The sequence below is a fragment of the Chlorocebus sabaeus genome, chromosome 8, assembly GCF_047675955.1.
Source record: "Chlorocebus sabaeus isolate Y175 chromosome 8, mChlSab1.0.hap1, whole genome shotgun sequence".
In the NCBI taxonomy this organism is placed as follows: Eukaryota; Metazoa; Chordata; class Mammalia; order Primates; family Cercopithecidae; genus Chlorocebus; species Chlorocebus sabaeus.
This window is the reverse complement of record NC_132911.1, coordinates 42225321-42504458: the sequence shown is the minus strand read 5'-3', so window position 1 is coordinate 42504458 and position 279138 is coordinate 42225321. Positions and strand designations below refer to the sequence as shown.

The 279138-nt window shown below is 44.0% G+C and overlaps 2 protein-coding genes across 11 annotated transcripts; one reads left to right on the top strand and one right to left on the bottom strand.

The window, feature by feature from the left end:
* Positions 1–135861: 135861 nt before the first annotated feature.
* SMIM19 (small integral membrane protein 19) lies at positions 135862–147493 on the bottom strand. 4 transcript variants are annotated; one of them, XM_007962338.3, is made up of 4 exons: positions 147400–147493; positions 142275–142412; positions 140094–140218; positions 135862–136313 (listed from the first exon to the last, which is right to left on the bottom strand). In XM_007962338.3, exons 2-4 carry the CDS (start codon positions 142406–142408, stop codon positions 136249–136251), a joined length of 324 nt encoding a protein of 107 aa, XP_007960529.1. In that variant the 5' UTR covers positions 142409–142412; positions 147400–147493; the 3' UTR covers positions 135862–136248. The 4 variants fall into 4 exon arrangements, with proteins under 4 accessions (XP_007960529.1, XP_007960527.1, XP_007960528.1 ...); XM_007962336.3 differs by lacking the exon at positions 147400–147493 and adding an exon at positions 146879–146988; XM_007962337.3 differs by lacking the exon at positions 147400–147493 and adding an exon at positions 146431–146534.
* Positions 146618–273829, top strand: SLC20A2 (solute carrier family 20 member 2). Of its 7 annotated transcripts, XM_037983527.2 has the most exons (12): positions 146941–147046; positions 147594–147684; positions 214781–215333; positions 221476–221616; positions 224277–224362; positions 227320–227416; positions 244941–245057; positions 250430–250633; positions 252492–253080; positions 260759–260944; positions 262140–262224; positions 272338–273829. In XM_037983527.2, the coding sequence occupies exons 3-12, from the start codon at positions 215045–215047 to the stop codon at positions 272500–272502; spliced, it is 1959 nt and encodes a 652-aa protein (XP_037839455.2). In that variant the 5' UTR covers positions 146941–147046; positions 147594–147684; positions 214781–215044; the 3' UTR covers positions 272503–273829. The 7 variants fall into 7 exon arrangements, with proteins under 7 accessions (XP_037839456.2, XP_037839454.2, XP_037839455.2 ...); XM_037983528.2 differs by lacking the exons at positions 146941–147046; positions 147594–147684 and adding an exon at positions 146618–146723; XM_037983526.2 differs by lacking the exon at positions 147594–147684 and having other exon boundaries at positions 146938–147046.
* Positions 273830–279138: the final 5309 nt, after the last annotated feature.

The following is a 279138-nucleotide window of genomic DNA, read 5'->3' as shown; positions in this document are numbered from 1 at the left end:
AACAGAGTGAAACTCCATCTCAATAATAATAATAATAATAATAATAATAATAATAATAATAATAAATAAAACTCTTTTAATGGGAGCTGAGTGGGGGAGAGGAGAAAAATGCACTTGTAAACAGAAACCTGACCTATGCTTTGAGGAGATTTCTTTCACCCTCCACCTTTTCCTGCATTCTCCTTTCTCACTTTTTTTCTTTTATTCAGCTCTCATATCTGTACCTTCCTCATTTGCTGTTATCCAACCCTCCATCTTATAGAACAATCATCTTACCTATGTGACAAGCTGTTTCCTTCTTAAAACTACCAGGATCTTTCTTGAGCCAAGAACCAGAATGAACTAAATTATCAATCAGGTTTTAAGGGTAGATCTCTGGGTGAGTTCTTGGGTGTTTCTGAAATCTCACCTATCATTTTCCAAAATGACAGAGCAAAGGTACCTTTGTGGAGGGACTGTGTAAAGCCACTGTTGAGATGCTATAAAGAAATACCCGAGACTGGGTGATTTATAGAGAAAAGAGGTTTAATTTGCTCATGGTTCTGCAGGTTGCATGAGCATGGCTTCAGCATCTGCTCAGCTTCCTATAAAGCCTCAGGGGACTTTTACTCCAGGTAGGAGGTGAAGCAGGAGCTGGTGTCCCACATGGCAGAGGAGGAGCAAGAGAGAGAGTGGGGAGGGGCCACACACTTTTTATTTTTATTGAGATGGCGTCTTGCTCTGTTGCCCAGGCTGGAGCGCAGCAGCATGATCTCGGCTCACTGCAACCTCTGCCTCCTAGATTCAAGCAATTCTCAACCTCAGCCTCCTGAGTAGCTGGGGTTACAGGCTGGCTCAATCATGCCTGGCTGATTTTTGTATTTTTAGTTGAGACATGGTTTCACCATGTTGGCCAGGCTGGTCTTGAACTCCTGACCTCATGATCTGCCCGCCTCAGCCTCCCAAAGTGCTGGGATTACAGGCGTGAGCCACTGTGCCTGGCCAGGGGCCACACACTTTTAAACAACCAGATCTCACAGGAACTCACTCACTATTGCAAGGACAGCACCAAGGGGATGGTGCTAAACTATTCATGAGAAATCTACCCTCATAATCCAATCACCTCCAACCAGGCCCTGCAACATGAAAACTGGGTGGAGACAAATATCCAAATGATGTCAAGGAGCAATAAGGCATAAGGATATGGGAATCCAAAGTGCTAGGTTTTTGTTTTTGTTTTTGCAACTGCTGAGGACTATTGGAATACTTTGTCTTATCCAAATAGCTATTGTTTGAGGCTGGGCACGGTAGCTCACGCCTGTAATGTTAGCACTTTGGGAGGCCGAGGCAGGTGGATCACTTGAGGTCAGGAGTTCAAGACCAGCCTAGCCAACATGGTGAACCCCCTTCTCTACTACAAATACAAAAAATTAGCCTGGCATGGTTGTGCATGCCTGTAATCCCAGCTACTCAGGAGGCTGAGGCAGGAAAATTGCTTGAACCCGCGAGGCAGAGTTTGCAGTGAGCCAAGATTGCACCACTATACTCCAGCCAGAGTGACAGAGGGAGATTCTGTCTCAAAAAACAAAAACAAAAACAAAACCCCAAATAGCTGTTGTTTGAGTGCAATTACATTGTTTGGATACAATTATGACATAAAGTTTTTTTCTGACATAAAAGTTTTTTCTTTGTTTTTGTGTTTTATGTGTTCGTTTGCTGCTACCATAAACTTCAGCCCTCCTTTGTTTGTTTATTACACCCCCAACCTGGCAGGGGCCTGTAAGCAGCACAAATTAAGCCTCTAGTTAGCGCAGTGCATGAGCCTGCCCTTAGCACAGTTCAGTAAATCATAGAATTTTATTATTTTCTTTGAGACAGGGTTTAGCACACTGCAGCCTTGACATCCCAGGTTCAAGCAATCCTCCTACCTCAGTCTCCTGAGGAGGTGAGACCACAGGTGTGCACCACAACACCTGCTAATTTTAAAAATTTTTTGTAAAGATGGGGGTCTCACTGTGTTGGCCAGGTTGGTCTCAAACTTCTGAGCTCAAGTGATCCTCCTTCCTCGGCCTCCCAAAGTGCCAGCATTACAGGCATAAGCCACTACACCTGGATTGAAAATCTCTTAAAACTTTTGTTGAATGTGGATGAGGCAAACCTAAGCCTGCTATACATCTAATTAGCAGTTTAGTCACCTTTTTAAGGTGTGTGGATATCTCCTTATTGCTAAGGATTACCTAAAAGAAAGTACATTCCGATATTATGATAACTATTCTGTTCTGAGTCCATTCCAAGAACAAAGTGCCCTTTACTTTAACAAAGTTTATGGGCAGATAGAGGGAGACAGAAAGATAATCTTGGACTTTCCATTTCCTTCTGCTTCTTTAGTGAGTAGGGAATTACAAAGCAGGCTCCGGTGGCTTCACTTTTCTGCCTGGGGAAACTGGAGTGGAAGTGAGGGTGGAGCTGCCCCTTAGGTCCTTGGACCCAGCTCACGGGGCCTCCAGCAGCTCACAGACTGCCGAGACCAGCTCGGTCAGGGAGACCCTAATCTAGCGGTGCTAGAGGAATTAAAGACACACACACAGAAATGTAGAGGTGTGAAGTGGGGAATCAGGGGTCTCACAGCCTTCAGAGCTGAGAGCCCCGGACAGAGATTTACCCACATATTTATTAACAGCAAACTAGTCATTAGCATTGTTTCTATAGATATTAAATTAACTAAAAGTATCTTTTATGGGAAACGAAGGGATGGGCCGAATTAACTGCAGCAGGAACGCACCCTTAAGACACAGATCGCTTATGCTAACTGTTTGTGGCTTAAGAATGCCTTTAAGTGGTTTTCCACCCTGGGTGGGCCAGGTATTCCTTGCCGTCATTCCTGTAAACCTACAACCTTCCAGCTTGGGCGTTAGGGCCATTATGGACATATCACAGTGCTGCAGAGATTTTGTTTATGGCCAGTTTTGGGGCCAGTTTATGGTTAGATTTTGAGGGGCTTGCTCCCAACACAGACCTTCTGTACCACTGTGAGATAATGCCGGGGGATGGGACTGTAGTCACCTGCATGCTGGATTTGATCCTGGAAGGAAACAGACAAATTCTGAGAGGGTTGCTGATGACGTGGAAGGACTTTTTGCCCTGCTCTTCCCTCTGGCTCTCAGTTAACTGTGTGTGTTAAGGAAAGTAGCTTTCAGGTTTTATAAGAGGCAGGGAGGTGTGTTCTTTGAAACAGCTCATCAGACCTATTAGAGATGATTTTCAGTTCTCTGGGGAAAGTGTTGAACATTGGAAAGTAAGGAACTCACTTCCTTTCTCTGTTGTTTCAGCTTGTGCTAAGCTTTAGTTTGAGTTCATTTTTGTGAGTTCTTACCTGAAGCAATACTAAGTTGGCAAGTATAAAACTTCACGTGTAATGGTTGAGTAAAAGGATTTTTCTTAGAAAACATGACGCAGGAATAACCAAGTATGTTCCCACCTGCTACTTCTCTTTGGCCATGACTAGAACCACAGAAATTTCATTGAAAATCAAGCAAAGAATCTTTCAGCCAATTTCTGACTTTACTTCAGTTTCCGGTGGTGATGGGTCCTGGCCAACAGTTCTGAACTGAATTTTTGTTTTTTTTTTTTTTGAGATGGAGTTTTGCCCTTGTTGACCAGGCTATAATGCAATGGCACAATCTCGGCTTGCTGCAGCCTCAGTCTCCCGAGTTCAAGTGATTCTCCTGCCTCAGCCTTCCAAGTAGCTGGGAAAACAGGTGCCCGCTACCATGCCTGGCTAATTTTTTGTATTTTTAGTAGAGACAAAGTTTTACTATGTTGGCCAGGCTGGTCTCAAACTCCTGACCTCAGGTGATCCACCCGCCTCAGCCTCTCAGAGTGCTGGGATTACAGGCATGAACCACAGTGCCTGGCCTGAACTGAAATATTTGAATAAGGAAAGGCAGACACATTCTAGAAACTAGAGACCTATACGTGGATATCAATCCCTAACAAAATCTAGATAGTCTTACTAGACAAATGAAAGTTACCACTGAGATTCAGCATGGATCCATTACGAATAAGTGGTATTGATTAAACACACCATTTCATTGATTGGGATACTAGGGTAAATTATCAAGGTCATTGACAAATGCCTGCACAGCAGACAACTTTGGAGTTCTGGGTCCTGGCCTCTGTCACTGGGAGAGAGGTTGATGCAGCAGCACAGGAGATCGCGTGCGGCCCGCAAATGCGTGGCATGCAGAGACTGAACACGGAGCGGGTGAGCTGAGAACATCACAAAAACAAACGTGGTGACCCAGAAGAAAGGGGATCCAGGTTGTCCTCTTCCTCACTGGTAAGACAGGGTTTTTCAAGTTATGGATGTTAGAGTTACTCAGAGGACCCAATCAATGACCGGGAATGTCGAGTTTTCTATCCCTAAAGGGCTAGAGGCAAAGATCTCCACAGTGGAGAGAAGGATCGGCCTGGGGCAGCCACCTCAGGAGCCCTGAGCAGATGCGGAAGCCACCGCAGAGGCCCGACTCCACCCCCACACATTTTTGGTCCTTATGAGTGATGTGAGGAACATTCAAAACCTGGAATTTGAGGAGCGTAGAATGAGTTTTCAATTCCACATGCCACATACTGACACTATTATGTATGTATATATGCATTTGTTAGTTGTAAACTAAATACTAACATAGGTGTTAAAAATGATACCCGGCAGGGGTCAGTGGCTTACGCCTGTAATCCCAGCACTTTGGGAGGTCTAGGCAGGCGGATCACCTGAGGTCAGGAGTTTGAGACCATCCTGACCAACATGGTGAAACCCCAGCTCTACTAAAAATACAAAAATTAGCCAGGCGTGGTGATGTATGCCTGTAATTCCAGCTACTCAGGAGGCTGAGGCAGGAGAATCGCTTGAATCCGGGAGGCAGATGTTGCAATGAGCCGAGATTGCACCACTGCACTCGTCTGGGTGACAGAGTAAGACTCCATCTAAAAAAAAAAAAGAAAAGAAAAGAAAAAAAGAAAGATACCATTATCCATCTAATATAGGCTCTAACAAGTTACTCCAGACAAACACAACTATGACAGAACAGTCTTTCCACACATCAAAGATTATCCTCTTAGACTAGACAGCTTCCTATGTGACAGTCATGCAAGGCGGGAAGACACCATGTCCCAGGGAGATCCTCTACACCACCATGTAGATGAACAGGTGACCTGTCCCAGATAGGCCGTCCTTTGTTGTATCAGCACCATCTCTTGCAGGTAAGACAAAGGCATGGAGGTTTGAGGCAATAACAGGAAGACATCTAAGAACTGCTGCTCTTTGGATGTCAATATTAAGAACCAGTCACTATGAGTTTGAGACCAGCCTGGGCAACATAGTAAGACTGTGTCTCTATAAAAAATTTCAAAATTAACCAGGTGTGGTGGTAGTTCCAGCTACTCGGGAGGCTGAGGTGGGAGGATCACTTAAGCCCAAGAAGTTACGGCTGCAGTGAGCCATGATTGCACCACTGCACTCCAGTTTGGGTGAAAGGGCAAGATCCTGTCTCCCCCACCCACAATCCCCCACCAAAAAAAGAATTTTTTATATATATATATATATAGATATATATTCTGAGATAAGATCTTACTCTGTCATCCAGGCTGGAATGGAGTGCGGGCATGATCACAGCTCACTGCGGCCTCAACCTCTCGGGCTCAAGTGATCCTCCTACACCAGTCTCCCAAGTAGCTGGGATCACAGGCTCAAGCCACCATGCCAGGCCAATTTTTGTATTTTTTGTAGAGATGGAGTTTCGCCATGTTGCCCAGGCTGGTCTGAAACTCCCGGGCTCAAGTGATCCTCCTGCCTCAGCCTCCCAATGTGTTGGGATTACAGGCATGAGCCACCACCCCTGGCCAACAGGTATCTCTTCAAAAACCAATTTTGACGTCACCTGTCATAGAAACCATCAGTGATACACAAAAAATGGCAAGACAGAATCCTGACCTGGTGAAGTCTACAGTCTGTGATAACCAGCACTTTCTTGGTTCCAATGGATAAAACTCCAACTCATGCTCGCTTAGAATAAAAGGTGGAAGGGGTCTTATAGGAGGGATGATCCCAGGGGGAGGGTGTGTGGAGTCAAACAAGGAGCTAAATATTTGGGCTCAGAAAGGCTGGGAGACCAGCACTAGGGACAAGTCCCAGTTAACTCAACCCCTTCACGGGGTGGAAGGGCCTTGAGTTTCCCTGGGCCCCAGCTGATGTGGCTGGTTCCCAAAGAGAAATTCACTCTTCTTAGGTTGAAATGATTGATGGTTTGATTAAGACATCAACAAGAAATCCCAATATCTATATAGCATGTGTATGTTAAACCAACTTAACTCTAATTGTGGGTGTTGCCAGTTCCCATGAAAGAAAATGAAAGAATAGATGCCAGCTCTTATCACCGGAAAATTTCACCACAGGACATAAATCATGAGAACAGGATGTATTTCAACAAGGAAGAACACTGAGAAAACTATTTAGGTATAATTATATTTAATCAAAGACACAATAGAACTGGATGGGAGAATATGAGGGAGGCTTGTTTAATTATAACGAACTGAGGAGGACTTGCCACAAAGAAAACATGCATTTAGGAAAGAGTAGACTTTGTTTCACCAAGGATGTAAAGTTGCGTTCATTTATCCACTCATCCATACATCCACCCATCCATCCGTCCGTCCATCCATCCATCCATCCATCCATCCATTTATCCATCCATTCATCCAATCCATCAATTTATCCATCCATCCATCCATTCATTTATCCATCTATCCCTCCATTTATCCATCCATTCATCCAATCCATCCATTTATCCATCCATCCATCCATTCATTTATCCATCCATCCTTCCATCCATTTATCCATTCATTTGTCCATCCATCCATCCATCCATCCATCCATCCATCCATCCATTCATTCATTTATCTATCCCTCCATCCATTCTGATTTTCTACTGTGTTCAGGAAAGACACTGCAAAAAGCTCTAAGGACAAAACAATTAATAGGATGATGTTTCTCCACCTTCAGGGAATTTACAATTGCCTGCGCATCCAGCTATGTATTTGTAGGATAGTTTCTATTTTCCTTTATGGAAATTCTAGTAGCATTCTATCATGTTGCATATCCAAAAATTAAGCCATATTTTCTTCACTCACATGGTGACTGGGGAAGGTGGGAAATGAGAGGCTGAGAGCTTCCATTTCAACTGGAATGTAAAATGTGCATACACTTATGCTCCAGGGGGCACCCTTACATAGAATACTCTCTGACTTCGGTGTTGGGCAATGATATTGGTTTTTAGTGTGCCAGGTATTCGGGAATAAGGAGATTTTAGAGAAGTTCTCTGTCTTTGGGGATTCCGGAGGATAGGTTATCTGAGATTTTATTTTTTATTAACGTATAATATACATTGAGGAAAGCGTACAAATCTTAAATATACAACTCAGTGAAGTTTTGCATAGCTATACACTCATGTGCCCTCCCTGTAGATGAAGATATAGAACATCTCCATCCCCAGGAGGTTCCCTCATGCTGCTTCCCTGACTATACCCCCTCCCATAAACATATTCTGACTTTGTCACATAAGTTGGTTTTGACGGCTTGAACTTCATAAAAATGGAACCATACAGCATGGACCCTTCCACTGGTCTGCTCCTTTTGCCCATCCTAATGTCTGTGAATCACCGTATTGATGCATTTAGCAGCAGTTCATTCTTTTTATTGCTGCGTTTCCGTTGAAGGAACACACTCCAATGTATTTATCTGTTCTTTTGTTGATGGATATTTGGGTTGTTTGCCATTTGGGATTGTTGTGACTAAAGCCACTATGGGAGTTCTTCTGCATGTCTTTTGGTGGACATGTGTGCTTATTACCCTTGCTGTATACCCAGTAGTAGAATCTGATAGTATTTTTCAATTCTAAAATCTTTTGTTCCTAGGTAAAGATACATTTTTTTTTTATCTCTGGATGTGTGTACTGATATTTATTACAGAGATCTATCTGCAGCCCACAGAAAATTGATTTTTAATTGTGACTGGCACCAGTTTGCAGAAGACATGCTGTTTTGCTCTAAAGTCAACATGTATGCTACATAGCGAGCAGATGAGGCCATTAAGGGAGTTTGGTGTACTTTGCTCCTTAAAGTTAATTGATTAAAATTAAAATTGGTTGGAAGAGTGTTGTATATGTATACATGGAGTTGGCTCTGCGAATAATGCACTTCTTTTAAAAATTGCAGCTGAGGCTGGGCGTGGTGGCTCATGCCAGTAATCCCGACACTTTGGGAGACCAAGGTGGGAGGATGCCTTGAGGTCAGGAGTTCAAGACCAGCTGGAGCAACATGGCAAGACTTCATCTCTACAAAAAATATTTTAAAAATAGCCGGGTGTGGTGGCATGCGCCTGTGGTCCAGCTACTCAAGAAGCTGAGGTGGAAGGATTCCTTGATCCCAGGAAGCAGAGGTTGCAGTGAGCCCTGATCACACCACTGCACACCAGCTTGAGCGACAGAGGCAGACTCTGTCTCCAATAATAATAATAATAATAAACAAATTTTTAAAAATCATAGCTGAAGAGTATTATGAAAGTCTTGAAGTCCTGAGGATCATCTATCCTGAAAACCATGAGGACATTGTGAAGGCGGAAGCTATAGCCCTGGATGACTGATTGGATGAGGAGTGTGAAGAAGAGGGTGCAGAGACAACCTTAAGGTTTCTTGACTGGATGACAAGGAAAATGGTCATGCTAGTAAGAGTAATAAGAAAACCAAGAGAAAGTCTAGGCAGGAGATCATTTGACCCCAGGAGTTAGAGGCCAGCCTGAGCAACAAAGGGAGACCCTCTAAAAAAAAAAAAGAATAGCCAGAAGTGGTGGCACACACCTGTAGTCCTAGCTACTCAGGAGGCTGAGGCAAGAGGATCACTTGGGTCTAGGAGTTCTAGGCTGCAGTAAGCTATGATCTCACCACTGCACTCCAGCCTGGGTAACAGAGTGAAACCCTATTAGAAAAAAAAAAGAAAAAAGAAAAGAAAAAGAAAAAGAAAATAAAGAGAAAGAGGAGTAGCATCACAAATATTCTCACATTCCTATGCTGATATGTAAAGAAAATGTAATTTCTTTATTTCTCCATAACCAACCTAAATTTTCAAGTGAGACCCCATTTTCTGGGTAACAGGAAAGTATACTTGAGCTTTAAGTTTGCCAAAGATCGGCCAGGTGCAGCGGTTCACGCCTCTAATCCCAGCACTTTGGGAGGCTGAGGGGCAGATTACCTGAGGTTGGAGACTAGCCTGGCTGATACAGCAAAATGGCATCTCCACTGAAAATACAAAAATTAGCTGGGTGTGGTGGTGCATGCCTGTAATCCCAGCTACTTGGGAGGCTGAGGCAGGAGAATTGCTTGAATATGGTAGGCAGAGGTTGCAGTGAGCTGAGATCATGCCATTGCACTCCAGCCGGGGTGACAAGAGCAAAACTCCACCTCAAAAAAAAAAAAAAAAAGTTTGCCAAAGATTGGTACCTCGGTCTCTGGATGCTTTGATCTCTTGAACAAATGCTAGGTCTCCACCCAGACCCCACTGGTACCTCCCAGCCCTTTAGTCTTTCTCCAAGAGGCATCTAGGTATGGGGAGTTGGAATTGGCTGGATCACCAGGGCTCTTGATGACTTCATGGAGGTAAAGTTGATTATGAAGTTTGTAATTGTATAAATTGTAAAAGAATGAACAGTTTATTTACAAGATCATAAAAGCAAGAATAGCCAGGAAGCCACTGCTAAACATGTGTAGCAGGAATAGGAGAAACAGAAAAATATTACAAATCCTCTGTGGTTAAACAAGTGTGGTGCTGGCACATAAATAGACACACAGAACAAGAAACAGATTAGAACATCTAGAATAAGATGCAGTTGCTTATGGAAACTTAGTATATCATAAAAGAGGCAACTCAAATCAGTGGAGAAAGGACATGTATTTAAAGTGGTTTTAGGGCCAGGCAAGGTGGGCTCATGCCTGTAATCCCAGCAGTTTGAGAGGCTGAGACAGGAGGATCCTTGAGAACAGGAATTGGAGACCAGCCTGAGTAACATAGTGAGACTCCATCTCTACAAAAATAAAACATAAAAATAAAAATTAGCCAGGCCTGGTGGTGCACACCTGCAGCTCCAGCTACTCAGGAGGCTGAGGCAAGAGCCTAGAAGTTCAAGGCCGTAGTGAGCTATGACCCGCCACTGCACACCAGCTTGGGCAACAGAGTGAGACTCTGTCTCCAAAAGATAAAAAAGAAAAAAGTGGTTTTAGGGTATCTGGATAGTCATGCAGAAAAAGATAATATGGACTCCATTCTTCACATGGTACACTGGGATAAATTTCAAATCAGAGACTTACATGTGCAAAATTAAGCCCTACAACTAATAGAAGAAAGCATGAGTTTTGCAACTTTGGCACAGAGAAAACTTTCCTAAGGCTTAAAATCTTGAAGAAGAGAGAAAAAGACTGAAAAATTTGATTACGTTAAAACAACTTTGCATGGCCAAAAAGCGATAAGCAACATATCACATACTGGGAAAAATATTCCAGACAAAGGGTTATCATCCCTAAATATATGAATAGCTTCTAAATTAAAGAAAAGGGGCAACAAGTTGAGAGAAAATTGAACTAGAGAAATAGACAAGTCATAGAAAATGAAATCCAAATGGCCCTTAACCACATGAAAAAATTCCCAGTCTTCCCTATAATAAGAAAACTATAAATTAAAACTCACAAAGATACAGCTGGGCACGGTGGCTCACGCCTGTAATCCCAGCACTTTGGGAGGCTGAGGTGTGTGGATCGCTTGAGGTTAGGAGTTTGAGACTAGCCTGGCCAACATAGTGAAGCCCTGTCTCTACTAAAAATACAAAAAATTAGCTGAGCATAGTGGCGGGCACCTGTAATCCCAGCTACTAGGGAGGCTGAGGCAGGAGAATCGCTTGAACCCGGGAGGCAGAGGTTGCAGTGAGCCGAGATCGTGTCACTGCACTCCAGCCTGGGCAATAAGAATGAAATTCTGTCTCAAAAAAAAAAAAAAAAAAAAAAGGAAGGAAAAAAAAAACCCAACAAAACTCACCAAGATATCATTTCTCACCCAACAGATTGGCAAAAGTCAAAAATGTTGAACATATTCTTGACCAAGCTGTGGGGAAGCAGGCATTCCTATACATTGCTGGTGGGAATGTAAAATGGTACAATTGCTGTGGAGGGGAATTTGGCAATATCTAGCAAAATTACATATGCAGTCATTCACTAAGTTGGCTTTCCTGCTTTTGGGTATTTATCCCAAAGATAGTGTGTCAAAAATATGAAAAGATGCATGCGCACGGCTGTTATTACCACACTACTTCACTAAGAGGCAATCGCTTAGCTGTCCCTCAGTAGAGGGTCTGGTGGATGACTTATGGTATATTTACAAAATGGAGAGCCATTCAACTGAAAAAGAAGATATTTCTACATATTATTACTATGTAGTTATTTCTGGGTTATATCTGTAAATGGAAAAAGCAAATGGAAAAGCACATATAGCATATAAATGTGTATACCCTTTAGGTGATAGACCTGTGTGATTTATATGATTAAAAGGAGGGATATGAATATGCACACACATACATTTTTCTATAGATATATCTAAACTCATATTTTTTAAAGTAGAAAAACCATAAAGAGGGGCTGGATGCGGTGGCCCACGCCTGTAATCCCAGCACTTTGGGAGGCCGAGACAGATGGATAGCTTGGGTTCAGGAGTTTGAGACCAGCCCGGCCAAGATGGTGAAACCCTGTCTCTACTAAAAATACAAAAATAGCCGAGTGTGGAAAAGGGTTACTCAAAGGGCGAAAACAAGACTAGAGTTGAGAGAATAGGTATAAAGGAGAGACTCCTCTGAGTCTATTTTTTCTGGTAGATTTAATTTTTGAAAGCAGGTAAATATTCTGCATAATTATAAAACAAAATTAAATTTAAAAAGGAAAAAACGATCCCTAAAAATAGCAAACAATGAAACAAATGAATCTATATATTAAGTCGGTGACATAACCCAGAGAAGTGAGATAGTTCAGGAGATGTTAATTCACAGAAATTTGATCATATATCCATAGTGAAATAGATCCTAAGGACAACAAGAACTACAAAAATGAAAAAAACAAAAACAAAAAAAAAAAACAACTATTTTCAGCCATCATGTTGATAATAGTGTTGGTATTATTATTTTGAGATTGTTGTATATGGAGTGTGAGATGAAGCATACTAATAATTATCACGGTGTTACTGAGAACCAGGATTTGGGCATGGGAGAAACGAGGCACAGAAGTGGGACTGAAAGGCCTGAGGAAGGCAATGTAGTCCTGAACTTGACTTGAACTTATCTGAATCTATTAATGAATGAATTCATTGCGTATTTTATCTTTGAAAAATGTGTTTCTTAATTCCATCCACTGAAAAGTCCTACAAACAGTGACCATCCCTAAGCTCTCCTACCATCCAGACTGTAATATTTAAATATCATTTCCGGGCAGGCGCAGTGGCTCATGCCTGTAGTTCCAGCACTTTAGGAGGCCGAGGCAAGCGAATCACCTGAGGTCAGGAGTTTGAGACCAGCCTGGCCAAGATGGTGAAACCCCGTCTCTACTAAAAATTCAAAAATTAGCCAGATGTGATGGCATGTGCCTGTAATCCCATCTACTCAGGAGGCTGAGGCAGGAGAATCACTTGAACCCAGGAGGTGGAGGTTGCAGTGAGCCAAGCTTGTGCCACTGCGCTCCAGTCTGGGCAACAAGAGCGAAACTCTGTCTCTAAATAAATAAATAAATAAATATCATTTCCTACTAAAAGGAACCATAGAGCAGGGGGTGGAATTCATTTACCCAGCTTCCCTAGTAAAATTATACCTCTTCATAACCAAATAGTTGATGAGAAAAGTTTTTTCTTTAAAGAAGTAGTGTACCTAGGCTGGGAACAGTGGCTCACACCTGTAATCCCAGCACTTTGGGAGGCTGAGGCATGTGGATCACAAGATCAGGAGTTCGAGACCAGCCTGATCAACATGGTGAAACCTCGTCTCTACTAAAAATACAAAAATTAGCTAGGTGTGGTGGCACGCACCTGTAATCTCAGCTACTCAGGAGGCTGAGGCAGGAGAATTGCTTGAACCCAGGAGGTGGAGGTTCCAGTGAGCCGAGATCGTGCCACTGCACTCCAGTTTGGGTGACAGAGCAAGACTCCGTCTCAAAAAACGGAAACAAAACAAAACAAAACAAAACAGTAGTCTACCTAATAAATGAAGAAGGAATAATAAAATATCATAATTTTGCAAAGTCTACTTTATTGTTCTAGGCAATGGTCACTAAGAGCCGCTAACATCACCAAACATTATATGCCTCTTTGCCAAAAATTCAAACCTGAATCTGAACAGCTCTAAATTTAACCACCAACTTACAGAAAATACAGTGGACAGAGTAACACATATACCACCCCTTGGGGGTGTGATCTGCAAAAATCAGACTGTGAGAAACTCCAGGTTTCTTCAACAACCAATTGCAAGGAAAAAGAGTAATAAAAGGGAACCAATAGTTTTTTGAAAAACAGGAAACATATCAACCAATTGCAATGTATAGATCTTAATTGAATCAGCCAGGCTCAGTGGCTCATGCCTGTAATCCCAGCACTTTGGGAGGCCGAGGTGGGTGGATTACTTGAGGTCAGGAGTTCGAGACCAGCCTGGCCAACATGGTGAAACCCCATCTCAACTAAAAATACAAAAATTAGCCAGGCCTGGTGGTGCACACCTGGAATCCCAGCTACTTGGTAGGCTGAGGCAGGAGAATTGCTTGAACCCAGGAGGCAGATGTTGCAGTGAGCTGAGATTGTGCCACTGCACTCCAGCCTGGGTAGCAGAGGGAGACTCCATTAAATAATAATAAGAATAAGATCTTAATTGGATCATGATTCAAAAAAATTGTAAAACAATAAGGAAATAAGGAAAATTTGAACACAGGTTGGATATTAAATAATTTTATAGTGGTAGTAAGTGAGGTATATGGATGAATTCATCATGACTTGATAACTAGTGAAGCTGGGCAGTGAGTACATGAGAAATCATTCTACTCTTCTGTCTATTTTTGGATATATTTGGAATTTTCCATGATAAGCAATTATTATTGAAAGCCTACTCTGTGTATCCAAAGCTGAACATTCTCCTCCTCCTCCTCCTTGCATTCCTGCTGCAACAATCCTAACCCTCCCAGAGGCAGAGGAATGGCCAGAAATCAAACACGGGACTGCAATAGAGAAAAGCAACTGACATATTTCCAAAAATATTATTTCCATTTCAGAAGATTTATTTTTGATGGAAGATGATAAGTTCCATTTTACGTGTGTTGAATTTGAACTTCCCAACTCCAGCAGGAGTCAAAAACGCAAGACTTCAGACTGGAAGGCATGTCAGGGCTGAAGCTGTGAAAACAGCTGATGTCCCCGGCAGAACAGAAACAGGAGAAAAAGGAAAAGAGGAGCACTTGGGATAGAGTCTTTCCCCTCCTCCCTTCCTTTCTTACTCATTCAGAAATACATGTGTAAGTGCCTATAAGATACGAGAACCAGAGGGATAAAAGGATGAAAAGGTGGCATTTATTGAGGAAGAAAGGTATTAGGTGCACCAGGCGTGATGGCTGACTCCTGTAATCCCAGCACTTTGAGAGGCCGAGGCGGGCAGATCACGAGGTCAGGAAATCAAGACCATCCTGGCTAACATGGTGAAACCCCATCTCTACTAAAAATACAAAAAAAATTAGCTGGGCGTGGTAGCACACGCGTGTAGTCCCACATACTCGGGAGGCTGAGGCAGGAGAATCACTTGAACCTGGGAGGCAAAGGTTGCGGTGAGCCGAGATCACGCCACTGTACTCCAGCCTGGGCAACAGAACAAGACTCTGCCTCAAAAAAAAAAAAAAAAAGACAGGCATTCGGTGCTATGAAAAGCATTAGGTTCTGTGATGTGGGGGATGGGGGTAGACATGAGACGCAGAGGACACACATAAGACCTCTTAAATTGGACTGAAGAATTCAGAGAAATGCTCTTGTTTAGGAAGCCAGAGAAAAAAGTGAAACTAAGGCCCAGGGCCATGTCTCAGTTCTGGCCAATGAAACTATGGGGGAACTTCTGCGAAGATGTTTTTCTCTCTGCTAAAAAGAAAGCCCTGTTCGGTCCATGTCCTTCCTTGCTGCTTCCTGCTGTGGGTGCCATGTGAGGCTGTGGTGCTTAGAACAACTGCAGCCACTTTGTGACCAGGAGTCAGCAAGCATGAGGACAAGATGTCAATACACTCAGGGTGTTTGAAGTCGCCTTGTCCTTGATGCCATTGCTGAGCTGCTAAACAAGCTCTAAGCAACCTAGACTCATTGTTAAGTAAACAATAAATCTTATACTTTAAAAAAATTATTTCAACTTTTATTTTAGATTCAGGGGTTTCTTACATGGGTATATTGTGTGACACTGAGGTTTGAGGGTATGAATGATCCCATCAGCCAAATAGTGAGCATAGTACCCAATAGTTATTTTTTCAGCCCTTGTCCCCTCCCTCTCCCTGCTCCAGGTGACCCCAGTGTCTATTGTTCATATCTTTATGTCCATGAGTACCCAATGCTTAGCTCCCACTTATGAGTGAGAACATGCAGTATTTGGTTTTTCTGTTCCTGAGTTAATTTGCTTAGGATAGTGGCCTCCAGCTGCATCCATGTTGCTGCAAAGTATATGATTTTACTCTTTTAAATGGCTGTGTAGTATTCCATGGTGTATATATACTACATTTCCTTTATTCAATCCACCATTGATGGGCACCTAGGTTGATTCCATGTCTTGGCTATTGTGAACAATGCTGCGATGATAAATGTTCTTATATTGAAAACATTATTAAGTTGAATACTCTATTACTTGGAATAAGATGAACTCACTGACATGGTGTCTCTTCTCTACCAAACCATGAATTGCTTGGAGAAGCAACGTAGCAAAATGCTCCCAACAGACCTTGTTATGTGTACGAGACCAGTCTTGAAAGCAGTGAAAACTGGAGTGGGCAGAATCCAGACTAATGGAGTGAGTGTGTGGTCAATGTCAGCTTCTAGAATTCCTCCCCCCCACCAATGAAGCATATAAATCTGAGTCAGGATCAAAGCCATATATGGATTGAGCCAGAAGGTAGCAGGTAAATGAATGCTCTTGATCCTAGGTATTCCCTCTTGGGTTCCATCTTCCCACCCCCTTTTTCCTTAATACAGAGGGTACCTCCCAGCAGAGCGGGGCCACCTCTGCTTACATCAGCAATAGGTGTTCTTGCCAGGGAAAGGAGGTAGGAACAGCATCTGAGAAAGTAGCAGAATTAAGGAAATAATTTCTTTTAGGGTGGGAAGACTTGAGCATGTCTGTGGATTGAAGAAAAGAAGAAACCAAAAATGGAATCAAAGGGGGTGATTGATGGAGCAAAGTGGAGGAGGTGGAAAGATCCAGAGATGGGGGGATGAAGAGAGGCTAGTTCATGGGCACAAAAACACAGTTAGAAGGAATGAGTTCTAGCATTCAATGGTGCAGTAGGGAAATTATAGCTAACAATAATTTATTATATATTTTGAAATAGCTAGAAGATTTGTAATGTTTCCAAAACAAAGAAAAAGATAAATGCTTGAGGTGATGGCTATCCCAATTACGCAGATTCCATCATTACCCATTGTATGCAGGGATCAAAATATCACACATACCCCATAAATATGTACAACTATGATATATCAACTTAAAAACACAAAAAAGGAGAGACGTGGAGGAAAGGTGTTTTTTCTCATGAAGATAAGCAAAGATAAGAGAATATATGAGATATGCTAAGGGGAAGGATATACAAATAATTTTCCTGGCTGACTCTGATGCTAGACAGGCAAGCTGCAAAATTGGGGCTTAGCCCGGGAGGGTTCTTAGCTTCACCCCAGAAGGAATTCAAGGGTAAGCTGGTAGTGTTAGCTGCAGCTTTTATTGGAGTGACAGCGTACAGTGGCAGCAGAGGGACTGCTCCTTGCAAGGCAGGGCTACCCCTGAGGCAGGGAGCCTGGAGGAGCCGTTCAGAGGCAGCTCTGCATCACATTTATACCCACTTTTAATGACATGCAAATTAAGGGAGTGATTACCCAGAAACTTCCAGAAAAAGAGTGGTAACTTCCAGGTCATCAGGTTGTTACCATGGAAAGGGATGATAGCTTCTGGTGTTGCCATGGCAATGGTAGTTGATATGGCACAGACAGGTGCTTCTTATGGGAAGGTGCCCTCATCTCTTCCCTGTCTCAGCCAGTTCTTAATCTGGTCTGGAGTCTCAGCCCTTCCCCCAGAACCAAGTCCCTCCTTCTACCTCAACTCAACTGCAGAAGGCAGAGTTGTCATTTCAGGGAGATGAAATAGAGCCTGGTCTCCAGTGGCCTCACAGGTAGCATCTCCCTGAGGCATCCCCAAGGTCAAGGGGTCAGAGTTCAGCCTTCTGTTTCAGAAATGAACTGTGTGAGCAGAATTGAGTAGGCTGAAAGTGATTGTCTTATATTCACCTAAGCGGTCACTCCCAGGCTTCAGACCAAGCACTGTTTCCAGAGTGTGGCAAGCCACTCTACCTTTCTGAGCCTTAGTTTCCGTATTTTCAAAATGATATGAAAAGTAGTAGTTATCTCAAGGGGCTGCTGTTATAATCCAACCTGATCATTCATGTAATGTACGAAGCACACTGCTCAATAAACTATTACATTGGGAGGCCAAGGCGGGCAGATCACTTGAGGTCAAGAATTTGAGAACAATCTGGCCAACATGGTGAAATCTGTCTCTACTAAAAATACAAAAATTAGCCAGGCGTGGTGGCAGGTTCCTGTAATCCCAGCTACTCAGGAGGCTGAGGCACGAGAGTCTCTTGAACCCGGGAGGTGGAGGCTGCAGTGGGTCAAGACTGGGCCACCGCACTCCAGCCTGGGTGATAGAGCGAGACTCAGTCTCAATAAATAAATATTACAATTTATTTGTTCAACAAAATTATTGAATACCTACTTTATGCCAGGTACTGTGCTCTGTGTGAGGACATACATAGGTAAATAAAATTAGTAGTGTATACCTGTCTTCATGAAGCTGTAATTAATGCTGCCAAGGGAATAATAAGTGCAATGGGTTCCCATCTGAGAAACTCCAGAAAAAGCCTGTTCTAGGCAGGCATGACTGTGGAGGTTTAGTAAATGCACACCAATTGTTTAAAGTCAGAATAAGACTTTAAGTTTGTATCAAGACATAACTTGATAGGGGTCAGATCAATGCAGTCAGCTCTACGAAACACTGTGCTCAGTGAATGTGGAATCAGGTTGTAGTGGGTTGAATAATTTCCCCCTGTTATGGTTTGACATTTTTTTTAGGCCCCACCAAATCTCACATTGAAATCTGATCCCCAGTGCTGGAGGTGGGGCCTTGTGAGAGGTGCTTTGGTCTTGGGGGCTTGGTGCCATTCTCGTGGGAGTTAAGTTCTCACTCTTAGTTCTAGAAAGAACCGGTTATTGAAAAGAGCCTGACCCCTCTCTCCCCTTTCTCCATATGATCAGCACATGCCAGCGCCCCTTCCTCTTCAGCTGTAAGTGGAAGCAGCCAGACGAAGATGCTGGCGCCATGCCTCCTGTGCAGCCCACAGAATCATGAGCCAAATAAGCCTCTTTCCTTTATAAATTGCCAGCCTCAGGTATTCCTTTATAGCAACGCAAGATGAAAAGCCCCCCAAATTCATATCTACCCAGAGCCTCAAAATGTGACCTTATTTGAAACAGGGTATTTGCAGATATCACTAAACATTAAGATGAGGTCCTATTGGATTAGAGTGAGTCCTGAATCCAATCTTTGTGTTCTTATAAGAAGAGGGAAGATCACGCAAAGACACAAGAGAAACAGACAGAGAAAGAACGGGCCTTCTGAAGGTAGAGGCAGAGACTAGAGTTACGTAGCTACTACCAAGGAGCCCTTAAAACCACCAGAAGCTGGAAGAGGCAAGAAGGGCTCCCACCCTAGAGCAGAGCCTGGCCAGCACCTTGACTTTGAACTTGTGGTCTCCAGAACTGCGAGGATGCACTTCTGTTGTTCTAAGCCATCTAGTTTGTGGTGATGTTATGGCAGCCACGGTATACTAATGTGCAGAAAAGGCAAGTCTGTTCCATGCAAATTGCCTGTGATTTCTGATCTGGAAGCCCAGCTAGTTGGCTTTGTTTTGTGGCTCTACTTACCAAGACACCACACCCTGGCCAGTTGATCATGGGCGCTGCTCCCTGCACAGAGCTGGGGCCTCCCTCCCCTGCTGTGGACTTCAGGTCAAAGTGTCCATTCTGCTGGCAGGTTCTTTCCTTCTTACAGAACTTCGTGTCTTCACTAAATCTCCCCAGCCACACACTCCCAGACCAGACTGTCACTGGTGTTTCTCAGATGGAAACTTCTACTGATGTCACCTGGGTTCTCCTTCCTTCCACTCTGAGAATGCAGGGAGTGTCCTGCCTACATGCTCTTGCACTGCTCACATGTGGGGTGAGCACCTGACAGATGCCCTTCAGAAGATGGAGGTCGGCCAGGTGTGCTGACTCATGCATGTAATCCCAGCACTTTGGGAGGCTGAGGCAGATGGATCACTTGAGGCCAGGAGTTTGAGACAAGCCTGACCAACATGGTGAAACTGCATATCTACTAAAAATACACAAATTAGCTGGGCATGGTGGTGAGCGCCTGTAATCCCAGCTACTCAGGAGGCTGAGGCAGGAGAATCTCTTGAACCTGGGAGGCGGAGGTTGCAGTGAGCTGAGATCGCACCCCTGCACTCAGCCTGGGCAACAGAGTAAGGCTCCATCTCAAAAAGAAAGAAAGAAGAAAAAAAGAAGGTGGGGGTGGAGGGAGAATGGGGGTGGCTCTCAGGACAAGGTGACTGGAGAAGAAGGGGGTGCCCACACCTCTTTCTTCCTTCTACTAGATGAACATTGGTCAACAGATGTAGCCAAACTCCTGTAGGAAGATGGGACCTCTGTAAGTATCTATTCTTCCCGGATTCCTCTCCCCACAATCTACGTTGTTTGGATTTAAAAATAAATTGAGTCTCAAAAATGTTGAAACTGGCTAACAATGACCTTGTCACAGCTACTCTGCGCCTCCAGAAGTTTTTAGTTTCATCTTGTTCATGAGCTTGCAAAAAAGTCCTGTTTATAAGAATCAGAAATTGGCCTTCTATTTATGAAACAATAGCCAGCGATAAAACAAACACAAACATAGCATACTTGAAAATAGCAGGACAGAAAATAAACAGCTGAAAGAAGTTTGAGCTAGCTCATTCCCTGGCTGTGTTCCACCCCTTGCCAGGGCACACACTTGCAGTGAGAGGCTTGGAACTTGACTGACAGCTGTCGCCCTGGCCCATCTCAGGCCAGAGTGTATCAAGTTTGTGTCCTTTCTTTAGGCTGCCAGCCCCAGGGCGTCAGAAGCTACATGATATCACTATTTGTATTCCCAGGCAGTGGTTTGCCCACAGCGAGCACTCGGTAAATGCCTCATGTTCATTAAGAGCTATTTCCATTGTACTTATTTTTGGTATTTAGGTCTTAACATATCCATTCCATCATGACCTCTGTTAACTGCTGACACATGGGGTGTGCTCAAAACAAATGTGCTTTCATCTCCTATTGTCCTTTTAAATGTGTTTGTGGAAGGTGATCATCCTCAACCTTGAATGGAAAATTGGGCAGAACTCTGGCTTCTCTGCTAACTCTTTATTTTGTTATTTGTTCATTTAGAGACAGAGTCTGGCTTTGTCGTCCAGGCCGAAGTGCAGTGGCGAAATCATAGCTCACTGCAGCCTCGACCTCCTGGCCTCAAGCAGTCCTCCCCTCCTTGGCCTCCCAAAGTGCTGGGATGACACGCGTGAGCCACCGCACCTGGCCCAGGCTGTACATTTTTTAAAGACTGCCCTTTTTTTTTTCTTTTAAAATGCAGAATTTTGCTCTTGTTGCCCAGGGCTGGAGTGCAATAGTGCTATCTTGGCTCACTGGCACATACAAGTGGGAAGACAGGTAGACTTCATCGCAGGCTATCTGTATCTCATCTTGCCTCACTCCCCTTTGCCCATTCCCTTTGATTGTAGGTGGGCATCTTCCATGTGCCAGGGGAGGCAGCTTCTGATGGCCCAAGCACACTCTTCTAAGCACTGTCACCCCAAAAGAGGCCACTTTCTGATGGCCCGAACACACCCATTTAGCACTGTCACCCCAGAAGCAAGAGGCCACCTTCTTATGGCCCAAACATACTCATTTAGCACTGTCAACCCAGAAGCAAGAGGGCACCTTTTGATGGCCTGAACACACCCTTCTAGCACTGTCACCCCAGAAGCGAGAAGCCACCTTCTGATGGCCTGAGAACACCCTTCTAGCACTGTCACCCCAGAAGCGAGAAGCCACCTTCTGATGGCCTGAGCACACCCTTCTAGTACCATCACCCCAGAGATCACCTTCCTCAGCAGCTGCATGGGAAAAGTCCTGGAGAAGGACGCCAATGGCTTTGCTGAAGTCAGGCAAGCAGCCAAGATGACAGGAGGAGGGAGACACATGCCAGGCCTCCAGGGGACAAACGGCCACTCCAGAAGCCCACAGGCATTGGAGTCCCTTGCCACTAAGAAGAAAGGAAAGCTGTAGTCAGCTGGATGTGTTGCTGATGTCTCACCTTTTCTTTTCTTTTCTTTTTTTTTTTTTTTTTGAGACAGAGTCTTGCTCCGTTGCCCAGGCTGGAAGGCAGTGGTGCGTTCTCGGCTCACTGCAAGCTCCACCTCCCGGGTTCATGCCATTCTTCTGCTTCACCCTCCCGAGTAGCTGGGACTACAGGCACCTGCCACCACGCCCAGCTAATTTTCTGTGTTTTTATTAAAGACAGGTTCACCATGTTAGCCAGGATGGTCTCAATCTCCAGACCTCATGATCCACCTGCCTCGGCCTCCCAAAGTGCTGGGATTACAGGTGTGAGCCAACACGCCCAGCCACCTTTTCTGTCTTTTACTCCCTCCATTTCACTTCCCTCGGTGGTGTCTATGCTAGAAAGTGACTGAGATGCTGTTAGGAGCCATAAACTAAAACTAAAATTCTAAGTCCCCCACTGACTGAATGGACCCCCTCATGGCTAAGGGGACACCAGAGAAACCTCCAAAGTTTGATTCCTGGCCATGACGGGAAGTGAGGTTGGACGTGCCCTGTGATACTCCTCCCTTTTGGAGTTAGACACAATGGCTGACTGGCATTAATGTTAAAATAGAGATCTGACTGACAAAACAGACTCTTTGTGCCAATAAGCTGCCAAACTATAAACAGGATCTAAGGCTGAGCCAGGCAAGGGTTAAGTCACACACTCCTATAGGTCACTCTGAGCCAATGTATTAGTTAACACAGGGGCGCCCAACCGTGTGTTAGGAACCAGCTGCACAGCAGGAGGTGAGTGGCAGGTGAGCTTCTTCTGTATTTACAGCCACTCCCCATGACTCATATTACCGTCTGAACACCTCCTGTCAGATCAGCAGCAGCATTAGATTCTCATAGAAGTGCGAACCCTATTGTTAAATTATGCATTCCAGGGATCTAGGTTATGCGCTCCTTATGAGAATCTAATGCCTGATGATCTGTCACTGTTTCCTGTCGCCCCCAGATAGGACCACCTATTTGCAGGAAAACAAACTCAGGGCTCCCACTGATTCTACATTATGGTGAGTTGTATAATTATTTCATTATATATTACAATGTGATAATAATAGAAATAAAGTGCACAATAAATGTAATCCTCTTGAATCATCCGGAAACCATTCCCCCGACCCAGTCCCTGGAAAAATTGTCTTCAATGAAACCAATCCCTGGTGCCAAAAGGGTTGGGGACCACTGGGTTAGCAAGCTTCCTTATCTCAACTTAAACATTTCTTTCTGCTGACTCCAAATTTTTGACAAAGCTTTACTTGTTAACTAATTGCAGTAAAGAGTCTCTGTGCCAGGCACGGTGGCTCATGCTTGCAATCCCAGCACTTTGGAAGGTCAAAGCAGGCAGATCACCTGAGGTCAGGAGTTCCAGATCTGCCTGGCCAACATAGTGAAACCTTGTCTGTACAAAAAATAGAAAACTAAGCCAGGCGTGGTTGTGCAAGTCTGTAGTCCCAGCTACTTGGGGAGCTGAGGCATGAGAATCACTTGAACCTGGGAGGCAGAGGTTATAGTGAGCAGGGATCATGCCACCGCACTTCAACCTGGGTGACAGAGTAAGATCCTGTCTCAAAAAAAAAAAAAAAAATCTCTGAACTCACCTATGTATGACCTGTAAGCCCCTGCTTCAAGATGTCCTACCTTTTTGGGGCAAACCAAAGCATGAACTCCATATATTGATTTATGACTATGCCTGTAATCTGTACTTCCCTAAAATGCATAAAACAGAGTTGAGGCCGGATGCAGTTGTTCATGCCTGTAATCCCAGCACGCTGGTAGGCTGAGGTAGGAGGATCACCTGAGGTCAGAAGTTCGAGACCAGCCTGACGAACATGGAGAAACCCCATCTCTACTAAAAATACAAAATTAGCCGGATGTGGTGGTGCATGCCTGTAATCCAGCTACTTGAGAGGCTGAGGCAGGAGCATTGCTTGAACCTGGGAGGCAGAGTTTGCAGTGAGCCAAGATCACACCATTGCACTCCAACCTGGGTAGCAAGACCAAAACTCCGTCTCAAAACAAAACAAAAACAGAGTTGAGGCCCAATAGCCTTGGAACCCCTTACTCAAGGTTTCTTGGGTTTGCGTTTTTCCCCAGGTGATGGTCACTCATACTGGATCAGAATAAACCTCTTTAAAATATTTTACAGTTTGTTTTTTCCTTTAACAGAGCTAAATTGTGCCCCCTCCCAATTTATATGTTAAAATTCTTTTTTTTTTTTTTTTTGAGATGGAGTCTCACTCTGTTGCCCAGGCTATAGTGCAGTGGCACAATCTCGGCTCACTGCAATCCACCTCTTGGTTTCAAGCGATTCTTCTGCCTCAGCCTCTCGAGTAGCTGGAACTACAGAGGCCTGCCACCACACCTGACTAATTTTTTGTATTTTTAGTAGAGACGAGGTTTCACCATATTGCCCAGGCTGGTCTTGAACTCTTGAGCTCAGGTAATCCATTGGCCTCCCAGACTGCCAGGATTATAGGTGTGAGCCATTGTGCCCAGCCCCAATTTATATATTAAAATTATAATCCCTAGTACCTCAGAATGTGACTATATTTGGAGACAAGGCCTTTAAAAAGGTAATTCAGATAAAAGGAGGTAGTTAGGGTGAACCTAATCCAATATGACTGGTGTCCTTACAAAAATGAGGTGGGGACACAGAAATGCAGGGATGGCCACGTGAGGATGCAGGGAGGAGACAGCCTACAAGCTGAGGAGAGAATCCTCCGAAAACCAACCCCTCTGTCGCCTGATCTGGGACGTCCACCCTCAGCACTGTGAGGAAGGAAGTTTCTGTTGTTGAAGCCCCTGCCTCCGGTACTTTGTTATGGCAGCTCCAGCAAACCAGGACAGATGCAGTGACATCCCAGGAGGAAATGAAGTCTCGGGAAAGGAACCTGAAGGTGAATTGGTGTCTCTTTTGAACTTCCTGGTACAAAGATGGGGCGGCACGCTTTGCCACTGCTCAGCTCGGTGCCAAGCTCCACTCCGGAGGAGGCCGGGGGGCAGAGGGAGGGGACAGAGATGCTGACTGCTGCGGTCCATCTGCCTTGAAGAGGAAGCCCTGCTTCCTTCTTGCAGCATGTAACTGGGGCTGAGTCACAGTACCAGTGCCACCCTACTCAGCCCAAAAAACAGAGCAGATGGCAGCAGAGAAGAGCAGCAGGAGAGGTTCATTGGCCCCTCTCTGCCTCCAGGCAAGCGCGCACAGAGCAGACTGTCAGGCCGCCCTCATTTGCAGGGCCAGGGCCAGGGCATGGAGAGGCGGCACTCACCTCGGGCATGAAAGCTTAGAGGGCTCCAACAGATCAGCAGTCAGGAGAAATCATCCTTTAATGCAATATTGTTTAAAATCCACATTAATGTAAACAAATCCATGATGAACAAAATGTTTCCGATATTTCCTTTTGCTTCAGGATCCAATGTGGTTAGCACAGAGCTTTTATGGATCCTGTCTTTATTTAAAATTATACTTTTATCATGATTTTTTTGCATTAATTTTTATCTTTAAAATTACTGCATTGGCTGGGCGCAGTGGCTCACACCTGTAATCCTAGCACTTTGGGAGGCCGAGGCAGGAAGATTGCACAAGGTCAGGAGTTTGAGACCAGCCTGGTCAACATGGTGAAACCCCGTCTCTACTAAAAATACAAAAATTAGCTGGGCGTGGTGGCAGGATCCTGTGATCCCAGCTACTTGGGAGGCTGAGGCAGGATAATTGCTTGAACCTGGGAGGTGGAGGTTGCAGTGAGCCAAGATCATGCCACCATACTCCAGCTTGGGTGACAGAGTGAGATTCTGTCTCAAAAAAAAAAAAAAAAAAAAAATTACTGCATTAAAATATTTGTCTTCAGTTGCATTCACTATATGCATGCACACACACACACACACATATATCACACATTACAAATGAATACAGGTTTAAAAAATGGCCATCTACAGTCTAGTTAACAGTAATGTCCTGATGTCAATTTCCTGGTTTTGATTTTATACTATAAGATGTCATCATTGGGGGAAGTTGGGTATACCATTGTTGCAGTTTCCCATAAGTCTATAATTATTTCAAAATTAAAAGTTTTGCAGGAGGGTGTCACTTGTAGTCCCAGCTGATCAGGAGGCTAAGGCAGGAGGATCCCTTGAGCACAAAAGGTCGAGGCTGCAGTGTACCATGATTGTACCACTGCACTCCAGCCCGGGTGACTCAGTCTCTTTTTAAAAATTGAAAATATATTTATTTTATAAATTACTGAATCTGGGGGCACCCAGGTCAATTTGAGCCCACAATGGGCAACTTACTTTCCTCTGCCAGTCCTGGCCCTGCGTGTTCTGTTCACAAACGGTGGGGAATGTCAGCCAAGACTCTCACCTTGCTCAGCAAAGCACAGACACTTAGCTTACCCTTGGGTCATCCATAAACCCATCCAGCTGCCCCAGACCCTCTGCTAATTCTGCCCCCAGGAACACTCCTTCCCTGCTAACTGGCCCTTCCCATTTCCATAAACACTCTGTGTGGAATGTTCAAGCATGAGTAACAATGGGATAGGCTTTTCTTTTCTTCTTTTTTGTTCTTTGACAAGTTCAGTTCAATTTCAGTGAAAACTACTCAGGGTATAAACAAATAATGTCACATCTCGTTTTACATTTTAGTTATGAGTCAGGGCCGATGGTTTTGACAAGCACCTAGGTGATTCCAGCGTGGAAGCTGAAGTAGAGAACTACCCCTTGAGCCAGTTCTTGACTTTGTGCGCATGTTAGAATCTTCTAGGGCAGCATCACCTGGGAACTCGTTAGAAATGCAGATTCTCGGCTGCCCCTGAACCTGCTGAATCAGAAACTCTGGGAGTGTGCCCAGCCATCCGTGCTTGCAAAGCCCTCCAGGCAATTCCGATGCTTGCTGAGGTCTGAGGACCACTGATGTAGAACTTTAAAAACATGGGATGCTTGGATCCATGTCCAGAGATCCTGGTCTCATTGGCTGAGTTACAGTCCTGCTGCTCCACATAAAGTTCCTTGGGTCATTCTACAAGCTCTGGGGGAGAGCTGCTGCTCCACTGTGTCTTGGTGACCAGCCGAGTCTCTCTTCCTGGATCTCCAGCATGGCACTTAATTAGTGCTTATGTTTCTTGCAGAGAAACTAAAGATCTTTCTTTTACAACAGTCCAACAAATTAAGAGGAAATAAAGTGCTTTCAAGAAAATGCCTTTCTAAGCACCTATGGCATCCAGGAGGCCCCTATGCTGTGTATGGTTTGATTTGTGTGAATTTTAGTTTGCTTATTCTTCTCTTCTCTTTGTGAACTCTGGCAGGGTGAGAACAACTTCACAAATGTGGAAGAAAAGTTGTTCTTAAGCGGTCTGGGACAGAACCTTTTTGCTTGATATAATTCAAATCTCCTTCTGGGAATATCATTTATTCCTGATAAAATGCTTAAGAAATTTTCTCATTGGATTTAGAAAGACGTGTGCTGAGAAAGCCATCATCTACTTGCCGTCAGTCACACACGGAGGTTCTGGAAACCAAACACGCTGACCTTTCTGTATCTGGCCTCATATTAATTTTCTTAACATTTTATTCCTGGATGCAGTAGTGCGCACCTGTAGTCCCAGCGACACGGGAAGCAGAGGCCAGGAGTTTGATAGCTTGAGGCCAGGAATTCAAGGTTGCAGTTGTTATGATCTGCCTGTGAATACCCACTACACTCCAGCACGGGCAATCACAGTGAGATCCCATCTCTAAAAAAAAAAAAAATTCTTGTCCAATAATATAGCCCTAACACATGTGAATTATGACTGCCAGACAGCTTCTCTCTTATAGCAATATTATAATAAAACTTTATATGGGATTACAGGTGCACACTACCACGCCCAGTTAATGTTTTGTATTTTTTATAGAGAAGAGTTTTTGCCATGTTGCCCAAGCTGGTCTCAAACTCCTAGACTCAAGCCATCTGCCTGCCTGAAGCCTCCCAAAGTGTTGGGATTACAGGCATGAGCCACCGCACCTGGCCTGAAAAGTTTTTAATGCAAGTTATATAAACATTGTATTTACTAAAAACAGTTCTATGCAATGCAAACAGCAGAGACATATAAACAGCAGTAAGTGATCACCCCCACTGAATTCCACTTCCCAGCAGGGGGGTGACTGATTCCATGAGGTGTGTGTCTTACCACCTGTATTCATCCACTCATTCATTCATCCACAATTCATTTGTCCAATATTTAATTAATCACCTATACTGTTCCAAGCTGAGTGCAAGGGATACAGATGTGCATGAGATAAACACCATTTTTAAACTCATGGATCTTACATAAATATAAATACAAACTCTCATACACCATTGGCTGAGCTGTTACTAGACTAATTTTTGACTCAGCTTTCTTTTCCTGCCGTGGATTCACCCAGGAAGATTAAAAACATCTTTCCCTATCCCCACAGAGAGCAAGAATGAGCTGTGCTGTTCTCTCCCGGCTCCCATCCTTTCCACTCCGCTCCTGGCCCCCTGCCCCACCTTGCCAGGGCTGCAGTTTCAGGCCCACTGGGTGATTAAGGTGGATTGCCCTAGACAAGGTTCAGAGGAGATAAAAGTGGCTTGGTTGGGGGAGGGAGATGGAGAGGGTGGAAAGTGAATAAGTGAGACTCCTCGCCCTCAATAGAGAGAGAGAAGGGGCAGTGCTGGGAACCACTGAAGGTGACAGTGACCAAGCCCATTGCACACAGCCCACCATGGGGGACAAAATTTCAAGGTTGCCTAAGAGGGTGGCATAGTAGGGGGTCTGGTTCACAGTCCCCATGCTGCAGCCTGAGATCACAGCAGACCTTTGGAAGGGGCTTAGAGGTTGAGTAGTGCACGCCTAGCTGTGGCCAGGGTAGACTCAAGGCCAGAGTCACTTCCTCATGTCCTCTGGACTAATAACAACCCAGGACTCCTGCATGGCCAAGGCAATGGAAACGCACTGACCATCCCCTGCTCTGGGCAGTGCTGGCTGAGAGAGAGGTGTTATTTGATTTAGGAAAATAAAACATGACGTTTCCTGTATCCAGGTTTTGCAAAGCAAATGTATGCCTACTGGAGACACACATACACATGCACACACACACATATCACACACATCACAGGCACATTTATAAAGCTCCTGGTTTTGTTGATCAGCTCCTAATTGCATTAACATTCTTTTTACAGCACAGAGACTAAAACTGGATCGGAAGCCTCTTTTGCCAACAATAGGCTTGTGGCTGCTTTAGTTGAAAATGTGCACTCTCAGTAAGAATATTGAAGCAGTTTACTTGGCCAGGTGTGGTGACTCACACCTGTAATCCCAGAACTTCGGGAGGCCGAGGCAGGTGGAGAGCCTGAAGTAGGGAGTTCGAGACTGGCCTGGCCAACTTGGTGAAGCCCCATCTTTACTAAAGATACAAAAAATTAGCTGGGCGTGGCGGCATGTGCCGGTAATCCCAGCTACTCAGGAGGCAAAGGTGCAGTGAGCCAAGAGGGCGCCACTGCACTCCAGCCTGGGCAACAAGAGAGAAAGTCCGTCTCAAAAAAAAAAAAAAAAAAAAAAAATTGTTGAAGCGGTTTACTGCAAAACAGATCCTGTGTCCTTTACGAAGCCTGAACTGTCTGGGCGATATTTATGGCTGCATGACACAGCTTGGTGTGATCAAATGGGTTCCTGAAGTTGTAATTTTCATAGAGCAGTCCCAGGGTCCCTTTGGGGGTCAAAAGATCATTACAGGGTGGAGGTGGAGTGGGGTATCCCTTCCTGAATTAAAGCAGCCCTCTCCCAGCTCCCACCCTTTGAAAAAAAAAAACCATGATTATTGAGGGATAATTTATACACACACACACACACACACACACACACACACAAAATGTACTAATTTTAAGTTTGCAGTTCAATGAGTTTTGACAAATGAATACACAATCACAACAGTCGACACACAGAACCATTTCCATCACCCCCCAAAGGCCCCTCAGTCACTTCACAACCCCTGCCCCAGACATCTCCTGACCTGCTTTCTGTCACTAGAGATTGGTTTCGCCTCTTCCAGGCTTTCATGTAAGTGGATTCTACAGCGTGGATTCTTTCATATCTGGCTTCTTTCACTCGGCATAATCACTCTGAGATGCATGTGTGGCCTGCATGCCACAGACTTCCATTCCTTTTTATTGCCAAGTTGTGCTCCATGGTATGGAGAGACCACAGTTTATTTATTCACCTGTTGGTGGACACCTGGGTGTTTCTAGTTTTTCTCTATTGTAAACAAAGCAAAGCAGCTCTGGTCTTATATGTTTCATATATTCAGATTTGTGCATCATTTCAGTTGCAAAAAAAGCATTTGGCTTCTCAGAAAGGGAAGCAGGAAGGGAGGAGGAAAGGCAGAAAGAAAGGAAATAGAAGGGAGGAAGAAAGGCAGGCAGGAAGAAAGAAAACCACTGGTGAAGTAAAAAACATGAAGTCTTTGGAGCCAGAGACAGAACTGGGCTGGAAGCCTGGCTCTGCTTCCAGTACAGTCAGCCTGAAAAACAACTGCATTTTTTTGTGTGTCTGTTTTTTGGTTTTTGTTTTTCTGAGATGGAGTCTTGCTCTTTCACCCAGGCTGGAGGGCAGTGGTGTGATCATAGCTCACTACAGCCTTGGGCTCACTTGAGCTCCTGGGCTCAAGTGATCCTCCCTCCTTGGCCTCAAAAAGTGCTAAGATTACAGACGTGAGCCACGACACTTAGCTAAATTTTTAAAATTTTTGTAGAGATAGGGGTCTCGCTATGTTGCCCAAACCGGTCTTGAACTCCTGGCCTCAAGTAATCCTCCTGCCTCGGCCTTGCAAAACGCTGGCATTACAGGTGTGAGCCACCATGCCTGGCCTTGTGGAGGTTCTCTTATTTATAAAAATAAGGAGACTACCACACATGGTTATTGAAAGGATTACATTCAATGAGTTCAGATATCTAAAGTGTACAGCAAGTGCTCTAAAAATTGTATTCCTCTCCCATTCCCCGGCCTGGGAGGGAGGAGAGCCAGCCGGAAGGACTCTCTGGCCCTTTTTAGCTCAGCCGACCAGATGTACATGAGTAATTCCCAATCAGTGTCACTCTGTGAGCCGTCTGTGAGCTTAGATGATTTAGCCCAAGTGCATATTGTCTGGTTCAAATCACGTTCCGAGGACTTTCACTTATTTCTAATCATGCTCTAAAATTATCCTTTTGAATTGATGAACAATTCAAAGCCCCAAAGTATCCTAGGTTATCTTTAGCGTGGTTGGGGACATTAGAGAAGATGAAGAGACTATGAGTTGGCTGTTAGATTAGTAATGGAAAGTTCCTACCAGCAAACTGCTGGAAGCTTCTAGAGAAACAGGCTCATCAGACCCTGGGAATTAATGAGATTTACATTATAGCAGACTTCTCTGGGAAAGGCAGTGGCTTTTTCTAAGCCCTGTGCCACAGATTCTGAAGGCCTGTGCTGCCAAATCTCACTCCGTGGGAAATCTCACTCCCGGAAAACAGAGACATTGAAGCATGCAGCAACTTGGAAAGTAACCACCTGGAGCACCTGGGAAAACAACAGAGCCTGGAAAGGCCACGTCAAGTCTAACGAGGACAGGGCAGCCGGGGCCAAGAGGGAGAAGACTGGAGTGTTGCGATATTAATAGTTCCGCCACGAGTTCCGTGCAAATCCCTCGGGAGCTTGGTTTCTTCATCTGTAATGAAGGGGTTGGACCGAGGTCGCTTTTAGCTCTGACAAACTATAATTTTGTGATATTGATTAATCCATGAATGTCAGGTGCTGGGAACTTGGCTGCCCCGTCAGGTTTCTGATGCACATCAAGCCCCGTGTGAAGTAACTGATGAAGACACAGGCTGGGAGGATTTGTGAGGCAAAGGACAAAAGTAATGAAGCTGGGATTGGGGTCGGGCAGGGTAGATCCGTTTTTGATCTGCTCTATTTCAGGTAAAGGTAAGCCCTTTCCATATACATTATTGAAGACATGTGGAATACAAAACTGGAGGTTTGATGGAGTAGCCACAACTAAAAGTCACGTTGGGGATCACTGGCAAACCAGATTCAATAAATATTTATTGAGCACCCAGTAGTGCAAATAAATAGTCATCCATGCAATCAACAAACATCTATTTAGCATCTATTATGTGTCAATACCACAATATGTACTGTGGAAAAATAAAAAAGAAAGGAAGCACAGACTCATTTTTTAGGAATTTGCAAAAGAAGTAGCATTTGAATAAGACAAAAAGAATTATGTGACAGGATGATATAAGATGAATTCCATATGAGAAACATGATTTGGGGGATTGAAGCAAGTGTATAGAATTGTGGCATCAGGGGGATTTCCTGAAGGAAGTGGTGCTTGAAATAGGCTTTGAAGAAAGCATAGTGTTAACTCAGTGGAAAGGGGGACTGGAGAGGGCATTTTATGGAGAGGAAACTGCAGATGAATACCCACCTGCACTGGGAAGGTTTGCAGCATTTTGCATTACTAGCAAGAATCCCAGTTGGAATGTGAGGACAGGCTATAAAGGAGCAGTGGGAATTAAGCTTTGGGTAGATAGGTTATATCATGCAGTGCTGAAGGCTGAAGAGTTTCCTTATTTGGGGACATGTTAGGAGGGCGCCAGTCTCCTGTTTCGTGCAGGTGTGTGTGGTGGGCTGAGTGCTTACCCTTAATGGTATTTATCTGGCTCTGCTGAGCGGAACAGATTAGAGTTTGAGATAAGATCGGGTGAACTTCTAGGTCTAAGTTCTAATACTGGATGAGTCCATAGAGGGTGAAGGCTGAAGGAAGAGAATTGAAGTCTGGGGCTGGATGTGGTAGCTCATGCCTGTGATTCCAGCATTTTGGGAGGCTGAGGCGGGTGGATCACTTGAGGTCAGGAGTTCAATACCAGCCCAGCCAACATGGCAAAACCCCGTCTCTACTAAAAATATAAAAATTAGCTGGGTGTGGTGGCAGGCACCTGTAATCTCAGCTACTCGGGAGACTGAAGAAAGAGAATCGCTTGATGCCGGTAGGCAGATGTTGCAGTGAGCTGAGATCATGCCACTACACTCCAGCCTGGGGGACAGAATGAGATTTCATCTCAAAAATAAAACAAAAAAAAAAGTCTGGGATTTTTTTTTTTAAGAGACAGAGTCTCACTCTGTCACCCAGGCTGGAGTGCAGTAGTGTGATCATAGCTCACTGCAGCCTTAACCTGCTGGGCTCAAGCGATCCTCTCACTTTATCCTCCCAAGTAGCTAGGACTGCAGGTGTGTGCCACCATGCCTGGCTAATATTTTAAAAATGTTTTGTAGAGATGAGGTCTTGCTATGTTGCGCAGGCTGGTCTCTAACACCTGGATTCAAGCAATTCTCCCAAAGTGCTGGGATGATAAGCATAAGCCACTGTGCCAAGCCTGGATTGATCTTTAGAGACACTCAAAGTTGCCAGGCCAAGGTAGAAGGCAGAGGCACAGCAGTTAGAAGCCGGACACATCCACTCCATTATTTCCAGGCCCAGAAACAAGCAATCAAGGTGGGGAAATGGATGGAAACCTTTGTGGTCTCCAAGCCTAACTCTCACATACCTATCAAATTCAGGAAAACACAGGACCACGGTCCACGGCAAAGAATTGTGGACTCAGAGATCTGGCTCATCTTCCAGACCTCAGTTTTTATCCATAAAATGGGTAGCGTATTAGAAAGGCCCATGAGTTAATGTATTTAAACTAGTAGGCGCTTAATTCCTCCAGATGAGTCACAAGTACAACAGATTTCCTAACTGCATGCAGTCTGTTCTACGAAAAATCAGGTCATGTTTTCACCAATACAGGTTGAGCATCCCTTATCCAAAATGCACAAGACCAGAGTGTTTCAGATTATGGACAGATATGGTTTGGCTATGTCCCCACCCAAATCTCATCCTGAATTGTAGCTCCCATGATTCTCATGTGTTGGGGGAAGGACACTGTGGGAGATAATTGAATCATGGGGGCAGTTTCCACCATATTGTTCTCGTGGTAGTGAATAAGTCTCACGAGATCTGGTGGTTTTATAAGGGGAAACCCCTTTCACTTGGCTCTCATTCTCTCTTCCCTGCCACAATGTGACATGTGCCTTTCACCTTCTGCCATGATTGTGAGGCCTCCCCAGCCACATGAAACTGTGAGTCCATTAAACCTTTTCTTATAAATTACCCAGTCTCAGGTATGTCTTTGTTAGCAGGATGAGAACAGATTAATACATAAACTTTTTCAGATTTTGGAATATTTCCATATACATAATGACATATCTTAGGGATGGGACCCAACTGTAAACACGAAATTTACTTATGTTTCATATTCACATTATACACATAGCCTGAAGGTAATTTTATACAATTTTTTTTTTTTTTTTGGAGACAGACTCTGGCTCTGTTGACCAGGCTAGAGTGCAGCGGCAGGATCTCAGCTCACTGCAACTTCTGCCTCCCAGGTTCAAGTGATTCTCCTGCCTCAGCCTCCCGAGTAGCTGGGATTACAGACACCCACCACCACGCCCCGCTAATTTTTTTCGTATTTTTAGTAGAGACAGGGTTTCACCATGTTGGTCGGGCTGGTCTTGAACTCCTAACCTCAGGTGATCTGCCGTCCTCGGCCTCCCAAAGTGCTGAGATTACAGAGCCACTGTGCCTGGCCCATTTTATACAATATTTTTAATAATTTTGTCCATGAAACAAAGATTGTGTACACAGAACCGACAGAATCAAAGGGGTCGCTATCTCTACCCCCATGTGGACTCCCCCGGTCTGTGGTTGTTCAGCATCACCATCATGTCTGACTCTGAATTTATATGCTACTGATAAGCAATCATGTTTTTACACTTATCCATACATAAATATTTAGAAAAAAACGATAAACTATTAATACAGTGAAAAATAATGTGTTCTAGGTAACTAAGCAGCACAGTAGCATCCACAGAACACCTACATCAGCTGTGAGACAACAGCAATGGCAGAGGCAGGTGTCAGCCTCCTCCTACTGTGCTACATTTGATTCAAAGGTTACTGTTTTTTGTTTTTTTTTATTTGTTTGTTTGTTTGTCACCCAGGCTGGAGTGCAATGGCGTGGTCTCGGGTCACTGCAACCTCCGCCTCCTGGGTTCAAGCTATTCTCCTGCCTCAGCCTCCCAAGTAGCGGGACTACAGGTGCACCACGACGCCCAGCTAATTTTTGTATTTTTAGTAGAAACGACATTTCACTATATTGGCTAGGCTGGTCTCAAACTCCTGACCTCGTGATCCGCCCACCTCAGCCTCCCAAAGTGCTGGGATATACAGGCATGAGCCACCATGCCTGGCCTGTATTTTATTTTTTAGGTGAGAAGAAACATCAGAAGCACTTGAGGGACCAGGAAGTGGGTTCTCTAGGAACGAGGAGGCGTTCTACTGGGTGGCTTTTTAAAATGTTTCCTCCAGAGTCATCTGCCTCATTAACAGCTTTTGTCTTAGATGTCTCCCTTTGATTTTATAAACTGTATGATGATTTCTTGTTCTGTTATGAATCTGCACTGCTCTAGTCCTTTAATAAACCCAGCGCACGTTTTCATCATCTCAAGAGGCACTTTTTCTGCAGTGTTAACAATATTGTCTTCCTCATCACTGTTACTATGATCACCTGGATTCAGACCATTTCAGCAATTTCACCATTGATCAATGAATGAATGATGGAAGTCTCATTATTGATGTTAAAAACTCCTTCAACATCGACTTATTCCAGCTTACGAACGGACTCTAGGGATACATATTTTCTTCGTCTGTAAGGAGATTAGACATCATTTTTTTTTGACTTGACATACAGAATCCTTCAAAGTCACCACCTTGTTCATCATCATCACTGAACATAGTCTCAGGCCAGAGGTTTCCTGCCAGGTATGCACAACTATCTAATGGCTGAGTTCCAGGCATTGGAAGCAGCTTATACAGCATCCCCATGCTAAACTCCTTTTGAAGACCTTCCGTACCCACATCTCTAGTCACTGCTGCCAGCATGCTGTTCAAGAAAGTGTTTTTATATTTATTCTTCATTGATCTAAGGATACCCTGGTCACACGGCTGAATTAATTAAGTCACATTTGGGGAAAAGTACACAGCATAAACATTTTTGATGAGAATTTCAGCTGGGAAAGGAGCAGAACAGTTGTCAATGAATTACAAAGTCTTGCAGTTGTCATCCAGTCTAGCTTCCCTGCAGTGAGCATGAGCTGCTGGTACAAAAATGTTTGTGAAACCAATGAGAAAAGATGTCCCTGTGACCTATGCCTTTTTGTCATCATAATAACAGACTGGTAAGAAATTCACTCCTTGAAAACAGTGAGGACACAAGCTTTTGCCCATCGCAGCAAGTTGACCCTTATGCACGCCTGCTGCATTAGCACAGCCCAGCACACTTGCTCTGTCCTTAGCATCCTTAATACTTGGGGGCTGCCTCATCAGCTTTTGTCAGTCTCTTTCTGGATAATTATGCCAAAACAGTGATGTTTCATCAGCATTACAGACTTGTTCTGGCATCAGACTTTCATCAGCAACACTGTGATGATGTGATCAGCAACACTGTGATCAGCAACCGTGGCAAACTCATCAATGAATTTTTCTGCTGCTTTGTGATCATCAGATTCTCTGCCACCACACATTTTCAAAAACTTTAATGCTGTATCTTAAATTTCTGCAACCAGCCTGTTGAATATTCACAGTTCCCTTCAATTGCCAGTTCAAAGTTATAGATCTTTGCTTGTTTCACAATCAGCATACCATTAAGTAGCAGGTGTTCATTGCCACACTGATGGATCCACTTTTAATTTTTTGAGACAAAGTCTCACTCTGTCACCCAAGCTGTAGTGCAGTGGTATGATCTTGGCTCACTGCAACCTCTGCCTCCCAGGTTCAAGTGATTCTTGTGCCTCAGCCTCCTGAGCAGTTGGGACTACAGGCGTGTGCCACCATGCCCAGCTAATTTTTATATTTTTAGTAGAGGTTGGTTTTCACTATGTTGGCAAGGCTGGTCTTGAACTCCTGACCCTGTGATCTGCCTGCCTCGGCCTCCCAAAGTGCTGGGATTACAGGCGTGAGCCACTGTGCCCTGCCTGAATTCTTTCTCTTTCTCTCTCTCTCTCTCCTTCCTTTCTCCCTCCCTCCCTCTCTCCCTCCCTCCCTTCCTTCCTTCCTTCTTAGACAGAGTCTCACTCTGTCACCTAGGTTGGAGTGCAGTGGCGTGACCTCAGCTCACTGCAAGCTCCACCTCCCGGGTTCATGCCATTCTCTTGCCTCAGCCTTCCAAGTAGCTGGGACTACAGGTGCCTGCCACCATGCCCAGCTAATTTTTTATATTTTTAATAGAGATGGAGTTTCACTGTGGTAGCCAGGATGGTCTCAATCTCCTGACCTTGTGATCCACCTGCCTTGGCCTCCCAAAGTGTTGGAATTACAGGCATGAGCCACCGCACCCAGCCTCCCAATTCATTCTTTCAAAACATGATCGAGATCTTCATTTTTAGCCTTAAGCACTGTTTTTCTATTTATCGTTAACTTATTTTCATCACTTTCTGCATAGAACTTCAACAGTTTATCCTTCTGTTTCCTTGGGTTGTATATGGTGTCCATTCTGACACTATCTCTTCTGAAAGACACTTCACACATCACTTCTGGTTTCTCCAACAGCTTGACTTTCTGTGCTACAGGTAAACAGAAATGCTTTCTGTTATCACTGTTACCCCAGAGGTGTCTTCAGGCCCTTTTAACATTTTCAACAATATCTTTGCACCACAGACCAGAGAATAAGCACAAAAAAACACAGTGAATAATGCATGCAGGTCTTGGCATCCAGCCTGACCTGCATCCAGCCTGCACATGTGCCATTTTCTCACCCTTTGTGGGTATGGCTATGTGGGGGAAACCGGATATGTACACTGAACGTATATTACAGCACAAGGGGGCTAGGAGGGTCTGAAGGATCTTTTTCCTCCCAGATGGGATGATAAATAAACTGTGTGTTGTGCACTTGACTTTTGACTGCGACCCCTCACATGAGCTCAGGTGTGGAATTTTCTACTTGTGGCATCATGTTGGTGCCCAAGAAGTTTTGGATTCTGGATTTTCAGATTAAGGATGCTTGGTCTGTATCAGCAGACTAACAAAACACAGTGAACCTGCCCTCCCCCGCAGTGCTATCAAGAAGTTACACTGTACTGAAATGTCACTAAGACAGTGGCCCAAGTATCAGAATCTAAAAGAAGGAAAAATTCCAGAATGAACTTTATTCTCAAACCAGGAGCTTGGGCTTTCGGACCTTTTCCATTTTTAATCCTATTTTATATTCCAGATACAATTCCCCCTATCCCACCAACACTGTAGCCTTTCTGCTACCTCCTTGCCATGACATGGTGAGAAAATCGCAAGCGCAGTCATGATGAGCTGATGTTTGTGGAGGGCGTTGGGAGTCTTGCTGATGCATGCTTCACAAACACAGGATATTATTTCTAAGCTGCTGCTTAAAGAAGAGAGAGACAGGGAGGAGCAGTCTCCTCATGTTCTGGGGCAGCAGCAGGGGGCAGGTCAGGGGAACAGGAAATAACCAGCAATTTCCCAGAGCCCATGAGAGAGCAGAGCCACAGGGGCTGAGGCTTTGAAGCCCATCTCAGTGAAGGGGGCGACCCACATTTTCCACACTGCATTGGAGGGAAGCAAAGCCTCCTGAGCAACTAAGCAATAAAGATGACATTTTTGCAAATAAATTGTTGACTGCAAGGCTCACGGGAGGTAAGCAGAGATCCTGGCAGCTCACCCTTTCCTGCTGGGAGTTCTGTGTATGTAAACTTCCTGGTGAGAATCTCCACCAGTCCCTCTTGACAGGCACCTTAGGGAGAGCCAGATCTTCAGTCTCCACGCCTCACACTGAGTTTGACACCAAAGGTCACAAAGCCATCAGCAAGAATCTGTTGTCTTTGTTGTACAAAGCAAAAGGCAGGGGCCACCTCCCAGCACCTGACCTGTAATGCACAGTAAAGCCAGCACAGCTCTCTTCACATTCTTCTAAGGATTCACACAAGGGTGGCAAGGAAACCTACCTGCCTCATAAACCTATCGTGTCTCCCACACTATGCCTCCTTATGGTTCCACATCCCTCTACAGGTAGAAGTTTGAAGTTCTAAAATTCAAAAAAGAGGTTTATCTAAATTAAAGACTGAGCAATGGAGCTTTCCCTTTTCCCAACTCTGATGGGAGTTATTTTTGAAAAATATCTACTGCCTACAAAATACCATGCTAAGCACCACGAGAAAGCTTTAGAAATGAAGACAGTTTGAGTGATGCTTGTGACCTGCAAAAGACACAAACACATAAATAAATTACAAGCATCAGGCAGACAACAATCCTATCAGAACACAAAAGTTAAAAAGGGATTCTCTTTTCCTCCTGGGAGAATCGAGAAAGGGAGCTTGACACAGGTTGGCACTGACATGGCCCTAAAGGAAATGACTTCAGCAAGCAACCACCGGTGGCAGCAGCTGTTTTCCATCCACAGATTCAGAGAGGGAAGATAGAGGAAATTGTGAATACCTAGATGTGGCTGGAATATGTTTTGGGTAGAGGGTGTTGGGGAGATGAGAAGGAACGGTAGCTATGGAGAACAGACTAAGGAGTTTGGACTTTTTTCTCTGTGAAAGAGGAAAGGGTTAAATGTTCTTTAAAATGAGAGAAATACTGTTAGAATGGAGTGAGCATGGAGTCAAGACCAGGCTGTTACAATAGGACAGGCAAGAGGACCTGGAGACTGTGGCTATGGGCTTGAGATCCTAGAACTCCTAATCAAGCCTCATTCTTCTCAGGCAAGTGTCAGGGAGCCACATGTGTTAAGGTGGAGACTCAATAGCTCTGTAGATACAAAGAAGAATGAGGGGCCAAAGTGTCATCACTGGACAAATGTGTGATTCCTGGGGCATTTGTCACAGACATGGCCGTCCAGATTTATGCTACAACTTGAGGTCTGCAGTAACAGCCGTTTCTGCTAGCTGCTTCAGTGAAGGGCAAAGGAAAGTTTGAGAATGAAGCCAGACCAATGTGGCGTGGGGCAAGTCTCCAACACTCTACAGGCTCAACAAATTGCAAGCTTTTCAGATTTAACTAAAAGTTGAGCGTGTCCAGTATCATGTACCATGCTGGTCAGTACCATGGACCATGTTGGTCAGTATCATGCTCCATGCTGGTCAGTATCATGTACCATGCTGGTCAGTACGTATCATGGACCCTACTGGTCAGTATCATGGACGATGCTGGTCAATGTCATGTACCATGCGGATCAGTAACATGTACTGTGCTGGTTGGTATCATGGCCTGTGCTGGTCGGCATCGTGTACCACACTGGTTGCTATTGTGTACTGCGCTGGTCAGCATCATGTACCATGCTGGTCAGTATTCCTGTGGTGTGCTAGGCGGTATCATGTACTGTGCTGGTGTCATGTACTCTGCTGGTCAGTGTCATGGACCATGCTGGTTTTACGTACTGTGCTGGTTATTCCCCGACTCCACTCAGATCTGCTCTGTGCCTGGGGGCCTGACCTCTACAAAATATATTTCCCAGGCTCCCCTGCCTTCTGGTTTCCAGCTGGGCTTCAATCCAACCTTGGACACCATCCAGCAATGGTTCCCTTAACTCTGCCCACACCTCTGTACCTAGTCCCACCATCTTCTAGTAACAATAAATTCTTGTCAGTGTGCCATCTGTTTCTTGCCAGGACCATGACAAATATATTATTAATCCTCTATATGTGCCATCATTCCTCTTAGCAACCCTGAGAGGTATTATTTCCATTTCATAGGTAAGGAAAATGAGGCAAAAAGAGGCTAAGATATTTTTGTGGTAGAGGCAGTAATGCTCACCTGTTACAATGCCCCCATGCCTCCATCCCAGCCCTGAGAGAAGGGGCACTGTATGACTAATTCTGGCCAATAGGCTACAAGAAAAAGTGATGAGCTGTGTGTGGTAATGCACGCCTACAATCCCAGCACTTTGGGAGGCTAAGGAGGAAGGATTGCTTGAAGCCAGCAGTTTGAGATTAGCCTGAGAAACATAGTGAGACCCCCATTTCTACCAAAAAAAAAATTTAAATTAGCTGGGTGTGTTGGTGCATGCCTGTGGTCCCAACTACTTGGGAGGCTGAGATGGGAGGTTTGCTTGAGCCTGGGCAGTCAAGGTTGCAGTAAGCCAAGATCACACCATGCATGCAAGCCTGTGTGATAGAGTGAGACCCTGTCTCTAATAATAATAATAATAATAATAATAATAATAAATATTTTTTTAAAAAAGTGGGGTCAAGCACGGTGGCTCATGCCTGTAATCCCAGCACTTTGGGAGGCTGAGGTGGGCGCATCACGAGGTCAGGAGTTCAAGACCAGCCTGACCAACATGGTGAAACCCCGTCTCTACTACAAATACAAAAATTAGCCAGATGCGGTGGTGCACACCTGTAATCCCAGCTACTCAGGAGGCTGAGGCAGGAGAATCACTTGAACCTGAGAGGAGGAGGTTGCAGTAAGCTGAGATTGTGCCACTGTACTCCAGCCTGGGCGACAGAGCAATACTCAGTCTTTAAAAATAAATAAATAATAAAAAATAAATAAAAAATAAAAAGTATTGTATGGACATAGGGAGATGGGTTGTGGGCGCCTCTGTCGAGGCAATCCTGGGGACCTGGAGGTGGGAGCTGAATAAGGTGAACAGCGCATGCTGCTTAGCCACTGGAAAGAAGGCAGCTTCCTTGCACCCACAACCAACTTTATGTAAGTGGGATACAAACTTTTATGCATGAAGCCAAGAGATGTGTTACCATATACCCATCCAAGCAATCTGCTTTTCTAAGGTCACTAGTAAACGGCAGAACCAGGATATAAGCAGGATACAGGACAGCTGTACATCCTGTGCTTTGTACAAGGAATTAATTAGGAGGAAGAAAAAGCAAAACAAAACAGTGCTAGGCCAAGTGAAGCCAAAGCCTGGGGCATTTTCTCTTGCTTATTTTTTCCACAGTTGTTCTGCCCTTCCTAACACCACCACCCATCAAGCCAGGAGCTTACATTTCCTGAGCGCTTGACACGTGCCAAGAAATGTGTTATATGTTTTGCCTTGTCCTCACAGGAGGTGTGCACGATTATTATCCATGGTTTTCCTTTGAGGCAGCTGAGCTCAGAGGGGTTAAATAATTCTTGAAGTTTATGTAGGTGGTAAGTGTCAGAACTGGGATTTTAACCCAAGATATGTGACATCAAAGCATAATCTTATGCTATCACTTAGCATAAGATTTTTGCCAAAGCTGACAGGGAGGATGGCATGAAAATGGCCACACATACATACACACACACACACACTCAGTCACTTAAGATTGAAGGGAGCCGATCCAATGAACAACAAGTATTGGAAACGTTCCCCCAAGGTCCCACCACTGCACTTAAGCAAATGTTCTCAGCAGCCAAGAGAAAGTAGCCTTTTATCAGAAAACTTAGTGCTGTGTTTGAGAACTCCACTACTATTTCTATGCTTGAAGAGTTTCTGTTTTTGCAAGGTCAATCGTCCAGGTTTTGAGAACTAGCTATTTAGGTAAATGTGTGCCATGGAAATTGAGGGGTGTGCTTAACAAGGTGGCTCTCCATGCCTAGGCAACCACGGGATCACAGGGTGTGTGCTGTAGTGGGACAATCACACACCAGTAATTCCATGCAAATCATTCTTCTAGGAGACAGTGGCATTTGGCGAAGAGTAGGCCTGACCTGCTTAGCACACTCACCATCCAGATGTTCATCGTTTACATCACAGTGACATCAAACACACCAGGGATCTCCGAACCACCCAACACAACTCACTCTCTTACTAATAACATTTCCTTCTTTCATCCTGTATATTTCTTTTCCTTCCTTCCTTCCTTCCTTCCTTCCTTCCTTCCTTCCTTCCTTCCTTCCTTCCTTCCTTCCTAGACACAGTTTCGTTCTGTTGACCAGGCTAGAGTGCGGTGGTATGATTTTTGAATCACTGCAGCATTAACCTCCTGGGCTCAATGGTCCTTCTGCCTCAGCTTCCTGAGTAACTGTGACTATAGGCATGCACCTCCATGCCCAGCTAATTATTTTTTAGACGGAGTCTCGCTCTGTCACCCAGGCTGGAGTGCAGTGGCACGATCTTGGCACACTTCAATCTCTGCCTTTAGGGTTCAAGCGATTCTCATGCCTCAACTTCCTGAGTAGCTGAGATTACAGGCGCATGCCACCATGCCAGGCTAATTTTTGTATTTTTAATAGAGATCGGGTTTCACCATATTGGTCAGGCTGGTCTTGAATTCCTGACCTCAAGTGATCCGCCTGCCTCGGCCTCTCAAAGTGTTGGAATTATAAGCATAAGCAACCATGCCCAGCCCTAGCTAATTTTTGTGTTTTTGTAGAGACAGGGTCTTGCCATGTTGCCCAGGCTGGTCTCAAATTCCGAGATTCAAGCGATCCACCTGCCTCAGCCTCTGAAAATGCTGGGATTGCAGGCATAAGCCACCCTCCCTGGCCTGATCCTGTATATTTCTTAACTAGTCTTCCATTTGGCTCATATAATTACATCAATGCTAGAATACAATTCACATTAGGGAGGCAAAGATAAAGATACATATGTGAAATTATATAAGATAAAGTTGCCTAAATAGAATGCAGCCTAATTCAGGCATCCCTGTTACCACGTCTGGGTTTCTAGAGCAGTCCAAGATGTAAGCAACATTTATAGATCTGGGTTCGGTAACTTCCAGCCAATTTTTTTTTCCGGTTATGATAATATTTCTTTTTTTGTGAAATATTTTTTCCTAAGGGTAAGTGATTTTTGAATATGGAAGAAAACTACCTTTTCCACTAATAAGGTGGAGCAGATATCCTGCTAATGCAATGCTAAATAAAACATCTAAAAATATTGAATACTATATATATATATATATTTCTTTTTTTTTCCGAGATGGAGTCTCATTCTGTCACCCAGGCTGGAGTGCACTGACGTGATCTCGACTCACTGAAACCTCCACCTCCCAGGTTTCAGCGATTCTCCTGCCTCAGCCTGCCGAGTAGCTGGGATTGCAGGCGCCCACAACCACACCCGGCTAATTTTTGTATTTTTAGTAGAGACAGGGTTTCATCGTGTTGGCCAGGCTGGTCTGGAACCTCTGACCTCAAATGATCCGCCCACCTTGGCCTCCCAAATTTCTGGGATTACAGGCATAAGCCGCCGTGCCCAGCCTGAATATAATAATTTTTAAGCTTTTTTCTTTTTAATTTTATATATATATATATATATATATATATATATATATATATATATATGCATGTATATTTGACTGCACTTTCAAGGCAGCAGGGACAATTCTCAGGAGCTGGAAATGAAGAGACCAGGAAACCATGGTGGTAAGCAGGTCTGACAGCCTCTGTCCATAGACCCTACAAAGGAGTTTACCATTCTCAGTTTCCAAGGCCCTGAGTTTGAATGGCCTCATGAGATAAGGCCTTGGGTTCATATAATTTGGGAGGCTGGAAATGAGCTGCATCACATATATTTGCCACCCTCAGCAAAAAGGTGGGACTGAAAAACTCCACACCCCAGCACAATCATGACAAAGAAGCCTATCTGCTTTGGCCTTGGCTCTAGGTGCAGGGGAAAAGGCCCCTGAAAATGTATAACGATAGCCTTTTGGCACATAGATTTGGGGAATGAATTTTTTTTTTTTTAGACGGAGTCTCGCACTGTCCCCCGGGCTGGAGGGCAGTGGCGCGATCTCGGCTCACTGCAACCTCCGCCTTCCGAGTTGACGCCATTCTCCTGCCTCAGCCTCCCCAGTAGCTGGGACTAGAGGCGCCTGCCACCATGTGCCCGGCTAATTTTTTGTATTTTTAGTAGAGACAGGGTTTCACCACGTTAGCCAGGATGGTCTGGATCTCCTGACCTCGTGATCCGCCCGCCTCGGCCTCCCAAAGTGCTGGGATTACAGGCCTGAGCCACCGCGCCCGGCCTGGGGAATGAATTTAAATCACTTGGGTTGTCCAGAAATCCCAGCGCTGAGAACTTTAGTTTAGAGTGGTCTTGGGTTGAAGGCAGCTGGCAAAAGGTAAAAGTAAATCTTTTTTGGAGGTTTGCACACTCAACCAAAGCCTCTCAAAATTCCACACATGGAGCCCAAAGGCTGTGAGCTCACAGCCCCAGTCACAAACATACAAGTGAACAAGCTACCATGAGCAAGAGGCAACAGAAATGACCGCCACAGAGCTAGGTCCCCCAGGGGCACCAGATAGTGGAATTATCCCGTATAGAATATAAAATGATCCTGTTTACACTGTTTAAAGAAATAAAAGGGATTAAAACACATAAACAAGAAATAGGAGAGTTAGCCATGCATGGCGGCACACACCTGTAATCCCAGCTACTTGGCAGGCTGAGACACAAGAATTGCTTGATCCCGGGACGTTGAGGCTGCAGTGAGCAGAGATCAAACCACTGCACTCCAGCCTGGGTGACAGAGTGAGACCCTGTCCCAAAAAAAACAAAAAATGGGCCAGGTGCGGTGGCTCACGCCCATAATTTCAACACTTTGGGAGTGCGAGATGGGCGGATCACCTGAGGTCAGGAGTTCAAGACCAGCCTGGCCAACATGGTGAAACCCCGTCTCTACTGAAAATACAAAAATTAGCCGGGCCTGGTGGCAGGTGGCTATAATCCCAGCTACTCGGGAGGCTGAGCCTGGAAAATCGCTTGAACTCAGGAGGCAGAGACTGCAGTGAGCCGAGATTATGCCACTGCATTCCAGCCTGGGCAACAGAGCAAGACTCTGTCTCCTGCCCACCCCCCACCCAAAAAAGAGAAGATAGTATGAAAAAGATCAGACAGACTTGATAAAAGAAACACAATACTTCTAAAAATAAAATAAAATAAACAATGGAAATTAAAAACTCAATTGATAGGTTAAAAAAACAACTGAAAGAATTAGGCAATCATTTCCTAGGCCTGGAAAATTCAGGTTTTTGCCTTCGAGAATGTTTATGCTAAGAAGCATCCAGCTGGATCTGTGTCCCTTTGGAGCTGGGGTCCTGCAGTGGCACTGGGTGTCTGTGGGACAGAAGGAACGTCCACCCTGTGTCCAGTAGGACAGAAAGGATGACCCTAGCCCTAGAGTTCCCATGGACTTCTAAAAGAAAAGTTGTTTTTATTTAAAGCTGCTTAGAATGAAGGTCTTCAGAAGCCTTCTGCACAATTTTCTACTTAGAAGATATTTTCTCCTTAACTGAACAAAATCACTTTGGTGTATCTTTGGGGTTTGACCTTATTAATAAATAAACATGTGAAACTTGATGTGCACAAATGTTTAACGTTGAAGTCTGCATGTGTGTGTGTGTGGATATGTGTGCATGTAAATTTTAAAATAAGACTTTACTGTGCTTTAACAGAATGTTTTGTTGAAAACAGAAGACAGAAAAAATTATGAACAGCAAAATACATAAAGATCTTACCCAAAATTCAGCACAGAAACAAAGAAATTTTAAAAATGGAAGAGAAAAACAAATATGATGATGGATGGAATGAGAAGATTGGAAGCCCAGTGATAAGGAATTTCATAAGAAAGAAGAATTATCAAACATTCAATGGCAGGGAATTCTCCAGAGTTGATGAAAGATACAAATCCCTAGATTTAGGAATTAAGTGAATCTCAAGCTAAATAACAAAAAACAAAGCCCCAGTCACAGCATTGTGAAACTAGATCACCAAAACAAAGAGAAGGTTTTAGGAGCAGCCAGGGAGGAAAAACAGCTTATCTATGAGGGCATAAAAATCAGACTGTCAGCAGAGCTTTCTCATTTGCAGTCATAAGACAGAGGTGCAATATTTTTCAAGCATGAAAAATAACTGTCAACCTAGATAACCTATCATTCAAGAACGAGAACAAAAAAGATATTCTCTCCTCCTTCTCTCTCTCTCAATACATACATATGTCCTTGTTCTATGTGTGTATAATTTACTGTAGCTCAAAGTTAAAGCATTCCAAGGTCTTAGAGTGTTGTGGAGCCGTGCAATATGGCAGACAGCTGACCGTCTCCCAGAGTGTGCTCTTTTCTTTGTCCTTCTAGTAATAGAATACCCTACCTTACATTTTAACTGGGCACAACAGTTAGAGACTACATTTTCCAATGCCCAACTGGTATGGGTTAAGGGGTGAATGGGAAGGGAGAAATCTGAGACAGAATAAAGACAAACTATCAAGTAGAAATAGGAGACAATAGCTGGAGGGGAACATGTATTCCAGAAACAGTTTTGCTTTTTTTTTTTTTTTTTTTTTTTTTAGATGAGGTCTCACCGTGTTGCCCAGGTTAGTCTTGAACTCGTGGCTTCAAACAACCCTCCTGTCTCGGCCTTCTGATTAGCTGAGATTACAGGCACATACCACCACACTTGGCTCAGTTTTGCTATTTTTAAAGACAACAGATACTAGAGCATATTTGTTTACATGTGTGATCCAATGGAGAGAGAGAAAATCTTGCAAAATAGAGGAAGCTGTAAAAGGGAAAACTGCAAGAGGGAAGGTCTTGACAGGGCAAGAAGGGGTCCAGAGCACATGTGGTAGCAGAGGTTGGCCTTTAATAGAGCCGGGACCCACCCAATTAGATAATCAGATAATTTTCCAGCATCCATGCCATCTCATTAAATTTTAATAATTCAGTTAAACATCTTGAATATTAATTACTTTTCCTAAAAGGAGAAATTCTGTACTGTTTCAGAGTAGACATCATTGATGAGACTTAGAATCTCCAAGTAAAAGAGGATGATTCATGTTTAAGATGTAAACCAGAGTGATCGCAGGCAATGGGAAAATATTGAAGAATAGGGTTTAAAGGTGATCCTAGAACGTGTATGTTAAAGCGTTTAATCAAACATGCCTGGGTTCATTGCTGGTTATTTTTCCTTGCTTTTCTATAATGTAGATATGAGAATGAATTCTCTGGAGGTCAGACAAGGGACTCACAGAAAAAATTGTTGAGGAAGTAATAGGACAGAGAGGTGACTCTGTGAGGGTGCATGTCGTGTTCTTGACTGCATGGCAAGCCCTTTCGAAATTTCCGCGGCCCCTCAGTGCCTCCCATACCACTGAGTCTGCAGCAGAAATTCATCCATGTGCGAGGCCCTAGGAAAGACTGAATAAAAGTTGGAGAGGTTAACAGAGCCAAAAGTACCCACACCTAGAGCTGACAGAATGAGGCAAGGTACCGAGTGAGAGGGAATTATTCCGGTACTATAATTTAGTAAGGACCTTCTGAAACTCCAGTGGTGTCGAGATTAAGTAGTTATGGCCTAGTGGCAATTTCATGGGAAAGAGCCAGAGGGAAAATTAGCTTGCATTTGACATGAAACACATACTCTGTGGGTATTCATCAGAGTAAATTATACGCAGTGGGGATGTTCAAAAGCACTTCCTTTTTCTCCCTTAATGAATATGTGCTGTTGAATAACACTGTACTGCCCTCTTGGCTTTTAGCAACAATCAACAACTTCTGATGCCTATAATCTAGAGTTTAACTGTCTATACTTATGATTAAATTGAGGATAGATACACATTATCATAATCCCTAGGAATTGCATATTATTTCCTACCAATCCTTAGTTCCTTGCTCCTCAGCACAATGCAGGATCCCAGCCAGGCTGGTGGGCAATGCCGTGGGAGAGCCCAGTGTTGAGGAGAAGACCCAGCCTCAGGGGGAGCCTGGGAGGCCGGGTGAGCTGGCCCAGCTGCCAGCCAAAAAAATGGAAGCGCCAGACTGGGAAGATGCGGGGGCAGAGGAGTGGGAGAGGGCCAGGATAGGCATTTCCGTGCCTCTCTCTGTCACCTTGAGAACATGGAACATTGGCTATTAATAGTCAGCAACTGTGTCCTGCTGTCCTGGGGAGCCTGGGGGAACCATGACTAGGAGGACAGCCTGCATGTGGAAGGCAGCTGGGCTGGATGGAGTGAGGGTTGCAGCCTGGCCCGGGGCCTTCCTCCTCTTCCTGCGGGGCCTCCCATGTGCTCTTGTGGTGAATGTGCAGAACACATCCATGTGAGGGCTCTGTTTACAAGATGGAAAGAGCCAGGTGGTTCTAAGAAGCCTTTTTTAAAGGAGGAGGCTGTAATCCCAGCACTTTGGGAGGCCAAAGCAAGTAGATTGCTTGAGCTCAGTTCTCCACCAGCCTGGGCAACATGGCAAAATGCCATCTCTACAAAAGATATGAAAATTAGCCAGGTGTGGTGGCATGTGCCTGTCGTCCCAGCTACTTGGGAGGCTGAGGTGGGAGGATCACTTGAGTCCGTGTGGTTGAGGCTGCCATGAGCCATTGCAGTCCAGCTGGGGTGACAGAGCGAGACCCTGTCTCAAAAAAAAAAAAAAAAAAAAAAAAGCAAGCGAGGGAGCACTGTCATGTATCCAGCTTCTTCTCACAGCACACGTGGGGGCAGGTAGCACAGGTGCAATACTCACATTTTAGAAAAAGGGGACTGGAGAGGTAAAGTGATTAACTACCAGTCAGTGGCAAAGAAGGGGTCAGGCTCCAGGTCTCTGGAGTCATCTCAAGGACTCATTCCATCAGGGCTTAGAATTGGAAGCATCTTAATTAGCAGATGTGCCTTAATGAAGATGTGAAGGCAGGGACCTGACATTAATTGCTACCCCCTCAATTATGATGAGTCAGTATCCAAGAGTGACTATCTAATATAAGCAGTTACAGAAAACAGTCATTTTAATGTCCATATCTTGACTAGCATAGGCCTAAAGCACTACTCAGGTGGTTTCTGAAATCTCTTCCCATTCTGTGTTCACAGACTCAGAAAGTGGGTAGTGGTCCTGAAAATTGTATATATTCTGTGGAAGTAAGAGTATCTGACAGCAATAGATCACAAATACAGGAGCATCACACATTATGACCATGAATATTCCTAGTTGTTACAGTCCCGAGTCTTAGCCCATGCAGAAATTAGTAACCACTGGAACATCAGCCTGGAAAGATAAAAATGGGCAGAGAGACACGGAAAGGAGGAAGACTCCGCAAGTCCATTTCCCATCAACTGGTTCTGCCACCACTTCTCCCTGGCCACAGACACTTTTGGCTACTATTTCAAGAAGTGTGTAAGGGACTCAGAAAGAGCAGAGACCTAGCCTCTTCCCATGGGCCTGTGGGAGATGTCTAGAAAGTGCTCCTGTGTCAACGTCCCATCCTGGCCAGTATGGAGGAAAGGAGCCCTCCAACCTTGGGTGGCCTATGCCATCTTCCCCTTTCCACAATCCCAGCTCCTCCTGCCCAGTCTGAAACTCCCACTGTCAGAGTTGCTGAAACATGGCAGTGGTGCAGGGGGAAGGGGGGTGGGCCGAGGAAAGGGATCACTAGGAATAAACTTGATAAGGAACATCCAAGGCGTCGCATGAACAGATGTTATTGTCATGAGCTAATTGCTTCTTTAACAAGTTTTTGATCAATTTCTGCTGCAGACTCAGTGGTGTGGGAGGCACTGAGGGGCCATAGAAACTTCTAAAGGGCTTGCAATGCAGTTAAGAACATGACATTCATATGGCACAGGAAGCTTCAATGGAGAACACCAAACCATATAACTAAGCCATAGGCTGCAATGGGAACCATAAGAACAACTAGGGAATTAAAGAGAAAGGGATTGGCTGGGCATGGTGGCTCACGCCTATAATCCCACACTTTGGGAGGCTGAGGTGGGTGGATCACCTGAGGTCATGAGTTTGAGACCAGCCTGGCCAACATGGTGAAACCCCGTCTCTACTAAAATTACAAAAATTAGCTGGACTTGGTGGTGTGTGCCTGTAATCCCAGCTACTTGGGAGGCTGAGGCAAGAGAATTGCTTGAACCCAGGAGGTGGAGTTTGCAGTGAGCCAAGACTACACCATTGTACTCCAGCCTGGGTGACAAGAATGAAACTCCATCTCAAAAAAAAAAAAAAAAGGCTGGGCACAGTGGCTCATGTCTGTAATCCCCAGCACTTTGGGAAGCCAAGGCAGGTGGATCACTTGAGGTCAGGAATTTGAGACCAGCCTGTGATAAAACCCCGTCTCTACTAAAAATACAAAAATTAGCTGGGCCTAGTGGTGTGTGCCTGTAATCCCAGCTGCTTGGGAGACTGAGGCTTGAACCCAGAAGATGGAGGTTGCAGAGAGCTGAGATTGTGCCACTGCACTCCAGCCTGGGGTGACAGAGCGAGACTCCGTCTAAAAAAGAGAGAGAGAGAGAGAGAGAGAGAGAGAGAGAGAGAGAGAGAGAGAGAGAGAGAGAGATAAAGGGACCAAAGAGGGATTCCTATCACATCACCTGAGAGGGCTTCATGGAAGCATTTCCAGGGCAAAAAGCGAAAGTGTCGGTAAAGGGATACATCCTCCCCTGGACTGTAAATTCCTCATGGTCAGGAACCAGTAAAATGATAGATGGTTCGCTGGGAGTGGAGGGAAAGGTATAAATTTGACTATATCACAATTTTGTCCAGAACCAACCTTGCCTACCTCCACCTGATTTAGGTAGGATACCATAGTGTGGCTATCGGGACAAATTTGCCCAAGTAAATCCTGAACAGGTAAATATCCTGAAGTTTTTGGCTTAAATACAAACACAGCTTCATAGCCTCTCTGGTGGCCCAGGGACAGTGACCTTTCTTAGTGTCTGCAGGAGATACACATGTGTGTTTGCCTCTAGGTTTTGTACAGCAGGTGAAGCCACTGTCACCTGAGCTGGGGCATACTGGCAAGTTCCCAGGTGAAGGTGGGGGGCTAACCCCTGAGAGCGGCTCCACCTCAGCACTACTGGGCTGTATCATTCTCCATTGTGGGGGCTGCCCTGTGTGTTCTGAGCAGCATCCCTAGCCTCTGCCACTCCATGCCAGTGGCGCCCACCCCTCCCCAGCCCGGTCCAACAATCAGCAATGTCTCTAGCAGTATCAAACATCCCCCCAGCTCGAGGGAACAGGATCGCACACTACGGTGCCACAAGAGGGTATCCACAGCCAAAGGATCTGTTCCCTGCTCATCATTCGTTACATATTCCCCGGGCAAAGCCACTTTCTTCCGCTGATGCCATTCCTTGAAATATGAAGGGAACTTAGACTTCCTCTAATTCAAGGCTCTCTCTTTAAGGAGATTAAAGCACAGCAGGGAACTCAGTTCATAGAACGAGTAAACACTGTGGAATCTGCCACCCGGCCCTTGCAAGGCTGCTCCCTACCACAAAGCAGGAGGTAGAGCGCCAGCTCCCCTCCCCTCCAGCAGTGCCTAGCAGGCCCCTTGCTGAAGATAGGCGTATCATACTACGGATATTTGTTTTAAAAATAGTTCTTGAGGACCAAAAGGTGAACTTAGGTCATTTGTTCATCATTCAGGAAACACTTAGTTTTTGAGACGGAGTCTCGCTGTCTCCCAGGCTGGAGTGCAGTGGCGTAATCTCGGGTCAGTACAAGCTCCGCCTCCTGGGTTCACGCCATTCTCCTGCCTCAGCCTCCCAAGTAGCTGGGACTACAGGCGCCCGCCACCACACCCGGCTAATTTTTTGTTTTGTTTTGTTTTGTTTTTTGTATTTTTAGTAGAGAAGGAATTTCACCGTGTTAGCCAGGCTTTTCTCGATCTCCTGACCTCGTGATCCACCCGCCTCAACCTCCCAAAGTGCTGGGATTACAGGCGTGAGCCACCGCACCCGGCCTAGGAAACATTTTTTACGTGCTTTTGTTGACTACTGAGGACACAAGTCTCTGCTCCTAAACAAGGACAGATGTGAGGCGACAGGCATGTTGTTGGGGCTGAGGGTGCAGAGGGGCCTCATCTAACCCAATTGGAAAGGCGAGGACCACTTTCAGGGGCTGCAAACTCCTGAGCTAAGTCTGAGAGAATGATTTCAGCTGTCAGCCAGACAGAGTAAGAAAGCGAGGCCAGAGGAGGGAACTGAAGGTGTAAGAGAGAGCACACAAAAGCTTGTGGCCGGCCGAGTGCGCCGGCTCACGCCTATAATCCCAGCATTTTCGGAGGCCGAAGCAGGCGAATCACCTGAGGTCAGGAGCTGGAGACCATGGTGAAATCGCGTCTCTACTAAAAGTACAAAAATTAGCCAGGCATGGTGGTATGTACCTGTAATCCCAGCTACTCGGGAGGCTGAGGCAAAATTGCTTGAACCCTGGAGATGGAAGTTTCAGTGAGCTGAGATCATGCCATGGCACCCCAGCCTAGGCAATAGAGAAAGCCTCTGTCTCAAAAAAAAAAAAAAAAGAAAGAAAAAGAAAAAGAAAAGCTTGTTGCCTGGAAACAATGCAGTGGGCGCGCAGAATCCCAGCACTGCCACCTCAGCAGGATGTAAGAGTTGAGTCAGAAGAGATAGAAATCAGACTGAAAGGCAGTGACTGCTGTGCCGAAAAATTTGCATTTCATCTCTTAGGCAATGAGGAGCCACTGAGGGATAGAGTCAAGGAGCACAAGGTCAGGCAGGAGCAGTGGGTAGGACAATGCTGCAGTGTGGGGAGAGGTGGGAGACCCACAGGCAGGGTGGAGCTAGGGGAGTTGAGGATGCTTCTGGGGATGCCTGGAAGAGTCAAGACACTTAGGGCCGGGTGCAGTGGCTCAAGCCTGCAATTCCAATACTTTGGAAACCCGAGGTGGGAGGATCACTTGAGGCCAGGAGTTCAAGACCAGCCTAGTCAACATAGCAAGACCCCAATTCTATTTAAAACTACAAAAGCAGATGCTCAGGTGTCCAGCGGTGACTTCAAATGAGCACACACAGAAGGAGCAGACGTGCAGAGTGAGAGCTCTGGACCTCCACGTGGGAAACATTACCTCTGAGAGACTCCACTTTGAGCTGCCCAGTACACGTGTGGGTGGGGCAGACAGGTTGGGAGATCCAGGTTGGGAATGGTGCAGGGGGACCAGACAGACAGGGGGTGCATCCATGAAATGGAGTGACATAATGGCAGGGGCTGGGGTATGGGCACAAGGAATAAAAGCAGGGAGCCGACTCTTCTGGGAAACAGCAACATCTAAAAGAGGCACCCTCTCGCCAGAAACCAACTTCCTGGTCAGCCCAGCCATTCTGTTAGGTGAGATGCTCTTGCAAGACTTTCACCGTCCCACCCCCTCCAGCCCCTGGCCGGAGCAGCCACACTGGTCTCTTCTATGCTACAAAGGGAGCTGGAGTCTGAACAGGGAGGGGGATTGGTCAGACTGTTCATCAACCTTTGTTTCCCAACTGCTCAGGCAGCTCAAAGACTTTCATTTCCCACCACCACACTCTCCCCAAGGCACCAGAATGTGAGCTGGCACCACAGTGAGGACTCGGGACCCTACTAATGGACTGTGAACCTAACATTTGTGGAAAACGTTGCACAACTTCTAAGGCTTGTGGTCAGATGGGTTCATCCACAACCTAATCTAAGTGTAGACTCTTAAGAACTAGATTATAGCTTACAGAAGAGGTTCACTTTTATTGCAAAGTGTGCTACTAAAGGGTAGCGCACTTTTGCCACATATTTGTAGTCCTGTACGTTTGTGGGAGGAGGAATAAAGCTCTTTGAACAGCCGTCCCCATGTGTCATGCCCTCTGACGAATACCCACAGTGTCCCCGTTTCTCATGAACCAGGACTTGCCGTTTCCCCCTGGATTTCTCTTGTAAACTTGACCCTTTCTGTAGGACAGATACAAGAGCATTTGCTCAAACCCTTCATGAATTATTTTCAACCCTTAGGCATTTCAGTCCTTTTGACAGTAATCACACCTTTCAGCTACTGAGTTGTTTAACCTGAGATTCAGAGGCCTGTCTCTAGAGGAAAATGATGGTTTAAATGAGGAGCGTTTCTTAAAGCATTTTGCATTTTATTTCTTACTCCAATTTTCCAAGTGTTTCTGTATATAGAAATTTTTACTCTTTCCCTAAAGCTTTGTAGTCTCTCCTTTTTACTGAAGAAAAATTAAAGTGCAGGGCTGGTGGCAGGGCCCAGAGCATAGAAGGTAGCTTCAGGCGGGTCCAGGCATGGGTGTGGCCCCAGGTCACGAACTCTGGCCCTGTCCATCCTCAGGTATTACTGCCTGGAGGAGGATTGAGTGGTAGCTGGAGTACAAGGACAAAGAGATTTGTTTTTTTTTTTTTTCCTGTTTAAGAATGAAATGCTGTTGGGCACTGTGGGTCACACCTGTAATCCCAGCACTTTGGAGGGCTGAGACAGGTGGATCAACTGAGGTCAGGAGTTCGAGACCGGCCTGGCCAACATGGTGAAATTCCATCTCTATTAAAAATACAAAAATTAGCCAGGCATGGTGGCGTGCGCCTATGTCACTGCACTACAGAGCGATACTCTGTCTCAAAACAAAACCAAACAAACAAACAAAAACAAAAAAAACAAAAACAAAAAACCCCGAAATGCTTTCTGGCAGAGTGAAGTCTCTCCTCCATCCACAGTGGACTCTCTTTATTATGACTGTGATGTGTTTGGGGTACACAAGTTGGTGTCTTCCCCAAGGTTGCTGAGGAGCATTCTGGAAACACAAGTTCATTGTGAAATCCTCCACAATTCCTCACAGCAGAGTATCACCCTGTAAGAAACGTAGGGATCTAAACCCTGCAATTCATGGTGAGTCTGGTGAAGAGTCCGGACAAGGAGACTGAGATTTAATCTTGATTCTCCACTAATTGTCACTGTAATGTTCCCAGAAGTCATTTCTGCTCACTGGGTCTCAATTTTCTAATCTATGAAATGAAGGGTTGAAGTCGATCACTGTTTCTCATGCTGCAGGGTATAGACATGTTCTTGTGAGCTGTGAGGTCTCCTCTATAATAATTTTTTTTTCTAAACATTTTTTTCTTTTTTTTTTTTTTCTGAGACAGAGTGTTGCTCTGTTGCCCAGGCTGTAGTGCAGCTCACTGCAATCTGCACCTCCTGGGTTCAAGTGATTGTCCTGCCTCAGCCTCCCAAGTAGCTGGGATTACAGGCTCCTGCCACCACACCTGGCTAATTTTTGTGTTTTTAATAGAGATGGGGTTTCACCATGTTGGCCAGGCTGGTCTCAAACTCCTGACCTCAGGTGATCCGCCTGCCTTGGCCTCCCTAAGTGTTGGGATTATAGGTGTGAGTCACTGCACCCAGTCTTTTTCTAAATTTTTAATTTTGTTTATTTATTATTTTCTTTAAACTATCTCCCCCAGGAAGGATTATTCATTTTTTAGAGACAGGGTCTTGCTCTGACCCCAAGGTTGGATCATATGATATGTGGTGGCATGATCATAGCTCACTGCAGCCTTGAACTCTGGGGCTCGAGCAATCCTCTTGCCTCAGCCTCTCGTGTAGATGAGACTACAAGCGTATGCCGCCACACTGAGCTAATTTTTTTATTTTATTTTTTTTTAGATATAGTGTTTCCCTATGTTGCCCAGTCTGGTCCCAAACTCCTGGCCTCCAGTGATCCTCCTGCCTCAGCCTCCCAAAATGTTGAGAATTACAGGTGTGAGCCACCATGCCTGGTCAATCCAACTTTTTAATTCAAAAAAGTTTAGACTTACAGAATAGTTGCAAAAATAAAACAAGAACATTTACATACCCTTCACGTGGATTCACTAATGGCATTTTGCCACTCAAGTCTATTTCCTTCTATTGGTGTTTTCTTTTTTTTTGAGATGAAGTCTAGCTTTGTTGCCCAGGCTGGAGTGCAGTGGCATGATCTCGGCTAACTGCAACCTCTGCCTCTCGGGTTCAAGCGATTCTTCTGCCTCAGCCTCCCAAGTAGCTAGGACTACAGGCGTGTGCCACCATGCCTGGCTAATTTTTTGTATTTTTCGTAGAGACAGGATTTCACCATGTTGGCCAGGCTGGTCTCCAACTCCTGACCTTGTGACCCTCCCGCCTCAGCCTCCCAGAGTGCTGGGATTACAGGTGTGAGCCACTGTGCCCAGTCATCTATTGGTATTTTCATGTTCATGAAAATGGGCTGGGCACAGTGGCTCACGCCTGTAATCCCAGCACTTTGGGAGGCAGAGACAGGCGGATCACAAGGTCAGGAGATCGAGACCATCCTAGCCAACATGGTGAAACCTCGTCTCTACTAAAAATATAAAAATTAGCCGTGCTTGGTGGCACAGGTCTGTAATTTCAACTACTCAGGAGGCTGAGGCAAGAGAATTGCTTGAACCCAGGAGGCAGAAGTTGCAGTGAGCCGAGATCGTGCCATTGTACTCCAGCCTGGGCAACAGAGTGAGACTCCATCTCTAAATAAATGCATGCAAGCTTCTATCTGAATTATAATGAGGGCTATTGCCCACACCAGGGCTTGGGGGTCTGCCTGTATCTACCTTCCCTTTGGCGTCAGGCAGTACTGCTTTAATTTTCATCAGATACCCAGAAAAGAAGTGAAGAGGTCTCCACAATATCCACATCAAATGGTATCATGAGGCCCCACATAAATGAAGGTTGTCCAGTAATTTTAAAGGGAAAAGTGTGTGGGAAATTTGAGTTCTTTCTTATTTCATACATTTGCAATACAGTAAAGGCATGTCAAACACACACAAAAACTTCTCCAGAGAAGTCATTTTCATATTGATGTTACCAGTAGCAACTTAATTTGAGCAAAGCATCATTTGGCAAATTAAATTAATATTATTAAATTAAATTTTAGTGGTTTGGAAGGAACGTTTTTACTGACTTTGTAAATTTGTCTTATGATACCTGTTCAAGAGCTATGAGCATAAGGAATTTATAATAATGTTGGTGCAGACTTGAGCAGCACTATAATAAAAGTAAAACTGAAGTCATGCTAGAATATCACTGGGGAGACTTGCATTCATCTTGTTTGTAAACAACGGACCAGAACAAGTTCAGATGTGCCTCAAGAGGGTCAGGCAGTTGAAGTATACCCATTTTGTTATATTGAGATTCTATATAGGATTTTATTTGGAAAACATTTGAATATTACCTATCTAGATTAATTTGATGAATCCATTCATCTTTAGCAACTAAACCAATTTATTTTCACTGACAACAGAAAGTACTGGTAGCTGTGGACCATCTTTCATCCCCATGCCCTATGACATTTCATTTTCTCTTTTTTTCTTCATTATTATTGTTTTAGACAGGGTCTTACTCTGTCACCCAGGCTGGAGTACAGTGGTGCGATCATAGCTCACTGCAGCCTTGATCTCCTGGGCTCAAGCAATCCTCCCACCTCAGCCTTCCAAGTAGCTGGGACTATAGGGGCCTGCCACCACACCTGGCTAATTTTTTAAAAAATTTTTCTTTCTTTTTTTTTGTCACCCAGGCTGGAGTACAGTGGTGCGATCTCAGCTCACTGCAAGCTCTGCCTCCCAGGTTCACGCCATTATCCTGCCTCAGTCTCCCCAGTAGCTGGGAGACTACAGGCACCCGTCACCACACCCAGCTAATTTTTTTGTATTTTTAGTAGAGACAGATTACTGTTAGCCAGGATGGTCTTGATCTCCTGACCTCGTGGTCTGCCTGCCTTGGCCTCCCAAAGTGCTGGGATTACAGGCGTGAGCCACTGCGCCCAGCCTAAACAATTTTTTTAGAGGTAGGGTCTTGCTATGTTGCCCAGGCTGGTCTCAAACTCCTGGCATCAACTGATCCTCCCATCTCAGCCTCTCAAAGTGCTGGGATTACAAGCATGAGCCACCACACTTGGCCTCTCTTTTTTTTACTGTGTATGACATGGAGTTTTGTGGATGTACATGCGTATTAATCAGGGTTCTCCAAAGAAACAGAACTATTGGGATGTGTGTATCTATATGTATATCATCTATATCTATATCTATGAGAGAGAGATTTATTTTAAGGAAGTGAGTCACACAATTGTGGAGGTACAAGCTCAAAACCTGCAAGACAGGCAACAGGCTGGAGACGCCGGGGCAGTCTAAGTCCAAAAGCCGTCTGCTGGCAGAACTCCTTGTTGCTCAGGGGAGGTCAGCCTTTATTTTATTTTAGTTTTTGAGACAGGGTCTCACTCTGTCACCCAGGTGGAGTATAATGGCATGATCTTGGCTCACTGCAACCTCCACCTCCTGGTTCAAGCAATTCTCGTGCCTCAGCCTTGCAAGTAGCTGGGATTACAGGCACATGCCACCGCGCCCGGCTAATTTTTTTTTGTATTTTTAGTAAAGATGGGGTTTCGCCGTGTTGGCCAGACTGGTCTCAAACTCCTGACCTCAGGCAATCCGCCCGCCTTGGCCTCCCAAAGTGCTGGGATTACAGGCATGAGCCACTGCGCCCCGCCCGGTCTTTATTCTATTAAGGCCTTTGACTGATTCGATGAGGTCCACTCACTGTTAGAAAGAGCAATCTACTTTATTGAGAGTCCACCAACTTAAATGTTAATGTTGTCCAAAAAACACCTTCACAGAAACATACAGCATAATGTTGGGCACCTGACCCAGTCAGTTTAACACATAGAATTAGCCATCAAAACGTATATCAGCTGGTTTGACTAGAAATAAGTTGTAGTAGACCTGGCGCGGTAGCTCACGCCTGTAATCCCAACAGTTTGGGAGGCCGAGGTGGGTAGATCACCTGAGGTCTGGAGTTCGAGACCATCCTGGCCAATATGGTGAAACCCCATCTCTACTAAAAATACAAAAAATTAGCCAGGCGTGGTGGCGCATGCCTGTAATCTCAGCTACTCGGGAGGTTGAGGCAGGAGAATCGCTTGAACCCAGGAGGCGGAGGTTGCAGTGAGCCGAGATCACGCCACTGCACTGAAGCCTGGGCAACAAGAGTGAAACTCCGTCTCAAAAAAAAAAAAAAAAAAAAAAAAAAAAAATTGTAGCAGAGAAAAGAATTTATTTGCAGCAATGTCAAGATTCTTTTGAGGGCTTAGAAATCTACCCAGGTCAGTTGCAGGTAAGTAGAATGTGTAGAATGCGGGTAAGAACAGCAGTGCGGTGGAGGGAGTGCCTCTGCGATGGCCGGGGCTGTCTGTGCTTCATGGTACCCTAGTGTCCAACCCAGTGCCTGGCGTGTATGATACATGCTCAGTCTGTCTGTTGACTGATGGAATGAGAAGATGTACTGGACTCCTTTGTAATACGCACCACAGCCGGGAGAAGTAAGCTTTATCAAAGTATCATTCTGTAAGTTGGGAAAGCACCACTAATTACCTGGCTTTAATTGATTGTTGGCAGCTGAATCTTCACAGGGTAAACCATAGCCGTCAAGAACATCTGGCCAAATTCTTTCACTTGAGACTGTCCTAAAGTCACCCAAGTATTTGCTGAGAATGAAGGTACACTCTGAGATCTAGCAAACCACGTACATTTTCCTGTACATACCTCAGGTATCTATACACAGCAAAAAAAGAAGATTATAGCGTGAAACTTCACTACGACCCTCCAGGCCTCCTCACCCAGCAGATGATAACAGCCTGAGGTGTGAAGCAAAGAACCCAAGGTTCTTCGGGCCACCATGACTGGCTTCATGTTAGTCTTTTAATGAGCATATTTTTCTTTCTGGACTGGAAAAAAATATTTTTAAAGCACATTTTGAGCGACTGTTTACACAAGGAGTTATGGGATTGGTGTTGTGTGGGCTCCTCTTAAACACTAATAAATTATCTTAATGTGATATTTTGGTGGGTGACTTAATTACTCTATATTTTTCTCAATCTTTCAACTTAATACTGCACTTTCAATATTGACAGTAGTGAAATTAGTGGCGATATCCCTTTTCTCCTATTATATATTTTTTTACCTCTATTGCAGCTTTATTGAGGTATAATTGACAAAATGGCATATATTTATAGTGTACATTGTGATGATTTGATATACATACACATTGTGGAATGATTACTGCAATCAAGTTTGCAGACTTGATTGACTCAATGACAAGAACCCAAGCAAAGAACCAAGCAAAGGTTCCAAGCGTGGTGGCTCACACCTGTAACCCCAGCACTTTGGGAGGCTGAGGTGGGCAGATCACGAGGTCAGGAGATCAAGACCATCCTGGCTAACACGGTGAAACCCCATCTCTACTAAAAATACAAAAAATTAGCCGGGCGCAGTGATGGGCGCCTGTAGTCCCAGCTACTTGGGAGGCTGAGGCAGGAGAATGGCGTGAACTCGGGAGGCGGAGCTTGTAGTGAGCTGAGATTGTGCCACTGCACTCCAGCCTGGGTGACAGAGCGAGACTCTGTTTCAAAAAAAAAAAAAAGAAGAACCCTGGTTCCGACCTGATCTGACCTGCAACTTCTCACACTGCCTGCCTTCTGTTTATGCCTCACCATCCTCCCCAGTGGAGCGTTTATTCTGAGCCAGCTTTCTTTTTATTTGCAAAAATGTCTTCGTTTTTGTTAATGAATTGCTAAGGAGGTTTGCTTTCCTCCAACATAGTTTGGGAAAAGGACAGTCTCCTTTACTGACTGGCTTGCATCCCCTGCTGTTCCTTAGAACTGCTGGACTTCCTCCTTCACAGCCCTGCACAGAGGAAGCTAGGACAACTTCCTTTGGGATGATGGATTCACTTCTGATAAAAGTGCAATCTGAAATGGTGTCCCCATTCCCACGCCACTAAGGCAGTTCCGCACCTTAGAGCCCCATCCCTACTATGGGTTCAGTGTTATTATTCTGCTCCCCGACTGACCCTATGCGTCTAATCTGTGTCCTTTGGCATCTTGTCTTTACAGAGCAGACCCATGTCCAAGGAGCCCACACAGCACCAATCCCATAGCTCCTTGTGTAAACAGTCGCTCAATATGTGCTTTAAAAATATTTTTTTCCAGTCAGAAAAGAAAAATACGCTCACTAAAAGACTAATATGAAGTCAGTCATGGTGGCTCACATCTGTAACCTCAGCACTTTGGGAGGCTAAGGAGGGAGGATTGCTTAAGGCCAGGAGTTCAAAACCAGCCTGGCCAACACGGTGAAATTCCTTCTCTACTAAAAAAATGCAAAAATTAGCCAGGTGTGGTGGCGGGTGCCTGTGATCCCAGCTACTCAGGAGGCTGAGGCAGGAAAATTGCTTGAATCTGGGAGGTGGAGGCTATAGTGGGCAGAGATCATGCCACTGCACTCCAGCCTGGACTCTGTCAAAAAAAAAAGAAAAAAGAAAAAAGAAAAAAGACTAACATGAGAAATACATAAAACATGTAAGTGTTCTCACCAAAAAATAAAGATGACCATGTGAGGTGATGGATGTGTTAATTAACTTGATTGCAGTAATTATTCCACAATGTGTATGTGGATCAAATCATCACAATATACACTATACATATATGCCATTTTGTCAATTATACCTCAATAAAGTGGCAATAGAGGTAAAAAAATATATAAAAGGAGAAAAGAGCTATCGCTACTAATTTCACTACTGTTAATAATGGAAGTGCAGTATTAAGTTAAAAGACTGAGAAAAATATAGAGTAATTAAGTCACCTACCAAAATATCACATTAAGATAATTTATTAGTGTTTAATAGTTAATATTAGAGAGAGAGATTTATTTTAAGTAATTGACTCACATAATCATGGAGGTACAAGCCCAAAATTTGCAACAGGCAATAGCCTGGAGACTCAGGCGAGAGTTGCAGTCTGAGTGACAAAATGTTTATAGTAATTATCAATATTAATCATTCATATACTTTTGTCATAAAAGCTTGGCAGCATTTTTTTTGTTTTTTTGTTTTTTATTTTTGAGACAGGTTCTTGCTCTGTCACCCAGGCTGGAGTGCAGTGGCACGATCACGGTTCACTGTAGACTCAACCTCCTGAGCGCTAGTGATCCTCCCACCTCAGCCTCCCAAGCAGCTGAGCCCACAGGCATGCACCACCACTCTTAGCTAATTTTTGAAATTTTTCCGGAGACAGATTTCGCCATGCTTCCCAGGCTGGCAGGCCTTTAATTTTATAAAAGCAATAGAATATTGCAAATAAAGCTGAAGCCACTTTTTTCCTTCCAACTTTCCGCCCTATTCTCTCTCCTCCCCAGAGGTAAGTATTAATACCATCACGAATGTGGGGAAAAGGTAGCATGAGGCAGGAAGAAGAAAGGTGAGCCCAGGACCCTACACAGACGCACCCAACAAGGAAGCCAAGGTGGCCACCCCATCACACCCACTCAGCCAAGGCTGCTCCCAGAGGCAAACAAGTGAGTTGAGGCGAGGCTTAGGGCGCCAGTGCTGAAGGCCAGGCTTTGAGTCAGAGCTTGAGGTCTGCAGACCTCGTGATCAATTCTCATTTAGCTTTGCTTACATTATTTTCCCAGAGCTTGGGATAAAAGCCATTTGGGAAACAAAAAGGAAATCTGGGCTGGGACCAGGACCACCAGGGAGCTCCTGAGCTGGCTTGGTGGCATCCCAGGCCAGTGCCAGGACCCAGCAGGGCTGGTTTCCATGGGCATGAAAAGGCCCACATCAGAATTCCAGGGCATAGGCGAGGATTGCAAACAGAAAGTGACCTCTTGAACAGAGAGCGAGCCTTTGAGTGTTCCCATTTCTTCTCCTGAGCCCACACTCGGACATGCCTCGTAACCGTTTCATCACCTGCAGGCCTGCTCACTAGCATGGGGGAGTCACACCTCGGCAGCCTGGTTTCCCCCCCATGTGACATCAAAAGGGGAGGGGCATTTCTCTTGGAAACCTCAGTGCCCTGTTCTAAGAGGAAATGGAGTGTATGGTAACATGCAGCCATCACTGTGCTTCTCTGAGTTGTCTTGTCTAGTTCTGATGTGTCACACTATAGCTCATAAAATGAGGCAGGGTGCCAGCAGTGCCCCAGCCCTCGGCCAGCCCTGAGCGTGTTGGCGATTTCCTCAGGCACAGGACTAGCCCAATTCTTGGGGTTTGGAAAAATGAAGCTGTATTCAGCCAGCAACTGATGTTATTACTCCATGGGAGGGAGTCAAAAGCACATCTCTTATTACATAATTATCCTCTAATTTGTTTGTTTGTTTCTACAGAGAACAGCATCTTGCTATGTTGCCCAGGCTGGTCTTGAACTCCTGGCCTCAAGCAATTCTCTGGCCTCCCAAAGTGCTGGGATTATAGTCATGAGCCGTTGTGCCTGACCCTCTAATTTAAATTTAAAGCAATTTGGCGAAAAAGACACTTAAGTTATCAGACTATCCAAAGCTTCAAAAAACCTTTTATTCCAGTCCATGGGGTCCAAACTGGATCATAAGACAAATAAAATCTACAATGTCTATGGGGCTGCCAATTAATTCCTTTAGGTTTTGGTCTTTTAAAGTGAACAGGTGAAATGTGGCCGGGCACGGTTGCTCATGCCTGTATTCCCAGCACTTAGGCCGAGGCAGGTGGATCACCTGAGGTCAGGAGTTCGAGACCAGCCTGGCCAACATGGTGAAACCCCGTCTGTATGAAAAATACAAAAATTAGCTGGGCGTGGTGGTGCACACCTGTAATCCCAGCTACTCAGGAAGCTGAGGCAGGAAAATTGCTTGAACCTGGGAGGTGGAGGTTGCAGTGAGCTGAGATCGTGCCATTTTGCACTCCAGCCTGGGCAACAGAGCAAGACTCTGTAAAAAAAAACAAAAAACAAAGGAAAGGAAAAGGAAAGGAACAGAAAGCCAAATGTATTACTATTGAAATGTGTCATTTTCATGGGTGAGGCACTAAAGTCTGCTTATATGACAAATAATTTCTGAATAAATTTGGACAGCATTCTACTCTTTTCAAATCATACACACACAGCCTCATTTGCTTGCTTTGATTTGCAGTGCTTGCTGCCGGCGGGTGAGTCTCTCTCCATAGATGGTGACTCCTGGATGGCCTCCCTGTTTCATCTCAGGTTGCTACACGCTTTGCAAAACGGGTCCTTTAACCACTCTTGTTTCTGGCATTTCACAGCTGTGAAGTACAACCTCTAGGAGGATTAGATTGAACCACAAGAAATCGCCATTTTTTTAAGTCAAAAATGTTTGGTTAATGGTGACTTCATATGATACAACCTAATATTTTGGTCTAAACAAAGTTTGTGACCAAAGATGCCATTCCATGAATATTCACTTTGTCTGAAACCTCTTTTTATGTATTCAGGGAAAGTGGAACTGATTCTAAATGCTTTAAATGAGCTGGGCACGGCGGCTCACGCCTGTAATCCCAGCACTTTGGGAGGCTGAGGTAGGAGGGTCATTTCAGGTCAAAAGTTCAAGACCAGCCTGGCCAACATGGTAAAACCCCGTCTCTACTAAAATTACAAAAGCTAGCCAGGCGTGGTGGTGAGCACCTGTAATCCCAGCTACTTCGGAGGCTAAGGCAGGAGAATCGCTTGAACCCGGGAGGCAGAGGTTGAGTGAGCAGACATCATGCCACTGCATTTCAGCCTGGGTAACAGAGTGAGACTCTTTCTCAGAAAAATACATAAATAAAAAATGGGCCAGGTGCAGTGGCTCATGCCTATAATCCCAGCACTTTGGGAGGCCAAGGAGGGCAGATCACAAGGTCAGGAGATCGAGACTATCCTGACTAACATGGTGAAACCCCATCTTTACTAAAAATACAAAAAATTAGCTGGGCATGGTGGCGGGAGCCTGTAGTCCCAGCTACTTGGGAGGCTGAGGCAGGAGAATGGCGTGAACCCAGGAGGTGGAGCTTGCAGTGAGCCAAGATCGTGCCACTGCACTCCAGCCTGGGTGACAGAGCGAGACTCCATTTCAAAAATATAATATAATATAATATAATATAATATAATATAATATAATATAAAAGCTTTAAATATATTATCTCCGTTAGTCTGTACTATCACCCTATGAAACAGCCCTCCTGTTACTCACTGTTCACGAGTGAAGAAACCAAGACACAAAGAGGTTGAATAACTCAGCCCCTGCCCAGTCTCAACAGCGAGGATGTGGCTGAGCTCAGCCTTGGGCCCAGGCAGTCTAGGTCTGAAGCCTGTCTTCTTTGCTTTGGCTTCTCACCCAAGGAAACCAGAGAATGGAGAGCCAGATGCAAGTGGGAGGAGATAAGGAAAACTAATTAATATTCATGTCCAGAGGGGTTTGCATATTTTCATCTAAAGGTAAATGCAGACCTTTACTAAAAATGGCTTAAGCCATAGGAAACGCATTAGTTACCTAATAAGAAATCTAGTGTCCAAGTACAGCGGCTCACGCCTGTAATCCCAGCACTTTTGGAGGCCAAGGTGGGGGGAATATTTGAGGTCAGGAGTTCGAGACCAGGCTGGCCAGCATGGTGAAACCCCATCTCTACTAAAAATACAGAAATATTTGCCAGTCATGATGGTGGGTGTCTGTAGTCCCAGCTACTAAGGAGGCTGATGCAGGAGAATTGCTTGAACCCAGGAGGCAGAGGTTGCAGTGAGCCGAGATTGTGCCAGTGCACTCCAGCCTGGGTGACAGAGTGACACTGTCTTAAAATAAAATGAAATAAAATAAAATAAAATAAAATAAGAAATAACAGTAATAGACCCATTGCACAATAACACATATGATATTCCTTAAACTATATATACATTTTTTTTAATTTTACTTAAGTTCTGGGACTATATTTTCTAAAATAAAAGAAAATTTAGTTAGAATAGTAGCTTTGTTTGATATTTTTACAAATCTTTTCAATATCTGAGCTAATAAAAGATATCCCTCACATCGGCTTCTGCATTCAGTCAATGGTGATATGTTATTTTGGTTGAAGAACATGAAGAAAACCCAGTGTCACACAGATAAATAGCTGGGAAAGGGAGGTTCATTTAAATAGCCTTTCAAGATAATTGTGGATATTTTTCTTTGATGCTACACTAACCATTAGCAAGTGGTGCAGGTTGAGTATCCCTTATTTGAAATGCTTGGAACCAGAAGTGTTCAGATATCGAACATTTTCCATTTTGGAATATTTGCATATGCATAATGAGATACCTTGAGGATGAGATCCAAGTCTAAACACAAAATTTATTCATTTCATATACAGCTTACTCATATAGTCTGCAAGTAATTTTTATGTAATATTTGAGATAGTTTTGTATACAAAACAGTTTTCACTGCATTGACTGTGACCCATCACATGAGGTCAGGTGAGGAATTTTTCCAGGTGTGGCATCATGTTGGTTCTCAACAAATTTCACATCTTGGAGCATTTTGGATTTTGGATTTTTCGATTATGGAAGCTCAACCTGTAGCATTTAATGGTTAGTTGCAATGTGGAATCAGAAACCATGATAATGAACTTTTCATACTATTATATTAAAATCCATTCATCAGCCTGGCGTAGGTGGCTCATGCCTGAAATCCCAGCACTTTGGTGGGCCGAGACAGGCAGATCACTTGAGGTCAGGAGTTCAAGACCAGCCTGGCCAACATGGTGAAACCCTGTCTCTACTAAAATACAAAAATTAGCTGGGCATGGTGGTGTGAGCCTGTAATCTCAGCTACTCGGCAGGCCGAGGCAGGAGAATTGCTTGAACCCGGGAGGCAGAGGTAGCAGTGAGCCAAGATCACACCACTGCACTCCAGCCTGGGTGACAGAGTGGGACTCTGTCTCAAAAAAAAAAAAAAAAAAAAAAAAAAAAAATTCATTCATCTGTTTTATACTTTGAATGGATTATTTATGAATGTTTCTATAACATCACACATTTTAACTTGGAAAATATTGGCTTACTAAGTTATACAGATCTTCAAAATATTGATGTATTTCACACCATACCAAAAAATTCATTCATACCACCACCTATCTTAATCAAGGAAAGTATTAAGAAGCCATCAGACTTATAGTGGTGGATTCAAGTTTTACAGTATCCTAATTTTCTGTGAACTGTTCAAATTTTATCATTGACAAGGAAAAATATCCATTGTTTTCACTTAAATAAAATGTCCACTTTGTTCATTTTGAACACAGCATCTACCAAATACCCAAGTCTAAATAATCATAGTTTGTCCACCTGCTGTTCTTTCAAGTAAAAATGGTATTTCATGATCCAAGTAGCCTATTTAGCTCACAACTCAAATGGTTGTTGATATGACTGGACTGTGTCCCCACCCAAATCTCATTCTTTTAGCTCCCATAATTCCCATGTGTTGTGGGAGGGACCTGGCGGGAGATGATGAATCATGGGGGCAGGTCTTTCCCATGCTGTTCTTGTGATAGTTAATGGGTCTCACAAGATCTGATGGTTTTAAAATGGGAGTTTCCCTGCACAAGCTCTCACTTTGCCTGCTGCCATCCATGTAAGATGTGACTTGCTCTTCCTTGCCTTCTGCCATAATTGTGAGGCCTCCCCAGCCATGTGGAGCTGTAAGTCCAATAAACCTCTCTTTTGTAAATTGCCCAGTCTCAGGTATGTCTTTATCAGCAGCATGAAAACAGACTAATACAGTTGCACAGGTGCTTTTCCTGAGACAAGCTTCATACTTCAGTATGTAGCAAAAGTGCTTCATGTGCACTTCCCCTTTAGTCATGCAGAAATAGTAAAAAGGTATGTGTTCAAAAAGTTAAGATTTGACCAGGTGCAGTGGCTCATGCCTGTAATCTCAGCATTTTGGGAGGCTGAGGTGGGTGGATCACCTGAGGCCAGGAGTTCCAGACCAGCCTGGCCAACATGGTGAAACCTTGTCTCTACTAAAAATACAAAAAATTAGCCAGGCGTAGTGGTGGGCACCTGTTGTCCCAGCTACTTGTGAGGCTGAGGCAGGAGAATTGCTTGAACTCAGGAGGCAGAAGTTTCAGTGAGCCAAGATCATTCTACTGTACTCCAGCTTGGGCAACAAGGGTGAAACTCCATTTCAAAAAAAAAAAAAAAAGAAAGAAAGAAAGAAAGAAAGAAAGTTAAGATTTAATGGAATTATTGACTTTTACAGCTTCATCAAGGACATTTTTAAGTGAAACTGTCTTGTCTCTTTTTAACTGCATGTATGGGACGGTGGAGGATATATGGTACTTCTGGTATGGAGACAACTGGTACAATCGAATGCCACTGCCTGGATTCATGCTAAGGAACCAGCAGTTTTACTCACAGTAGCTTTTGTATCATGCAAGCAAATGTCAATAGACTTTTCCAGGATACAACGTGAGATTCATAAGAGGCTTTTCAAAGCTTTGTATTTCTTACTAAGAGACAAGTTCGTTGTCAAAAGAGTTATTCCACGATTTGCATTTGTCGCCAAATAATTCCCGTGAATGATCTTTGGTGATTATTAGCTGGGGCTGATACCAGATGAATACATGCCCAAGAGCAAGCCCCATCAAATTTATAGATTTGCCCCAGTGGTAACCGAAAGTACAATTCTGCAGAAGAGATATTAATTCAGTTATTAATTTTCTAGCCAAATCTTTAAGGCAACAAGTTACTGAGTCATTGGAAAATGGCGTTATCGTAATTTCCTTGACTGACTTTTCATCCAGCAGGCATCCAGCAATGTCATCTGTAAAAGACTTTATAAGGCTTGCAACTCTATGTGCTCTTCTGCAGCCTGTGTAACAAAATAGCTTAACTGTGCAAGGAGCTTTGGAGGTTGTCTCATTTCTAATAGGAAAAGATGTGGCAAACAACTTTTAGCCTTTAAAGAACTCATCATATCTATATTTAAAGTATTTAATCCGGAGGTGACAGGAAGGTGGGGATGGTTAATGGGTACAAAAAAATACTTAGAAAAAATGAGTAAGACCTACTATTTAATAGCACAACAGGGTGACTATAGTCAATAATCATTGTACATTTTTAAATAACTAAGAGAGTATAATTGGATTGTTTGTAACACAAAGGATAAATGCTTGAGGGGACAGATACCCCATTCTCCATGATGTGAGTATTAATACCTAGTATTTGATAGCACAACAGGGTGACTACAGCCAAAATATTTTAATTGTATATTTAAAAAATAACTAAAAGAGTATAATTGGATTGTTTGTAACAAAAATGAGAAATGCTTGAGGGGATGGATACCTCATTCTCCATGATGTGATTATTTCATATTGCCTGCCTGTATCAAAATATCTCATGTACCCCGTAAACTATACACCTATGGCCAGGTGCCATGGCTCACCCCTATAATCGCAGCATTTTGGGAGGCTGAGGCAGGCAGATCACCTGAGGTTGGGAGTTTGAGATGAGTTTGAGACTAGCCTGATCAACATGGTGAAACCCCACCTCTACTAAAAATACAAAATTAGTCAGGTGTGGTGGCACATGCCTGTAATCCCAGCTACCTGGGAAGCTGAGGCAGGAGAATCGCTTGAACCTAGGAGGTGGAGGTTGTGGTGAGCCGAGATCACACCATTGCACTCCAGTCTGGGCAACAAGAGCGAAACTCTGTCTCAAAAAATAACCAAAAAACTATGCACCTTCTATGTTCCCACAAAAATTAAAAATTATTATTATTATATTTTTTGAGATGAAGTCTCGCTCTGTTGCCAGGCTGGAGTGCAGTGGCACGATCTCAACTCACTGCAACTTCTGCCTCCTAGGTTCAAGCGATTCTCCTGCCTCAGCCTCCTGAGTAGCTGGGGCTACAGGTGTGCACCGCCACACCCAGCTAATTTTTGTATTTTTAGTAGAGATGGGGTTTCACCATGTTGACCAGGATGGTCTCGATCTCTTGACCTCGTGATCTACCTGCCTTGGCGTCCCAAAGTGCTGGGATTAAAGGTGTGAGCCACCATGCCCAGCCAAAATTAAAATTTTTTAAAGAAAAAGAAAATAAAAGGAAAAAATAATAAAATATTTAATTCTTTTTTCTTTAAATTCTGAGTGAGTGATCTTCAAGTGATGCCACAACTTAATTGGCACCATCATACTTTATCTTTTTTTATTAATAAGCTTTATTTATTAGAGAAGTTTTAGGTTCACAGCAGTAGTGAGAAAAAGTACTGAGAATTTCCACATACGCACTGTCCCCTGACACACACAACCTTCCCCATTATCAACATCCCACACCACAGTGGTGCATTTGTTACAGTCAGTGAACCTACACTGTGACGCATCAGTATCCTGCAAAGTCCGCAGTTTCCATGAGGGTTCTCTCTCATTGTTACACATTCTGTGGGTTTTGACAAGTGTATAATGACATGCATCTACTGTCGTAGTATAATACACAGTTTCACTGCCCTAAAAAAATCCTCGGTGCTCTGTCTATTCATCCCTGCCTTTCTCCCTAATTCCTGGCAACCACTGGTCTTTTTCCCGTCCCCCTAGTTTTCCCTTTTCCAGAATGACATATAGTTGGAATCATACAGTATGGAGCCTTTTCAGATTGGTTTCTTTCAATTAGTAATATGCATTTAAGTTTCCTCCATGTCATTTCATGACTTGAAAGCTCCTTTCTTTTTACCACCAATAATATTCCATTGTCTGGATGTATAAAAGTTTATTTTTTCACTCCCCTACTAAAGGGCATCTTGATTGCTTCCAGGTTTTTGCAGTTATGAATAAAGCTGCTGTCAACCTACATGACAGGTTTTTGTGTGGGCATAAGTTTTCAACTCCTTTGGGTAAATACCAATGAGTGCCACAGCTGGATTATATGGTAAAAATAGGTTTTCTTTTGTAAGCAAATACCAAACTGTCTTCCAAAGTGGCTGTGTCATTTTGTATTGCCACCAGCAATGAATGAGAGTTCCTGTTGCTCCACATCCTTGCTGGGATTTGGTGTTGTCATTGTTTTGGATTTTGGCCAGTCTAATATATATGTAATGGGATTTGTTTTGTTTTGTTTGAGACGGAGTCTTGCTCTGTCGCCCAGACTGGAGTGCAGTGGCAAGATCTCGGCTCACTGCCAGCTCCACCTCCTGGGTTCACACTATTCTCTTGCCTCAGCCTCCCGAGTAGCTAGGATTACAGGCACCTGCCACCACGCCTGGCTAATTTTTTGTATTTTTAGTAGAGACAGGGTTTCACCGTGTTAGCCAGAATGGTCTCAATCTCCTGACCTCGTGATCCGCCTGTCTCGGCCTCCCAAAGTGCTGGGATTACAGGCGTGAGCCACCATGCCCGGCTGTAATGGAATTTCATTCTAATTTGAAATTCCCTAATTATATGTGATATTGACTATCTTTTCCAATGTTTACTTGCCATTTGTGTATTTTCCTTAAGGAAATATCTATTCAGGCTTTTGGCCCATTTTTTCATAAGTTGTTCATTTTCTTATTGAGTTTAAGAGTTCTTATATTTTTAGACAATAGTTTTTTATCACTTGTATATTTTGCAAATATTTCTATGGCTTGTATTTTCATTCTCTTGACATTGTCTTTTGCAGAGCAGAAGTTTGTAACTTTAATGAGGTCCAGCTTATCAATTATTGATTTCATGGATTCTATCCTTGGTATTGTATCTAGAAAGTCATCACCATATCCATAGTCATCTACATTTTCTCCTGTGTTATCTTCCAATAATTTTATGGTTTTGCATTTTACACTTAGGTCTAAGGTTCATTTTGAGTTATTTTTGTGAATTTTCTTCTTTAACTTGTTGGATATGGTAGAAAATACTGATTTTTCAAATGTTGTACCTTCCATACGTGAAATAAATTCCACTAGGTTGTGGTATATAATTTGTTCTATACATTGTTGGATGCAATTTGCTAACATTTTGTGGGGGATTTTACCAATCTATGTTCATGACAGATGTCTTATAATTTTGTTGTAATGTCTCGTCTGTCTTTGGTATTAGAGTAATGCTGCACTCATAGGATGAGTTAGGAGATATTCCCTCTGCTTCTGTCTTCTGTAGAAGATTTTAGAGAATTGGTATAATTTCTTCCTTTAATGTTTGGTAGAATTCACCAGTGAACAGAAGGCCTGGTGCCTTCAGTTTTGGAAGGTTACTGATTATTGATTTAATTTCTTTAATCAATATATTGTCTATTTCTTCTTGTGTGTTTTGGCAGATTGTATCTTTCAAAAATTGGCCTATTTCATCTACACATTATCAAATTCATGGGCATAGAATTGTCCATAATATTATTTTATCGTCTTCACATCCATGGGATCTGTAGTAATATCCCTTCTTTTTTCTGATATTAGTAATTTTGTCTACGGCCACACCACCCTGAACGTGCACAATCTGGGTCTGATGTTAGTAATTTGTGTCTTCTCTCTTTTTTTCATAGTTAGCCTGACTATGGGTTTATTGACTTTAGTGAACTTTTCAAATAACTGTCTTTTGGATTTATTACTTTTCTCTACTGATTTTGATTTTCGATTGTATTGATTTCTGCTCTTTTATTTTTTGTTTTCTTCTGCTTACTTTGGGTTTAATTTGCTCTTCTCTTTCTAGTTTACTAAAGTGGCAATTATTGATTTGAGACCTTACCTCTTTTCTAATGTATACAATTATACAAATTTCCCCTTAAACACTACTTTTGTTGTATTTTCATTTGATAAGTTGTATTTTCATTTAGTTCAACATATTTTTTCTTTTTCCTTTTATTTATTTATTTATTTATTTGTTTGTTTATTTATTTATTTTTTGAGATGGAGTCTTGTTCTTGTCATCCAGGCTGGAGCACAATGGTGCAATCTCAGCTCACAGCCACCTCCACCTCCCAGTTTCAAATGATTCTCCTGCCTCAGCCTCCCGAGTAGCTGGGATTACAGATGCCCACCAACATGCCCAGCTATTTTATATTTTTAGTAGAGACAGAGTTTCACCATTTTGCCAGGCTGGTCTTGAACTCCTGACCTCAAGTGATCTGCTCACCTCAGCCTCCCAAAGTACTGGGATTACAAGTGGGAGCCACCATCATCAGTCATCTTTTTTTTTCTTTCTTTTTTTTTTTTTTTTTAAGATGGAGTCTCACTCTGTCGCCCAGGCTGGAGGGCAGTGGCGGGATCTTGGCTCACTGCAACCCCTGTCTCCTGGGTTCAACCCCTGTCTCCTGGGTTCTCATGCCTCAGCTTCCCAAGTAGGTGGGATTACAGATGCCCGCCACTAGGCCTAGCTAATTTTTGTATTTCTAGTAGAGACAGCGTTTCACCACGTTGGCCAGGCTGTTCTCAAACTCCTGACCTCAGGTGATCCACCCACCTCAGCCTCCCAAAGTGCTGGGATTACAAGTGTGAGCCACCGTGCCCAACCTATTTTTAATTTTTTCTTGATATTTCCCCTTGAACCATGTGTTATGTAGAAGTGTGTTATTTAATCTCCATGTATTTTGGAATTTCCCCGTTTTCTTTCTGCTATTGATTTCTAGTTTAATTCCACTGGGGTATTACAGCAGATATTGCGTGATTTCTATTATTTTAAATTTATTAAGACACATTTTTTGGCCCAGAATGTGGTTCTATCTTGATGAATGTTCCATGTGGGCTTGAGAAGAAAGTGTAATCTGTTGTTATTGGATAAAGTAATCTATAAATGTAATTATATCCGGTTGATTAATGGTGCTGTTTATTTCAAGGATGCCCTTACTGATATTCTGCCTGCTGTATCTGTCCATTTCTAATAGAGGAGCACTAAAGTCTCCAAGTATAATGGTAAGTCATCTATTTCTCCTTGTAGTTCCATCAGTCTGTGACTCACGTATTTTGATGCTCTGTGGTTACATGCATACACATGAAGGATTATTAAGTCTAATTGGAGAATTGATCCCTTGGTCATTATGTACTCCACCTTTTTATTCCTGATAAAATTCCTCGCTCTGAAGTCTGTTCCAGCTTTCTTTTGATTAGTGTTAGCATGGCTTATCTTTCTCCTCTCTTTACTTTCAGTCTCTATGTGTCTTAATATTGAATGTGAATTTCTTGTAGACAACATATAGTTGAAGCTTGTTATTGATCCACTCTGACAATCTCTTTCAGTTGGAGTTTTTGGATCATTGTCATTTAAAGTGATTCCTGATATGGTAGATATTGTATTTGTCAATGTTTTCTATTTGTTGCCTTTGCCCTTTGTTCCTATTTTTTTCCACCTCTCTTTTTCTGACTTTTGAAGTTTTGTTTGTTTAGACACAGGGCCTCACTCTGTTGCCCAAGTTGGAGGTTCAGTGGAGTAATCATAGCTCACTGCATCCTTGACCTTCTGGGCTCAAGCAATCCTCCCACCTTAGCCTCCCAAGTAGCTGGGACTACAAGTGTGAGCCATGATGCCTGGATTTTATTTTTTTTTAAAGTATAGACAAGTTCTTGCTCTGTTGCCCAGGCTGGTCTTCAACTCCTGGGCTCAAGCAATCTTCCTGCCTATGACACATCTTATCTTCCAAGATGCCCTCCCGATTGCTATCCCAGCAAAATGAAGTACTGTTTGGAGAATAACATACCTTTCAATAATTTGCTTATTTTTGATAATGTTCCCACACATCCTCCTATTTGTCACCTTCATCCAATATCAATGTGGTGTTTCTCCCTCCAAACACCATCTCTTTTATCCAAACAATAGGTCGAGGAGTCATAGCCACTTTTAGGGCTACTACATAAGAAGACATTTACCCAGGTTATTGCAACTGTGGAAGACATGGAGAAGACATTAATCAATCCTGGAAGGATTACAACATCTATGACTGCATCAAGAACCTTGCTTGGTTCTTGGAGTGATGTCACCAAGCAAATCTATGATTTAAAAATAGAAACTAGGCCAGGCGCAGTGGCTCACACCTGTAATCCCAGCAGTTTGCACTTTGGGAGGCCAAGGCAGGTGGATCATCTGAGGTCAAGAGTTCAAGACCAGCCTGGTCAACATGGCAAAATTCCATCTCTACTAAAAATACAAAAATTAGCCAGGCTTGGTGGCGGGTGCCTGTAATCCCAGCTACTCAAGAGGCTAAGGCAGGAGAATCACTTGAACCTGGGAGGTGGAGGTAGTACTGGGCCAAGATCACACCACTGTACTCCAGCCTGGACAACAGAGTGACACCCCATCTCAAAAAAAGAAAGAAGAAAGAAAGAAAGAAAGAAAGAGAGAGAGAGAGAGAGAGAGAGAGAAAGAAAGAAAGAAAGAAGAGAGAAAGAAAGAAAGAAAAAGAAAGATAGAAAGAAGAAAGAAAGAAAGAAAGAAAGAAAGAAAGAAAGAAAAGAAAGAAAGAAAGAAAGAAAGAAAGAAAGAAAGAAAGAAAGAAAGAAAAGAAGAAAAGAAAAGAAAAGAAAAGAAAAGAAAAGAAAAGAAAAGAAAAGAAAAGAAAAGAAAGAAAACTAAGTAAACCACCACCATGGACATGTTTCTGAAAAGAGTGACACTTCCTCAAGGAGAGCCTCAGGCAGGTCATTCAGGAGATAATACAGACAAAATGTGGAAGTGGAAGACAATGATACTGATTATCTTAATTGTGTGTAGGCCTAGGCTAGTGTGTGTGTTTGTGTCTTTGTTTTTAACAAAAAGAATTTAAGAAGTAATATTTAAAAGCTTAGAGACTAAGGATACAAAGAAAGAAAATGTTTTTGTGTAACTATACAATCTCTTTGTCTTTTAAGCTAAGTGTTATTTCAAAAGGGTCCAAAATTTAAAAATATTTAAAAGATTACACAGTGAACATATTACAGTAAGCTAAGGTTAATTTATTATTAAAGAAATATTTTTAAAATAAGCAGTGTAGACTATGTGTACAGTGTTTAAAAATTCAATAATAGTATACAGTAATGCTGCAGACCTTCCCCCATTCACTCATCATTCACTCATTAAATAATCCAGAGCAACTCCTAGTCCTTCAAGCTTCATTCATGGTAAGTGCCCTATAAAGGTGTAACTTTTTTTTATCTTTTATACTGTATTTTTATTGTATCTATTCTATGTTTAGATACACATACTTAACATCGTGTTACAATTGCCTACAGTATTCAGTGCAGTAATATGGTGGACAGGTGTGGATGCTAGAAACAATAAGCTATATCATATAGCCTAGGTATGTAGTTGGCTACACCATCTAGGTTTATGTAAGTACATTCTATGATGTTCATACAATGACAAAATCACCTAACACCACATTTCTCAGAACATATCCCATCATTAATTGATATATTACTGTAATTATCTTAAAGAAACTCAGTGAGACAAGAGAATATAGACAATTTAATGAAACCAGAAAACAATTCATAATAGAAATTAAAAAATTTTTAAAGATAGATACCATTTTAAAATAACCAAATAGAAATCTTGGAGCTGAAGAATTCAAGGAACGAAATGAAAAATACTTGTGAGAGCTCCAACAGAAGATTAGATTAGGCAGAAGAAAAAAATTTTTTTTTTTTTTTTGGAGACAGAGTGTCACTCTGTCACCCAGGCTGGAGTGTAATGGTGCAATCTCAGCTCACTGCAACCTCTGCCTCCTGGGTTCAAGCAATTATCCTGCCTCAGCCTCCCAAGTAGCTGGGACTACAGGCGTACACTACCTCATCTGGCTAATTTTTTGTACTTTTATTAGAGACAGGGTTTCACCATGTTGGCCAGGATGGTCTTGATCTGACCTTAGGATCCACCTGCCTTGGCTTCCCAAAGTGCTGGGATTACAGGCATGAGCCACCGTGCCTGGCCTACATTTTTTTATATTGTTTTGTCCTTAACAAATTATTGTAGGTGTAGTATTTTTGACCATTTTGACTTTTAACTTTTTTAGAGATTTGAGATTTATCCACCACCATTACAACAATGGGGTATTCTGAATTTGACTATAAACTTATCTTTGCCAATGAGTTATATACTTGTATGTGTTTTTGTTAAAATAATTACTGTCTTTTACTTCTGGTTGAAGCACTCTCTTAAGCATTCTTTGTGAGACTGGTCCAGTGGTGATTAATTTCTCCAGCTTTTGGTTGTCTGGGAGAGACTATTTCTCCTTCATTTCTGAAGGACAACCTTCTTGGACATAGTATTCTTGGCTGACAGGACCCCCCAACCCCACCCCACCCCACCACTTCTCTGAATATGTTATTCCATTCTCTCCTGGCCTGAAAGGTTTCTGCTGTGAAATCTGTTTATAGTGTAATGGGGATTCTCTTACATGTGACTTGACACTTTAAGTGATTACTACTTACTGAGTAGCTGTAATCCCAGCTACTCAGGAGGCAGAGGCAGGAGAATTGCTTGAACCAGGGAGTTGGAGGTTGCAGTGAGCCAAGATCACACCACAGCACTCCAGCCTGGCATCAGAGCAAGACTCCTTCTCACAACAACAACAACAAGACTATAGTATATAATAAATATACAAAATGTTTTAATTGACTATGTTATCAGTAAGGTTTCTGGTCAACAGTAAGCTATTAGTAAATTTGGGGTGAATAAAAAGTTATAGCACCATGCTAGGTGTTAGTACCTCTAACCCCCATGTTGTTCGAGGGTCAACTGTAGATTTGACCAAATGAGATTTATCCCTAAAGGCTAGTTTAACATTCACAAGTTAATCAATGCAATCCATGACATAACAGAATGGATAAAATCACATGATCTTCTCAATTGACACAGAAAAAGCATTTGACAAAATTCAGCATCCTTCTTTGATAAAAACTCTTAACAGTTTAGGTATAGCAAGAAGGCTCCTCAGCATAGCAGAGGCCATTTATTACAACAACAACAACAACAACAACAACAAAAATCACTGCTTTTTTTTTTTTTTTTTTTTTTTTTTTTTTGAGACAGAGTCTGGATCTGTCACCCAGGCTGGAGTGCGGTGGCATGATCTTGGTTTACTGCAACCTCTGTCTCCCAAGTTCAAGTGATTCCCATGCCTCAGCCTCCCAAGTAGCTGGGATTACAGGCATGCACCACCATGCCTGGCTAACTTTTGTATTTTTAGTAGAGATAGGGTCTTGCCATGTTGCTTGAACTCCTGGCCTCAAGTGATCTGCTCACCTCAGCCTCCCAAAGAGCTGGGATTACAGGTGTGAACCACCATGCCCTGCCTCACTGCTAACGTTATAATAAGTGAGGAACAACTGAAAACTTTTCCACTAAGATTCAGAACAAGGCAGAGATGCCCACCCTCACCACTTTTATTCAACATAGTACTGCAAGTACTAGCAAGAGCAATCAGAGAAGAAAAATAAATAAAAAGCATCCAAATTGGAAAAGAAGTAAAATTATCTTTATTTGCAGATGACATGATTCCATATGTAGAAAAACCTCAAGGATGTCACAAAAAGGTGTTAGAACTAATAAATGAATTCAGTAGGTTACAGAATGCAAAATCAACATACGAAAACCAGTAGCATTTCTATACAGAAATAATGACCTTGCTGAAACAAAAAAACATGAAAACAACCCCACTTATGGTAGTATAAAAAAAAAATCCTAGGAATAAATTTAACTAAGGAGGTGAAAGATTTGTATACGGAAAACTATAAAACATTAATTAAAGAAATTGAAGAAGACACAAATAAATTGAATGATACCCCATGTTCATGGATGGGAAGAATTAATATTGTTAAAATGTTCATATGACCCATAGCAATAAACAGATTTAATGCAATCCCTATCAAAATTCCAATAGCATTCTTCACAGAAAGAGAAAACACAATCCTAAAATTTGCATGGAACCACAAAAAATAGCCAAAGCAATACAGAGAAAGAAAAACAAAGTTGGAGTCATCACACTTCTGATTTTAAATTACATCAGAAAGCTATAGTCATCAAAATATATGGTACAGGCATTGAAAACAGAAACAGACCAATGGAACAGAATATAGAGCCCAGAATTAAATCCAAACATATATGGTCAACAAATTTTTGATAAGGGCACCAAGAGGACACAATGCAGAATGGGTAGTCTTCAAGAAACATTTCTGGGAAAACTGGATTTCCGCATGGAATAGAATTAAATTGGATCCTTATCTTACACCTTACACAAAAATCAACTCAAAATAAATAAAAGACCTAAATGTAAAACCTGAAACCATAAAACTCCTAGAAGAGAACACAGGGGAGAAGCTCCCAGACATTAGCCTCTGCAATGGTTTTTTGGATGTCACACCAAAAGCCCAGGTTACAAAATATATATATATATCAATGGGACTACATCAAACTAAACAGCTTCTGCACAGACAAGGAAACAATCAACAAAATGAAAAGGCAACCTACAGACTGGGAAAAAATTATTGCAAATCACATATCTAATAAGGAGTTAATATCCAAAATTTATAAGGAATCTTTACAGCTCAATAGCAGATAAACAAATAACCAGATTAAAAAATAAGCAAAGGACATGAACAGATATTTATCCAAAGAAGATATACAAATGGTCAACAGGTACATGAAAAGGTGCTCAACATCACTAATCACAAGGGAAATGCATATTAAAACCACTATGAAATCATCTCCCACCCATGGGGATTGGTATTATCAAACGAACAAACAAACAAACAAAAAAAGCCAAGATATAACAAATGTTAGCAATGGTGTGGAGAATAGGAACCTTAATACACTGTTGGTGGGAAGGTAGATTAGTACAGCCATTATAGACAAAAGTATGGAGGTTCCTAAAGCAACTAAAAATAAAAGTAACATATAACCCAGCAATCCCTCTTCTCAGCATATACCAAAAGGAAGTGAAATGATCACCTTGTAAAGATCTCTGCACTCCCATGTTCATTGCAGAATTATTCACAATCCCAAGATATGCAAACAACTTAAATGCCTATTGACAGATGAATGAATAAGTAAAATGTGGTATATATGAACAATGGAATATTATTCAGCCTTAAAAAAGGAGATGCTGTGATGTGCCACAACGTGGATGAACCTGGAGGACATTATGCTAAGTGAAATAAGCCAGACCTAGAAATAATATTCCATGATCTCACTTATATGTGGAATTTTTTTAAAAAGGGATCAGATACACAGACATAAAGACTGAAATGCTGGTTACTATGGATGAAGGAGGAGGAAATGGGGAGATGTAGGCTTAAGGCAAACTTCAGGATTTCAAAGTAATAATTAATTGAATGATAATGAGGTTGAAGAGAATATAGCAAGTATAACTGGAAGTAGCAAGAGCTCAGGAGAAGTAGTGAAGACAGTCTCAGTTCATCTCTCAAAATGTTCATTTTTATATCCTAAACCTACCTTCTTAGAAAATTCCAGAAAACATTCCTAAGCAAATGAGAGTATAGAAGACAAATAATGTTTTAATATTACTATAAAATAGTTCTGACCGGCTGGGCATGGTGGCTCATGCTTGTAATTCCAGCACTTATTACCTCGGGAGGCCAAGGAGGGAGGATCACAAGGTCAGGAGTTCGAGACCAGCCTGACCAACATGGTGAAACTCTGTCTCCACTAAAGATACAAAAATTAGCCAAGCTTGGTGGTGGGCACCTGTAATCCCAGCTACTGGGAGGCTGAGGCAGGAGAATCACTTGAAATCCAAAGGTGGAGGTTGTAGTGCGCTGAGATCACGCCACTGCACTCCAGCCTGGGCAGCAAGAGTGAAACTCCATCTCAAAAAAAAAACTGTTTTGACCTTGCAAACTTCCTAAAAGGGTCTTGCAATCTTACAGGGATCCCTGGACTACATTTTGAGAACTGCTAGATTAGCAAAACAGTCAGAGATAGACAAACAGAAATCAAGCACAGCCACTCGGCCTGACTTATCAATGAGGGCATTTGTGGTTGAACAGGCATTTTTCTCTCTGGTACTTGCAATGGGAAACAATGAATGTTTGGAGAAGGCTCCTTGGAAATGTTGACATTATGAGTTAAAGGAGAAAGGAGAGTTTAACTTAGAAGAGAGAGCAAGAGCCCTAGCACCTGAAGTCTTCGGTTTTCATTCCTCATTTTTTAACTATAGGTGACATGTCTCTTCAATATTGCCTTCTTCTGCAAAATGAAAATTTTAGACCACATTCATGATCTCAAAAGTCCCTTGCTGTTCTAACCACTTCTAATTAATTAATGTGATGAAAGCGCAGTGATTTTAATACTCCGAGCACTGCAAACTTGTCTCAGTTCACGAGAGGGTACAAAAATGTGGCCTTAGCAATTTCCACAGACTTGCACAATGCCCTGCTCCGGTGGGGGTCCTCAGAACAGATAACAGCGCTGCTACCCGGCATCCTGAGTACTCAGTTTGGAGGCTTGATGAGATCAAACTCCAATTTTCACCAAAAATATCTCTACTATTTGGCCTGCAGAACAAAAGCATAAACAAAAACCTTGATTTGACTAAAATACCAGCAGAGAGGGACACCATCTGTGACCTTGCTGAGGAATTTTAGAACTGAGCAACTAAGGGAGAAATTTGCAAGAGCTCCAGTACTGAATTTACTGTTTTTAAGACTGCCTGGGAAACCTACAAAGAAAAAAATAACAATAATAATAGTACGACGTTGGCCTGCCAATGGTTTAGTTCAGATGTGTTCCACTTAAGAATCTAATAGAAAAAAATTGTGTACTAATCATAGCGAATTGGAAAATATAATGGAAGAAAAGACATATCTTGTCTCAAAAAAAGATAAAAATAGCTAAAAATAAATTTATCAATAAATGTGCAGTTGCCATAAAGAATATTTTATAATTTACTCTTGGACACAAAACTAATCACCCAGAAAGATACACTATGTTCTTAGGTAGGAAGACTCCTTATATGAAAGAAATCAAGTCTCCCTAAGTTGATCTATAAATTTAATACAATTCCAATCAGATTTTTAAATGGATTTTTTTAAATCACAGAAGTATAGTCTAAACCTTGTATATAAAAATCAATATGTCTTGCCAATAAAATTCTGAAAAAAAAAGAGTAATTAAGGAGAACTGGAACTGAACCAACCAGATATTTTAAAATATAAAAACCTTCAATAAATAAAATAATGTTACACATACATCAGTAGAAAGGATTAGAAAGTTCATAAATAGACCTGGCACAGTGGCTCACACCTGTAATCTGAGCATTCTGGGAGGCCGAGGTGGGCGGATCACCTGAGGTCGGAATTCAAGACCAACATGACCAACATAGAGAAACCCCGCCTCTACTAAAAACACAAAAATTAGCCAGGCGTGGTGGCACATGCCTGTAATCCCAGGTACTCGGGAGGCTGGGGCAGGAGAATCGTTTGAACCCGGGAGGCAGGGGATGGGGTGAGCTGAGATCACACCACTGCACTCCAGCCTGGGCAACAAGAGTGAAACTCTGCCTCAAAAAAAAAAAAAAAAAGAAAAAGTTGATAAATAAACTAAAATACATACAGAAATTGATAGCATATTGAAGGTACATTAAAATCAATGAGAAAGAACAGAATATTTACAATAAGTGGTCTTAGAACTACTGGGTAAACAAACACATGGACACATTTCAAAGGGACCACATATTTAAACATAAAAAAACAAGCTGTACTTTGGGAGGCCAAGGAAGGTGGATCACTTGGGATCAGGAGCTTGAGACCAGCCTGACCAACAGGTGAAACCCCATCTCTACCAAAAATACAAAATTAGCTGGGTGTTGTGGTGTGCGCCTGTAATCCCAGTTGCTCAGGAGGCTGAGGCAGGAGAATTGCTTGAACCCAGGAGGTGGAGCTTTCAGTGAGCCGAGATTGTCCCACTGCACTCCAACCTGGGCAACAGAGTGAGATTCCGTCTTAGAAAAAAAAAAAAAAAGCAAGCTGTAAAAGCATATAGAAATCATAGCAGGAAAAAAAGCAAGATCTAGGCCGGGCACAGTGGCTCATGCCTGTAATCCCAGCACTTTGGGAGGCCGAGGCGGGCGCATCACGAGGTCAGGAAATTGAGACCATCTTGGCTAACACGGTGAAACCCTGTCTCTACTAAAAATACAAAAAAAATTAGCCAGGTGTGGTGGTGGGTGCCTGTAGTCCCAGCTATTCGGGAGGCTGAGGCAGGAGAATGGTGTGAACCCGGGAGGCAGAGCTTGCAGTGAGCAGAGATTGAGCCACTGCACTCCAGCCTGGGCAACAAAGCGAGACTCTGTCTCAAAAAAAAAAAAAAAAAAAAAAAGAAGAAGAAAATGTATTCTGATTTACTTGCGTGTGTATAAAATATCTCTGCAAGGAGGATACACAGAAAGCACAATATTCATAGATTCCAGGAGGGAAAATAGCTGAAAAAGAGGGGCCACAAGAAGATATCCTTTTATTCCTACTAAATTTTGAATCATAAATTGACCTATTTTTAAATTAGTATATGTTTTTTGAAAAAAGAAAACGATCAAAAGGGTGTGTATTGGATATCCTAATGTACGTGGCACAGTGCTAGGTATTTTCTAGTCACAGAGACAAATCCAACTTGGAACCTCTCCTTTCCTGAAGGAGCTTAGCATCTTCTAGTAGAGGAGGGGTTTTGCCATTATGGCCAGGCTGGTCTCGAACTCCTGACCTCAGGTGATCCGCCCGCCTCAGCCTCCTGAAGTGCTGGGATTATAGGCGTGAGCCACTGCTCCTGGCCTCTCCTGGATTTTTCTTCCTCCATGTTCCGTAAATGTCAGTGTTCTGCAGGGTTCTGAGGACTTCTTTTCTCATTCCTAGGTAATCCCATCCACTCTAGTAAATTTATTAATAACTGTCATCTGCATGCTGAGTTCTCCAACATGTATGTCTCAATCTTTGTCATCCCTCCTGGGCTGTATACATGTGTCTGTGTATGTCTCTAATTCATTTTTACAGAGTGGTCCCACAAGGATCAACATGTCTAAAATCAAATCCATCACTTTCTCCACCCACAAGGATACCCCCTAGAAGCCCCAAACTTGATATTCCTCCCTAATTCTCTTAATCTCAATGGATTTTTCATCCTGTGCTTCATTATTAAAACAGAAGGGTTAATTTTATTTTATTTTTTTTTTCGAGATGGAGTCTCGCTCTGTCGCCCAAGCTGGAGTGCAGTGGCCGGATCTCAGCTCAATGCAAGCTCCGCCTCCCGGGTTTACGCCATTCTCCTGCCTCAGCCTCCCAAGTAGCTGGGACTGCAGGCGCCCGCCACCTCGCCCGGCTAGTGTTTTGTATTTTTTTAGTAGAGACGGGGTTTCACCGGGTTAGCCAGGACGGTCTGGATCTCCTGACCTCGTGATCCGCCCGTCTTGGCCTCCCAAAGTGCTGGGATTACAGGCTTGAGCCACCGCGCCCGGGCCAATTTTATTTTCAGGTCTGTCTTTGTTTGCTTGTTTTCTTCTTTTGCCTGAATGCTAAGAAAAGCCTCTCCTACTCTCAAATCAGGAGGAAAAAAAAAAAGTCCATACCTTTATTTATTCATTTTACACTTTAATTAAATCTTTTATTTTGCTGAAAGTTATTTTGGTATGAGGTAGGGATCTGATGTTCCAATACCAATTGTTGAAAAAAAATCCATCCTTTCTTCTATTTGTTTGAATCAGTGTTCAGCTCGTTCTCTGGAGTTTTCCAAGTAATAAATGTAATTAATGAAAGTTCCACTTTACTTTCCAGTGTTTATACTACTTATATTAATCAGGACTTTTGGATTGGCAGCAATAGAAATATAGAAACTGAGCCAGGCACTGTGGCTCACACCTCTAATCCCAGCACTTTGGGAGGCTACTGTGGGAGGATCACTTGAGCACAGAAGCTCAGGACCACTCTGGGTAACATAGTGAGACCTGTCTCTACAAAAATAAAAACAAAAAGTATTAGCCAGGTGTGGTGATACATGCCTGTAGTTCTAGCTACTTGGAAGGCTAAGGCAGGAGGATCCCTTGAGCCCAAAAGTTCCAGCCTGCAGTGAGCTATGATTGTGCCACTGCACTCCAGCCTGGACAACAGAGACCTTGTCACAAAAAAGGAAAGAAAGAAATACATACAGAAATCCAACACTGATATAATTCGGATATTTGTCTCCTCCAAATCTCATGCACGTTGAAATGTAATCCCCAGAGTTGGAGGTGGGAGGTGACTGGACCATGGGGGCAGATCACTCATGAATGGTTTCCCACCATCACCTTGGTGGTAAGTTGGTTCTCAGTTAGTTCATGTGAAAGCTGATTATTTAAAAGAGCCTGGGACCAGGCCTGGCATGGTGAGTCACACCTGTAATCCTAGCACTTTGAGAGGCTGAGGTGGGCGGACTGCCTCAGTTCAGGAGTTTGAGACCAGCCTGGGCAACACGGTGATACCCTGTCTCTACTAAAATACAAAAAAATTAGCTGGACGTGGCAGCGCGCCCTTGTAGTCCCAGCTACTCAGGAGACTGAAGCAGGAGAATTGCTTGAACCCGGGAGGCGGAGGTTGCAGTGAACTGAGATTGTACCACTGCACTCCAGCCTGGGACAGAGCAAGACTAAAAAGCAAAACAAAACACAACCAAACAAGAGGCTGGGACCTCCCACCTCTCTGTCTTGCTCCTGCCCTCACCATGTGAGGCACCTACTCCCACTTCACCTTCTGCCATGAGTAAAAACTCCCTGAGGCCTCACCAGAAGCAGTTGCCAGCACCATGCTTCCTGTAAAGCCTGCAGAACTGTGAGCCAATTAAACCTCTTTTCTTTATAAATTACCCAGCCTCAGATATTTCTTTATAGCAATGCAAGAATGGCCTAATACACTGCCTTCAGCAAGAAACAAAAGTGCCAATTGGACAGAATTAGCTTCAGTCCTGGCTGGACTGGAGGATTCATATGACATCCTAATTAATCTGCCTCACCATCCCTCCGCTCTGCTTTTTCCTGTATGGTTCTCATTTTCAGACAGGTACACGATAAACAGAGGCAAGATATTTAAGTCCAACTACAGGTCCCATTTAACAGTCTCTTTTTTCTAGTGACATAACTCCTTGGAGCCTAAGGAGGCTGCCTGGCAATGTTATTTTTGGTTATTTTGTTCACCAAAATCAATACAGATATTATCATCTTGACATGCTGGGCCAGGCAGCTCTGAGTGACTTGAACACAGTTGGAGCTGGACCACACCTTGTCTAGTTTCTTGACAGGCTGAGCTCTGCTTCCCACTAAAACCCCGGAGTCTCAGTATATGGACAGGGAATATTGATAGGGTAGTTTGCAGAAGGGATCTTTCCTTTGCATAAACATCCACTTTTGCTGTATTTCAATCCTATCATCCAAAGAGGTTTCCTAAAGTTTTCTCCCCGCATTTGTTCAGCAGTGATGTGTGAGGGAAGTGCCCCAGGAAGACCCAGGGCCTGGCTGCCCCAGAAGTTTGGGTTTGCTCATTGCTTAGGTTCCTACCACGGACCCTTGATTGCAATTGCCAGAGTTCAACTTGAAGATTAAACCTTAGCCATACAGTTAGGAGCAAAGTACAGAATTCATTTATTGCAACTTGGTGTGATTATGAAACTGGTTCTCAGCATTTTCAAATATTTGGCTCTGTTTTTTCTGTTTCCAGCCAAGCCACCTTGGTCTGGAATCTGTCACTTCGATGATACTTTTTGCTAAAGGCTTTGATATCTGAGTTAGAGTTCCACTTTAAAGGCGCTGTAATCCAAAAAACTCCTTAGCATCCCAAGGGCCTTGTCTGCTGACAGAATAGACCATCAGCTGCCTCCCTGCTATGGGGGAAATCTACAGTGGCCCCCAACTCCACATGTTCCCTGAGAGCCTTTTACTAGAAACTCACTCTCTGTACCAATTTTTTCTTTTCTTTTCTTTTTCTTTCCTTCCTTCCTTCCTTCCTTCCTTCCTTCCTTCCTTCCTTCCTTCCTTCCTTCCTTCCTTCCTTCCTTTCTTTCTTTCTCTCTCTCTCTCTCTCTCTCTCTTTCTTTCTTTCTTTCTTTCTTTCTTTCTTTCTTTCTTTCTTTCTTGTTGTTGTTTTTGAGACAGTCTTCCTCTGTCACTCATGCTGGAGTGCAGTGGTGCAATCTCGGCTCACTGCGGCCTCTGCCTCCCGGGTTCAAGTGAGATTCTCTTGCCTCAGCCTCCTGAGTAGCTAGGATTACAGGTGCCCGCCACCACACCTGGCTAATTTTTGTATTTTTAGTAGAGATAGGGTTTCACCATGTTGGCCCGGCTGGTCTCGAACTCCTGATCCACCCACTTCAGCCTCCCAAAGTGCTGGGAATACAGGCATGAGCCACTGCATCCAGCCTCTCTGTGCCAATTTCTGCCTTCATGAAGGCCTTCCTCCTGAAGCTTAGTAGAGTGGTTGTGCTCTCTGCACCATCTCCAGTTTCTCCAGTGGGCTTAGCTCCCTGCTCTTCTGCACTCCCTTCACCACCAACTCCACATGAGGATTGTCCTCCCCTATGACCTCATGTGTCAATGTCACCTATAGGTTTATAGTTTTGGGGGGAGGGGTAAGCGAGTGAGAGAGTGTTCTTGGAAGTTATAACTGGGAAGCCATATAGCAGCAGGGACCTGCGGCAGAGGCCGGAGGTCTCCTCCACCTTGTGATTGGCTGGTGAGGGTGCTTGTGGCAGATAGAGTGAGGTTGCTGCCTGTGTGAGTGTTTGGCAGCTGCCTGGCAAGGCTCTGGGTGCAGACAATTTGAATTCTCTAACTGCATGGAGAAGGAGAGACCGTGGGGGAAAAATAAGAGTGAGATCAGATGGGAGAAGATATTTGTAGCTTCTTAAACCAAACATGGACTAATATCTAGAGCATACAGGGAAAGAAAAGAAAGACAGAACTTCAGCTGAAAAAGGGAAAGAGAAGGGTGCGAACCCAAACAAGTGCAACAACAACAACAACAGGCAATGAAAGAAGAGGAAGCCCAAAAGGCGAATAAACCCATGAAGATATGCAGGGAAATTATACTAAAACAGGAATACAGCCCTTCAGACCTGCTAGGGCATGACATAGACAGCCGATAACAAGCCGGGCACGGTGGCTCACACCTGTAATCCCAGCACTTTGGGAGGCCAAGGTGGGCGGATCATGAGGTCAGGAGATCAAGAGCATCCGGGCGAACACAGTGAAACCCCATCTCTACTAAAAATCAAAAAAATTAAAAAATTAGCCAGGTGTGGTGGCGGGCTCCTATAGTCCCAGCTACTCGGGAGGCTGAGGCAGGAGAATGGCATGAACCTGGGAGGTAGAGCTTGCAGTGAGCCGAGATTGTGCCACTGCACTCCAGCCTGGGCGACAGAGTGGGACTCTGTAGAAAAAAAAAAGAAGAAGAAAGCCGATGGTGGCTGGGCACTGTAGCTCACGAGTGTAATCTCAGCACTTTGGGAGGCTGAGGTGGGTGGATCACTTGAGGTCAGGAATTCAAGACCAGCCTGATCAACATGGCAAAACCCTGTCTCTACTAAAAATGCAAAATTAGCCAGGTGTGGTGGCACATGAGTGTAATCCCAGCTACTTGGGAGGATGAGGCAGGGGAATCGCTTGAACCCAGGAGGCAAAGGTTGCAGTGAGCCGAGATCGCACCATTGCACTTTAGTCTGGGCAACAAGAGAGAAACTCAGTCTCAAAAAAAAAAAAGAAAAAGAAAGTTGATGATACTGAGAGTGCCCGGGAAAGTCAGTAAGTACTGCAGCAGGATTGTGGACTGGGGCACCTATTCCAGACAGCTTCCTGGTGGAACTTGGTCAAGTCAGGGATTAGCCCATGCCTAGTAATTCCTCTCCAAAAGAGCAATTATCTCATCTTTCAGGTTCCTACCATGGACCCTCCATCACAATTGCCAGACTCCAACTCTAAGGTTAAACCTTATCCATATAGTTGTCCCACAGCGGACATGAAAGAGGATGTTCATTGCAGCATTGGTTGTTACCGTGGAATGTGGAGATAGCCTAGGTGTCCATTGCAGAGGTAATGGGTAAGAAAAATGGTGGCAGATGTACACTATGGAGTATTCCATAGCAGTGAGAAGCAATGAGCCACATGCACATGCAGCACCACAGACTGACTTTAAAAACAGCGATTGATGACAATCACAGGAAACAGAAAGACAATACAATACAGCACAATACCTTTATGTAAATCAATAACATGTGTATGGGCTGGCATGGTGGCTCATGCCTATAATCCCAAGCATTTTAGGAGGCTGAGGCAGGAGGATTACTTGATTCCAGGAGATCAAGGTCAGCCTTGGCAACATAGTGAGACCCTGTCTCTACCAAAAATAAAACAAAAATGAGCCAGGCATGGTTGTGCACACCTGTAGTCCCAGCTACTTGGGAAGCTGAGGTAGGAGAATCACTTGAGCCTGGGAGGTCGAGGCTGCAGTGAACTGTGATTGCAACACTACACTCCAGCCTGGGTAACAGGGAAGACCCTCTAGGTGTCTCAAAATAAATAAATAGGCCGGGCACAGTGGCTCACGCCTGTAATCCCAGCACATTGGGAGGCTGAGGCAGGTGGATCACCTGAGGTCAGGAGTTTGAGACCAGCCTGACCAATATGGTGAAACCAGGTATCTACTAAAAATACAAAAATTAGCCAGGCATGGTGGCAGGTGCCTGTAGTCCCAGCTGCTTAGAAGGCTGAGACAGGAAAATTGCTTGAATCTGGAGGCAGAGGTTGCAGTGAGCTGAGATGGCACCACTGCACTCCTGTCTGGGCAACAGAGCGAGACTCTGTCTCAAAATAAAAAGATAAAGTAAAATAAAGCAAAACAAAATAAAATAAAAAAAATAGTACATGCATGATAGCAGTGATGGTTGCACAATATAATGAATATACTAAAAACCATTGAGTTGTACATGTTAAAATGGTAAATTATATAGTATGTGAATTATATTTCTCAACTTAAAAATGCATGTATATAAAACAATAGTAAATGGTTTAATAAGAACAAACAAAAATATTTAACTTCAAATACATTAGGATGGTTTGGGGGTTAGGCAAAGGGGAGTAAAAATAGAAGCAAAAATAAATAAAAGAATAAAGCTTGGTGCAACTCCGTGATTAAAAACATGGGTTGTTGGCTGGGCGTGGTGGCTCACACCTGTAATCCCAGCATGCTGGGAGGCTGAGGCGGGTGAATCACCTGAGGTCAGGAGTTTGAGACCAGCCTGACCAACATGGTGAAACCCCGTCTCTACTAAAAAAGTACAAAAATTAACTGGGCGTGGTGGCGTGCGCCTGGTGTCCCAGCTACTTAACAGGTGGAGGTGCGGAGGTTGCAGTAAGCCGAGTTCGTGCCACTGGCACTCCAGCCTGGGCGACAGAGCAAGACTCCATCTCAAAAAACAAACTAAACCAAAACCAAAACAAAACAAAAAAACCATGAGTTGTTGCCAGTGAGGTCGGTCTCTGATGCAGCAAACCTGCCACCGGTGGAGGTCCCTCTTCTCCTGCTAGCCTGGTGCTTCCTGGAAAACAGCCCCGTTTGAGAATATCACCAGTTCCAACTTCTTTCCCAGCCTCCTCTAACTTTGAGCCCAAGTCTCTTTCCACACCAGAAAGCCTTATTATCCTCTTTTCTAATAGCCCTTGATTCTAAATTAGGAAAAGCCCTGATTGTCAAGAAAAATGGAGCTGTTTTCCTCTTTCTCATGGACAAAGAGGGCTCAGTATTTACATACCACCATTCTCTGATCTCTACTGCCTGGAAGGGAGAGCCACTGCTGGCTTCATCACAGTGGAACTTTCTCTGCCCCATAGAGTGGGGTAAATTGCTTCTAATGAAACAAAGACAAACTGAGTTCGGTTTTACATCCAAATAGACTGAATCTTCATACCTTGCTTACACAGGTAATAGAAATCTACTCAAACTACCTTAAGCCAAGAAAGCAAGTTTACTGTGGAATACAAGAGCTCAGTGTTGGAACTCAAATTTTGAAAGTATAATGAGACCTCAAGAAGAGAATAAAGCAGGAAGCTAGGAAGCTGCCAGGAAGCAGCGCTGCTGCTCACTATCTCTGTCTCTCTCTCCCTCTTCTCTGCACGAGGTAGAACGTGGCTTCTTCTCAACTAGTAGAGATTGATATCGAGTCACTAAACCTCAACTCCCAATTCCTGGGAGTAAAAAACCTGACTAGCTCAGCTTGGGTCACGCATCTCTCAATCCAGTTAGCCACTGGGGAGGTGGAGGCAGCTGTGATGTGGGAGTGGGAAGTGGGGTGGCATGCTACAGAAACCCACCCTGAACACAGAGAGTGCAATTCTCAAAGAAAGAGGTTCTAAGCTGGCCAGATATCCCCAGGAGTCTACGAAACTATTTACAAAGATCCATTCTCTATTCATCAGAAATAAACACTTTAGTTAATTAAAAAAAAAAAAAAAAAAACACCAAAATTAGGCCACATTCTGTTATCACAGTACGATAATACTAAAAATTAAAACTAAAAATGTAAATGAAAAACAGTCAATAAACATTTAAAACACTGCAATTATGGAATAAGATAAAACTATTCAATAAAACTTATGACCTGAAACGATTTTATTAATTAGGAAAAAGTTAAAATAAATAAATCAATAATTTTGCTCAAGAAGTTAGAAAAGAAACAGTAGGAAAAAATTAAGTCTAAGGAAAGCAGAAGGAAGAAATTGAGAAAGATAAGAGCTAAAATAAAATTTTAAGTGCAAAAATGGTATTAAATAAATTCAGGAGTTGTTTCTCTGAAACAAAATAGACACATCTCTGGCAAGTATAATTCATACAATATGAATATGTAACGTTAAACATTAGAAAGGCGACAAATTTAGATGCAGAAGACAGTTAAATATAAAAGAACGCCTTCTACAAATAAATTTATTTGAAAAGCTGGACAAAATAAATGATCTTATAGAAAGATATCAATGACCAAAATTAATGCAAAAAGAAGCAGCAAAACTGAACAGAACAATAAATTTGGAAGTGTTGAAATTGTCATTGGGGGGAAAAAAACCTGCCAATGAAGCAGACACATACAGCAGGTAGCTGTATAGTTGAGTCCAACTTCCGAGTAGATGTTAATGTTACCTAAAATTATGCAGAACACAGAAAAAGATGAATAATCTCCCATTCATTTCACCAAGCGAACATAACTTTAATATCAGAACTTCACAATATTGGATAATTAAAGCACAGTGTTAACTTATTCATGCTTCAAGACAATCTCCCATCCCCTTTGTTTTTCAGACGAAGTCTCACTCTGTCGCCCAGGCTGGAGTGCAATGGTGTGATCTCGGCTCACTGCAAGCTCTGCCTCCCAGGTTCACACCATTTTCCTGCCTTAGCCTCCCAAGTAGCTGGGACTACAGGCGCCCGCCACCATGCCCAGCTAATTTTTTGTATTTTTAGTAGAGATGGGGTTTCATCGTGTTAGCCAGGATGGTCTCAGTCTCCTGACCTCGTGATCCACCCACCTTGGCCTCTCAAAGTGCTGGGATTATAGGCGTGAACCACCACGCCTGACTGACAACCCCCTTTTTTGATGTGCATGGTGAGGAGGTGGATTAATTGCTGATTTAGTTCATACAGTGCAGGATGGAAAGGAGGTACAAATCAAGGCTGACCAAGAAAGGCATGTCTTTACCTGGAATCCTTGGATTCCATGTCCACAGCTGAAAGTGTGTCCATAATTGGTGGGTTCTTGGTCTCACTGACTTCAAGAATGAAGCTGCGGACCCTTGTGGTGAGTGTTACAGTTCTTAAAGGTGGTGTATCCAGAGTTTGTTCCTTCAGATGTTCAGATGTGTCCAGAGTTTCTTCTTTCTGGTGGGTTCATGATCTCACTGACTTCAGGAGTGAAGCTGCAGACCTTTGCGGTGAGTGTTATAGCTCTTAGCGGCGACACATCTGGAGTTATTCATTCCTTCTGGTGGGTTAGTGGTCTCGCTGGTCTCAGGAGTGAAGCTGTAGACCTTCACAGTGAGTGTTACAGTTCATAAAGGTGGCGTGTCCGGAGTTGTTCGTTCCTCCCGTCCAGAGTTGTTCATCCCTCCCAGTGGGTTTGTGGTCTCACTGGCTTCAAAAGTGAAGCTGCAGACCTTCGAAGTGAGTGTTACAGCTCATAAAGGCAGCGCTAACCCAAAGAGTGAGCAGCAGCAAGATTTATTGCAAAGAGAGAAAGAACAAAGCTTCCACAGCATAGAAGGGGCCCCAGAAGGTTGCCACTGCTGGGCAGCCTGCTTTTATTCCCTTATTTGGCCCCACCCACATTCTGCTGATTGGTCCATTTTACCAAGAGCTGATCGGTCGGTTTTACAGAGTGCTGAGTGGTCCATTTTGACAGAGTGCTGATTGGTGCATTTACAATCCTTTAGCTAGACAGAAAAGTTCTCCAAGTCCCCTACCTGATTAGCTAGACACAGAGTGCTGATTGGTGCATTTACAATCCTTTAGCTAGACAGAAAAGTTCTCCAAGTCCCCACCTGACACAGAAGTCCAGCCGGCTTCACCTCTCAATCCCCCCCTCTAAACAGGACACCCTAACTGCTGTTGGGAATTTGGCCGATGATTGCTCTAGCTACTTCCTGCTGGATAGGGGCAAATAAAGGGCCCTGCAGTTGTAGTGTCCTCCAGAGGGGAACTCTTTAGGCCAGTGGAAGGGCCAGCGGGTCAGTCCAGGGGTCCTCGGTAGATGTTGTTAGTTGAGCTCATTTGGGGTTCCATTTGTAAGACCATCTGTAGCTTGATGGCCTTGATCCTAGAGGAAACAAATTTGACAAACAGGTTAAAAATACAGAGTCCAAAGGCAAGTAATACCAAGATGGCTGCCATGGGACCTAGAAAGGGGAGAAGCCATGTTTCCCAACTCCAGAGGTTGGTATAAGAGTTTGAAAGGCATTGTCTGATTTCAGAAGTCTTTTCCTGTAAACACCGGGTGGCATCTCAACTGGTTAGTGTAAACACAACACTCTTCCCCTAAGAAGGTGCAGAGTCCTCCTTTCTCAGCAATGAGGAGATCTAGGCCTCAGCAGTTTTGGAGAGTCACTGCTGCCAAAGAGTCTATTTGGGATTGTAGAGTAAGGATAGATTTCATTATTTCTTGCAAACCGTCTAAGAAATCTTTTGAGAGTGTGTGGTAGTAGGATAATGCATGTTACACTGTCAACTTTTAGCAAACTTTACTTTAGTTGAAAACCTTGTGTGGGATTTTAATTTTTCTTTGCTATTAATAAAGCATTGTTCAGTCCATATTAACTTAGAATTGGTATAGATGGTTCCTTCCTGATTCTGTAAGTACTTTAAGATTTGGCTGAGTGCAAAAAATTCACACGTTTGTATGGTAATATTAAGAATTAGGTCCCCTGTTAGGAAACCTGCTGGGTTAAGGATTTTTGATAGGATTGATAAGAAGGCTATGAGTTGTCAGGGGCCTCAATGCTTTTGGGCTATGCCCTCATTTGCACTGACAACAAGATGGTATTGGAGTGTTATAAGGTCACGGAGAAGACCTTCAATGATCAATTAGAGGTTTTAAATTTACCCTGGCTTTTAAAGGAATAGGGTATACTGTTTTTGTTGTTGTTGTTGTTGTTTTGATTTTTTTTTTTTTTTACTACTTGCATTTCTCTGTCTTTGTCTCTCTTTTTGACTCCCTCTTTGTCTGTCTCTTTCTTTCTATCTCTGACTTTCTGTCTGTCTCTTCCTCTCTCTGTCTCTCTCTTTGACTTCCTATCTTTTTCTTTCTCTCTCTCTCTCTCTCGTTGTCTCTCTGACGTTTCCTCTCTCTCTGTCTCTCTCTGTCTCTGACTTTCTGTCTCTTTCTCTCCTTCCTTCTTTGACTTTGTCTCTCTCTTTCTCTTTGCTGGTCTTTCCCTGCTGCCAACTGCTTATGCTGCGTTCTCCCCTCTCCTTCCCCTTTCTGATGGCCTCGGCAGTGTAAGACTGCCACTTCCTTGGGTTTTTGCACTGTGTGCAATAACTCCAGGATTTCCTTGTGGTATTTAATGGGGGTCCCCCAGAGGTTAGGAACTCCCTTACTTTCCATATTGCAGCATGGGCATGTAGAATTAGATAAACATACTTGATATCTGTATACACATTTTTTCTTTTTCCCTTTCCCAGTTCTAAGACTCAGGTAAGTGCCACTAGTTCTGCTAACTGGGTGCTGGTCCCTGGGGGAAGAGGCTTACTTTCAAGTACGGTTACATCACTAACTATGGCATAATCTGCCCTTCTATCCCATTTTCCACAAATGAACTTCCATCGCTATATAGGTTAAAGTCAGGATTAGCTAAGGGGACTTCTAAGAGATCATCTCGGGCGGCATAATTCTGGACTATACTTTGTTGACGGTCATGCTCAATTGGTTCCCCATCTTCTGGGAGAAAAGTGGCAGGGTTGAGGGCCATGCATGTACGTATTTAAAGCACCAGTCCCTCAAGGATTAGCACCTGGTATCTAAGTAGGCAGTTGTCTGATAGTCATAAACTTCCTTTGGCACCAAGTATGACATTTACATCATGAGTAGTCCAGACAGTGAGATCCTTTCCATGTATTATTTTGATAGCCTCTGACACTAAGACGGTCACCACTGCAACTGCCCATAAACAGTGAGGCCAGCCTTTGCTACTACATCAATTTCCTTACTTAGGTATGCCACTGGTTGTGGGGTTGTCCCACAAGTCTGAGTAAGGACTCTGAGAGCTATCCCTGCTCTCTCTGTGATGTATAAAGAGAAGTTTTGTCCTGTGGGAAGGCTTAAAGCTGGAGCTTGTACTAGGGCCTGCTTTAAGGTTTTGAAGGCTGTTTCTGGCCCTGGCTCCCATTCTACTAGATGAGTATTTGCCCTCTGAGTCTCCTTGATTAGAGTATAGAGGGGCCTGACTATCTTGCTGTATCTGGGGATCCATAGTTGGCAAAAGGCGGTAATTCCAGGGAACTCCCACAACTGTTTTAATGCCTTAGGGTGAGGATAAGCCAGTATAGGCTGTATTCGTTCCTTGCTGAGGGCCCTGGTTTCTCTGGCTAAGATTAGGCTTAGATATTTGACCTGCTGTAAGCAAACCTGGGCCTTTGACCTAGATGCCTTGTATCCTTGATTAACTAGAAAGTTCAAGAGATCTAGAGTAGCCTGCTGGCATGAGGCTTCCGAACTGGTAGCCAGAAGTAAATCATCCACATACTGAAAGACCAGAGTGCCTGGACTTGAGAAGTGGCCTAGATTTTGGGCCAGTGCCTGACCAAACAGGTGAGGGCTATCCCTAAACCCTTGGGGCAAGACCGTCCACGTAAGTTGGGACATGTGGTCTGTGGGATCCTCAAAGACAAAGAGAAACTGCAAGTCAGAGTGCAGGGGAATACAGAAGGCGGCATCCTTGAGGTCCAGAACAGTGAACCATTCTGCTTCTTCTGGTATTTGAGAGAGCAGGGTGTAGGGGTTGGGTACAACTGGATATAGAGGAATTACTGCCTCATTGATGAGTCTAAGATCTTGCACTAGTCTCCACTGACTGTTTGGTTTTTGTACTCCTAGAATTGGGGTGTTGCAGGAACTGCTGCATTTCCTTACTAAGCCTTGAACTTTTAAATGTTTAACAATATCCCGTAATCCTTTATGAGCTTCAGACCTTAAGGGATATTGCCTTTGATAAGGAAAAGTGGTGGGGTGTTTTAGCCTGATTTGGACTGGGTGGGCATTTTTTGCCCTTCTAAATTGTCCTTCCAATGCCCAGACCTCAGGGTTGATTCCCTCCTCAAGTAGGAGACAAGAAATGGGTAATCTGTTCCCCCTATTCATGTAGATAATAGCTCCAGCTTTGGCTAATATATCCCTCCCTAATAAGGGTGTGGGACTTTCAGGCATGACAAGAAAGGCATGTGAAAAGAGCAAAGTCTCCCAATTACAACTGAGGAGGTGGGAGAAATACCTGGTTACAGGCTGTCCCAGGATTCCTCAGATGGTAACGGTCCTTGAGGGCAGTCGTCCAGGACAGGAGATTAGCACTGAGAAGGCCGTGCCAGTGTCCAGGAGGAAGTTGATTTCCTGGCCCTCAATGGTTAAACATACCCGGGGCTCAGTTAGGGTGATGACATGAGCTGGAGCTTGTCCCAGGCTCCCTCAGTCCTGTTGGATCATCTGGTTATGGGCTTCTGACCCAGAGAACCTTTGTCCTTTGGGTCAGTGCACCTTCCAGTGATTGCCTCAGCATAGTGGATGTGGACAAGGGGGCGTCTTGTTTCTTGTTGGACATTCTTTTTTAAAGCATCCTTGTAAACCACACTGATAATATGCCCTACCGGGTGATGGGCCTGCTCCATTTTCTGTCTTCTCTGAACCACCAAAGTTTGTTTGTCTGAGGGCCATGACTAAGGCTGTGGCCTTTCTCTCATCTTGCTTTTCATTTTGGGCGTGTTCCTCTTGGTCCCTGTTATGGAACACCAAGGTTGCCAGGTTTAATAATACTTCCAGATTTTGTTCAGGGCCCAGGGCTCATTTTTGGAGCTTTCTCCTGATATCTGTGGCTGATTGGGTAATAAATTTAACTTTTAGGATCAATTGACCCTCTAGCAAGTTGGGTGACAGGGGAGTATATTTCCTTAAGGCCTCCCATTGCTGCTTGAGGAAGGCAGGATTTTCTTCCTTTCCCTGAGTTATGGTAGACATCATTGACTGATTCATTGGCTTTTTCCTAATTCTTCTTAGTCCTTCTAGAAGACAGGTCAACAGATGTTTACGACTCCAGTCCCCATGATCTGGGTCAAGGTCCCAGTGGGGATCCATACTGGGGATGGCTTACTGACCAGTAGGGAATTTGTCCCTTTCTTTGGCTGTCATTCTATCATTTACTTGACTAAGATACCAGGTATCTCCAAACTCTCAGACTGAAGTTAAAGCCACATTCTTTTCATTAAAGGTCATGGTTTAATCTAACAATAGCATGACATCTCTCCAAGTGAGATAGAAGGTTTGCCCTAGACCCTGTAGGACATCTGTGTACCTATCAGGATCAGCTGAAAACTTCCCAGGTCTGCCTTGATCTGCTTGAAATCAGAGAGAGAGAAGGGGACATGTACCCGGGTTTGGCCAAATTCCCCTCCCCCTGCAGCTTGAAGGGGACATAACCAATAACTTAGGGGTTTCTGTGGTCCTTTGGAGATTTCTTTGCTTGTTTCCTTCTGGGTGGGGGAGATTAGAGGAGGCTTATCATTAATAGGAAGGGGAGCTATGGGGAGGTTAGCATATGGGGGTAAGCTGAGAGGTCCTCCTGTGGGATGTAAATTGCAAGCTTTGCATAGTTGTGGATTCTCCTTCAATGAAAAGAAAGCTTGGACATAAGGTATTTCACTGCATTTGCCTTCCCTCTGATAGAAAAAGTCAAGCTGCAGGGTAGTATTGTAATTTATACTTCCCTCAGGTGGCCATTTTTCCCCATCAGAGAGAGAATATTGGGGCCAGGCCATAGTACAGAAAAAAATGAGCCACCTCCTTTTCAGGGTTTGCAGGTCAAATTGGTCCCAATGGCTTGGATACATTTCAAGTGTGAGCCTGTTGATGCCTGAGTGTTTCCCATCTGACAGAAAAAGCTGCCTGCGGTTTTGGTTTGTTTCTCCCCCTGCCCAAGAACCCACAATGGTCCCTGGACCCTGCTGACTGGAATAGTTGTGCTCACCGACGTAGCAGCAGAAACAGTAGCTTTCCTCATAGACCACAAGGAGGAGCGAGGAAGGTTGGATTTAGTGGCCCTTACTGACACATTCTCGAAAACTGTTAGAGTCCTAAGCGTTCTCCTGTTAGTATTGGGACTTTACCCGTGTCCTATAAAGATGTTATGTCCCAAAAATGAAGTGGAGGGCCATACCCTGAGGGAGGGAAGGGATATCCAGAGTTGGAAGAGTGATGCCCTTTGTACTCACTTATATGAATAGGAAGGATACAATTTCTGAGGCTCCCCATATCCTAGCCTCAGGAATAGCTGTTGTTAGGTCTGTTTGTCTGAGGAGGGATCCTAAAATTCCAGATAGTACCCCCTACGATGGGACTTTGGGCAAAAAGTATGTCTTTCTGATTGGTGAGCCCAGGTCCCTACTAGAAATCATTCTTATAGGAGAAACTAGAAAAGCACCAGAGACAGGGAGTGGTTTTTAGAAGCAGGACTAGTCTTGGAGAATAGAGGTGAGAGGAAGTTTGTCTGACAGGCTTTAGGACCCAGGAGTCAAGGGTCAGCATAGATAGGATAGATAGGCAAGTCTCGCTTGGGTGACATGCCTTTGAGAGTTCCACTCATGGCCGCAGAATCAACTAACTTGTTGTTGGGACCCGGAGCTGAATGGCTTTCCTCTCTGTCAACCCTAGGCTCAGCCCAGAAGTACAGGAAAAGCAGAAGCTGTTTCCAGGCAAACCAATGCCCCCAACTCTGAAGAGTCAGGAGTTGTTAGAGAGCCCTTTCCCAGAAAGCCTGACACCTGTGTCTTTAGTTCTATGGCCACACTAGTCGCTTTTAACTTGCCGACACGTGCCCAGTATTTAGCCCCCAAATTCTAAGGAACAATAGGACAGAATAGCAAACGAAAGGGGTCTGATGGTATTCATCACTTGGTGATTGTCCCATCTGGGTTGCCAAAATGTATCTGAAATTGGTTCCTTCTGGTGGGTTCTTGGTCTCGCTGACTTCAAGAATAAAGCCGCAGACGCTCGCGGTGAGTGTTATAGTTCTTAAAAGATGGTGTCTCCGGAGCTTCATCCTTCCGATGTTCAGATGTGTCCAGAGTTTCTTCCTTCCCATGGGTTTGTAGTCTCGGTTGACTTCAGGAGTGAAGCCACAGACCTTTGCAGTGTTACAGCTCATAAACGTAGTATGGACCCAAAGTGTGAGCAGCAGCAAGATTTATTTCAAAGAGTGAAAGAACAAAGCTTCCACAGCACGCAAGGGGACCCCAGTGAGTTGCTGCTGCTGGCTTGGGTGGCCAGCTTTTATTCCCTTATTTGGCCCCACCCCCATCCTGCTGATTGGTCCATTTAACAGAGTGCTGATTGGTGTGTTTTACAGAGTGCCGATTGGTACATTTACAAACCTTTAGCTAGACACAGAGTGCTGATTGGTGCAATTTTACAGAGTGCTGATTGGTGTGTTTATAAACCTTTAGACACAGAGCGCTGATTGGCGCATTTTTACAGAGTGCTGATTGGTGCATTTACAAACCTTCAGCTAGACAGAAAAGTTCCCCAAGTCCCCATCCGACCCAGAAGCCCAGCCCAGCTTCACTTCTCTTCCTGAGTAGCTGAGACTATAGTGCACACCACCATGCCCAGGTTCTTTTTCTTTATTTTCTCTAAATTCTGGGATGTTTTCTCAAGTTTGTGTTATCAGCTACTGCTGTGACAAACCATCTCAAAATGCAATGGCTTAAAACTATTTCTCACAAACTTTTTTTTTTTTTTTTTTTTTTTTTTTTTTTTTTTTTTTTTTTTTTTTTTTAGACAGGGTCTCTGCCCAGGCTGGAGCGCAGTGGCACAATCATGGCTCACTGCAGCCTTGACCTCCTGGGCTCAGGCAATCCTCCGATCTCAGCCTCCCAAGTAGCTAGGACTACAGGTGCACCACCATGTACAGCTAATTTTTGTATGTTTTGTAGGTAGAGATGGGGTTTCGCCATGTTGCCCAGGCTGAATTTCTTGCAAATCTATAGATGAGCTAGGTGGTTCTGTAAATCTGGGCTGGATTCAGCTAATCTTGGCGTGGCTTGCTCTTGTGTCTGTGGTCAGCTGGAGGGCTGACTAGCAGGTGGCTGTCTAGCATAGCTGATGTTGAAATGACCTGGTTCTACTCCAAGTGGTAACTCAACCTCTGGAAGGCAAGCCTGCACACAATCTCATGTCAAAGACAGAGGAGCAGTAAAGATTGAAACTCTTCAAGCCTCTGTGTAGATCAAGTATGCAAATGTCTCCTTGGCAAGTTACATGGCTGAGACCAAAATCAAAGTGGGAGAGACTTCAAAGTTACAGGGCAAAGCGCATGGATAGAGGAAGACTATTAATGAGTGCCATTAATGTGATCAGTCTACCACATTTTTTCTTTGTTTTTTGTGAGATGAAGTCTCGCTCTTGTTCCCAAGGCTGGAGGGCAGTGGCATAATCTCAGCTCACTGCAACCTCTGCCTCTTGGGTTAAAGCAATTCTCCTGCCTCCTGAGTAGCTGGGATTACAGGTATCTGCCACCATGCCGGGCTAATTTTTGTATTTTTAGTAGAGACGGGGTTTCACCATGTTGGCCAGGCTAGTCTCGAACTCCTGACCTCAGGTGATCTGCCCGCCTCGACCTCCCAAAGTGCTGGGATTACAGGTGTGAGCTACCGCACCCGGCCTTCTTTATTTGTTGATATTCGGCAGAATCAACTCTGTAAATTATATAGTTTGTTACTGTGTTTTCAGTGTCCACATTGAAAGAGAAGACAGTCAGAGGACTGACACAACCTGCCTTCAAGACATACTACAATGCTACCATAATCCAGACAGTGTGGTACTGGTGACAGAATAGACAAATAAGTCAATGGAACAGAATAGGAAGCTCAGAAATAGACCCACATAAATATAATCAACTGATATTGATAAAGGCTCAAAGGCAATGGAATGGAGAAAGACAGTCTTTTCAACGTTGGTGCTGGACATCCGTACTGGGCATCCGTACGGAAAAAAAAAAAAAAAAAAGATGAATCTATACACAGCCTTTACACGTTTCACAAAAATTTACTCAAAATGGATCATAGAATGAAATGTAAAATGCAAAACTATGAAACTCCTAGAAGATAATGTAGGAGAAAACCTAGACAACTTTGGGTTGGAGATGATTTTATATTTATTTATTTATTTTTGAGACAGAATCTCCTTTTGTCGCCCAGGCTGAAGTGCAGTGGCATGATCTCGACTCACTGTAACTTTGACCTCCTGGGTTCAAGCAATTCTCCTGCCCCAGCCTCTCGAGTAGCTGCGACTACAAGCACACGCCACCACGCCCAGCTATTTTTTTTTTTTTTTTTTTTTGTATTTTTAGTAGAGACACGGTTTCACTATATTGGCCAGGTTGGTCTTGAACCCTCACTTCAAGTGATCCCCCTGCCTCAGTCTCCCAACATGCTGGGATTACAGGCAGGAGCCACCACTCCTGGCCTTGGAAATGACTTTAGATATAACACTGAAGGCATGATCTGTGAAAGAACTGGTAAGCTGGATTTCACTAAAATTAAAATATTCTCTCTGTGGACGACACTTTCAAGAGAGTGAAAAGACAAGCAGAGACTGGGAGAAAATATTTGCAAAAGATATATCTGATAAAGGAATGTTACATGAAACATGCAAACAAACAAACAAAAAACTCTTAAATTACCACAATAAGAAAACAAACAGCCCAATTTAAAAATGGGCCAAGGACTTCAACAGATCTCTCACCAAAGAAGATATACAGAAAGCAAATAAGCAAATGCAAAGATGCTCCACATCATAGGTCATCATGGAAATGCAAATTGAAACAATGACGTATCACTACACACCTATTGGAATAGCATTAATTCAGAATACTGACAACATCACATGCTGGTAAGAATGTGTAGTAACAGAAATTCATTCATTGCTGGTGGGCATGCAAAAAAAAAAAAAAAATATATATATATATATATATATCCAGGCCAAGGCCAGGCGCAGTGGCTCATGCCTGTAATCCCAGCACTTTGGGAGGCTGAGGGGGATGCGGATCACCTGAGGTCAGGAGTTCGAAACCAGCCTGGCTAATATACTGAAACCCCGTCTCTACTAAAAATACAAAAATTAGCCAGGCGTGGTGGCAGGCGCCTGTAATCCCAGTTACTCAGGAGGCTGAGGCAGGAGAATCACTTGAACCTGGGAGGCAGAGGTTGCAGCGAGCCGAGATGGTGCCATTGCACTCCAGCCTGGGTGACAGAGCAAGACTCTGTCTCAAAAAAAAAAAAAGAAACAGAGAGAGACAGAGAGAGAGAGGGGGAGAGAGAGAGAGAGAGAGAGAGAGAGAGAGAGAGAGAGAGAGAGAGAGAGAGAGAAAGAAAGAGAGAGAGAGAGAGAGAGAGAGAGAGAGAGAGAAGAAAGAAAGAAAGAAAGAAAGAGAAAGAAAGAGAGAAAGAAAGAAAGAAAGAAAGAAAGAAAGAAAGAAAGAAAGAAAGAAAGAAAGAAAGAAAGAAAGAAAGAAAGAAAGAAAGAGAAAGAAAGAAAGAAAGAAAGAAAGAAAAGATGCCTTTGCTTGGGGTTTAAATACCTGGCTACAAGACACTTTGTATAGGGAAGTTGAGGACTCTAGGGGTAGGATTTGTTTTCATATAATTTATAAATCTTTGGACTGGGGCATGGTGGCTGTTGCCTGTAAGTCAACATTTTAGGAGGATGAGGAGGGAGTGTCACTTGAGCCCAGGAATTTAAGACCAGCATAGCCAACATAGGGAGGGAAGTCCCATCTCTACAAAAAGTTTAAAAATTGGCTGGGCAAGGTGGTGCACACCTCTGGTCCTAGCTACTTGGGAGGCTGAGGTGGGAGGATTACTTGAGCCTGGGAGGTTGAAGCTACAGTGAGCCATGATGGCACCACTGCATTCCAACCTGGTTGACAGAGCAAGACCCTGTCTCTAAATAAACAAAGAAATGAAGAAACCTATGATAAATCTCCCTGTTTTCAGACCCACTTTGACCTGCCTAGAAGTCCGAAGGCTTTCTAGGCTCTGCTTTCTGGGTCATGCTCAGCCCCAGTCCTGCAGTCGCAGCCCTGGCTATCAGCAACTTAGGCTTTCCACCGATCTCATCTCTCACCATCACTTCTGTGCACTTTGTGTTTACAGAAATTTGTTGAACTCTCTTGTTTGTTGATGATACCCTTTTCTATTCTCTTTATTGTTGGAGTTTTTAAAATATTAGTAATTAGCATTATAATAGAGTTTCTAAATTTATGTACTCAGTCTGCCATCTGAGATGGAAAATCTTCCATTTCCTTTAGTAATCAAGAAATAATTTCATTGTGGTTTCTCAGGAAGAAAAGAAAGAATATTTTGAATCACAGGGCGTTTTGATGACTAGAATGACTAGAGTTGAGGAAATTCGTGGAAGCTGAGAATGTCTGTCTTCTCCTCATTTCCAAAACAGCTCCTTAAAGCATGAGGACAGGCAGAACTACTGGCTATTCCCAAGCCACGTTAGATGTCTTTGGTTCTTTTCTCCCAGGAGCTGAGATCGCGCCATTGTACTCCAGCCTGGGCGACAAAAGCAAAACTCCGTCTCAAAAAAAAAAAGTCTCTGCAGATAATTATGGCAACAGCTCATGCTTGTATAGTACTTTATCATTTGCAAAGTGCAATAACATTGTGAAATAATTCTGGTTTTATAGATGAAAACTGTGGCTAAGAGTGTTTGGATATAATCCAGCTCAACTTTGCAAACTCAGGGCTGAAGCTTGGGTCTTACTTCTCCAAATCCCATAATTACCCACTTTATCGTGGTGCCACCTTGTTTTACAAGATCATTCTTTAATTATTAAATAATTAACAAGAGAATTCCTTCACAGAACTTAGTCACTTGAAGTTCTATTCTTTCTATTCATAATTTTATTCATATACTTCTTTTCTGGAACTCATCTATTACAGTAAGTAGAATAAAGCTATGTTCATTATTTATTATTCATTTATTACTTATATTTTTTCTTTTTTTTTTTTTTTTTTGAGACAGAGTCTCACTCTGTTGCCAGGCTGGAGTGCAGTGACACAATCTTGGCTCACTGCAACCTCCGCCTCCCAGGTTCAAGCAATTCTCCTGCCTCAGCCTCCCAAGTAGCAGGGACTACAGGTGCACTCTACCACGCCTAGCTAATTTGCGTATTTTTAGTAGGGACAGGGGTTCACCATGTTGGCCAGGATGGTCTCGATCTCTTGACCTCGTGATCCGCCCACCTTGGCCTCCCAAAGTGCTGGGATTACAGACACCACGCCAGGCCTACTTAAATATTTTAAACTATATATAATGGCTGAAAAGTATGAAACAAATCTTTAAAGATGCTTAAATTAAAACCAATAAGAAAATTAGGCCTGAGGCTGGGCGTAGTGGCTTATGCCTGTAATCTCACCACTTTGGGAGGCCAAGGTGGGCAGATCACCTGAGGCCAGGAGTTGGAGACCAGCCTGGCCAACATTATGAAACCCAGTCTCTACTAAAAACACAAAAATTAGCTGAGCGTAGTGGCACACACCTGTAATTCCAGCTACACAGGAGGCTGAAGCACGGGAATCACTTGATCTCAGGAGGTGGAGGTTGCAGTGAGCCGAGATGACACCATTGTACTCCAGCCTGGACTCTGTCCCTTTTTTTTTTTTTTTTTTTTTGAGACGGAGTCTCATTCTGTTGCCCAGCCTGGAGTGCAATGGCACAATCTTGGCTCACTGAAACCTCTGCCTCCCTGGTTCAAGCGATTCTCTTGCCTCAGTGAGCAGCTGGGATTACAGGCATGCACCACCATACCTGGCTAATACTTTGTATCTTTCATAGAGACAGGGTTCCACCATGTTGGCCAGGCTGGTCTTGAGCTCCTGACCTCGTAATCCACCCGCCTCAGCCTCCCAAAGTGCTGGGATTACAGGCATGAGCCACTAAGCCTGGCCAAGGACCCTGTCTCTTACAAAAAAAAAAAAAAGAAAGAAAAGAAAAGTAAAGAAAAAGAAAAACAGGAAAAAAAAAAAAAAGAAAATTAGGCCTGACACATTTGGCACATAGCATGATCCCTGGCACCACTGCTTACCAAATAAAAAGCTAGCCTGGCCGGGCACAGTGGCTCACGCCTGTAATTCCAGCACTTTGGGAGGCTGAGGTGGGTGGATTGCCTGAGCTCAGATTTCGCGACCAGCCTGGGCAATACAATGAAACCCCATCTCTACTAAAGTACAGAAAATTAGCCGGACATGGCGGTGTGCTCCTTTAGTCCCAGCTACTCAGGAAGCTGAGCCAGGAGAATTGCGTGAACCTGAGAGGCTGAGGTTGCAGTGAACCGAGATCGCGCCACTGCACTCCAGCCTGGGCGACAGAGCAAGACTCGGTCTCAAAACAAACAAACAAACAGACAAACAAAAAAATAGTCTACATACTAAGTATCTAATTTTTTTGCCTGGTGCGGTAGCTCACACCTGTAATCCCAGCACTTCGGGAGGCTGAAGCAGGCAGATCACCTGAGGTCAGGAGTTCAAGACCAGCCTGGCCAACATGGAGAAACCCCATCTCTATTAAAAATACAAAAATTAGTCCGGGCGAGGTGGCTCACGCCTGTAATCCTAGCACTTTGGGAGGCCGAGGCGGATGGATCACGAGGTCAGGAGATCAAAATTATCCTGGCTAACATGATGAAATCTCGTCTCTACTAAAAACACAAAAAATTAGGCAGGTGTGGTGGCACGCGTCTGTAGTCCCAGCTACTCGGGAGGCTGAGGCAGGAGAATCGCTTGAGCCCAGGAGGCAGAGGTTGCAGTGAATTGAGATCGTGCCACTGCACTCCAGCCTGGGCGACAGAGCGAGACTCTGTCTCAAACAAACAAACAAACAAACAAACAAAAAACACAAAAATTAGCCTGGCGTGGTGGCGAGCACCTGTAATCCCAACTACGCTGGAGGCTTAGGCAAGAGAATAGCTTGAACGCGGGAGAAGGGAGGTTGCAGTGGGTCGAGATCATGCCACTGGACTCCAGCCTGGACGACAAGAGCAAAACTCCATCTCAAAAGAAAAAAATCTATCTAATGTTTTTAACATCCTAGCAAGTAACATAATGTGTACGTGCTTCTTCGATGTGGGCTCGAATACTTGATTGTCAAATAAGCTGGATTTGACATTATACTCTGAGGGTTCGTTTGTCCGGACTGTGTTTTGGTCTCCATGCAGCCTGCTCATGGATGAGTGAGACATAGCCATTAAGCCTAGGACACAGGGTACAAAAGGAAGGAGGAGAGACTGGGGCTGAGACAAAACAGGGAGCGAGGCAGAGAGAGAAAACGAAATTAGAAAACTGGAAGCAAATAAGAAAAAGGACTTTGTGTTTTCTCAGTGCTGGCATTGCTCTGAAATGGGGAGATGTACAGGAAAGAGAATGACATGCTAATTAATATTCAGGTTACAGAAGCCAAAATGAACTATTTTTTAGGAGTAGAGGTAATTAAATCTCTGCACATACAAAGCAGAAGCTAATAAGCACTTATTGACCATCTACTTCATTGGACTGGTGAGCTTCATGCCTTTAAAATCACAAGAACTGCATAGGTGCCATCATTGCAGAGAACCTGCCCATAGCTGGGGCCTTGCTTTCCTGCCCTCCTCAGGGAGCCAGCTGCTCTGCCCACCCCATGATTGGGCACCAGTGACATCAGCTGCCAGCTGAATAACCAATTAGTGTCACAGAGAAACTGGGTACAGATTAAGGATGGATGTATAACCTCATTGTAGACACCACAGGAACTTTTTCAAAAGACATTTTGAAAAATTACCCATAATCTCATAAACTCAGAGCAGTTACATTATGTAAAGAGTGATTTATGTATAACTAGGCTTTACATTTTTTCTATCCTTTTTTTCTTTTTTTTTTCTTTTGAGACAAGGTCTTGCTATGACACTTAGGATAGAATGCAGTGGTACGATTATGGCTCACTGCAGCCTCAAACTCCGGGGCTCAAGTGATCCTCTGGCCCCAGCCTCCCAAGGAGCTAGGACACAGGTGTGCCACCACGCTCAGCTAATTTTTAAATTTTTTGTAGAGATAGGGTCTCACTGTGTTGCCTCCACTGGAATGCAATGGTGAGATCATAGCTCACAGCAGCCTCAAACTCCTGAGCTCAAGCAGTCCTCCCACTTGAGCTTTCTGAGTAGCTAGGACTGCAGGCACATACCACCACTCTCAGCTAATTTTTAAAAATTTTTGTAGAGGCGGTTTCCCACTATGTTGCCTAGGCTGGTCTCGAACTCCTGGCCTCAGGCAATCCTCCCACCTCGGCCTTCCAAAGCACTAGTATTACAGGCATGAGCCACTGTGCCTGGCTTAAATTTTCGTAACTGTCATATAAAAAACATATAAAAAGTCACACCACCAAAGTCTGCTGAGCCTTTACCTGTCAGACAAGATCAAAGAATAATGACTCTAGACTTAATCTCTGTGTACTTTTTGTTTGTTTAAGTAACACTCTTAATGTTTAGGCCCCAGGATTCTAAACAATTTTGTACAATTAAAAAAAAACATAAACAGGCTGCTGCCTGGGAAAAAAGAACCCTTTGAATATTAAACATGGTATGCTCAATTACAGATTCACTTCTGATCTTAGTAAACATACTCTGCCAATCTTAACAATAATCGCTAGTCTCTGCATACTATTTTGCATTCTTCTTTAATCATCGTATGTAATTTTATATATACACGTCCCTCAATTCATTTCCTAAGCAGCCACCTCTGTCTCCAGTCTGTTTTTAACTCTGGGAGTTGCGTCAGTTTTGTTCTGGCTGTGTCGCGGGTCTGCTTAGAATCTTCTCTTGATTCTCCTTTGTCTTTAGAATAAAAAAAACAAACTTGGGAGTCAGAACACCCTTCCGAGCTGGTTCCTCACTCTATCCTCATCTTCCTTGAGAAACCCTTCTAGGACAGAAGCACGGGTCAGCTCTCCCAGCCCAGAGCTCAAGCTCTGTCCACACAGGGTGCCTACTGGTTTTGCTGGTCTTGTTGGTGTAAAGTGATCATGGTTGAGTGTTATCATCTCCTCAGACGCCTGGCACTTTTGGCTCTCTCCTCTGGTGTGAGCATTACTTGTGTATAATGTGTGCGCATCGCCCAGTGGAACAGCCATCATTTTCTTACCGATTTGTATTAAATCCCTGTCAGTTTTCATGATTGAGAAAGTCTTTTCTTGGACCTGTCATTTGCGTTCACTTTGTCCATAGTGTCCTTCAATGAAGAGAAATTCTAAAGTTGACATAAGTTAACTCACGTTTAGCCTAATGCATGTGCTTTGCGAGTTTATAATGCATTCTTCCAGATCTTTCTGCGTTACACCCTCTATCAAATTAGTCATTAACTCCCCTAGAGTCCTGAATTATTTTACTCATACTTCTTGTATTTTGTCCTCGTTAAAGCGTTTCTTTAGTTGTCCTGTCTTGTTTTCTGCATTCTGACCTCCTCAAGGCTAGGGACTGGGAATTATTCATCCTTGAGTCGCCAGCACAGCCTGACTCATGATAGTCAGTGCTGGTGGAAGGAAGGAATGACCCATTTTAGTGGCCACGTCATTGTCTATGTTGAATTCTAGGAAGTCATTTCCTCTCACCCTTACAATGCCTTAGCCAAGAACTTTCCATTCCCATGGTCTCTTGCTCACAGTAATTTGGACCATTTGTGGACACTTGGCTCAGACTGAGTGAATCAGAATCTCTCTCCTAAGAATTTAGAACTGGGGCTCAGACAGACTGGGTCAGTTTGCATCTAATGCTGGCCCCAAGAGGTCATGTAGCATCAAGCAGCCATGCAGGGACAGCTGTGCCGGTGATCAGGGATTGAGACTAAGAGGTGGTGTACGGGGAGAAAGCTGTCCTGCAGAGCAAAACAGAGCAAGAGCCGGGAAGGGGAGAGAGACTGGATCTTCCTTGGTTCCTGACAGGTTTCCAGTTCCTGGTTCTGATTCCTTATGAAGGCTCGGAGTTCAAATCTCTGTCTCCTTTGACCTTGAGAAAGCTTTAGTCGGTCCTTTTTCCTTATAAGCATAGAATCGTTACAGTAGTGATTCATATGTTTTCTACATAAAGAATAATTGCTATTTTCACATTGTTCACTGGAGACAGTATTAACTTGTTCAATATATATTATAGGTAAGGCATCTTCTCAACTCTTACAGCCACACAAAAGTGGACTTAGACATTCAACTTGTCACTAGCTGAGCTCTTTTTTTTTTTTTTCTTTGAGATAGAGTTTTGCTCTTATTGTCCAGGCTGGAGTGCAGTGGTGCAATCTCATTGCAAGGCTCATTGCAGCCTCCACCTCCCTGGTTCAAGCAATTCTCCTGCCTCAGCCTCCCAAGTAGCTAGGCTAGGATTACAAGCACCTGCCACCAAGCCCAGCTAATTTTTTTTTTTTTTTTTTTTTTTTTTTTTTTGGAGACAAAACCTCACTCTTGTCCCCCAGGCTGCAGGGCAACAGCACAATCTCGGCTCATTGCAACCTCCACCTCCCAAGTTCAAGCGATTCTCTTGCCTCAGTCTCCCGAGTAGCTGGGATTACAGGCGCCCACCACCACACCTGGCTAATTTTTGTATTTTTAGTAGAGACTGGGTTTCACCATGTTGGTCAGGCTGGTCTCGAACTCCTGATATCAGGTTATCCACCCGCCTCAGCCTCCCAAAGTGCTGGGATTACAGGCGTGAGTCGCTGTGCCCGGCCAAGCCCAGTTAATATTTTTTTGTATTTTTAGTAGAGACAGGGTTTTGCCATTTTGGCCAGGCCAGTCTCAAACTCCTGACCTCAGGTGATGCACCCACTTCGGCCTCCCAAAGTGCTAGGATTACAGGTGTGAGCCACCATGCCCAGCCCGCTGAGCTCTTTTTTTAACTACACTTTCTATTCTTTTTTTTTTTTTTTTTTTTTTTTTGGCTCTGTCACCCAGGCAAGAGTGCAGTGTTGTGATCTTGGCTCACCACAACCTCTGCCTCCTGGGTTCAAGTGATTCTCCTGCCTCAGCCTCCTGAGTAGCTGGGATTACAGGCGCACCATGCCCAGTTAATTTTTGTGTTTTTAGTAGAGATGGAGTATCACCATGTTAGCCAGACTGTACTTGTTTTATTCTTGAAGTGGGCATGACTATGCTTACCACTTCTGAAATCATGAGGCCTCGTAAAATTTGATTCAGGTTTTGAAATTAACAAAAGTGCCAGGCATGGTAGCTCACACTTATAATCCCAGTGCTGTGGGAGGCCAAGGCAGGAGTATCACTTAAGGACAGGAGTCCAAGACCAGCCTGGACAACATAAGAAGATGTCTCTACAAAAAAAAAAAAAAAAAAATTAAATTAGCTGAGAGAGGTGGTGCATGTCTGTAGTCCTAGCTACTCAGGAGGCTGAAGTGGGAGAATCACTTGAGTCCAGGAGTTCAGGGCTGCAGTGAGCTACGATTGTGCCAATGCCCTCCAGTCTGGGCAACAGAGCAAGACCCTATTTTAATATAAAAATAAAAATAATAAAAGAAATAAATTGGCTGGGCACGGTGACTCACACCTGTAATCCCAGCACTTTGGGAGGCTGAAGTGGGTGGATCACAAGGTCAGGAGTTCAAGACCAGCCTGTTCAAGATGGTAAAACCCTGTCTCTACTAAAAATACAAAAATTAGCTAGGCATGGTGGCAGCCACCTGTAATCCCAGTTACTCGGGAGGCTGAGGCAGGAGAATCGCTTGAACCCAGGTGGCAGAGGTTGCAGTGAGCTGAGATCACGCCACTGCACTCCAACCTGGGCAACAGAATGGGACGCCATCTCAAAAAAAAAAAAAAGGAAAAGAAAAGAAAAGAAATCAAGGTCTAACACCCCTTACCCCTTAAATCCTGCTATGGTAATTCTAAAGGGTTCTTATCTATTCATTTGAGTAGCTTTGGAATAACATATGCATGTAGTTCTGTTACTGTATGTTATTTAAAGTATGAAATTTCATTATTTAAAAAATTATATAATACAAATATTTTGCTCCTAAGAATGATTTTTTCCTGATTTATCCTAGTAATGTATTTATTTATTTGCTTACTTATTTCCTTATTTTAGAGACAAGATCTTGCTCTGTCACCCAGGCTGAAGTGCAGTGGTATAGCTTACTGCAGCCTCAAACTCCTGGGCTCAAGTGATCCCCCCACTTCAGCCTCCTGAGTAGCTGGAACTACAGGCAAGCGCCACCACATCTGGCTAATTTATTATTATTATTTTTTGAGATGGAGTCTCGCTATGTCACCCAGTCTGGCCTCAAAATCCTGGCATCGATTATCTGCCTTGGCCTCCCAAAGTGCTGGGATTACAGGCATGAGCCACCATGCCCACCTCCCACCTTATTTTATCGTAACTTATATAAAGTGGCTCAAAGCAAGCACAACACCAATAATAACAACTCTAATGGAATACATATTCTGTCGGACACTGTGCCAAGCAGTTAACATTGGACATTTCATTTAATCCTGAAAATAATTCTGTATGGGAGAGATATCATCTCCATTTTATAAATGAGGGTGCAGGGCACTGCTAGTAAGAAAAAGAGCTGGGGCCAGGTGTGGTGGCTCACACCTGTAATCCCAGCACTTTGGGAGGCCCAGGCGGGTGGATCACTTGAAGTCAGGAGCTCAAGACTAACCTGGCCAACATGGTGAAACTCCGTCATTACTAAAAATACAAAAAATTAGCTGGGTGTGGTGGCAGGCACCTGTAATCCCAGTAACTCTGGAGGCTGAGGCTCAAGAATTGCTTGAAACCGGGAGGCAGAGGTTGCAGTGAACCGAGATCGTGCCACTGCACTCAAGCCTGGGTGACAGAGTAAGACTCTGACTCAAAAAACAAAACAAAAAAACAAAAGAAGAAGAAAGAAAAAAAGCTGCGATTTAAATCCAGGTCCCCAGGTCTGTCTCTGTTCATAGCTTGCATTGCTAATCCCTCCAACATATGCCTAGGGGATGTAGCTACTGACTTCCATGCTCTGGCTTTTTTTACTGCATATACCTGAACTGCAGGGGAGTCTTTTTTGTCTATCTTTTTTAACTTGGATATTCTTGAGTCACTGAAGGGAAACTATAGCAAAAAGAGCCATTAGAGGAAGGAAATGAACAAACTTCAAGTCTTATCTTCTTATCTGTTCTCCTAAGGTTATGACTCTTGACTCTCTTTCTGTGATTTATAAAGTGTCAGTATAACTGTTTTGGGGGAAGAGCTAGACTTCATTCAGTCATCAGTTGGAAGCCTGGGTGGCTGCAGACTCAGTGACTCACAGAAGGAATAAACAGGAGAGGAGAAAAAGGTACGGAAACCTTCATGTCATACTTACAAATTACTGAGGATATAGTGTTTTTTTGTTTTGTTGTTTTGTTTTGTTTTTGAGATGGAGTTTTGCTCTTGCTGCCCAGGCTGGAGTGCAATGGCGTGATCTCGGCTCACCACAACCTCCTCCTCCTGGGTTCAAGCAATTCTCCTGCCTCAGCCTCCCGAGTAGCTGGGATTATAGGCATGTACTACCATGCCCAGCTAATTTTTTGTATTTTTAATAGAGACGGGGGTTTCTCCATGTTGGTCAGGATGGTCTCGAACTCCCAGTCTCAAGTGATCTGCCCTCCCCGGCCTCCCAAAGTGCTGGGATTACAGGTGTGAGCCACTGCGTTTGGCCACTGAGGATATTTTTTAAAATATCAGAAAGTATTATGGCAGAGTGTCAGTAAAAGAATAACTTTTTCAACAGGAAGTTTTTCTGAATTTAGTTTGTGCAGCAATTTATGTAGACCTGCCTGTCATTATAAAAGAGTTTGTCTTCTTTTGTTCTCAAAGTTATAACCTAAATGACAACCAAGTATGTGAAGTGGCTTTTGTGAACTTGCTACAATCTTTGCGTGCCCAGACTTGCCTGGTACAAAATGTACAAAATAGACCTGTGATTTATAAACTGTGGGGTAATCATGTGAACACAAAGGGAAAAAAAAGAATCTCTTATATTTGAGTTTTTGAAAATTATACTTTAAAAATATTGTAAGAAAAAATTACTTGCTGCCATTTGCTTGACTTTTCTTTATCTCAGAGGGACTTGAATAATAAGGTGGCTTTGTTATCTGATAAATTAGGCATGCTACACCATTCCCCAGGAATAATATCTGTATTATTTTTCTCCCAGAAACAATGCTTGGACCTCTAAATCTTTCTGTTTCTATTAGGAGAATCATAGAAACACAGAGTGGAAAGTCTTTCTTTTCTTTTTTTTTTTTTTTTTTTTTTGTGACGGAGTCTTGCTCTGTCACCAGACTGGAGTGCAGTGGCGCAATCTTGGCTCACTGCAACCTCTGCCTCCCAGGTTCAAGCAATTCCCTTGCCTCTGCCTCCCGAGTAGCTGGGACTACAGGCGTGTGCCACCACGCCCGACTAATATTTTGTATTTTAGTAGATACCCATTTTCACCATGTTGGCCAGGATGGTCTTGAACTCCTGACCTCATGATCCACCCGCCTCAGCCTCCCAAAGTGCTGGGATTACAGCTGCGAGCCACCGCACCCGGCCGGAAAGTCTCTTAAGAGACAACACAATCCTAGTTTTGAATGTTCCCTCTCCTCTAATTTCTCTGTATCCATATTTCTATCTGAAAATCAGGGATATGAAGGATGATACAGAAGACTGAAAGCTTTAAAAATGTACTCAGAGTGAGGGATACCTAACTATGTGTTCATAGATGGCAGTTTGTTGCTTTGTTTGGAGTAGCTGGGACTACAGACGCCCACCACCACGCCCGGCTAGTTTTTTGTATTTTTATTAGAGACAGGGTTTCATCATGTTATCCAGGATGGTCTAGATCTCCTGACTTTGTGATTCGCCCACCGTGGCCTCCTGAAGTGCTGTGATTACAGGCATGTGAAGCAGGGCTTGCTTTGTGTGTTTCAGACTTCATTCGCCAGTACCTTCACCTGGGACTGGCAGGGAAAGCTAGAAAATACAAACTCTCATAGTCTGGAGGGATTAGAGACTCCATGCATACCTGATTTTGCTCTTTCAGACTCTTGAGTGTATACATTGGTAACCTATTAAAAACTATATTAAATAACAACAAAGGATTTTACATTATATTCCAAGGGGCTTAGATTGTGTATCACTTAGAATGAACAACCTAGCGTAAAGGAAGTCTTGTTCTTAGCAGATGAACAAAGTGAAGCCTACCAAGGTTAATAATATGTTCAAATTCAGTCAGGCGCGGTGGCTCATGCCTGTAATCACAGCACTTTGGGAGGCCAAGGCAGGCGAATCACAAAGTCAGGAGATCTAGACCATCCTGGATAACACGGTGAAACCCTGTCTCTACTAAAAATACAAAAAACTAGCCGGGTGAGGTGGCGGGCGCCTGTAGTCCCAGCTACTCCAGAGGCTGAGGCAGGAGAATGGTGTAAACCCAGAAGGCGGAGCTTGCAGTGAGCTGAGACAGTGCCACTGCACTCCGGCCTGGGCAACAGAGCAAGACTCCATCTCAAAAAAAAAAAAAAAAAACACAAAACAAAACAATAATAATACTATCCTCAAATTCAAACAGATACAACATAGATTGAAACATGCTGGAACTGTTTCTAGTTATGTGTTTTATTAACTGAGTTGCCTAACTCATTTTCTACCTATATTGGTGCTTTCAAACTTGTCCTATAGCACGCAGAAACGTAGAGTTGCCTTTGATTGCATTAAATATAACAATACAAACTGAACAAAAGTCAAATTTTATTTTAACTACTTAGGAGAAAGATAAACTTGATCCTTTCAATTGGCCAATAACGACAAGTAATAATAGAGTTCAAAAGGAAAAAGATTATTTGGACCATGAAGTGACTTCCCTCCATTCAGAATAGTTTGGAGCTAAAATTACTCTCAAACAGCTTGAAAAAGCAAATGTCAAGCTTCAGTCAAAGCTGTTAGTGAGCAGAACTGTGTCCACATTTGTCATATGTTGTTAATGTGTTCATCTCAAATTTCTAAACAGCTATAATTAAGGAGTAGGTTTCTAAAAATTTATAATACTTTTGAAGTCTATCAGATTTGCCAGGGTCTTTTTTTTTTTTTTTTTTTTTTTAACAAAGAAAGGGTATATTTGACAAGTATTAAGTTTGTATAAGTAAGAATTGTTATTAATTCTGTTTCACCGTGGCAACGGACCACAGGCCATTAAATAAGGCAGCTTAAGGCCAAAAACATCCAGAAGTTTAAGTAAAGTTAGAATGCAATTAAATAAGCAAATTCTGAGTAATTAACTTTTCAACCACTTTTTATTCATTTAAAATTTGTAGATAAATGAAAATCTGTCCTTGGAACTTGCATTTCTAAAACCCAGTCTCCAGTCCTCTGTGGAAAACATCACAAGTCTTAAAGATGAAAAGACAGAGCTGACTGATGATCAAAAGTCTCCAAGAAGAAAGGGAAAGAAATCCTTTCCCAGAAAGATTTGCTAATAAAAGCCTTGACTGTTCCAAAGGGAATATAAAGTTTATCTGCAATTAGCCAGGCTGGCACCTTCTTCAGTGATCTGGGCTATTGACATATTTCCTCAGTAGCAGTCAGTTTCCAATACACTCTGTTTGATTATCAATGTTTTATTGACAGGTAAGACAGTAATAGGATGTTAGACTTTGCTTAAGAACTATAAGCTGTGGGCAGGGTGTGGTGGTGCTCACCTATAATCCCAACACTTCGGGAGGCTGGAGGATCACTTGAGGCCAGGAGTTTGAGATCAGCCTGAGCAACAGAGCAAGACCCTATCTCAACAACAACAACAACAAAAAATTAGCCAGGCATGATGGCACACATCTGTAGTTCCAGCTATTCAGGAGGCTGAGGTAGGAGGACTGCTTGAGTCCAGGAGGTCAAGGCTGCATTGAGCCATAATCATGCCACTGCACTCCAGCCTAGGTGACAGAGCCAGACTTTATCTTAAAAAAATTTAAAAATGGGCAGGGTGTGGTGGTTCACACCTATAATCCCAGCACTTTGGGAGGCTGAGGTGGGTGGATCATGAGGTCAGGAGTTCAAGACCAGCCTGGTCAACATAGTGAAACCTCATCTCTACTAAAAATACAAAAATTAGCCAGGTTTGGTGGCGGGCACCTGTAATCCCAGCTACTCGGAAGGTTGAGGCAGAGAACTGCTTGAACCCAGGAGGCGAAGGTTGCAGTGAGAGGAGATCATGCCACTACACTGTAGCCTAGGCAATAGAGTGAGACACTGTCTCAAATATAAATAAATAAATACTATAAATTGTGGAAGACAGTGACTCAAATAAATTCAAAACATGATGTTGTGACACTTGGACTAATGTGGTAGTTTGCTAATACTGAGTATAAAAATGGAAAAAGTTAATGTGTAAAAAAATCACCTGCACCATGACTACTCTTTTCTTTTTTTAATTTTGAGACAGAGTCTCGCTCTGTTGCCAGGCTAGAGTGCAGTGGCAGGATCTTGGCTCACTGCAATCCCTGCCTCCCCGGTTCAAGCGATTCTCCTGCCACGCCCAACTAATTTTTGTATTTTTAGTAGAGACGGGGTTTCACCATGTTGGCCAGGCTTGTCTCAATCTCCTGACCTTGTGATCCACCCACCTTGTCCTCCCAAGATGCTGGGATTACAGGTGTGAGCCACTGTGCCTGGCAGTGGTTTTCCTCAGTCTTAAAATGGGACATAAGATAGGGTTAAACATGTGATTGGTCCGCCCAAGATTTCCCAAATACCAACTGAGAATTTTGTAGATCACCTGCACCCCCTTTATAGTTCCTTCCCTTTGGAATGCAAATGGATTTGTGTTTGCTGGGATTATCATAAATTGTAAGAGCTTAGAGATGGCAAACCAATTAAAATACTGGTATTGCAAACTAATTTGGAAAGGCAAATGTGTGACTTGGATTGTTTGCTTTTTCAGGTTTTCCATGTAACCACTTTCATTGGCATGATAAATTGAAAGTTTGTTACTGAACACTTTTAAAGAGTAATTATATATTTTTTGAAAAATTTTAACTCCTGGCTTGGCATGGTGGCTCACACCTGTAATCCCTGCACTTTGGGCAGCCAAGGTGGGTGGATCACCTGAGGTTGACAGTTCGAGACCAGCCTGGCCAACATGGTGAAACCCCATCTCTACTAAAAATACAAAAAAATTAGCCAGGCGTGGTGGAAGGTGCCTGTGATCCTAGCTACTAGGGAGGCTGAGGCAGGAGAATTGCTTGAACTCAGGAAGCAGAGGTTGTAGTGAGCCGAGATCACACCACTACACTCCAGCCTGGGCAACATTGCAAGACTCTATCTCAAAACAAAAACAAAAACAAACACAAAACCTCCTGAAAAATATCTAGAACACTGTACTCTGGAATGTTTTCAGGGAAAAATCTATCTTCCTTTCTGAGGGGAAAATCTATTCTGCTTTCTGGAGGGTATTAATAGGATAAGTTGTGCAGATTTACTGACTTTCACAACATGCACTGGACTGCCAGCAAAGAGCTGCAAGAATGGTAGAATCCCTGTTGCTCTCTTTTGTGCTGGGGGGAAAAAAATATGAGAATGAAGTTATTCCATAGACTTGCTACTTTCTGAGACAGCATGGCCCTGGATTCAACCTGATTTGATTAAGTAAATATTTGTTAAACACCTACTATTGTGTCCAGAATTTATTCCTTCTGGTGGGTTCTAGGTCTTGCTGACTTCAAGAATGAAGCCGTGGACCTTCATGGTGAGTGCTGCAGCTCTTAAAGATGGTGAGGACCCACAGAGTGAGCAGCAGCAAGATTTATTGTGAAGAGTGAAAGAACAAAGCTTCCACAGTATGGAAAGGGACCCAAGCAGGTTGCTGCTGCTGGCTGGGGTGGCTGCTGCTGGCTGGGGTGGCCAGCTTTTATTCCCTTATTTGGCCCCACCCACAACCTGCTGATTGGTCCATTTTACAGAGTGCTGATTGGTCCATTTACAATCCTTTAGCTAGACACAGAGCACTGATTGGTGTGTTTACAATCCTCTACCTAGACAGAAAATTCTCTAAGTCCCCACTCGACCCAGGAAGTCCAGCTGGCTTCACCTCTCACTATTTCAAGGTACTACAGTGGATCAAGGAAAAACTTGACATGAGAAGAAAGGAAATCAAGTTTTATTTATGTGTGTGTTTTTCTAAAACCAGTTCTAAGTTAAAAACATCCATATATATAGTATTTTACCATATGTTTGTCAGAAACTATCTTTTTATATACCTGCCTTTGTAATGCTCCCATTTGTCCCTGGGCAAACATTTTTTCCCCTGTCTAATCTTCACACTTCTCAATACTGTAAAAGTTTAGGACTGGAAGAGTCACTCACACGTTCACTTTTCTTCATGACTAAAGTGGTGACAAAAACATTATTATCTGCTGGCCGGGTGCAGTTGCTCACAACTGTAATCTCAGCACTTTGGGAGGCCAAGGTAGGTGGATCACGAGGTCAGGAGTTCAGGACCAGCCTGGCCAACGTGTTGAAACCCTGTCTCTACTAAAAATACAAAAATTAGCCAGGCGTGCTGGCAGGTGCTGGTAATCCCAGCTACTCAGGAGGCTGAGGCAGAGAACTGCTCAAACCTGGGAGGCGGAATTTACAGTTAGCTGAAATCATGCCACTGCACTCCAGCCTGGATGAGAGAGTGAGACTCCATCTCCCAAAAGAAAAAGAAAAAAAAGATTATTATCTGCTGTCCTCTTGAGAGATGAAGCCAGCTGGGCTTCTGGGTTGGGTTGGACTTGGAGAACTTTTCTGTCTAGCTAAAGGATTGTAAACACACCAATCAGCACTCTGTATCTAGCTAAAGGTTTGTAAATGCACCAATCGGCACTCTGTAAAATAGACCAATCAGTGCTCTGTAAAATGGACCAATCAGCAGGATGTAGGCAGGGCCAAATAAGGAAATAAAAGCTGGCCACCCGAGCCAGCAGCGGCAACCCACTTGGGTCCCCTTCCACACTGTGGAAGCTTTGTTCTTTTGCTCTTCACAATAAATCTTGCTGCTGCTAAATCTTTGGGTCTGCACTACCTTTAAAAAGCTCTAACACTCACTGCAAAGGTCTACAGCCTCACTCCTGAAGTCAGTGGGACCACGAACCCACTGGGAGGAACAAACAACTCTGGATGTGCCACCATTAAGAGCTGTAACACTCACTGCGAAGGTCTGTGGCTTCACTCCTGAAGTCAGTGAGACCAGGAACCCACCGGAAGGAACAAACAACTCTGGACGCACCACCTTTAAGAGCTGTAATACTCACTATGAATGTCTGTGGCTTCACTCCTGGAGTCAACGAGACAATGAACCCACCAGAAGGAAGAAACTCCGAACACATCTGAACATCTGAAGGAACAAACTCCAGACACACCTTCTTTAAGAACTGTAACACTCACCACAAGAGTCTGCGGCTTCATTCTTGAAGTCAGCAAGACCAAGAACCCACTGGAAGGAACCAATTCTGGACACATTCTGGCAGCCACAAAGGGACTATTGACTATCACCAAGTGGTGAGTACCATCAGACCCCTTTTGCTTGCTATTCTGTCCTATTTTTCCTTAGAATTTGGAAGCTAAATACCGGGCACCTGTTGGCCAGTTAAAAGCAACTAGTGTAGTCAGGAGTTGGGAGCATTGGTTTTCCTGGAACCAGCTTCTGCTTTTCCTGTACTTCTGAGCTGAGCCTAGGGTCAACAGAGAGGAAAGCCATTCAGCTCCAGGGTCCCAACAGCAAGTTGGTTGACCCTGAGGCCATGAGTGGAACTCTCAAAGTCATGTTGCCCAAGTGAGACTCGCCCATCTATCCTATCTATCCTGACCCTTGCCTCCTGGGTCCTAATGCCTGTCAGACAAACTTCCTATTGCTTCTCTTCTCCGAGGCTAGTTCTGCTTCTAAAAACCACTGTCCCTGTCTCTGGTGCTTTTCTAGTTTCTTCTATAAGAATGATTTCTAGTATAAACTCCAGGACTCTCTTGCCTTCTTTAGGCGCCCGGGCTCCTCACTGATCAGAAAGACATAATTTTTGCCCAAAGCCCCGTTGGCGGGGGGACAATCTTCTCTGGAATTTTAGGATCCCTCCTCAGACAAGCAGGCCTAACAAAAGCTATTCCTGAAGTTAGGATATGGGGAGATTCATAAATTGTATCCTTCCTATACATATAAGTGAGGACAAAAGGCATCACCCTTCCAACTCTGGAGATCCCTTCCTTCCCTCAGGGTATGGCCCTCCACTTCATTTTTGGGACATAACATCTTTATAGGACACGGGTAAAGTCCCAATACTAACAGGAGAACGCTTAGGACTCTAACACGTTTTTGAGAATGCATTCAGTAAGGGCCACTAAATCCGATTTTTCTTGGGCCTCCTTGTGGTCTAGGAGGACACGCAAGGGTGCAGGTTTTCGAGAATGCATCAGTAAGGATCACTAAATCTGACATTCCTTGGTCCTCCTTGTGGTCTAGGAGGAAAACTAGTGTTTCTGCCGCTGCGTCAGTGAGTGCAACTATTCCGATCAGCAGGGTCCAGGGACTGTTGTGGGTTCTTCGGCAAGGGGTGTTTCTGCTGCTGCGTCAGTCGGTGCAACTATTCCAATCAGCAGGATCCAGGGACTGTTGCATGTTCTTGGGCAGGGAGAGAAACAAGCAAACCAAAACTGCAGGTGGTTTTGTTTTTCAGATGGGAAACACTCAGGCATCAACAAGCACACCCTTGAAATGCGTCCTAAGCCATTGGAACAAATTTGACCTGCAAACCCTGAAAAAGAGGTGGCTCATTTTTTTCTGCATTATGGCCTGGCCCCAATATTCTCTCTCTGATGGGGAAAAATGGCCACCTGAGGGAAGTATAGATTACAATACTATCCTGCAGTTTGACATTTTCTGTAAGAGGGAAGGCAAATGGAGTGAAATACCTTATGTCCAAGCTTTCTTTTCATTGAAGGACAATCCACAACTTTGCAAAGCTTGCAATTTACATCCCACAGGAGGACCTCTCAGCTTACCCCCATAACTTAGTCTCCCTATAGCTCCCCTTTCTATTAATAAGCCTCCTCTAATCTCCCCCACCCAGAAGGAAACGAGCAAAGAAATCTCCAAAGGACCACAAAAAAACCCAGGTTATCAGTTTTGTCCCTTTCAAGCTGTAGGGGGAGGGGAATTTGGCCCAACTCGGGTACATGTCCCCTTCTCCCTCTCTGATTTAAAGCAGATCAAGGCAAATCTGGGGAAGCTTTCAGATAATCCTGATAGGTATATGGATGTCCTACAGGGTCTAGGGCAAACCTTCAATCACACTTGGGGAGATGTCATGCTATTGTTAGATCAAACCCTGGCTGTTAATGAAAGGGCAGCCCAAGAGTTTGGAGATACCTGGTATCTTAGTGAAGTAAATGATAGAATGACAACAAAAGAAGGGGACAAATTCCCTACCAGTCAGAAAGCCATCTCCAGTATGGATCCCCACTTGGACCTCAACTCAGATCATAGGGACTGGAGTCACAAATATCTGTTGACCTGTGTTCTAGAAGGACTAAGGAGAATTAGGAAAAAGCCCATGAATTATTCAGTGATGTCCACCATAACTCAGGGAAATGAAGAAAATCCTTCTGCCTTCCTCTAGCAGCCATGGGAGGCCTTAAGAAAATATACTCCCCTGTCACCTGAATCACTTGAGAGTCAGTTGATTTTTCTTTTTTGAGATGGAGTCTTGCTCTGTTGGCCAGGCTGGAGTTCAATGGTGCGATCTCTGCCCACTGCAAGCTCTGCCTCCTGGGTTCATGCCATCTCCTGCCTCAGCCTCCCAATTAGCTGGGACTACAGGCACCTGCCACCACACCCAGCTAATTTTTTTTTTTTTGTATTTTTGGTAGAGACAGGTTTTCACCATGTTAGCCAGGATGGTCTCGATCTCCTGAGCTCGTGATCCGCCCACCTTGGCCTCCCAAAGTGCTGGGATTAAAGGCACGAGCCACTATGCCCGGCTGAGGGTCAATTGATTCTAAAAGATAAGTTTGTTACCCTTTCAGCTGCAGATAACCAGGAGAAAGCTCCAAAGGCGAGTCCTGGGCCCTGAACAAAATCTGGAGGCCTTATTAAGCCTGGCTACCTCGGTGTTCTATAATAGGAACAGGCCCAAAAGGAAAAGCAAGATCAGAGAAAGGCCATAGCCTTAGTCATGGCCTTCAGACAAACAAACCTTGGTGATTCAGAGAGGACACAAAATGCAGCAGGCCAATCACCCAGTAGGGCTTGTTATCAGTGTGGTTTACAAGGACACTAAAAAGATTGTCCAGCGAGAAACAAGCCTCCCCTCGTCCATGTCTACTATGCTGAGGCAATCACTGGAAGGCACACTGCCCTAGAATGCAATGGTTTTCTAGGCCAGAAGCCCCCAACCAGATGATCCAACAACAGGACTGAGGGAGCCAGGGGCAAGTGCCAGCTTATGTCATCAGCCTCACTGAGTCCCAGGTACATTTAACCATTGAGGGCCAGGAAATTGACTTCCTCCTGGACACTGGCGCGGCCTTCTCAATGTTAATCTCCCGTACTGGATGACTGTCCTCAAGATCCGTTACCATCTGAGGAATCCTGGGACAGCCTGTAACCAGGTATTTCTCCCACCTCCTCAGTTGTAATTGGGAGACTTTGCTCTTTTCACATGCCTTTCTTGTCATGCCTGAAAGTCCCACACCCTTATTAGGGAGGGATATATTAGCCAAAGCTGGAGCTGTTATCTACATGAATATGGGGAACAAGTTACCCATTTCTTGTCTCCTACTTGAGGAGGGAATCAACCCTGAGGTCTGGGCATTGGAAGGACAATTTGGAAGGGCAAAAAATGCCCAGCCAGTCCAAATCAGGCTAAAACACCTCACCACTTTTCCTTATCAAAGGCAATATCCCTTAAGGTCTGAAGCTCATAAAGGATTACAGGATATTATTAAACATTTAAAAGTTCAAGGCTTAGTAAGGAAATGCAGCAGTTCCTGCAACACCCCAATTCTAGGAGTACAAAAACCAAACAGTCAGTGGAGACTAGTGCAAGATCTTAGACTCATCAATGAGGCAGTAATTCCTCTATATCCAGTTGTACCCAACCCCTACACCCTGCTCTCTCAAATACCACAAGAAGCAGAATGGTTCACTGTTCTGGACCTCAAGGATGCCTTCTTCTGTATTCCCCTGCACTCTGACTTGCAGTTTCTCTTTGCCTTTGAGGATCCCACAGACCACACGTCCCAAATTACATGGACTTTCTTGCCCCAAGGATTTAGGGATAGCCTTCATCTGTTTGGTCAGGCACTGACCCAAGCTCTAGGCCACTTCTCAAGTCCAGGCACTCTGGTCCTTCAGTATGTGGATGATTTACTTCTGGCTACCAGTTCGGAAGCCTCATGCCAGCAGGCTACTCTAGATCTCTTGAACTTTCTAGCTAATCAAGGGTACAAGGCGTCTAGGTCGAAGGCCCAGGTTTGCTTACAGCAGGTCAAATATCTAAGCCTAATCTTAGCCAGAGAAACCAGGGCCCTCAGCAAGGAATGAATACAGCCTCTACTGACTTATCTTCATCCTAAGACATTAAAACAGTTGTGGGGATTCCTTGGAATTACCGGCTTTTGCCGACTATGAATCCCAGGATACAATGAGATAGCCAGGCCCCTCTATACTCAAATCAAGGAGACTCAGAGGGCAAATATTCATCTAGTAGAATGGGAGCTAGGCACAGAAACAGCCTTCAAAACCTTAAAGCAGGCCCTAGTACAAGCTCCAGCTTTAAGCCTTCCCACAGGACAAAATTTCTCTTTATAACGTCACAGAGAGAGCAGGGATAGCTCTTGGAGTCCTTACTCAGACTTGTGGGACAACCCTACAACCAGTGGCATACCTAAGTAAGGAAATTGATGTAGTAGCAGAAGGCTGGCCTCACTGTTTATGGGCTGTTGCAGTGGTGACCATCTTAGTGTCAGAGGCTATCAAAATAATACATGGAAAGGATCTCACTGTCGGGACTACTCATGATGTAAATGGCATACTAGGTGCCAAAGGAAGTTTATGGCTATCAGACAACTGCCTACTTAGATACCAGGTGCTACTCCTTGAGGGACTGGTGCTTCAAATACGTACATGCATGGCCCTCAACCCTGCCACTTTTCTCCCAGAGGATGGGGAACCAATCGAGCATGACTGTCAACAAATTATAGTCCAGACTTATGTCAACTGAGATGATCTCTTAGAAGTCCCCTTAGCTAATCCTGACCTTAACCTATATAGTGATGGAAGTTCATTTGTGGAGAATAGGACAGAAGGGCAGATTATGCCATAGTTAGTGATGTAACCATACTTGAAAGTAAGCCTCTTCCCCCAGGGACCAACGCCCAGTTAGCAGAACTAGTGGCAACTACCCAAGCCTTAGAACTGGGAAAGGGAAAAAGAATAAATGTGTATACAGATAGCAAGTATGCTTATCTAATTCTACATGCCCATGCTGCAATATGGAAAGAAAGGGAGTTCCTAACCTCTGGGGGAACCCCCATTAAATACCACAATGAAATTACGGAGTTATTGCACACAGTGCAAAAACCCAAGGAAGTGGCAGTGTTACACTGCCAAAGCCATCAGAAAGGTGAAGGAGAAAAGGCAGAAGGAAACCGTCAGGCAGATGCTGAGGCCAAAATTGCTGCCAGGTGGAACCTTACATTAGAAATACCTATGGAAGGACCCTTGGTATGGAACAACCCCCTCTAAGAGATTAAGCCCCAGTATTCCCCAACTGAAACAGAATAGGGACTTTCACGGGGGCATAGTTTTCTCACCTCGGGGTGGTTAATGACAGAAGAAGGAAAGGTACTTATACCCAAAGCCAGCCAGTGGAAAATACTTAAAACCCTCCACCAAACTTTTCATATGAGTATTGAAAACACTCATCAAATGGCCAAATTCCTATTTACAGGGCCAAGTCTCCTCCGCACTATTTGACAGGTAGTCAAACCCTGTGAGGTGTTCCAAAGGAATAATCCCTTGGTCCATCATGAGGCCCCTTTGGGGGAACAAAGAATAGGTCACTATCCTGGAGAGCACTGGCAGTTAGACTTCACCCATTTGCCTAAGTCAAAGGGATTTCAATATTTGTTGGTCTGTGCTGCTACTTTTACAAATTGGGTAGAGGCTTTCCCCTGCAAGACAGAGAAGGCTCAGGAAGTGATTAAAGTCCTAATTCATGAAATAATTCCTAGATTTGGGCTTCCCCAAAGCTTTCAGAGGGACAATGGTCTGACTTTTAAAGCCATGATAACTCAGGGAATTTCCAGGATGCTAGGGATACAATATCACCTTCACTGTGCCTGGAGGCCACAATCCTCAGGGAAGGTTGAGAAGGCAAATGAAACACTCGAGAGACATTTAAGGAAACTAACGTAAGAAGCTCATCTCCCATGGCCTACTATTTTGCCCATGGCCTTGTTGAGAATTCGAAATTCTCCTCACTTATCTTCACCCTCACAAAATAGGGCTCAGTACATATGAAATGTTGTGTGGATGACCTTTTCTCACAAATAACCTCCTACTTGATCAGGAATCAGCCAACTTTGTCAAAGATATAACTTCTTTGGCAAAATATCAACAAAACCTTAAAAACCTACCTGAAGGATGTCACAGAGAAAAAGGAATAGAGTTGTTTCAACCAGGAGATATAGTGTTGGTCAAATCTCTCCCCTCTACCTCCCCATCTATGGACTTTTTGTGGGAAGGACCATACTCAGTAATCCTCTCTACCCCCACTACAGTTAAGGTGTCAGGAGTGGAATCTTGGATTCACCACACCCGAGTCAAATTTTGGACACCCCTGAGGAACCTGTGGGACCGTCAGCTCAGGAGTCCCAAGATCAGCCAGACCAGCCTCGATACACCCGCGAATCGTTGGAGGACTTCATCTATTTTGGAAGGAAACATCCCGGACTAAAGAGGCTCCTACCACTGATCCTGAAGAAAAACCCCATCCTCCTTAAAAAAGATAAGTGAAAACCTACATAATCTTTGTCTTTAACACCTCTCCTTGCCCCTTTAATGGAATCCTTTTACTATTTCATCATATTATTAAGCAGCATACTAACCATACTCTTTGCGACAGGACTATATACTGTAGCTCCTGCCAGGATGAAAACGAAATAGAACACAGGGAGCCACTCAGTATGCTCCCAACACCCCTTTCCAGCCACTCACCAGAGCTACCTTGGCAAGTACTCTAGCAGTATGGGAAAATGAAAACAACAAATTCACACACCTTTTTAACATACACAACCAGTTCTGTCTACCCAGCCAAGGTATATTCTTCTTATGTGTAACGTCAGCTTATATCTGCCTCCCCACTAACTGGACAGGCACCTGCACCTTAGTCTTTCTAAGTCCCAACATTAACATTGTCCCAGGAAATCAGACCCTATCAGTAACCCTCAAAGCTCAAGTCCGTCAGCACAGAGCCATACAACTAATACCCCTACTTATACGGTTAGGAATGGCTACTACTACAGGAATCAGAATAGCCAGTTTGTCTACTTCATTATCCTACTACCCACACACTCTCAAAGGATTTCTCAGACAGTTTGTAAGAAATAATGCAATCTATCCTTACTCTACAATCCCAAATAGACTTTTTGGGAGCAGTGACTCTCCAAAACCACCGAGGTCTAGACCTCCTCACTGCTAAGAAAGGAGGACTCTGCGCCTCTTAGGGGAAGAGTGTTGTTTTTACACTAGCCAGTCAGGGATAGTACGAGATGCCACCTGGTGTTTACAGGAAAAGGCTTCTGAAATCAGATGCCTTTCAAACTCTTATACCAACCTCTGGAGTTGGGCAACATGGCTTCTCCCCTTTCTAGGTCCCATGGCAGCCATCTTGCTATTACTTGCCTTCAGGCCCCGTATTTTTAACCTCTTTGTCAAATTTGTTTCCTCTAGGATCAAGGCCATCAAGTTACAGATGGTTTTACAAATGGAACCCCAAATGAGCTCAACTAACAGCTTCTACCAAGGACCCCTGGACCAACCTGCTGGCCCTTTCACTGGCCTAGAGAGTTCCCCTCTGGAGGACACTACAACTGCAGGGCCCCTTCTTTGCCCCTATCCAGCAGGAAGTAGCTAGAGCGGTCATCACCCAATTCCCAACAGCAGTTGGGGTGTCCTGTTTAGAGGGACTTTGAGAGGTGAAGCCAGCTGGGCTTATGGGTCAGGTGGGGACTTGGAGAACTTTTCTGTCTAGCTAAAGGATTGTAAACATGCCAGTCAGCACTCTGTGTCTAGCTAAAGGTTTGTAAATGCACCAATCAGCACTCTGTAAAATGGACCAATCAGCAGGATGTGGGTGGGGCCAAATAAGGGAATAAAAGCTGGCCACCTGAGCCAGCAGGAGCAACCTGCTCGGGTCCCCTTCCATGCTGTGGAAACTTTGTTCTTTCATTCTTCACAATAAATGTTGCTGCTGCTCATTCTTTGGGTCTGTACTACCTTTAAGAGCTTTAACACTCACTGTGGAGGTCTGCAACTTCACTCCTGAAGTCAGTGAGACCACAAACCCACCAGAAGGAAGAAACTCCAGACACATCTGAACATCTGAAGGAACAAACTCCGGACACACCATCTTTAAGAACTGTAACACTCACCACGAGGGTCTGCGGCTTCATTCTTGAAGCCAATGAGACCAAGAACCCACCAGAAGGAACCAATTCTGGACACATTCTGTCTTCCTGTCTCAAGGGGATAAGACAATAGAGTTGACAGCCCTGTTTTAAATGGATTCAAAACTGTAAAATCACCTTTTTTTGAGAAGGAGTTTTGCTCTTGTGGCCCAGGCTGGAGTGCAATGGGGTGATCTTGGCTCACCACAACCTCTGCCTCCCGGGTTCAAGTGATCCTCCTGCCTTAGCCTCCAGAGTAGCTGGGATTACAGGCCTGCGCCACCAAGCCCAGTTAATTTTGTATTTTTAGTACAGAGGGGGTTTTTCCGTGTTGGTCAGGCTGGTCTCAAACTCTAGACCATAGGGGATCCTCCCATCTCGACCTCCCAAAGTGCTGGGATTACAGGCGTGAGCCACTGTGCCCGGCCAGAATCTTTTTTTTTTTTTTTTTAGGAGTTCCAGTGCATTTAATAATTTTGATGGGGAACAGTTGACACTCTGATTGCTAATGTTTAAGATGATAGAGGAGGGCCAGGCGTGGTGGCTCACACCTATAATCCCAGCACCTTGGGAGGCTGGGGTAGGTGGATCACCTGAGATCAATGGAGACCAGCCTGACCAACATGGTGAAACCCCATCTCTACTAAAAATGTAAAAAAGGGTGTGGTGGCGCACATCTGTAATCCCAGCTACACAGGAGACTAAGGCAGGAGAATGGTGTGAACCCAGGAGGCAGAGGTTGCAGTAAACCGAGATTGCAGCTGCACTCCAGCCTGAGCAACAAGAGTGAAACTCTGTCTTGGGGCAGGAGGAGAAAAAAACAAAAAAAGATGATAGAGGAGAGCAGAATTGGAAGTGGTGGCCAGACAAGAAGGCGAAGTTAATTGCTTACATGAGGTGATTTCAGAAGCCATAAACACTTTCTTATCTCTAAAAATTACCACTGCTCTCTAATGTCTAAAAACTTCCTTTCCCTCCTATTGAAACCTCTCTCTGTTAAAATGCAGACCAAACACCCTGTAAGTGTAACGCTTTGACTGTTGTCAGTCATCCAGACTTTTGTGGAAGTGTGTTTTAGATTCCTTTCTGGAAGCAGATTTTGATAGGGAACAGGAGGATATTAGATACTATGGGACTAAGTAGAGAATAAAGAAGCGTAGGCCGGGCGCGGTGGCTCAAGCCTGTAATCCCAGCACTTTGGGAGGCCGAGACGGGAGGATCACGAGGTCAGGAGATCGAGACCATCCTGGCTAACACGGTGAAACCCCGTCTCTACTAAAAATACAAGAAAATTAGCCGGGCGAGGTGGCGGGCGCCTGTAGTCCCAGCTACTCGGGAGTCTCGAGGCAGGAGAATGGCGTGAACCCGGGAGGCGGAGCTTGCAGTGAGCTGAGATCCGGCCACTGCACTCCAGCCTGGGCGACAGAGCGAAACTACGCCTCAAAAAAAAGAAAAAAAAGAAAAAAAAAAAAAAGAAGCGTAAGCTTGTTTAAGACACCTTAGACACCTCGCCTGTTTTTCAGTTTTACTGATGATTGGTATGAGAGGAAAAACAAAACCTGGTTAAATAAGAAATGGATGCATAAATGCTTTTTCTATAAATTAACAAACTTCAAGCTTATAGAAAAAGTTATTCCAGTGCAAGAAACTCCTACATGCTTTTGATCCCCACTTGGTAAAAGCCCCACTTGCTCCATCCATGTCTCTCCTCATCTGTTCACTCATATGCCTGTAGTTTGCTGAGAACTGACTTTCTATCTGCTGTCACTTCTCTTCAGGCCAAATAGTTTCCTTTAGTATTTCTTGTAGAAAATATCTGCTGCTGATAAATCCTTTCAATGATCATTTATCTGAAAGTATTTCGTTTCTCTAAACATATATGTAATAGCTGCTTTAAAGTTCTTATCTGTTGGCCGGGCACGGTAGGTAGCACATGTGCCTGTAATGCTAGCACTTTGGGAGGCTGAGGTGGGCAGATGGCTTGAGTCCAGGAGTTCGAGACCAGCCTGGGCAACATGGCAAAACTCCGTCTCTACTAAAAATACAAAAAATTAGCTCAGCATGGTGGTGTGTGACTGTAGTCCCAGCTACTCAAGAGGTAGAGTTGGGAGGATCGCCAGAGCCTGGGAGGTCAAGGCTGCAGTGAGTTGTGATTGTGCCACTGCACCCCAGCCTGGGTGATGGAGTGAGACCCTGACTCAAAAAAATAAAAAATCAATAAAAATTAAACAAAGTTATTATCTGCCAATCCAATATCTGGGTAATTTTGAAGTCAGTTTCCATTGACTGCTTTTTCTCGGCTACGGACTGCATCGTCACATTTTTTTCTCTTTGACTATAGTCTCATTTTCCTGTTCTTTCTGTTCTCATTTGCCTGTTCTCAAATTCCTGTAATTTTTTTATTACATATTGGACATTGTGAATGATACAAAGTCTCTAGATTCTGTTATCTTTCTCTGAAAAGTGCTGATTTTTGTTCTAGCAAGCAAAATTAATTTGGCAAGACTTGAATGGCAATTCCTGTGGTGGCAGCAGCTGAAAACTGCTCAGTTCTTTCAGCTTTTTTTTTTTTTTTTTTTTTTTTTTTTTTTTTTTTTTTTTTGAGATAGACTTTTGCTCTGTTGCCCAGGGTGCTGGAGTGCGGTGGCACAATCTCATCTCACTGCAACCTCAGCTTCTTTCGCCTTTTTAGCCATTTGCTTCCTGCTAGGCTCCTGAGAGACTATAGACCATAGTTCAAGGATCAGCCAAAAACTTGCCCAAATTTACATGCAGTTCTTCTGTGGTTCACTTCCTTCTGGGATGTCCTGTCCCTGTCATCTCTCCAGAGCCCTGAGTTCTGTCCTCAGAGACCGTGGCTTTCTGCCTGTGTTCCCCCATAGTCCTGAGCTGTGGACTGGGAAATGCCTTCAGGCAAAAAACTGTAGAAATGAGAATCCCAACCGGTGCCCTTCTCTTAAAGGTCATCTTCCTTCTGGTTTGTTTGTCTACACAGAGTTACTTCCAAATAGTTGTTGGGGGGCACGGGTTGTTCCATTATGTTTTTCGAGATGGAGTCACTCTCTAATGCCCAGGCTGGAGTGTAGCGGTGCGATCTCGGCTCACTGCAACCTCTGCCTCCCAGGTGCAAGCAATTCTCCTGTCTTGGCATCCTGAGTAGCTGGGACTCCAGGCGTGTGATTTTTGTATTAGTAGAGATGGGGTTTCACCATATTGGCCAGGCTGGTCTCGAACCCCTGACCTCATGATCCACCTACCTTGGCCTCCCAAAGTGCTGGAATTATAGGCGTGAGCCACTGTACCCAGCCCAAATAGTTGCTTTCTAAATATTTTGTCCTGAACTTATTGTCACTATCTCCAAGAGTTAGTCTGACACAATTACTCTGCCATTACCAGAAGTGGAGACTACACTTTTAAAAAACACACATAAAAAAATCACCTCTATAAACTATTACAAGTAAATTAATTAATTCAACAAGTAGTTATTGAGCATTTACTTTGGGCTAGTTACTATGCCAATATTAGGTGCTAGAAATCCTTTCAGATATAAAGAATTATATAAAACTAAAGTCAACTTGAATGGCCCTGGTTCTTTAGACTTCAAAATAAAGATGTTATTCAGAGACATTACAATCCCTTCTCCCTACCCACTAAATGAATACCATGTACATTTACTTGTTTTCTCATAGACATTTTACACTTACATGGTTCATTTTCTCAAGAAATTCTGATTGCTGAGCCCAAAAGCATTTGCAGTTACCACCACCAAATCAGCTGTAGTTAAACATTCTCAATTTCCTTTGACTAGTTTGAAATTTGTCAAAATATATATTCATAAAAACCCCAGAGATAGAGCCACTCTTTCCTAACAGTGAGACCTCTGTCACTTCTCCATCTGGAAGAAAAGAAATTCTGAAGCTAGAAACATCACCCTGAAGGAGGTGAAAGCACAGTGCTCCTTCAGCATCAAAACCGGCACCAGGGAGGGGCCTCCCCCTTGATTTACCCCACCTTCCAATCTGGATTGTGGAATGTTACTAACCTCCACAAATGGTCTTAGTTTTTTACTATATCTAAATAAAATAAAGGTAAGGCTGGACGCAGTGGCTCATACCTATAATCTCACTTTGGGAGGCCGAGGTGGGTGGATTACCTGAGGTCAGAAATTCGAGACCAGCCTGGCCAACATGGTGAAACCCCATCTCTATGAAAACTATACCAATTAGCCCAGTGTGGTGGCACATGCCAGTAATCCCAGCTACTCGGGAGGCTGAGGTAGGAGAATCACTTGAACCCAGGAGGCAGAGGTTGCAGTGAGCCGAGATGGCGCCACTGCACTCCAGCCTGGATGACAGAGTAAGACTCCATCTCAAATAAATAAAATAAAATAAATAAAATAAAATAAAATAAATAAAATAAAATAAAATAATAAAATAAAATAAAAAATAAAAGTAGCGGTTTCATTAGTATAAGGTCCAATGCTGAATGCCACTTATTTTGTTAGAGGTCAAAGAAAGTTTGCATGTCTGTTATGATGTGTAGGGTTCACCACTTTAGTTCTGAGTTCCTCATTCCCATTCTTAAATCCTCATTCAAGACCTGTCTCACTCACAGGCTTATGGGAGGATAAAGAGGGATGTAAATGGGAGAGGTGGGACATTTTTCCTGCTTTATAGCTTTGTCTAAGTTTGACTTTGGCTTCATTAAGGAGCCAAGTGGGAAGTACAGGAGCACCAGCCCCTGCCCTCTCTGGTCCTCACTATTGTGAACATGTTGGAGGTTAGCTCAGTGCCCTTCCTATTTCCGTTAGTTTTCTGGCACCTCTTATTCTAGTTCTGCTATTAGAATAGCCTATGGAAGAGGATCACATATAGCAAGCACAGGGGAAACACTCTAGAACCAACCATTGAATGAATTACTTGGCTCTACACAATGTTCTTTTGTTCCTTCTCCATTTTCTAGGTTAAATTTATTCTTATATCATCTTAATATCTGAAACTATTTTTTATTACTATTTTATCTTACTTTTAGTGAACACTTAAAATACTTCTGATGTTACAGCAGTTTTACCAAAAACCTTGCATGTCGTTTTCCGATGAATCATGAGTAACTCAACCAGACACAGCGTGAGGTCAACAGCAAACATCTGTGCCCTTGGAGCTGGCCTTCTCCCCTTCACGCAGCTGGCTGGCATCAGCTAAATAGCCAGTTATTTAACACACTCAAGCTGAGCACCAGGGAAGACTGACCAGTGCTTACTGCTGAATATCTTATGCATTAAAAAGGGAAGATGAAACCAGAAGAAGAATACAAGGGTTAATTACTAGCTTATTAGTCGTTCCATTTTTCTTCCAAAGAAAACAGTTCCGTTGAGTCTCAGGTGGATGTTGGGTAGAAGCAGGACAGCCAGACCGCGCCGCTTTGAAGTGTGGTTGCAGGGCTTGCCCTCTCCCCAGTTCAGCTGTTGAAGCAGGGAAGAGACTTCAAAGCCAGCTTGCTGTTGTTCCTGCCAGTGGGGTGTGTGCAATTCCCATCGATTTGCTTTAAGGAAAAAACGGAGAGGAATTCATCTCTCACTTGCCAGGGTTTGATGCTTATCAAACGATCTACTAGTTTGTAGTTATGACCATCTCTATCTAGTGGACACAAAGAAAACAATTCACTTCATTGTGTGACTTACAAATCTGATAGCCAGTTTGTGTAATTTGTTGAGATTGTGCCACATGTCAGTGACAAGTAAACCACTCCTACTGCTGATTAAATTCGCTCATGGAAATATACAGTAGTTCTCCTAGGCAAAGGCAAGTTTAGAAGATTGTCCCCTTGCTGCTTTGCTACTACAACCCATAATTACAACTGTTTACAATCCGTTAGTCAGATTTAAATTCGATATATAGGCAGTGCGCTCAAACTCCTTTGTGAGTTAAGAATTATTCTGTTTGGTCAGTTCACTTTGTACAATACATACATTTTTGAACAACACATTTTTAAAAGTAATTTCCCTGAATGATTTTATTTGATCTAAACCTTAATTTTCATTTAAAATGTATATTTTATTTCACAATAAGGGGAAAAGAAAATAATACTTGAAGTCATTATTATTATTTTTTTTTTTTTTGAGATGAAGTCTTGCTCTGTCGCCTAGGCTGGAATGCAGTGGCATGATCTCAGCTCACTGCAACCTCCACCTCTCAGATTCACGCAATTCTGCCTCAGCCTCCCGAGTGGCTGGGATTATAGGCGCAAGCCACCACACCCTTCTAATTTTGTATTTTTAGTAGAGATGGGGTTTAACCATGTTGGCCAGGCTGGTCTCCAACTCCTGACTTCGTGATCCTCCCATCTTGGCCTCCCAAAGTGCTGGGATTTCAGGCATGAGCCACCGGGCCCAGTCAACTAATTCTTATAATTGAAAATAGCTCTAGTTCAAAAATGGATTCTTTCGACTTACGTGAACAATTAAACTTCCCCACTACTACCCAGTCAGTTTTTATTTAAATAAATATGAAAAATTAGGTAAAAACATTTCATTGTATAGTACAGAACAAGAAAAAGAGATGAACCTCTTTGGGAAAGCTTGGCATGCCAAGTAACCAGACGGCAACATTCACCAGTGGTAGTACTATTACCGCACAGTTGCCAACACCAACATAGAGGCATCCATTTATTCAACAGCAGGGGCCCAGTATGGCCTAAAGTAGAGCTACCTGGTGGAAATGGAACTTGGGGATAAAAACAAACTCGCTCCTGGGAGCATAATGAGGAAAAAATCTAGTTACAGAAAGCTTTTAAAATTAGCACAGGAGAATGCATCATGATGTAGAAAGGACAGTCTACCATACAAGTTCTGAAGCAGCAAAGGTCATTAATTAAAGAGCTGTTAACAACATATTCAGGAGGCTGCAGCAGGAGAATTGCTTAAACCTGGGAGGTAGAAGTTGCAGTGAGCAGAGATCGTGCCACTGCACTCCAGCCTGCGTGACAGACTGTCTCCAAAAAAAAAAAGAGCTGTTAACAATAAATTAATGTTATTGATCTGATCTGATACTTATCACTCACAGAATACAATCGAACAGGAAGTTATTCCAATGGTTGCATTTTTATTTTTTAATATTATAAATGGTATAAACTCCAGGATTCCCGCTTCCCAAGATGTGTTTTTTATTTCTCACTGATTGTATCCTGAAGGAATCACAGGTCTTTGTAAGGTCAAGTCACCACCGCTGGTTACATATATCCTGGATATGTGCAGGCTCCCTGTGTCAAGGCCTTTTGAGCCACTTGTATTTACCTAACAATGACTTGGAGATGCAATTTAAAAAAGCAAAATAATGCACAAAACAATTGGGGAAAAGTCACAAGTAAAGTAATTTTATGCAGACAGAAATGTTTTTAAAGCTGTTCACGATTTAGTAGAAAGAATCAGGAGCTTGTAACAATTACTTCTGTTGCTCATTTTCTGAGGCTTCATTCCAATGAGAGCTGCACACTGTCAGCTTGGTTTTGTGGCTGCTGATAGTCGTACTTTCTTGCTAGTCACAAAAACAACAAGAAAAAGAAGAGATAAAATTAATAAAACTGCAAAATGATTACTACTTAATATCATTAAATTACAGTCAAGTCATGATTCTTAATAAAGAAATAGTTTTGTTTGTCTGTTTCAGAGATAGTCTCCCTCTGATGCCCAGGCTGTGGTGCAGTGGCACAAACACAGCTCACTGCAGCTTCAACCTATTGGGCTCAAGCAATCCTCCCACCTCAGCTTCCCAGGTAGCTGAGACCACAGACAGACACCACCACACCCGGCTAATTTTTAATTTTTTTGCAGAGATGGGGTCTCGCCATGTTGTCCAGGCTGGTCTTGAACTCCTGGCCTCAAGGGATCCTCTCGCCTCGGCCTCTTAAAGTGCCGGGATTACAGATACGAGCCACTGCACCCGGCTAAGTAATTAGTCTAGAATTAAAACAATTTTGTTTCTTTGGAAAAGATGTATTACACTTTATGATCCTCTAATTTCTCAACACTGCTGATGCCCATTTTTATGTTTATTATTATTCATGTATCAGGATTATTCAGAGCTTTAAAATATAAACATTAAGCTATTAAAACTTCAAAATTATATTAATTTTTGAGACAGTGTCTCACTCTGTCACCAAGGATGGAGTGCAGTGGCACAATCATGGCTCGCTGCTGCTTTGACCTCCCAGGCTCAAACAATCCTGCCACCTCAGCCTCCCAAGTAGCTGAGACTACTGGCTAACGTCACCACGTCCAGCTAATTTTTTGTATTTTTAGTAGAGAGAGGGTTTCACCATGTTGCCCAGGCTGGTCTTGAACTCCTGGGCTCAAACGATCATTCTGCCTTGGCCTCCCAAAGTGCTGGGATTACAGGTGTGAGCCATCATGCCTGATCTAAGCTATTAAAATTACTGTTTTGTAATTTCTTCCTTTATTACCTGTCATTTCCATCTTAAAGTTAATAACAATGCTTTTGTCCACACCATAAGGAATTTGACTATATTTTAACTTATAAATCTAACAGGCTTATTGTTGATTAAACATATAATGTCTTCAATATAAACTAGAAGAAAAAATAGATATGCAATTCTGTCTTCTTTTTGTACTTCTAAGAAATGTTTATTGAAGAAAAACTGTCTTAACCTGAAACTAGAGAAAATACAGGGCTAAAAATCTTTGTGTCATCCACTGCTTAGCTTTAAAACTTTCAATCTCTTCTGAGTTGGTTTTTTTGAGACGGAGTCTCACTCTGTTGCCCAGGCTGGAGCGCAGTGCACAATCTGGGCTCACTGCAAGCTCTGCCTCCTGGGTTCACGCCATTCTCCTGCCTCAGCCTCCCGAGTAGCTGGGACTACAGGTGCCCGCCACCCTGCCCTGCTCATTTTTTGTATTTTTAGTAGAGATGAGTTTTCACTGTGTTAGCCAGGATGGTCTTGATCTCCTGACCTCGTGATCCACCCGCCTTGGCCTCCCAAAGTGCTGAGATTACAGGGGTGAGCCACCGCGCCTGGCCAATCTCTTCTAAGTTTTTCACTAGCCAATAAGGAGATATTATTTGTTTATGCTACTCAGGGTAGATTCAGATTTTTGTAGCCCAAAGCGTACAACTTCAGGAGTCTTCTATTTAAAAAAAGAATTCTGTTGCCTGTTTCTTCTGGAAGCACCAGATTCTGTCAGGACAAGATACATCACGAGCACTAAGGACCCTTTATGCTGGGATTCATTAAATGTGCAAATCCACACATGTGCTCACTGCTTATAAGCATAATGGCTCCCAAAGATGTCCTCATCTTATCCCATAATCTGTGCCTATGTTACCTCACAGGACAAAAGGGACTCTGAAGATGTGATTAAGGTAGGGACCTTGGCATGGGGAGATGACTCTGGATTATCTGCCCAATATAATCAGATGGGCCCTTAAAATTAGAGTTTTTTTCCTGCCTAAGTTCTGAGAGAAGATGTGGACATGAAATAGTCAGAAAGATGCAATGCTTTGCAGATGGAGGAAGTGACTGTGACCCAAGGAGTGTGGATGGTCCTGAGAAGCAGGAGGAGGCAAAGACAGGGATTTTCCTTAGAGGCTCTAGAATAACAGAACCATGCAGGCATCCTGAAGTTAGCACAGTACAGCTGCTGTGGAGCTTCTAACCCACACAACTGTAAGACAACATGTTCGTGTGGTTTAAGCCACTACATTTGTGGTAATTCGTTACAGCAGCAATTAGCACAGAAAACTAATACACCTTGCAAACAGAAATTCAGATCAATTTTATTTTATATCATTCCCATCAAAAAAGAAATAAACTGTGGGTTTATAATGTATCTGCTGTGTTACTGAGCATATTACTGACAGTGGATAACTTGTTTTGCGTATGTGTCAATAAAAACTTAGTTCTTTACTTAGAATTTTTCATACAGAGCTCCTGGCTCTGTTTTTTTTTTTTTTTTTTTTTTTTTTTTGTGAGATGAAGTTTCACTCTTGTCCCCCAGCCTGGAGTGTAACGGCGTGATCTGCTCACTGCAACCTCTGCCTCCTGGGTTCAAGCAATTCTCCTGCCTCAGTCTCCTGAGTAGTTGGGATTACAGGTGCCCACCACCCACCACGTCCAGCTAATTTTTTATACATTTAGTAAAGACAGGGTTTCACCACATTGGCTAGCTGGTCTCGAACTCCTGACCTCAAGTGATCCACCCGTCTCAGCCTCCCAAAGTGCTAGGATTACAGGCATGAGCCACCAGGCCTGGTCCCGGGCTCTGTACTTTTTTTTTTTTTTTTTTTTTTAGCAATACTTATGTTTCTTTAAAAGAATTTTTTTAATGTGGTAAAATATACATAACATAAACTTTACCGCTTTAACCATTTTTAAGTGTACAGTTCAGTGGTATTTCATGTACTCGCATTGCTGTGACCATCACCACCATCTATCCACAGAGCTCTTCTCATCATCCCCACTGAACTCTGGACCCATTACACTCCCTATTCCCCTCTTCTGCAGCCCCTGGCAACCACCATTCTACTTTGTATCTCTATGATTTGCCTCATGTAAGTGAAATAATCCAATATTTGTTCTGTTGTGACTGGCTTATTTCACTTAGTATACCATCTTCGAGGTTCATCCACGTGTAGCATGTCAGAATGGACTTCCTTTTTTTCTTTTTTTGAGATGGAGTCTTGCTCTGTCACCCAGGCTGGAGTCCAGTGGCGTGATCTCAGGTCACTGCAACCTCCGCCTCCCGGGTTCAAGCGATTCTCCTGCCTCAGCCTCCCAAGTAGCTGGGATTACAGGCACCCACCAATGCGCCCAGCTAATTTTTGTATTTTTGGTAGAGACGGGGTTTCGCCATCTTGGCCAGCCTGGTCTTGAACTCCTGACCTTGTGATTCACCTACCTCAGTCTCCCAAAGTGCTGAGATTGTAGGTGTGAGCCACCGCTCCCAGCCAGAATGTCCTTCCTTTTAAGGGCTGAATAACATTCTATTGTATGCACCACACTTTGTTTATTCATTCATCTGCTGAGGACATGTGGGTGATTTCCACCTTTTGACTATAGTGAATAATGCTGCTATGTTGAATTAAGTTATATGCCTTATTTTGAGCCAGTATCACATGCAAATGGCATAAAATACAAAAGGAACAAAGGATAAGTATCTGAAAAACATATTAAACATCTGAAAAAAAGTATTAAGTTTTCATTACTTACGATTTCTAGTAACATTTTGCTAAATGAGCTCAATTCCAGAAAATCTATTTTAAACATGCATATGTGTATCTTTCAGCACAGAATACACTTACAAATGGAATACATTTCCAGTTGTTGTCTCAAACGAATCTTGCTTATTGTGTCATAAAAGTTGGGCTCTGACAAAGTTTCCTCTGTAGGTGGCACGCTGAATATCCTCATAATTCTCCTTTTGTTCCTAAACACAAAATCCATGCAGTTTTGTATTAATGTCTATAGAGTTGTAGTATGCTTATAATCCTGGTCATCAGAAGCTGTGGCAAAAGGACTTAAATGACAACAAGCCCATTTTACTTTCTATTTTGTCTTTGAGAGCTGCTTCCTTGGCTCAAAGTATTATTTCTTTCATTAAAAAGTATAAGGCTGTAAGTGAGAAAAGTAAATAGCTGAACACATCCAATTAACACAACAAAGTGAAGTTCCTCCATTGTGATTCTCCTCAATCCCCAAAAGCCAAATATCCTATGAGAAAATCACAAACAAGAAAACAGCTGATTTTTCCTCCCTTTCACGTCATCCAGATAAAGCTAAATGACTGAGCTGGAGAATAAATTGAATGTGAGCAGATCTTAATTTTAGAAAGTAATGAATAAACATATTTCTTAAATACAATAGCATGGCCTTAGTGGAGACATCTTTTTAAAATTAAGAACAGCGTGCCTCCGCTTTTAAAAGAAACATGGAGAGGCGGTGGTGGCTTAGAGGAAAGTGGTCACCTGCCAGGTCATCAGTGATGGTCAGGGAGCCTCTTCTCACCACCCCTAGAGTTCATGAGCCAACAGGCCAGCTGCTCCAGGAGGGTTCAGCTGAGATCTGGGCGCAAGTGGGGGCTCTGAATGATTCCTCAGGCCAAACTTACATTATTTCTGGATTACTAATTACCTTGAACTCTCGAATGCCTTTTTACCTTGGGAGAGGATACCTGTAAAGTATGTGTCTGCAGAAGTATCCCAATGTAACACTGCTCTTCCTCTTTTTAAAGCATCCCTGCACCTCCCCCTTTTTACTGTACTTCTGGGAAAGGAGCCAGGGAATGTGGAAAAGCAGTTAAATTAAGCTACAACATCTGGAATTAAGGCAGGAAATATTCACTGAAGATTTACACTATATGGCACACCAGGGACCCAAAGGTAAAAGACAAAAAAGACATGTTGTAGAAAGGACAAACAAGTAATCAGATAAGACTAATGCTGTTTAATAAGTGCTATCATACAGTCATGCACAAAAAACAAGGAAAAGCTTATACTGGTTGAAGGGAGATTTGCTGAATACATAGGAGTCAGTGTTTCTGCATTCAGGGACTTAAGCCAAAACAATGTGCTCAATGAAGGGTGACAATGAACCCAGGCTGGATGATAAAATTGGGCTATATTAGAAATTACAGAATTGAGAGTTTAGTGCAGCTGGCCTGGGGGCTAAGAGTGGTACTTAACTCTCTATTTCTTAAAGCAATGGGTTTTTTGTTTTTGTGATGGAGTCTTACTTTGTTGCCCAAGCTGGAGTGCAGTGGCACGATCTTGGCTCACTGCATCCTCCTCCCAGGTTCAAGTGATGCTCCTGCCTCGGCCTCCTGAGTAGCTGGCATTACAGGATCGTGCCATCACGCCCAGCTAATTTTTGTATTTTTAGTAGAGACAGGGTTTCACCATGTTGGCCAGGCTGGTCTTGAACTCCTGATCTCAGGAGATCCACCTGCCTCAGCCTCCCAAAGTGCTGGGATTACCGGTGTGAGTCACCATGTCTGGTCAGCAATGGGGTTTTCAGAGCCAAACCTTGGCCACCAATGCTTGAGACCAGAGTGGACAGTGCCTGTCAGCACTAGAACAAAAATTATAATGAAATTTATTTTATTATTTTTTGAGATGGAGTCTCGCTCTGTCACCAGGCTGGAGTGCAGTGGTGCGATCTCGGCTCACGGCAACCTCCAACTCCCTGGTTCAAGTGATTCTCCTGCCTCAGCCTCCCAAGTAGCTGGGATTACAGGCACGTGCCACCACGTCCAGCTACTTTTTGTATTTTTAGTAGAGACAGGGTTTCACCATGTTGTCCAGGATTGTCTCAATTTCCTGACCTCGTGATCCACCCATCTTGGCCTCCCAAAGTGCTAGGATTACAGGTGCGAGCCACTGCACCCAGCCTGATGCAATTACTTTTACGTATTCATTTCATATTTCTTAAACTTGCAAAACTTGTAAATGCACAGTTTTTATCTACCCTGAGAAACAAAAATTTACCTTTTGGCATACATGAAGAGACCGAAGCTAACAAGGATAACTATCAAGTAAACATTGGTGGCTTCATTCCAGGCTTCGTGAACAGTATAATCAATAGAACCATCGTCACCCATCACTCCATAACCCCCAGCCATGGGGCTGTAAGAGAGAAAAGAAAGTAGGGTTTCTTTTAATTAATGATGGTAGCACTGTCTGGAGAAGGGTTGGCAAACATACAGCCTACTGGCCAAATCCAGTCCACTGACTGTTTGTGTGTGGCCCATGAGCCAAGAATGGGATTTACATTTCTAAGTGGCACATTTTAAATGGTGCAGTTGGCCCTCTCTATCTGACAGTTCTGCATCCGCATAATCAACCGTGAAAGGAAAATATTTGCAAAAACAATACAAATTTTAAAAAATACATTATACCAACTATTAACATAGCATTTACATTGTACTAGGTATTATAAGTGCTTAGAGATGATTTAAAGTACACAGAGGATGTGCTTAGGTTATATGCAAATACTATGCCATTTTATATCGGGACTTGGGCATCTATGGATTTTGATATCTGAGGGGGTCCTGGCACCAATCTCCCGAATACCAAGGACTGCACCTACACAATATTGATTTTGTTTCAAAGTCCACAAAACCTAAAATATTTACAATCTGGCCCCTTAAGAAACTTGGGATAAAAAATAATATTACTAAAAGGACTGAGCTTGAAATGTTATTGCAGCTTCCAAATTGTAACACCCAGAGGAAAGTAACAGAATACTTTAAAACAGAGACTTCGCTGGTGCCTGTAATCCCAGCACTCTGGGAGGCCGAGATGGGCGATCACCTGAGGTCAGGAGTTCAAGACCAGTCTGGCTAACGTGGTGAAACCCTGTTTCTACTAAAAATACAAAAAATTAGCTGGGCATGATGGCGGGTGCCTGTATTTCCAGTTACCCAGGAGGATGAGGCAGAAGAATCGCTTGAACCTGGGAAGTGGAGGTTGCAGTGAGCCAAGGTCGGGCCACTGCACTGCAGCCTGGGTGACAGAGTGGGACTCTATTCAAAAAAACAAAAACAAAAAACACAGAGACTCAACACGTGGCTGTGCTGCTACAAAAGTGTTGCACAGCAGCCTAGCAAGGATGTGACAGCCAGAACACGGCTCTCTCACCCCGCATGCCTCCCATACTGGGAAAGGTTTGGAGCTTTATCTAGCTTTGGCCTGCTGGACAAATTTGGTTGAAAGAAGCTATGGGATGAAAAGATACATTTTGCTATTGACACAGCTGTGACATCTACCCTAGGAAATGCATTCTTTGGACATTCCCACAGAAAGTTAGAGTGGTCACAGCAAGTGCATCAAACAGCAAGTAAAAGTAATGACTTCTTCTTTGTGTTAGAGAAGTTCACTGAATTTTTCCTTAAAGAGAAAGTTCCTCCCTTGTGTTGGGACATAAAAGGTAAGTCTAAGTAAAATGACCCAATACGTAAAGAAAATCCAGAAGTGTTGTTTTAGACACTCTATATACAGGAGAAAAATGGACAAATATAGGTGATAGCTGCACTGTAGTTTCTGAGAATCAGTCATTTTCTAATACCAAGAAAAAGAGTCTAAAAAGTTGTTCGGTGATTTTTTCTACGCTGCCTACAATAATGAAGGCATTGCAAAAATTCTTCCACTAAAATGTCTTGCAGGAGTCCATGCTGTAAGCCTCCGAAGTGTTCGTTAGTGTAGATTTGGCCAGCTAGTTAATATATATGTACTGAGGGCAGAGTTCTTTCTTCTAGCTTGCCTCTATATAAGAAGAACGCAGTTTCATTAAGAACAGAGAGGTCTGTTCCTAAGCCACGTGGCATGTTTTTGCCTTTCTGACAACTTGTCTTTGTCAGAAGTTTGGGGACATACTGTACTCCTTTAGAATAAAGTGAGTATCATGAACAGCCATTTAACTTCAACTCTTCACACTGAAGGCAGGAGTGATTTCACTAAAATAACTATGGGTGTCTGCTGAATATAAAGATTGGTCTCGTGAAAATTAGCCAGGAACAATAAAAACAGAACTTAAATTGTAAACATTTGTAGATGCACTATCTAAATATTATTTAAACACTAGACTATACCCAATTCCTAGATACTGAAGACTGGCTGTGGGTTTTTTTTTGAGTGAAAGGTACAGAGGTATTTGGCATATTGACAGTTTGAATTCTTATTCCTCAAAACTAAATTCCAGAGTTCCTCTGAATGTAACTTTATGGTTTATAGTAAGTAATCAGCCTACTTTAGACATGGAAACTTTTGGAAGCCCAGACACTATAACTGTCTGTATAATTTATGGAATCTCAAACTTCGTTGGTGCCAAAGTGTAAAATAGCAACCACCACCACCGTGTTTGGCAAAAAAAAGATGACTTTATGTGTCTTGATTTGAGATGCTGCAGAAGCCCCAGGACAATTATGTAGCAAGGGAGGCAGCTTTCAGGATTGAGAGTTATTAACAAATTAGGCAAGAAACGGGGAGCCATATAACACTGGCCACTAGAACATTTCATGAGTGTCATTTATCTGACAAATTACAAAATGTTTCCTATTTTCTAATGACAAAATGGATCAGAATCAGGTTAATTTCCTGCCTTAATTTTTCACAAGATGTTGTTAATGTGCCACATGAAATGTATATACATGTACCACAGTAAATGGTATATTCCTACTCAAAGCGCTACTTCCTCCTGCCCCAAATATGCAGGTCTTTAATTACACTTAGGAAAAAATTTCCAATTACTGCTGACACAGAACGGTAAAATTAAACGTGAATTATACAACCTATATTATACAACATGATTGGTATGTCATGAGGTCACTCTTCTGCGCTTCCAGGGACATGCACTTGAGTTATTTTTAGGAGTGTAGTTGTGAAAGATTTGCAGAGGGGAGGCCTTTCCCTCCCAGTCCTCAATCATGATCAATGGCATGACTTTGTAAGGCTGCCAGGAGTAAGGAGTGCTCTGGTCCTGAGTCACAGTACAGACCCACAGCCCACATGCAGCCTGAACTATGACCCCGTCCCCTCCTTCTCGGCATGCCACAGTGTAACCAAGTGTACACACATACACCTGTTGCGTGCTTACTGCGTACCACCACAGCCTTCCTCTGGAATCTAAAGCAAGATACCTTTTTTCACATTTTCCTGTAATGTAATGCTTGAACTATTTCAGTAAGGAGAGGCTAGGATGGGCTGAATTAAGTTCCAAGTAAACATGTGTATCTAAAGTTGCCAATATATGACAACTAGGAGTTGGTTTTAGGTTGCCAAACTTTCAGGATGAGAACTACGTCTTCTTTTCTTTCTTTTCTTTTTTTTTTAAAAACACGCTCTGCCACCCAGGCTGGAGGGCAGTGGTGCGATCTCGGCTCACTGCAGCCTCCACCTCCCGGAATCGAGGGATTCTCCTGCCTCAGCCTCCCAAGTAGTTGGGAATACAGGCAAGTGCCACCATGCCTGGGTAATTTTTTTTTTTTGTTTTTTAAAGTCGGGGGAGTGGGGGGTCCTCTCACTATACTGCCCAGGCTGGTTTCAAAACTCCTGAGCTCAGGCAATCTGCCCGCCTCAGCCTCCCAAAGGGCTGAATTACAGGCGTGAGCCACCATGCCCAGCCGAGAACTACTTTTTCTAGGGATTAGGTCACTGTATCATAGGCTTTAAAATCTGTGTCGTGATTTTGGGTTCCTCATGCCACGTCTAGGTGGTTCTAAAACTGACCACCGCTTGTCATCGTGCATTCATGTTACCATATTTGTCTCTCACTTAGAACTTTGTTATTTTGATACAAATTCACACTGGAACCACTTAGTTCCTAGAGTCCCTTACAACAAAATCCTCTGCATCAATAAATGGGATTTCTTTCTCTCATCCCTCTGAAACACTAAAGGCTTGGCATCCTGAAGCAGAAGAGTACATACAAGCTCACAGGCCTGCACCCAACATCGAGGAAAGCAATTCACAGGTGCTGGGCAGTCCACAGAGTCACTGAATCATCCCAACAACCCTGCTGGGCGGCACTAAAGCTCCATTTTACAGGAAAAGAAGCTGGGGTGGCGGCGGTGGTTATATAACTTGCCCAAAGCCACACGGGCCAGGGCGTGGAGGCGCGGGGCTGTTACACACACGACTCCCAAACCTGAACTCTTCCAGCCTTGGCCCCGATCCTGCGAGACCTGCTCCTTCCGGAAGAAAGTCAAGTGGAGCAGGGAGAAAATGTAATCCTCTCCCAGGAAGCCCGGGTCCCGGGGCGGCCAGGCTCTAGGGACGTTTCCGCCGCCCGCAGGCTGCGCGTGATTCAGCCTCAACCCTCCCGCTGAGCCCCCGCCGCCCTGGCAGATGGGCCGCCGCGACTGGGCCGTGTGCGCTTCCGGAAGCGGGCGACTGGCTGCTCCACACGACGCTGAGGAGCTCCGCGCCTGGACCGGGCAGGTGCTCGGAGCTTCGGGGACCGCACCGGACCTGGGGCGGGCGGGCGGCGACCCCCCCTTACTCTCGCGTCCGGGGCGGGGCGGGCGGCGCGGGGCGGGGCCGGGTGACGCGGCCCCGCCGGGGACTGGGAGGCGCGGGGACGCGGGGCCACTCACGCTGCCAGCTCCGGAGGCGGCACGCGGCCAGCGCTGCTCCGCTCCGGGGCTCTTTCCCCCGGAGTCGGGGCCGGGCGCGCGGGAACCGGTTACCGAGCGGACCTGGACGCCCTCTGCCTTCGTCATTTCCTGCCGGCCGATCGGTTTCCGGATGAAACGAGGAGCCAGGTCTTTTTTTTTTTTTTTTTTTTTTTAACCCCCCCCTTTCCCCTTTTCAGTTTTTTGACCCGGAGAGACGCAGCTGCGGTCCCGGTGCCGCCCCCGGGCGCGTGAGTGGAGCCGGGCTCCTTTCCCCTCCCCTGCCGCGACCCCCGCCCCGGCTGCGCGCGCCGCCCCCCGCAAGCCCCCGGCCCGGACTCCCGGGCTCCCGCTGGTGGGGGCCGGGCTGGCGGGCGCCGGCGGGGCTAGAGGCGGCGGCGGGTTGCGTCCCCCGCGCCTGCTGGCCCACGTGGACCTGGCCGTCGCTTGCCGTGCGGCGCCTTTGCGAAAACTCGACGGAAGTGTCAGGGACCCGGCATTACCTGCGAATGCCTGGCGCCTCCTGCTCCGCTGTGCGCGCGTGGGGCGGGACTCGGAGGGGGAGGGGTCGTGTATGTTGTCCCACCTGGCGCGACGAAGCTGGGCAGCGCAGAGGATTTCTTTTTTGGTCTTGAGGGCATAGAGTCCCTTTTCATATTCACGTGTACTCTTAAGAAAGCGTCTGTTCTCCAAACAGGCTTTCCATTCTCCCCGTCCTAAATGGTGCGTGGCTGACACCGTAGTGTTTTCAAAACTGGATTTGGCCAGGATGCTATAGCATTGTCAGTGTAAGTGCCTTTTGGCTATTTTTATTTAATTGTGTGGTGACTTGACAGAAGTGTTTCCCAGCTTGACATAGGTAATGAATTTGCATAGGATTTCAGCATCAGTATGGAAGTGATCAGATGTCAGTGGTTGGTGCCACCTTGCAAATAAATGGCCACTGGTCCACGTAGTTCGTCTTTATACATTTTGAGCAAGTTCTCTAGGACCAGCTGACTGGTAATTATAAGTCACAGGAAACCCTGCAGAGATGAGAGCTAACATTGAACACTTAACAAGTTTTCTATTCTTTGTTTCATCTGTTACAATTAAACTCACTTTTGTCTAGGGTAAGACCATTACTTTACGCAATAACATACTAGCTTAATTTACGGTATTTATATGTATTTATATATAGTGTATATATAATCATATATATGTAGTTGTATAACATTTAGTTTGACTCTAAAGTTGGAAAATTAGGAAAATAACAGGTGATGTTGAGTACTGATTGCGTGGCCTGTGCCAAATGGTGTGCATGCTTTATGTCACTTAATCTCAAAAGATTTGAATACATGAGTTTGATTTCAGTGTGTCCACATGTGAAACGTTTACATTATTGTTATTGTTTTGTTTTTTTGAGACGGGGTTTTGCTCTTGTTGTCCAGGCTGGAGTTCAATGGCACTATCTTGACTCACTGCGACCTCCGCCTCCCAGGTTCAAACGATTCTCCTGCCTTAGCCTCCCAGGTAGCTGGGATTACAGGCGCCCGCCACCACGCTCAGCTAAGTTTTGTATTTTTAGTAAAGACGGGGTTTCACCATGTTGGCTAGGCTGGTCTCGAACTCCAGACCTCAGGTGATCCGCCTGCCTTGGCCTCCCAAAATGCTGGGATTACAGGCGTGAGCCACAGCCACTGCTCCCGGCAAACGTGTACATTAAATACTTGTTTCTGCTTTTGTAAAATAAGAGTGTTGGCAATATAAAATGTTACCCATAGAGTAAATTAATGTGTTGTTTCAAGTTGGAATATGGCTTTAAAAATTCATAAAAGTACAATTAGTCCCTTTATCTAGGTGCTGAATAGTTTCCAAAGCCCTGTGTCTCTTATTTATCGAAGTCTCCATTATATAACATTGTCACCCAGTGAACAGGCTATGCTAGGACATTGGAAAAAGGTAAATATTGAGAAAGCCCTAATGGTCCTTTGTTAAATGGCCCCCTCTTTCCATATTTAATTTCTAAGTGACATTCCTAATTAAGGGTAAACAAACATAATGAAACAAGACTAATTTTCTAATACCAAACTAAAAAAAAAACAAAAAACAGTGGACTGGCTATTTGTTGATGAGTCTAGCGCAGTTTTACTGGGCATTTGAATGTTAAGGATGTTATTTACATTGTAGGTAGTTGTGAAAGATTTGTGTGTCTAAGTTTTTGGTTTGCCTTTAAATGTCTTGAACATATGCTTAGTATTGAGTCCAGTACTTTGTGCATTAATAGTAAGTTTTTGATTGGATTTAATTGAATAGTTTTGGCTTCCTTAATTTTATTTTGAAGATAGAATTTAATGATTTGTGTAGGCATAACAGTTCCAATTAACAATGATTCTGAGATGGGCGTAGGGTTTAACTTAACAGTTCACATTTTCTTGGGAGTTGAAAGGACTGGAGAGTTGGATGTGTGTCTTCTTTGTGTTTAAAAAAGCATGTGGAACTTAGCTATCAGAAGATTCTGGTGGTCCGTCTTTGGGAAGAGGAAAAGATTAAGAATACTTTGCTAGTCAGTATTTACAAAAGGGTTTCTTTACTTAAAGTCATTTTCTTTGGGGAGGGGAGGAGTTGAGAGTTGTCATCAATGGAAGGATCTTAGAATGAAAAAGATGTACATGTTTTCTTTTGGAGTGAATTTGTGACTGGAGATGGGGTTTCACCGTGTTAGCCAGGATGGTCTCGATCTCCTGACCACGTGATCCGCCCGCCTCAGCCTCCCAAAGTGCTGGGATTACAGGTGTGAGCCACTGTTCCCGGCCTATGTGCTTTTTAAAGATGGCACTGATTTAGAATACAGTATATTACATGAAAAAATTTTGGAATTTTTGTATGTTTGTCACTGTTGGAAAGCCATAGTGAGTGTAATAAACAGCATTGGCTCCGGTTCATAAGGCGTTTAAATGATGTGTTTCCTATGACAGGAAGACAAGCCTTTCTCATTCCTTCAAAATTTGGCTCTCAGATGGAGTGCCCTTTAAGCTCCCTGAATGCAGGGACTTCTTCTGTTTCACTCATTGTCTTTTCCCTGGGGCCTAGAACAGAACCTGGCAAACAGTGCTACGTAAACCTTTGTAGAATGAGCACGTTCCACTTTCCACTAGTGAAGATCCCACCTGCCTTTAGGTGCAGGGCCACTCCAGCCTCACTTTCTCTGCAATCTGCAGCCCACAATGACTCTTTGAACATTTACTGTGTATACCACACTCTGTGACAGTTAATCTTTTATAGCTTTATATTGATACATGAGTGTTTCATGTATTTTGTTTCCTCACCCAAAATATAAGCTCTTCAATGCTATGGGATGTCCTATTTTTGAGAATTGCCTTGGTATCCGGTATAATATATAATATTATATATTACATGTATAATATATAATACATCTATAATATATAATATTATATATTACATATAATATATAATATTATGTCTATTTTATATAATATATATTATATCTATTATATATATTATATGTGTAATAATATATAGAATAGATGTAATATATAATATATATAGAGAGAGTAGGTTTATATTTACCTATTAAATGAATGTTACTGTGGGGAAACATCAAAGATATTCAAAATGGTAGGTAATATTTTAGTTAGGCAAACCTAGTGTACACATGTGAAACAGTACTAGAATTTGGAGCTAAATAAGAGTTAATACTTATGTTGTGCTTAAAATGTGAACCTCACAACAGTCCTTTGAAGTAGGTACAATTATTTCCTCATTTTTCAGAGGAAGAAATGGAGACACAGCAAAGTAATTAAGTTTCTTGCTCAAGATCGTACCGGAAATCATAAGGAGGCAGTCTGGCTCCAGAGGCAGTGTGGTTTCTCTGGGGATATTTACTTTATACTTCGAAGGGAGATCTAAGCACTACTTTTGCAGCTGTAAGAGATGCTCTTTTAAAAATTTCAAAGTAGCCTAAGAGATTGCAGTGTCTCTAAACTGCAGAAGGAATGCTGGATTTTCTATAGGGAGGACATTGATAATGGAATGGTTAAGGGGACATTATATATTGAAATGACTAAAGATGGGGGAGAGAAACTGAAGTTTGAATCTCAAATTGAGGATTATAATTCTTTATAGATGCTGAATTCTAGAACAGTGATTCACCAGGACATAGGACAATGACTGCTTGTTACTAATTTAGTATCAAAAAACTTATGCCAAATAAAATAATATTGAATGACACTGGATATCTTACTGCATTTCTTTTTTTAAACGCTTACCAGATTTGATGCCCTAGCGGTAGTAATTTACCTTAATGTGGGTATTACTAAAGATTTCCTATACACTTCTGTCCATTTGCTTTGTCTTTTTGTGAAAAAAAATTTTTTTTTTTTTTTTTGAGACAGATTCTCACTCTGTCGTCCAGGTTAGAGTGCAGTAGTGTGATCTCACTGCAGCCTCTGCCTCAAGCAATCCTCCCACCTCAGCCTCCAGAGTAGCTGGGGCTACAAGCACGCACCACTGTGCTCAACTAATTTTTAAATTTTATGTAGAGATGAGGTCTCACTATACTGCCCAAGCCAGTCTTGAACTCCTGGGCTCAAACAACCCTCCTCCTCAGCCTCCCAAAGTGCTGGGTACGTCAGTGAGCCATTGTGCCTGGCCTTTTTGTATAATTTATTTTTTTTTTTAGACAGGATCTGGCTTTGTCGCCCAGGCCGGAGTGCAGCAGCACGATCTCGCCTCACTGCAGCCTCCGCCCCCCGGGTTCAAGTGATTCTCCTGCCTCAGCCTTTTGAGTAGTTGTGATTATAGGCACTTGCCACCACACCGGCTAATTTTTGTATTTTTAAGAGAAGACAGGGTTTCACCATGTTGGCCAGGCTGGTCTCAAACTCCTGACCTCAGGTGATCCACCCACCTTGGCCTCCTAAAGTGCTGGGATTACAGGTATGAGCCACCATGCCCAGCTTTTTTGTAGAATCTTGATCCACTTTTTCAGGTTGTATTGAGCAATAGAGAACACTGTTGGGGTCAGGAGGTCTCTTCAAACCAAGTAATACTGTGGTGGAAAAAAATGTAAAATTGTGTGGTTGATTTGGTGACACACCTGGAATAAAGTCAGTTTGAAGCTGTTTAGAATTAGATGAGGGCCTGCAAATTTCAGTAAGATGAAGAACAGTGGTATTTCTCTGAAAACGCCAGTATGTCTCCCTTTTGTTGGGAGCTGACAGTATGATTTTGGGGGGCATTGGGCATCAACGGTCACTGAATCTAAATGGCTCCACAGATAGGGGAGTATATACATCACCATACCAGCTGTCCAAGAATCAGGAGGAAGTACCCTTGAATGAAGCATGGGCTGCAAGCCTGGTTAGCAGCCAGGGAGGACACACATACACGTTGCAGGTACAGTATTCTGTATTACACAGATTGTTTCCACTGGGAAGGCTGTTATGTCATTTATCTTGAGGGTAGCTTCAGAATTTGAGTCAGTGATGAAATGACGTGCTGCTTTCGTTATGCTCCTGTAAGAAGAACATTACATATTTTACGATGGCCTGCGTAAAAGAAACTTGTGATAATGAATATTGACCTACACCTTGTGTTCTGTTTAAGTATCTGAGGAAGTAATTTGGAAAACTTGAGTTAAAATAATCTATATTGAAGTTTTTATCCAATTTGCACATTAGCCCTAATCTTCATTTCAGGCTCTTCCCTGAATGGAAAACTTTTAGGGAAAGAGAGAGTGATACACTGATTAATTTATTTTTAGCCTACAAAGCGAGGATAATTTAATGAAATCTCTACTAGCGCCATGTTATGAATTTTAGGGTTGGAGAGCTAGATTCTGGACGTGATCTATTCTTTAACTAGGAATGTACAGCAGAATGACAGGGTTTATCCTGAAAGTAACACTTAACCCTTGAGATGCAGATTTGGTAGAGGTGCTGCCACAGGCCCTGGACATCAGTATTAAACCATCCTTAAGTGATTCTGGTGCCTCTTCTCACGTAAGAAAAACCAGTCCTGTATTTTATATTTAAGAAGACCTGGGCAAACAAATGACTTGCCTAGATTTGGTTCGGTGGTACGAAGATTTAATCACCAGATAATACAGTTTCAGAATCCTATGGCTGGAAGAAGTTTACCAAGTCATCAATTCAGTAGTTCATCTTACAGTGGATTGTAAACCATGCTTGTCAATTATTTGCAGTACTTTTATTGTATACCCTGTGATGCCCTTTTAAGTTTTTTTGAAAATATTATATACTTAAAACTGAAGTAAAACATTAAAATTTCTTATTAGAATTATTTTTCAGTCTTAGCTGAAATATAATATTGTATGAAAATTTACACTGCATTATTAGTTTTTTTTTTTTAATCTAGTTGATTTTCAACTTTTCTTTTTTAAAGGCATCTCCTTGGAAACAATGCCATCTTTGAATGTGAGAGATAAACCTAGTTTCAGCATATCTGCAGCAGAGACCAGTGCATCAGGCTTATTCCCACAGGAAGCCGCCTAAAGCCTGTGGCGCGGCAACCATTTCCAGGACTAAATAATAATGTGTCAGATGCCTGTGAGTGGACTGCCTGGCCAAATGACTCATGAAGATATTCACGGAAGAATAGTCAAAAACCAAAGAAAAGGCACATTATAGAAGCACCTTCAATTCCATCGAGGATTTTTGAGCAGCTAAAGAAGAAAGTTCTGAAAATATGAGTGACAGTTCTCCAGCATGTTTTTTTAGTTGTTTCTTACATTATCTTTGTTAACCCATCCGCTTTTGTGTATAATATTTGAGTTACTTTCCACTACTGCAATGGCTAATAATTTACTTAGGCTCAGAGTTTTACTCTGTATGGACAGAAACACAGGAGGTACCAACAGTCGGAGAACAAATAGGAACAGTTCACTGGGATATTGGTCCCCAGAAATTGGCTTTTATTGAATAATTCCTAAAGGGTGTGGTGTGCTGAATTGCTTTTTCATGGTGATGTGCTGCTGCTTGTTCATACCCATATGACTTTAATTTCACCTTCCTTTATCTACTCCCAGCCTCGGTATATGCCTACTTTTTTTTGAATAATTTTTGGCACTAAAGATCTGATTACCATATTTTTTCAATTTAAAAATTATATCTTCACAAATAGACCTTTGGTATAGTTGCATTTTACCCTAGGTTATTTTCTAGGACCAAGAATAGAACAATTTCTGTTCTTTCCAGCATTATTCTTTACTCATCATGTGTTCTTGTTCAGTGTTTTGTTGTTCTCATATTCTACGTGAAAATGAAGGGTAATCTCTATGTTCTATTTTCAGTTTTCTGGGAGATCAGAAAAACATGGGTAATAGAAATGTATGGAAAATTTACAAGGTCTCTTAACCATTGTGTTAAACTTGCATTAAGCTTCTTTTTTAACAATATCGATGTCAGTGTTACCTCTTCTTTCCTTTTTATTTATTTTTTATTTATTTATTTATTTATTTATAGACAGAGTCTCATTCTGTCTCCCAGACTGGTTGGAGTGCGATGATGCAATCATGGCTTACTGCAACCTCTGCCTCCCAGGTACAAGTAATTCTCGTGCCTTGGGCTCACGAGTAGCTGGGATATTTAGTAGAGACCAGGCTTCACCATATTGTCTAGGTTGGTCTTGAACTCCCAACCTGAGGTGATCCACCCACCTCAGCCTCCCAAAGTGTTGGGATTACAGGCGTGAGCCACCATGCCCAGCCCCTTTTGTTGTTTTGAGGGGCAGGCAGTAAGAAGCAGGGATTTCTTCAAATGCTAGTAAGCACAAAGAGAGAGAGGAAGGAGTTTTTGTAATTAACAAATGAACAGGGCCAGCCATGGTGGCGGGAGACGCCAAGGTGGGCGGATCACAAGGTCAGGAGTTCGAGACCAGCCTGAGCAACATGGTGAAACCCTGCCTCTACTAGAAATACAAAAATTAGCCAGGCATGGTGGTACACGCCTGTAATCCCAGCTAGTCAGGAGGCTGAGGCAGGAGAATCGCTGGAACCTGGGAGGTGGAGGTTGCAGTGAGCTGAGATCATGCCACTGCACTCCAGCTGGGCGACACAGCGAGACTCTGTCTCAAAAAAAATAAATAAATAAAAAATAGTCGATCATTAAGGCCATTAATGTGCATGGACAGTTTTTTTGAGATGGAGTCTTACCCTGTTGCCCAGGCTGGAGTGTGATGACTCAGTCTCGGTCAATATAAACCTGCTCTGCAACCTCCACCTCCTGGGCTCAAGCGATTCTCGTGCTTCAGCCTCCCAAGTAGCTGGGATCACAGGCATGCACCACCACGCCCAGCTAATATTTGTATTTTTAGTAGAGATGGGGTTTTACCATGTTGGCCAGGCTGGTCTTGAACTCCTGGCCTCAAGTGATGCACCTGCCTCACCCTCCCAAAGTGCTGGGATTATAGGTGTGAGCCACTGCAGCTGGCCTAATAGACACATTTTTAGTAAGTAGTTTGTTGATTAGAATGAACGGCACGTGCCATGTCGTTGTTTTTAGCTATTATGGCTAAGTCAGCCTCATCAACATTTTTTTCTTCTGTAAATTGAGGACAATTTTTACTTTTATGAATGAAGTCTTACCCAGCAGGGAGAGTATAAACAAAGAAACATATTTTTAATTTAATGAAGCAAAATTCCATACATCATTTTAAAAATAGTGTTTCTTTCCCTGATAGGCCTCTTCTGCATCATTCTTTTAGCTTCCTTTTGCCCTGTTTATCACTTGGTCCCACTTTTATATTTTTCCTCTTCAGTCCAGAATTTCTTGTTTAGTTTCTTGTATTTTGCCTACTCCCTCCCTTCTCCATGATTCAGCCTAGTCTTTCTGCCCTCTCTGGACTTGGGTGTGCCTCCTTCCTGTGGGCCACCTCATCTTTTGCTGCTGTTAGCCCTCCTGCCTGCTTACCTGCCGCTTCACCCTCGCCTGTGGTGCCCTCGCATACCACTCAGCCCAGCCAGTCCTGCTCCGTTCTCCACTGCTTCGGTCTCCCATGTGTTTTTATCTAGCTCTGGTCCCTTCTCGTCTCCACATTTATTTTGTTTTCTTTCTGTGCTTGTTAGTCCTTGTGCACTTGGTCCTTGAGCTCTTTTTCTATTAATAGGTATTACTAGATGGATTTGTTGTCTGTCTTTACATAGAACACACATCCTTAATGTGCATTTCCTGGGTAGCCAGGATGAATCAATTTTTATTAACTTTCCTTCCAACATTGAGCTTCCTGTGTTTTCTGCTTCTAAGAATTAGATTAGTATTCTAGAAGACTAATACTACTTTAAAGACAGTCAAGATAGTCATATGCTACCATTTCAGCCCTTTATTCTAGCGTTTGTGACATTTCTCACTCCCTTAAAAGATTAAAGAACACCCAAAGCAAGTTTGGGGTGGAGGTGGGGAAGGGCAGGAAGAGAAAGGTAAGTGCTATAAAAGGACTCATTGTTAATTTCTAGAAATTGGACTGAAATCTGAAAGCAGAAGCCTTAACTTTTTTTAGATAGAAGATCCCTGAAAAGAATAAAAAGTATCCGTACTTCTGTTAACTAGTTTTAGTATTGGGTCATTTGTAGTTTACATTCTCCTTTAAGTTTTAAGACCTTCAGTGTTTAACGAAGCAGGGACTGACCAGGCACAGTGGCTCACACCTGTAATCCCAGCACTTTGGGAGGCCGAAGTGGGCGGATCACAAGGTCAGGAGATTGAAACCATCCTGGCCAACATGGTGAAACCCCGTCTCTACTAAAAATACAAAAAAAAATTAGCTGGGCCTGTGGTGGGCACCTGTAGTGCCAGCTACTGGGGAAGCTGAGACAGGCGAATCGCTTGAACCTGGGAGGTGGAGGTTGCAGTGAGCTGAGATCACACCACTGCACTCCAGCCTGGGTGACAGCGAGACTCAAAAAAAAATAAAATAAAATAAATAGAGACTTAATCTTGTAAATACTCATTTTATTTTTGAGAGGCTCGATGTCTCCTTAAATATTAACCTGTGGCATTTTGTAATTATACTGTAATAGTGTCAGAATGCCATAAACAACCAACCCTTTTCATTTCTTCTGTGGGAAAGCTTATAAATAATATGGTCTTGCCCCTCTGGACCCTGTAGTTGTAGCATAGTGAAAATGGAGCTTTTGGTAAAACTTTGTATTATGCTGTTGACTCACATTGTCTCATATTTTTCTTTTATACTTCTGTATTCTATGAATATGGTGCTGTCCTGTCATTGAATTATTATAATGTATGTGAAGTGCTGGAGGTAGACTGATGTGAGTACAGTTCTTCAACTTAAAAACCCTTATATATCACATTTGTGGTGTTTAAGATATAAGAACAGCCCTACAAAGAGGGGATGATTGTATTGAATATTCTTTCTGCTGAGCCTGCCTTAATTGTGAGGGTGGTGGTTTGGGTATCTTGGAGCTAAAAGAATGGCTAAGAGTCCACTAATGGTCCTGTAGTGTTTACCATCCCTGAGCAGTTAGTAAAGAATGGTTGCAAAGTCACGGCGAGGCTACTAACAAGGAACTTACGTAGATGTGCCAGGTCCGGCCTGTGTTCTGGAACTATAGAGATGAATAAGGTATGGTCCTTTCTCTCTGGAGGGTCACAATTGAATAGGGAATATTAATACATGAATGATTGCAGTACAGTGTGGCAAATGCTAAAATATATGCATGTAGCAGCTATTACAGGAGAACTGATTAATAGGGAGAGTCTGGCCGGGCTCGGTGGCTCACGCCTGTAATCTCAGCACTTTGGGAGGCCTAGGCGGGCAGATCACTTGAGGTCAGGAGTTTGAGACCAGCCTGCCCAACATGGTATAAACCCTGTGTCTACTAAAAATACAAAGAAAATTAGCCAGGCGTGGTGGCGGGCATCTGTAATCCCAGCTACTGGGGAGGCTGAGGCAGGAGAATTCCTTGAACGCGGAGGCGGAGGTTGCAGTGAGCTGAGATCATGCCACTGCACTTCAGCCTGGGTGACAGAATAAGACTGTCTCAAATACAAAACAAAAAAAAACTAACCATATTACTTTATAGTCTGTCCCCTCAGACTATAGTTTTTTAACTAAAAAAAAAAACCCCTTTTTTTTAGTTAAAAGGTTTATTTAGCCTGATCAGTTTGCCAGATGCCTTTTTCAGTGACTTTTGTCTCTTCCATAAATCCATTCTCAAAATTTGCAACAGTTGAGCATATTTGACCAAAATGTGCCACAGGCTTCTGAAGCCTATTCAAGAAGAAGCATGTCAGCATTATTGGAGTAGGTCTTCGCGATGACTGCTTTTGGGAAGATTGGAGTAAAATTTATGGATACAGAAGTTTTGGAGTATGTTAGGAAATTACTAAGTCTTTTTATAGTTGTAATCCCAACACTGGGTTATATATATTTAATACCAACCTGAGTATATTTCCTGAATAATATCTTTTTTGGAGACTTGGACAAAGTTAACTTTTTTGCTTTTTTAAAAGGTGCTGCTTAAACTAACTTCCTTTAACAGAACCAGACTAAACAATCTGCATTTCTAATGTAGAAAAAATATGGCACAGTGATTTGATACTTTGTTTATGGTTTATTATCTTCCTAAATTATCGGTTCTTTAAAATATGGGTCTCTGGCCTGTATACCATCTGATAAATTAGGTTGGGTAAATTTTTCACCTGAAAAAATTCATTCTTCTGACCCAGGTTGTTTGGCTTGGGAAAAAAAAAAAATCACATATTCATTGCATGATTAAACTTGTCCATTAGATTGTGATTTTGCACGTTATAAGGATTGTAACTGGGGTAATTTTAAAATGTTGGTATTTGGATAGAACTACCAGCCCAGGATTTTGATAAAAATCAAAATATATATAGTATCTAAAGTTTCTTTTTAAAAAGTTATTATTTCACTTATAATCAAAAGGTTTAAATAAGTTTAGTGTATATTTTATGATTATTATTATTTTGTATCTATTCAGAGATAGGAAAACTGCATTCCCATAGAAAGGGAGACATGGTGCATTAATATTCCAAAGCTTAGTTTAAGCTGGTGATGATTAGAAAAGTGACTTTCATTTGTGTTCTCTAGAAGATTCTCAGTAGTCCTGTGGGCATGTGAACAACAGCATGTATAATCTCCATAATGAATGTCTTGTTAGCAGAAATGTCTGAGGCATTGCTGAGATGTAGAATGAGCTAAGGTACTGATTTTGTCTTTCATGGCTCCCTATTATGTTTTTTGAGAAACTGAGCTTTTCCTGACAGTGTTTAGTTTTTCTTGGATATTAATGCTATTAATAGTAACAGTTTCCATTATGGAGCCTTAGTAGGTTCTTGACATACATTAACCCATTGCTATTACTTATGTAATTTTCTAATAAAACTTGATGTGATAAAATATATTTTCTGTAATATACTCATAGAATATATGGTTATAAGTAAATAAATAGATGTTGGGGGAGTCCTCCAGATTGGTTGTATTACATTTTTTTTTATTCTTTTAATTTTAAAATTTCTTATTTATTACATTTTAAAAAATGAGGAAATGGGCCAGGTGAGGTAGCTCACACATGTAATTCCAGTGCTTTCAGAGGCCAAGGCAGGAGGATCACTGGAGCCTTAGAGTTCGAGAGTAGCCTAGTTAACATAGCAAGACTCCATCTCTTCAAAAAAAATGTAGCTGGGTATGGTGGCATGTGCCTGTAGTCCCATCTGCTTGGGAAGGTGAAGTGGAAGGATTGTTTGAGCCAAAGAGTTTGTGGTTATGGTGAGGTATGATCATGCCACTGCACTCCAGCCTGTGTGACAGGGGTAAGATCCTGTCTCAAAATAATAATAATAATAATAGGCCGGGCTCAGTGGCTCACACCTGTAATCCCAGCACTTTGGGAGGCCAAGGGCGGGGGATCACCTGAGATCAGGAGTTTGAGACCAGCCTGACCGACATGGAGAAACCCCGTCTCTACTAAAATTACAAAAATTAGTCGGGCATGGTGGTGCATGCCTGTAATCCCAGCTACTCAGGAGGCTGAGGCAGGAGAATCGCTTGAACCTGGGAGGCAGAGGTCGCGGTGAGCCGAGGTCGCAGTGAGCCGAGATCGCACCACCACACTCCAGCCTGGGTGATGAGCGAAACTCCATCTCAACAAAAATTAACAAAAAATAAATAAAGGGGACTTTGAGGGAGGATATGATGGAATTGCCCAAGATTGTGCAGAAAGTAAATGATTAAACCAGGGTTTTAATCTAAGTCTGATTAAATCTTGTGCTTTCAACCAGTTTTCTGTACTGCCTTTTCAAATATTTCCCCTTGAAAAAGTAAAATTTGGCTGTTTTTTAAATGCATATTTTTTTCTTTTTGTGTTTTTGTTTTTGTTTTTGTTTTTGAAACGGAGTCTCGCTCTGTCACCCAGGCTGGAGTGCAGTGGCACAGTCTCTGCTCACTGCAACCTCCGCCTCCTGGGTTCACGCCATTCTCCTGCCTCAGCCTCCCAAGTAGCTGGTACTAAAGGCGCCCACCACCACACCCGGCTAATATTTTTGTATTTTTAGTAGAGACGGGATTTCGCCGTGTTAGCCAGGATGGTCTCGATCTCCTGACCTCATGATCCACTCGCCTCGGCCTCCCAAAGTGCTGGGATTACAGGCATGAGCCTCTGCGCCCTGCCATATAAATGCACATTCTTTTGAGCTAAGGAGTACTCTATCAACCCTGTGGTATACTCCTGTTTTTTTCCCCAAAATAACATATCTTTGTTCCTGGTTGTAGAAGTAATGAGGTTCATTGTTAAGAGTAATCAGTGCTTAGTGGTAATAGAAAATCAGGTAATACAGAAAGCTATAAAGAAGAGAGTGGTGAAAATGACTAGTAATTCTACCACCCAGAGGTTAACATTTTGATGTATGGTCTTGCTGACTTTTTGGTGTATAAACACATACACATAATGTTTTAAAAATACAAATAGATTTATAACAGGCATGTTGTTTATAATTCTAATTTCATTTATTATATTTTGGCCATTATTCTATGTCATTATACATTTATATCTTCATTTAAATTTTTTTCCTCCTTTTTTTGTTTTTTTTTTTTGAGATGGAGTTTCGCTCTTGTTGCCCAAGCTGGAGTGCAATGGCATGATCTCGGCTCACCGCAACCTCCACCTCCTGGGTTCAAGCGATTCTCCTGTTTTAGCTCCCGAGTAGCTGGGATTACAGGTATGCGCCACAACACCTGGCTAATTTTGTATTTTTAGTAGAGATGGGGTTTCTCCATGTTGGTCAGGCTGGCCTTGAACTCCCGACCTCAGGTGATCCGCCTGCCTCGGCCCCCCAAAGTGCTGGGATTACAGGTGTGAGCTACTGGGCACCCGGCCTTTTCCCCATTTTTAAAAATAAACTGTTTTTAACAAAAGTTTTAGATTTACAGAAAAGTTGCAAAGATTAATAGAGAGAGCTCCTGTATACTGCACATCTAGTTTCTTTCTTCTTTTGTTTTTTTGAAATGGAATCTTGCTCTGTCCTTCAGGCTGGAGTGCCGTGGCACGATCTTGGCTCACTGCAACCTTAGCCTCCCCAGTAACTGAGATTACAAGCACGCCCCAGCACACCCGGCTAGTTTTTATATTTTTAGTAGCGACGGAGTTTCACCATGTTGGCCAGCCTGGTCTCGCACTTCTGACCTCGTGATCCACCAGCCTCTGCCTCCCAAAGTGCTGGGATTACAGGTGTAAGCCACCACTCCCGGCCCACCTTTTTTTTTTTTTTTTTGTGAGACAGGCTCTTGCTCTGTCACTTAGACTGGAGTGCAGTGGTAGGAACTCAGCTAACTGCAGCCTCGATTCTCAGGCTCAACCAGTCCTTCCACCTCAGCCTCCCAAGTAGCTGGTACTACAGGCGGACACCACCATGCATGGCAAATTTTTCTATTTTTTTGTAAAGGCATGGTCCTGCTATGTTGCTCAGTCAGTTCTCAAACTCTGGGACTTACGTGATCCACCCACCGTGACCCCACAAAGTGCTGAGACTCCAGGTGGAAGCCAGTGCGCCTGTTGTCAGTTTCTCCTATTGTTAAGATTTTACATTCATGTCATACATATGCTAAAATTAATGAACCAATATCAATACATTATTATTATCAAAATGTCATACTTTATTCAGATTTCAGTCATTGACTGTTACAGTTTCTGAGGCTTCTTTTTTTTTTTAAATGACCTTGACAGTTTTCAGTTCACCAGTCAGATATTTTGTAGAATGTTGCTCAGTTGAGATTTGTTTGTTGTTTTTCTCATGGTTATGCTGGGGTTAGGAGTTTCAGAGAGGGAGAGGCAGCAGGCCGTTTTCATCACATCATTTCAGAGATATATACAGTCAACATGACTCATCAGTGTTGATGTTGACCTTAGTCAGTCTGCTGGGGTCGTGTTTGCCCGGTTTCTCCACTGCAGAGTTTACCTGTTTCTCCTCCTTACGTGTTTCTGTGCTTCCCTTTTGGGAAGGCAGCCCACGCTTCAGGAGTGGGAAGTTATGCCTACCTCCTTGAGGGCAGAATATCTATGTAGATGATTTGGAGTTCTGTACAGGAGCTGTATCTGTCTCCTCCATTTCTTTATTCAACATTTATATCTGTATATACTAGTGAATATACCCTGGGTTAGAATCCAATGCTGCTTTATTTATTGCTCATATTGTTCTAGCTTTTGTCATTGGGAGCTATTTCAGTTGGTTCCTGTGCTCCCTTGCCATATCCTATCATCGTGGGTTTATGTCTTAATTTTTTAAATATCTGCATGGTACTCCATTGTAAGAATGTACTCTACTATAATTTAACCAATCCCTTATTGATGGTAATTTAGTTATCAGATCAGTTGTAAACAATACTGTGATAAGCAGTCTTCAGAAGACATTTATGAAAATGTCGTTCATGTATTCAGAAAGGTCTGCCCACTTTTTTTTTTTTTTTTTTTGAGACGGAGTCTTGCTCTGTTGCCTAGGCTGGAGTGCAGTGGTGCGATCTTGGCTCACTGCAACCTCCACCTCCCAGGTGTGTAAGCAATTCTCCTGCCTCAGCCTCTTGAGTAGTTGGGATTACAGGTGCTCTCCACCACTCCCAGCTAATTTTTATATTTGTGGTAGAGACGGGGTTTCACCATGTTGGTTAGACTGGTCTCAAACTTCCGACCTCAAGCGATCCACCCACCTCGGTCTCCCAAAGTGCTGGGATGATGGGGGTGAGCCACCATGCCCAGCCATTTTACATTTTATGTGATATGTGACTCTTAACAATACCTAAGCAGATTTCAGAGGCATGAGCATTCTCACGAAAAATAGAGGCGTATCTGTCACCAGAGTTGCCTTTCTTCCTTTTTCTGTGTTTTCTTTAGCGAGCGGGTGATGGTGGGTGTGGCACCAACAGTCCTAAAGAGCTGCTTTGAGATCACACTTTTCTGAGACACCTGTGCCTTCTCACTATAGAGTCAGCTACTGTAGACAGCTAACAAAAGATGAATTAAAACTCAATTCAGGAAAAAACAAACAGCATTCTCAGAGTAAAAATATTAGACCTGGAAGCAACCTTAGAAATCATCATGCCTCAACCATGGGTTTTAGAAACAGGAAACTTTTTATTAGGTGAGATGGTTTGCCTGGAATTATGCATTAGCAAAAACATTTAAGAATCTGGATTTCTGCCTAAGTCTCAGAATTTCTTGTTACATGGGTATATTTTATTTTATTTTTATTTATTTATTTATTTATTCATTTATTTGAGACGGAGTTTTGCTCTTGTTGCCCAGGCTGGAGTGCAATGGCGCAATCTCGGCTCACTGCAACCTCCCGGGTTCAGGCGATTCTCCTGCCTCAGCCTCCCAAGTGGCTGGGATTACAGGCGCTCGCCACCACAGCTGGCTCATTTCTGTATTTTTAGTAGAGACAGGGTTTTACCACGTTGGCCAGGCTGGTCTCAAACTCCTGACCTTGTTTTCTGCCCGCTTTGGCCTCCCAAAGTGCTGGGATTACAGGAGTGAGCCACAGCGCCCAGCCTGCATGGATATATTTTGTATCTCATGCAAGGATATACACAATTTTTTATGTTGGAAATTTTTAAACATAAAGAAGACAAAATAGTGTAATTAATCATGTCCCCACCCCCCAGCTTTATCAATTTGTGGCCAATCATGTTAAAACTCCTACCTACTCCCCCCATTACCATGTTACTTTGAAGTAAATCCTACATATTAAATCACTATAAACATTTCAGTATATTCAAAAGGAAAAAACTTTTTTCAAAGCATAACCATAATACCCTTTTCATACCTTAAAAGCATTTCTACTTAAGAATATTTAGTTGTAAAAATTTCCAAAAGTTGTGTTTATCGTGAATTAAAATGTGGCTTTAGTGAAAATACAGTTCCTTGGTATACCCTCCCAGCAATTAGGGAGAGATTCTGTCCACCAGCAGAATGGCCTGGGTTACAGCTTTTATCAAAATCTGCTGTGTGAGGGTCTTAGTTGGAATAAATAAATTAATCTCGTATTTGAGTTCTTCCGAGGCCGAAAGATTGATAATGACTGTATGGCCCATCTCTCCTGACTATATATTGTTGCTTTTTTACCTTAATTAACTCTTAAGCTTTGTCCGTGAGGAAGAAATTCCAAGGACATATCACAAGAAGAATTATTTTTCAGATTTCGCCACTAGCCGAAGCCACGGATGGGAATGTGGCAGTGGAGCTGTTCCACTCTGATCTTCTGTGAGGGATTTCTGAAGGTCAAGTAAGATTCTTACGTGTAATTTCCTGCATTGGGACTTTACAGATCTTCTAAGAAAACCAACATGTTGATTTTGCATTTGTTTTTGAGAAGATGACTTCAGAGGAAAGAATACCCTTGATATCAGAGATGAACCTAAAGGCAGAATGGACAGTGATTATTCTGTTTTCTTCAATCAGCACATTAATTGGATTACTTGACTGTTTATGACTTAAAAGGATGATTATTACTCTCGATGTTTTAAATATTGTCTTTTCCTGGGGTTTCACTTGATCTTTAAAATTAAGTGAGCTACTAGTCCTGTCTCAAAAGCTTTACAACCAGAACAGCAAATTTCCTTTTAAATACCCATTTACTTGCATTGAATGTATGCTATAATTGCCTCTGTCTGTTCACATACTGTTAAAATATGCAATTTAAATTTCTAAATTGGAGATTAGGTGAAAAAGGCAGAAATTTTCCTCTTGCTTTTTCTAAGAAAGATGAAAACAATCTTAACTGCATGGCTTTATTTAAAACTTTTATTGGAAATATTCATTTGCTAGCCAGTATTGTTCATTATACACAGATTTGTGTTTTACTCTAACCTAAGGTTGGAAAAGTCCAGCCTTTCAAATGTCAAAACCTTTTGCTTTTGACAACATTGCTGACTTTCCTTTTCCCTGTTTTCTTTCTTGAACAAGCTTTGTTATACTTGATTAGCTTTTTCCCTCCCATTTTGAGCACCCTCTTTGTATTATTTATGAATTTTAGCTTTTATCTATTTATTTCCATTTAGTGGATACCTTTTGAAAAGGGGAAATCAATGCTAGTTTTCTTTTTGTTTCTGAGTAAAATTTGAAAGATTAATAAAAATAGCCACAGTTTCAAATATATCCCTGGTCAAGTGTATTCAGTTATTGTAGGCTGAAGTATAATATGGATTTGAGGTTCTTGGGAGACAGTGTTCAGCCTGCATGCTGTATGTGAATTATGGGCATATTTAAGATTCAGTTCTATAGCATTTTTACCTACTCTATCTATTCTAAGCTACTTTTTTTTTTTTTTTTTTTTTTTTGAGACAGAGTCTTGCTCTGTGGGCCAGGCTGGAGTGCAGTGGCGTGATCTCGGCTCAATGCAACCTCTGCCTCCCGGGTTCAAGCGATTCTCCTGTTTCAGCCTATGCACAGCTGGGACTACAGGTGTGCGCCACCACGCCCAGCTAATTTTTGTATTTTTAGTAGAAACTGGGTTTCACCATATTGGCCAGACTGGTCTCGAACTCCTGACCTCATGATCCACCGGCCTTGGCCTCTCAAAGTGCTGGGATTACAGGCATTAGCCACTGCGCCTAGCCTATAAGCTACTTTTAAAACCCCTTTTTGCTGGATGCAGTGGTGCATGCCCACAATCCCAGCACTGTCGGAGGCCAAAGTGGGAGAACTGCTTGAGGCCAGGAGTTCAAGACTAACCTGGGCAACATAGCGAGACTCCTATCCCTACAAATTTTTTTTTTATTAGCCAGGTGATGCATACCTACAGTCATAGCTACTTAGGAGGTTGAGGCAGGAGGCTCGCCTGGGCCCAGGAATTCAAAGGTGTAGTGAGCTATGCTCGCACCACCACACTCCAGCCTGGGTGACAGAACAAGTCTCTAAAGAGAAAAGAAGAGAAGAACCCTTTTTGCTACAATAATACCTTTTTTTTTTGAGATGGAGTCCCACTCTGTCACCCAGGCTGGAGTGCAGTGACACGATCTCGGCTCACTGCAACCTCCGCCTCCCAGGTTCAAGTGATTCTCCTGTCTCAGCCTCCCAAGTAGCTGGGATTACAGGCACCTGCCACCACACCCAGCTGGTTTTTGTATTTTTAGTGGAGACAGGGTTTCACCGTGTTGGCCAGGCTGGTCTCGAACTGCTGACCTAAGGTAATCCGCCCACCTCGGTCTCCCAAAGTGGTGAGATTACAGGCATGAGCCACCATGCCCAGCCAGTAGTGCTTTTTCTTAATCCTTTTTGCTTTGAAATTGTATTACTTTCTTAACTGACACCTTGGCTACTTGCCGGCAGAGGTTAAATGACTTTCTTGTCTTCTCCATCCTTCAGTGTCCTCCTCTGAAAAGTAAGGATATTTATCAGCCACCACCTCATTGGATTGCCTGTAGAGTTAAATGAGATAGGCTCTAGTACCTGGCACATGACAGCTGCTTGCTCACTGTTATTCTGGCAGTCTTTTCTTCTCTAGCCATCCATTTGTATCTTTCCCCCCTTACATGTTTGTACCTTCACTTAGGTTAGGGAAAATGGTTTATGTCTCCTAAATAGGTGACCCTCTTCACAAACTTTTAAAAACTTTTTGTTTTTAAATGATTACAGACTCACAGGAAGTTACAAAAGTAGTACGGAGAGGTCCTTTTTACCTTCTACTCAGTTTTCCCCAAAAACCCAGAAAATTGCCATAAATCTGAATAACCCACAGAGGTTTTCAGATTTCCCTGTTTTACATGCACTCATTGGTGAAGTGTTTGCATAGTTCTGTACAGTTTGATCATGTGTAGATTTGTGTCACCACTACCACGATCAAGATACAGAATTGGTTAGACATAGTGATTCATACTTGTAACCCCAGCCCTTTGGGAGGCTGACGCAGGAGGATTGCTTGAGCCCAGGAGTTTGAGACCAGCCTCGGCAACATGGCAAAACCTCATCTCTACAAAAAGTACAAAAATTAGCCAGGTGTGGTGGTGGTGCACCTGTAGTCCCAGCTACTCAGGAGGCTGAGGTGGGAGGATCACTTGAACCCAGGAGGTTGAGGCTGCAGTGAGCAATGATGGTGCCATTGTACTCTAGCCTGGGCAACAGAGGGAGAGCCTGTCTCAAGAAGAAAAATACAGAATCGATTCATCACCCCAAGGCTTTCCCTTTGCTACCCCTTCATAGCAAGCCCCTAACCTCTGGTAACCACTAATCTGTTCTTATCTCTGTAATTTTATCATTTTTAGAATACTATATAACTGGAATCATGCAAAATGCAACCTTTTGAGATTGGCTTTTTTCACTCAGCATAATACACTTGAGATCCATTGAGTATTGAGTACGCATTGACTCCTGAGTATCAATAGTTTGTTACTTTTTATTGCTGAGTAGTATTCCATGATGTAGATATACCACAGCCTAGCCATTTGTCCATTGAAGGACATTTGGGTTATTTTCAGTTTTTACAAATAGTGTTGCTATGAACATTTGTGTACAGGTTTTTCTGTGGACCTGAGTTTTCATTTCTGTGGGAGAAATGCTGAAGAGTGTGATTGCCAGATCAAATTTTTAAAAATGGAACATTAGACTTTTTTGAATATACATGCTAGTGCAGTCAGCATATATAAACAGTCATTTCTTAATGGCAACCATTATAAATAATATACATTGCCCCTTGTTTTAAAATATCTTTCTGTATAATTTGCAGCTGAGTCCAAAATATAGAATCCTGTCTTATGTATACTGTAAGACAACACTTACTCAAATATTATTTCCTTTTGTTAGTGAATCCCTTTTAATGTTTTATTGAGCTTTTTCTTGTGGGGAATAATAACCATTCTCAGATAGTACATTTGGATGGGAAAAATATTTCAAGTAATGAGTTTTTTAAAAATCAATTACTTGTAATGTGGTAGAGGTTAATTTTTATTTATTTATTTTTTTGGTGTTCCTGGGTGGACGTGAAGAATTTTTAAAATACGAAGATTAGCATAAAGAGGCTGGGCGTGATGGCTCATGCCTGTAATCCCAGCACTTTGGGAGGCTGAGGCGGGCAGATCACTTGAAGTCAGGAGTTTGAGACCAGCCTGGCCAACATGGTGAAACCCGTTTTCTACTAAAATTATAAAAATTAGCCAAGTGTGCTGGTGGGTGCCTGTAATCCCAGCTGCTTGGGAGGCTGAGGCAGGAGAATTGCTTGAACCCAGGAGATGGAGGTGGTAGTGAGCCGAGATCATGTCACTACACTCCAGCCTGGGCAACAGAGTGAGACTCTGTCTTAAAAAAAAAAGATTAGCATAAAGAGGTGGGAAATTGGGAAGCTCGTTAATTGACTAATGTCCAACAGCATTTCAACTTATTGGTAGAGTAGCACTGGCACTTTTGTTTTCTAAAATGTTTGGGGTCCTAATATGTTTTATAAAATCATTGTGTCCCAGGCTAATACATGATAAATTATTAGAGTGAGGCTACAAATACTCTTTTGAATGTGAGGGGCTCCTAACTATGACAGCCATAAATTTAAGTCACTTTAAGTTGGGCATCAAAAGCCAACATAAGGACAGTCCAGGTTATGGATGGGAGACAGGCAGGGGCTGGTCCATAGGTTTTGGCTTTCCCAGATGTATCTGACTAGCCTTTACATAACTGATAAAGGAAGTGCTCTTTGTAAGAAGTTAGAAAAAGAGAAGGAAAAGAGTGAAATATAAAAAGCAGTAGTTCTTGACCCCAACTGCATATTCAAAATATTCGAAATGTAGCTTTAAAAACAAAGCAAGTGTCCATGCTGGGCCAGTTCAATTAAAATCTCTGAAAGTGGCGCCCAGGTGTTGTTTTTTTTGTTTTGTTTTGTTTTTGTTTTGTTTTGTTTTTTAAGTTGGAGTCTCGCTCTGTTGCCAGTCTGGAGTGCAGTGGTGCAATCTCGACTTACTGCAACCTCCGCCTCCCGGGTTCAAGCGATTCTCCTGCCTCAGCTTCCCGAGTAGCTGGGACTACAGGTGCATGCCACCATGGCCAGCTAATTTTTTATTTTTAGTAGAGACGGGCTTTCACCATGTTGGCCAGGATGGTCTAGATCCCTTGACCTTGTGATCCACCTGCCTCGGCCTCCCAAAGTGCTGGGATTACAGGCGTGAGCTACTGCGCCTGGCCAGTATTTTTAAAAAATGCTTCCAAGGTGATACTTCTGTTGAGCCAAGATCGAGAACCATTGAACTAATAGGAACAGCATCTATGCTCAAATTTCAGTGCCTTACAGTTTGAGTACACTGCCTGCATCTGTCCTCTGCACATTGGACTACTGTGCGTTCCACATAGCTTTTATTTATGGCTCTGCTGAGATTCGTATTTTCCTGAGGGTGGGGAAAATCACATTTGTGAATGGTGGACACATTTAAACTTCAGATCACAGCTTTAATATGTACAGCAGAATAGTGCTTATGAAGTGGAATCAAATACCCAAAACAGTGAGCAATTCAGAATCATTGAGTAGTCAAAAAGGAGAGTGGGCTTCATCTAGGATACACTATGGGTGGGAAACTTTTTGGGAAATAGAGCATTTAGAAAACCTGTGTGGAGTGTGGGACTGAGCCATCTGAGTACTGACGGAAGCTATTGTGGGCCATATTCTTCTCTTTTTCTAGCTTAATTTTTTACTTTGTAAAACAATATTTACTTGTAACAAGAGAAAGTATACACAGATGAATGAAATACAAGAGTTAATATCCCACCCGTGTTCATAGCCTATGGGAATTCCTCCCCATTTGTTTCTGTACTCAAAAGTGTGTATAATGACATAGGGTTTGTGAGATTTTTGTTTTTCAAATAGGCTCAAACTCTGAACATGATTCTGAAGCCGGATTTTCCTCCTCAGTATATCATAGATATGCCTCCAGGTCAATAGAAACAGATTTAACTCTTGTTTAAAAAATGTGAATAAAATTTGATAGCCATTATGAATAAAATATGAATAGCCATTTGGTATGACTTTATGTAAAATAATATAGTCAACCATTTCCCTGTGAATGGACATTGAATGGACATTTAGGATGTTTCCTTTCTTTAAAAAAAAAAAAAAGGTTGGCCGGTTGCAGTGGCTCACGCCTGTAATCCCAGCACTTTGGGAGGCCAAGGTGGGTGGATCATGAGGTCAAGAGATCGAGACCATCCTGGCTAACACGGCGAAACCCCATCTCTACTAAAAATACCAAAAATTAGCTGGGCGTGGTGGCACGCACCTATAGTCCCAGCTACTGTGGGGGCTGAGGCATGAGAATCCCTTGAACCCGGGACGCGGAGGTTGCAGTGAGCCGAGATTGCACCACTGCACTCCAGCTGGGCAACAGAACGAGACTCTGTCTCAAAAATAAATAAATAATTCTTAAAAAAAAATTGCCACTACAAACAATGTTTTTGTACATACAACCTTAGGGACTTGTGCTTTTTTTCCTAAAGTATTCTTATAATCCATGATTTTGTTTTGGTCAGATTTCTTAGTTTCTGGATGTCTTCTCTATTAGAATAAATGAATTAGTGTCAGTTGATTTCCAGTTAATTGACTCTTTCTGGGTATTAAGTTGGGCTTTAATAGGAAAATCAACTATGTTAGGAATATTTGGATACTGATGAATCCTGGCAACCAGGATGTTCTCCAGAGGCCCTACAATCCCTAGGATGGGGCTCCTTAACAGAAGGCCCATGGTGGTCTTCGTGGAGGTCCGTCAACCACATGGTATTGATTGCAAAATGGTGTACACTTGGACATTTTATGGCTTTCATTAGATTTTCAAAGGGGCTCTTGCCACAGATATGGTTAAAATTGATAATATATTTATATTGTCAATTAAAGAATATTACTAAGCCTAAAAAATCTGTAAGGTACTCTTAAGTTCCCATCAATAGCACATTTTTATTTTATTGTTTATTTATTTATTTATTTTATTATTATTATTTTTTGAGACAGGCTCTCACTGCAGTTGCCCAGGCTGGAGTGCAGTGGCATGAACACGGCCCACTGCAGCCTCAACTTCCCAGGTTCAGGTGATCCTCCCACCTCGCCCTCCCAAAGTGCTGGGATTACAGGCATAAGCCACCTCGCCCAGCCTCAGTAGCACATTTTGAATCACAGTATCCTTTTTCTGTAAAGACCTGGATCAAAATAAGTTTATCTAATTTCCAGGTCACATAAAATTAGGAGAGATGACTAATACTATAGATAGCAGATTCTAGTTTCAGAATAATCTGAATAGGTTGTAATAATGTTCTAAAATCAGCAACATGAGATACTAAGGATAAATCATCTCTAGGAGTTGAGAAATGCTTGGGGGTGGTGGACTGTCTCAAGTGCACGAGATGAAAAATAGCTCAGAGTTTATTGGGGCACAGACTTATGTGAGGCATCTCTGTGATGTGGCTGCTAAAAACAGCAAGCTCAGGTTGCACTGATGCATGCCTAGATTACATTGAGTCTGTTGTCCTGTTTTGTGGGCTAGTTAGAGCACCCTTGATGAATTGTGTTTTAGTCTCTGAACCACAGTTTAGATGAGACATTGGCAAACGAGGGAGGCAGGACTAGTGGTGGATGGAGAAAGGAAGTCATATCAGGAACTGCTGCTAAAGGAGTTTGGTAGTTGGATATGAAGGATGGTATAAAAGGAGAGTTGTAGCAGCCCTTATAGACTAGGGAATAGGAAGACCAGAGGGTGGTATGTAGCTCTTCTGTGCTCAGTAACTGAATGAATGAGTGAAGATTATAAGGCAAAGGATTTTGACTTGGTCTAAGACAGATTCTTGCGGTGGTAAGAGCTCTCCAGCAATGGGATGTGCTGCCCTGGACAGCAGTGACCTCCCAGGTCAGGGAACCCTTCAAGCCCAGCCATGGACTAGTCCGAGCTCCAGACCAGATTCCTGCTCTAAGTGAAGGGTTGTACAACAGGACTTCAGAAGTTCTTAACTGGAGTTTTACATTTCTTCTCTTAGGTACCTTAATTCTAAAACAGGAAAAAATTCTAGGATAATATCGTGTTCCCTTTAAAAGTACTTTTATGGAAGGAGTGTTTTTGACTCAAAGGCTACATGATTGTCAGTACAGGTTTTTCAGAGTTGCTGAGAATTGAAATATAACCGATTTTTACTGAAACTGCAGTGCATAAGTTACTCCGCTGTTCTACCTGAAGTAACTAGTCTGGACTTATAGGATAGTGTTTAAGATTTCGTTTTGGTTACTTTAGAGAGGAGAAGAATCACAATTTTCCAAATTACAAAAATGACTAAAAAAGGAAATTTCATCACTTCCTGTCCTTGCTATGGCTTCAGGAAGCAGTCTCCACTAGACCAGTTGTCCTGGCTTCTGACTTGCGTAGCAGCTCTGTGTTTTATATAAAACTGGTGTCATGCTGTGTCATGCCCATGGGTTTGCACCCAAGCTTGCATACCGACCTGTGGAAGTACACCGCCAATATTTGTTGAAGTTGGTTGAGACTAAGCTATCCCTTATGACCCTTTGATAATTGAAACAATATAAAAATCCTTGAGGTTGTGGAAATACATAAATATTGTCAAACATTTTTATGTAAAACTTTTTTTAAAAAACCCTGTATCTTAGACCCCTGTTCTAAGACACACTAGCAGTCCTAGAATAGTTGGGAGGCTACAGCCACTTATGACCCCAGGATTCCTACTTTTTAGAATGCCAGGGGGTGGGTTAGAGGTTAGGACGGTAGCCTCGTGGATTCAAATCTGGCTTTAGCACTTAGTGGCTATGTGACCCTGGTTTCCCAGGTCTGTTCTCTCACTTACAGAAGAAAGATAGTGATAGACTTTTGCCATTGTGAGTAAGCACTCAGCACAGCGCTGGCATCGGAGAGAACTCAGAAATACTATATTCTGTTACCATACTTTCTTCTCTCACCTCTTGATCTCTTTCCGATTTTTTCTGATTTAACAGATACTGTCATCTGTATATCTTGTATTATCTTGAACACAGCATGTCTAAAACTGATTTTTTATATCGCTACTCCACCTTGCTCATCCTAAACCTACTCCTGCCATACTCTCCTGTCACCCCTGTTTAATACACAGGTACCCATCAGAGGTAGCATGGGGAGAGGTTAATACCACAAGCTCCGGAGTCAAAACTGTCCAGGATTCAATTCTGCCCCACTACTTACCTCCATGTGACCTTGGACAAGCCAATTTAACGTCTGTAAATCTCGGATTCTTCAGCTATGAAACAGATGTGATATCAGTCTGTCTTAAAGAATTGGGAAAAATCAGTGAGATCAATACACATTAAGTGCTTCGTACAGTTCTTGACACTTAGGTGCACAGTACATGTTTATTATTTATAATTCTCACACTAGAAGTGATAGTGTCATCCTGAATTCCTCTTCTTTTCCCCACTGAAGTCATCAATGCTATGATTCTACCTCCAGTCTCTCTTTTTCCATCACTGCCTTTACACCAGGCTTCCCTAAGCTGAATCCATCACTCACAGAGCTTTATCAGCCCCAGAAATTACATGTATGTTTTTTGACATACGTGCATGTTTCTTAGAAAAAGGGCCTTTCTTTTTTTTTTAACGGAGTATTACTCCATTTCCCAGGCTGGAGTGCAGTGGTGTGATCTCAGCTCACTGCAACCTCTACCTCCTGAGTTCAAGCAATTCTTCTGCCTCAGCCTCCCAAGTAGCTGGGACTACAGGCGTGTACCACCATGCCCAGGTAATTTTTGTATTTTTAGTAGAGATGGGGTTTCACCATGTTAGCCAGGCTGGTCTCTAACTCCTGACCTCAAATGATCCACCTGCCTCGGCCTCCTCAAGTGCTGGGATTACAGGCGTGAGCCACGGTGCCCAGCCGGGGAAGGGCTTTTTAACTTTTATCGTTGGCATTCATGCAAGTCAGTAACCCAAAAAAGGCTAATAATTACTCTTATCTCTTGCCTGTTTCCAGTAGCGTATAAACTAACGGACATTTCTCCCCTAATCTCTGTTTCTAATCTGCTCTTCACACTGTTACCCAATTAACTATTGTTTTAATGTTTTTCTATTGCTATCCTAAGCTGATGCAGTGGTGTTGACTCCCTGTTGCCCACCAGAGTGGTTCTTGCCCACAGGTTAGAATTGCTACATGGGAGTTTTTAAAAACTGCTGATGCCTGGACCCAAGTATTATTGCTAACAAATAACAGGCCATCAGCATTTTGTTCTAGAGCTTCTCAGGAGATTTTAATTTGTATCCAGAGTTGAGAGCCTCAGAGCTACAGGATAATGGACCCACTCCTTAGCATGGTGCTTATAGGCCCCAAATCTAGCACCAATCTATTTTTGCAGCCTAATCTTCTACCTCTTCTCCCGTTCATATCCCATCACTTGTATTCAAAACACATACTTCTTGCTATTCCCAGAACCTGCTACATTGTTTCCTACCCCTGAGCCTTTGCCTGTACTGATTGCTCTTCCTAGAATGCCTTTCACTGTTTTTCTGCCTGGGTATTTCCATCACACAATCTCCCCAAGCCCCAGAGAGAATTGCATCCCTTACTTCTGTTACAGGATTTACCTGCATTATTATTTATGTACCTGTCTTCCAGGGTACACTGAACTCCTGGAAGATAAGATCCTATTCATTTCTTTTCTCAAGCACTTGTCACCAGGTTGGGAAGCTCCCTGAGAGCCTGATGGATAAATGAACACATGAGAATGTACAACCAGCTGCCTACTCAGGGGAGTCAGGAAATCTATGGGGTTAGGGAATGCAAGTCAATGTGGTATAGGAGTGGTTAAAAGTGCTCAGCAAAGTTTTATCCTCTTCTATTGCTTTTTCATACTTGTGTGAAAAGGAAAGATCTAAATATATGAAGTTTATCATCTAGGATGAGGAAAGTTAAGACCAGCTTTTAAAATACCCCCAAACATTGACTGTCTGAATGTAACAGCATAAAGTCATGTCATATGTGTCTCCCAAGACTCCAGCGGTTTCTGAATGAGAGGTGGAGAGGCAGCCACTGTGATAGTGGCAGCTGTTAATTCTGCCCGGTGGATTATTCCAACTGAGTTACTGATATGAAGATGCCCTTATATGGACAGTTCTCCAGACATTATATGTTTCTAATTTTGATCTCACCCCTGGCCTTTGTGTTTTAGCTGCTGCCTAATCCTTCTCTTGGCTATTTTTAATACTTTTTCCTCCATGCATCTCAGAATTGTCCAGCATTCTAAAGAATGGCAAGTTAAATGTAATTTATTCTTCCTGTTTTTTCAGTGCCTAGGATTAGTTTAAGCATAAAAGTGGTTTTGAGAGAGATTACTTTAGTAAATGATCTCAGAGATACTCTGTTGGATATTGTTTGAGGGGTGTTTTGTGTTATTCGTTCCTTATCTTAATTATTTTTCCTGAGCACTGACTACCACAACACTCTTATGAGAAGAGATGGTGAATTTAAAGCTGATACAAAGAACAGTGACTACTAATCTGATGTTGTGATTTGGGCATGCATAGTTCTGATCTGCTGTGTATGAGCAACCTGAATGCTCTTTGTCTAACTAGCTGCTTATTACTTTAATGATTTTAAATAAGAAGGGCAAGAGTTTTCTTTTTCAAAGCCACAATGTTGGTTGGACCTTATAAATATGCTGCGCTTTTACATTTCTATCCATCTTATTTGAAAAACATTTTTGGGCTGGGTGTGGTGGCTCAGGCCTGTATTCCCAGCACTTTGGGAGGCTGAGGCGGGCGGATTACTTGAGATCAGGAGTTCTAGACCAGCCTGGCCAATATGGTGAAACCCCATCTGTACTAAAAATGCAAATATTAGCTGGGTGTGGTAGCGCACACCTGTAGTCCCACCTAGTCGAGAGGCTGAGACAGGAGAATCGCTTGAACCTGGGAAGCGGAGGTTACAGTAAGTTGAGATCGTGCCACTGCACTCCAGCCTGAGCATAGCAGTGAGACTCCATCTCCAAAAAAAAAGAAAAGAAAAGAAAAGAGGTGGTTTTTTTTGAGGTTTTTTTTTTTTTTTGAGGTTTTTTTTTTTTTTTTTTTTTTTAAACTATAAAGAAATCTGGATCTATCCAGAGCTGTTCCTTATGGTTTATAAAAAAGGTTCTTAGTTTGGGAAACAAAAAAGGAGAATTTTCAGTTGTTTTTAAAGAGCATTTTTAAAAAACAGATCTGAGTCAAAGAAGTGAGAAATGCATCCTGTCCTGGCAATTGGAGAGGGAAGAATATAATGTCAAAAAGAAGAAACCAACTCTTACAATGAAAGCATTAATGTCTAAAATGGATAATTGGCTTTTATTTTGCGGTCTACAATCAACCATGACTATCCCAGTACTGTTTGTCCACTCCTCTTTTGTGAACCATCCCCCTGTATGATAAAGGAACTGGTCTCTGGCATTTCTCAGAATGGTCTCTTGGATTATTATAATTATTGGGCTATTATAGTTCTGAGAGCCGAGTTGTTGATCCTTCTGGGTTTGGTTTTATGGTTTTTTGGTGGTTTTTTTTTTCTTTGTTTTTTGCTTATCACAGCTACTTTGAAAACGAACACTCATGTTTTTAGTACTTTTTAAATGAAAGACTTAGTACCTAAGGATACAATCACGTACGTTTATCAGGAGACCTGTGGAAGTAGCCACCTGCTGTGTTCTTATAGCCAAGTGCAACTAGATCCTCTTATGAATATTTTGTTTCTTAATTTGAGCTTGACTTTGAACTGCTTACCCTAAAAAGTGACCACTTCTTTTTTTTTTTTTTTTTTTTGAGATGGAGTCTTGCTCTGTCACCTAGGCTGGAGTGCAGTGGCGCTATCTCGGCTCACTGCAGCCTTTGCCTCCCAGGTTCAAGCGATTCTCCTGCCTCAGCCTCCCGAGTAGCGGGGATTACAGGTGCCCACTATCATGCCCAGCTAATTTTTGTATTTTTAGTAGAGATGGGATTTCACTATGTTGGCCAAGCTGGTCTTGAACTTCTGACCTTGTGATCCACCTGCCTTGGCCTCCCAAGTGCTGGGATTACAGGTGTGAGCCACTGCACCTGGCCAAAAGTGACCACTTCTTAGTTTATCTGTTTGAAAACAGATCATACCCATTTACAGCAAAACTATTACAAATTAGAAAACAAATTCTTGATTTCCATGTCTCTTGGAAAATTGGTATCAAGTGTTGTCTTCCACCACACACGTGGGCATCTGCCCTTCAAGCGCCTCTCACAGATGCTCAGAGTCTTGAGCAGGAGCCTTGAGAATAGACTTGAAATTATTCACAGTGAAGCTGGAGGCTCTTGGCTGTCATTATGAGGGTCCCTTCAGGCATACCCTGCAAGTTCCCTGTCTACCTGAAATAGGGCTTACATATAAAATACATATATGTTATAGCTTACATATAAAATATATAATTATATGTATATTTTCTTTTTTAAAAAAATCCATGTATAAAATATATTTTTTTTTTCAAAAATCCATGCCAAGCTCTGATGTAAGTGCTTTATGTGCATTAAGTCATTTTTGCAACAGTCCTAGAAGGTGGATGAATCCTTATCCTCATTTTACAGATGGGCAGGGAGAACTCTGTTAAATAATTTGCCTACTGTCTCAAAGCTAGCGGTTGGTTCAGTTTGACTGAACCCAGGAATATGGCTCTATTAAAAGACTCCTACAGCCCTCTGTTCCTCAGAAAGTCTTAAATTTCAAGTTAAAAGTAGGGTAATCCTTACCTAAAGACTCTAAGTGCTCTTGAAACAGACTTGAATGATTGTGAAACAGTATAGGTTTAAATCACAAAAATTCGTATTTTATACCATGTATCAAAAGATTTAGGCAATCAGTAGCTTGTTGCCTGATACTTAATAGTTTTCCTGTTATCGGAGGGAATAAACTGAGAAGTGGATATTTATGATTAGCAGTTTAGCACAACTCATTATTTCACATTCTACCCAATACAAAATTGGCAATAAGGTTTTGTTTGTGATGGATAAAGTTTACCTTGGTGACACCTGTGAAAAAGTGGTTTCTAAAGAAGTAAATACTATAAAATTGCAGGAAAATGTTACTTATTTCAACATAGTAGAATATTTTCAAGCACTTTTAGTGGGTTTTTTTGTTTTGTTTTGTTTTTAGTATAATCCAGTAATTATCCTTAGTACTTTCCTTTTAAAAACAGAGGAAACTCAGTTTAACATTGTGTTGATTCAAATAATAAAACTGCATTTAGAAGTATTTTCAGTTTAGATGCATATCTAGTTCAAGCCAAATTAGTCTGGGATTAGTAAGGTTTTTGTTAACCTGACTTTCAGATTACTGTGGCTGTAAATCTAATGTTTGACTTTTTCTCCAAAATCTTACTGCATTCAGGGTTTCTTGTTTTAGATTAGCTTGCATAGTAATAAATTATAGAAGTGAAGGTTGCACTTAATAAGCCTGTGCTTGTTTTTCCATTTGAGGTGCATTTATCACATAAGGTATTAGTGCTCTTTTGTTTTGAAGCTAGTGGCCGTGTTGTATCTGTCTCTAGTGGTTTCAAGCCTAGCATCTTTTTGTTTTGTTTTATTTTGTTTTGTTGAGACAAGTTCTCGCTCTGTTGCCCAGGCTGGAATGCATTGGCACAATCATAGCTCACTGCAGCCTCAAACTCCTGGACTCAAGAGATCCTACCACCTCAGCCTCCCAAATACCTGGGACTGCAGGCAGCTACCACTGCACCTGCTAATTTTTTTTTGATTTTTATTTTGTTTTAATTTTTAGAGACAAAAAATCTCACTATGTTGCCCAGACTGTTTTCAAATTCCTGGGTTCAAGCAATCCTATGCCCTTGGCCTCCCAAAGTGCTGGGATTATAGGCATGACATTGTGCCTGGCTAAGCCTAGCATCTTGTATCAGCAAGTGCAGAATTATTGCCCCCAAGAGAAAGGAGAAAGCTTCCAGTGTGAAAGCAGAGGAAGGACAGCCTGTGTTCTTTTAACTGAGTGGAGGATGATGTTGGGGTGCATGAAATGTGTCTGACGTGGTGCTCTAGATCTCTATGGACTCCAGACAAAGGAGGAAGAAGGGAAACATTTAAATATGTTTAGCATTTTCTACATACCAGGTACTGTTCTTGGTGATAAAGCTGTATCTATATATATCTACACTTATGCATGCCTTTCTATATATATCTATCTGTTTGCTGTATGTGCATAAACATATAAGTTTATTTAACAAAACGTTTATACCAGGAACTGTTCTACATACTTTACAAATAGAAAACTCATTTAGTCTTCATAATAACCCCATGAGGCATGTATAATTATTATTCCCATTTTAAAAGTGATGAAGGCACAGTGAGAAAGTAATTTCCCAAGACAACTACAGAGTGATGAAGCTGGCATTTGAACCAGGCAACCTTGCTGCAGATGCCACTTTCATTGGATACTTTATAGCCTAGATTTGGAAAAATTAAGTAATTTAGTCATCAAAGCAGCTATTACTTGATGGAGCTTGAATCTCAGTACAAACTGTCCCCTAGACAAACATAGCTTTCCTTTTTCTCCATCTTTGCTTGTGTGTGGCTTCTGTATAGTGTTCTTCCTACTCCTGCCACTGTTGAGAGCTTAGGAGAAGGCTCCCTTCAAATGCCACTCCCAGGTTGGGTGTGGTGGGCTGTAATCCCAGCACTTTGGGAGGCCGAGGCAGATGGATCACCTGAGGTCAGGAGTTCAAGACCAGCCTGGCTAACTTGGTGAAACCCCATCTCTACTAAAATACAAAAATTAGCCAGGCGTGGTGGCAGATGCCTGTAATCCCAGCTACTTGGGAGGCTGAGGCAGGAGAATCACTTGAACCTGGGAGGTGGAGGCTGCAGTGAGCTGAGGTCATGCCACTGCACTCCAGCCTGGAGTTACAGAGCAGGACTCCATCTCAAAACAAACAAAAACAAATACCATTCCCTCCAAGATCCCTTTTTTGAAAATGGAGATGGACTCTCAATATGGTGCTGAGGCTAGTCTGGGACTCCTGGCCTCAGGCGATCCTCCCACCTCAGCCTCCCAAAGTGTTTGGATTACATTACAGGTGTGAGCCACTGCACCTGGCTGAAGATGCCTTTCTTTTTTTTCTTTTTCTTTTTTTGAGACAGAGTCTTGCTCTGTTGCCCAGGGTGGAGTGCAGTGGCACGATCTTGGCTCACTGCAGCCTCTCCCTCCTGGGTTCAAGCGGATTCTCCTGCCTCGGTCTCCTGAATAGCTTGGGACTACAGGTGTGCGCCACCATGCCTGGCTACTTTTTTTTGTATTTTTAGTAGAGGCGGGGTTTCACCATGTTGGCCAGGCTGGTCTCGAACTCCTGACCTCAGGTGATCCACCCGCCTCGGCCTCCCAAAGTGCTGGGATGACAGGCGTTAGCCACTGCGCCCGGCCAACCTTTCTTGATTAACACAACTGGAAGCCTCTTCGTTACTTATGTTCCTATTGGAATGAATTTTTAACTTTTGGGATGCTTACTAATTACTCCCTTATATGATAAGTTTATGGCCAGTGTCATGACTCTTATCATATTATGAGCCTCTTAAAGGCAGAACTGTCGTTGACACCACTTTCTGTTGTGGTCATGGGCATCCTGCCACTTATACAAATCTTGCAAATGCTTGGGAGTTTCCTGATGGTGCTTTAACAAATGTTTGTTAAATCGATGGCTGTTCTGAATGTAGAGCAGTATGAAAACCCCAAGATAATTCTAATATAATTTTTAAAATCAACTATGTTAAAATGAGTATTCAAACAACAGCGGTCATAATGCTGCCTTTCCTTTCACAATCCTGATCAAAACTGTCATAAAATTATGCTGAATTAGCCATTTATCAGGGTTTTTAAAAGCACTGTCTTGAAGAGTTTACGTCTTTTTTTTTTTTAGCTGAAGAAGATAACAATTTCTTCTGTGTAGAGTTAGAGCTCTCTGTTCGTATGCATGTGAATAGAGTCCATTTCTGAAGTGTGAAGACTGCATGGCTGTGGATCACACTGGTGTAGCCCTCCTGAGCATGCAGCCTTTTTGGAGAATATGTATTAGTCAGCTTTTGCTGCATAACAAACCACCTGATACTAGTGGCTCAAAAAAACAAACATTTATTTCTGTACATCACAGTTCTGTACGGCACCGGAGTGATTCTGGCTTGAGCGAGCCTGGCTGGACTTTGCAGTTAGTTGGCAACTGGTTGGCTGTGTGGTTTAGGATGGCCTGACCCACCCATCAGCACTCAGTGGGCTGACCGGTAGCAGGGACTTAGCAGTGATGGCGTGTCCCCACTCCATGTGGCCTTCTCATATGCAGTAGGGAAGCCAGGGCAGGGCATTTTGGAGTCGCAAGAGAGGGTGAGCCCCCACGCGCCAGCACTTTCCAGGGCCCAGCGTTATGTTTGCTCTTGTCCTACTGGCCAAGCCCAGAGTCAGTGCGGGAAGGGACTCCCTAGGGTAAGGAAGGAATAGGGGGACTTTACAGCAGCTATCTGCCCAGACACGTGATTCGCCTGTGTTCTTCAGTCAGTGTCCCTGAATCCTGTGCTAACCTCTGGTTGGGGACATGAGGCCATATCATGGAGAAAATTAAACAGGCTGGCGCAGCTACAGAGTTTTCCAAAGGAGTTAACAGACCTTGGTTTTCCTGAAATACTTAACAACCATTTGAAGTTCCTTTCAACATTTTATTTTTTGAAGAAGCTTCATGCTATAAAAACAGGGAGCCTTTAATCCACACTCAGTCGATATCCCAAATTGCCCTTCAGCAAGTACCACACTGCTGCTAGACCTGCTGTGAGCATAATAGCTCCGGCCGTTTATTGAGACTCTTTGTGTGCCTGTGCTATATACATCTCACTTCCTTCCAACACCAACCCTTGATGTCAGGATAATTATCCCCATTTTACAGGCGAGGAAGCCGAGTCATGGAGGTGAGCTCACTTACTCAAGGTCAAACAGCTAGTAGGTGGTGGGGTACATTTTGAACCCAGGTCTTTGTGAGTCCACAGCTACAATCCAAAGAATTCCTAACGTAGGCCAGGCACATTTGGTTCACGCCTGTTATCCCAGCACTTTGGGAGGCCGAGGTGGGTGGATTGCTTGAAGTCAGGAGTTTGAGACCAGCCTGGCCAACATGGCGAAACCCCGTCTCTACTAAAAATACAAAAATCAGCCGGTCATGGTGGTGCACACCTATAATCTCAGCTACTCAGGAGGCTGAGGCAGGAAAATCCTTGAACACAGGAGGCAGAGGTTGCAATGAGCCAAGATTACACTGCTGTGGCAGAGCGAGACTTTGTCTCAAAATAAATAAATACAGAGAATTCCTAACAAGTTGAGTTTTTTTTTCAATGTTCATTTTTTGGTGGCTTTTTTTCCCTTTGAGATAGAGTCTCACTCTGTCATCCAGGCTGGAGTGGTGGCATGATCTCGGCTCACTGCAACCCCTGCCTCCCAGGTTCAATTGATTCTCATGCCTCAGCCTCCCAAGTAGCTGGGACTACAGGTGCGTGCCACCATGCCCAGCTAAGTTTTTTGTAGAGATGGGGTTTCGCTACATTAGCCAGGCTGGTCTCGAACTCTTGACCTCAAGTGATCCTCCTGCCTCAACCTTAAATAGTTGGATCAAATAACCAGGTTCAATTTGATGATAAATAGCTCAGAATAGAAACTTCACTGCTATTTCCAGATGTCATTTTAAAATATTTTAGAATACCTGATTTCTCCATGACCTATCCATGCTTTTCTAAGGTTCCAAAGTAAAATGCAGAATCTTGAGTCATTCCAGAACATAAATTTAAAATTTAATCAGAAAATAACCTTCATCTAAGAAATGAGGGGCCAGGCATGGTGGCTAACGCCTGTAATCCCAGCACTTTGGGAGGCCAAGTTAGGTGGATCGCTCGAGCCCAGCCTATTTATTTACTGTCCTATCATAGGCTTGAGACCAGCCGGGGCAACATAGCAAAACTCCTCCATCTCTACAAAAAATATAAAAATTAGCCAGGTGTGGTGGTGTACACCTGTAGTTCCGGCTACTTGGGAGGCTAAGGTGGGAGGATCGCTTGAGCCTGGGAGGTGGAGGTTGCAGTGAGCCAAGATTGTGCCACCACACTCCTGCCTGGACAACAGAGTGAGACATCTTCTCAATTAAAAAAAGAAGAAAAGAAAGGGTACTGTGTCCCTCTTGTGTGGCACCCTCCCTCCTCTCCCTGCTGCAGCCATAGCACATCACACATAAACTGCATCTTATACTTGACCCAAGTATTGTATCTGCCTGGGTGAGTCTGTTCCTGTCACTAAAAGGTGAACTCCTTGGACATAGAGACCTTGTCTTTCATCTCTGTATCTATCCCCAGCACCTGTCATAGTAACTGGAACATGCCAATTTTTTTTTTTTTTTTTTTTGAGACGGAGTCTCACTTTGTTGCCTAGGCTGGTGTGATCTTGGCAGTGGCGCAATCTTGGCTCACTGCAGCCTCTGCCTCCCGGGTTCAAGAGGATTCTCCTGCCTCAGTCTCCTGAGTAGCTGGGACTACAGGCGTGCAACACCATGCCTGGCTAATTTTTTTTGTATTTTTAGTACAGACGGGGTTTCACCATGTTGGTCAGGCTGGTCTCGAACTCCTGACCTCGTGATCCACCCACCTCGGCCTCCCAGAGTGCTGGGATTACAGGCGTGAGCCACCATGCCTGGCCGCCAATTTTTATTGTATGATTTTATAACTAAAATTTCATGTCTAGCAGTGAAATTCTTCTGTCTTCTTTGTTTATTTATCTTCCTTTTAGTCCTTTCTTTCTCCTCGGATCTTTCCTCTTCTATCTATCTCAGTTCCTTCATTTTCCATAGCTCTCCATTTCTCCCAGCATCTGCTGCTAGTCTAGTCTCCTGGCTCTTAACCTTTTTGAGACACAGACTCTTTTAATGAAGTGATGAAGAAATTTCTCTCTCCAGAAGAAGACACACAGAGAACACAGAATATTTTGCTATTATTTCAAAGGTAAAGAATGCCAAGAAGCCAGGGGCAGTAGTTCATGCCTGTGATCCCAGCACTTTGGGAGGCTGGGGTGGAAGAATCACTTGAGCCCAGGAGTTCGAGGCTGGCCTGGGCAACATGGTGAGACCTCGTCTCTACAAAAAAATTTAAAAATTAGCCAGGTGTGCTGGCACATGCCTGTAGTCCCAGCTACTCAGGAGGCTGAAGTGGGTGGATTGCTTGAGCTCAGGAGGTTGAGGCTCCAGTAAGCCGTGACTGTGCCACTGCACTCCAGCCTGGGTGACAGAATGAGACCCTAGCTCTAAAAAACAATGAATGCCAAGTGTCTAAACTTTGAGCTCCTTGAGGACAAAAACTAGGTGTTTTTCATCCTATATGCCTAATATCTTAGTTGATGTTTATCGAGTGTATGTAAGTGTGCACTTGCCCACAAACACGTAAATATTAGTATATGTTGTAGAAAAGCTGTTGTCAGGAAGATATTTGTACACTCAGGCTTTCCACTATGATAGTCACCAGGCACATGTGAGTACTAAGCATTGGAAATGTGGATTGTCCAGATTGGAATGTACTAATTGTAAAATATGCACTGGATTGCACAGGCTTGGGGCAGTACAAACAAAAGAATGAAGATATCTCATTAATAGTTTTTATGATTATTACACATTGAAATAATCATATCTTGGATATATTGAGTTAAATAAAATATATTATTAAATTAATTTTACCTCTTTATTGTTACTTTTCTAAAAGCAGCTACTAGAAAATTTTAAATTATACATGTAGTTGCTCATAGAAGGTTGGTATCCGGGTTAATTCATTAGTGTAGATTCATAAACACAGTAATTTTCTTTAATTTCATGGATTCGTTGAACTAAAGATCCCATAGGTCACTGCCTTCCCTGTCCCTCCTCTACCACCAAAAATTAATGAGAACAAACGGGAAGAATTTACTCTGCTTTTAAAGGTACTCTGATACAGATTTTTCTCTACTGTCATAACTATACCTAGAACAAAAGCACTGTTGACTCAAGTAGTTTCACTAATGAAAAGGAAGCAGCAGAATGACTAATGTAAATTGGAGGAGGCACTGTTTTATTTGGAATGCTTTGGTTCTTCCACTGTGGAACAAGTGTGGCTGCAGTTGAAACAGCAGAGTCATACTAGGCATATCTGATGTGTGAGGAACCGGAGCATTGCTCAGGGGCCCCTGCCTTCCGATGAATGGATGTAGGATCCATCATACATCAGATTGCTCCTCTCCAATACAAACTCTGATGCAGAAATGCACTTGGTGTAGTTGCTTTTTCTTACTTTGTGGTTTAGGGCAGAAATAATATTTTGGCTTAGAGACTTTTCTCCTGAACTATGACATAATAGGATAAGAATATTGTGTCAAAAATAGCCTTACAAGGTCCTTTTTGGCATTAAGACTTCTGGAGTGAGTTTGCGGTAGATTATTGAGAACAATTCTGTTCATTAGCAGCTAGCCATCTTTGATGAGTGCTGACTTCTCTCCTTTCAGCACAGAGTGGGAAATGGCTGCCTCCCCTGACTCTGGGTTGGAGTGAAGGGGAATGCATACCAGCCACCCTCTTGCAGAGGTGGGGCAGGTGCTGGCATAGAGCCTCAGGTTAGGCCGAGGGGATGCAGTCTCAGGCCAGCAGCCGGCAGTGTTTGTAAACAACAGGAGGGAGATTGTGCTGGTGATGTCCAACTCACGCCAATGAAGATCAACCGTTTGCACTTTGGGCAGCAGGCTGCAGATAGACAGTGCCTCCTGAGGGCATCGCCTTGTGTTAGGGATCCATGTTGTAGGATGCCTGCCTGCAAGAGAGAGTCTAGGAATGCTTTTTAAGTCCCTGGAGTTCAGGCCTGGCATCTGGGTGTCAAGTAGAGTGAACCTCCTGAAGTCCAAACTAACATGACATTTTAAAATGAGGAAAACAAACAGCTCTGAAAAGGTCTATAGGATTATAGATAAGTGGTTAATACGGAAGATGTTATAAAGGGCTCAGGAGGTGATGGGGTGATCCAGGGTTGGTTGAAGTCATTGAAATTGAATTACCCTGTCTTTTACCCGTCTGTGGAAAAAAAGAGGAAAACGACATCTCCCAAAGATGCTTGGAGATTTGATTGATGTTTGTAAAGTGCTTTGATATCTTTCATAGAGTGTCCAATAAGAGCAAAATATGTCATCAGAACTTAGTCTAAAGCAAACTATTCTAAACCATCTTGAGTAGATACTAAGCAGTTAATGTCTTCGTTATAAGTTGTACTTATGTTTTTGAGAGAAAGTTTTTCATGTTCTGATTTTCTTTTAAGTATCAGCTGTATGCTTGGTGTCTTTACCTGTTAGCTTGAGTTCCAACATGCTCTGTAGATGGTCCGTCACCTACAGAGGACAATTTTTCTAGCCAAGCAGTAAATCCACCTTAAAATGCTTCTTGCCAAGGACAATGCCTTTGCAAATATTTGAGATGTTTATTCTCAGTTGTGATTTATTACTGAATCTGTGTCTTCATAGCTACTCCTTGGGAGGTGCAGAAGGAGGCAGAGCCAGAAAGCAAGTCCCTGCAATCAGTTCATTATAGAGAAAGAAAAAGCTGTTATTTCAGGGTTCTGGTGGATGGACTTTCCAATATGTATGTTCTCTATTTAATTTCATGTAGTGCTGCATCTAATCACGCTGTTTAATCGAATAGAATGTCCTTTTGCTTTGCTTTTGCTTGTAAAGAGCACACAGCACTGCCACCTTGTTGCCAAAGTTTGGTCTGATTTGAATGTGCTTAAAAATCAAGTGAATGCCTGTTAGGAAAAAGCTTACTCCTTCTCTTTGTCAGTACTTGCAAAAACAACTTAAAAGAAGTTAGCATTATTGGACTGAATTCAGTAATTAGCATAATCATGATGCTATGTATTGTTCACCAGGGCACGCCCCTTGGCCGCATTTCCCATTAAGAGGACACCGATGTTGTCCTAGTGAATAAATCCCGGCACACATGATGCAAATCAGCGTGTTCCTGCCTGCCGCTTGGCTGCGGTTAATTTTAGCCGGGGTTAGTTCTATGAGTTGTAAAAGTAGAAGTTAGCAAGCTGAAATGTGACTTCTCGGCCTAATGTGATAGGATATCTATTTTAGACTTCAGATTGTGTTTATGATCAGGAGAGCAGTCTTCTGAAGAATTGTGGCTCAGTTTTCTTGGAAACTACTTGTAAGTACTGGGTGGAATTTTAAGACTTCTCTTTGTTCTTTTCTCCTTAAATCTTCCTAATGTTACCGTCATAGTAATGTTTATCTCTTGGGAAAACTGGAAGCTTTGAGGTTGGTACGTTAGAGAAAGCTAAGAAAGGTGGCAAAAGGTTTTTCTTTAAATATCTCCTAGTGCAATAAATCTGCCTCATTCAATTTTCCCAAGAAAAAGTTTTCGATTCTTTCTTATTTTTGCAAAAGCAATCTGTAGATTATTATTTTATGTTAAAATATTTGACTAATGGATATGGTTTCTGTAAATACAGAAACATTGTATTGTGTCATTGAGCTTATTTTCTACTATGGTAACCTAACTCTTGAGAAAAAAAAATGTTAAAAGTTAATTCCTGTCATACTCTGTGCTACAAGTTTATTTTGTAGAAATAATGGAGTGTCAAATGTAATTTTCTTTAATGTACAGATGGACAGGTTTTTATCTTTTTAAGGGGAATTTTGTGCTAAAAAATAAACCCATATACGCCTAAAGAGAAGCACTTTTAAAAATTAATTTAGGAGGAAGGTTTTAGAGAATAATTTAAAGCATCCTCTTTTAGACTGAGTTTAGTTATCAAAAGTAACCAAAGACCATGGGATTCTGTAACCTTAACTGCAGTTCATCTAACACGTTATTGCCAACTTAAATTTGTACTGAAGAACACAAAAAATTTTGATATTGAATATTTTAAACTACATTTGAATCACCTTGCTTATTTAGAAGTGTGTTTGCAGTGTGGACTGACTTCATGCCAAACAGTCTGCTTACAGCAGGGAACCAGGCAGGAATTTCTTCATCAATTAGCAAGTAAATGTATCAGCTTTAGGAATATAGATGTTAATGAAACAATTCTCCTAGGCAGTAGGATAGGTGCTTACCAGCTATCTGTGCCTGTCAACTCTAGAGCAAGGAAGGAGGCAGGTCCTCGGTTAGTATTGTGAATGCCATTTTCCTATTTTGAAAAGATGTAGTTAAAGACTTCTTTGTTACTGTGTATTGTCTGATTTTAAATGCAAATGACATAAAGTGTCAACAATGAAAGGAAATATTTCAGTGTTCCATTTAATAGGAAAAGAATGAAAGAAAGAAAAGCAGTACTGAGTTCTTGGGCTATTTTTAGAAAGAAACTTACTTCATACTTAGTTTTTACTGAGCTGAAGAGAAATTTGCTGTCCAGGTGAATTATAACGATAACAGAAGCCTCTAATGTCATCTTCAGCAGTAAAAAGGGTTTCGTTCCAGTAATCCTTCATAATGTATACGTTTATCCAAAAAATTCTGACTTATTGCTGTTACTTCTTACTTTTAATTGTTAATAAGGCACCATCAGAATCTCAGTGGAGCATTTTTAAAGGTACACTGTAGTTGGGTATTAGTTTTCAAGCCAGTATTCACTTGACTTATTGTAGTTTTTAGTCCTGCAAAAGGAGAAAAGCTGATTCGAATTTATCCGTTGTTTAATTTCACAGACATTTCTGTAGGTTTTTCTACTACTAGGAAGCGTGTGCTTTATGACGAGTTGCTAAAATGCACGTAAACACTTGCGGAGTGTTTGTTTTAATGATTTACGTGCTGAGAGTGTCAGCGGTGAGTGAGAGCGGAGATGGTTTTCATTATGTAAGTGTCAGTGCCGGAATTCCTCATGTTTGCCGGTGCTGCGATTCTCTTTGCTGCTTCTACCCCGTGTGCCTGGTGAAATGATGCTGGCCGTGACTGGTTATGACCTTGGGCGACAAATCATGATGAGCTCTATGCAGAGTCACACACAGGGGGCCCAGGTGCCGAGAAACAGGTCAGCCTTGTGGCCTCAGGAGGAGTCCAGGAGCCGAGCCCGCCTGCCCTTGCCCTGCTGTCCCCACGCGGCAGGTGACCACACGTCTCCCCTGCAGCCCTGTTGGAGCCACTCTCTCCAGCTGCCCATGCTCTTATCCTACTCCTCCACGTCTTAAAATAGTTACAGACCCAGAGGCTCTGACAGAACCGCTGCCGGTTGCAGGAGATTTATTTCACTGTTACTTTCTGCCTAGAGGGATAGCCTTCTGCTCGGAAGCTTTGAGGGGTTTCTCAGGAACGCAGAGAGGAACGTTTTCTCTGGGACCCCCTCACTCACATGAGGTTTTAATGGGTCCCTTGCCTGCATGGCTAAATGTGAAGTGCGCTATGTAACAGGTTGCCTTTTGGCTTGGAGCTGGGATGCTCAGTGATCACGTCCCTAGAATGTTCCTTCTCTAAAAGAAATCTTGTCGGAAGAGGCTATGTTATGTGAGTTCCAGCTGTTCATCTAAAGTGGAAGGAGCACCTGCTCCTAAAGTGGAAGGAGCAGGAGGGATGCCTTCAGCGTCCGACCGTCTTAAACACAAGTGTAACAAAATGGGATATGGCCCTCGGGAGGAAGACTGACTTCTCGGGCATACAGAGGACTGCTGTCATAATTTAGCATGTATTAAGCACCCCACAGCACACGCAGTGCACAAGGAAAGCATAGTTCCAACCCACATGCTACAACAAGGCAGGACACAGAAACTGGGCCGCTGACATTCAGTAACTACACTGGCAGAAAAAAATGTGAAAATGAAGAAAAGGGAAACAAAATGAGTGGGGTGGGTTGAGGGTACTTCAGCATTCAGCTCCTCTGGGCTTTTGCCACCTGGGCTGTGCCAGCTGTGCCACCTGGGCTGTGCCTTCCCTTTCTCTTCCATAGCTGGGAAGTGATGGGGACAAGTGACAAGACTGACCGCAGAAGCCTTGCCCCCCACTCTCAGTCCTCTGTTGCAATCCTCCTGCAAAGAGGAGAAGCTTCACAGTTTCACTTGCACCTGAAACTATTATTATTATGTGGAGGGGATAGACTTGTTATAAAGTCCAATAAATATCAAAGCATCTTTCTCCATAAAATGATATTTAGGTAGAAATCTGGAGTTCCGGATTCTCCCTTCCTGAACTGGTTTGCACTTCAACAAGTTACTTAACCCTGCACTGGTTTAGGATATTGAGTCAACTGTAATATTAGCTAGGGAAATGCCTTCAGCTTCTCAGAAGAAAGGCATTATGAAGGTCTGCTGAGCATTACTGCAGCTCGTAAAGGAGTTAGAAGCACATGAATCAGAAGAAGGGCTGATAGGCAGACTTGGGTACTGGAGAGTAATAACGTGAGCGGCCTGCGTGGTTCTGTGAGTCTGTGAGTCCATCCCCTCCCTGTGCCAACCTCAGCCAGTCTCTAAGGTTCTGGGTCTAGTTCATGGCTCCACAATGAAAAGAGACTGGGAGAGGGCTCCACAAAGAACCCCCCAAAAAACAAAACAAAACAAAACACAAAACCAAAAACCAATTGAGGGTTGGAAAATGATACCTATGATAAGAGGGTAGGGAACTTCTGTTATTTAGTGTTATGTAGCCTGGAAGAGGAAATGAATGACCGGGAGACTCTTGGATTGTTCTTCAAGTATATGTGTGTCTCAATGCCAAAGAATGGTGACCCACTGGTATCTATTTCCATCGAGAATGAAAGGGTCAGGTCCAGCAAAGGTTAGGCTGGAACAGAGGTGCTGACAGTGGGGACCCTCTTCCTTCAGCATCAGCACAGCCTGGAAACATGTGAGAAATGCAGAATCTCAGGCCCCACCCAGGCCCTGCTGAATCAGAAACCACGGGGTGGGGCCGGCAGCCTGTGTTAAAAAAGTCTCCCAAGTGATTCTGCTGGATGAGATGCAAAGATGGAGGGTATTATAAAATGGGGAATCTGGATGCCAAAAAAGGTAACCCTTTTTCCTGAAGTCATCTAAACGTGGTATTATATTTGTTTGCAGTATTTTCAATGTACTCTCTAAAGCCAGGAGATAAATGACCTCTCAGAGTCCCTTCCAGCCCTGACTTTGCTCTGGATTTCCTTTTGTCACTTAGAGAAGATTAATAATTAACCAGGAAAATTTTGCAATTACTTTTCTGAGCTAAGACAGTGTTCCTCTCAAATGAGGCTCACCTGAGATAATGTGAGAATAATATTGTGTTAGCATATGGATCTACTGTATTTTATCATCAGTGTTACCAGATAGACTCTCTCCTCCCCATCTGACCTCACAGCCACCTGAAGGGGTTCTGGGCAGTGTTAGTGAGTAGCCCATATGGGGGGTGGGGAGCTTAGTGTTGGCTCATGAGCACTTTATATCACAGACTGCGGCCAGGTTGGTCCCTGTCTTCACAGAGCCCATTTCAGAAGAGGGGGAGCTGCAGGGAAAGTTGGACCCTACCCACTACACACTAGGAGCAGGAAGCAACATAGAAGGCCCTAACAAATCCAAGCACAGTGGAATGTATTATCTGTGTGTCAGCTCTCCACTAGAGATAGAGGAGAGGGACACATTTTATCTCAACATTTTTGTATCTACAACAAATAGCCCAGTGGCACACATAGGATGGACTTAATACAAATAAATTCTAATTCCATTGGAATGGCTAAGGCCACAAGTAAGTGCTCTGCCTTCTCATCTGTAATCAGTTCTCTAGAGTCAGGAAGGTGGCCATTCTCACCTCTCCCGATCAAAACTGTTACTCCTAGGAGTCCCCTATTCATCTCTCTGCTGTCTCTTCCACCCACCTTTATTTGCACATAATAGAAATGCATCTGAATTTAGTTATGCCTGTGCCCTTTTGTATATTTATTTTCCTTTGTGCTTTCGCTTGACAGAAGTGTCTCCGGTTCAAAACACAGGCCGCTGAGAGTGTCTATTCGTTATACTTTGTATAGCATTTAGGACAATAAAACCTTTTTGTGATCATAATGAAGAAAGGACTCTCTGAGGACGTTTTGCCAGTGCTGTTTAAAAAGTGTTACACTTCCTGCAGGAGCTAGGTTTTTAAAAATAATAAAGATAAAAATAAAAACTGTCACATAAGTAACGCACTGCCATGTCTGAAAAAGACCCGCCTTACCTTAGCCAGGGAATTTTGGCCCTAATATTTCAGCACTTGAAAATGGGATCTGACCAGGTGCGGTGGCTCACGCCTGTATTCCCAACACTTTGGGAAGCCACGGCAGGCGGATTACTTGGGGTCAGGAGTTCGACACCAGCCAGACCAACGTGGTGAAACCCCCTCTCTACCAAAAATACAAAAATTAGCCAGGCGTGGTGGTGCACACCTGTAATCCCAGCTACTTGGGAGGTTGAGGCAGGAGAATAGCTTGAACCCGTGAAACAGAGGTTGCAGGGAGCCGAGATTGCACCATTGCACTCCAGCCTGGGTGACAGAGCGAGACTCCATCTCAAAAAAAATAAATAAATAAGAGTGGTTAAGTGGTTTGGGATAAACTTTGTCTCATTATAGCTGTCCAGTCAAAAAAAATTAAACTTGAAGAAAAAGGTAAAAAAATATATTTTACTTATTATTAGACTGTACAAGATTTATGGACCTAATAATTGAATACAATATCCCCAGAAACAACCTAGTAAGTTACTGATTAAATAATTTATGGTATTTTCATAGCATAGAACATTATGCAGCCATTCGAAATGATGGCGTTAGATGTATATCAAGTAAAAACCAGCAGGTTACAAAACATTATGTGTTTATGACCCCATTTTTATAAAAGCAAGGCACATGTATATATGTACCTGAGAAAAGAATGTTGCATTTATTATGAGCAATAACTATCTCTAGGAGGTGAGCTTATATGTGATTTTCACCCCTTCTTTTTGGTTACCTGTATGTTAATTTTTTTCTTCAGTGAGCATAGATTACTTATGTAATAATAGAAAACTTTCTTTTTAAAAAAGAACTATTTTAATTCATTTTTATTTTGACTTTTATATTTTATTTAATTCGGCAGTGGCCTCTCAGTTGGCTCATATAAGTAGTGCCTAGTCCAGCCGATAAAGCTAGTACACCAATACATTAATTGTGGTTATTTTGCAGTAATGGGCCAGTAGCATTTTTCCTTGTTTTACTTTCCCATTTTCTATATTTATCAAATTTTTTGTGAGCACATATTATTATTAGTTTTGAGACAGGGTCTCATTCTGTCATCCAGGCTGGAGTGAGAGGTGCCATCAGGGCTCATGGCAGCCTTGACTTCCCCGACTCAAGTGATCCTCCCACCTCAGCCTGCCAAGTAGCTGGAACTACTGGCACACACCACCACACCTGGCTAATTTTTTTAATGTTTTATAGAGATGGGGTCTCACTATGTTGCCCAGACTGGTCTTGAACTCCTGAACTGAAGCAATCCTCCTGCCTTACTCTCCCAAAGTGCTGTGGTTACAGAGGTGAGCCACCATGCCCAGCCAATATTATTTTTACACTGGAAAAATCTGATTCATTTCTAAGGCAGAGACTTGGGATCATGGCTTTTGGAAAGACACCCACATAAACTGATGTGTAGTGGTCACTGAAAAAGGTTAAATAACACTTCTGGTGTTATGATTATCCATTAAAATTTCAGAAGGGCCCAGAGTTCAGAATGTTAAATTAAAAGCAGTGAATGGTGGAACCATGTGCAGTAGGCCTCAGGTAATAAAATTTTGAGTGACAGTGATGAGGGATGATGGAAAGAACGCATCCCCTAGCCGGTGTTTCCAGGGCACTTATCTGTGTAGTATCGCAGTGTATCTCACCAGTGTTCACTACATGTGAGAACACTTTAAGAAAGTCCTGGCTCCCTCAGTCACTTCTGCCAGACGCTGCCAGGATGTCCTCATGGCCTTAATCAGAAGGTTATTTTGGGTAACCGTTTTGGTGCTTGTGGCACTTGATTTAAGAAAATCTGGAACAAAGATTGTAGAAAATCTTGAACAAAGTGGGGCTTCCCACCAAAGCAGGCCCCCTTTCCACCTGCTTTACACAGTGCCGCATGAGAGTAAGTACTTTTGATGGTCATTGAGAGAGGCTCTCCTAAGCCTGGGCCTGGAGCAAAATGGCATTTGTCACTAGGTTTCCTTTGGGCATTGAGGCTGAAATTCAGACTGAATTGAATCTGCTTTCAACAGGACTAAGACCTTAAACTTAAATGAAAACCAAGGCCGGGCGCGGTGGCTCACGCCTGTAATCCCAGCACTTTGGGAGGCCGAGGCGGGCAGATCATGAGGTCAGGAGATCGAGACCATCCTGGCTAACACGGTGAAACCCCGTCTCTACTAAAAATACAAAAAATTAGCAGGGCGCATGGTGGCGGGCACCTGTAGTCCCGCTACTTGGGAGGCTGAGGCAGGAGAATGGTGTGAACCCAGGAGGCGGAGCTTGCAGTGAGCTGAGATGGCACCACTGCGCACCAGTCTGGGCGACAGAGCGAGATTCCGTCTCGGGGGGAAAAAAAAAAAAAAAAGAAAACCAAGTGCCTTGATAAACTAAAAGGAATCTGGAATCATGTGCTACCATGTTTTGGCCTAGCCTTCAGTTTAGAGCCTTTGTTACTCATAGAAGAGTGTTTCCTGGAATGCTCGGAACTGAGAAAGCTGGTTTTTCAAGTTTCGTCTTTACATTTGTCATCCATATAAGGAATGCTCTTCTTTTTATGCTCACCTTCCTTTCTTCATCGTCTTGTGTCTTTCTACTGCAAGTATACGAGAGGAGTAGTCATGACATTCCTCTCTGCAGTATTACTTGCTTAGGAAGTGAAGACACGCCTTGCATGGGCGCCATCTTCGTTTTCTTTTTTCTTTTTTTTTTTCCTGAGGCAGAGTCTTGCTCTGTCACCCAGGCTGGAGTGCAATGGCACGATCTCAGCTCACTGCAACATTTGCCTCCTGGGTTCAAGCAGTTCTCTTGCCTCAGCCTCCTGAGTAGCTGGGATTACAGGTGCCCACTACCACGCCCAACTAATTTTTTGTATCTCTAGAAGAGACAGGGTCTCACCATGCTGGCCAGGCTGGTCTTGAACTCCTGACCTCGTGATCTGCCCGCCTCGGCCTCCCACGTGCTGGGATTATAGTCCTGAGCCACTGCGCCCGGCCAGGCGCATCTTCATTTTCTTTGGGGGGAAGAAAGAGGTATGGGTGAACACCGTCACTCATCAGTCAGATATTCAATGAATCGAGTACTGTTCCCAGTGAGATTGTGGGGGGACAGTTCCCAGGACATCAGCATGAAATTAAAGTGGCAGCTGTCAGAGGAAGAGGGAATCACTGGGATGTTCTGTCACTTTCTGCCTTGGCTGCTGTGTGGTTAAGTGTCCCTAGGGACTTAGAGGGCAGAGCGCCTGGCAACGCACCTCCTTCTCTTGGGCCTGATTTTTGCCATCTCTGCTTTTGTTTACATTTGTTTGGTTTCCCCCTGATCTTTAAGCATAGTGTCTTCAGGCCTGTGAGGCATGTCAGCAACAATTAAGTAAATCCAGAGTTTTGGGGTTTTTTGTTTTTGTTTTTGAAACGGAGTCTCACTTTGTCAGGCTGGAGTACAGTGGCAGGATCTTGGCTCACTGCAACCTCCGCCTCCCGGGTTCAAACAATTCTCCCGCCTCAGCCTTCTGAGAAGCTGAGATTACAGGTGGATGCCACCATGCCTGGCTAATTTTTGTATTTTCAGTACAGACAGGGTTTCACCATTTTGACCAGGCTGATCTTGAACTTCTGACCTCAAGTGACCCACCCACCTGGGCTTCTCAAAGTGTTGGGATTGCAGACATGAGCCACCACACCCAGCCAAAATCCAGAGTTTTTACTTGAAGAGAAAAGACTCAAAAGCCTCATCCAGAAGAAATGTCTCCTGGTCAGATATAAAAGCCTGACAGTATCATACTATTAACTATTATAATGATAATTTTTTTAAGTTTATATTTGTATTGTATTCTGAGAAGAAGTTATCCTCAGCGACCAGTGGTATAAGAAAGCTTTTGTTTTCTATGTCCCCACTAACTAGTAAGCAGTGAACTTCTAAGAACTCAAGCAATCAAATTGAATCCAGCTTTGTAAGACCAATACAGATATAAAAGTATATTTTTTTTTTTTTTTTTTTTTTTTTTTTTTTTTTTTTTTTTTTTTTGAGACAGAGTCTCGCTCTGTTGCCCAGGCTGGAGTGCAGTGGCCGGATCTCAGCTCACTGCAAGCTCCGCCTCCCAGGTTTACGCCATTCTCCTGCCTCAGCCTCCCGAGTAGCTGGGACTACAGGCGCCCGCCACCTCGCCCGGCTATTTTTTTTTTTGTATTTTTTTTTTTTAGTAGAGACAGGGTTTCACCGTGTTAGCCAGGATGGTTTCGATCTCCTGACCTTGTGATCCGCCCATCTCGGCCTCCCAAAGTGCTGGGATTACAGGCTTGAGCCACCGCGCCCGGCCATAAAAGTATATTTTTCTAACAGCAAATCCTGTTTTTTTTTAATTTGCACATGGTAGAATTTGCTTTTTCTGGTATACAGTTTTGTGAGTTTGTACACATGCACAGAGTTTTGTGACCACCACCACAAACAGGATACACAATAACTCCAGCTCCCTGAAGACCCCTCTTGAGCTGCCCCTTTATTCAGACCCTGCCTTCAACCCTTACTCCCTGAACTGTGGAAGGAGTCTTCGAGCCACACACAGCCATGGTCAAGGGTGAAACTTTGCAGGCTACGGGGGCTTAAGCGCAACCTCTGGCCACTAAGTGGCTTGTGCTGTCCCACAAGTAATCCCTAGCAAGTTGCACTAAAATATAAAAACAAGGGGAAAATCTGAGCGGGGCTGGCAGCTGCACACTGTAGGGGAATAGACTTCAGAGAATCATTAATAGTTCAACCAAGTACCCACACAATTAAGTGACAGCTGCAGGCCTCTGGGAAGTGGGAGTATGAGTGAGCAGAATTGTTATAGTTTATTATTTAAAAGATTCAGTTTTCAATGAAAAATTATAAGACATGTAAAGAAACTAGCTCGTGTGAAACACACACAGGGCGGGGTGGGGGGTAGACAGTGGAGACGGCTTTTGAGGGGGCCCAGATACTGAACTTAACAGACAGTCTTCAGAGCAGCCATTACACATACGTTCACAGACTAAAGGAAACCATGTTTAAATAATGAAAAGAAGGTATGCTGGCAGACTCATCAAATAGAGAATATTCATGAAGAGATAGAAATTATAAAATAAAAAAAGAACCTGGCCGGGCGCGGTGGCTCATGCCTGTAATCCCAGCACTTTGGGAGGCTGAGGCAGGCGGATCCTGAGGTCAGGAGTTCGAGACCAGCCTGACCAACATGGTGAAACCCTGTCTCTACTGAAAAGACAAAAATGAGCCAGGTGTGGTGGCACGCACCTTAATCCCAGCTACTTGAGGGGCTGAGGCAGGAGAATCACTTGAACTCGGGAGGTGGAGGTTGCAGTGAGCTGAGATTGTGCCACTGCACTCCAGCCTGGGAAACAAAGCGAGACTCTGTCTCAAAAAACAACAACAAAAACCATTTGGAGACACCAAAAGCACAAGGCAACAAAAGTAGGAATATTGGACTATATCAAAATTAAAAGCTTATGTATATCAAACGATACCACAGAGTGAAAAGGCAACCTTTCAAATGGGAGAAAATATTTACAAATTTATACCTAATAAGGACCCAGAATACATAAAGAACTCCTACAACTCGGCCAGGCGTGGTGGCTCACGCTTGTAATCCCAGCACTTTGGGAGGCCGAAGTGGGTGTATCACCTGAAGTCAGGAGTTTGAGACCAGCTTGGCCAACATGGCAAAACTCTGTCTCTACTAAAAATGCAAAATTAGCTGGGCGTGGTAGCAGGTGCCTGTAATCCTACCTACTTGGGAGGCTGAGGTAGGAGAATCCCTTGAACCTAGGAGGTGGAGGTTGTTGTGAGCCGAGATTGCGCCATTGCATTCCAACCTGGGAGACAGAGCAAGACTCTGTCTCAAAAAAAAAAAAAAAAGAACTCCTATAAGTCAAAAACAAAAAGCAAATGACCTGATTTTTTAAATGGGCACAGGACTTTAATAGACATTTCCCCAAAGAAGACAATACAGACGGGCAATAAGCATGTGAAAAGATGCCCAATATCACAAATTATTTGGGAAATGAAAATGAAACCGCAGTGAGATACCACCTCCACCCATTAGGATAGGTATCATATAAAAAGATAAAACCTACAGAAGATAACAGGTGTTGATGAGGGTAATGAGAAATTGGAACCCTTGTGCACTATTGGTGAGAATACTAAATGGTGAGGCTGCTGTCAAAAACAGTATGACAGTTCCTCAAAAACTTAAAATTAGAATTACCACATCCAGCAATTCCACTTCTGGGTATGTATCCAAAAGGACTGAAAGTCTGGTCTTGGAGAGATATTTGTATACCCATTTTAATAGCAGTGTTCGTCTGTAATCCCAGCACTTCGGGAGACTGAGACAGGTGGATCACGAGGTCAGGAGTTCGAGACCAGCCTGACCAACGTGCTGAAACCCCGTCTCTACTAAAAATACAAAAAAAAAAAGGCCGGGCGTGGTGGTGTGCGCCTGTACTCCTAGCTACTCAGAATTGCTTGAACCCAGGAGGCGGAGGTTGCAGTGAGCCAAGATCAACCCACTGTACTCCAGCCTGGGTGACAGAGGGAGACTCTATCTCAAAAAAAAAAAAAAAAAAAAAAAGCAGTGTTATTCACGGTCGCCAAAAGTTGCAGCACAAATGCCCGCTGGTGGATGAATAGATAAACACAGTGTGGTCTACACCTACAAGGAAATATTGCTCAGTCTCAAAAAGGAAGGAAATCCTCATATATGCTGCAACGTGGATGAACCCTAAGTGAAATAAACTAGTCACAAAAGGACAAATGCTGTGTCGTTCCACTCATCTGAGGTCCTTAGGCAGTGAGATTCATAGAGGCCGAGGGTAGAATGTTGGTGGCTAGGGGTTGGGGAAAGGTGAGAATGGCAACTTATTGTTTAATGGGTACAGAGTTTCAGTTTTGAAAATGAAAGGAGTTCTGTGGCTGGATGGTGGCAGTGGTTGCACAGCAATGTGAATATACCTAATGCCACTCAACCATACACTTTCAAATGGTTAAGATGGTAAATTTTATGCAATGTATATTTTACCACAATTTAAAAACATTTTTTAAAAGAAACTCTGCAGTTGAAAAGTATGATAACCAAGATGAAAAATTCGCTAGAGAGGTTCTGCAGTAAATTAGAGTTGTCAGAAGAAAGAGATGTTACTGTAAGGAATGAAGCAATAGAGATGTTGCTGTAAGGAATGAAGAAAAATGAACAGAGTCAGAGAAATGTGGGCCACCATTCAGTGCATCAGCGGGAGAACCAACAGAGAAGGTGCAGAAAACAATATTTCAACACTTAAAAATAATCATGGCCAGGTGCGGTGGCTCACGCCTATAATCCCAACACTTTGGGAGGCCAAGGTGGGTGGATCATTTGAGGTCAGGAGTTCCAGACCAGCCTGGCTAACGTAGTGAAACCCTGTTTCTACAAAAATACAAAAATTAGCCCGACGTCGTGGCACATGTCTGTAATCCCAGCTGCCCGGGAGGCTGAGGCAGGAGAATCGCTTGAACCCAGGAGGTGGAGGTTGTAGTGGGCTGAGATCACACCATTGCACTCCAGCCTGGGCAACAGAGCAAGACTCTATCTCAAAAAGATAAAAAATAAAAATGTTCTGTAGTAATTTAACTTCCCAAATTTGATGAAGAACACTAATGTACACATCCAGACAGCTTAGCCAAATTCAGTTAGGATAGACACAGACATACTGCAGTCAGAAATTTAAGAGACAAAGAAAAACTCTTGGAACCCGCAAGAGAGAAGTGACTGTCAAGTCCAGTGTAACTCAAGTAAGATGGACAGCTGACTTCCATCAGAGGCAGTGAGACTGGGAGGCAGTGGATGACATATTAAAGTGCCGAAAGAATCCTACATCCAGCAAAACTGTCTTTCAAAAGTAAGACAAAATAAAAACACTGCCACATAAATAACTAGCAGACCTACCTCACTAGAGGAAGGCAGACGCGGCAGCTCGTGCCTGGAATCCCAGTATTGTGGGAGGCCAAGGCCAGAGGATCGCTTGAGCCCAGGAGCTCTAGGCCAGCCTGGACAACATAGTGAAACCCCATCTCTACCAAAAAAACTAGCGAGGCACATTGGCACACACCTGTAGTCCCACCTAGTTGGGAGGCTGAGGCAGGAGGATCAAGGCTGCAGTGATCCATGATCATCATGATTGTGCCACTGCACTCCAACCTGGGTGTCAAAAAAGAAAAAAGTAAATAAAAATACTAAAGGAGGTTCTTTAGGCTGAAAGGAAGTGACACTAGACAGTGATTTGAGTCTACACATACACACACACACAGCTCTGCTAAAGATAAGTAGGGTTAATGATAAAAGACAATATAATTACATACTCCTTTTTCTTTCTTAACTAATTTAAAATATCATGAAAGAGCACCTTCTGTCTGGTTGCCCTCCAGTCTATAAGAAAGTTGTATGCTGTTCTTGAAACAATCTCTCTAGACCCAAGTTTTCTTTTCTTTTCTTTTCTTTTTTTTTTTGAGACTGAGTCTTGCCATCGCCAGGCTGGAGTGCAGCAGCATGATCTCGGCTCACTGCAACCTCTGCCTCCCAGGTTCAAGTGATTCTCCTGCCTCAGTCTCTCGAGTGACTGGGATTACACGCATGCGCCACGCCACCATGCCCAGCCAATTTTTATATTTTTAGTGGAGATGAGGTTTTACCATGTTGGGCAGGATGGTCTCAATCTCTTGACCTTGTGATCTGCCCGCCTTGGCCTCCCAAAGTGCTAGGATTACAGGTGTGAGCCACCGCATCTGGCCTTTTTTTTTTTTTTTTTTGAGATGGAGTTTTGTTCTTGTCGCCCAGGCTGGAATGCAATGACAGAGTCTCGGCTCACTGCAACCTCTGCCTCCCAGGTTCAAGCGATTCTCCTGCCGCAACCTCCTGAGTAGCTGGGATTACAGGTGCCTGCCACTACACCTGGCTAATTTTTGTATTTTTAGTAAAGATGAGGTTTCACCATGTTGGCCAGGCTGGTCTCGAACTCCTGACCTCAGGCGATTCACCCGCCTTGACCTCCCAAAGTGCTGGAATTACAGGCATGAGCCACTGCGTTCAGCCTAGCCCCAAGTTTTCTGAAGGAAAAACGCAGGCACAGGGAGCTTGACAAGCTCCCCTTTTTTGGAGGAGGCTGCTTTCTGGGTCTTTTATTTGTATGCATTGGGTCCATCACCCCATGAGTGTACCTAGGGAAATCAGCTGACCTCCCTGAACATTCCATGCAGTGACAGAAGCGGTGAGGAAATAAATGAATGACCCTGATGCCTGGTCATCTCAGCCCCCCTTTACAGGCACAGTGGGTGGGAGAAGGGAAGGACTGTGATTGTCCTGACCTCTGGGGAAGGAGGAAAGGTGGGCTGGAGGCTGGGCTGTTAGCACCTCCCGCCCACAGTTTCGAGGGCTCACTCTGGGCCTAGGTTTGCCAGGGTGCCCTTTGGTCCAAATGCAGATCTTGTGCTTAGTCCTGTGCCCTGTTTCACTCTTGGCCTGGAGGCATTTTTGTACTGCTGCTGTCTCAGGGCCAGCTGTGTGGCTGAGATGCTTAGTGGCTGCATGTAGACCAGCAAGCAGAACACCCGGCTGGCTGAATGCCCTGGGGGTCTGGAAGGCCAGACCCAAGCGCTCCTGCATGACCTGGGAGCAGCCTTTAACTGCCTGGCTGCCCTCCCAAGTCAGGCTCTCTTGGATCATGGTGGCTGCCAGCCATAGACCACACCCACCCACACTTCATCAGACGGCACACTGTCTCTGTCAGGGGACACCGTGGGACTACACCCCATTCTGCCCCCATGGCCTCTCCTGCAAAGCTCGAAGATAGCTTGGAAAGCACAGAGTGCAAGAGAGATGATCTTTATCGTGCATAAGGAATTAAGAGCCATGAGCATTCTCAGAGTGAGGAAATAGTTTTCAAAGAAATCTTATAAAATGTCTTTTCTGTATTGTGTTTTTTAACTGTCATCCCACGGTTTTGTGAAGGTATTAATAATATCAAACCAGTGCTCATGGTTTCTTAATTTAGTAAAAAGATTTCACTCTTAGTAGTCTCCACAGAAGATGAGAGGAACTGCTAAATTTCTACCTGACTTACCAATCAAATGAACGTTCTTGGGACTATATTGCCTTGTTTAGCCTGTTTATACTGCCAGTTTAGCAAGTTATTAGTGGAGTGGAATCAGGTTTTCAGATTTCTGATGAAGCACTTCAGAGACTTGAACAGATTCTTCCAAATCTGTTGGGAGAATGGCAAAGAGGAAGAGGCTGCCTAGATCAACTTAATAATCATTTGTCCTCTGTTGCTTTTTCTGCTGGCTAAGAACAATTGCTTAAGAATCTCTGGAATGATAACAAGAAATATGGGGCTGTAAGTTGAGCATGGAAAGGAGTTAAGATAATTTCATTTGTCAGCTCCTCTGTTTATATTAATGTTACATTAATGGAAAGAATATGCGGTCTTACCAGGAACAAAAAGTTTTATAAGTACCATCCATATTTTTATTGAACCTCTAATAGAATCAAAACAAAGTTAGCAAATAAACATGTAAGAGCTATATCTATTTTCATACATGGTTCCATTTTAAACTGTCGCTGAAGGGAAAGTATTTCCCTAATATAGCTCTTGGAACTTAGCCAAACAGTCCAACATTTCAGGGCACAGAATTGGAACCAGTGATCCTAGGTTTGTCATTTGATAGAAGTTTCATATGTTAAGCAATTTGCTCACGAATATCTCCCTATTTTTGGTTATGAGTGAAGAAAATATCTAGAATATCTGGGAGGGCGGGGAATCCATCTATGGTACATATGGAAAGGATGAAAGGAGAAAATGTTGAAGAGCCTTTTCTATGTTAGAGAGTGGGAATAAATTCATAAAGCTTGGCTGTTCTTGTCCCTTGCTTCCAGACAGTAGCGTGCCTCAGACTCTCCAGCAAGGCGATGATCTACTTTAAAAGTCTCTACTGCTGGGGAGTCCACATTTCCAGTGGGAGCTCACTTCAGTGGGCTGCAACCTATTCTGTTATAAATGTGTTTCTCCTATCCAAATACAGTTTGTTTGTTTGTTTTTAAGATGGAGTTTTGCTCTTGTCACCCAGGCTGGAGTGCAGTGGCATGATCTCACCTCACTGCAACCTCTGCCTCCTGGGTTCAACCAATTCCTCCACCTCAGCCTCCCTGGTAGCAGAGATTATAGGCACCCGCCACCCTGCCTGGCTAATTTTTGTATTTTTAGTAGAGACAGAGTCTCACCATGTTGGCCAGGGTGGTCTCTCACTCCTGACCTGAAGTGATCGACCCACCTTGGCCTCCCAAAGTGCTGGGATTACAGGCGTGAGCCACTGCGCCCGACCCAATTTTTTTTTTTTTTTTTTTTTTTTTCAAGAGACTGAGTTTCCCTCTTGTTGCCCAGGCTGGAGTGCAATGGCCCCATCTCAGCTCACTGCAACCTCTGCCTCCCAGGTTCAAGTGATTCTCCTGCCTCAGTCCCCTGAGTAGCTGGGATTACAGGGGCCCGCCGCCACGCCTGGCTAATTTTTTGTATTTTCAGTAGAGATGAATTTTCACCATGTAGAGAGATTTTCACCGTGTTGGCCAGGCTGGTCTCGAACCCCTGACCTCAGGTGATCTACTTGCTTTGGCCTCCCAAAGTGCTGGGATGACAGGCATGAGCCACTGTGCCCGGCCAAATACAGTTTTGTTTTTTTTAAGACAGGGTCCTACTCTGTCGTCCAGGCTGAGTGCAGTGACAACACTCCAGGCTCACTGTAAACTCGACCTCCCAGGCTCAGGTGATCTTCCCACCTCAGCCTCCTGGGTAGGTAGGTAATTTTTGTATTTTTAGTAGGGATGGGGTTTCGCCATGATGTCAAGGCTGGTCTCAAACTCCTGGGCTCAAGTGATCCGCCCACCTTGACCTCCCAAACTACTGGGATTGCAGGCATGAACCACCTTGCCCAGCCTAAATAATAGTCTTTTTTCTTACATGAAAGACTGTTTCCTTGTGCTGTGTCCTCAAATTAGATAGAGACAGGCTGATATATTTCCTAATAATAACTTTTTCATTGACTCATTGAATTATAAATGTAAAAGGAAAATGACAAATAAAATCTTATAATTACCTGTCATACGGTCATTCAGATTCCATTTGAACGTCACCAAGGATGGCACTTAGATATCCTGAGGCAGCCTTTCCACTGAAAAAGAAAATATTTTCCATGTAAGTCATGTCGGACCTTGGAAATCTTTTCCTCTTCAGGCCAAATCATCCTAACTCCTCTAACTTTATCTCATTTTAATTATTTTTTGCTGTTTATTTCCTTTTCCTTTAAAAATATATGCACTTAGATTTATTTATTGTAGATTTATGCAATGCCTTCCCAGAGAGTAAGAGGTTGTGTGGAAAACATCTAAATATCACAGGAGCTTTAGGGCTGGGAAGAAACTTCCCTGTAGGAATGAGAAGAATGCAGAGGGAGCGTGGATGGAGCAGCAATGAGACCTGGAAGGAAAAAGGGCAGGGAAGGCTGAACCCTCAGAGTCCGAAGCAGGAATCTTAGCTAGAGAACCAAATGGCAAAGTAAGTCTGTTCATGTTCCATAAGTCCACAAAGGCCGTTGACTGCACTGCTCAAGACAGGGTCAGAATTTTCCACCCCTCCCCACAGGACAATCCTGTGGCTCACAGTTTCAGGCTAAACGGCCTCTTCCTGGCCCTGTGGTCTCTGGTTGATGTAGAATAATAGACTTGGACAGGACCAGAAGATGTCATCTGATATTGACAATTTTGAAGGGTGAGGGCCCGGCAGCATTCTTGTGAGTCCATTCTCTTTATTAGCCTCCCTCCTTCCCATGTCTCTCCCTGCCCACCCCTAGCTTAGGCCGGGAACCCAGGGAGCCTCAGCACCCAGAGTTGAACCTCGTATCATCAGGGCCTGGCAAGTGTCAGCCAGGAGCATCACTTCCTAGTTTCTCAGCATTGCTTTCATTTCAGTGCCTCCTACTGTGGTGTGGTGTGGTGTGGACTCATGGGAAGGAGATAGTGCATTTAGGGACTCATTGTTTAAATCTACTTTCAGTGATGCAGCCACATCTTTAAAATGACCAAAATTGGACTCGATTACTGCTAAAGTCCCTTCATACCCTAATGTTCTATGATCTTCTAACTCTGTAAACCAAAACAGGAATAAAAGCGTAATTATAGGTTGCTTCTTGTAAGCATTAGCTTCAAACAGTTTCAGGAGAAAAGAGGCCAGCAGAGTCCTTGGCACCATTGAGATATTTTCTATTCAGTTCAGTCCTGAGGGCCAAACCTCAAGAGAAGCATAAGGAAGATGAGGGAAGAACTGAGAAAGACTCTTTGTGACTGATCGTGGGCCCTTTGGAATATAAATTGAATACAGGGCTGGGCACAGTGGCTCACGTCTGTAATCCCAGCACTTTGGGAGGCTGAGGTGGGAGAATCAGTTGAGCCCAGGAGTTTGAGACCAACCTGGGCAACATAGTGAGATCTTGTCTCTACCAAAAAGAAAACAAAATTATCCAAGCATGATGGCGTGTGCCCATAGTCCCAGCTACTAGAGAGGCTGGGGTAGAAGGATTGCTTGAGCCCAGGAGTTTGAGACCAGCCTGGGCAACATAGGGAGACCCCTCCAACCTGTAAAAAAATAAAATAAAAATTACTGGGTGTGGTGGCGCTTGCCTCTAGTCCCAGCTACTCAGGAGGCTGAGACAGGAGGATTACTTGAGCCCAAGAGCTTAAGGCTGCAGTGAGCCATGATCGTGCCACTGCACTCCAGCCTAGACAATAGACTGAGACTCTGCCTCAAAAATAAAAACAAAGGAATAAATAAATAATTGGAATATAGTAGAAGACTCCACACCATGCAGAGACCTTTTTACTAAGTGCTCCAATACTAGACAAAAGGATATTCTTGATGGTGAAAAAGATAAATAAAGAGAATACAAAATGTGTTTTACGTTTTACATCGTAGGTAGTAAGCCTGGAGAAAATTGAGACCCCGGCTGAAAACATAAATAGATTAATGGTGAATTTATTTTGTTTATTTAAGAAAACTAAGCCTATTTTTGTGATATGTTCCTAACTTTTTTTTGTTTGTTTGTTTGTTTTGTTTTTGTTTTTGAGACAGAGTCTCGCTCTGTCACCCAGGCTGGAGTGCAGTGGCGCGATCTCAGCTCACTGCAAGCTCTGCCTCCTGGGTTCACACCATTCTCCTGCCTCAGCCTCCCGAGTACCTGGGACTACAGGTGCCTGCCACCACGCCCGGCTAATTTTTTGTATTTTTAGTGGAGATGGGGTTTCACCGTGTTTGCCAGGATGGTCTCGATTTCCTGACCTCGTGATCCACTCGCCTCGGCCTCCCAAAGTGCTGGGATTACAGGCGTGATGTTCCTAACTTTTTTTTAAAAAAATGTAGTGTTTTGAAGGGTCTTCCAATGATAAAGTGGTCATTGCACATCGTAGAAAATTTTGGATAACGTCAAAAAAATAAAAAGAGACCTAGAGAGAAGTGCAGTTAACCTGTGGGCTTATTTCCTGAAACTCTTAGCCCGCACTCTCTTAAACACAGCGGAGGCCATGTGGCTAATGTTATTGTGTGTTCCCAGGTTCCCCTAGGATCACCGTGTTCCAGTGTCATGAAAATCTCTCAAGTTACGTCATTGCAGTGGCTACCTAATATTTCATCTTTTAGAAGAAGTTGCCTTAGCCACACCCCTGACTGGGAACATTTAGATGTTTCTTCTTTTTTATGATCATAATAAATGACACTATATTCCACATCTGCATTATTTGCCCACATTTCAAAGTCTTTGCCTATTTTCTTGAGCAGTTGAGGCTGATGTCATGAAGAGCACCCATACCCCCCTGAGTGCTCCTCATTCGCAGTAGGGCCCTGGAATTGCCATACATCTGACCTGGTCAGTGGACAAGAACCATTTTCTTTTCTTTTCTTTTCTTTCTTTTTTTTATTTTCCAGACAAGGTCTCACTCTGTCACCCAGGCTGGAGTACAGTGATTCAATCTCAGGTCACTGCAACCTCTGCCTCCCGGGTTCAAGTGATGCTCCTGCCTCAGCCTCCCGAGTGGCTGGGATTACAGATGCACACTACCATGCCAGCTAATTTTTGTATTTTTAGTAGAGGCGGTGTTTTGCTGTGTTGGCCAGGCTGGTCTTAAACTCCTGACCTCAAGTGATGGGCCCGCCTCGGGCCTCCCAAAGTGTTGAGATTACAGGCATGAGCCACTGCACCCAGCTAAGAACCATTTCAGTAAGAAGATAGCTACTTTTTTTAATTATTATTATTTTAAAGAACTGTGTAAACCATTTCTAACTGTACTTAGGTAGATACCATTACAGAACCTTTCATCACAGATTCATGACAGTTACCCTTGCAGAACTGATTTCAGAGTTGACTTTGGGGTCACAGATTCAGAGTGACCCTGTGATTGTAGCTTGCCCACACTCAGACTTTCTCTGAGTGACGTCCTTGCAGGTCTTGGTCTATGAAGTGCCCAGAACTTCAGATTTAAAGGATCTTCAGTCTGTGGTTCCCCATGGGAATGATTTTCAGCTGAAATGTTTATATTTGCGTAAACTTAATACTAACAAATGGGTTTCTACTGTGAGATCCTCTAGAAGCCATCTGGAAGGCTTGTCTGTGGAAAGCCGGCTTTTCTTTTCCTTGTGGATTTGAAGAGAGGTCTGTAGGCTGGCTCTGGAGCAGGCCTTTCCTCTCTTCCCCGGCCCCAGAAGAGTCACGTCCCGAGCCCCTCTCTGTGCGCTTCATGTCTGCAGCGCTAGGTCAGCGCCCCCTCAATCGGTCTCCTCGCTGCCATTGTTTCAAATGTGCTGTGACGTACATCACCCCTCCCTGAGTCCTCACTTGACTGAGTGAACTGGCTGGGTTTTCTGTGTCTCAGTGGAAGATTCCTTTTCTCATTGAAAAGAGAACCGTTTTTTTTCTTTCTTTTTTTCACTGTGTAATCTATATACCATTCTAGGGGACTTGGTGGAGGTAGGGGGCAATGCTTGCAATATAGATAAGGGAAAATATCAAAAGTGAACATTACCTTTTATGACCAGTATTTTTTCTGATCACTTTTTTTGAGGTAGACTGTATATACCTTAATAAATAAAGCTCAGCAGTTGTGAGTGAACAGTTTTGTGAGTTTTGACAACAAGTGCAGTAACACAGCTACCACCATACTCAAGGTGCACAGCAGAGCACTCCCTGTGTAGACATGGGTTGTTGTTTCTCTTGGGTAACTACACACCAGATTGGGGCTGCTGGGTCATGTGGTGAGTGTACACTGCACTTTTAAGAAATTGCCAATAGTTGGCCAGGCGCAGTGGCTCACGCCTGTAATCCCAGCACTCTGGGAAGCCACGGTGGGTGGATCGCTTGAGGTCAGGAGTTCAAGACCAGCTTGGCCAACATGGTGAAACCCTGTCTCTACTAAAAGTACAAAAATTAGCTAGAGGAGGTAGTGCAGGCCTGGCTACTGGGGAGGCTGAGACAGGAGAATCACTTGAACCTGGGAGGCAAAGGTTGTAGTGAGCAGAGATCGCACCATTGCACTCCAGCCTGGGCGACAGAGTGAGACTACATCTCAAAAAAAAGAAAGAAAAGAAATTGCCAATTGGCTGGGGACGGTGGCTCATACCTGTAATCTCAGCCCTTTGGGAGGCCAAGGCGGGTAGATCACAAGGTCAAGAGATCGAGACCATCCTGACCAACATGGTGAAACCCCGTCTCTACTAAAAATACAAAAATTAACTGGGCGTGGTGATGCGCACCTATAGTCCCAGCTACTCGGGAGGCTGAGGCAGGAGAATTGCTTGAACCCAGGAGGTGGAGATTGCAGAGAGCCGAGATCATGCCACTGTACTTTAGCCTGTGACAGGGCAAGGCTCCATCTCAAAAAGAAAAAAAAGAAAAACAAATTGCCAATAGTTTTCCAAAGTGTCTTTACCATGTTGAGTGGTTTTTTTCTTAGCACCCTTTTAGTGTTTCTCTTTGCCTCCCTTCTTCCCTTAAAAAGACCCTGTCCAGGCTGGGTGCAGTGGCTCGTGCCTGTAATCCCAGCACTTTGGGAGGCCGACTGAGGCAGGCAGTTCACGAGGTCAGGAGTTCAAGACCAACCTGACCAACCCATATGGTGAAGCCTTGTCTCTACTAAAAATACAAAAATTAGCTGGGCATGGTGGGGCGTGCCTGTAATCCCAGCTACTTGGGAAGCTGAGACAGGAGAATTGTTTGAACCCCGGAGATGGAGGTTGCAGTGAGCCGAGATTGCGCCACTGCACTCCAGCCTGGGCCACAGAGCAAGACTCCATCTCAAAAAAAAAGAAAGTCTCTATCCCTCACAACGTGTGTCAGTCTTTAACCAAAAACAAGGTCAGAGTCTGCATGTTGAGGAAGAAGAGCAGGTCTAAGGGAGGAGGCTGGAGAAACCCACAGGACTGGGAAGAGAGTGGGGCACAGGGCTGCCTGAGAAAGATCCTTTCAGAAGGATTTGGGAACCTCTTGTTTGTTATTCTTCCTGTGACAACAGTGATGCCAGTAACTTCAAGTTGCTTGAGGCGAAACACTTCTGCGCAATTAAGTTTGATCCTCACAATAATTCTGTAAAGTGCATGCGCTGTCACTATCCCCATTTTATAGATGCCGCAATTCAAAAAGTGTATGTGAGGTACCCAGGGTCAGCCACTAGAGAGGAACAGAACTGCGACAGAACCTTATGCTTCCTGACCTTCGCCCCAGGGCTTTATCTGCTAAGAATGGTAATAGTCACGACGTATTGATTGCTGGAATTGAGCTTGGGCCTTCTCCTTTGCACGTAACTGGTGGCGAGGCATCTGCCACAGTCTCCACGGTTCAGGTGAGTCATTGAGGTGACTTACCCAGGGTTGCATAGCCAGGAGCTGGCCGGATGGGAATGGACCTAGAGTCCCTGATTGCAGGTCCTGTGCTCATTGCCCTTCTCCACACAGGAGAAACAAATGTTCCTTTTGTAACCACAGAGAGGAAAGAAGGTGGCAAGCCTTTCTCCTTAGGCAGGTGCTTGCTGGACTTAAGCTGGTGGGCTGAGGGTGTGAGTGTGAAGGAGAAAAGCCACGTTAAAGAGCATAGGCACAATTGTTGAAATGAGTTGTCTAAGACTGTTTAAGTAGGAGAGGGGATCTCCGGGCTGACACAGTGCCAAGGGGAACATCAACGTGATTAACAACCTCCCCAAGCAAAACCAGGCCAGGGCGAAGCTGCTCGGGGGCTTGTGCCCGCCACTCTTCCCACCCACGGCGCTCCTGTGGTTCACCTGTGTGAGTTTCACGAGTTTTGACAACATGTACAGTAGTACAGCCACTGCCATATTCAAGGTGCACAGCAAGGGAATCGTCCATTAAGACACAGTAAACCGACTGGGCACGGTGGCTCAAGCCTATAATCCCAGCACTTTGGGAGGCTGAGGCGGGCGAATCACGAGGTCAGGAGATCAAGACTATCCTGGCTAACACGGTGAAACCCCCGTCTCTACTGAAAAAACAAAAAAATTAGCTGGGCGTGGTGGCGGGCACCTATAGTCCCAGCTACTTGGGAGGCTGAGGCAGGAGAATGGTGTGAACCCGGGAGGTGGAGCTTGCAGTGAGCAGAGATCACGCCACTGCACTCCAGCGTGGGCGACAGAGTAAAACTTCATCTCAAAAAAAAAAAAAAAAAAAAAAACGCACACAGTAAACCCGCCTGGTTCACCCATTGAAAAGCCCACCTGTGGTCAGACCCTATCCTAGCCCCAAAAAGCAAAACTGAAAACAATGCGAAAGAGAAGAAAAACCTACTTGGTATTTTTTAGTTCAGTTCCATAAACCATCTATCCTCTCTCCACCCCCATGTTTAATCCACCATCTGGTCCTGTTGGATTTTGCTGCTGCAGTTCTCTTAAATCATGGTATTCCCTCCCACCCACCACCATCCACACCCTGGTCCCAGATGCCTCGTCTCATGCCTAAGCCATGCAACGGGCTCCTGACTCATCCTCCATGTTTTTGCTTGCCTTCTATCCAATGTAGTCACCACACTGCAGCCAGAAGGATCTTCTGGGCCCTGGTGTGGTGGCTCACGCCTGTAATCCCAGCACTTTGGGAGGCCAAGTGGGGTGGATCACCTGAGGTCAGGAGTTCAAGACCAGCCTGGCCAACGTGTTGAAACGCCATCTCTACAAAAATACAAAAAAATTAGCCAGGCATGATGGCGGGTGCCTGTAATCCCAGCTACTCGGGAGGCTGAGGCAGGAGAATCTCTTGAACCCAGGAGGCAGAGGTTGTAGTGAGCCAAGATTGCGCCACTGCACTCCAGCCTGGGCGACAGAGTGAGACTTTGTTTTGTCTCAAAAACAACAGAAAAATTCCTAAGTCTGGGCCGGGCATGGTGTCTCACACCTGTGATCCCAGCACTTTGGGAGGCCAAGGTAGGAGGATCACTTGAGGATAGGAGTTTGAGACCAGCCATGGCAGTATAGGGCAACCCCCATCTCTACAAAAGATTTAAAAATTAGCAGGGTATGGTGGCGCATGCCTGTAGTCCCAACTACTGAGAAGGCTGAGGCAGGAGGATCGCTTGAGCCTGAGAGGTTAAGGCTGCAGTAAGCCATGCTTGTGCCACTGCATTCCAGCCTGGGTGACAGAGCAAAAAAAAGAAAAGCCAAGTCTGGTCACACCAGTACCCCTCTCTGATTAAAACCCTTCAGTGGCACCCCACTGTCCACATGGTGGCCAGTCTTTAACCAGACCCACCCGACCTTCATCCTGGCTCCTCTCACCCTGGCCTGCCTCCAGGCCCCTCCTTCCCACCATGAGAACCATCTGGAATGAGTGTTCCCCCCGCGTCTCCCACACCAGGCCCAGCATGACTCTGGCCGTCTGAGGTCTCAGGTGAGCCTTTGCTGCCTGCTACACCACGTCTCACTGGCTGTGCTCTCACAACACTGCGTGGCACCATCTCCTACCTGCATAGTTCTTGTCACCAGTTTATAGACATTTATGTGTTGATATGATTAGTGTCTGTTTCTTTCACTGGACTTCCCAGATGTGCCAGGACCACATCCATTTTTGTTCATTGCCATATTTCACAGTCAGTAATTGAATATTGTTCATGTTTGCCCTATTGGCAAGGTAGTCCGGCAAACAAGATTTTATCAAGAATTTGTTTATATCTTGAGATAGATCATACTGGCCCCCAATTTTTAAAGTTCTGATTTTCATGTATAGATTTAGTGTGCCTGTCATATTAATAAAATACTCTTTCAGTGGAATGTTGTCTTTTGCCCTTAGAGTGGTCTTTTCATTTGTCTCACTTGGGATCTGAATCTCCAAAATTGCATAGGCTGAAAAATCTGAAATGATAACAACTATCAGTGTATATTTTCTGTTTCATTGTGTGCTTATAGCATTGCACACTGATGATGCTCAATATATTTGTATATTTGTTTATTATTTTCATTTGAAAAACATGTAACCACAGTATATAGTTTGGGGAGGAAAGGGAAAAAATTGTCTATAACTTTGCTGTTCAACCTGTTATAATTTTAGTATATATTCTTTGGTATTTTTATATGCATTATTATTTTTTATTTTTATTTTTTATTTTTGAGATGGAGTCTCGCTCTGTCACCCAGACTGGAGTGCATTGGCATGATCTTGGCTCACTGCAACCCCTGCCTCCCAAGTTCAAGCAATTCTCCTGCCTCAGCCTCCCGAGTGGCTGGGATTACAAGCATCTGCCACCAGGACCAGCTAATTTTTGTAGTTTTAGTAAAGATGGAGTTTCACATGTTGGCCAGGCTGGTCTCGAACTCCTGACCTCAAGTGATTCAACCACCTCGGCCTCCCAAAGTTCTGAGATTACAGGCGTTAGCCGTTGCACCCAGCCTTTTATATGCATTTTCAACATTGCCATAATCACAGTGTACATAAAATTGTGTGTCCTGATTTTTCCCTTTAAATAACGTTATTGATGGGTCAGATTATTATATTGTATATGGTGTGGTATTTATTCAGTTCAACTCAAGTGTTTATATGCTTGATACCATTCAAAGAAAATATACAGTGCCTTGGCTCTCCAATAATAGAATACCATAATTACAAAGCTTGCAGTGACATTTTTACTTCATGGATGTATCTGTGGCATCTCCTTTCCCTCTCAGAAGCAGGAACAGTGGTGTGGGGGAAGGGCTGCTCCTTCTGGGGTCAGGGGAGGCCTCTCTTACATTTGACATTTGAGCAGGCACCTGAATGCAGGGAGGAGGGAGCTGTGCAGCTGTGGGGGAAGATTCTTCCTGCAGAGGGATCCTCAGGTACAAAAGCCCTGAGGTGAGAATGTGCCTGGTCTTTCCAAGGGATTGCAAGGGGACAGTGACACCAGGGCATCATGAGGGAGGGGAGAGGAGCTGAGGCCAGTGAGCTGCAAGGAGGCCTGAAGGGTCTTCCTGACCCTGGTGGGGCCTCTAACTTTTCCTCCTAGTGAGATGGGATAGTGGCATCGTGATAGGATTGCCTCATTCTCCCGGCTTCTGTGTTCCTCTCTGGGGCCCATCAGTTCCTGCTTTGGTCACCCTCCAGATAAGTGACCTCTCGCCAGGCCTGTAAACTCTACCAGACACATGCATGATAATATACTGTGTTCACTGCGTATGCATAAATGTGGAGGTGGGTCGTTGGCCACACCCAGTGGTATCACAGACTCAGATTTGGTTATTGCTGTTCCAGGAAACTGGGCACATTCCACATATTTGAAAAACCATGCAACTAAATTTCTCATTTCTTAATCTTTTGCTCATTTGAGGCAATTGTTCCTTGCTGAAAATAATGATCAAATATGTTTTTCCAATTGCATAAAACAATGTAACCTAGTAAGGATTACTATTAGTCTGTAGTTATTAAGCATGCTTCAACTCCTGACAGTTCTAGAAACCAGGTTTTTTTGTGATTTTTGGTTGGGGGTGGTTATCCTAATTATAATCTTCCTTGAATTGCTTTATGGTTAGGTCCGTCACATGCCAAAGTTAGATCCCATTAGCAGGCTTAAAACATTTATTTCTGAAAGAACAAACTGTTACAGGTTGCTGAGTATAATTGATTTCTTTTGTTTCCTTTCTGCTACAGGAGGAGACATCACAGCTTTCCCAGATCAGGAGGAAAAATATGGAATGTGTTTTACCGCTGACTGAACACAACCAAATGAACTGTCCTGACAGTAGTTTGCAAACCAGCAGCTAGCAGTTTGTCCAGCCTCTAACATTGTCCAGCACTTTCCAGAGCAAACTCACTGTTTACAAGAACTCTTGGCCTTACGAAGTTTATAACCTCAAGCTTTGTTTATTTAAAATATTCCTGCAAAAGAAAAGTACCCGGCACCCACTTTCCAAAATGGCCATGGATGAGTATTTGTGGATGGTCATTTTGGGTTTCATCATAGCTTTCATCTTGGCCTTTTCTGTTGGTGCAAACGATGTTGCCAACTCCTTTGGTACGGCCGTGGGCTCTGGTGTGGTGACCTTGAGGCAGGCGTGCATTTTAGCTTCAATATTTGAAACCACCGGCTCCGTATTACTAGGAGCCAAAGTAGGAGAAACCATTCGCAAAGGTATCATTGACGTGAACCTGTACAACGAGACAGTGGAGACGCTCATGGCTGGGGAAGTTAGTGCCATGGTTGGTGAGTAGCCTCTTCTCTACGCCGATGGGACATCCGCCCACTGACCCGCTTCCCTACAGTACTTTACCCATATCCATAAATGTGATTTTTTCTTTGGCTTTTCAAAAACTGGTTGGATGTTTCATATTTACTTTCTTATTTTTGCTTTCTGCATATTAATTTATGATTTTTAAAGTGTTTAAATATCAGGCAACCATTTATTTTCTCAACTTTTGAGCAAATTTGGTTGCTAAAATAGATTTCAGCTAATTGAATAATTTTCAGAAAGTACAGAAAAAGATCTTTGTAGAACAGCGCTTTACTATTTTAGAGTTCTTTGAAAGTTGTCTAAGTTTCCAGGAAGGTTGATTTAGATTTTTTTCTTAAGGTTTTTCATCAATTAGGAGGCAATGTTTTGAAAACTTTGATGTCAAAAATAATATTTATTAGTCTAACTTTTATATTCACAGTTTAAGTTCTAAAGAAGTTACGGAATAAATCTTAAGTGCTTGTGTTTCAAGAAATTCTGGTCTCTTACATTATTTGTCATCCTTTTGTCGACTTTTGTTTTGATTTTCTGATTCTACCTCTGGGAGCTCCATTTGGTATGTTTGTTTTGTTTTCTGGCCAAAAAATAATGTACGTGTTGCCTGGTGATAGCATGACCTTTTATTGCAGTTTCAAGTTGTCTAGATGAAGTGTGGAGGTGTGTGAACTGTGTGAATAAGCAGAGTGGCTGGTTGGACAGAGTGATTTCCCCATGGCCTAGGCGGACACAGATCCCAGCCCTGTGGGTCCTCCCATCACCGCCCTCAATAGACAGAAAAGAACCTTACGGGCAGGCGTGTGTTAAGTGCAGCTGACAGGATTCTTTCTCTGCTTGCCTCTAGGTAGAGATGACGGCACAACAGACAGCTGATGTATACGGGTAATTTGGTTAGGGAGAAGAGGGTTAGAGAGGAATTCTACCACCTTCTGCTTTCAACAGGACATATCCTCTTGTAGGAAGAGTCCTGCCGCAGGAGGTAAGATGCTGGTATACTGAGAACACAGCCACATTCCACGATTCCCGAGTTCTTTATTTTGTCACTTACATTTTATCTTTTTTTTTCTTTCTCTTTTTCTTTTTTTTTGAGACAGAGTCTTGCTCTGTGGCCCAGGCTGGAGTGCAATGGCATGATCTCTGCTCACTACAACCTCTGCCTCCCGGTTCAAGCTATTTTTTCACCTCAGCCTCCGGAGTAGCTGAGACTACAGGCGTGTGCCACCACACCTGGCTAATTTTTGTCTTTTTAGTAGAGACAGGGTTTCACCATGTTGGCCAGGCTAGCGTTGAACTCCTGAACTCAAGCAATCTACCCACCTTCGCCTCCCAAAGTGCTAGGATTATAGGCATGAGCCACCACGCCTGGCCTGTCACTTGCATTTCTTAAACACCCAGAATTTAGAGATTATTGACCAAGTTTACAATGGCCCAATCTCATTTTGTTCCGAAGGCGTTTGATCAGAAGCAGCCTGGTGTACTAAGAAATTCCATATTTCCCAAGCACTGTAGGCCGGTAACACATGCCAAGGAGCTCCTACTTCTCAACTTGACACTTTGTGTTGTAAAGATGTCAGGTTCAACTTTGGGAGGCCCCCCAAGACGGGGGCCTCTTGATCCCAGGAGTTTGAGACCAGCCTGGGCAACATAGGGAGACCCTGTCTCTACAAAAAGAAATTAAAAAATTAGCTGGGTGTGGTGGCACATGCCTATAGTCCTAGCTGCTTGGGAGGCTGAGGTGGGAGGATTGCTTGAGCCCAGGAGATTGAGGCTGCAGTGAGCTGTGATTGTGCCACTGCACTCCAGCATGGGCGACACAGCCAGACCCTGTCTCAAAAGAAAAAAAAAAAATCAGGTTCAAGATCACCTTTATTCCAGCAACTATAGTCATCATTGAATTTTACTTACCTTCACGGAACGTATGTATATCTCAGCATAGTCAGATATAATGGAAATTTACCTTAGAAAAATAACCGTTATTTGTAAAATTCACCTTTTTAGTTGTGATAGATACCTAAGATTTAATTCCATTAAGCGGAAATTAAGATTTTTCTAGTCAGGAAAATCTGACTAGATGTGTTGAAAGTATGGGACAAATCAAGAAAAACACTGACAAAATTAAATCTTTTTCTTTCTTTTTTTTTTTTTTTGAGCTGGAATCTCACTCTGTTGCCCAGGCTAGAATGCAATGGCGTGATCTCAGCTCACCTGCAACCTCCGCCTCCCTGGTTCAAGCGATTCTCCTGCCTCAGCCTCCTGAGTAGCTGGGATTACAGGCACCCACCACCACAAACAGCTAATTTTTATATTTTTGGTAGAGACAGGGTTTCACCATGTTGGTCAGGCTGGTCTCCAACTCCTAATCTCGTGATCTTCTCGTAGCCTCCCAGGATACTGGGATTACAGGCGTGAGCCACCATGCCTGGCCACAAAGTTAAATCTTAACTAAGTTTTTTTCCTTTTGATGGATAAACCTTAGAGGCATGGTGCTGCTTATTAAAGAAATTTGTTAGGGAGGCCACGCTGAAGACCTCCGTGTGACTGGAGGGTTCATGAACAGGGCCTCATCTGCTGACTCTTCCTGCGGACATGAGAACTTTTTTCACTTCTCCGTTCCCCACCCCTGCCGTTTGGCTCTTTACTGAAAGAATGAAGGATACTTACCTCAACTAGAATTTGGGTTTACCAAAGCAATTTGGGGTTTTGCTTGAATAACTTGATTTTGTTTGCTTTGGTTTTTAAACTTTTTTTTTTGTTATGTGGTTAAATGAATCTCAAAGCTTATTTTGTTGGGAATTTGTGTGAGTTACCTAGATTCGTAAAATTGGGGTCTTTGCCCTGGGAGCTATACATTTAAGGTGGTGGTGTAATTACCATTGGCCAAAACCACAGCTGATTCTGTCCAGATGCCTGAATTCTCCAGTCTTCTGCTTCTAAATCCAACAGTCCTTTTTTCTTCTCCCTCTCTCCCCCTGTCCTTAATTCTATTCTGTTTGATTCTTTTGTTTTCTCTTTTAGTCACTTCTCCCCAATCCCCTGAACATCTGTGCTTCCTGACAGAGTTGTGTTAGAGTTAAGGTGGTTGGGTAGAAATTATTGCTGCCAGCAAAACGTCCTGAACAAGTCATCATGTGGGACTAGCTCAGCCCTAAAGCAGTAGTCTGTCCATTTTGTAGGAAACCAGCAATGGTTCCAAAAGTCTGAGAATTCAGAACTCTGCATCTTTATGTGGAAAGACCCACACTAGCACAAACGAGCCAGCTCCTCGAACCCCTTAAGAAGCACACAGCCCTCTTCCAGCTCCCTCTGCCCAGCCACACTCTGCCACCTCACACCTGCCCGGCAACCTCCCTGGAGCCTGAGCCTTTGCTCTGCCGTTTCTTTCCTCTGCACGGGAATGGTGGCCTCTGAGATGGTTGTGTCTTGCACTCTTATCCCATGCTTCATCTCTTTCCTCTGTCAGATGCCATTATCTTACATTAAAGTATTTTTTTCCCTCTGTTCTTCCTGACACTAACGTGATCCCATTTATCTTCAGACATCCCTGAGGCTAAAGTGGTATCACCTACTCCCAGGCCCTCTTGCAGGTATTTCCTGGCCCCGCCAGGCCCTCCCTCAGCTGCCCCCTCTCTCCTCCCCTCCCTGCTAGCCTCACAGGTGGTCCCATTACTCCCTACCTTTCTTTACAAACGCTCCTGCTCCAGGATATATTTTGTAAAGTCAGCCACAGAAAATAGAACAGCTTTCAGGAAGGACAAATCTTATGGTCTGAATTCAACTGGGTAGGTTGATATCATTGTTTCACATCATGAGATTATTTCAATTGTAAGAATCTAGGCCAGGCGCGGTGGCTTACACCTGTAATCCCAGCACTTTGGGAGGCCAAGGTGGGTGGATCACGAAGTCAGGAGATCCAGACCATCTTGGCTAACACGGTGAAACCCCATCTCTACTAGCTGGGCATGGTGGCGGGTGCCTCTAGTCCCAGCTACTCGGGAGGCTGAGGCAGGAGAATGGCGTGAACGCAGGAGGCAGAGCTTGCAGTGAGCCAAGATTGCACCACTGCACTCCAGCCTGGGTGACAGAGTGGGACTCTGAATCAAAGAAAAAAAAAAAGAATATAAACCGTATCATGTATTTTCTAAGCTATGAATCTGTGCTATGAAACATGCTCCAAACCCTGGCTCTCTTTTTAAAACCACTAGTCCCGAGGAGCCCAGGGCTCAGATGTGGAGGCTTAAGGACGTGTCCGCGGGTAGGCCTGGCGCTGCCATGGAGCCTAATATGGATTTGGCAGCACCAGGCTGGCCCCTTCTCCTCCAAAGCACGCCTTAGGGATTGACACAGGGTCACAGCCAGCCTCAGCTCAAAGGTCAGCACGCCTAGCACTCATGGGAGCAGCTGTGTGTGTTGCTTCATAAACTGGGTCCTGCACAGCCATAAATGATCCTTCTGCAACTCAGATGCCTTTGAAGGAAATACCAGGGGTTCCCTGAAAAGTGCTGCTGCTGCCAGGCAACCAGGTTTCCAGAATTAACATTCGGGATTAATAACGTGCCCAGCTTATCTGCCAGGCCCTTTGTTCCCCTACAGTTCCATGGGAGCTTTTCAACAACTGCTTCTGAAAGTGATCTCTCCCAGTTGATGCTTTTAATACTCACTACAAAATCTGATCTGCTTATGAAAATATCTGAAGTGAACTGTAGCCTAGAAAAACATTAAACCTAGAAAAGAGTTGGTGAAATTGAGGTAAAAGGACACAAAGCCAACACTAATGAGAACCTCTTAACAATGAGGAATCAGACATACAAATAAAAGGTCCAACATTCTGGGCAGGATCTGAGAGCAGATGCCCAAATTTGGGTTAAATATCATAGTTATTTCTCATAGGAGAGGCACCATCAAAAAGCAGTGTGGGCTAGGTGCAGTGGCTCACTGCATCCAGTGAGCCTGTCATCCCAGCACTTTGGGAGGCCATGGCGGGAGAATGACTTGAGCCCAGGAGTTCAAGACCAGCCAGGGCAACATAGCAAGACCCCTGTCTCTGCAAACAATTTTAAAAATTAGCTGAGTGTGGCAGCTCATGTCTGTAATCCCAGGGCTTTGGGAGGCTGAAGCAGGAGGATTGCTTAAGGCCAGGAGTTCAAAACCAGCCTGGGTAACATAGCAAGATCCTGTCTCTGCAAAAAAATTTAAAAATTAGCCAGGTGTGGTGGTGCACACTTGTAATCTCACCTACTTGGGAGGTTGAGACAGTAGGATCATTTGAGTCCAGGAGTTTAAGGCTGCAGTGAGCCATGATTATGCCACTGTACTCCAGTGTGGGCAAGAGTGAGACCCTGTCTCTACAAAAGAAAGAAAAGAAAAAAGCAACATGGTATTATACTCTCTTATATAGATAATATAACCTAGCCAATATCTAGTCCTTTTCATTATGTGACTATAAGGCATAATAACTACAACAAAATCTTTTCCCAATATATTGCCTTTCTTGTCTTTCTGTGTTCATTCGAGACTTTAATATCTTGCTTGGTTTTGGCCAAACTTCACCCCAGAACTAGTTCATCCACAGCACCCTCACTGAAAAGTGACAAGGGCAGCCAGTGTGTAGCACCAGGAGACGTGCCTTTAAATGCATAATCTGGCCGGACATGGTGCCTCACGCCTGTAATCCCAGCACTTTGGGAGGCCAAGGCGGGTAGATTACTTGAGGTTAGGAGTTCGAGACCAGTCTGGCTAACATAGTGAAACCCCATCTTTACTAAAAATACAAAAATTAGCCAGATGGGCTTGCTTGAACCCAGGAGACAGAGGTTGCAGTGAACTGAGATCAGGCCACTGCACTCCAGCCTGGGCAACAGAGCAGGACTGGCTTCAAAAAATAAGTAAATAAATAAATAACCAACATCCCTATCCCCTCTGTGTTGAGGAAGGGAGAAGCATTCCTTTAACTGAAGTTAATTGAATGATTTTTGTCCAGGCTGTAGCACTTTGTAAAGAAACAATTCACAGAAAATTAAACTCTGAAAGATGTTGTTATTGAGAACATTTCGATTTCTTCCCTTGGTGTCTGCACCTTGGTACTCTGTATCTGATGGGTTTTTGTCCTTCAATCTGTAGGTTCCGCTGTGTGGCAGCTGATCGCTTCCTTCCTGAGGCTTCCAATCTCAGGAACGCACTGCATTGTGGGTTCTACTATAGGATTCTCGCTGGTCGCAATCGGTACCAAAGGTGTGCAGTGGATGGAGCTTGTCAAGATTGGTAATTAGCATTTTATTTTACCTTTAAGAAGGAAAGTTTACATTTTCTAGGGTAAGTTTTATGTTTTATTACAAGTTACTTTTTTTTTTTTTGACCCAGAGTCTCACTCTGTTGCCAGGCTAGAGTGCAGTGGTGCAATTTCGGCTCACTGCAATCTCTACTTCCCGGGTTCAAGCCATTCTCCTGCCTCAGCCTCCCGAGTACCTGCGACTACAGGCGTGTGCCACCACACCTGCTAATTTTTGTATTTTTAGTAGAGACGGTGTTTCACCATGTTGGCCAGGATGGTCTTGATCTCTTGACCTCATGATCTGCCTGCCTCAGCCTCCCAAAGCTCTGGGATTACAGGCATGAGCCATCGCACCAGCCACAAGTTAATTTTATATATTTTTCTTCAAATGTTAAAGTTTAAAAGACCTCGATGGGCCAGACGCGGTGACTCGCGCCTATAATCCCAGCACTTTGGGAGGCCAAGGTGGGCAGATCACCTGAGGTCAGGAATTCAAGACCAGCCTGGCCAACATGGTTTAACCCCATCTCTACAAAAATACAAAAATTAGCTGGGCATGATGGCAGGTGTCTACTCGGGAGGCTGAGGCAGGAGAATCACTTTAACCTGGGAGGCAGAGTTTGCAGTGAGCCAAGATCGAGTCACTGCACTCTAGCCTGGGCAACAGAGCAAGACTCCGTCTCAAAAAAAAAAAAAAAAAAAAGACGTAGATGGTATGGGTAATGCATTTTCCCTTAAAATTCCTGTTTTTTTGTTTTGTTTTGTTTTGTAGAGATGGAGTCTTGCTCTGTCACCCAGGCTGGAGTACTAGCGTGCAGTGGCGCAATCTCGGCTCACTGCAACCTCCGCCTCCTGAGTTCAAGCAATTCTCCTGCCTCAGCCTCCTGAGTAGCTAGGATTACAGGCATATGCTGCCACGCCTAGCTAATTTCTTTTGCATTTTAGTACAGACGGGGTTTCATCATGTTGCCCAGGCTGGTCTTGAACTCCTGAGCTCAGGCAATCCACCTGCCTCGGCCTCCAAAAGTGCTGGGATTATAGGCGTGAGCCACCGCGCCTGGCCAAAATTCCTGTTAATAGAGATAGTGAACTATTATGTGCTAGAGAGTTGTTTAACTCTATTCTTTTGAAATGTTACCTTGTCATCCAGCTTTGGAAATCACCCTCTGTTCTTCCCAGGCAGGTAAGAAATGTATTAGACTTAAGTCAATCTGTAGGTCAGAGAAAGACTGGGCACAGGTGAGGAAGATGCCTGGAATCCAGGAGTTCATAGTCTTGGGGAAGCCTCAAAGTGAGCCCCATGATATGTCCCTGCATTCAACAGATCATCCAGGCCAGGCGCAGTGGCTCAGGCCTATAATTTCAACACTTTGGGAGACCAAGGCAAGAGGATTACTTTAACCCAGGAGTTCAAGACCAGCCTGAGCAACATAGCAAAACCTCATCTTTACAAAAAAATAAAAATAAAAAAGGAAAATTAGCCTGGTGTGATGGTGCACACTTGTAGCCCAGCTACTCAGGAGGCTGAGGTGGGAGGATCACTTGTGCCTCGGAGGTTGAGGCTGCAGTGAGCCATGATTATGCCACTGCACTCCAGCCCCTGGGTGACAGAGCAAGACCCTGTCTCAAAAAAAGAAAAAAAAAAGAGAGGTCATCCAGCCTGCCCTTTGGGAAGAAACACTCTGCCAAGTGTCCTCTCTACCGTGTAAGCCTGCCCGGCAGGGACCAAGACGTAAACCTGCACCCATTCTCAGGTGTCTAACAAGTTAGTGCCTGGCTCGGCTTTTAGCGAGAGGTAAATCCATTCAACTCCACAAATACCAACCCACCCATCGTGAACGGTACTCTTTCACTCCATTTCCATATTCTGGCTTACTCAGTTTTTTAGAAGAATCATGATGGCCTTAGGAGTCCTGGGTCAAACGGGATCCCTGAGCTGCCAGGCAGGGGCACAGACCACAAGGAAACCCACCTTCCATCCCAGGCTTCTAGAACAGTGGTTCTCAACTCTGGCTACACTTTAGAATGACCTAGGAAGCGATTTAAAAATGCTAATGCCCATACCCCATTCCCAGCCTTTTAAATCAGAATTCTGGGGGTCCAGCCAGAGCCAAACTAGTTTTTGAAAATGCCACAGATGGTTCCACTGTGCAGCCAGAGGCGGGAACTACTTGGCTAGAGGCTAAAAGTTTCAGAGTTCTAGCAGTTAGATGGCAGGAATGAAAGTACCCGGCTGGCCTTGGCACAGGAAATGGAAGTTGACCCAGCTTTTAAATAACCCTTACTGTTGGAACAGCGACCGAGTCTCTGTATGTGCTGATAAGAAGGGCAGGCAGAAAGACTCCATGGGAGGCAGGACTCAGGATGCTGTCTTCTGAGGCCTGAACTTGGGGCAGGGGTTTCTTGACCCTGCACTGGTAGTGTGGTCAGTGGTGTGTGACTGTGTATTGGTGTCTAAGTGTGGCCATAAATGCGTGAAGGTCAGCTCTGGCAAGTCACAGGGCTCGTTAGGTTCTGAATTAAAGGTAAATAATTCTGGAAATATTTATGATTGTATGTAATACATTTTGTTTATCATTGTGTTCTATGAATAGGATCATGATTATGGATGAATTTGAACATTCATTAGATTTTTTTTTTAATTATTCAGTTGCTTCTTGGTTTATATCTCCACTGTTGTCTGGTTTCATGTCTGGCCTGCTGTTTGTACTCATCAGAATTTTCATCTTAAAAAAGGTAAGTGGGGCTGCTACGTTTAATTAAATCCTAGGAACTAATTTTGGCTCTGCTCAGTAGAAATTAATAATGAGAGGGGTGAGAGGAATAATTGTATTCATACATTGTTAAGGAACAGCACCCTGCAGTTAGCGTCAGATGTTATTATAAATAGCCAGAAAGAGCCAAGGTAAATTACCCAGAGATTCCCCCAGAAGCAAGCACTGTAAATAGTGTTTCTTGGCTCTGTACTTTAATTCATTAATCAACACTCCCAGAAATTGTGCTGAGACCTCAAAAAGGAAAGGTAATTATTTCCTGAATGTTAAGCAGAATAGAATGAGATAGTGTTAAGATTTTGAAACTATCATTAAAAAACAGCTGGAGAATTTCCTTACCCCAATGTGAAGGTGTTTTCCTTTTTTGTTGTTGTTTTTTTTTGTTTTTAATGGATAGAGCAAGACTGAAACACTGACTCAATTTGAGGAAAGGATAAAAAGAAGGAAATACACCTATTGGGTACATCTTTTTAAAAAAAAAAAAATTAGTGCTTACTGAGATCAGTGTTCTAGACACAAATGTGGCTATCTTTTTTTGTTTGGCGGTCACGAGGTTACTGCAGTGTTTGATAACCATCGAGTGCACTCTTTCTCTGCAGGCAGGGACGTACCCTCCAGGCTGTACCTTGCTTGGAAGCTAGCGCAGCCCTTTTCTCGCAGCCTTGCTTGGCCATCTATTGAAGGGTCCATTCTCTCAGAGAGCACGAACTTGCCCTCACTGTTTCTCACGCTTGCTTCTCCTGGGACCAGGCACACTCATATTCACATCTTAAAGGCACATCCCTCTGTAGCCTGCCAGCCTTCACCCCTCCCCTCCTGTCTCTGGAATCCGTGCTCACCTGGCAAGCCCTACTCAGCCCTTAGGTGACACTTCCCAGGAAGCTGCTCCTCTCCTCCCTTCCCCCAGATTCGCTTGGTCCCCTCTCTTTTGAGCTCTGGCCACAGTCCACCTGTGTTTCTTGCTTAGTTGCCTGTTCACTATTTGACTGTAAGATCTCTGAGAGCAGAAACCATGACCGCCCTGGCCACTTCTGTATTCCAGGGCCCAGCACTGTGCTTAGCACTTACAAGACACTTGGTAAATATTTAGGAGGAGGGAATAACAGATGCTTGGATGAGTGGCAGATGATGGAGGGATGGATAGGTGGATAGGAGAGAGGGAGAGAGAGAAAGGAAGTAGGGGGAAGAAAGAGGACAGGTCAAATAAGAAGTCTGTCAATGGGTTTCAAGAATAAGTTATTTTAGGCCAGGCGCGGTGGATCACTTGAGGTCAGGAGTTCGAGACCAGCCTGGCAGACATCGTGAAACCCCATCTCTACTAAAAAATACAAAAAGTTAGCCCGGCATGGTGGCTCATGCCTGTAGTCCCAGCTACTTGGGAGGCAGAGACACGAGAATCGCTTCAATGCTGGAGGCAGAGGTTGCAGTGAGCCAAGATCGCACCACTGCACTCCAGTCTGGGTGACAGAGTGAGACTCTGTCTCAAGAGAAAAAAAAAAGATATTTGAGAAAACATACGGTGATTTAATTGAAAACACAGACTCAGGGTTGTCCACCTGCAGAAGTTATTGGTTGGGAATCTGTCTTTAGCAACTGTTGTCCCTAAGAAAACAATGCTGTGGAAACCAGAGGCTACAGGAATTGAGCCTCCCAGCATTTTGTTTTCAGTTCCTCCTGGGTTCTTTTCACGTGATATGTCACAGATGATCATAACTGGCTGTGTCACTCATGCCAGGCTCCAGCGCATTAATCTCGGTGTTTGCCACATGGCTGCCTCCCCTGCCTGGTCTGGTGTGACACTCCTACACTTGAGTCTCATTCTGCCCTGCTCTTGCTGCATCATGCCTCACTGCATTCAACTTGAGCCTCTTGACAAGTGCTCTTGGCTGCTTGAGACATTCCAGAACAGCTCCTTGATGGGCTGTGCTGTTCTGCAAACATACTTGACTTCCAGGTATGTTTGCATTTGGCAGTAGCAGTCTTTGAGATGCTTATCCATACTTCTGCAGCTCTCATCAATTTTTAGACCTAATTTTCCTTTTATCATGGCAGGTAGCATGTTCATGTAAATGTGGCCTTCGTGGTTATTAGAAGTTAGTCACTTTTTGAATTATTTGAGCCACATCTGTGTGCCAGTGCTACATTGATGTTACTTCAAAATTCTCTGTAGATCTGCTAAAAACTCTAAATGTCTCATATTCTCTTAAATGTTATTTAACTGAAAACATGCACAGTACCATTCTTGTGGAACTTACTACATTTAGGGAATGTTGTAGCAGAAGCCTAAAGTAGTAAATAAATGTCAAATGGCAAATAAGTTATTTGACAAGGAACCGCAGTTCTTTTTAACTTCTAATAGTTGAAGGTTAAATACTATACCTTGTGAAAAGATTCGGAAATTCATAGCACATGGTAACATAGCTAAGATGCGTTGTGTAATAGAGTGTTGTAAAATCTCATGAAGTAATCTGACTCTCAAAGGATGCTTGGAGGTTGGAATCTCAAATTATTTGTTGAATGTAGCCAGTTAGGGCGAAACCTGGATTTGGCTGTAGTGAGCACAACGGGTTTTGAGGAAGGAGATGCTGAGCTCTGGGCTTTGGTCCTCCGGAACCGGCTTGACCCAACAGTTCTTTTCTGTTTCCAAGTGTGACATCAGCTCATGTGATTCCAGTGCTTTAATGTGTCTACTGGCCACAACAGTGGGCTCTTTGACATTGCATTTGTGTGGGAGAGATGGCCCCAGCCAATGCCATTTCTGTAGAAGTGGAGCAGATCATAGGCAGTAACAACGCCCATCCTTTTGGCCACACGGGTTTGGGAAGAGTTTCTTGTAACGGTGTTTTGTATCATTTTGTCTGTGTTGGCTCCAAATGCTACTGGGATCCTGACCTCCCACTCTATCTCCTTGTCCCACAGGAAGACCCTGTTCCCAACGGTCTCCGGGCACTCCCAGTATTCTATGCTGCTACCATAGCAATCAATGTCTTTTCCATCATGTACACAGGAGCACCAGGTAAGGATCGTTGGAAGCACACTCCAGAGGCAAAGGGCATTGTATTCTAACAGTATCAGTTTATTTGGTGCTGGCATTGTTGGCTGACAGTAAAAAGCATTACTCATGGTCATTATGGAATAGGTGCTGGAGGTGTTGGCTGATAGTAAAATACATTACTCATGGTCATTATAGAATAGTAAAAAGAGTGGTAAATGCATTTACTTGTCTTACTTAAATACCCAAGAGATATGTAGAGTACAAAGGCAGCAGATTTTCAAGTTAGAAAAAAAAATTAAATCCCCACTCTGCCGTTTGTGCAGCTGTGTTGCCCCCACAGCTTACTCAGCCCCTCTGAGCCTCAGAACCTGATCTAATCCCACATGCCTGCAGGGTTGTGCTGGGGTCAGGAGAGGGTGTGGAGCACCTGGGGCCACACCTGGCACCCAGTGAGTGGGACAGTCCATACAACAGCAATGCCCAGCGGAACTCTAAAACCATCCACAGCACAGAGTACAGCCCCCTGGAAATATCAGACCAGTTAATCCAGAGACTAGAAGCCATGCTTTGTTTTTTTAGATACCAAAGCCAATGATGCTTTTCTTTGCTGAATTACTCCTTTTCTTGTCATTCTCATGGGTTTTGTTGTTGTTGTTGTTGTTGTTGTTGTTGTTTTTCGAGACGGAGTATCGCTCTGTCACCCAGGCTGGAGTACAATGGCGCGATCTCGGCAAACTGCAACCTCCGCCTCCCAGGTTCAAGCAATTCTCCTGCCTCAGCCTCCTGAGTAGCTGGGATTACAGGCGCCCACCACCACACCCGGCTAATTTTTGTATTTTTAGTAGAGACAGGGTTTCACGATGTTGGCCAGGCTGGTCTCAAACTCCTGACCTTGTGATCTGCCCGTCTTGACCTCCCAAAGTGCTGGGATTACAGGCGTGAGCCACTGCGCCCAGCCGCTTTTGTTTTTTGTGTAAAGGTTCAGAGGGTTTTTGTGGAGGGGGTTAAAAATTATTTTTATTTATTTATTTATTTATTTATTTTGAGATGGAGTCTCGCTCTGTCACCCAGGCTGGAGTGCAGTGGCACGATCTTGGCTCACTGCAACCTTCACCTCCCAGGTTCACACCATTCTCCTGCCTCAGCCTCCCAAGCAGCTGGGACTACAGGCGCCTGCCACCACGCTGGCTAATTTTTTGTATTTTTAGTAGAGACGGAATTTCACCATGTTAGCCAGGATAGTCTCGATCTCCTGACCTCGTGATCCACCCACCTTGGCCTCCCAAAGTGCTGGGATTTCAGACGTGAGCCACTGTGCCCGGATTTTTTTTTTTTTTTTTTTTTTTCTGTATTATTCAGGCTGGAGTGCAGTGGTGCAATCATAGCCCACGGCAGCTTCGACCTCATGGGCTGAAGCAATCCTCCCACCTCAGCTCCATGAGTAGCCAGGACCACAGGTGTGCACCACCGCACCCAGCTAATTTTGTATTTTTTGTAGAGATGGGGACTCTATATTGCCCAGGCTGGCATCAAACTCCTGGCCTCAAGTAATCCTCCTGCCTCAGCTTCCCAAAGTGCTGGGATTACAGGTGTGAGCCATACTGCACCTGGCCTAGTTCTTTTCTTTTAGACCTTGAATAGGAAAAGGAATAAACTTATGTATGGTATTCTTATTTGCACCCATTTCAGCACTGATGAGCTGCTAGCATTCTGTTAAGTATTTCTGTACGTGTTTGCTAGAGAATATTCCTCTTCTATTTGTGAGATGCGCCTCCTACAGCCAGATTGTGGGATCTGTGGTGACAATAGATGGGTTAATTTGTGCTAGTTTTCATCTTGTTAATGTCCTTTATGGATGAAGATTCAGTTATTGGCCATATTTGACAGAAAAGCCTCCCTCTCTGTGTTTTAAAGATGAAATTTCTGCTAACTGACATGTCTTATCATAATTGAAAAGTGGCCTCTTCCAAAATAGTGGAAATCCTTATTACTTTCTCAAACTAGGACTTCTCAATGTAATGTTCCTCAGATTTTATTACACATATCTAATTATATTTTGTATATATCAGTACTGCAAATAAATTATTTCTAAATGATTCTAACATTATATAACCTTTTACTGTGGCATCTGTGCAGGATTCAGAACATTGATTGTAAAGGCTTAAATACTCAACTGGGCATAGTGGCTCACACCTGTAATCTCAACACTTTGGGAGGCCGAGGTGTGTGGATCACAAGGTCAAGAGATCAAGACCATCCTGGCCAACATGGTGAAACCCCATCCCTACTAAAAATACAAAAACTAGCTGGGCGTGATGGTGCGCACCTGTAGTCCCAGCCACTTGAGAGGCTGAGGCAGGAGAATTGCTTGAACCCAGGAGGCAGAGGTTGCAGTGAGCCAAGATTGCACCACTGCACTCCAGCCTGGGTGACAGAGCGAGACTCTGTCTCAAAAAAAAAGGGTTTAAATACTCTCTGTGGGGCTTCCAGACTTTGGGTGATTTGAGGATGAGGGAAGGGGGAGCGCCAGAGCTGCTTTAGGTTCTAGGAAAGCAGGAAGCAAAGGTTGGAGGGATGAGGAGAGCAGGAGGAAGGTGAAATCCCAGTCACAGGTAACAGCAACCTGCTGCCCCTTTAGGTTTGATAATTCATGGACTGGGAAGTGTGTCACAGCTTTTTGAAGCGTGGGCCCCAGGATAAATTCTTTTTTAATTTTTTTTTATTGTACTTTAAGTTCTAGGGTACATGTGCACAACGTGCAGGTTTGTTACATATGTATACTTGTGCCATGTTGGTGTGCTGCACCCATCAACTTGTAAGTGAGGAGGCCGGGCGCAGTGACTTGTGCCTGTAATCCCTGCTGTTTGGGAGGCTGAGAAAGGTGGACCACTTGAACGAGGTCAAGATTTCTAAAGCAATATGGCCAACATGGTGAAACCCCATCTCTAGTAAAAATACAAAAATTAGCTGGGCATGGTGGTGGGCGCCTGGAGTCCCGGCTACCTGGGAGGCTGAGGCAGGAGAATCACTTGAACCTGGGAGGTGGAGATTGCAGTGAGCCGAGATCCCGTCACTGCACTCCAGCCTCGTCGACAAAGCAAGACTCCATCTCAAAAACAAAACAAAACAAAACAATTTTTTTTAAGTGAGTGACAGAGAAAAGCCCCGTTCCAAACCATGGAGCCGGAGTTAAGTGCACCACCTAGTGTGTGAATCCCTCAGACATCTCAGTGCCAGGCACTTGGAAGTACTGGAGCGCTGGGTTGGAAGTGAACTCTATAGGGGGAGATATCTTAGTCCTTGTTTTGTTTTTTTTTTTTTTTGAGATGAACTCTTGCACTGTCGCCCAGGCTGGAGTGCAATGGCGCAATCTCAGCTCACTGCAACCTCTGCCTCCCGGGTTCAAGCGATTCTCTTGCTTCAGCCTCCCGAGTAGCTGGGATTACAGGCACCTGCCACCACACCTGGCTAATTTTTTGCATTTTTTAGTAGAGACGGGATTTTACTACGTTGGCCAGGCTGGTCTCGAACTCCTGACCTCGTGATCCGCCTGCCTCGGCCCCTCAAAGTGGGATTACAGACGTGAGCCACCGCGCCTGGCCCCTTGTTCTTATTTTATATGGGCTCTTAGAGCTCAAATTAGCTGAACAGAAAGCAAAGCCTCCTGCAATCACCAGACACCTCCCAGGTTGTTGACTTAAGAGACTGAGCCAGTGAAAGCTGAGGACACTTTCTGTGGTGCCAAGTCCTGAACATGGGAATTGGCATTGATAAGGATGGGGTTTTTTCATTTCTGTGTTTTATTTTTTCCACCCTCTATTCTTCTTGCTTCCTGTTTCTTCCAACTGTCAGAAGACGACAATTATGATTTTTAATAAAAGTCTGACTTTTTCTATACATGGCCTTTTTTTTCATCTCTTCTTTTCCCCATCTTTTGGCTGCAGTGGGCACATTCGCTAAAAATATCATCTTACTGGGAGAGTAAATTATCTTAGGGAAAATTAAACTGTGTGATGAATGAGACTCTAAAAATAATATAAATACTAATATAAATACTTCATAGGGTTGTTGTGAGAAATAAATAATGTAAGTGTATTGAACTGAGCTTTATGTGGATTAATCCTTTTAGTCCTCCCAACTACTCTTGGTGATTGGCAATACAAATAACCTCATTTTATAGGTGGGAAACTGAGGCAGGGCAATGCTGAGTACCCAAGGTCCTGTAACTAGTAGGATGCAGAACCAGAATTTGAACCACACCTCCAGTCCTGAGCCCTGGGGTCTTAGATGTGACATTATACAGATACAGGAGGTAGTTTAAAACACCACGTATAATACCTGGTATGTAATGTTGCAGTTAATGACCATAAAAATTGCATCAACCTTAACAAATTCTTTTTTTTGGGGGGGGACAGAGTGTCGCTCTGTCACCCAGGCTGGAGTGCAGTGGTGCAATCTTGGCTCACTGCAAGCTCCGCCTCCTGGATTCATGCCATTCTCCTGTCTCAGCCTCCCGAGTAGCTGGGACTACAGGCGTCCGCCACCACGCCCAGCTAATTTTTTGTATTTTTAGTAGAGATGGGGTTTCACTGTGTTAGCCAGGATGGTCTCGAACTCCTGACCTCGTGATCCACCTGCCTCGGCCTCCCAAAGTACTGGGATTAGAGCTGTGAGCCACCGCGCCCGACCTTAACAAATTCTTTCTCTTCTCTTAACTCTCTTTAAAATGTCTTCTGGTATATTTGGGAACCTGGCACGCTCTGTCTCTCGCTCACTCTCGCACTCTCTCTCTCTCTCTCTCCCCCTTTCTCTCTCTCTGTCTCTCTCTCTCTCTCTCTCTCTCTCTATATATATATATATATATAATTATTATTATTATTTTTAGACAGAGTCTTGCTCTGTCTCCCAGGCTGGAGTGCAGTGGTGCGATCTCAGCTCACTGCAAGCTCTGTCTCCTGGGTTCAGGGATTCTCCTGCCTCAGCCTCCCAAGTAGCTGGGACTATAGATGCACGCCACCACACCTGGCTAATTTTTGTATTTTTAGTAGAGACCAGGTTTCACCATGTTGGCCAAGCTAGTCTCAAACCCCTAACCTCAGGTGATCCGCCCATCTTGGCCTCCCAAAGTGCTGGGATTATAGGCGTGAGTCACCATGCCCAGCTATTTTTGTATATATTTAATATACTAGTTAATGTGAAGAAGCAGCCACCTTCTTAATTAGGAATATAAAAAATCTGGGCTGGTCATGGTGGTTAACACCTGTAATTCCAGCACTTAAGAAGGCTGAGGAGGGAGCATCACTCGAGGCCAGGTGTTCAAGACCAGCCTTGGCAACATAGCAAGACCCCCATCTCTACAAAAATAACAAGAATAATAATAAAAATTGTAAAATCTGTATAAGGGAGTAAAGGCTGTCATGAACTATGATTGTGGCCCTGCACTCAAGCCAGAAGACAGAGCGAGGCCCTGTCTCAAAAAAAAAAAAAAGGTCTTTATAAGGATCTTGAAGTTCATCATTACCTCGAAGCACAAGCAGTATTCCCAGTCCTAAAGTTAGCGTTAGGTTCTGTAGTTGGGTGACTGTTCTGTCAGGAATGTGACATCCCTCCCCTCCCTAAGTCTTATTCCTGATTATAAAGTAAGGCCAGGAGTGGCACCTCCAATCAAGGGACACTATACCCCTGAGATAATGGAGGCAGGGTACCTGGCACAGGGCCCAGCACATCATCAGTGCTTCATACAGTCATTGTCCCTCCCTCTCCTTGGAGATTGGCCCTAGGACCTCCATAGATACCAAAATCCACCTGGGCATGGTGGCTCACGCCTGTAATCCCAGCACTTTGGGAGGCCAAGGCGGGTGGATCACGAGGTCAGGAGATCGAGACCATCCTTGCTAACATGGTGAAACCCCGTCTCTACTAAAAATACAAAAAATTAGCCAGGCATGGTGGCAGGCGCCTGTAGTCCCAGCTACTTGGGAGGCTGAGGCAGGAGAATGGCGTGAACCCAGGAGGCAGAGCTTGCAGTGAGCTGAGATCACATCACTGCACTCCAGCCTGGGAGACTCCGTCTCAAAATAAATAAATAAATAAATATACCAAAATCCATGTATATTCAAGTCCCTTAAGTTGGCCGGCAGTATCTGCTGAACCACGGACGGAGAAGGCCAACCGTGCCTGTTGGAGGCTATTTTGTTACCCTCAGTCATAATTAACCTAACCCAGTCTTTTGGCTTTAACTTGCCAGAAATTCCTGAGTCACCCTGTCTTTCTGTTTTTCCACACATCTTTGCATGGAAAAATTCTTACTGGAAGTTTTTCAAGGGGCTTGCCTAGAGGAGAAGAAGGTCATGGCTCTGAAGGTCCCACCATTTTGTTCCTGCAATGAGTCAAAAAAGGACTTTGCTAATATTTTGATTCCTGGGGAATGTTTCTAGAATGTCCAGTGAGTGAGTCAAAATCTTATTTTTATGTAAGCCTTGAAGGTCTTTTGCCCTTCAATGTAGACTTTCATTACATACTGTTTCCTCATGTGGGGTATCTCTGCGAGTCCAGCTGTGTCATCAATAGCCGTGGTGTCCTGGTTCGTGTTTTTGGTGTTTTGTTTTGATTTCCTCTGCTTCTCTACTCTTAGTTATTGTGAAGTTGATTATTTCTTAGGGTTACTTAGTTTGATTTGTGTTACATTTGACATGACTTTTCTCAAAAGGCATTCTTACACTTCAGAGACTAAGTTCGCACTTTTAAAAAATTGTCTTTGCCTTTTTGTTCTTAAAAAATGACTTGCAAGGACTAAAAAATAACTTTAGGAAATAAAATGCTTACTTGGGTTGGATACAAGCCTAAGCTTCATTTTTAATGAAAAAGTCTTCAGTTGTTTGGGGCCTGGTTTTGTTCAGTGTTTAAACAGTGAATGCTAAAGTTCATGGCACGCCCCTTTGAACAGTCAAAGCAGGTTACCCAGTTAAGCCTCTGGTAAAGCACCTTCTAAGGCAATGTGTGGTCCCTAGCCAGCAACAGCATGCAGGAACTTGTCAAAATGCAGATTCTGAGGCCCAACCCTGAACCCACTGAATGCAGCTCAGTGCCCTGTGGTTTCATAGGGGAGCCTCAATGATTTGGAAGCACGTTACAGTTTGAGAACCGCTGCTCTAGGCACGTCTCTTAGCAGAAACATGACTTCCTCATTACCGTTCTAATGTAATGGGTACTCCCAAAAGTTCTAACCCTAACCCAACCTTTGCTCACTCTTTTCCACCAGCAAAGGAATTCCCAACTTAACCAGACCTGGTTCCTGACTTCCCCAGAGCATGTCTGTACCTGAGACATGCCTGCCCCTGCCTCTGTGGCTTCCTCCCCATCCTCTTCCTCCCCCATCTCCTCCCCCTCCTCCTCCTTCCCCTCCTCTTCTCCCTCCTCCTTCCCCTCCTCCTTCTCCCCCTCCTCTTCTTCATTTCTTCTTCCTCTTCATCTCTTCCTCCCTCTCCTCCATCTTTTCCTCCTTCTGCTCTTCCATCTCTGTCTCCTCCTCTTTATCTCTTCCCTCTCCTCCTCCTCTTCATCTCTTCCTCCTCCTCCATCTCTTCCTTCTCCTCCTCTTCATGTCTTCCTCCTCCTCTTCCTCTTTATCACTTCTTCCTCCTACTCTATCTCTTCCTCCTTCTCTTCATCTCTTCCTTCTCCTCTTTCTCTTCATCTCTTCTTCCTCCTCCTCTATCTCGTCCTCCTTCTCCTCTTTATCTCTTCCTCCTCCTCCATTTCTTCCTCCTCCTTCTCCATCTCTTTCTGTTTCATCTCTTCCTCCTCCTCTGTCTCTTCCTCTTTCACTTCATTTCTTCCCCCTCTTCCATCTCTTCCTCCTCCTTCTCCTCCATCTCCATCTCTTCCTCCTCCATCTCTTCCTCCTCCTCCTCCATCTCTTCCTCCTCCTCCTCCTATGTCTGCCTCCTCCTCCATCTCTTCCTCCTCCTCCTCCATCTCTTCCTCCTCCTCCATCTCTTCCTCCTCCTCCATCTCTTCCTCCTCCTCCATCTCTTCCTCCTCCTCCTCCTGTCTTCCTCCTCCTCCATCTCTTCCTCCTCCTCCTCCATCTCTTCCTCCTCTTCCTCCTCCTCCTCCATCTCTTCCTCCTCCTCCTCCATCTCTTCCTCCTCCTCCTCCATCTCTTCCTCCTCCTCCTCCTATGTCTTCCTCCTCCTCCATCTCTTCCTCCTCCTCCTATGTCTTCCTCCTCCTCCATCTCTTCCTCCTCCTCCTATGTCTTCCTCCTCCTCCATCTCTTCCTCCTCCTCCATCTCTTCCTCCTCCTCCTCCTATGTCTTCCTCCTCCTTCATCTCTTCCTCCTCCTCCTATGTCTTCCTCCTCCTCCATCTCTTCCTCCTCCTCCTATGTCTTCCTCCTCCTCCATCTCTTCCTCCTCCTCCATCTCTTCCTCCTCCTCCTATGTCTTCCTCCTCCTCCTCCATCTCTTCCTCCTCCTCCTATGTCTTCCTCCTCCTCCATCTCTTCCTCCTCCTCCTATGTCTTCCTCCTCCTCCATCTCTTCCTCCTCCTCCTCCATCTCTTCCTCCTGTTCCTATGTCTTCCTCCTCCTCCATCTCTTCCTCCTCCTCCTCCATCTCTTCCTCCTCCTCCTCCATCTCTTCCTCCTCCTCCATCTCTTCCTCCTCCTCCTCCTATGTCTTCCTCCTCCTCCATCTCTACCTCCTCCTCCTCCTATGTCTTCCTCCTCCTCCATCTCTTCCTCCTCCTCCTCCCTCTCTTCCTCCTCCTCCATCTCTTCCTCCTCCTCCTATGTCTTCCTCCTCCTCCTCCATCTCTTCCTCCTCCTCCTCCATCTCTTCCTCCTCCTCCTATGTCTTCCTCCTCCTCCATCTCTTCCTCCTCCTCCTCCATCTCTTCCTCCTCCTCTGTCTCTTCCTCCTCCTCCGTCTCTTCCTCCTCCTCCATCTCTTCCTCCTCCTCCTCCATCTCTTCCTCCTCCTCCTCCATCTCTTCCTCCTCCTCCTCCATCTCTTCCTCCTCCTCCATCTCTTCCTCCTCCTCCTCCATCTCTTCCTCCTCCTCCTATGTCTTCCTCCTCCTCCATCTCTTCCTCCTCCTCCTCCATCTCTTCCTCCTCCTCCTCCATCTCTTCCTCCTCCTCCATCTCTTCCTCCTCCTCCTATGTCTTCCTCCTCCTCCATCTCTTCCTCCTCCTCCTCCATCTCTTCCTCCTCCTCCATCTCTTCCTCCTCCTCCTCCATCTCTTCCTCCTCCTCCTATGTCTTCCTCCTCCTCCATCTCTTCCTCCTCCTCCTCCATCTCTTCCTCCTCCTCCATCTCTTCCTCCTCCTCCATCTCTTCCTCCTCCTCCATCTCTTCCTCCTCCTCCTCCATCTCTTCCTCCTCCTCCATCTCTTCCTCCTCCTCCTATGTCTTCCTCCTCCTCCTATGTCTTCCTCCTCCTCCATCTCTTCCTCCTCCTCCATCTCTTCCTCCTCCTCCTCCATCTCTTCCTCCTCCTCCTATGTCTTCCTCCTCCTCCATCTCTTCCTCCTCCTCCATCTCTTCCTCCTCCTCCATCTCTTCCTCCTCCTCCATCTCTTCCTCCTCCTCCTCCATCTCTTCCTCCTCCTCCATCTCTTCCTCCTCCTCCATCTCTTCCTCCTCCTCCTCCATCTCTTCCTCCTCCTCCTCCATCTCTTCCTCCTCCTCCTATGTCTTCCTCCTCCTCCATCTCTTCCTCCTCCTCCATCTCTTCCTCCTCCTCCATCTCTTCCTCCTCCTCCTCCATCTCTTCCTCCTCCTCCATCTCTTCCTCCTCCTCCTCCATCTCTTCCTCCTCCTCCTCCATCTCTTCCTCCTCCTCCTATGTCTTCCTCCTCCTCCATCTCTTCCTCCTCCTCCTCCATCTCTTCCTCCTCCTCCTCCATCTCTTCCTCCTCCTCCTCCATCTCTTCCTCCTCCTCCTGTGTCTTCCTCCTCCTCCATCTCTTCCTCCTCCTCCTGTGTCTTCCTCCTCCTCCATCTCTTCCTCCTCCTCCATCTCTTCCTCCTCCTCCTCCATCTCTTCCTCCTCCTCCTCCATCTCTTCCTCCTCCTCCATCTCTTCCTCCTCCTCCTCCATCTCTTCCTCCTCCTCCTCCATCTCTTCCTCCTCCTCCTATGTCTTCCTCCTCCTCCATCTCTTCCTCCTCCTCCTCCATCTCTTCCTCCTCCTCCTCCATCTCTTCCTCCTCCTCCTCCATCTCTTCCTCCTCCTCCTGTGTCTTCCTCCTCCTCCATCTCTTCCTCCTCCTCCATCTCTTCCTCCTCCTCCTCCATCTCTTCCTCCTCCTCCTCCATCTCTTCCTCCTCCTCCATCTCTTCCTCCTCCTCCATCTCTTCCTCCTCCTCCTATGTCTTCCTCCTCCTCCATCTCTTCCTCCTCCTCCTCCATCTCTTCCTCCTCCTCCATCTCTTCCTCCTCCTCCTATGTCTTCCTCCTCCTCCTATGTCTTCCTCCTCCTCCTATGTCTTCCTCCTCCTCCATCTCTTCCTCCTCCTCCATCTCTTCCTCCTCCTCCTATGTCTTCTTCCTCCTCCTATGTCTTCCTCCTCCTCCTCCATCTCTTCCTCCTCCTCCATCTCTTCCTCCTCCTCCTCCATCTCTTCCTCCTCCTCCTATGTCTTCCTCCTCCTCCTATGTCTTCCTCCTCCTCCATCTCTTCCTCCTCCTCCTATGTCTTCCTCCTCCTCCTATGTCTTCCTCCTCCTCCTATGTCTTCCTCCTCCTCCTATGTCTTCGTTCTCCTCCTATGTCTTCCTCCTCCTCCTCTTTATCTCTTCCTCCTCCTCCTCCATCTCTTACTCCTCCTCTTCATCTCTTCCTCTTCCTCCTCCATCTTCCTTCTTTTTCATCTCTTCCTCTTCCTCCTCCTCTATCTCTTCCTCCTTCTCCTCTTCATCTTGTCCTCTTCCATCTCTTCCTCCTCTTCCATCTCTTCCTCCTCCTCCTTATTTCTTCCTTCTGCTCCATCTCTTCTCTTCCCTGTCCTCCTCCTCTTCTTCCTGTTTCTCCTCCCTCTTTGCCCCCTCTTTCTTCTCCTCATCCCCCTCCTCTGATTTCTCCTCTCCCTTCTCATCTTTCTCCTCCTCCTCTTCTTCCATCTCTTCCTCCTCCCCCTGTTTCTCCTCCAGTTGCAGCTGCTTCTGATCCAGTTTCTAGGAAACCAGGACATCAGAAACCTCTCAGGCCCCCAGTTGGCTTTGTGAGAAGGAGCCCTGCACTCAGAGGGCCTCTTTCTTCCATGCTATGATTGTGAAGTGCAGGTTGTGGAGAAGCCAGAAATTGCCATTACAGTGATTCCTAGTCTTGGATTGGGGAAGCCCTGGGGTGAGAAGAGTCTCCAGTTATTACCAAGAGCTGGATTCAAAACAAGGTCATTTAAATTCACCTCATTTTCAAAATTATTGCAAATGTACCCTGGTTTGAAAAAGTTGGTACCAGCCAGGCTCAGTGGCTCACACCTGTAATCCCAGCACTTGTGGGAGGCAGAGGCAGGCGGATCACCTGAAGTCAGGAGTTAGAGACCAGCCTAGCCAATATGGAGAAACCCCGTATCTACTGAAAATACAAAATTAGCTGGGTGTGGTGGTGAGTTCCTGTAATCCCAGCTACTTGGGAGGCTGAGGCGGGAGAATTGCTTGAACCTGGGAGGTGGAGGCTGCAGTGAATGGAGATTGAGCCACTGTATTCCAGCCTGGGCAACAGAGTGAGACTCCATCTCAAAAAAAAAAAAAAAAAAAAAAGAGGCCAGGCGCGGGGGCTCACGCCTGTAATCCCAGCACTTTTGGGAGGCTGAGGTGGGTGGATCATCTGAGGTCAGGAGTTCGAGACCAGGTTGGCCAACATGGTGAAACCCCATCTCTACTAAAAATACAAAAATTAGCTTGGCATAGTGGCATGTGCCTGTAATCCCAGCTACTTGGGAGGCTGAGGCAAGAGAATCACTTGAACCTGGGAGGTGGAGGTTGCAGTGAGCCGAGATGGCACCACTGTACTCCAGCCTGGGCAATAGAGTAAGACTCTGTCTCAAAAACAAAACAAAAAAAGAAACTTGATACCATCTGCTATCTCTCTTGTCTCTCTGTCTCTCTCTCTCTCTCTCTCTCTCTCCCTCTCTCTCTCTCTATATATATATATTTTTTTTTCTTATAGAGCAAATTAGGAAATCACATGTTTTAAATTTTATTTTCTCAACTAAGTTGTTTCAGGATTCCTGTTACATAGGTAGCCCCTCTAATGCTTTGAACATCTTGATCTATCTAGAGCAAAAGACAAAGCTCAGTTTATAAGGCAAGATATTAGAGCAGTTCTGCAAAGGAGATAATCTCTGTGCACACACATGAGTGTGAATGTTTACTGTGAGAAGATATTCACAGTATATTGTTATATGACAAAAGCATAGAATAGTTTATAGTGGGATTCTGCTTCTGTTCAATAAAAGGAAAAGAGAAAAATAAATATTCGACATGGTGTCCGTGCCTACCTAGAAAATGCCTGGAAAGATACACACCAAATAGTTCTTACTGTCTCCCTGGGAAATAAGTTGAAGAGGGGAGGATGATGAGGAAGGTTCATATTTGTCCATCCTACACTTCTGTAGGTACTGCTGATATTTTTACGCTAACCATAGATTGTTTATATAATGAAGACAGAGAATCTGTGCATTGAGTCACTGAGAAGGAAGGTTGTAGGGAGGAGATGATGGGTCATGGTATAAGGAAACTGATATGGACTAAAGCCTTATCGGTCCCATATAAGTTTTATTTGTTTATAGATCCTTAGTCATGAGTGTTAGATGTGAAAAACAAGAAGTACAAGGCAATAACAATGGAGACTGAACTTGTATAAAAAGTTCTATGTATTTCTCCCTAAATGGCTTGAATATTCATCTCATCTTTTGGGAATGTGGAATAGAATTGTAAAGATGCTTGAGGTTAGAACTAAATCACTATTCATCGTATCTTTGCTGCTCCGCAAATGAAAGGCACTTGACATGAAAGGCCATTTAGTGGCTAGAGCCAAGAATGGAGACCCAGAGCTCCCAGCACTGGTTCCTGGCAGCCACTTTTGGCTGAGTGAACATGAGCCACTGAGGCTGTGCCCCACTATGTCCATCCGCAGGGGGAAATGACAGCCTTGTCTTACTGCCTGCTGAAGGCATGATTGTTTGGAAACAATTTGAGATCCGTACCAGAAAGACAATTTAATAGAAAGTATTTTAGTCAAAAACGTTGTTGTATAGAAGCCAGTCTTGACTTTTTGGGAGAAAAACCGTTTGCCTTGGGTGTGCATTGATTCAGGTGCTGTCCTGTGCTGAATCTTTGTATTGAATTGTTTTTTATCCATAAAACTGGATTTTATATACTTAGTACAATTTGGAGCTGTGTAACACAGGTAACTGTCAGTTTGCGTTTATCACATGCAGGCCTTAAAAGTAAATCCTTGTGCTCGTCTGATTCTCTGCTAAATCACCAAACTGCTGGAATACTTCAGTAAGATCCTGCCCCATTCTGCTCCCCTTCTCACTACTGAGAACAGCTTCCCCTGTTTTCCCAAGTTCCTTCTCTCTTCTTCCTCCTCCATGACGTGTTACTCTGTCTCCCCACCACTCCCCCTGGGTGATGTGTTTCTCTCCTGCTTCCCCTGCCAGTTTCTCATGACTGGGAGGTGATTTTCGAGTTTTCTGGCTATTTCCCAGGCCACATCAGTGGTAGAGGCAGGTGTGACGGCAAAGGTGCAAAGGGCAGGTGATACTATCTTAAGTCTAAGCACAGGGTGAGAAGTCTTGCCCCCGACCTCAGGTTCACTCTTTTGGTGTTGGTCCTGACACTATCTGGGACCCCATGTGACCCTGCTGGGAGCCTGGTCCTAGAAGGAGCCCATCAAGTAACCCTTCTTGACTTCTGTTCCGGGCCCTGCTCAGCATGAATGGTAAAAATAGGACCTGATGGCAAAAGTGTTCACTCATTTTTGAAATATGTATTTCAGATTACTTCTCTCTCCCTGTGGTCTGAAGGGTTTGCCTCTCGTAGATCAGTTTGGCACAGTAGCACTAAGCCAAAGTAGCACAATTAGCAATTTTATCATCAGCAAAACCAGAGAAGCAGCAGGAAAACCTCTTCAGGAACCATGCTTTGAAGCCGTGTGAGGGATTGGTGTTGGTGTCAGTTGTTAGTTTGAGGTTGGTTAAGAGCAGGTACCATTCGAGTTGGCAGGAACCAGCTTTGGTGCAATCCTTTGCCGCGTGTATCAACCCCTACGTGAAGCTGAACAGCAGACGCTGGGAAGCCTTGGCCCCAGACACAGCCCAGTGCAACCAACCAAGGGGTCACACAAGCTGCTCTCAGCTTTGGGTGCAGGCGCAGAGCCTGCGTTGGATGGGGCCTGCTGGGTGTCAGTGCAGCCGCATGGCAGGGCCAAGTCCATAGCCCTCCAATATAGTCAGGGGGGTGGGAGCCGAGCAGTTAAGTGTCTGTCCTCCCCCAGTGACCTTCGCTGTCACTGAGCTAGGTGATTCTGGATTTTTGTTTTTAATACTTATATACATTAATTCTGACTATATATAGTATTAACTATCTATTCTATTAATACAACCTCTTACAATTATTAAAAAAAAATTTTTTTTTTCTTCTGAGACAGTATCTTGCTCTTTTGCCCAGGCTGGAGTGCAGTGGCGTGATCTCGGCTCACTGCAACTCTGCCCCCTAGGTTCATGCCATTCTCCTGCCTCAGCCTCCTGAGTAGCTGGGACTACAGGTGCCTGCCACCATGCTCAGTTAACTTTTTTGTATTTTTAGTAGAGACGGGGTTTCACCGTGTTAGCCAGGATGGTCTTGATCTCCTGACCTCATGATCCACCCACCTCGGCCTCCCAAAGTGCTGGGATTACAGGTGTGACCCACCGCGCCCAGCCCAAATGTTTAATAGTATGTTTTTCTGTGTGTGTGTGTGTGTTTTTGTTTTGTTTTGTTTTGTTGAGGCAGGATCTCACTCTGTTGCCCAGGCTGGAGTTCAATGGCGCTATCATAGCTCACTGCAGCCTCAAACTCCAGGGCTCAATAAATCCTCCCACCTCAGCCTCCCAAGTAGTTGGGACTACAGGTGTGCACCACTACTCCCAGCTAATCTTTTTATTTTTATTTTGTAGAGACAGGGTGTCACTATGTTGCTCAGGATGGTCTTGAACTCCTGGCTTCAAGTGATCCTCTCACCTCAGCCTCCCAAAGTGCTGGGATTACAGGCATGAAGCACCCTGCCTAGCCTAATAGTACTTCAGTTGAGTAACTTTGTGCTGCTTTGTATGTATAAAATGGTTAACAATATAACAAAGACTGCAAATTTATTTAAGAGCAAAGTATTAGTTAACCCCTTTGAATTAAATTTTTAAACAGTTTACAAAAGTGACATTCTTATTGTATATATATTTTTCTTTTTCTTTTTTATATTTTGTTTTTTACTTTTTTTTAGTAAATTCTTACAGATCCTTATCTTGTTGTATATATTTTTTAAGTTACCACTATAAAAGTATATGTAATAAAAAGTGAAATTTCCACTCCAGTCTCCCATCTCTCCATAAAGAAATTGGAAACCACTGTATCTTCCCAGAACGTTTTCTGTAAATTCACAGATATGGCAGGAATGTGGAAAGGTGGATGTTTTATTTTTCAAACATAAATTGCATGATGCTATGTGTTTATCATACAACTAGCCTGCATTACTCATTGGACTTGGGCCTCTTTCCTTATCAGTACATATAGACCTACCTAATTCTTAAGACTGTCTACAATAATTATTTCACATTTTCATAATGGTGCATATATTAGTTGTTCTACAAATTCTTGCTATTACAAATAATGCTGTGGTGAGTATTCTTGCACATCTTCCAGTGAGTTTATGTACGAGCATGAGTGTTTAAGTTGTGCATATATGTGTGTGAATGTGCCTGTTGTCACCATTGACAGCAGATGGACAAAATTCAGGGTGCTGAATGCTAGAGATATGACAGTGCTATGAAAAGATGACATTTTCAAACCATGTGCACGTCCACCCTTGGATTGACTAATGTTATTATTGCTAAGTGTGCATTATGGGATTTGAGTGAAGTTTTTCTGCACTGTAATTCCATAAGTTGATGCTTCAAAGAAGAGTTAAATTTGAGGTTAATGTCCTTTTAAAAAACTCTTATTCCTTGGGCCAGGTGGCTCACGTCTGTAATCCCAGCTCTTTGGGAGGCCAAAGCAGGAACATCCCATGAGGCTAGGAGTTTGAGACCAGCCTGGGCAACATCGCAAGACCTTGTCTCTTAAAAATAAAAATAAACAAACAACAACAAAAATCCTTTTATTTCTCAACTGATTTCAAAGAAGTTCTGTGTATGTGGCTAGGGCGCATGTCTGTTTAAAGTAGGGCTGCTGGCTGCTGAGGAACTAGGAGAGGCCTCAGTTGTGGGAGCCAGGCAGTGTCCAGACAGCAGCTTCCTGCCGCAGGTGGGCTGGGCTGGGGTGGGCATCAGGATGGAAGACAGCTGACTCCTTTCTTTTTTCTTCTTTCTTTTTTTTGAGACAGAGTTTTACTCTTGTTGCCCAGACTAGAGTGCAATGGCACGATCTCGGTTCACTGCAACCTCCGCCTCCCAGGTTCAAGCAATTTTCCTGCCTCAGCCTCCTGAGTAGCTATGATTACAGGCGCCTGCCACTGCGCCTGGCTAATTTTTCATATTTTTAGTAGAGATGAGGTTTCACCGTGTTGGTCAGGCTGGTCTCGAACTCCTGACCTCAGGTGATCCCCCTAACACAGCCTTCCAGAGTGCTGGGATTACAGGTGTGAGCCATCATGCCCGACCTCAGCTGACTCCCCTCTCAGCCGCATTTGTGCGTGCAGCCATTTAGATATCGAAATAATATGTAAATGGATTTCATCCCAACTTAAATATGCTGTTTGTGCCCAGTTGTTAAAATTTTATTTATTTATTTATTTTTATTTTATTTATTTATTTGTTTTGAGATGGAGTCTTACTCCGTTGCCCAGGCTAGAGTGCAGTGGTGCAATCTTGGCTCACAGCAACCTCCCCCTCCTGGGTTCAAACAATTCTTCTGCCTCAGACTCCCGAGTAGCTGGGATTACAGGCATGCGCCATCATGCCCAGCTAATTTTTGAATTTTTGTAGAGACAGAGTTTTACCATATTGGCTAGGCTGATCTCGAACTCCTGACCTCAGGTGATCCTCCCACTTTGGCCTCCCAAAGTGCTGGGATTACAGCACCCAGCCCCCAGTTGGTAAAATTTTAATAATTAGCTTACTAACTAGTTTAAGCACATATTCGCAAGATATAGGATGTCTTGAACATACAGCTTTCTACTCCAAAAAGTACAGCATGTTTTTTTGGTTGAGAGTTTTATTTACTACAAAATCCAGGCGATTCATTCTCGATTTGGGGAGTGGGAAGTCCACTGCCCTGAGGCCTAACCTTGTAGAAGTTTTCCGTAATGACACTGCTTCTCATTTTCCTTCCCAGTGCTCGGCCTGGTTCTCCCCATGTGGGCCATAGCCCTCATTTCCTTTGGTGTCGCCCTCCTGTTCGCTTTCTTTGTGTGGCTCTTCGTATGTCCGTGGATGCGGAGGAAAATAACAGGTATGGGCTTTTTGATTCTTCTGATTTACAGAAATTCTCCTGATTTCCCAAACCTCACATGTAATACGCCATGATCCTTACTAATGGAGGAAGAGGAAGTGTGGGTGACTCCAGAACATACCCCATCCTCTGTCACTCGGTTCCTGAGTGCTTTCTGGCTCAGACATTTTCTTGATAAGTTGTAACCCAGGTGGGCAGTAAGGTCCCAGTTGCCATGAGTAACTGAAAGTTAACCGTGCAGTCCAGTTCTGCCAGCCTGTGGAAAAACGTTAGCCTTCATAGAAATGCAAATTAACACCACAAGGAGATTTGTTTCCCACCCACATGAATGGCTAAGAGTAAAAAGTTCTCACCATTCCGTATGTAGGTGAAGAAGTGAAATAATTGGAACTCTCCCAGGTTTATGCTGAAATGTAAAATGGTGCAACCACTTTGGAAGTTAGGTTTGCAGTTTCTTTATAAAGTTAAACTTACACTTACCATGTGGGCCAGTAATTTTACTCCTAGCTATTTATCCAAAGAAATGAAAACATGTGTTCATAAAAAAACTTGTACACAAATCTTTTCATCATAAAAGCCCAAAGTGGAAACAACCCATGTGTTGGTCAGCAGGCAAATGGGTAACCAAATTGAGTAAATTCATGGGATGGACGACCACGTAGCAATAGAGAGAATGAACTGCTGGGGACCCTACAGCAGAAGGCATCCCACAGCCGTGATACCGAGCAGAAGCCCATGATCCAGAAGAGTAGCTATTCTGCATGCTGGCATTTTTCATAGCATTTCCATAAATTTTCATTTAAAAGTTTTATGGATCTTTCCATTAAATTTAAGAATAGGGAAAATTTTTCTGTAGCAACTGAAAGCACTGATCGCCTGGGATGGGTGGGGGTTGGAAAAGGCAGCTCGGGAACTTATCAGGGACATAAAATGTCTTTGTTTTCATCGGGGAAGGGGCTTTAGGGTGTGCCCACTTGCAGCAGTCATCACCTGGGTGCTTAAACTGTATGCAATTTTGACTGGGCATGGTGGCTTATACCTATAATCCCAGCACTTTGGGAGGCCAAGTTGGGTGGATCACCTGAGGTCAGGAGTTCGAGACCAGCCTGACCAACAAGATAAATAAATCCCTGTCTCTACTGAAAATACAAAAATTAGCCGGGCCCTGGTGGCAGGTGCCTGTAGTCCCAGCTACGCAGGAGGCTGAAACAGGAGAATTGCTTGAACCAGGAGGCGGAGGTTGCAGTGAGCCACTGCACTCCAGCCTGGGCAACACAGCGTGACTCCATCTCAAAAATATATATATATGCATTGTATTATATTTATATATAAAACCTATAACAGTAATTGTATTATTATAGTACTGTAATAATTATACTGTGGAATAATATAATTATTATACTATATAATAACTATAGTATAATATACAATATAGTACTCTTCTGTATAGTACTATAATTATTGTATTATTATAGTTATAGTAATTATAACATATATATAATAAAACGAAACAATAAAAATAAAACACATGTTATTAAAAGGAAAGACAGTTTTTAAGAAAAAGAAGAATATGGCTTAGGAAGTCAGTCAGGGCTGTTTTCCTATTCCCAATTCCCCATATTTGAATTTCAAGCCTTGAAGCCACATGCTTTTTACAGAGCTCTCAAAAAACAAGTATTTACATTTGGTCTCAGCGTGTACCATAGGGTCACATTTCAGTATGGATATATCTGCATTTGGAGATTCACATTTCGAAGAAGACCAAAATACATGAGACAGAGCATGCTCCTGAATTGGAAGATAGTATAGTAGAGATGCCAGTTCTTCTCAGATTCATCTCTAGACTTTAGACAATTTAAATAGAAATCCCAGCAGGATATTTTGTAGATTTAGACAAGCCACTTTTACAGTTCATGTAGTAAGTCAAAGAAACTAGATGAGCTGGAACAAGTTTGGAAAAGAAAAAAGTTGGAGGATTCATATTAACCTGACTTCAAGACTTGTTATGAAGCCACAAAGCAGTGTGGAATTCGGGAAGAGAGAAACACATAGATGAATGGAATAAGAATAGAGTCTAGAAATAGACCCACACTTATGTGGCCAGTGGGTTTTAGACAAGGGTACAGAAACAGTTCAGTGGAGAAAGGACAGCCTTTTCAACAAATGGTTTTGGAGCACTTGACATCCATATGCCAAAATAAGAACCTTAACATAAACCTTATTTTAAAAATTAGCTTAAAGTGCATCATAGATCTAAATACAAAATTTAAAAAAAAACAAGACTTTTAGGGAAAAAAAATATAAGGGAAAACTTTGTAACCTTGGGTTAAGAAAAGAGTTTTTAGATATGACACCAAAAACATGTTCTATAAAAGAACAAGTTGGGCCAGGCACGGTGGCTCACGCCTGTAATCCCAGAACTTTGGGAGGCCAAGGCGGGCAAATCATCTGAGGTCAGGAGTTCAAGACCAGCCTGACCAACATGGAGAAACCCTGTCTCTATTAAAAATACAAAATTAGCTGAGTGTGGTGGCTCATGCCTGTAATCCCAGTTACTTGGGAGGCTGAGGCAGGAGAATTGCTTGAACCCGGGAGGCGGAGGTTACAGTGAGGCAAGATCATGCCATTGCACTCCACCCTGGGCAACAAGAGCGAAACTCCATCTCAAAAAAAAAAAGGGAAAAAAGGACAAATTGATAAATTGTACATCATCAAAATTTGAAATTATTGGTCTGTGAGAAGCACTGTGAACAGAATGGGAGAAAATGTTTGCAAATCCCGTACCTACAAAGGACTTGCATTCAAAAAATAAAAAGAAATTTTAGAAAACAAATAACTCAATTAAAAAATGAGCAAAATAGACCCAGCACAGTGGCACACACCTGTAATCCTAGCACTTTGGGAGGCCGAGGCAGGCGGATCACAAGGTCAGGAGATCGAGACCATCTTGGCCAACATGGTGAAACCCCGTCTCTACTAAAAATACAAAAATTAGCTGGGCGTGGTGGTGCATGCCTGTAATCCCAGCTATTCAGGAGACTGAGCCAGGAGAATCGCTTGAACCAGGGAATCAGAGGTTGCAGTGATCCCAGATCACGCCACAGCACTCCAGCCTGGTGACAGAGCAAGACTCTGTCTCAAAAAAAAAAGCAAAATAGGCCGGGCTTGGTGGCTCATGCCTGTAATCCCAGCACTTTGGGAGGCCGAAGCAGGCGGATCACAAGGTCAGGATTTTGAGACAAGCCTGGCCAACATGGTGAAACTCCATCTCTACTAAATATACAAAACTAATTGGATATGGTGGCGGGCGCCTCTAATCCTAGCTACTCAGGAGGCTGAGGCAGGGGAATCACTTGAACCTGGGAGGTGGAGGTTGCAGTGAGCCGAGATCATGCCAGTGCACTCCAGTGCACTCCAGCCTGGGCAAAGAGAGTGAAACTCCATCTCAAAAAAAAAAAAAAAAAGCAAAATATTTGAATAGACACTTCACCAAAGAAGATAGATGGGACCAGACACGGTGGCTCACGCCTGTAATCCCAGCACTTTGGGAGGCTGAGGCGGGCAGTTCAGGAGGTCGAGAGATCAAGACCATCCTGGCCAACATGGTGAAACCCCGTCTCTACTAAAAATACAAAAATTAGCCGGGTGTGGTGGCGGGCACCTATAGTCCCAGCTACTCAGGAGGCTGAGGCAGGAGAATCTCTTGAACCCGGGAGGCAGAGGTTACAGTGAGCCAAGACTACGCCACTACACTCCAGCCTGGTGACAGAGTGAGACTCTGTCTCAAAAAAAAAAGATAGATGGATAGCAGATGAGTCCATGAAAAGGTGCTCAACATCACTGGTCATCGGGAAGTACAAATTCACATCACAGCAAGGTACTACTACCACCTACTTGAACGGCTTTTTAAAAATACTGACAGTAAAGGCCAGGTGTGGTGGCTCACACCTATAATCCCAGCACTTTGGGAGGCCGAGGCAGGCAGATCACAAGGTCAGGAAATCGAGACCATCCTGGCTAACGTGGTGAAACCCCGTCTCTACTAAAAATACAAAAAAATTAGTCGGGCATGGTGGCAGGCGCCTGTAGTCCCGGTTACTGGGGAGGCTGAGTCATGAGAATGGCGTGAACCCGGGGGATGGAGCTTGCAGTGAGCCGAGATCAAGATTCCGAGAAAGAGAGAAAGAGAGAGAGAGAGAAAGAGAGAAAGAAAAAGATAGAGAGAGAGAGAGAAAGAAACTGACAGTATTAAATGCTGTCAGTATTTACAAGAATGAAGAGCAACTGGAACCTTGTACATTGCTGGTGAGAATGTCAAATGGTACAGGGAAACTGTTTGTCAACTTCTTATATGGCTAATACTTGCCATAAATATACTCTTAACCACTCCTAGATATTTCCCTAGAAAAATGAAAGCTTAAATTCACACAGAAATCTGCACATGAATGTTTATAGCACCTTTATATGCAGTCTCCAAAAACCCACATTATTCACAGAATAAATAAATTGTGGTGCCTTTGAACATTTGAATACTACTCAGCAATTAAAAGGAACACATTACTGATCCATGTAACAACATGGATGGATTTCAAAGGCATTATGCTGAGTAGAAAAAGCCAGTCTAAAAAATCACATATTTTATTATTTATTTATGTGACTTTCTGAAAAAGGCAATTTTTCAGAAATTGAAGTTTCTTATTCTGAGGTTTAAGAAACAGAAGGCCAGTCTAGGTGGCTATAGATTTACAGAACATTAGCGCTGGAGGGAACTGTGGTATTCGGAGCTAATCCTTTTTGTTGTTGTTTTTGGATATGATAACTCAGGCCCTAAATTTCCATCTTTTCCTCAATTGCTGAATTTTCTGGCTAGAGTTTTCCAGGTAACTAATTGAACTTTTGACTTTCTTTTTCTTTTTCTTTTCTTTTCTTTTTTTTTTTTTTTTGACAGAGTCTCGCTCTGTCACCCAGGCTGGAGTGTAGTGGCACAATCCTGGCTCACTGCAAACTCTGCCACCTGGGTTTAAGAGATTCTCCTGCCTCAGCCTCCCAAGTAGCTGGAATTACAGGCGCCTGCCACCATGCCTGGCTAATTTTTATATTTTTAGTGGAGACAGGATTTGACCATATTGTCCAGGCTGGTCTCAAACTCCTGACCTAGTGATCCACCTGCTTCGGCCTCCCAAAGTGCTGGGATTACAGGTGTGAGCCACCACACCTGGTTTCGACTTCATTTTTTCTATCTAGCTATAACTTTTTTTGTTTTTTTCCAAAATCAGTGCTAAAGCATAAAGATACAGGTTCACTTTTTAATATTCATGTTTCAATAATAAGAATTCTCTTCCAGAATGTTCAGTATGACTTTGTTTTTTTAGGCAAATTACAAAAAGAAGGTGCTTTATCACGAGTATCTGACGAAAGCCTCAGTAAAGTTCAGGAAGCAGAGTCCCCAGTATTTAAAGAGCTACCAGGTGCCAAGGCTAATGATGACAGCACCATCCCGCTCACGGGAGCAGCAGGGGAGACGTCGGGGACCTCAGAAGGCACCTCTGCAGGCAGCCACCCTCGGGCTGCGTACGGTAAGATGTGCCTGGAGAGCTTTGGTTCCGTGGCAGGACAGAGAAGTTCCCTGGGGAGGACCAGCTGGGCCTGGCTGTGGGCAATCTGGTTTTAATGCACAAAAGGATCCCTCGGTTTTATAATTTGAGAAAACCCAGAAGCTAGGGAGGCCTCAGGAAACCATTCCAGTCAGCAGAGCAGGCTCACTCTTGTCTTGTGATTTCTTCCAAGAGCTGTTTATAGTCTCACCGGAGGCACTGGGTCCATACACTGTATGTCTGTGCTGCACCCACTCAGCTACTTATGCAGATCTCCATGCCCCAGGAGTTACCAAATTGCTGAACGTTGGTTAACCCAGCTTACTATGGAAGATGCAAAGAAAGCTAAATTTGTAACCAAGGAGGTGGTCCCACCATCAAATCACAGAAACCTTAGAAAATGTCCAGACTGGCTGGGTGCAGTGGCTCACGCCTGTAATCCCAACACTGGGAGGCCGAGGTGGGTGGATCACCTGAGGTCAGGAGTTCGAGACCAGCCTGACCAACATTATAAAACTCCATCTCTACTAAAAATACAAAAAGTAGCTGGGCATGGTGGTGGGTGCCTGTAATCCCTGCTACTCGGGAGGCTGAGGCAGAAGAATCGCTTGAACCTGGGAGGCGGAGGTTGCAGTGAGCCGAGATTGCGCCATTGCACTCCAGCCTGGGCAACAGAGTGAGACTCCATCTCAGAAAAAAAAGAAAAGAAAAGAAAAGAAAAAACATCCAGACCATTCTGTGTCCTTTAGACTCTCAATGTTTGTGGCAGTACCAGGGGAGCACAGCTTCACCGAAGCCAGCCCCGGTGGGTTCTGGCACCTGCCTGCCATAGGTGCAGTCTCAGATGTGGCCCAGAGAAGGCAAATTCATTTTGCCTGACTCATCTCAGATACTGCCTTTGACAGTCATGACTGACCTTTTAAGATGCACCTAAAAAATTAGCCGGGATGATGGTGCACACCTGTAGTCCCAGATGCTTGGGAGGCTGGGGCGGGAGAATCACTTGAGTGCAGGAGTCGGTGTACAACTATGATTGCACCACTGCACTCCAGCCTGGGTGACAGAGCTGAGACCCTGTCTCTAAAAACAAAACCAAAACAGAAGTACCTGGAATATCTACCTTACATGAAGTAGGTTTTGTCTCAAGTATGAAGTTTTTCTAAGATGAGTTTCTTAACATTCTCCTTGTGTTGGTTTCTAGAAACAGAAAACAAGTGCCAAGTGCCATAGTAATTTCTGGAAGACACTTTTTAGCAGAACTTAAGATGTTTTGAAAATACCACATTATTAGTTTTACCCTTTTATTGTATGTTTCTACGTTTATTATTATTATTATTATTATTATTATTATTATTATTATTATTTTTAGTGGTAACCATATTACATGTCCTTTATGGCCAACTTAGAAAAGAAAGTATATGTTAATAAGTCATCCCCAGCCTTCCGGAGATAAGTGCCATGAAATAGTAGGGAGTGTTTCCTTTGCTTATATTTGGAAGGCTGGGGCTGGGCACGTTGTCTCACACCTGTAATCCCAGCACTTTGGGAGGCCAAGGCGGGCGGATCACAAGGTTAGGAACTTGAGACCATTCTGGCTAACATGGTGAAACCCCGTCTCTACTAAAAATACAAAAAAAAGTTAGCTGAGCATGGTGTTGCGCTTGTCCCGGCTACTCAGGAGGCCAAGGGAGGAGAATCTCTTGAACCTTGGAGGCAAAGGTTGCAGTGAGCCCAGATGGCGCCATTGTACTCCAGCCTGAGGACAGAGCGAGGCTCCGCCTCAAAAAAAAAAAAAAAAAAAAAACGACTGGAAAATGAGACCTTCTCTAACCCTTTTCAGGAAGGGCGCTGTCCATGACCCATGGCTCTGTGAAATCGCCCGTCTCCAACGGCACCTTCGGCTTCGACGGCCATACCAGGAGCGACGGTCATGTGTACCACACCGTGCACAAAGACTCGGGGCTCTACAAAGACCTGCTGCACAAAATCCACATCGACAGGGGCCCCGAGGAGAAGCCGACCCAGGAAAGCAACTACAGGCTGCTGCGCCGTAACAACAGTTACACCTGCTACACCGCAGCCATCTGCGGGCTGCCAGTGCACGCCACCTTCCGAGCCGCGGAGTCATCGGCCCCAGAGGACAGCGAGAAGCTGGTGGGCGACACCGTGTCCTACTCCAAGAAGAGACTGCGCTACGACAGCTACTCGAGCTACTGCAACGCGGTGGCAGAGGCGGAGATCGAGGCGGAGGAGGGCGGCGTGGAGATGAAACTGGCGTCAGAGCTGGCCGATCCTGACCAGCCACGAGAGGACCCTGCGGAGGAGGAGAAGGAGGAGAAGGACGCGCCCGAGGTGCATCTCCTGTTCCATTTCCTGCAAGTCCTCACCGCCTGTTTCGGGTCGTTTGCTCACGGCGGCAATGACGTGAGGTGGGTGTGTTCATTCATTCAACAACGGTCCTTGAGGCTCCGCCAGGGGCCAGCGCTGTGCAGGTGCCGGGATCCAGCAGTGAACGGCACCGATGGAAGCCCCTGCCCGGGGTAGGGGTGCACAGGCGGCGGTGGACAGATCCATAAGTCAGCATTGCATGCAGGACAGCGAGAAGTGTTAACAGGAAAGGTAGGTAGGTAGACTCGGGGCAGGAGCTGCCAGGATGGCAATGCGACCTGGGCTGCCCAGGGAAGGGCTGGCCGGTGACGGAGGTGCAGGGGCGGCCACATGGCGTTAGCAGGAAGGAAAACGGCAGGTGCAGTCTTGAGGCGGGCACAAGATGCCTGCCTCCAGGATGAGCTAGGAGGTCGCCGGTCTGCGGGTTGTGGATGCAGAGCGCGTGGCCGATGGACATAGGAAGGAAGGTCTCACCTGGAGAGGGGAGCAGTGGAGATGTGATCAGGGGCCACACAGGGCACGTTTGACAGGGGCACTGGCTTTGGACAATGGCCTGGACACGGATGTGAGAGAAGAAGGAAAGAGGCAGCTGCCAGGACTGGAGCCGTGGCCTTGGCAAAGGCGAGAGTGGAGCTACTGTCTGTTAGGGATGACCGAGGCCCTGGATGCAGCCAGGGAGCGATGCTGCTGTTCAGGCTGAGCAGACAGCGGCCATGTACACCCGAGTTCAGGACAGGCCAGGCTGGGTGCCAAGCAGGTAACATGGGTTACCTGGGTGAGAAGTGCTGGGGCAGCGCGGCAGGCAGGCGGGAGGCAGAGCGCACGGACGGAGGAAACAGCAAGAAGGTGTGCCGAACCAGGATGCTAGAACTTCTAGGAAGTGATTTCATTTTAATTTTTTTTTTTTTTTTTTTTTAAGATAGAATCTCACTCTGTTCCCCAGGCTGGAATGCAGTGGCGTGATCTCGGCTCACTGCAACCTCCTCCTCCCAAGTTCAAGTGATTCTTCTGTCTCAGCCTTCCCAAGCAACTGGGATTGCAGACGCTCACCACCCGGCCCAGCTAATTTTTCTATTTCTAGTAGAGACGGGGTTTCCCATGTTGACCAGGCTGGTCTCAAACTCCTGACCTCGGCCAGATGCGGTGGCTCACGCCTGTAATCCCAGCACTTTGGGAGGCCGAGGCAGGCGGATCACGAGGTCAGGAGATGGAGACCATCCTGACTAACACAGTGAAACCCCGTCTCTACTAAAAATACAAAAAAATTAGCCGAGCATGGTGGCAGGCGCCTGTAGTCCCACCTACTCGGGAGGCTGAGGCAGGAGAATGGTGTGAACCCAGGAGGCGGAAGTTGCAGTGAGCTGAGATCCGGCCACTGCACTCCAGCCTGGGCGACAAAGTTAGAGTCCGTCTCAAACAACAACAACAACAACAACAAAAATCTCCTGACTTTAGGTGATCCACCCACCTCAGCCTTCCAAAGTGCTGGGATTACAGGTGTGAGCCACCGAGCCCAGCCATCCTTCAGTGACATCTTTAACCCAGTGAGAAGGCTCCACCCCTCTGGTGGGCTTTAGTTCTCCCCACTGCATGGTGCAGCCGCTGGAGCTGCCACCTGAGCCTGCAGGTCACCCCACATGGTAATGTCACAGGCATCCTGCAAATGAGTGTGTAGTGACAGGCGGATATGACCCTCCAACCTTGACCCCACCCACCCCACCCACCCCACCCCACGCTCAGGCCTGGTGTGCAAGAAGCAGGGCGGCCTCCCCCCAAGTTTGGGTCTCTGCTGTCATCTTCCAGCTGTGTAACCCCTAGACAAGGCACTTGCTTTTCCGAAGTCTCTTGTTTCCCAATCTGTAAAATGCGGGAAAACGAGTCCCAACCTCCCAGGCTTCCCCTGTGTAACATGCTCAGGATGGTGCTCCCCACTCACTCGGTTTCCGTCCGTTTCTGCTTGTGCTGTCACTGTCATGGTCAGCCACTGACGGTTCAGGGGACTGTGCCGTTGTCGTCTTCTGTTGCAGTCAGTGACTCCCCATGGGCTGCGCACAACGCCTCCCCACATGCAGCTGCATCTCTGCTCTTTGCTGCAGACGAACCTGGGCATCTTATGTTCTGCTCAGCATCACATGGGCATTTCTGTGGTATTTTATTTGGTATTTTCTTGGAGACAGCATGCTCTGTCCTACGTTAGTAACTTTTTGTCTGCCCCACACCGTCCTTCTTCCTCCTCATCAAGCATTCTTGATGGAAGGCCTGGCACTGGCAGAGCACTAGAAACTGGGCCCCCATCCATTAGAAGTTTAAATGCCAGTTAGGGAGATGAGAAAAACATATTCATGGAAAAATCACAACACACTCCCTCCCACTCACACACTCAGCTGCACACACACACGCACAGACACACATGCACATTGACACATGCACTCACACACACACACACTCACACACACACACACTCACACACACTCACACAGGGACTCATGCACATTCACACACACCATGTTTCATTTCAAAGGAAGCGTCTAGGCAGTGGCTGCTCGGGGTAACTGTAGAATTCCGAGCAGTTGCTTGCAGTGTGAGGACTATTCTGGGGCTTTGGAGCAGGGAGGGTGTCTAGTGAAAGCACCATTCTAGAAGTCATCTGAGAAGAGGCGTCCAAGCATTCGGCATGAGGTTGAGCTCCGAGGCCTCATCACTGAGCTGCCATGGCCTATCCCACCCTGTCTCTAACACCCCTCTGAGCCGGGGTGGGCATCTCTCAGAGATGGGATCTGATGCTCAGGGTCACGCAGCGAGACCAAAGCCAACTTGGAAGCCAGTTCCAGTGGCTCAGTGACACCCAGTCTACACAGCTGTCTGGGGGAGGAGACAAGAGCCAGGGAAGCTGTTAAGAGCACCTTGGGGCCTGCGTGGGCTCCAGGGGCCTGACAGACATAAGCAGTGAAGGGACTGGAGCCCATGCAGGAGGGCCTGAAGCAGCCTGGGCCGTGCCCACTCTGCCACCTCAGAGGTGGGATCCTGGCCTCGGTTTCCTTGTCAGTAAGATGGGAGCAACAGTGCCCACTGTGCAGGGCAGCTATGGGAATGGATGCTTAAAAAAATGTTGCCACCCATAGTATGGGGCCTGACAGTCTGTTCCAAACTGGCAGCTAATGTTAGTACCAGCAGCAGGGGGTGGCAGAGAAGATAAAAATTTGAGGAAAAAAGGAAGAAAAAAATAACTTGGCTGTTGTGTTGTGAACTTGGTTGTTTAAAAATTAATTTTGGCCAGGCGTGGTGGCTCATGCCTGTAATCCTAGCACTTTGGGAGGCCAAGGTGGGTGGATCACTTGAGGTCAGGAGTTCGAAACCAGCCAGGCCAACATGGTAAGTGAAACCCCATCTCTACTCAAAATACAAAAATTAGCTGGGTGTGGTGGTACGTGCCTGTTGTCCTAACTACTCGGGAAGCTGAGGCAGGAGAATCAATTGAACCCAGGAGGTGGAGGTTGCAGTAAGCCAAGATCGCACCACTGTACTCCAGCCTGGGAGACAGAGTGAGACTCTGTCTCAAAAAAAAAAAAAATCAATTAATTTAATAGACCGGGCGCAATGGCTCACACCTATAATCTCAACACTTTGGGAGGCCAAGGTGGGCAGATCACCTGAGGTTGGGTGTTCAAGACCAGCCTAGACAACATGGTGAAACCCCACCTCTACTAAAAATACAAAAATTAGCTAGGCCTGGTGCTGGGCACTTGTGGTCCCAGCTACTCAGGAGGCTGAGGCACAAGAATCACTTGAACCCAGGAGACAGAGGTTGCGGTGAGCCGAGATTGCGCCACTGTACTCCACCCTGGTGAGATTGCGCCACTGCACTCCAGCCTGGGCAACAGAGGGAGACTCTGTCTCAAAAATAATAATAAATTACACACCTATTAGGATGGCTACCACTTAAAAAAAAAAAAAGTAACAAGTGTTGTGAAGGATGTAGAGAAATTGTAACCCTGTGCACTGTTAGTAGGGGTGTAAAATGGTGTAACCACTATGGAAAACAGGATGGAGGCTCCTCAAAAAATTAAACAGACCTCCCCTATGATCCAGCATTCCTGCTTCTGGGTATACCTACAGAAGAATTGAAAGCAGAGTCTCAAAGAGATATTTGTACCCTATGTTCAAAGCACTGCCGTTTGTCGTAGGCAAGAGGGGAGAGCAACCCAGATGTCCACTGACAGCTGAATGGAAACAAAATGTGTCCGTGCATACAGTGGAATATTATTTAGCCTTAAAAAAGAAGGAAGTCCTGTCACCTGCTGTAACATGGATGAACCTGGAGGACATTAGGCTAAGTGAAATAAACCATCACAAAAAGATAAATACTACTCATGCCTGTAATCCCAGCACTTTGGGAGGCTGAGGGGCGGATCATGAGGTCAGGAAATCAAGACCATCCTGGCTAACATAGTGAAACCCCGTCTGTACTAAAAATACAAAAAATTAGCCAGGCGTGGTGGCACGTGCCTGTAGTCCCAGCTACTCAGGAGGCTGAGGCAGGAGACTTGCTTGAACGCGGGAGGTGGATGTTGCAGTGAGCCAAAATCACGTCACTGCACTCCAGCCTGGGCGACCGAGCAAGACTCCATCTCAAAAAAAAGATAAATATGATTCCACTTCTGTGAGCTGTCTACAGCAGTCAAATTCCTGGAACTAGAAAGTAGAATGGTGGTTGCCATTAGCTGCAGGGAGGGGCAGTGGGAATTTGTTTGAAGAGTACAGGGTTTCACATTTGCAAGATGAACAAGCTCTGGAGATCTGTTTCACAACAATGTAAATATACTTAACACTACTGAACTATAAATAAGATTGATTACAGTGGTAAATATTATGTTATGCTTTTTACCAAAATTTTTTAAAAAATCATTTTGGCCATGAATAGATGATATAGATGAACCTCAAATACACCAAGATGAGCTATGCTCAAGACAAAAGTCACCATGTACGGGAATACCTGGGAGACACTGTGGGTTCCGTTCCAGACCACTGCAATAAAACAAGTTTCACAATACCCATGAAGTTTTTGGTGTCCCAGCACATAGAAAAGTTATGTTTCTGTAATGGTGTACCATAGTCTATTAAATGTGTCTAAAAAACAATGTATATACCTTAATTTGAAAATATTTTATTGCTAAAAAATAATGCTAGCAACCCTGTGAACATTCAGCAAATCATAATTTTGCTGATGGAGGGTCTGGGCCTTGATGTTGATGTCTGCTCACCCATCAGGGTGGTGGTGATTAAAGGTTGGGGTGGCTGTGGCCATTTCTTAAATTAAGACAGCAATGAAATTTGCTGCATCAATTAACTCTTCCTTTCACAAAAGATTTCTTTGTAGCATGCAATACAGTTTGATAACATTTTACCCACTGTAGAATTTCTTTCAAAATTGGAGTCAGTCCCCTCACACCCAGCCTCTGCTCTGACAACTGGGTTTGTGGAATATTCTAAATCCTTTGTTGTCATCTCAACAATGTTCACAACATCTTCACCAGGAGTAGATTCCATCTCAAAAAGCTTTCTTTGCTCATCCATACCAAGCACCTCCTCATCTGTTCAAGTTTTGTCGTGAGATTGCAGCAGTTCAGTCACATCGCCAGACTCCACTTCTAGTTCTCTTGCTATTTCCACCACATCTACAGTGGCTTCCTTCATTAAAGTTTTGAATCTCTCAAAGTCATATGTGAGAGTCGGAATCAACTTCTTCCAAACTCCTGTTAATGTTGGTATTTTCACTTCCTCCCATGAATCACAAATGTTCTAATGGCATCTAGAATGGGGAATCCTTTCCAGAAGGTTTCAATGGACTCCCTAGACCCATCAGAGGAATCACTATCTATGGCAGCTCTAGCCCTACAAAGTGTATATCTTAAGTAAAATAAGACTTGAAAGTCAAATTGCTCCTTGATCCATGGGCTGCAGAACAGATGCTGTATTTGCAGACAGGAGAACAACATTCATCTCCTTGCATATCTCCATCAGAGCTCTCCGGTGACCGAGTGCATTGTCAATGAGCAGTAATATTTTGAAATATTAATTTTTTTTCTGAGCAGTAGGTCTCAACAGTGGGCTTAAAATATTCAGTAAACCATGCTGTAAACAGATGTGCTTTGTTGTTCCATTTCTAGAACACAGGCAGAGTAATTTAGCATCATTCCTAAGAGCAATAGGATTTTTGGAATGGTAAGTGAACATTGGCCTCAACTAAAGTTACCAGCTGCATTAGCCTCTGAGAAGAGAGTCAGCCTGTCCTTTGAAGGCAGGCATTGCCTTCCCTCTGGCTATGGAAGTCCTAGCTGGCATCTTTTCCCAATAGAAGACTGTTTCTTCTACATTGAAAATTTATTGTTACTGTAACCACCTTCATCAATGATCTTAGCTGGATCTTCTGGAGAACTCGCTGCAGCTTCTCCATCAGCACTTGCTGCTTCACCTTGCACTTTTAGGCTATAAAGATGGCTTCTTTCCTTAAACCTCCTGAAGCAACCTCTGCTAGCTTCCAGCTTTTCTTTAGCTTCCTGACTTCTCTCAGCCTTCACAGAATTGAAGAGAACTAGGGCCTTGCTCTGGATTAGGCTTTGTCTTAAGGGAATGTTGTGGCTGGTTAGATCTTCTATCCAGACCACTTAGACTGTCTCCATGTCAGCACTAGGGCTATTTTGCTTGCTTATTATTCATGTGTTCATTGGAGTAGCACTTTAAATTTCCTTCAAGAAGCTTTCCCTTTGCATTCACAACTTGGCTAACTGGCCCAAGAGGCCTAGCTTTTGGCCTATCTCTGATTTTGATATGCCTTCCTCACTAAGCTTAATCATTTCTAGTTTTTGATTTAAACTGAGAGACATGCAACTCTTCCTTTCAGTTGAACACTTAGAGGCCACTGTAGGGTAATTTATTGGCTCAATTTCAATATAGCAATATCTCAGGAAATAGGCAGGAGGAGAAGGAGAGAGACAGGGGAGTGAGCGGTCAGTGGAGCAGGGAGAACACACATAGCATTTATCAGTGAAGCTTACCGTCTCATATGGGAACAGTTCATGGCACCCCAAAACAATTATAATAGTAACATAAAAGATCACTGATCAGAGATCACCATAACAGACATGATAATAATGAAAAAGTCAGGAATACTATGAGAATTACCAAAATGTGACACAGAGACATGACGTGAGCACATACCGCTGGAAAATCGCATCAGTGGACTTGCTCGATGCAGGGGTGCCACAAACCTCAAATTCGTAAAAAAACGTCGTATCTGAAGGCCAGGTGCAGTGGCTCATGCCTGTAATCCCAACACTTTGGGAGGCCAAAGTGGGCAGATCACAAGGTCAGGGGTTCGAGACCAGCCTGGCCAACATGGTGAAACCCCATCTCTACTAAAAATACAAAAATTAGTCGGGTGTGGTGGCCCACAGCTGTAGTCTCAATTACTCGGGAGGCTGAGGCAGGAGAATCGCTTGAACCTGGGAGGCGGAGGTTGCAGTTAGCTGAGATCACACCACTGCACTCCAGCCTGGGCGACAGAGTAAGACTCCATCTCAGAAAAAGAAAAGAAAAAACATCGTATCTGTGGAGTGTGATAAAGTGAATAAAATGAAGCACAATAAAACAAAGTCACCTGTATCATGTACAGTGCCGCTTGCATATATCGTTAATCTTTTCTCTTTTTATTTTTCCCAGTAATGCCATCGGTCCGCTGGTAGCTTTGTGGCTGATTTACAAACAAGGCGGGGTAATGCAAGAAGCAGCTACACCCGTCTGGCTGCTGTTTTATGGAGGAGTTGGAATCTGCACAGGCCTCTGGGTCTGGGGGAGAAGAGTGATCCAGACCATGGGGAAAGACCTCACTCCCATCACGCCGTCCAGGTAAGCCTGGGCTGGTGGACGGGAAGGGCAGGTCTTGTCATCCGAGGCCTGGCTAGAGCTGCCTGGCTGTGTCTGAACAGCCTGCTCAGCACCGGCAGTCGGCAGTGAGTCACAGGGAGGAGGGGACAGTGGGCAAGAATGGCCCTACTTACCATGCCACCTATCCTTGCCCTCCCTCACTGTGTCCCGGCCCCCAGCCACAGGGTCCCTGAGATGAGAAGCGGGAAGGGCAGACAAGCAGGGGTAGCAGAGCAGAGCAGGCAGGGAGGAGAGAAGCAGCTCACCCTTAGCCAGCACGGGGGCCAGAGGCAGGTGGGCAGGGAGGGCACAGACTTAAGCAGGCCCCCAGGCTGGCCTTTCCTGAAAGTTCTCTGGCCACCCCAGCTCTCAGCAACCTCCCTGCTGGGGTTACTTTCCTCTTGCTCTGCCAGACAGCAAGGCGCCCCTTGTCATCATGGGTGAGCTCTGGAGGCTTTAAATGTGGTCTCTCAACTGCATAGCCTTTAGCTGCATCAGGGGTTAAAGGAACTTCCAGAACTTTCAGAACATGACCAAAATTTGGAGCCACTTGTGGTAGGAAATCTCTCTCTTTTTAAAACATACAGGAGGTTTCCTTTTCCTACAGGCTCTGGGAGTTTCAGGAAGTGATCCAAAGGCACCCAGGGTGGGGAGGACCGGAACCCAGGTTTCATCACGCAGCTGTGCCCTGCATCTGCAGAGAAACCTGAAATAGCTCCAGTGAGCCTCTTATATAAATTTCCAGTTTTAAGTTCTCACTTGAAAATAATTTCAATAAAAGATATTTTAGAAGATTGATTTGAAGAAAAATTCGTAATCTGAGAAAAATACACTTTTGTAATAAGTGCACATTTTTTAAATGAGAGCATAGTTTTTCCTTTGCGTTTTAGAAATGACTGATTTACTACCTTACTACACAGCAGGAATGTCTGGCCCAGTGTGTGGTCTTTGAAACGTATCAGAAAGCCAGGCTTCTGGGGGCCGTGCACAGGAAAACGCAGCCTTGGTGGGAATCGCTGTCATTGAGCAGCAGCCTCTTGTTCTGTTAAAGTTGATCTTGCCCAGTCAGCAGTCGGCAGTCGCCCCAGAGAATGTTCTGGCAAGCCTTTGTCACCCGCGGGGTGTCAGGGAGGCGATACAGAGGACGCCCGTGACGTGTCTCATGCTCCCCCCGCAGTGGCTTCACGATCGAGCTGGCCTCAGCCTTCACGGTGGTGATCGCCTCCAACATTGGGCTTCCAGTCAGCACTACGCACTGCAAGGTAGGCCCCTGCTAGCCGGGAGCCCTTCTCCAGGCCACTGGGATGGGTCAGGGCCACCGGAACGCATGCGAGGGAAGCTGTAGGGCTCTGTAGATGGTTGTGCAAAACACATCTCCAGGTTCTCTGGGTCTCTGGGACCTTGTTTTCCTCCATCTGCCCCCTCCACCATCCTCCTCTCAGTAGGACAACACCATCCCTTGTTCAGACCTGACTTTTCCAAGGCAGAATGAATGCTAGGGCTGGTCTGCCTGGGACTGTCCTGCTGCCCTCCCACTGCTTCCACGGTGAAGTTTGATTGGCATCCTGTGTGCGCTGAGCATACCTATGGGCTCACTTGGGAGCCTGCCACTTGGTCCAGCCATTGAGGGGACTGGGGGTTGACAGTGGAAATAGCAATTAACAAAAATCATCTCTGTGGAATTGTAGGGCATGGTTGTTTCTGGTTTTGTTCCTTATATGATGTTCAAAGTGACTGTATTGCTATAAATTCCCCATGAGGGGTAATTACTGATACCGACCACTGAGGAGTGCTCTGAAACCTACAGCTGGACAAGAGAGCTCCTGGTCGTGGTGTGGAAAGTTGGAGCTGCAGGGAGGAGCCCTGAAGACCAGTGAAGAGGAAATGGGCTCTGGGAGTTTCAGGGAGTGATCCATAGGTGGCCAGGGTGGGGAGGACCAGAACCTGGGTTGGGAGGACCAGAGCCCGGGTCTCATCACCCCACTCTGCCCAGTATCTGCAGATACTTCTAAAATAGCTCCGGTGAGCCTCTGTATACAGACACACTCACCAGTCTCAACAAAGCGAAAGTCACTTCTGGATTTTTCCTAGCTTCATTCATTTGTATCATTCAAGAAAAACTAATTGGCGTTTGCTGCATGGGGGCAGAGTTCTCGGCACCAGAAGGAATATATGAGCCCTCATAATAGACACAGCCACCCATGTTTATATTTACTCACAATTTTAAGATTCCAGCCAGTATGTTTAAAAGAAAACTCCAAGCAAAGGCAAGTGGCTTCATGCTTCAAACACCCAGGTCAGGTGGCCCTCACAAGAGTATCTGGAGTGGTCCAGCAGCGTTTCCAAGCTGGGGCTCTGTGCATGCGGAATCAGCCTCAGTGGAAAGAGTTTGTTTTGTGTTTTCCTTTTTTGCTACCATATACAGAAATATTTCAATTTCCACAAAGTTTCTGTATAGAAATCCCCCTACTCACTGATTATCAGGAGAGTGCTGGTACTGTGCGCCACACCACACACGTGGTGCACCGCCCCCTCTCCACAGCAAGCCTGTGGGGGCGGAACTGTCACTCCCAGTCCACAGGTGAGGAGACTGGGTTCCCTCAGAGCTGGGCCGCTTGCTATGTGCACACAGCCACATGTGGTAGATCCAGGATTCAGATCTTCGCCTCAGGCCACACACCTTCTCGTTCAGGTCCCCATCAGCACCATTGTGGTGCCCAACCATGGCCAAGGTGCCTGGGGCAAGCACTGCACTGGCGCCATGAACATGAGCTTCCTCAGTCTCCCCAAGAACCTTCCCCAGCTTCACAGATGAGGAAACTGAGGCAGAGGAAAGTTAAGTAACGTGCCCGAGATTACACAGCCAGGGAGCAGCCCAGCTGAGGCGCCCACGTGGACAGCATAGCCAGCGTCGTCCTCCGGGACCGCTCCGCCTGGCAAGCATGGGGGAGGAAGGCAGGAAGAGGTGCGGGTGCGCCCGCCGCCCATTCATTGTGATTTCCTAATGTGGGTTATTTAAAACTTACCAGAGAAGCACATATTCACTGAAATATTTCAAACAATACAACACTATAAGGAATGAAAAGTAACATCTTCCCCGGACTCCACGTTACTTCCATTCACTGTGGTGTGTGGAGCGTGGAAGAGACGCATGTAGCTAAATATATTCTTTTTCCAAGGACACGGGCTTGTGACTTTTCTATAGGCATCAGTTGTCTTTTGGAATGCTTTTAAACACATGTAATGCCATCTTTTTAATGATTAACCTACACTTAAGCAAGACTGCTGAAGGCTAACTCTTCCACACCAGTTGAAATAGCTTTTTTTTTTTTTTTTTTGAGATGGAGTCTCACTCTGTCACCCAGGCTGGAGTGCAGTGGCATGATCTTGGCTGACTGCAAGCTCTGCCTCCTGGGTTCACGCCATTCTCCTGCCTCAGCCTCCCGAGTAGCTGGGACTCCAGGCGCCTGCCACCACGCCCAGCTAATTTTTTATATTTTTAGTAGAGATGGGTTTTCACCGTATTAGCCAGGATGGTCTCGATCTCCTGACCTCGTGATCCACCCGCCTTGGCCTCCCAAAGTGCTGGGATTATAGACATGAGCCACCATGCCCGGCCAGTTTTGCTTCCTTTGAGCTGGTGATAAGTAGTATTAGGATAGCTTGTTGGCACTTAAAGCAGGTCTCCCTGAATGGGACTGCAGTGGGGTGCCATCTGTAAAATAGACAAGACAGGTCACAACTTGGGTTTGAGTCAGTTTGTCCAATATCATTGATCATGGACTTCTGGACAAAGCCCAGAGCTATTCCCTGTGAGCACTAAGGACACAGCCTCAGCTCTCAGGAACTTGCAGTGTAGTTGGAGAGCAGATGGCTCTCATCAGAGTCCAAATAATAGAAGTGCTGAGAAGAGTTCACAGTTGTCATTACTCCACAACACTTATTCTCTCATATCACATATTTCCCCTGCACACAACAGTCCCCAAATGGCAAATGTGGGATGAACTATGAGAGCCGTGGGATGGCGTGAAGAATGGGGCCCTCTGTGAGTGAGGCTGTGAATCTGGAAACATTCAAAGGGTATTGATGTCCACATAGAGTCATAGTTGAATTGCATCAGTTTTCAGGATAATTATCCTATGTTTGATTTTTAAGTTTCTTGCTTAGAGCCATCTAATAGAAGGTAGGGAAAAGTTGGGGACTTGGCAGGAAATAAGATGGAAACTATTGTTTAAAATGAGTTTTTGAATGTATCTAGGTACATGTTATTGATTTATGCTTCCTTCTAAGTATACATGGCTAAGTGCATAGATTTGTTTTATTTCGTTTTGTTTTGTTTGAGACAGAGTCTCGCTTTGACGCCCAGGCTGGAGTGCAGAGGCTTGATCTTGGCTCACTGCAACCTCTGCCTCCTGGGTTCAAGCAGTTCTCCTGCCTCAGCCTCCTGAGTAGCTGAGATTACAGGCGTGCACCACCACACTTGGCTAATTTTTGTATTTTTAGTAGAAATGGGGTTTCTCCATGTTAGCCAGGCTGGTCTTGAACTCCTGACCTCAAGTGGTCCACCTGCCTCGGCCTCCCAAAGTGCTGGAATTACAGGCATGAGCCACTGCGCCTGGCCTAAGTGCATAGTTTAAATTTTGTTGTAGCCTATTTCAAAACATTTATGAAACCATACTATATTATGTGATATATGTGCTGAATGTATAACTTGGGAAAAAACAATTAGAAAAGTCCTGTTATCACATTTTATTCCAGAAGGCATATATAAGACAGTCTGTTTGATGAGTTTCACCCTGTATGTGTTCTGGTTTCATACATTTTGTATTTCATATCAGAGGATTCAGTTTATCAGATACTTTCCTGGAATAATTCCTTTGAGTAGGGTCAAAAGCCTTAATTGGCCAGGCACAGTGGCCCATGCCTGTAATCCCAGCTACTCGGGAGGCTGAGGCCGGAGAATCGCTTGAACCTGGGAGGCGGAGGTTGTGGTGAGTGGAGATCGCACCATTGCACTCCAGCCTGGGCAACAAGAGCAAAACTACCCCCGGCCCCCCCCCCAAAAAAAAAACAGAGGCGTTAATTGAAGACATAGAAACTGGTCTTGAAAATAAAAGAATCCTCAGACGTTATGTTTCAGCAACTCGTTCATCGTTCTTCCATTCTGTGATCCTTAATCACCTTTGGTCTTTAGCCCTAGCAGATAACACACAGTGCCGCTACTGAGCACAGTCGCTCTTGTGTGTGCTCTTTAATAGGAATTTGGAAGTCATGTTCTGCAGGATGTTTTAATTCCATACTGGGTGGATTGAGATTATTCCTGTTTGTGGATCACCCACATTGTCAATCTTCACTGATGACATAGATGATGATTCAACCACCATTTCAATTTGGAACAGCATATAGGGAACGCTACTTATTTCAGATGTAGGATTATAATTTCTAATTTAACTTATAATTCTTGCTCTCTGGTCCCCATTCTTCTCAACCATTTTTTTGCTATAACTACCTGATGATGGCCTTAAACTGGAAATACACTCGATTTATTAAAAGGGAAGTTAGAACACAGCAAAAAATACCATTTTACATCCACAGAAGACATGATCAGTAACAAAGACATAGTACTCTGGATCTTTTATGAATCAAATAACATATAACTAAATACATAAAATTGTTAAGAACTCAGAAATTACTGTCTTAGCCTATGATAAATGAAGTATAGAAAAAGTATGTGGGAATATGAAGAATTTGAACATTTATTTAGAGCAGCATAATTAATAAATATGTACAAGCTTTTACCCTGCTGATCATATGCCTTCCTGTCAAGCATCATGAAACATTTATAAAAATCCTAAAATCAGAAAACCATGATAAAAATCTCTATAAAATTTTAAAAACAGGCCTGGCATCGTGGCTCACACCTGTAATCCCAGCACTTTGGGAGGCTGAGGTAGGAGGATCACTTGAGCCCAGAAGTTTGAAACAAATCTGGGCAACATAATGAGGCCCTGTCTCTATTTTATAAAAATTAAAATTTAAATTAAAAAACAATTTTTAAACATACATTGTGCTAACCATGATCTCTAATTACAACAAAATTAAACTAGAAATTAATTATATATTGAAATAAGAATGTATCCCAACGGAGACTTTTTAATGGGTTTTTAAGGTAGCAATTGAATTAAGGAGTTTAGAAAAATACAATGATAGCTTTCTCAGAAAATAATAAAAGCTGAATGTGTGTGTCTGTGGGTGGATACAAAGAGCAAAACCTGTGGCAACCAAGTTATGCTAAGATGAAAATTCATATCTTTAAATGGTGTAATTGATCAAAGGGAAAATAAAATAACCAAGTATTAAAATTAGGATTTTGTAAAAAGTCCAGGACAGTAAAAATTGAGGAAACAGGTTGTAAGAAATATAGAAGCAAAATTAAGTAAAAACAAAATAAGGGGAGAGGAAAGTGGCTGCTAATAAAATATCAGATCACATCAAGGAAAAGAGGGAGGGAATTAAGTGGGGGAAGGAGGAGGACATTGTGATGACAGATAGAGAAGACCATTGTTTCCATTATTAAATAAACCACACAGCTATATGCTAAGAATTTGAAAACCCCTGTGAATTATTTTCTGCAACAATATACATGACAAAGAAATATTGGCCTAAGAAGTAGAAAAAAGTGGAAAATCTGACCCAGAACAATAGGATGAAATTAAGGGAGTTCTCCAAAAATAACTGTTCTCACCTAAAAAAGCAAAAAGTTGCCAGGGGTGGGGTGGGTGAGGATACTGCTGACTAGATGAATTAATTAGAATCTTTTCCACTTAAACAAAAAAAGCAGGTCTCACACAATCTAAACTTTCCCACCATGTAGGAGGAAAAACAAAACTAGAAAACCTCTCCCATTTGTGCTATGGCGTACACTGAATAACCCTAATACCAATCCTAATTTAAAATATCACAATGATATCTCTGTTTACTGATGAATATTGATTATAAAAACTTTAAGCAAGATGCTGATAAATGACATCAACAATATTTGGCTGGGCGTGGTGCTCACGCCTGTAATTCCAGCACTTTTGGAGGTTGAGGTGGGCAGATCACATGAGGTCAGGAGTTCAAGACCAGCCTGGCCAACATGGCAAAACCCTACCTCTACTAAAAATACAAAAATTAGCCAGGTGTGGTGGCGGACGCCTATAATCCCAGCTACTAGGGAGGCTGAGGCAGGAGAATTGCTTGAACCCAGGAGATAGAGGTTGCAGTGAGCTGAGATCATGCCACTGCACTTCAGCCTGGGCGACAGAGCAAGACTCCGTCTCAAAACAAAACAATACTATACAAGAACCTTTCAGCAGGACCAAATTGATCAAGATTACCAGAAAGTGGGCTCCCTTCGTGACAGGGCAGGGCTGCATCACTCACCACCAGCGCCTGTGCAGGGCTAGGCCCTTGCAGGGGCTCAAGATGGGTATATGAGCAGCTTCAGTATAATATGCCTTAGCAATCCACTTAAAAAGAAAAAAAAAAAAAAGATGTCTGTTGAGATATAAGCCAAAAAGACATTTGATGATACTCAATTTTTCTTTTTTTCTTTTCTTTCTTTTTTTTTGAGACAGCATTTCACTCTTGTTGCCCAGGCTGGGGTGCAATGACATGATCTTGGCTCACCGCAACCTCTGCCTCCCAGGTTCAAGCAATTCTCCTCCCTCAGCCTCCCAAGTAGCTGGGATTACAGGTGTGCGGCACCACACCCAGCTAATTTTGTATTTTTAGTAGAGACAGGGTTTCTCCATGTTGGTCAGGCTGGTCTTGAACTCCCGACCTCAGGTGGTCTCCCCACCTCGGCCTCCCAAAGTGCTGGGATTACAGGCGTGAGCCACCGTGGCCGGCCAATATTCAGTATTTCTAAAACACTACTAGAGTTCATAAGAGTGACCAAGTCCAAGATAAAAATAGAAAAATCCAGCACTTATTCATCAACAATAGCCAATAAGAAAATGTAACGGAAGGGAAAAAAACTGCCATCATAATTGCAGCAAAAATAAAAGGTATCTCAGAATTATCCTCATAAGCACTGTGAGTGGCACCAGGTACAGTGGTGTGTTCCTGTAGTCCCAGCTACTCAGGAGGCTGAGGGCACGAGGACAGCCCGAACCCAGGAGTTCAAGACCAGTCTAGGCAACATAGTAAGACCCCATCTCTAAATAACTAAATAAATAATTTTTTAAAGAAGAAATGTGAGTGATATATATGGAAGAGACATAAAACTGCTCAGAGGTATAAAAAGATAATCTGAATATGAGACGTAACATGCTATTGGATAGGAAAACCAGATGTTGTAATGAAGTCACTTCTCCCTAAATACATCCTGAACAGGATTTTACTTGGAACTTTACAAAATGAGACTAAAGAATACATTTTGGTGAAATAAATTATCAGCAATATAAAATGATCTAACAAGAAAAGTGAAAGGAGGAACTAGCCTTACCTGACATGTAATGTCATATAAGGAAACAAAAGTCAAGAGTAGGTCCTGGGAGGAGGGGTTGGGAACTGGGCATTAGTGTTTTATGGGGCAGTTTCCATGTGGGATGATGGATAAGGTTCTGGAGACGGATTGTGGAGATGGTCTGCAAAACAATGTGATTGTACTTAATGCCTCTAAATGGTATGCTGAAAAATTACTAAAACTGTAAGTTTTATGTTATGTATATTTTACCACAACAATTTTTAAAAGTAGATACCTGGATAAGAACAGAGTAGATAGCAATGGATGGAACCTGTTCCATATGAGCATATATTTTGAAAAAGGGAAAATTTAACCAGTAAGTGTTTGAAAGGTTGGATAGCTGACTGTCAGTCTAGAAAAACAAAATTAGACCACTCTCAAAATACATGAATGTAAATCTGATGGCTTAAATAATATTTTAAAAATATTCTTAAATTTAGAGTAAAATGGAACTTTATTTTAGAAAAATAAAATGGAATTAAATATTTATCAAATATTCAAGCCAAAGATAAATCACAGAAGAAAATTATAGCATATTTTACTGCATGAAGTTAGAAACTTGAAAGTGAAACAAAGCAAAATACTACCTAGAGAAAATATGTGTATTCGATATCACAGAGTTAATATCATTATTCAGTGAAGACTACACATAAATAAGGAACACATTAGATTTTATGTAAATGGACAAAATACATGAAGAGACAATTTTTTTTTTTTTTTTTTTTTGAGACGAAGCCTCACTCTGTCGCCCAGGCTGGAGTGCAGTGGCACAATCTCGGCTCACTGCAACCTCCACCTCCCCAGTTCAAGCGATTCTCCTGCCTCGGCCTTCTGAGTAGCTGGGACTACAGGTGTGTGCCACCATGCCCAGCTAATTTTTTGTATTTTTGGTAGAGACAGGGTTTCATCATGTTAGCCAGGATGGTCTCGATCTTCTGACCTTGTATCCGCCCGCCTTGGCCTCCCAAAGTGCTGGGATTACAGGTGTGAGCCACTGCGCCTGGCCGACAATTTGTATATGTGAAAGCAAGAGAGAGTGAAATTCAGTAAATATATTTTTAAAAGTTCAGCCTTAATTGTTATTAAAGATATGCAAATTAAAGCAGCAACAGTGCATCTTTTTGCTGGTTAATTAGCCAAAAAAAGAACAACTTACATGATATTTATCATGTGCTGATATTCACAGATTATGGATGACACTACATTTACAGCTGTTTATAAAACTATTTGTCATTAGGTATTAAGATCCTAAAACATGTTGGGAGAGGAAAGAGCTCTTCCTTGAAGTAGAACTCCATGTGAGAAATTGGAATGGAGTTTGGTAAATCACCATTTTATTTTATTTTATTTCTTTTTATTTTACTTTTTTGAGACTGAGTCTCATTCTGTTGCCCAGGCTGGAGTGCAGTATCGCGATCTTGGCTCACTGCAAGTAGCTGGGATTCCAGGTGTGCACCACCACACCCGGCTAATTTTTGTATTTTTAGTAGAGATGGGGTTTCACCATGTTGGTCAGGCTGGTCTCGAACTCCTGACCTCAAGTGATCCGCCCACCTCGGCCTCCTGAAGTGCTGGAATTACAGGCATGAGCCACCACGCCCAGTCTGGTAAATCACCATTTTGTAGCCATCATCATAAACATTGGATTGTGAAATCTTTAGCAGAAGGGGAAAGTGAGGTTTGATAAGATGCAGGATATTTTAATCATATTAAAATGTCTCTTCAGAGATTGTGGCAAATGTCAAAAATTAGTGAATTTGGGTAAAGAGAAAACAGGAGTTCTTGCAGCTTTTCTCTAAGTTTCAAATTATTTCAAGATACATTTTAAATGTTCCCTGTTAACTACAGTCGATTTCAGGGAATTTTTTTTTTGAGACAAGAGTCTTGCTGTGTCGCCCAGGCTGGAGTGCAGGACTACAGGCGCCCACCACCACGCCTGGCTAATTTTTTGTATTTTTAGTAGAGACAAGTTTTCACCGTATTAGCCTAATGGTAATTAGGCTAATACGGTGGTCTCGTATTAGGATGGTCTCGATCTCCTGACCTCGTGATTCGCCCACCTCGGCCTCCCAAAGTGCTGGGGTTACAGGCGTGAGCCACTGCGCCTGGCCGGGAATATTATTTTTAAAGCCAAAATCCAGCCTGGGCACAGTGGCTCACACCTGTAATCCCAGCACTTTGGGAGGTCGAGGCAGGCTGATCACTTGAGGCCAGGAGTTTGAGACCAGCCTGACCAACATGACAAAACCCCATCTCTACTAAAAAATATGAAAATTAGCTGGATGTGGTGGCGCTTGCCTGTAATCCCAGCTACTCAGGAGGCTGAGACAGGAGAATCACTTGCACCTGGGAGACGGAGGTTGCAGTGAGCTGAGATTGCACCACTGCACTTCAGCACTTTGGGAGGCCGAGGAGGGAGGGTCACTTGAGGTGAGGAGTTTGAGATCAGCGTGGCCAACATGGTGAAACTCCGTCTCTACTAAAAATATGAAAATTAGCTGAGGGTGGTGGCGCACACCTGTAATCCCAGCTGCTCAGGACGCTAAGGCAGGAGAATTGCTTGAACCTGGGAGATAGAGGTTGCAGTAAGCTGAGATCACGCCACTGCACTCCAGCCTGGGAGACAGAATGAGACTCTGTCTCAAAACAACTATATAAAAACTATATAAAGAGCTATATGCTGAAGAGAAGAATACCCAAACAATTCTACCTAAAATCTAAGCTATTTTACAAGCTTTAACAAACGTAGGGGACTGGGTAATGTTGTAGTAGAGCTTGTTTCTGAGATTAGCCCACGTACCTTGGTTGAGTATAGCCTTTGTGGCTCACCTGTTCTTACTTTGCAATGTCTGTACTCCCACAGGTGGGCTCGGTGGTGGCCGTGGGCTGGATCCGCTCCCGCAAGGCTGTGGACTGGCGCCTTTTTCGGAACATCTTTGTGGCCTGGTTCGTGACCGTCCCTGTGGCTGGGCTGTTCAGCGCTGCTGTCATGGCTCTTCTCATGTATGGGATCCTTCCATATGTGTGATTTGTCTTCTTCCAGCTGCAAACAGCTAAAGGGATGGTCTGGTGTGGGCGTGTGGGAAACACGTGCCCTCGTGCCACACATACCCATCCTGGCCTTGCACGGCTCTCATGACCAGCTCTCTGCCTCCCTTCCAGGAGGCTCCATCCCACACCGTTCACCCGGGCTGCGGAGACTCACCTTCTCGAGCTAACTTAACTACTGTACATAATAATATGTATTAAACTGGTATCCTGGTGATATAATGTGGTGCAGTTACTTATGTATTAAATATCTATTGTATCCATAGAATAGGCAGCGTTATTTCAAACATATTCAAGTTGGAAGTGGAAATCATTGCCTAGAAGTCAATATTCAGTAAATCTTGTACATAACTATTTCGATGGCAAATGTTAAGCCTTTTAAAAGGAAAGAGTAGATTGGAAAATGATTTTTTTCCAAATGATGTTTTTCCCTTCTAATATACTATAAGGTGATGAGCTTCAGGACAGGCGACACGACCCTGCAGAGGCCGCGTGCCATGGGATGCCAGCGGGATGGGAGCTCACAAGTGCTTTCACTGAAGATTTGTTCATATATTGTGTATTGATTCTTGTGTAATATATCATCATTGCTTTTGTAAATACGTAAAACTGTAATTTTTTAATGGTGTGCTTCCCTTATACTTTTTTGATCAGAGAATTTTGGAAAGTACCAAAGAAGCAGGGGAATCGTTGGCCAGTGTTACATTTTCACATTGTCTGTCTCCCACCCTCACTGATCATACCTGCCCCGGAGCAGCGTGTGGCGGTGACACCGTCACCCAGCATGCACCACGCCGTGGCTCCCACCAGCAGTGCCACCGCCGCCACCACACCCCAGATCCCGCCCGCCCTGCAGTGGCCTTTCCTTGTCATCAGAGTAGAGAATGCACAGGTGTTGGTGAGGGTGTGCGGCTGAGCACTACATGTCAAGTCCAGGGTCAGTTTTCATCCCAATTCTCCCGGCAGCCCGAAGAATGGATCCTTGTCTCAAATGTCAGCACAAAGGAGGCTTTTTCTGTGCTTTGACATTCTAGCAGTTCAGGGATGGGAGGGAGGGGAAATCCTGGACGCTGGATGGAGTATTTCTCTGAGGCCCACACGAAGCTGGACATCCCCAGGCTCTACTCTATCCCATTGGAGTCTCTTCTTTTTTGATAGCGGGAGGGAGGAAGTACGACTAATGTTGGAGCCTGAAACTATGGAAATGCTGCTAAAATTTTTATATTGACAAACATTTTCTTGGTACTTCATTGTGATTTTTCATTAATCAACCATATTAAATTTATAATAAAAAATGCCCCTCGGAAGTTTGCCTCTGAAGCCTTTTCCTCAATATTGACAATTTTTCTTTCAGAGTTTCCACAAAAACCAAAGCTATAAAATTTGGTCCTTATATTTTTTCACATACCCTTTGTTCATTTCCCTTATTTGACTACTGTACGGGTTTGTACAGAAAACACAGGTGAGCAGGAAAGGGAGGCATGGCATCCCCGCCCCGCACTCAGAAACCCACAGTCAGTAGCTCATGGAGCAGTCGGTTGCCATGTTCAGGGCTGAGGACCAAGCAGGGAAGTGCAGGTCTTATCCTTTGCTCAAGCAGCCAAAAACACCCTGGCTTGCAGCTTCTGGAGCCCCCAGAGTGAAACCCCTTAATCCTCTGCAGCAGTGGCGGCACAAGCTCCAACTCCCTTAGGAGCTGTGAAGGCGACAGATGAAGCAAAGTGGCAGGTATAAAAAATGCATCTTGTGACTGGGCGCGGTGGCTCACGCCTGTAATCCCAGCAATTTGTGAGGCTGAGGTGGGTGGATCATGAGGTCAGGAGATGGCGACCTTCCTGACCAACATGGTGAAACCCCCATTTCTACTAAAATACAAAAAAATTAGACGGGCATGGTAGCGTGCACCTGTAGTCCCAGCTACTTGGGAGGCTGAGGCAGGGGAATTTGTTTGAACCCTGGAGGCAGAGGTTGCAGTGAGCCGAGATTGGGCCACTGCACTCTAGACTCCATCTCAAAAAAAAAAAAAAAAATGCATCTCCACTAAGAGCCCTGCCCTTTCTGGTGTTTAAAATGGCACCTTAAGCCCTTCATTTCCCCACTTCAAGAAAAGATCGATTTTCCTCCCAAATCTATGTAAGTAATAGCACAACACAATGCAGGTGAACCTTGTGCAGCCCAAACAGTGCAGGATTCAGGCAGAGACACGTTAGCCACCCCTGTCCAGGGAGGAGGGCTGCCACCTGGGAGCCCCAGCCCGGCCCGGCAGGCAGAACAGGCAGGATAGGCAGGACGGCAGAGGCAGCATCTTGGGATGAGAGGGGAACAGGCCACACTCACCATGTTGAGCATTCTTGTGACTGAGCACAGGCACCTCAGTGGCAGTTCTGGGAGAAGCCTCACCTACCCACACCCCTGCCCAGCCTTGCTGTGATCTGACACACAGGGCCGCCTGGCCAGCCAATCCCCGACAAGGGAGCGAAGTCACTCCACCTGGGACCCCTCCTTCTTCAAGGTGGCTCCTGCGGGTGGCTGGGGGTGCTGCAAGCCAAGGGCAGGAAAGCAGAGTGCCCAGGGAGCCAAGCGAGGTGGTGGGAGAGTTTGGTCAGCTGAGGCCAAGCATGGACCATCTCCAAGCCGGAGGGGACGCTGGCAGAGGCTCCCTGCCTTGGGCCACCAGCCCACAGTTCTACCCAGAGAATCTTTCCTGAGTTCACCGGCCTCTTCCTCTGATAATGCAGAGTCCTCAGACAGAGGGAACCCCGGCCTGCTGCTCACTGCGATTCTTTTCATGGGATCCCTTTACTCCACCTGAGAGAACCGTGGGGAGGCCTAGAGACTCCTCTCTTTCCTGCTGTCTGGGCTCCTCTGAGGGGGCATCCTCTGGATGCTGTCAGAGGAGCTTGAGTTCCGAAGACAATGGTCTTTTTTAACTTCATTACTGCTTTTCCAAAGGGAATGAACTTTTTCTTTTTTTTAGACAGTCTCTGTAACCCAAGCTGGAGTACAATGGCGCGATCTCAGCTCACTGCAACCTCTATCTCCCATGCTCAAGTGATTCTTGTGCCTCAGCCTCCCGAGTAGCTGGGACTACAGGCACCCGCCACCACACCTGGCTTTTTTTTTTTTTTTTTTTTTTTTTGCTGTCTGTTTGTTGAGATGGAGTCTCTGTCGCCCAGGCTGGAGTGCAATGGCACGATCTCAGCTTACTGCAACCTCTGCCACCAGGGTTCAAGCAATTCGCCTGCCTCAGCCTCCTGAGTAGCTAGGACTACAGGTGCCTGCCACCGCACCTGGCTATTTTTTTTTTTTTTTTTTTTTTTTTTTTTTTTTTTTTTTTTTTGTATTTTTAGTAGAGACGGGGTTTCACCATCTTGGTCAGGCTGGTCTTGAACTCCTGACCTCATGATCCACCCGCCTCAGACTCCCAAAGATATTTGGGATTACAGGTGTGAGTGACCACTCCCGGCCAGGAATGAACTTTAGAGCAAATATCTAGACACAACAGATTCATTTTCAACAAGATAATTGTTTTAAATAAGCCCTCTCCACCTCGCCTTCTTTAAAGAAGCTGAATTCTTAATCAGTAGGGATCTCAAGCTGCGGAATAAACATTTAAAATCAGCATCGTTCAGGATGACATGTAAAGATCTCTGGCCTCTGGGTTTGATGACAAAGTGAGGTGACGAAAAGGCCCTCCGTGTAGCTGGCACAGTGAGTTTTGAGGCATCCCAGGACGAGGCTGTTGCTGAACTGTGCTTGTCCAGGGCAGACCACACTTGCCAGTGCCTTGAAGGGTCCTGGAGTCTGGCAGAACCGGGCTCAGAGGTCAGCTCCTGCTTCACTAACCCTGGGCCACTTCCATTGCTCCTATTAGAGCCAGTTTTCTTGTGTACAAAATGGGCCAAGGGACCCTTTCCCAGGAGTGTGAGGAATCAGGGCATCGGCATGAAAAAGGGATCACCCCAGGGCCTGGCACCAAGCAGGGGCTCCCTGGGTAAGCATTTGTCCCTCTCGTGAGTGAATCCTTTATTTTTATGGGTGATTCCCCTCAGGAGGACGACTCTCAGGACAGTATTAATGGGATGATCAAGAAAAGGAATAGAAAAGAGACTACAGTTAAAACAAAACCACTAGAGACAAGAACGCTAGCGAATCGGTTTCCTGCATGATGGGGGACTGGGGAGACCTGTAGAATGTGGTTACATAAGTGGGCAGTGGAGCTCTGCTCTTGGATTAACTGTCACCCTCTTAAATATTTTTATGTTTTATTATATTGATAAAACAATAGGCCAGCCGCAGTGGCTCACAACTGTAACCCCAGCACTTTAGGAGGCTGAGGTGGGTGGATCACTTGAGATCAGAAGTTCAAGACCAGCCTGGACAAAATGGTGAAACCCTCTACTAAAAATACAAAAAAAAATTAGCCGGGTGTGGTGGCACACACCTATAATCCCAGCTACTCGGGAGGCTGAGGCAGAACTGCTTGAACCCAGGAGGCAGAGGTTGCAGTGAGCCGAGATCATGCCATTGCACTCCATCCTGGGCAACTGGCGAGCGAAACTGTATCTCAAAAAAAAAAAAAAAAAAAAGCATGACTCATATTATGAAAAAAAAAAGTCACTTATATCCCATCATCCTGCCAGCACTCTTCTGAAACATTTTCATTTCCCTTATTTTACTGGATCTTTGAAACACCTGTAGCTGGCCGGCCACTGCAGGCACAAAAGCCCCGAATGAGAAAAAGTTTCGGGGCCAACTCGTCTGGGGCCAGGGCAGGCCCCAGGCTTCCTGGCCTTATCTGGAGTCTTCCAGTTCAGCAACAGCCAGGCCCCTCCACAGCTGTGGTCTCCATAAAAGGGGACTGTGGGTAGGCCCAGGAGGAAGTTCCAGGAAGGAGCACTGCGAGGAGGTGGCTAGGAGCTTGGAAAGGAAGCCTAGGAAGAGAGGGTGAGGGCTCATTCCGCCTGTTTCTATAAATGAAACACGAGAATTCAATATGATCTTAAGTGAAGGGTTTCAGACTCAGTGAGGATGACCATCTGCTCTCCGTGTGGCTAGAACAAAATCTACTTACACAGCAAAAGGGATTTGGGCCAGAGTAAGATGGAGAATTTCCTTGCTTTTCCCGAGACTTGTTGCCATTTAGAGGTTAAACCAGACCCTGATTAGAGACTGCAATGAGTGGTAGGGAGTGGGGCAAGGAGGTCAAAAGTAAGAGGGTTTTAAAGGGTTCCAGGCACAAAGCACGGACGAGGAAGCTGTGGGCATCTCTGTTTGGCAGCAACAACAGCGGCACCTGGTGGGGTCGAGTTTCATTGCAACTATAACTATCTGTCCCTTTGGATTGCAACAGTGAAGTCACCTCACTGAGTGTTAATTATACCATAATTCAGAGTTGCAAGAAATGCTCAGAAGTGCCAGGAATGGTCTGTGTTTCTTTGGTGGTCACAGGGAACTGTGATCGCCTGCCGAAGGAGAACCTCGGTCCCTAAACAGAAATCTCCTTGCCTGGGAGGCCTGACCAAGGTTCGCCTGCCTGAGGGCTCCTGTTCAGCAAACATCATCCACCAGTGCCTATCACCTGGCACGCGACGGCCTGGCCGCTGCAGGAAGGAAGACAGAGAGGCCTCCAGTGCTTGTGGGCAGAGGAGAGCCAGGCACACAGCTGCAGCACAGCGCTTGCCGCCCAGGCTGTGTTCACCGGAGCTGGGAGAGGTCGGGAGTTATCAGAACAGAGGCGGCAATGCGGCCGAGACTCCATGTGAGAAGGACACCCAACGCACAGGTTCCGCCTGGGGAACGGTGACTTTTGGATGAATTTCCTGCAGAATTTCCTGCAGAATTTCCGAGGAGAGACATCTGCCAGGCAGCTCGAAATAAAGGTTTGGAGTTCAAGAGGGAGTTCTGCTATGGAGAAATGCTTCGGGAAAGAGCTTCAGGAGGCAGCTGTCCAGGAGGCAGGTGGGAGTGGCAGTTTACCGAGCAGGGCGGGTTATGAGCCCCGGAAGGCGGAAGGCGGCAAGCACAAGCTCCACTCCCCTAGCCCCAGGCTTGGACGCCCTCCGCAGGTGGGCAGCCAGATCCCGGGGAGGGGCGGGGCCGACTGTGCCTACGCTGCACAGGAATGCTGTGCCCCGTCCTTAACCTTCCTTCCACGTGACTGGACCCCATTTGGAATCCACTTTTTCTTCCCACCCCCTTTAATCCACTCCGCCAGAGGAAAGGAGTGTATTTGGTAACTATTGGGGAAGAAGGAACTGGGCGTGTTGGAGTCAGCCCCCCTTGGGAGGGAGGCTGACCTCAGAACACAGGCGCTCCGGTCTCCTCCGGGCCATCCAACCTCTGCAGGAGGGGAGGCCTGCCCGGCCCGACATTGCCGGTGACTAACGCTAAGCCACAGCCTCACCAGGCCTTTCTCAGTGGGAAAAGCGACATTCATGGAGGTCTATCCAATAGCACCCTGTCCTAATTTACAATTCGTTTTGTTTTTTAAGAGACGGGGCTCTCTTTATGTTGCCCAGGCTGGTCTCGAACTCCTAGGCTTAAGAGCTACTCCAGCCTCGGCCTCCGAAAGTTTTAGGATTCCCGGCGTGAACCACCGCGCGGCCACACCGCG

What these genes read in the sequence shown, in the direction of transcription:
- SMIM19 (XM_007962338.3), bottom strand. Translation starts at nt 142,408, where the DNA reads ATGGCTGGGGGTTATGGAGTGATGGGTGACGATGGTTCTATTGATTAT. An exon ending in CTCTTCATGTATGCCAAAAG is followed by an intron (nt 140,219 to 142,274) that starts GTAAATTTTTGT and finishes TTTTGTGTTTAG; the next exon opens with GAACAAAAGGAGAATTATGA. An exon ending in ACTGGAAATGTATTCCATTT is followed by an intron (nt 136,314 to 140,093) that starts GTAAGTGTATTC and finishes TTTTGTGACTAG; the next exon opens with CAAGAAAGTACGACTATCAG.
- SLC20A2 (XM_037983528.2), top strand. Translation starts at nt 215,045, where the DNA reads ATGGCCATGGATGAGTATTTGTGGATGGTCATTTTGGGTTTCATCATA. An exon ending in GATGGAGCTTGTCAAGATTG is followed by an intron (nt 221,617 to 224,276) that starts GTAATTAGCATT and finishes TTAATTATTCAG; the next exon opens with TTGCTTCTTGGTTTATATCT. An exon ending in CACGGCGGCAATGACGTGAG is followed by an intron (nt 253,081 to 260,758) that starts GTGGGTGTGTTC and finishes TATTTTTCCCAG; the next exon opens with TAATGCCATCGGTCCGCTGG.